The sequence below is a fragment of the Cervus elaphus genome, chromosome 1, assembly GCF_910594005.1.
Source record: "Cervus elaphus chromosome 1, mCerEla1.1, whole genome shotgun sequence".
NCBI lineage: Eukaryota > Metazoa > Chordata > Mammalia > Artiodactyla > Cervidae > Cervus > Cervus elaphus.
This window is the reverse complement of record NC_057815.1, coordinates 32,056,385-32,276,075: the sequence shown is the minus strand read 5'-3', so window position 1 is coordinate 32,276,075 and position 219,691 is coordinate 32,056,385. Positions and strand designations below refer to the sequence as shown.

General features: G+C 36.6%; 2 protein-coding genes and 1 non-coding gene across 7 annotated transcripts; 1 reads left to right on the top strand and 2 right to left on the bottom strand.

Annotated features, from left to right (window-relative positions):
- Positions 1-17,824: 17,824 nt before the first annotated feature.
- ATM (ATM serine/threonine kinase) lies at positions 17,825-161,233 on the bottom strand. Of its 3 annotated transcripts, XM_043898421.1 has the most exons (64): positions 161,009-161,227; positions 160,591-160,733; positions 148,961-149,056; positions 148,766-148,878; positions 146,130-146,275; positions 142,563-142,727; positions 135,246-135,411; positions 134,359-134,597; positions 132,392-132,555; positions 124,110-124,279; positions 122,415-122,786; positions 121,464-121,655; positions 120,629-120,724; positions 119,296-119,521; positions 114,443-114,568; positions 113,743-113,868; positions 112,746-112,830; positions 110,257-110,433; positions 109,204-109,403; positions 106,883-106,965; positions 106,630-106,785; positions 105,734-105,809; positions 105,472-105,602; positions 102,207-102,321; positions 100,401-100,574; positions 99,402-99,571; positions 98,023-98,269; positions 95,137-95,252; positions 93,902-94,028; positions 93,167-93,366; positions 87,435-87,609; positions 86,723-86,887; positions 85,795-85,927; positions 84,358-84,453; positions 82,876-83,047; positions 79,081-79,222; positions 77,597-77,773; positions 72,846-73,023; positions 70,848-70,935; positions 68,084-68,239; positions 65,413-65,500; positions 63,409-63,497; positions 63,207-63,309; positions 62,479-62,627; positions 61,027-61,131; positions 59,608-59,727; positions 56,565-56,799; positions 55,931-56,098; positions 54,036-54,149; positions 53,269-53,486; positions 52,607-52,814; positions 51,556-51,669; positions 51,033-51,191; positions 50,445-50,583; positions 49,326-49,408; positions 47,867-48,007; positions 46,971-47,087; positions 38,398-38,547; positions 36,246-36,411; positions 34,645-34,731; positions 26,626-26,740; positions 25,828-25,891; positions 18,437-18,573; positions 17,825-18,340 (listed from the first exon to the last, which is right to left on the bottom strand). In XM_043898421.1, the coding sequence occupies exons 3-64, from the start codon at positions 149,030-149,032 to the stop codon at positions 18,157-18,159; spliced, it is 9,165 nt and encodes a 3,054-aa protein (XP_043754356.1). In that variant the 5' UTR covers positions 149,033-149,056; positions 160,591-160,733; positions 161,009-161,227; the 3' UTR covers positions 17,825-18,156. The 3 variants fall into 3 exon arrangements, with proteins under 3 accessions (XP_043754356.1, XP_043754338.1, XP_043754346.1); XM_043898403.1 differs by lacking the exons at positions 17,825-18,340; positions 18,437-18,573; positions 25,828-25,891; ... (41 more) ...; positions 106,883-106,965; positions 109,204-109,403 and having other exon boundaries at positions 110,261-110,451; positions 112,741-112,830; positions 161,009-161,233; XM_043898411.1 differs by lacking the exons at positions 17,825-18,340; positions 18,437-18,573; positions 25,828-25,891; ... (42 more) ...; positions 109,204-109,403; positions 160,591-160,733 and having other exon boundaries at positions 110,261-110,451; positions 112,741-112,830; positions 161,009-161,233.
- A 254-nt stretch (positions 161,234-161,487) lies between these two features.
- On the top strand, positions 161,488-214,988 carry LOC122691674 (protein NPAT). Of its 3 annotated transcripts, XM_043898373.1 has the most exons (18): positions 161,488-161,652; positions 172,076-172,194; positions 182,297-182,357; positions 183,875-183,947; positions 185,526-185,566; positions 186,066-186,284; positions 187,698-187,779; positions 188,681-188,756; positions 192,531-192,622; positions 192,704-192,791; positions 196,878-196,974; positions 197,817-197,945; positions 200,209-201,876; positions 203,370-203,485; positions 203,561-203,669; positions 210,009-210,069; positions 210,171-211,326; positions 212,633-214,988. In XM_043898373.1, exons 1-18 carry the CDS (start codon positions 161,616-161,618, stop codon positions 212,708-212,710), a joined length of 4,302 nt encoding a protein of 1,433 aa, XP_043754308.1. In that variant the 5' UTR covers positions 161,488-161,615; the 3' UTR covers positions 212,711-214,988. The 3 variants fall into 3 exon arrangements, with proteins under 3 accessions (XP_043754308.1, XP_043754316.1, XP_043754324.1); XM_043898381.1 differs by lacking the exons at positions 182,297-182,357; positions 183,875-183,947 and having other exon boundaries at positions 161,633-161,652; XM_043898389.1 differs by lacking the exons at positions 161,488-161,652; positions 182,297-182,357; positions 183,875-183,947; positions 185,526-185,566.
- LOC122703849 lies at positions 165,585-165,727 on the bottom strand. Its single transcript, XR_006343630.1, has one exon. It is a non-coding gene; the product is annotated as a U4 spliceosomal RNA (small nuclear RNA).
- Positions 214,989-219,691: the final 4,703 nt, after the last annotated feature.

Genomic DNA, 219,691 nt, shown 5'->3' with positions numbered 1-219,691 from the left:
CATTGCAGGCAGATTCTTTACTGACTGAGCCACCAAGGAAGCCCAGTAGTGGAGTGGGTAGCCTATCCCTTCTCCAGGGGAACTTCCTGTCCTAGGAATCAAACTTGGATCTCCTGCATTGCAGGCGGATTATCAGCTGAGCTATCCAGGAAGCCCCAGTGTATATATAAGAAAAACAAATTTATTCATATAATTTACATATACATTCACCCATTTTGAGTATTCAGTTTGAGTTTTGACAAATGTATAAAGTTATGCAATTTTCACCACAATCAAGATATAATCCATTTTCATCACCCCTAAAATGTACATCTTTGCAGTCAGTCCACCACACCATGCCATGCCACGGGAAATGACTGATCTTTCAATCACTACCATTCCGCCTTCTCTAAACTGTCACATAAATGGAATCATATTATATGTAGTCATTTTTGGTCTTTTCTTTAGGATTATGCTTTTGAAATTCAATCTTGTTGCTGCATATTTCAATAGTTTATTTCTCTTTTGACTACTGTTCCATTACATGGCTATATTACAATTTCTTTATCTGTTCACAAGATTGATGGACATTTGGTTGTTTCCAGCTTTGGATCATTACTGAAATAATGGGGAGAGGAATTGCTAGGGCAAATAATAACTATAGGTTTAGCTATCTATTTATTTATTGACGTATACTTTACAATGTTTCAGGTGTATATCAAAGTGATTCAGATATATATCAATATGTGGATATTTGTTCAGATTCTTTTCCATTATACTTTATTACAAGATAATGAATATAGTTCCTTGTGCTATACAATAGGTCATTGTATATTTTATATATGCTAGTATGTATCTGTTAATCCCAAATTCCTAATTTATCCCTCCTCCCTTCCCCCTTGGTAAACAAATAACTTTTTGTTTTCTAAATGAGTCTATTTGTTTTGTGAATAATTTCATTCATGTCATTTTAAATTCTACATATAAGTCATATATAGTATTTGTCTTTCTCTGAGCTATAACACTCAGTATGATAGTCTCTAGGTCCATTCATATTGCTGTCAATGGCATTATTTCATTCTTTTCTATGGCTTGTATTCCATTGTATATATGTACCACATCTTCTATTGATGGACACTTAGGTTGCTTCCATGTCTTGGCTATTGTAAACAGTGCTGCAGTGAACACTGGGGTGCATGTATCTTTTGGGGCCATGTTTTTCTCCAGATATATGCCCAGGAGTGGCACTGGTGGATCATATTGTAGTTCTATATTTAAGGAATCTCCATACTGTTCTCCATAGTGCCTGTACCAATTTACATTCCTATCAACAGTGTACGAGGGTTCCCTTTTCTCCACACCCTCTCCAACATTTATTATTTGTAGATTTTTGATGATGGCCATTCTGAGCAGTGTGAAGTGATACCTCATTGCAGTTTTGATTGCATTTCTCTAATAATTAGTGACGTTGAACATCTTTTCATGTGCCTATTGGCCATCTTCATGTCTTCTTTGGAGAAATGTTTATGTAGGTCTTCTACCTATTTTTTATTTTTTTAATATTGAATGGTATAAATTGTATATTTTGGAAATTATCATTTGCATTTATTTGCAAACATTTTCTCCCATTTTGTAGGCTGTCTTTTCATCTTGATTATGATTTCCTTTGCTGTGCAAAAGCTCTTAACTTTAACTAGGTCTCATTTTTGTGCTTGTCCCCATTACTCTAGGAGACAGATCCAAAAAAGTATTGCCACAATTTATAGCAAAGAGTGTCTTCCTTGTTTTCCTCCAGGAGTTTTATATTATCCAGTCTTACATTTTAGGTCTTTAGTTTATTTTTGCATGTGGTGTTAGAGACTGTTCTAATTTCACTGTTACATGTAGCTGTCTAGGCTTTCCAGCAGCACTTAAGGAAGACACTGTCTGTTCACTATTGTATAGTCTTGTTTCGTCATAGATTAACTGACCGTAAACGCTTGGCTTTATTTCTGGGCTTTCTATCTTGTCCCACTGATCTACATGTCTGTTTTTGTGCCAGTACTGTACTGTTGTGATTACTGTGGCTTTGTAGCTTCATCTTTGGCCAATTCTAAATTGTTTATTTCATTATTTTGTTAAAAGACTTTAAAATATTTTCTAAAAACAAACCCTTTATCAGATACTGTTTTGCCAATGTGAGTGACGTTTTCATTTTCTTTTACTATGTCTTTTGAGGATAAAAAGTATTTAACAGAGTTCAAAGTGAAGTGAAGTCGCTCAGTTGTGTCCGACTCTTTGGAACCCTGTGAACTGTAGCCTACCATACCCCTCTATCCATGGGATTCTCCAAGCAAGAGTACTGGAGTGGGTTGCCATTTCCTCCTCCAGGGGATCTTCCCAACCCAGGGATCGAACACGGGTCTCCCACATTGCAGGCAGATGCTTTACCCTCTGAGCCACCAAGTTAATATTTTTTTCTTTTTTAAATTTAATTTTTATTTTATGCTGGGGTATACTTAATTTAGTGTTTGTTTCAGATATACATCAAAGTGGTTCATTTATACATACATTTATCCATAATTTTTTCTTAATATATACATTTTATTTAAGTATAGCTGACTTACAATGTTCCAGGTGCACAGCAAAATGGTATTCATATACTATACAGATATATTTGAAATTATTTTCCATTATAAATTATTACAAGATATTGACTGTAGTTCCCTGTGTGATACAGTAAACCTTTGTTGCTTGTTGCATATCCATTTTTTAAAATTAGAAATCTAGCATGCTATTTATACTAAGTCAAATAAGTGGAATCAAAATGTCATAGTTTTTAGTTAGGCAAAAATTCATAATTTTTCTAATATACATATTATGCCTATCATTTGTATCAGTTCAGTTCAGTTCAGTTGCTCAGTCATGTCTGACTCTGTGTGACCCCATGGACTGCAGCACGCCAGGCCTCCCTGTCCATTACCAACTCACAGAGCTTACTCAAACTTGTGTCCATCACGTCAGTGATGCTATCCAACCCTCTCATCCTCTGTCGTCCCTTTCTCCTCCCGCCTTCAATCTTTCCCAGCATCAGGGTCTTTTCCGATGAGTCAGTTTGTCACATGAGGTAGCCAAAGTATTGCAGTTTCAGCTTCAACATCAGTCCTTCTGATGAATATTCAGGACTGATTTCCTTTAGAATTGGCTGGTTTGATCGCCTTGCAGTCCAAGGGACTCTCAGGAGTCTTCTCCAACACCACAGTTCAAAAGCATCAATTCTTTGGTGCTCAGCTTTCTTTATGGTCCAACTCTCACATCTATCCATGACTACAGGAAAAACCATAGCTTTGACTAGACGGACCTTTGTTGGCAAAGTAATGTCTCTGCTTTTTAATATGCTGTCTAGCTTGGTCACATATATATGTATACGAAAGCTTTTCTACTATGCTTAATAAAGGTTTGAGAAAGAACATCAAAAAACAAAGAGATGGAGAAAATGGAAAACATAAACTAAATGAAATGAGAACACCGAATATGAAATAGAAAAAAGTGAAACAGACTAGATAAAAGTAAAAATCATCATATAGCTCTGTTTTTAACCATGGTTGCTCACGAGACATATTATCTGGAGCTCTGGAGACAAAAAGGCAGTAACTAGACATTTGTATTTTTTAAAAACTTCCAAGATAATTCTGATATGCACCTGGATTCTAAAAAGTGACCACAAGTTTTTCTGTGTGTTCCTGCTTGGGATTATCCTTCCCGGGACTCTCTGTGCTCCCTGTGCTTGGTTGACTATTTCCTTTGCCACGTTCAGGAAGTTTTCGGCTATTATCTCTTCAAATATTTTCTCAGGTCCTTTCTCTCTTCTCCTTCTGGGACCTCTATAATGTGAATGTTGGTGTGTTTGATGTTGTCCCAGAGGTCTCTTAGGCTGTCTTCATTTTTTTCATTCTTTTCTCTATATACAGTTCTGTGGCAGTGATTTCCACCATTCTGTCCTCCAGGTCTTTTATCCATTCTTCTGCCTCAGTGACTCAGCTACTGATTGCTTCTAGTGTATTGTTCCTTGGAAGAAAAGCTATGGAAAACTTAGAAAGCATATTAAAAAGCAGAGACGTTACTTTGCTGACAAAGGTCTATCTAGTCAAAGCTATGGTTTTTACAGTAGTCACATATGGATGTGAGAATTGGACCATAAAGAAGGCTGAGCACTGAAGAATTGATGCTTTTCAACTGTGGTGTTGGTAAATAATTTTGAAGAGTCCCTTGGACTGCAAGGAGATCCAACCAGTCCATCCTAAAGGAAATCAGTCCTGAATATTCATTGGAAGGACTGATGCTAAAGCTGAAGCTCCAATACTTTGGCCACATGATGCAAAGAGCTGACTCACTGGAAAAGACCCTGATGCTAGGAAAGATTGAAGGTGGGAGGAGAAGGGGACGACAGAGGATGAGATGGTTGGATGGCCTCACCAACTCAATGGACATGAGTTTGAGTAAATTCTGGGAGTTGGTGATGGACAGGGAGGCCTAGCGTGCTGCAGTCCATGGGCTCGCACAGAGTCGGACATAACTGAGTGAACTGAACTGAACCAGAGAATGTGTGCTGCTAGGCGCCCTAGGAAGTTTTCTAAATAAGGCCACTTCACCAAGATTGGAAAAGCTAACCAACCGACCTAGTACACAGAAATAAACACAGAGAATTAGGCAAAATAAGGAGATAGAAATTTATATTGCAAATAGTGGAATAAGACAAAACATCAGGAAAAAAACTAAACAAAAGATCGATCTATCTATCTATCTAACAAGAAAATATCTATCTATCAGATAAAGAGTTCAAGGTAGATTGTAAACATGCTCACTGAACTCTGGAGAAGAATGGAGAACACCATGACAATTTAAACAATTAGAAACTATAAAGAAAAACCAAAAGCAGTTGATGAATAAAATAACTGAGATAAAAAATATACTAGAAGGAATTAACAGTAGATTAGATAATACAAAGGAATGGATCATCAGCTTAGAAGACATAGTAGTAGAAATTCCCAAGCTGAACAGAGAAATGAAAAAAGAATCTTTGACAAAGGAGGCAAGGATATACAATGGAAAAAAGACAACCTCTTTAACAAGTGGTGCTGGGAAAACTCGTCAACCACTTGTAAAAGAATGAAACTAGAACACTTTCTAACACCATACACAAAAATAAACTCAAAATGGATTAAAGATCTAAATGTAAGACCAGAAACTATAAAACTCCTGGAGGAGAACATAGGCAAAACACTCTCCGACATAAATCACAGCAGGATCCTCTATGACCCACCTCCCAGAATATTGGAAATAAAAGCAAAAATAAACAAATGGGAACCTAATGAAACTTAAAAGCTTTTGCACAACAAAGGAAACTATAAGTAAGGTGAAAAGACAGCCCTCAGATTGGGAGAAAATAATAGCAAACGAAGCAACAGACAAAGGATTAATCTCAAAAATATACAAGCAACTCCTGTAGCTCAATTCCAGAAAAATAAATGACCCAATCAAAATATGGGCCAAAGAACTAAACAGACATTTCTCCAAAGAAGACATACAGATGGCTAACAAACACATGAAAAGATGCTCAACATCACTCATTATCAGAGAAATGCAAATCAAAACCACAATGAGGTACCATTACACGCCAGTCAGGATGGCTGCTATCCAAAAGTCTACAAGCAATAAATGCTGGAGAGGGTGTGGAGAAAAGGGAACCCTCTTACACTGTTGGTGGGAATGCAAACTAGTACAGACACTATGGAGAACAGTGTGCAGATTTCTTAAAAAACTGGAAATAGAACTGCCATATGACCCAGCAATCCCACTTCTGGGCATACACACTGAGGAAACCAGATCTGAAAGAGACACGTGCACCCCAATGTTCATCTCAGCACTGTTTATAATAGCCAGGACATGGAAGCAACCTAGATGCCCATCAGCAGATGAATGGATAAGGAAGGTGTGGTACATATACACCATGGAATATTACTCAGCCATTAAAAAGAATTCATTTGAACCAGTCCTAATGAGATGGATGAAGCTGGAGCCCCTTATACAGAGTGAAGTAAGCCAGAAAGATAAAGAACATTACAGCATACTAACACATATATATGGAATTTAGAAAGATGGCAACGATAACCCTATATGCAAAACAGAAAAAGAGACACAGAAGTACAGAACAGACTTTTGAACTCTGTGGGAGAAGGTGAGGGTGGGATGTTTCGAAAGAACAGCATGTATATTATCTATGGTGAAACAGATCACCAGCCCAGATGGGATGCATGAGACAAGTGCTCAGGGCTGGTGCACTGGGAAGTCCCAGAGGAATCGGGTGGACAGGGAAGTGGGAGGGGGGATCGGGATGGGGAATATGTGTAAATCTATGGCTGATTCATATCAATGTATGACGAAACACATTGAAATGTTGTGAAGTAATTAGCCTCCAACTAATAAAAAAAAAAAAAGTATTTGCTTTGAAAAAAATATATATATATATACTAGAAGGAATTAACAGTAGATTAGATAATACAAAGGAATGGATCATCAGCTTAGAAGACATAGTAGTAGAAATTCCCAAGCTGAACAGAGAAATGAAAAAAAGAATTTTAGAAAATGAGGATAGTTTAATAAAAGACCTCTACGACAACATAGAACATACTATTAGTAGCATTCACATTATAGGGGTCCTAGAAGAAGAGAGAAAAGGGAAGATAATTTATCTGAGAAATAATCACTGAAAAACTTCCTAATGAGGGGAAAGAAAAAGACATCAAAGTTCATGAAGCACAGAGAATCCCAAACAAGATGATTCAAAGAGGTCCACATAAAGACACATCATAATTAAAACTGCAAAGGGAGTTCTCTGGTGGCCTAGTGGTTAGAATTCTGGGCTTTCACTGTTGTGGCCTGGGGTTCAGTTTCTGGTCAGGAAACTGAAATCCCACAAGCTGCCCGGTGCAGCCAAAGAAAAAGTTTTTAATTGAAATCACAAAAATGAAAGGTAAAGAGAATTTCAGGAGCAGCATGAGAAAAGCAGTTAGTAAAATACAAAGAAACCTCCATAAGGGAATCAGCTGAATTTTCAGCAACAATTTTGTAGGCCAAAAGGGAGTGTCATGATTTAGTCCAAGTGATAAATGGCAAAAACTTAACAACCAAGAACACCCCACCTGGCAGGCTGTCCCTCGACCTAAAGGAGAGATAAAGAGTTTCAAGGACAAACAAAAGCTAAAATGGTTCAACACCACGAAACTGGCTTTATTTATATGTTACAGGGAATTCTCGGGCAGTCCAGTGGTCAGGGCTCCTTGCTTCCACTGCAGGGGGCGTGGATTAGATCCCTGATGAGGGAACTAATCTCCCACATGGTGAAAGCAGAAAAAAAGAAGAAATGTTACAGGGTCTTCTCTAAGTAGGGAAAGGCCACAGCCTGCAAACAGGAAACTTAAGAAAAGAAAAACCCCCACGGTGAAGGCAAACATGTAGTAAAGGCTGTCGACACACCACTCACAAAATCACTGTACAGGTTAAAAGACAAAAGTACTAAAACACCTATATAGACAACAAGGGAAGAAATACACAAAGCAGAGCAAAAAAGTAAAATACCATGTTAAAAACATTAAATGCTGGGATAGGGGAGTAAGAATATAGAGTGAAAATGCAGACTGGTTGGAATGCATTTGAATTTAAGAGATCATCAACTAAAATAAGCACATAACATATACCATATTAAATGGGAGCTTTGTGGTAACCAGAAACCAAAACCAATAATAGACATACAAGAAGCATAAAGGAATCTAAACATAAAACTAAAGAAAACCATCAATTCACAAGGAAAGAAGACAAAAGAAAAAAAGAAACAAAAAGTAACTACAAAATCAACCAAAAAACAATTAGCAAAATGACAATAAAAACATGTGTATCACTAATTACTTTAAATGTAGATGGACTAAATGTTCCAACCAAAAGACACAGAACAGTTGACTGTTGACTGTTGAAAGGCACAGAACAAAAAAACAAGACCCATATATGCTGCCAACCAGAGACTCATCTCAGATCTACAGACACACACAGACTGAGTCATAAGATGAGAAAAGGTATTCCATGCAAAAGGAAATCAAATGAAAACCAGGACACCAACACTTATATCAGACAAAATAGATTTTAAAACACATACTGTAACAAGAGACAAAGAAGGACGTTACATAATGATGAAGGGATCCATCCAAAAGGGTAAAACTATGTCAGGGTGCACCAAACATAGGAACACTTAAATACATAAAGCAAACACTAGCAGACATAAAGGAAGAAACTGATAATAACACAGTATTAGTAGAGGACTTTTAACACCTCATTTACATTGATGGATGGATCATCTGACAAAACCAGTAAGGAAAAACACTGGCCTTAAATGACACATTTAAGATGACCAGATGAACTTGATAGACATATACAATACATTCCATCAAAAGTAGCTGAATATACATTCTTTTCAGTGCATGTGGAACATCTTCCAGGAAAGACCACATGCTAGGCCAGAAAACAAGTCTCAATAAACTTAAAAAGATTGAAATTGTATCAAGTATCTTTTCTGATCACATGGCATGATGCTGGAAATCAATCTACAAGAAAAAAACTACAGAGAACACAAAAATGGGGAGGCTAAACAACATGCTACTAAACAACCAATGAGTCATTAAATAAATCAATGAGGAAATGAAAAACTGCCTGAAGACAAATGAAAATAGAAACACAATGATCCAAAATCTATGGGAAAAAAGCAAGCAGCTCTAATCTAAGAGGGAAGTTTATAGTAATACAATCCTACCTCAGGAAACAAGAATTATCTCAAATAAAAGCAAGCAGCTCTAATCTAAGAGGGAAGTTTATAGTAATACAATCCTACCTCAGGAAACAAGAATTATCTCAAATAAACAATCTAAATTTAGATCTAAAAGAACTAGAAAAAGAACAAACAAAACCCAGAGCTATTAGGAAGGAAATCATAGAACTCAGAGCAGAGATTAATGAAATGAGACTTAAAAAAAAGAAAAAAGATTAATGAAACTAAGAGGTAGTTCTTTGAAAGATAAACAAAATTGATAAAACTTTTTATCAGAATCATCACGAAAAAGAAAGGCCCAGATAAATGAAATCAGAAATTAAGGAAGAGAAGTTACAAGCAAAAGTCCAGGACCAGATAGATAACTTCAACTAAATTCTGTTCAACATTTAAATAAGAATTTACACCTGTTATCAAACTATTTCAAAAAATTGAAGAGGAAGGACGCTTCTAAAGTTACTCTATAAGACCAGATCACTGTGATATTAAAACCAGATAGACATCACAGTAAGAGAAAATTATAGGACAAAATTACTGACAAATACAGATGCAAAAATCCTCAACAAAATATTAGTAAGTGGAATTCAACCACATATTAAAAGGATCATATACCATGAAGTGGGATTTATACAGGGATGAAAGGACAATTCCAAACCCGCAAATAAATGAAATACACATTAACAAATTGAAGAATAAAAATCCCATGATTATCTCAATAAACGCAGAACTTTTGACAAAATTCAACACCCATTTATGATAAAAAATCTCAAGACAGTGGGATAGAGGGAACACAGGTTTAACATAATAAAGCCCACATATGACAAACCTATAACCAACATAATACTCAATGGTGAAAAGCTGAAAGAATTTTCTCTAAGATCAGGAAAACGACAAGGATGCTCATCCTTGCCACTTTTATTCAACACAGTATTGGAGTCATAGCCATAACAGTCAGATGAGAAAAAGAAATAAAAGGAATCCAAACTGAAAAGGAAGAAATAAACTGTTACTGTTTGCAGATGACTTAATACTATGTATAGAAAATCCTAAAGATGCCACCAAAAACCTATAAGAATTAATAAAGGAATTCAGTGAAGTTGCAGGACACAAAATTAATATACAGAAATTTGTTTTGTTTCTATACACTAAAAACAAAATATGAGAAAGAAAAGGGAATAATTCCATTTAAAATTACATCAAAAAGAATAAAATCCCTAGGGGAAAAAATCTAAGGAGGTAAAACTTTTCCAACATACTTGGAAAACTAAAATACATTAATGAAAGGAACTGAGATGACACAAATAGAAAGATATACTGTGCTCATAGATTAGAAGAATTAATATTATTAAAATAACCATACCACCCAAGACAATCTACAGATTTAATGCAATCCCTATCAAAATACCAATGGCATTTTTCACAGAACCCAAACAAATAATTTTATAAATTGCATCAAAACACAAAAGATCCAGAATAGCCAAAGCAAACTTGGGAAAGAAGAACAAAGCTGGTGGTTATCATGCTTGCTGATTTCAAACAATACTACAAAGCTACAGTCATCAAAACAGTATGGTACTGGTATAAAAACAGGCAGATCAATCAAACAGAATAGAAAGACTAGAAATAAACCTCCACACTTCTGGTAAATTAATCTACAACAAAGAATCAAAAATACGGGGAAAGACAGCCTCTTCAATAAATGGTGTTGAGAAAACCAGATAGCTACATGCAAAACAATAAAATTGGACTATTATTTTTCTATACCACATATAAAACTAAATTCAAACTGAATTAAGAATTTAAGTCATAAAATTCCAAGAAGATAACAAAGGCAGTATGGTCTTTGACATTGATCTTGGTGTTACTTTTCTTGATCTGTCTCCTTAGGCAAGGGAAAGCAAGACAAAAAATAAACATGATTATATTAAGAAAGCTATCAGCAAAATGAAATGACAGTCTACTGCAAAGGAAAACACACTTGCAAAGGACAAATCCAATAGGAGGTTAATATCCAAAATATACTCAACTAAACATCAAAAAACCAAACAACCCAATTAAAAAATAGAAGTCTTGAATAGATATTTTTTCCAAAGAAGACATACAGATGGCCAACAGACATATGAAAAGATGCTCAACATCACTGATCATCAAGGAAATGCAAAACAAAACCACAATGAGATTGCCTCATACCTCTCAAAAAAGCCATCATCATAAAAGCAACAAATTACAAGTGTTGATGACAAGGATGTGAGGAAAAGGAAACCATGGTGTACTGTTTTATGAGAAACAGTTCTGGAGGGTTCTAAAAAAATTAATTAGGAGTAGAACTGACATATGACCCAGAAATTTTACTTCTGAATGTCTACCCCCCATGAAAAACAAAATTCAAAAAGATATATGAAAAGCAATTTTCATAGCAGCATTACTACAATAGCTAAGAAATAAGTGAGTGTCAAGCAATAGATGAATGGATAAAGAAGATGTGGCATATATACAATGGAATATGACTCAGCCATTAAGAAAAGAATGAAATATCACCATTTGTAGCAACACAGATGAATCTAGAGGGTAGAGTAAGTATAGTAAGTGAAATAAGTCAGAGAAAGACAAATAGCACATTATGTCACTCACATGTGGATTCTAAAAAACAAAACAAAGCAAAATAAAAGAGATGCAGAGAATCTGTTGATTCTCTGACAACAGAGATGCTGTTGTCAGAGGGGAGACGGTGTAGGAGGCAAAATTGGTGAAGTGAGATTAAGAGGTACAAACCTCCAGTTATAAAATAAATAAGCCTGGGGGATATAATATACAGCATAAAGAATATGGTCAATAATACTGTAATAACCTTATATAGGGATAGATGGTTATCAGACTCATGGAAGTGATTTAATAAGGTACACAAATGTCAAATCACCATCGAGTACACCTGAAGCTAACATAATACTGTACATAAACAGTATTTCAATTAAAAAAATAAAGTAAAAACAAAACAAAAAAAAATCTGCAACCAGCTGACTGATTACTGTTTTCTCTCTTAAAATTCTTCCAACTCTTCACAGTCATGGATAAAAATTTTAAATACTGCTTAAGCAGTAAGAAATATTAAGTATTTACAAGGAATTATAAGTCTACAGTCAGTATTCTAATACTAGGCAACATTTTGGTGTGGTTTTCATATAACCTAACATTACGCAAAGCAGAACCAGGTTTTCAGAACTGTCAATGGACAATTGTTTTCCTCTTAAAACTGGTAGTTCCTTGCAATAACAGTCACTGGATTTGTAAAAAGTATACAATGTTTTTTTCTTGCAAGAATGATTTCTACATGCATTCAGTGAAGTTGCTCAGTCGTGTGTGACTCTGCGACCCCGTAGACTGTAGCCCACCAGGCTCCTCCGTCCATGGGATTCTCCAGGCAAGAATACTGGGGTGGGTTGCCATTTCCTTCTCCAGGGGATCTTCCCGACCCAGGGATCAAACCCGGGTCTCCCACATTGGAGGCTTTAACCTCTGAGCCACCAGGGAAGCCTCTACATGCATTAAGATGGCTACAATTGGAACAACAACAACAAAAAAAATCAGAAAATAACAGGTGTTTGTGAGGATGTGGAGAAATCAAAACCCTTGGGCACTGTTTCTAGGAATGTAAAATACTTTGACCACTATGGAAAAACAGCATGGTGTTTCCATCAAAAAATTCAAAATAGAAGTACCATATGATCCAGTAATTTCAATTCTAGGCACATATCCAAAAGGATTAAAAACAGAGTCTTAAAGAGATATTTGTACACCCCTGTTCAACAGCAGCATTATTCACAATAGCAAAAAGAGGAAAGTAACTCAAATGTTTATAAACAGATAAATAGACAACAATGTGAAAAGAAAAAAAAAAAATAGACAACAATGTGATCTATACATACCATGGAATATTTTTCAGTCTTTAAAAAAGGAAATTATGGTATACAGCAACAGGAATTAACCTTATTAATAATAAGGAGAAATAATAAGCCAGTGAACTAATTCAGTCACAAAAAGACAAATGCTTACAGGAGGCAGCAAGGGCAGTGAGAGTCAGACAGACAGAATACAGAATGGTGGTTGCCAAGGGTTGGGTGGAGGGGAGCATGGGGAGCCATGGGTGTGTACAGAACTTCAGTTTTGCAAGGCGAAACGTGTGCTGCAGATTGGCTGGACTACAGTATGAATGTACTATACTGCTACTGAACTGTACACTTAAAAATGGTCAAGATGGTAAATTTTGTTACATTTATTTTACAACTTAAAAAAAACAGCAAATCACATTAATAGGTGACCAGCTATGAACACACACAAGCAAGCCAAGATCCATAAGCCACACCATGACCATTTCTTTCCTTGTTTGGAAATATGTACTAACCTTACACGTTTAACATGACATGTCAGTGTTTCACGTTCTCACCATGTTGGTGACAACAAAAAATGTCTTCAGATGTTGCTAAATGTGGGGCAGAGGGGAAGTAAAATAACCCCCTAAGAACTACTGCTTTAGAATTACACATTGTACATCAGTGTAAAAGTATGTACTTTTACATATTGCTGTATGTTAAAAAAAATTATACATGCTGTACCTCATGGGAAAAGTAAGTGATTTTCAGGGAATAATTTTCATTAGGTTTTTACATTATTCATCAAATTCAGAGTCTAATCTCTGTGAAAACTTTGTACTATATTTATGCAAAATTCACTTTTTCAGAAACTGGACAAAGGAGTTTGAAGCTCCAAGAGAAGACCAAAGTTATTAATTTTTAAAAAATGATAAATATGCAGAATGCAAACTTCACATTTAGAGTATCAGGATCTTTGTGTCTGTCATATTCCAGTATATTTCTTATAGACTCTAGAAATGTCAACTATATTGCTCTCTGGCCTCTGCTGCCCCAAAAAGAGCATTCATTTGGCTTTCTGTCACAAGGTAATCAAGAAAAACTACTAGATTATTTAGAATGAGATACACCATACTGGTCTGTTCCCATGTAGCAGACTTCCCAGTTCACACTACACTGTAAACTGCCTATATACCCCAGACTAAGGAGATCAGTCCTGGGTGTTCATTGGAAGGACTGATGCTGAAGCTGAAACTCCCGTACTTTGGCCACCTCATGCGAAGAGTTGACTCACTGGAAAAGACCCTGATGCTGGGAGGGATTGGGGGCAGGAGGAGAAGGGGATGACAGAGGATGAGATGGCTGGATGGCATCACCGACTCGATGGGCATGAGTTTGAGTAAACTTTGGGAGCTGGTGATGGACAGGGAGGCCTGGCGTGCTGCGATTCATGGGGTCGCAAAGAGTCGGACACGACTGAGCGACTGAACTGAACTGAAGTGATGAGTTCTACAGGGATGGTTATGCCCTTCTAGCTTACTGTTGCGGAGGAGGCAATGGCACCCCACTCCAGTACTCTTGTTTGGAGAATCCCATGGACAGAGGGGCCTGGTAGGCTGCAGTCCATGGGGTCAGTAAGAGTTGGACACGACTGAGTGACTTCACTTTCACTTTTCACTTTCATGCATTGGAGAGGCAATGGCAACCCACTCCAGTGTTCTTGCCTGGAGAATCCCAGGGACGGGAGCCTGGTGGGCTGCCGTCTATGGGGTCACACAGAGTCACACACGACTGAAGAGACTTAGCAGCAGCAGCAGCTAACTGTTGTCCCCCTGTGAAACAGCACCATGCTTGGCACACAAAACACTCAAAATATTTGAATACAATGAATGAGTCAGCATATCCTTTTTTAAAGATTTATTTTTAAAAAAGTAACAGAATAACTGCAGCCATGAAATTAAAAGATGCTTGCTCCTTGGAAGAAAAGTTATGACCAACCTAGACAGCATATTAAAAAGCAGAGACATTACTTTGCCAACAAAGGTCCGTCTAGTCAAAGCTTTGGTTTTTCCCAGCAGTCATGTATGTATGTGAGAGTTGGACTATAAAGAAAGTTGAGCACTGAAGAATTGATGCTTTTGAACTGCGGTGTTGGAGAAGACTCTTGAGAGTTCCTTGGACAGCAAGAAGATCCAACCAGTCCACCCTAAAGGAAATCAGTCCTGAATATTCATTGGAAGGACTGATGCTGAAGCTGAAACTCCAATACTTTGGCCATCTGATGTGAAGAACTGACTCATTGGAAAAGACCCTGATGCTGGGAATGATTGAAGGCAGGAGGAGGAGGGGATGACAGAGGATGAGATGGTTGGATGGCATCACCGACTCAGTGGGCATGTGAGTAAGCTCCGGGAGTTGGTGATGGACAGGGAAGTCTGGTGCCTGGCAGTCCATGGGGTTGCAAAGAGTTTGACATGACTGAGTGACTGAACTGAACAGAACAGAATAATAAAGATATACATTCAACAGTACTGAAATAAATCTACATAAAATATATAATTTCATCAAGATGCAATTAAAATACTTAATGTGGCACATATGTCCATATTTCAAGCCAGTATACTAGCTTCTAGGTATTTAAAGACTAGCCTACTTTAATCTTTAAAAAGACCAAAAAATTTTCCTCTTTGTGTTTATTTGCTTTAGGCCATATTTAAATTTTTAGCCATTTCTAAGTGTATATATTTAAGTATATACTATAATGACCATGGACTTATTTTACCTACTAATAAGGAAGATACTTTGGGGTGGTATGATCAACACAGAGAATAGTGGAAGGGATATTATCTCCCTTAATCTGAACACAACTGTCAAGTCTATCATTTATTTGCTTTCCTAGTAGCTTCTCTCCTTGGTTTCCAGTGACCTTATGAGCAAGTGACTGGTGAAGCCTAAATTCTTTTCACTTGAAAGATTTCCACGTTAAAGACTGTCCATATTAAACCTGTACCTTCTTCAGTTTATGATATTTCGGTCTTGGACAAGCTACTTTATTTCCCCAGCTGTAAGCTGAGATAATATCACTAATCTTGCCAAAGATGCTGCATATAAGGTATGTCAGGTACTCAGCATACAATAAATATTCTATCATAAATATTTAAGAAATTTAACCACTCCTTATTTATTCCCAGTATATTTCTATCTTATTCATTTCCAAATAGTGTTCCAGATGTGACAATCTTTAGAATCTTAATTCCATCACCTGTGAATTAGCTATTCCCTCTCGTTGTTATCTGGCAAGCTTTTCATAGCCTGATTAAGACAGGAATTTTACAGCATATCATTCAAGGTTGAAGAGTAGATTAATAATGTTACTCAAAACTATCTGGATACATCAATTAGTAAGAATCAGTGATGAATTCACTTACTTATACTATCATCTAGCTGATCATTTCTTATTCCACCCATCAATATTTCAAGGTGGTTTTTTTTTTTCTAATTTTTAAAAATCTTTTTACTTTTCAAGGCTTTCTTAAAGACATTCTAAGTTTACTGTATTCCCTTGATTCACTATGGTAATAAAACTACCAATATGTATTAAATATTCATTTAGGAGATTTATAAGAAAAAATATATATCACAGTAAGTTTATAATTTGAAATGTAAAATAGAAAACTTAAAAACAGTTTTCCAGAAACCAAACTAAGAAATTTATAGTACATAAAGTTCTGGAGATTGTTTTTGGAGAGAAGAGAAGGTGGAGAGATCAGATGAGTGAGAACCTGACACTGGCAACAGAAACAAATACCAACCTGTCATTAGAAAAAACTGCTTACATAACCACCTAAGCTACAGATAAAAAGAAAGTTCAACCACCCGTTTCTTAATCTCTGCAGACACAGTTTCCTAAGGATGAAGGACTATATTCACCAACAGACATGTCAGTAGTTTTACTTGTTTGTCTAATGACAGTATGCAGACAGAAAGGTTCCGTTTCTAACCATATATCAAACTTGATACCTAAACCCCTCCCCTCCAACAAAACACACAGAAATGCTAGCTGAGATACAAGCAGTGCTTTTTAAATGCATAGCAGAAGTTATAAAAAAGAGGAAATTCTTTTTTTTTTTTTTTTAAAAAGAGGAAATTCTTATGGTCAAAAATTTTCAGTTTCAGAAGGAAACTAAAAACCAGAGCAAACTTGCCAATTTCGCTCATCTATGAATTTCAGCTGTAACATCTGTGAGAGGACTTTGAAAGGGCAGTGGGCAATAACAGATGCACCTCCCCTTGTGTCCACAGTACAGCTGGGAGACACGCAGGTTCACACCAGCCCCCTAGCACAGGGAGGCAATGAGGAAAAATGTCTGTTCTGGCCTGCTAGTCTTCTCTCAGTAACTGCATGGTTTCATCAGGTCAGGAAACCTTGAAGCCAAGAAATTAAAGAGTAGTCCTCTGTCAGGGACAGCCCTGGAACTATGACATAACCAGACATGAAACTTTTCTGGAAGGAATTATTCTTAACCCAGGTCACTCAAGATTCCCACGAGGTCCTACTGAAAATAAGCTCACCTTATAAAATCACAGAATACATGGATAAAAAGTCCACCAAAGACCCAATAAATACAAACAGAACCTAAAGTTAAAAAAACAAAACCAAAAAACTGGACATCATGAAACAAATAATAGGCAAATCTGAAGGTACATACCTAGAAATGAATAGCAACTTTTAAAAGGAGAAATCCAATGAATAATTTAGAAAGGAAATTATATAGCGACAAGAGAATTCATGAACTAGAAGACAGATATGAAGGCATTATAGAAAGATAAAGTACTAGAAACACAGAGGGCTTAAAAGATAAAGAGAATAGAATGAGAAAGTCTAATAAACATTTCTAAAAAAAAAGTAACCATACTGTATCTGTGAAATTTGTTCTCCATATCATAACACCTTCATTATTGAGCAGCACTGAGTGACCTTACTATTGAAAATCCAACATATTTACTTACCATAGTATATAGATGGTTACAATTTTAAAGTTTTTCCCTCCTTTTATAGACTAATATTAACTACTTTATCATTCATATATAATACCTGGGAAACAAGTTTTAATTAAAAGCTACATCAAAGTTAGCAGTGTATTTATTTCTTCTGACTATAAGAGTGATTTTACTGATTCAGTGATTCTACTGAAAATGATACAAGTATGTACTTGAGAAAAAAAAACAAATATTTAGCCTAGAATTACAGCATGATTGACAGTTATGTCTAAAGTGTGAGAAAACTATTGCTTGAGACTTTAGGGAATTGAAGCAAGTGTTAAACATTTTAAAAAAAAACAACAGTAATTCACTTAGTTCAATATTAATACTTATTCAAAGTATGTGGGTGGGTTAACAATGAAGGCCAAAATACAATTTATAAAGGCTGAATCCAAGGCAGTCATATGCTTAATATCACACCCAAGCTTTCCATCCTGGGAAAAGTCGGCTGAGATTTTTCGGGTCCATGGCCTGCTGTATGAGCAAATTCACCTGTCCACCAACGCTGAGCACGGTTCCCTCCTCTACTCCTTTCAGTTTCTCTTGCAGTCTCATCAAGACACGTTCAGCTACTTTATTGAAACTCTGGTCAATATCACTAATGACAAAAACACAAAAGTTTTAATGAGGTGGAACAGTTTAAAGGGTCTTGGGAACAGGAGAATCAGAACAACTGTCAACAGATCCTGCTCACCTGAGATTTCGTTTGCATTCCTGGTCATCTGCATTTGGAGTGGAGTGGAGCTCACTTTCATCATCTGGCCTCTGTTGTAAATATAAAGCTTTTAAAGGATTCATGGTCCAGTCAAAGAGAGGATCGTAGAGGAGGACCTAGATAGAGAACATATGCATTAGAAGAACAATGCGCACATTGACCAGTATTATAATAGAGACCAATCACACGGCAGTTGACTGGGATGGAGGGGCAAACTTATCACATGTGCTTCATGCTTCCTTGTGGAGAAAACTGCACTAACACGATGCTCTGGGCTTCTCCTCCCATCTGAATCCATTCTTACTCCCAACTGGAGGCTGACATTGTCTGACCCATGGTTCCTGACTGAAACTAATCAATTAAAAGGACATAAGCACTAGTCACGTTCTTTCCTTCTCTCTCACCTCTTGATGAGTGTGGTCCTAGGTAAGAACATTTGCTTGTGGGCCCCAATTCTCCAAGTGGGCTGGACCAAGGGATAGATTAGGTTGTGGACGGTGGACAGCAGAAGCAAGTCTATTTGGACCTTACTCCTAAGCCATATTCTCTAACAGTTATATCAGTGATAAACCAGACATTCTGATCTCTTACTTTTTTTAGTATTATTTAATCTAATTTATTATATTTCTACACTATAAAGCTACTCTTTAAGTTCAGACTATACTCTTTTAAAAAATTTTTTATTTATTTTAATTGGAGGATAATTACAATATTATGATGGTTTCTGCCATACATCAACATGAATCAACCACAGGTATACATGAGTCACCCTATCATGAACCCTTTTCCCACCTCCCTCCACACCCTAGCCCTCTGGGTTGGCCCAGAGAGAGCACTGACTTTGGGTGTCCTGCTCCATGCATCGAACTTGCACTGGTCATCTGTTTTACATATGGTAATATACATGTTTCAATGCTATTCTCTCAAATCATTCCACCCTTGCCTTCTCCCAGAGAGTCCAAAAGTCTGTTCTTTACATTTGGTCTCTTTTGCTGTCCTGCATGTGGGATTATCATTACTGTGTTTCCAAATTCCATATATATATATGTATATACATATATGCATTAATATACAGTATCTGTGTTTCTCTGATTCAACTTCATTCATATAACAGGCTCCACTTTCATCCATCTCATTAGAACTGACTTGACTGCATTCCTTTTTATAGCTAAGTAATATTCCATTGTGTATATGGACCACAACTTCCTTATCCATTCATCTGCCAATGGACATCTAGGCTGCTTCCATGTCCTAGCTATTGTAAAATAGTGCTGCAATGAAGAGTGGGGTACATGTGTCTCTTTCAATTCTGTTTCCTTTGGGGTTTCTGCCCAGCAGTGGGATTGCTGGGTCATATGGCAGTTCTATTCCCAGTTTTTTAAGGAATCGCCACACTGTTCTCCATAGTGGAGGTACAAGTTTGCATTGCCACCAACAGTGTAAGAGGGTTCCCTTTTTCCCACAACGTCTGCAGCATTTATTTGTAGACTTTTTGATGATGGCCATTTTGACCAGCATGAGATGATACATAATTGTGGTTTTGATTTACTTTTCCCTAATAATGAGTGATCTTGAGCGTCTCTTCATGTGTTTACTAGCCATCTGTATGTTTTCTTTGGAGAAATGTCTGTTCAGTTTTCTTACCTATTTTTTGATTGGGTTGTTCGTTTTTCTGGTGTTGAGCTTCATGAGCTGCTTGTATATTTTGGAGATTAATTCTTTGTCAGTTGCTTCATTTGCTATTATCTTCTCCCATTCTGAAGGTTGTCTTTTTACCATGCTCATCATTTCCATCGTTGTGCAGAAACTTTTAAATTTAATTAGGTCCCACTTGTTTATTTTTGTTTTTATGTCCATTATTCTGGGAGGTGGATCAGAGAATGTTCTGCCTGTTTTCCTCCAAGAGTTTTATACTTTAGGGTGTTACATTTAAGTCTTTAAATCCATTTTTGAGTTTATTTCTGTGTATGGTGTTAGAAAGTGTTCTAGTTTCATTCTTTTAAATGTGGTTGACCAGTTTTCCCAGCACCACTTATTGAAGAGACTGTCTTTTCTCCATTGTGCATTTTTGCCTCTTCTGTCAAAGATAAGGTGTCCATAGGTGTGTGGATTTATCTCTGGACTTTCTATTTTGCTCCACTGATCTACACTTCTGACACAAAGCCAGTGCCATACCGTCCTAATGACTGTGGCTTTGTAGTAGAGTCTGAAGTCAGGAAAGTTGACTCCTCCACTTCCATTCTTCTTTCTCTAGATTGCTTTGGCTATGTGAGGTTTTGTGTGTTTCGATAAAAACTGTGAAATTATTTGTCCTGGTTCTGTGAATGGTACTGCTGGCAATTTGATGGGGAGTGTGTTGAATCTATAGATTGCTTTCGGTAGTATACTCATTTTCACTATACTGATTCTTCCAATCCACGGACATGGTATATTTCTCCATCTATTTGTGTAATCTTTCATTTCTTTCATCAGTGTTTTATAGTTTTCTATATATAGGTCTTTTATTTCTTTAGGTAAATTTATTCCTAAGTATTTTACTCTTCTCATTGCAATGGTGAATGGGATTGTTTCCTTAATTTCTTTTTCTGATTTTTCATTGCTAGTGTATAGGAATGCAAAGGATTTCTGTATATTAATTTTATATCCTGCAACTTTACTATATTCATTGATTAGCTCTGGTAATTTTCTGGTGGCATCTTTAGGTTTTTCTATGTTGAGGATCATGTCATCTGTGAGAGTTTTACTTCTTTTCCAATCTGGATTCCTTTTATTTCTTTTTCTTCTCTGATTGCTGTGGCTAGGACTTCCAAAACTATGTTCAATACTGGTGGTGAGCATGGGCACTTAAGTATGTCTTTCTGTCCTGAAGAGTTTCTATTGAAAGACCAGCAGTTATACTAATGGGGATCCCCTTGTATTTTATTTGTTGCTTTCCCCTTGCTGTTTTTAATATTTGCTCTTTGTGTTTAACTTTTGTTAGTTTGATTAACATGTGTTTTGAGGTTTTTTGCCTTGGGTTTATCCTGTTTGGGACTCTCTGGGTTTCTTGGACTTGGGTGGCTATCTCCTTCCCCATTTTAGGGAAGTTTTTGACTATTATCTCCATAAGTATTTTCTCATGCCCTTTCTTTTAGTCTTCTTCCTCTGGGACACCTCTGATTTGAATGTTGGGGTGTTTAACATTGTCCCAAAGGTCTCTGAGGTTGTCCTCATTTCCTTTTATTCTTTTTTCCACTCAGCTTCATTTATTTCCACCATTCTATCTTACACCTCACTTATCCTTTCCTTCTGTCTCAGTTACTGTACTGTTGGTTCCCTCCATAGTCTTTTTAATCTCAGTTATTGCACTGTTCATTATTGAGTGACTCTTTTATTTCTTCTAGGTTCTTGTTAAACATTCCTTGCATCTTCTCAATCCATGTCTCCAGTCTATTTATCTGTAACTCCATTTTGTTTTCAAGATTTTGGATCATCTTTGCTATCATTATTCTGAATTCTTTTCCAGGCAGACTCCCTATCTCCTCCTCTTTGGTTTGGTTTGGTGGGTTTTTATCATGTTCCTCTACCTGCTGGGTATTTCTCTGCCTTTTTATTTTGTTTAGATTGCTGATTGGGGTCCCCTTTCTGCAGGCTGGAGGGTTGTGGCTCCTCTTAATTGTGGTGTCTGCTCCCTGTGGGTGGGGCTGGACCAGTGGCTTGTCAGGGTTTCCTGCTTGGGGAAACTTGTGTCTGTGCTCTGGCCGATGGAGGTGGATCTCTTCTCTCTGGAGTGCAATTAAGTGTCTAGTAGTGAGTTTTGTGATATCTATGGGTTTGGTATGGCTTTGGGCAGCCTGACTCCTAATGTTCAGGGTTGTGTTCCTGTTTTGTTAGAGAATTAGCATCAGGTGTCTCACACTGGAACTTGCTGGCTCTTGGTGGAATTTGGTTTCAGTGTAGGTATGGAAACTTTTGGGTGGGCTTTTGTCTATTAACGTTCCCTGGCATCAGGAGTTCTATGATGGTCTAAAGTTCTGGAGTTGAGCCTCCTGCCTTTGGGTTTTGGTTCCCCTCTTAGTAGCCTCGAGATTTCTTCACCCACAGGGCTTCTTTGCTTATCTTGGCTTCCTCTGTTTGCAAGTCTCTTCAGTGTCTAATCTCTGCCCTGACACGAGGAAGTGAAGGTGACCACTTATTCACGCTCACTCACTCAGTTGTGCTGTGGAGAGGAAGGGACACTGCAAACAAAACTGGCTGATATGTGGGTGTGTGTGGGGAGTCCTTGCAGTGGATGGACCACACTGAGTCTGCTGCAGCCCAAAGCGGCATGTACTTCCCGGGTCCACACTGCTCACGCTCCCAGGTGCTCCGCGAGGGCACTGTCTCAAGTGGACCCTGCATTTTGAGGACTTCCCAGGTCCAAGCTGCTCAGGTGATCGGGCGCTCAATGAGCACACCGTCCCAGGTAGGCCATGAGTCTCATGCACCCACCCAGTCCTGGCCGCCTGGTTTCCCAGGTGCACCACCAGGGCACAGTCCCAGGTGTGCTATGTGTCTCTTCTGGAAAGTTGGTCTCAGGCTGTGACGCTCCAGGCCGATGTGATCTGTCCAGGACCCCAGCAAGATGTGGTTAGTGACTGGCAGCCTGCTCACAGTTTAGCGGGAGATGTGATCTCGGGGCCGAGACTGCAGTGGCCCCTTGCCTTCTGCCTCTGGCTGTCACATTCCTGCCTCCCTGCCTCCAGGAAGGGAGGGTCGTAAACAGCAGCAGGCCTGCTCTCCTTTGGTATTCTCTAGGGCACAACCTTTTGTTCTGTGAGCACGCCAAGTGTCACCATGCCAGTTACAGCCTTCCTGCAGGAAAGGTCCATCTTTTTTTTTGTCTATCTGGCATTCCCATGGTTAGGGTTGCTATGCCCCTTTAGCCCCCTCAGATTGTCCTCAGGCCATTTAAACCCAGTCCTTATCCTAAGGACCAACGATGCAGCCCACACCCAGCCCACACCTCCATGCCCAGCCCCTACTTGCTGCAGGCAGACACAAGCATCTGAACTGTTTCTCTGTGGTAATTGCGGTTAGGTGCGTATTCCTGGTGTTTTATTTTCTGGTCATGTTGCCCTCTGAGATTCCAAAGCTCCCCACTGATCCCTCCTGTTATTGTGTGGAATCTTCTCCTTCACAACTCCCTCCCCAGGACAGGTCTCTGTCCCTAAATCCTCTGTCTCTCTTTTCGTCTTTTATCTTTTGTTCTATCTCCTTTTAGGTTGCCTTTCTGGGTGTTTGGTGTCCTCCACGAGTGTTCAGAAGTTGTTTTGTGGAAGTTGCTCCACATTCAAATGATCTTTTGATGTATTTGTGGGGGAGAAAGTGATCTATCTCCCTGTCCTATTCCTCTGCCATCTTCTATATATCATTCTTAAGGTTCTTTCTTTTTCACTCAGTTCCAAATTTGGGTAGGAGAAAAAAGGTATAATTTATTGAAAGCTCCTCAGAACCAAAGGTCTAGTGCTATGGTTGGCATTCTGAAATCTATATATGGAGCAGTATTTGAATACCAAAATAATTTGCAAAAATAATGACAGAAGAGTAGACTAAAATAACATTCCAGAGGACCGGGATCCAGCAAAACTCTTGAGAAGTACCCTGATAAAGCTGAAGATACAAAGTCCATAGTGAGGTCAACTGGGAAACTACTCTTGAAGACTGGGACAGCCAAACCAAATAATTTGAGGAAATTCAGACAGATTTATAGAGGAAAGAATAGGCAGATCAGTGTAAAATATACAAAGCTTATAAAGCTTATGTTACACAGTTATTGCAGGTGGAGATGCAGATCACTTCTCAAGTCTGAAACTCCCCAACAGTTTCCATCTTACTCACTAAAATCTAAAGTACTCACACTCATGTAGGAACCCCTAGATAATCTGTCCACTCTTACCTATCTAATTTTATATTCTGCTACTCTTTAAACAATGAGGTTCCTGAGCAATTTGGCATTCAACCAGTAAAACTTCTGAGGCATTAAGGAAATTACCCTCTTCCACCAAGTGGTAACTCAGGATTCAAATACCAAAGGAACCCCTAAATCTACTCAGGCACAAAAAACCTTTTGACTGAGACTGAGCAGAATAAAATACTGGGGAATATATTAAATTTCTTTGGATCTTAAATCAATTTGAAAATTTTAGATTTTTTTGGCTTAAATGCAAAAAAGCAAGATAATTTAATTTTATATCTTGACTTCTACATTATTGACACATCCATGTTATCGTTTATTCTTGCTGCAGAACCAATGGCAAACTGTAATAAATGATATCATGTATAAACATAATATGGGAAAAAGGAAAGCTTTTCCAGCCTTGAGAACAGCACATCCTTGGAATTAATTTTATCAACATAGCATTGGGACCTATTTTAACCCTCTTTGTACCAAAAATCTATATTGCCACCAGCAGTTTAAAGATCTATAAAGAAGACTTTGGTTTATAAAGGTTGCAGACACAGGACCACCCTAAAAGACTATTAATTTCACCCTTGTTGGCATATAGTTCCACCCACGGTTGATCACAGGTTTAATGGTTAATGCCAGTGAATTAACAGAGATTCTCAACCTTGGCTGCCAGTAGGAGAGTTTTTTATAAAATACAAGTGTTCTTGTCTCATCCCTAGACGTTCAAATTTGGTCAACAAGTGTTGTTTAAAACAATTCTACTTCCAAACTTCTCTGCGGAGATACTCTCCTGGTCTTTTGCCCCCCATACCCTGGACTAGGAGAGAACAGGACTGCCTCGGGTACTCAATTCTCACTTGGGTAGAATTAATGTCATAAGTACTGGAAATTCGCTGGACTTCCTTCCCTTTCTGCACTGATCAACATGAAGCAGCAACCCTGATGGAGTGTTTAGACCCTGTAGGCCCAAACCCCACTCAGTGGGCTGTCCCCAGGCTAAGAAATTAAGAGAGGCACTGAGGTGGCGCCAGGAGCAAGCCAGATTGGCCCTCACTCCTTGGTCATGTCCTGCAGTAACAGTGCTGACACTCTGATCTCCATCTGTCTCACTACACGGTTATGAACCTGGGCAGGGGAAAGGAGGTAAAATTTACTGATTTCTCTTAAAACTCCAAAGGAAACCATTCTGGAAATAATACCATACAAGGTAACTAAGTTGTCAGCGCTGCTGTATGTATTGAAGACTCAAGGTTACTTACAGTGCTGTACATTCCAGGAAACCTGAGGGGACTGAAGGCATTTCTAAACCACTATTAACTCTCCTGCTGCCAGTATCATCCCACATCTTTAAAACAAAGAACTGAACCTCAATCAGTGCCCTCCTAACAAGATAGCAGTTTGTTAGATAGAGAAATAAAAATTTCCTTATAATATACTTTACCTCTACAATGGTTAACAGCGTTTCCTTAGAATTTCTCATTACCTCCATGGTTTTCTCACAGCATCTACAAACACATTGTAAATATGAATTTACACCAACATTTTCAACATATCTTTATCTCCTATATATCCCTGTCTAGTGTGCTGAAACTATTTTTGTTAATAATTCCCAAATTAACATCTCAAAGAGCACAGTGCTTGGTACAGTGAGTTTTCAGTAGATGTTTCTGAAAAGAATATAAATAGGTATGTGAATATAAGCTTAGCATTTATAAGAATAACATAGTACTACTATGAAACATTTCTTTCAGTTGATTATTATGGTAGTCAATAGTTTACTTTCACTAGAGTCTGCCAAGTTAAAAGTTGAGGGTGTAGACTAAAGAAAGAATATTGAGTATGTAGACCTATGCTGGGAAAGCGACAGGGAACTGTAAAGTTGGCAGGAATTGCTATCAGACCATAAACTTCTTTAAGGTAAATTATGCACCCAAGAATGAGCACCCAATAGAAGTTCTGATCAAAAAAAAAAAAAAAAGATTTAGCTAGGACAGAGGTGTGAAAAGTAAAGGCAGGCTTTTTCAGAGGCAGTAAGGGAGAACAGTATTTGTATTATATTGAGTGACATCCTAGGTCGTTTGAAGGAAGGAAATTACTGTTTCTACCCATAGTCTTTTCGTTAGTAGTAGTAAAGCACTGGAATGTAATTCTAGCAATGCATTCTACAATCTTTAGAAATCAATAATCTGAATAATTTGACACCAAAAATCATCTACCCTACCTTACTTATTTGGCTTACCTTCTGAAAACACCTTCAACACCAGTAATGCCCATCCCATCCACAATATCTCTGGTAAGTCTAAAAGGAACTGTTTCTGGAGTAGGAAGGATTTTGCCCTGTTCAAAAGCAACTCCTAAATTAAAAAATATAGTGAGGTTAGGAGGTCACATAGCTAATTTACTTTCCTCTAAACTGGCCTGTGAACTTTGCAGAGGCACCAAATAATTAATCACCAATAGTCAATCAGTACTAGAACACACAGTCATTTATTCTATGCTCTGCCTGCCTTATCTTCAACATGCTCCAGAAAAATCAACCTCAAATTTTAAAAAACAAGTTAAAAATTATTTATTAACATACAATCAGAGAAATCTATATTAAAGGGTGACTTTTAAGAATAAGGTAGTGAAGGGTAGAATTTAAAATGCAGAAGATATGCATATATATCTTTTACCCATTTTCCCCCAATGGTAACGTCTTGCAAAAAACTATAGTACAATATTACAACTAGGATGTTGACACTGATACAATTAAGATATAGAATATTTCCATCACTATAAGGATCTCTCATGCTATATTATTGTTGTTGAGTCGCCAAGCTGTCTGACTCTTCATGACCCCATGGACTGAAGCACACTAGGCTTCCCTGTCCCTCACCACCTCCCAGAGTTTGCCCAAGTTCATGTCCATTGAATTGATGATGACATCCAACCATCTCATCCTCTGTTACCCTCTTCTCCTTCTGCCTTCAATGTTTCCCAACATCAGGGTCTTTTCCAATGAGTCAGTTGTTCGTATCAGGAGGCCAAAGTATCAGAACTTCAGCTTTAGCATCTGTCCTTCCAATGAATATTCAGGGTTAACTTTCTTTAAGATTGACTGGTTTGATCTCCTTGCTGTCCAAGGGACTCTCAAGAGTATTCTCCAGCACCACAGTTTGAAAGCATCAATTTTTTGGGCTCTGCTATATTAGCTTATGCTATATTAGGCACATCTAATTACCTCCCAAGGCCTACCCCTACTCTCTCTTCTTCTAGTAATCGCTGATCTGTTTTCCATTTTTATAATTTTGTAATTTCATGCATGTTATATAAATGGAGTTAAACAGTATCTAACCTTTTGGGATTGGTTTTTCACTCAACATAATTCTCAAAAGAATTATCCAAATTGTCATCTATACTGAGTTCCATTTTGCTTAAGCATTTGCCCATTTAAAGGACATCTGGATTGCTTCCAATTTGGGGCTATTATGAAGAAATCTGCTATAATTTGTGGTATAGGTAAGTATCCTTTTGTGTGCTGAATTTACTAACTGTATATCTTCTTTGATGAAATGTCTATTCATGCCTTTTACCCATTTAATAACTGTTTTTGGTTTGTTTATACTGGTGAAGTTTGAGAGTTCTTAGGGGCTATGCTTTAGGTGTCAAGTCTAAGGACTCTTTGTCTAGCCCAAGTTGCTGAAGATTTTCTCCTTTTCTTTCTCTGTTGTCATACTGGATGATTTCTACTCTTCTGTCTTCATGTTCACTGATCCTTCCTTCTGCTTCTTGAGCTTAACCACTGAGTTTTAAAATTTTAAGTATTGCATTTTACTGTTCTAAAATTTCTACCTGGTTCTTTCATATGTCCTATTTTTATGCTGAGACTGCTTCCATGCTGAGACTTACTACCTTTTCACTTGTTTTTTAAACATGTTTAAATTGCTCCTTGAAGCATTTCTATGATGGCTGCTTTAAAATCTTTTTCAGATAATCCTTTGTCATCTCAATGCTGATATTTATTGTTTCTCATTCAAACTACGATTTTCCTGACAAATGATTTTCAATTGAAATCGACCTTTTTGTATATTACATAACGAGACTCTGGATTTATACTTCTGCTTTTGCTGGCTTTTGAAGTAACCACACAGAAGTAACTGCTAAGTGATGATAGAAGGCCAGATTCCTCACTTGGCCTCCTCTGACATCCAAGAGGAGAGGGGTTTCCTTGCTATAGCTGGGTGAGACTGAAGTCCAGGCTTCCTGCATGGTTTCCACTGACACTATGGGTGAGTTGGAGGAAAAACAAGGTTTGAAAAATATAGACAAGGAGGTAAACAGAATATATGTTACAGTGCAATGGTCTAATATATTGTTATTGGAGTCCCAGAAAGAGAGGGGAGAATATGGATGGGTACTATGACATTATTATGATTTAGAATATAGCAGAAGTGACACTGTGCCAGTTGCATGCTAGCCCTTAACTTCCACTTCCTTCCTCTTGGAGCCCTGAGATATGTTATAAGAAATTCAGGTTATATGGATGATTCACATCGATGTTTGGTAGAAACCAACGTAACACTGTAAGGTAATTATCCTTCAATTAAAAAAAACAAAAGACCTCAGGCAAAGATGAACAAATCTTAGGGAGAACTACTTAAAAAAAAATAAACTAATGTACTTTTAATCAAATACACAAAAAAGTTCAGGTTACTTTGCTATACAGAATGGCCACATGGAGGAGCAAGGAAGCATCAAATGTGTAAGAAGCCATCCTAGACACTGGCCCAGTTTAACCCTAAGGCAAATTCAGCCCCAGGTTCTGACTACAATAGTATGAAAGATCCTAAGTGAGAACTGTCCAGCTGAGTCCAGTCAACCCATAGATGATGAGAGATAATATTAGTTTTAAGCTACTAAATATAGGGTGGTTTCTAATGAAGCAATGGATAGTCAAAGAGAGACACACAGAAAAGTGAATCAATTAACAAAGTCATTCAAGTGTATGGATATTGAGATTTTACAAAACAAACCTATGTAACCAGCATTCCAGAAGACCCACCCCGTCTCCCTAACAATCATGAACCACCTCTTCAAAGGGTTACCACTATCCTGACTTCTAATACTGTAGATTAATTTTATCAGTATTATACAGTACATATTCTTTTGTACCTAGATTCTTTCACTTAATATTGTATTTGTGAGTTTTCCATGTTGTGTGTGGCTATAGTTCATTCAATCTCATTATTATATAGTATTTCATTTCATGAATACAATAAAATTCATTCATCCATTTTCCTATACAAGTACTAACCAGGCCCAAGCCTGCTTAGCTTTCAAGATCAGACAAGATGGGATACATTCAGGGTGGTATGGCTATAGACCATTCATTCATTCTATTTGTGATAGGGGTTAGGGCTATTTCCAGTCTGGGGTATTATGAACAGTACCACTATGAACATTCTTATATACATGGTGTGCATTTCTACTGCAGCGGGATTGCTGGGTCACAACTCCCAGCTTTAGCAGATAATGCTGAACAGTATCACAAAGTAGCTATACCAATTTACCTTTCTCATTAATAGATGCCTTTAGCATGGCCTGAACATAGGTTGGCATACTACTATCGCTATTTTGTCCCTTCCAGACCACTGTTCTTTCATTCTCATGCAAAATTTCACTCCTCTGAATTCCCACATTCAGGCTCTAACAACTCCACTCATTCTCATATTTACTATCCCCCAGCTTCTAAGAATTACTCTCAAATTCATTGAACGTTGACATGGATCTAGCTCACGATCTTCCTCTCTGTCCTAACTCTGGAATTCGTTCTGGGGAAAATCATATGATATCCTTGATCTTATCTGTTCTAATGAAATTCAGTTTTACTCTCTCTTAGCAAACCGCTAAGCAATAACTTACACTATACAACTTCAGTTCAGTTCAGTTCAGTCATGTCAACTCTCTGCGACACCATGGATTGCAGCATGCCAGGCTTCCCTGCCCATCACCAACTCCTGGAGCTTGCTCAGACTCATGTCCATCGAGTCAGTGATGCCATCCAACCATCTCATCCTCTGTCATCCCCTTCTCCTCTTGCCTTCAATCTTTCCCAGCATCAGGGTATTTTCCAATGAGTCAGCTCTTCGCATCAGGTGGAGTATTGGAGCTTCAGCATCAGTCCTTCCAATGAATATTCAGGGTTGATTTCCTTTAGATTGACTGGTTTGATCTCCTTGCAGTCTAAGGGACTTTCAAGAGTCTTCTCTAACACAACAGTTCAAAAATATCAATTCTTCAGCACTCAGCTTTCTTTATGGTCCAACTCTCACATCCTGGAGATGTGAGAACTGGAAAAACCATAGCTTTGACCAGATGGATCTTTGCTGGCAAAGTAATATTTCTGTTTTTTAATATGCTGTCTAGGTTGGTCAAAGCTTTTCTTCCAAGGAGCAAGCATCTTTTAATTTCATGGCTGCAGTCACCATCTGCAGTGATTTTGGAGCCCAAGAAAATAAAGTCTGTCACTGTTTCCATTTTTTCCCATCTATTTAGTATGAAGTGATGGGACTGCATGCCATGATCTTCATTTTTTGAATACTGAGTTTTAAGCCAGTTTTTTCACTCTTCTCTTTCACTTTCAAGAGGCTCTTTAGTTCCTCTTCACTTTCTGCCATAAGGGTGGTGTCATCTGCATATCTGAGGTTATTGATATTTCTCCCAGCGATCTGGATTCCAGCTTGTGCTTCATCAAACCTGGCATTTTCCATGATGTACTCTGTCTATAAAGTTAAATAAGCAGGGTGACAATATACAGCCTTGACGTACTCCTTTCCCAATTTGGAACCAGTCCATTGTCCCATGTCCAGTTCTAACTATTGCTTCTTGACCTGCATACAGATTTCTCAGGAGGCAGGTAAGGTGGTCTTGTATTCCCATCTTTTTAAAAATTTTCCAGTTTGTTGTGATCCACACAGTAAAAGGCTTTTATCATAGTCAATGAAGCAGAAGTAGATGTTTTTCTGGAATTCTCTTGCTTTTTCTATGACCCAATGGATGTTGGCAATTTGATTTCTTGTTCCTCTGCCTTTTCTAAATCTAGCTGGAACATCTGGACTATAAAACTTATCTTCTCCTAAAACAGTACTTCCTAAGTAATCTTAAATTCTACATTCTAATCAAAATCTCTTCTCCTCTACCCCTTTATTCTTATTAAATAACCTTCAAACTCATCAAGATTTCTAGTTTATTAGTCTCTCTTCTTTCCCTACGCAGCTCAGGGTATACCCTACAAAGTTGATTACTCTTGCTAGTACTTTAAATTTTCCTGGCCCTTTGTTCCTCTATACTTACCATTTCAAAGTAGAACTTAACTCTAACCAGTCAGAATGGCTGCTATCCAAAAGACTACAAGCAATAAATGCTGGAGAGGGTGTGGAGAAAAGGGAACCCTCTTACACTGTTGGTGGGAATGCAAACTAATACAGTCCACTATGGAGAATGGTGTGGAGATTCCTTAAAAAACTGGAAATAGAACTGCTATATGACCCAGCAATCCCACTCCTGGGCATACACACCGAGGAAACCAGATCTGAAAGAGACACGTGTACCCCAATGTTCATCGCAGCACTGTTTATAATAGCCAGGACATGGAAGCAACCTAGATGCCCATCAGCAGACGAATGGATAAGGAAGCTGTGGTACATATACACCATGGAATATTACTCAGCCATTAAAAAGAATTCATTGGAATCAGTCCTAATGAGATGGATGAAACTGGAGCCCATTATACAGAGTGAAGTAAGCCAGAAAGATAAAGACCAATACAGGATACTAATGCATATATATGGAATTTTAAAAGATGGTAACGATAACCCTATATGCAAAACAGAAAAAGAGACACAGATGTACAGAACAGACTCTTGGACTCTGTGGGAGAAGGCGAGGGTGGGATGTTCAGAGAGAACAGCATTGAAACAAGTATACTATCAAGGGTGAAACAGATCACCAGCCCAGGCTGGATGCATGAGACAAGTGCTCAGGGCTGGTGCACTGGGAAGACCCAGAGGGATGGGATGGAGAGGGAGGTGGGAGGGGGGATCGGGATGGGGAACACATGTAAATCCATGGCTGATTCATGTCAATGTAAGGCAAAAACCACTACAATATTGTAAAGTAATTAGCCTCCAACTAATAAAAATAAGTGGAAAAAAAAAAGAAAAAAAAAAGAACTCTAAGGATATTGAGGACTTCTGGAAGAAATCATATGATGACACTACAAATTTAGGATTATTATCTTAGGAAAGCATCCCTTAAAATACTTGGCAAGTCTTACATATCCCTTTCTAGTCAATTCGTGGTCTCATTTCCACAGTACCCATTTAAAAATTTTTATTGTTCTTTTAGGGTCAATTACCATCCCTCCAATTCTTAGCAAATAAACATGTTTTTCAGTTCTCAGAGAAAATGGAATAGCAAATATAATTTCTCAAATTCTTTCCCCTCTGGCTAAAGACTTTCCTAATGATAATGTGTTCATCCTTTCTTCTTCTACATGCTTCCAGTATAAAGCCAACTCTCCACACTCATACTTTATGATTTCCCTTGCTATTTTAATTATCTTTGACTCTCTCCTATAAGTACCACTCATTACTTAAGAAAGCAAATGAGCGAGTTCTCTGGCAGTTCAGTGGTTAGGACCCCACACACTCACTGCCAAGGGCCCAGGTTTGGTCTCTGGTCAGAGAATTAAGGTCCTACAAGTCATGCAGTGTGGCCAAAAAAAGAAAGAGAGCAAATGAATAAGAACAAAAACACCTCAAAATCCCAAAAATGGGTGGGGGAGGGGACCAAATAAGTACCTCCCATCTCTGCAGCAAATTTCTCTTCATTCTTCTCTTACTTCTAAACTTGCAGAACAGTTCCACATTATTAGCCTACATGTCCTTAACTTCCGTTCAATCCTTGCCTTTTCACAGCCTCACTTCCTCCATTCTATCCAAAGTTTACTAAGATTAATTAATTAAGTTTAAAGGCCTATTTTCAGCATTCATCTTATTTGACCTTTCTGCATCAGATACTACTGAGCACAGTGCTTCTTCCTCCACGAAACTTTATTCTCTCTTGGCTACCAAGATAGCCCTACTTCTAGTTTCTATGATTCTATTACTTGCTGATTATTCCTCATTTTTTTTCTGACTCAGCCTTTTTCTTCCCCTGCTTTCTTTTGGGCCATGCTGTGCAGCTTGTGGGATCTTTGTTCCCCAACCAGGAAATGAGCCTGGGCCCTGCGCAGTGAGAGCGCTGAGTCCTGACCACTGGACCACTGGGGAATATCCAAGACTCAGACTTTTGAATGTTGGTATTCCTTACAATTCTATCCTTAGTCCTCTTCATCAAGAGTGATGTAGAAGATTAGAACCTCCTCTAGTCCAGTGACTAACTGTAATCTATTTGCTTAAAGTTCTACATCTCTTACTATTTTCAACATCTTTACTTTCCTATATATTAAACTGCCTACTTATCCTGGAAATGCCATTAATACCTCAAAACTACACACAAAACTAAGCTCACCAGTTTCTTATTTTCCACAAAACCTGCTGTTTTCCTTATTTAGAAGCTTCAATTATCTTGGAGTCCTCTCTCCCATTGTTTCCACATCTTATATCACTTGGTGCAAAATTACTACAAAAATGTCCCTAAATCCAATCTCATTGGTCTATACAACTTTAGTCCAAATCATCTCTTGTCTAAACTATTATAATCTCCCCTAACTTGTATTCCTACTGCTAACACTGTTCTCCAAATTATCTTTCCAATAAACAGGATTATGTCCTGATCAAATATATCTTCATTCACTTTCCATTGTTTAAAAGATTAAGTTGAAACTTCTTGGCCTGGTTTTTTATAAACCAGTCTATATCTCAAGCTACTCAACTACATACGAACTTCATTCCAGCCACACTTAATTTCTCACCATTCCTACAACATGCTATATCTTCAATATCCTTCCCTTCATTATCTGCTCTATCTTCTCTCTAGATTATCCTTTCTTTCTCTTTGACCTGGCTTAAATGTCACTCATTATCTGAAGCAGAATTAGCTACTCCCTCCAGTATCACTGTGTTTAAGCTTTTTTTTTTTTAAATAAACAATATTTATTGTTTTGATATATCCGTCTCTCTTTCATACTTGCAAACTGGTAGGCAAACAACAACAAAAATTTCTTGATGACCAAATATTTACTGAACAAAGAAATATATCTTTGGTTACTTACCTAAATCTATATGTACAAGTTCTGCTGACTGCTCATTTATCAAGATATTCTGTACATGTCTATCACCAAGTCCAAGTATGTAACCAACTAGAAAAAAAAAAAAAACCACCTGAAATCACTGATATCATCTATTTCTATAACACAATTAGCCATAATTTGAACTAATACTATTGACTATTAGGCTTTTTTGCCTACTAAAGGAAATTTTGTACATTTTGTACATTTCCTTTTGGCCATGCTCAGTTTAAGTCAAATCTTGCCAGCTATTTTAATTTATACAGCATTTTACAAATCCTAGATGATTTGTTTAAAAAAATTTTCCCCTGCTGGCTTCCCTGCTGGCTCAGCGATAAAAAATCTCCCTGCCAACGCAGGAGACACGAGTTCAATCCCTGATCTGGGAAGATCCCATATGCCTATGCCGTGGAGCAACTGAGTCCATGTATCACAACTAAAAAAATTTTTTAAATAAATTTAAAAAATAAAAAAAATTTTCCCTTTACTAATATGTACATATATTAAAATATTTGTACTTATAAAAATAAGTGTGGTTAAAATTGAGACCTATTATTTACCAAAGCAGTGCATTAAATATACTCAAATATTTATTAAGTATACTTTTAAATTGAGATGCCTATGGGTAAGTTCTTCATTCTTCAGTGAAACTTTCTTCTGCTTGATGAATTATATTTAACAGAAATTAATCATTAATTAATTTAATCAGGTATATATCCAGGAAAAACTACATTTCTATTTTTAAGACAGATGATAGCATGCTTTGAAATGTTTTTAACCTAATGAAAAACACCATGAGATATGTTACAGAAAAAATAGTGAACAGAGTGTCAGGATGCCTGGGATGCATGGCTAGCTCTGTCATTAACTGGGTCTACTTCCCTGTTCATAAACTAAATTAGCAGAATCAGATTAATGATTCTCAATATAGAAAAAAAGAGGGCTTCATTATTACCCAGAAACTTTTCAAAACATACATGTCCTGCCTTCCTGATATATTGTATCTAAGTGATGAAAAGTGTTCTTTTATTAAAAACAATAGATCACTGATATATTCCTGTTAGTTTCTATACTCTAAGATGTTATTAAGTGCTAATTAACTGTTAATTCCAAACTCTTAGAAATTAAAAAGTCAGAATATATATTGTACACAGAATATTTAAATATATATCATTATTCCTATTCCTATTAAACAGAATCAATCATTGGGTGTTAATATCATAGTATTATAAAGGCTGTATGCAAAAGACCAGTAACAATTAAAGGAAATAAATGGAATTATCATGAGTTTTATTATTTTCCAAAGAAAATCCCAGAAAATAATACATTGAAGGGAGAGAAAATAAGACATATTCATTATACAGTAAAGAAGAAAAATAATCAGTCTTATTTCTCTTCCTGGAAAAAAAGAAATTCTTTCCTGTCAAAATAAGAAGAGCTATATTTAGAAGCTAAGAATCAGGATCAACAAGAAACACAATGATCTAATGATGGTGGCTTGGTAAAAACCACGATCACCATCATCATCTCCCTGTAACATAGAATGTAGGAAGTGCTGAATCTACTAAAATGTATAAGAAGATTACCAATAGAAGAAGTAGCCACACTCCGAGTATAAGCCAATCGTTTCTCAAACCACACTGCTGGATCCAAGAATTTTTCCATGCAGAAGTAACGGAAAACTGGTTGAAAATTTTGGCAAATCTCCACGAAAGCTTCATATTTCTCTTCAAAAGACTTTTTCTGCACATCCTTTAATAGATAAAATATAAAATTGTTTTCTCAGTACTGTGTTCAACTAATATGTACTAGGAGTTTCAATAAGAAAACGGTACAGCTTTTTCCGGTAAGCGGCCTGAGCTGACCCCTAAAAATGGTGTGCTATTCACTCGACCCAGAAAACGCCACAAAATCATGCAAATCAGGAGGTTCAAATCTTCGTGTTCACTTTAAGAACACTCGTGAAACTGCCCAGGCCATAAAGGGTATGCATATCCGAAAAGCCACCAAGTATCTGAAGGATGTCACTTTAAAGAAGCAATGTGTGCCATTCCGTTGTTACAACGGTGGAGTTGGTAGGTGTGCACAGGCCAAACAGTGGGGCTGGACGCAGGGTCGGTGGCCCAAAAAGAGTGCTGAATTTTTACTACACGTGCTCAAAAATGCAGAGAGTAATGCTGAACTTAAAGGCTTAGATGTGGATTCTCTGGTCATTGAGCACATCCAAGTGATCAAAGCCCCCAGGATGCGGCGCAGGACTTACAGAGCTCACGGTCAGACCAACCCCTACATGAGCTCTCCCTGCCACACTGAGATGATCCTTACTGAAAAAGAACAGATTGTTCCTAAACCAGAGGAGGAGGTTGCACAGAAGAAAAAGATATCCCAGAAGAATGAAGAAACAAAAAGTTATGGCCCGGGAATAAATGCCACAGAAAATAAATGCAAATAAAAGTCATGAAGTGACTAAGTGACTAAGCACACACACACACACACGAAGCTACAAGTCTGGTCAGAGCAGCAATTAATAACAAATTTCTCAAGGGTTCTCTACTGCTTACAGGATAAAGTGCAAATTTCTTAACAGTTCATGAAGCAACCCTCCACTTTTTGACTAATGACCACTGCTTCAGTCTCATCTATCCCTCCTCAAACACTAAGGCTTTGCCATCTTTACCTGCCTGTCCGTGCCTCCTTCCCTTTTGCTTCTGTGTTCCTTCTTCCTGGAAAACCAATTCATTTATAAAACTCACCTCAAATGAAGTCTTTTTTTAAAATAAATATTTGTCTATTATTTATTTGGCGGGTTAGCTCTTAGTTGCAGTACACAGGATCTTTCATTGTAGCAAGAGGGCTTCCCTCTAGCTGTGGCACATGGGCTTAGTTGCCCATCAGCATGTAGGACAAAGTTGATGAGCTTTTAACTGTCTCCTCTGATTGCTCAGACATTTTTAGAGGGCAGACCAGGGATCAAATCCACATCCCTTGCTTTGGAAGATCGGTTCTTAACCACTGGACTACCAAGTCTTGAATCTGATTCTCTCCACTCTTTCCTGTCCCAGGTAGAACTGATCACTTCGTCCTCTGTCCCTACACAAACCCTTCCATCACAATCCCTATAGTGCTTTACCATACATTTTTTAAAAATGTGTAACAGAAAGCACAACAAAAGAAAAAGTAAATAGATTTTAGAGTTGGACAGACAAGGTTTAAATCTTTGTGCCATTATTTATTAGTTCACTGACCTGGAGGAAGCTAAATTCTCAGAACTTCTTTTCATCTTAAAATGGGATAAGTATGATAGTAATTACTCATATTTGTGAAGTCCTACCATAGAACCCAATAAAGAGGAGACATTCATTAAATGTCACTGATTGGGTCAATGAATGTCACATCAGATGGCCAGTGTGATGTGATGCGGCAAAAGTCTTGGAAGGTCTCTCTCTCTTTCATAACTTTTTCTTTTTTGGTTTTAGTTAGTATTTTGTTTGTTAAGAATTACCTTGCCCCAAATTGGAAGCAAACTGGCAAACACTGTCATCTGACAAGGGTTGGTACAACATAGTTTAAAAACTTCCCTTTTTCATTCACACAAACTTTCATTCTAGTAAGCATACTGTCTTATACAATTACCTGATGAAATTAAAACTTTTTACATTCTAAAATATTTGATAACTGTCAATTTTAATAAGCTACCAGATAATCTTGCAATAACATATGTGTTTGAATGTTACTCACCATCATTTTCTTTTGGCAGTAATTGGCACTGAAATCCTTCGGCCTGTATCTTTTATGAGCACCATTCTCATTGTTAACAAGAAATTCACCAATAGGGACAGTTCCTGTGCACCATTCAAGAACACCGCTTCGCTGAGAAAGGGGAACCACCTGAAGTTACAGATTAAATACCTTTTGATTATGGATAGGCGTTAAAGAGCATGTGAAGATTATTTAATTATCAGAGTCAGTGTGAAGCATTTTTTCAAGTTGCATTACTACTTTTCTGTCCATAGGAAGAAAGCAACTGAAAATAAATGAGCTCAAACAGTAAGATTTTCTAGCCTGATGCTTAGACTTCTAAGAACCTGCTCTTCTCTCAATTTTCAGGATTTTCTGAGGGGTCAATCCTGTTAATTGTACTCATCATCTGTGACTGACCAAGCCATACTAAGGTTACTCCCTCTAGCACTTTGCTTTCCTTACAACTTTAATATCAAATTCAAAGAATTTCACTTTGGAAGACATCAAATGTAGTCTTAATTTGGGTATACTTTAATAATTGAAAGTGTATGTATTCTTGCTTTGTAGTCTCATTAGCTACACCAAGAGGAAATGTATTCTTAAACATACTGTAAAATGAGCACTTTTACTAGAAAGATTAAAATGATTAAAAATTATGACATTATAAATATACATAAAAGTATAAAATAATATAAACACCCTTTTACCTACTAAACAGCTTTATGAAATATAAGATTTTTCTTATTTGCTGGGAAAGAGACAAAACTCCCTTTGTACTCCTCACTGACCCTGTGCCCCTCCATACCAACAAGATGACGGCTACCTTGCTTATCATGTTCACATATTTTGGGGTATACAGTACTTTTATTTCAAAGCTTTATATATATATACATATATGTAGGGCTTCCCTGGTGGCTCAGCAGTAAAGAATCTGCCTCCAACGCAGGAGGCACAGGAGCTGTGGTTTCAATCCCTGGCTAGGGAAGGTCCCCTGGAGGACGGCATGGCAACTCACTCCAGTATTCTTGCCTGGAGAATTCCATGGACAGAGGAGCCTGGAAGGCTGCAGTCCATAGGGCTGCACAGAGTGAGAAACAACTGAAGCAATTCAGCACAGCACAGTATATATATGTAACTGTAAGCTTTAAATATTTATACTACATGTATGTTTTGCAATTGCTTTTTTCTCAATCAACACTATTTTATTAATACCTTTAACTATGTTAGTACATTTAACCCTAACTCATTTGTTTTAACAACTCTGCATTGTATAAATATACCATAATTATCCAATTTATACAATTGGAAGACTGATTAATATTTACATTGTTTCCAGATTTCCCCAATGCTGCTATGAATTAGTGAATTAGTGCTATGAATTAGTCTAGTAATGAATATATTTCAGTTTTTCTAGGGTATACATGTACCTGGACATTGAAGAGCTGGGCCATTTGGGACATGCATCTTCAACTTAGTTAACATATACTGGCAAATAACTATCCAAAGTAGTTTTACCAATTTCTATACCCATTAGCAGAGTCTATTCTATAACCTCCTAACATGTAGTATTTATCAAGACTTCCACATTTTGCCAATCCAAGAGGTGTGTAATAGTATCTTATTGTGGTTTTCATTTGTATTTTCCAGATTCCCAGGAAAGCTGAGTACAATTTAATAGGCTCATTGGCTATTCAAATGTTTTCTTCTTGTGAACTGTCTGTTTGTATTCGTCACCCTTTTTTTTCTCTTTCATGGCTTGTCTTTTTATTACTGGTCTGTAATAGCTATATCCATATTCTGTACATAAATCCCTTGTTATTATTAATAACAACGCTTTTTGTTATCAACATTTAAAAATTTGTTTTCTCAGCCACCTGTCTTTATAGTGTCTTTAACTCTATACATTTTAAATTTTAATATACTCAAATATGTTTTATTATTTTATGTTGTGTCTTAACATGGAAGAGATTTCATTAATTTATTAACTATGTTTTCTGAGAGTCTATTACGTCTTACACATGATGCTAGGGCACTGAGAGCAGCAATGAGGCAGATGAAGAACATGTCCTTACAAAGCTTCGTTCTGGTGTGGGAACACACACACTAATAGGCATTTAATGATGCCAGATAACAAGTATAACAGAACAAAACAGACATTTAAAAAAGTAACAGATACTTTTTTATATGGTCAGAGAAGACATCTCCGAAGAGGTGACATTGGAGAAAAGCCTGAAAGAATAATAACCTAAGGGAAAAGTTCATGCAGAGATCTGAAGAAAGAGTATTACAGGCAGAGGGAAGTGAAAAGCCCTGCAGTGAAACAAAATCGGCATTCAGTGCTTCAGTCCTCAGCCACCACTCCCCACCCCTTGCCTGCGCATACCCCTACTGTCTCCTGCCCCCCTGCCCTCCCCCTGAAGCGGTCCCCAGCAGCTGCGATCCCACAGCAGGGTGCATGCCCCTCCTATGTGGGCTCCCCCTCAGTTTTTAGAGAGTCTGGGCCTTGAACCCTTTATGACTGTCCTCTCTAGATGAGCAGGCTCAGGGCCAGCACCCTGTCTCAAAGATACCAAAATGAGGCTAGTTCTGGATGAGCTAGTTGGTGGGGCTCAGCCTTAGGAAAACACTGCTGCTCAGATCCAAAGACCCTAAGCTCCCAGATGTTGACAGGCCTAAGCCCTGGAGCCTGGTAGAACAGGAGCCATGCCCTGAAGTTCCTAAGAGGAGCCTTTGCAAAACATTTGTGTTTTAAAGCCTTTTTCAGGGCTTCAGGCTTCCTTTTGCCCTGTACCCACCCACCCTGGTTAAAGGGGTGAGTGGAAGGGTTTGCCAAGGATCATGGGCACAGAATAGGCCCTGGTACCAAGGGTCTCAGGCTACTCATCACTTTTCTTATAGGAGCAAATGAGGCAGGGCGGAGAGGGCTGGTCCCTCCTATCTCCCCATCTTCCCTCAGATGTTAAACTGTCTCCAGGCAGAAGGAGCCCAGTGATTGCGAGTCCCACGCTGTGTATCCTTCCCGAGCCTGTGCTCACTCTCAGGGCCGAGAAGCTCCCAAAACAAGGCCCTCTCTTTAGGGGCAGGGCCGTAATCTCGGGAGCAGTGCTAGATCACAGGCATTTTGGTAGGCAACAATGGAACAGGTTCTGGCTGCCTGTTAGTGTACAATGAAAAAGGAGCTAGAAGAACCCTGGCCCAGGAGGCTCCACTTGCTCCAGTAAGTCACAGTGACCCTGGGGTGATGGCCTTGTATTGAAGGTCCACTGGGAGTTGGTGGCCAAGTCTCTCCCTTTTCTCTCCCCAGGCAGCATTGGAGCCTGTTCCTGCCCTCAGCCTGGGTCTTCCCCAGTGGTCTTAAAGATAAGCATGATTCCTCATCTTCAGCTCTTTTCATTCTCCAAAAATGCACTTAACACTCTGCATTGCAATTGTTTGTCTGTTTCCCCTGGTAGACTATGAGCTTCTTAGGAACTAAGACTATGTTTTATGACTTTTATATCCCCAGCACCTGGTAGAGTATCTAATACACCACTAGACAAGTAAATAAACAATTACTGAACAAATGAACAAATAGATCTCATAGTCTTTCCAACTTACCTTCCTTCCTGCTTAAATACCTCTAAATGCCTTCCTCCCAGAAAATCCAGCTTTATCTTTGACTTTGAGCTAGCTGTGGCCCTAATGCTTGATCACATCCTTACCTCCTAATATATTCCATCAAAGATCTCTTTTCTAAAATTACTCTCTATTACTATCTAGTTGTGAGGGAAAAAAAATCAAACCCTTGTCTTTTGTTAAGAGACTGATGGAGAAATGAGTAGGTTGGCTTTTTTCTACCTCATTTCAGAGTTCAACTGTGATGCTGGCTGACGTAAAAAAACATTGAACTCAAGTTTCAAAAGGCAAATGGCAATGTTTTTCACAAGGCATAATGAAGAATTAAGTACAAAGCTTCTTTCAGCATTTAAATGTTGTTTATAGGACACTGATTTTAAAAAATGAATCCTTTCATATCTAAGATTTTAGGCTAGTTGTTCAACATACTTTCTAAAACTGTAGTTTTGGTAGAGATAAATTAGCCCAGTCACACGAATTCTGGTTATCGGAGGGCCATGTCTCAGTGCCAGCAAAAACAATACAAACTTTGTCTTCCTTCATCCCCATGTGATTCTCTCTGATATCTTGTGTTCCTCAATATACAGGTCTCTCCTTTGAGGCTGCGTGTTGACATTTGGGTTGTTGTCTTTGTTGTTGTCATTCAGTCACTAAGTCGTGTCTGACTCTTTGCCACCCTGTGGGCTATAGCCTGCCAGGCTCCTCTGTCCATGGGATTTCCCAGGCAAGAATACTGGAGGGGGGTTGCCGTTTCTTTCTCCAGGGGATCTTCCTGACTCAAGGATCAAACCCACATCTCCTGCATTGGCAGGCAGATTCCCTACCACTGAGCCACATTTGGGTACCAAGAGTTAATTCCAGGCAGTCAATTCCAGTCCTGCTTTTGTCACAGTGATCACAAGAAGACTGAATGACAGATTGGGAATGACTCCACAGAAGACTAGGCAGACTGCTTCACTACATACCACATAGTACTTCCAGGAACCTTTAACTGAAATCAAGAACAACTAGCAACAAAGCTACAACACAGCTTTCACATTTTTGGAGTAGTCTCAAAATAATATAGATCTATTGGCCCAATAGTACAATTCTAAACAATAAAGTCAAATCCAAACTCTCATACTTAGGGGTCATTTAAAATTTTTATTATTATTATTTTTTAATTTACCGAGCTGTGCCAGGTCTTAGCTGCAGCACATGGGATCTTTGATCTTCATTATGGCAAGTAGGATCTTTAGTTGCAACGTGTTAAAACTCTTAGCTGTGACATGTGGATGATTTCTTATCTGTGGTTTGTGGGATCCAGTTCCCTGAGAGAGCTTAAACCTGTGCCCCCTGCCTTGGGAGCATGCAGTCTTCCAAGAGGTCATTTTTTAATATTCAAACATATAACATTAAATAATTCCACTATTTAATTAGTAAAACAGTTATCTGTGAAAATAAGATATTTAAATAGTTACAAGGTTTGCCTTCAAATTATTTTAGCTCAAGGTCTTGTCTCATGCTTTATAGCAATGAACTCTGGAAGCTAAATTGTGTTATTTGCTTGGAAGCCTGAGCTGCTTTCTGAGAAAACCAGGTGACCCTATAGCCCAAGGGCTTCCCTGGTGGCTCAGTGGTAAAGAATCTACCTACAATGCAGGAGATGTAGGTTCGATCCCTGGGTCAGGAAGATCCTCTGGAAGACGGCATGACACCCCACTTCAGTATTCTTGCCAAGAAAACCCCATGGACAGGGGAGCCTGGTGGGTTACAGTCCACAGGGATGCAAAGAGTTGGACAAAACTGAAGTGACTGAGCACTTATAGCCCAAATATGTTGCAACATATTGGATCCCAGCTCTTTAGTCATCACCTTTGCTATCTAAAAGTCTAGCATTTAGAGCATAAAACTTCCCTTTCATTCATGTTATTGAATATCTGCCCTCTAAAAACGTCTGAGCAATCAGAGGAGACAGTTAAAAGCTCATCAACTTTGTCCTACAAAGAAGCTAAATCAATAGATGGCAAATTAACTAGACTGTTGGGTCTCAAAGTGTGGTTCCTAAACTGCAGATGCATCAGCATCACTTGGTACCTGGCTAGAAATGCATATTCTCAGGCTCCATCCTAGAATTAGAAATTTTAGGGGCTCAGCAATCTGTGTTTTAACAGACCCTTCCAGGGACTAGAATGCCTGCTAAATTTGAGTAGCACTGATCTAAAACACATCAAAGAACAGATTTCACAGATCTTTAATTTTAACTTTTGCTCTTAGCATTTCATGAGAACTCGCTTTTTGTTAACTAGTACTAGAAAGCATCAAGTTAACAATAAAGTTTCATGTGACAAATTTCTCACAAATTTGAAAGTAAGAAAAAAGTGTGCTTTTTTAAAATGCTTTTCCACTCTTCAACTTTATCCAACTAATAAGTGAGTTTTATATTTTTATTTCTATAGGCAGTTAAGAAGCTCTAAAAAAAAATCTCAGTTTTCAGTTACAATAGCCTGACTCAATCAGAATTTTGGCGGGTAGATCTAATTTCTTTTTCCCTGCTCCCCTAGTTATTTGGTGTTTTTAATTTAACAATTATTTTTATAATTAAAAAATGTTCATTGAGGGCAATTCAAACTATATTTAAAAATCAGGTACTACCCATTATCCCATCATGCCCAGAGTTAATAGCATTTAAGGAACTTTATGTCAAAGCTATATACTGATTTCTTACACATGTATATATAAACATCTGTCAAGGCTACTTTGGTTTCATACGACTGGACAGAGTCCACTTTCATGCATTGCTTGTATCAAAGACATTTTAGTCATTCTCACCAATATATTTTTCAAGATAAACTTTTACATCATGTTTCCACATTCCAAAATTTTTACTGGAATTTCATTATCTGTGCTAATTTGAAATCAGCTGACATTTTTCAGTGTCTTCCCATTTATGATGTGGTACTTTTACCTTATCCTAATTTTCCTTTTTTCTTTCTTGTTACATTTGTATAATTTTTTCAGTCTTGCATCTTTCTTATTATCATTAATCCTAAGCAGCTGCTGCTGCTGCTAAGTCGCTTCAGTCGTGTCCAACCCTGTGTGACCCTGTAGACGGCAGCCCACCAGGCTCCCCCGTCCCTGGGATTCTCCAGGCAAGAACACTGGAGTGAGTTGCCATTTCCTTCTCCAGTGCATGAAAGGGAAAAGTGAAAGTGAAGTCGCTCAGTTGTGTCCCACTCTTAGCGACCCCATGGACCGCAGCCTACCAGGCTCCTCCGTCCATGGGATTTTCCAGGCAAGAGTACTGGAGTGGGTTGCCATTGCCTTCTCCACCTAAGCAGCTTATTCACATTATAAACATTATTGTATTTTTTTTTATTATATTTTTAAACTAATCTTAGTTGATGGTTGGGATACCTCGAGTTTAAGTAGGGTTAACTTGCTGGAGAAAATAAACACTTGTTTACATACCATTGTGCAGGTTTAAGAAACAGATATGGGACGATCCTAAGTGTCTCTGAAAGACTGCTTCTCTACTAATCCACAGTAATTATCTTAATTTGTTTATATCTTCATAGAAATAGAAACAACAAATAAATAAATAAGCCTTGTTACAGCAGTGACAGAAGAATCAAGGGCAAATAGGACATACAGGAATGAAACCAGAAAGGAACACCTATAGAAAACAAGTCCTTCAAAATGAAGGTTTATTGCAATTTTTAAAAATGCAAATGTGCTAGATGAGCATTCATGTAAGGGTCAAAGATGATTAAATTAATAGAATAATGTGACTTAAGAATTATCTTCTCACGCAAATTGCTGGAGGAAATGCAACTGGGACATCCCTCTATTGAAGGTAATCTGACAATATCTACCAAATTACAGGTGCATTTACTGTTACCCATCAATCCAACTTTAGGAAATCTGCCCCACAGATTTACTGGTGCATATATGAAATATGTCCAATGTTATTTACTGCAGCACAGCACCGCTTGCTATAGGAAAGGACCATGTGACCCAAGTGTCTATTTTATATGATAAGGACTTGTGTGATAATTATGTACTAATGCACAGAGCAGTTGTTAAAAAAGCAAAAACTTTCTATAATATACTGCTGAACTAAAAAAATATTGTTGTCTCTACTCTAGGAAAGGGGGGAAATAAGGAATTATAGTCATATATTCTGGAGAAGGAAATGGCAACCCACTCCAGTGTTCTTGCCTGGAGAATCCCAGGGACGGGGAGCCCAGTGGGCTGCCGTCTATGTGGTCGGACACGACTGAAGCGCCTTAGCAGCAGCAGCGGCAGCAGTCATATATTCTATTCATATAACACTGGAAACAAATGAAAACGATACTTACAAGGGTAAGAGATGGTGGGGCATGAGGTTGACAGGGAAAGGGAAAAGGGTGAGAGAAGGCTTCCCTTTTTATACCTTTTTCTATTATTGGATTTTTGAACCATGCAAATGTATTACCTAGTCAAAAACTAGCATATTTAAAATTTTAAAACCCTACATTATATAAAGTATTCTTCACTGAATCAGTATTTTCTTTTTAACATCACTTCTCTTCTAAAGAGCACTTTTATACCAGAAATAGGCCAAATGGTCAAACATAAAGGGAAAATACTTCAGCTGATTACAGGAACAAGATTTCTTGAAATAAAAAAATTGCTGCAATTAACATTAATGTATACTTTTACAAAAGAAAAATACTGTTTAAATCAGAGCTTAGCAATATATGGTCTTTGGACCAAACCCAGTCCCGAACTATTTTTGTATAGCCTGTGAGCTAAGAATGGTCTTTCAGGTTTAAAGGGCTATCAAGGAAAAAAATAAAGAAAGAACATGCAACAGAGACCTATGTGGCCCACAAAGTCTAAAATGTTATCCTTCAGGAAAATATTTGCTGACCCCTACCTCAATAATGGCATCTTTCATACGTCCTTTATGAAGCAGCAGAAATAAAAGTTACCTTATAAGTGCAAATAGTCAATTTCCTCTTCCTGGTTTCAGTATTTCTCTGCAGTAATGTATTACACATCTGGAAAACCTGCTGCATGACGGCATCTTGTCTCAGGTCATCACGGCCCTTCAGAATAATCAAAACACAAATAACTAAGCACAGTTCATTTTCTTTACTATAGAATCACACAAAGTCATCTGAGGACAGCCAAAGGGCACTTGGAAATCAGAGGATCTGTGCTCCCCTTAACAGTCTCTTAAGTAATTAAGACCTAATACTATTCTTTCGTTTGTGAGTGTAACACACCAACACACGAACAAAAGGATAGTGTTAGAATAAGCTACACCACTGTAGACCAATTTAGAAAAAAGAAGTACCTTTCCCCACTCCCCATCACAGCGGCTTCTGTAACTAAAGTAACTGGAATGCCTCCACTTAAGGGCACATTGCAAAACGCCAAGGTGGAGGAGCACTGTTATCTCTCTGCTACTTCCCAGCAAGGCCCAAAGAGCTTAAAAGCAGAGTAAGAGAGGAGTGCTATCCCTTTCGCGTGCATTTAAAATAGCACTTAGCACAATGTCAGACCCAGGATACTGAAGCACGGGCCTTCAACTTGAACTATTCAAGAAAATAAGCAACATTCAACAAAAATTTTTTTTCACAACAAGTAGGCTGACGGTTAAACCTCACCATGTCTACACATTTAAAAAGTATTCTTTCACTTCAACCAACCATGAGGAAAAGCATTCTGCTTCTAGAGAACAATTTATTTCTACTTTGTTTTCCTCACCTGTAATTATTAAGAACAAAACCAAAGAGCCAAAATAAGAAGAAAATATCTATTAGTTTTTCTCTGATTTTTTCATTAATCCACGAGGAACCACACCACAAAAGCAAAGTCTCACCTTGACAAGTTGTCTCCTTTCCTTTCCATCAGAGCCCAAACAATCTATTATTTTTGGTAAATTTAAACCTCCTGCTAAACGAAATTCTGCTTTAAATGACTTTATAGTCACCAGATTCCCATATTCTCCTGTGGGGTCCACCTAATAAAGTATATAAATATGACAATACCTTAGTACTCAATTTGCATTTAAAGAAAAATGAATTTTAAATGACAATTTTAATACTAAGCAAAGGAATGAATGACAATGTGCTGTTGGTTAAGAACAGAAGTAGTAACTTTATAAATGAAAGGAGATTTGACATTGGAGAGGCTTCAAAAAGCAATATAGGTAACACAATTTACCTCCTTAAATATACCCTAATAAAAGAAGTTAGATGAGTGTTGCTGAAAAAACTATTCAATAACCCTGGTTCAGGAGTTACCATTGATCTGTATATGTTAAGTCATCAGTATAAATTAAGTCATCTCCTCACAAAAACAATAAGGTAAATTTTAGAAAAGTATGCAGAGGAGTTTTCTAGGTTTTAATTGCTAAATTTGGCAATTTCACAAAATATTTAAATAAGTAACTTTGCTGATAGTTTAATCCACACGATGAAGCTACATTTCAAGTCAAATAACCATATATATTGAACAGTAAACTGCAAACTCAAAGGAGAGATTTTACAATGCAGTTAAAATTAACATTTTATAAACTGTAATCTTTATTTATTATGGGCTTCCCTGGTGGCTTGGTTGTAAAGAATCCACCTGCCAATGCAGGAGACGTGGGTTAGATCCTGGGTTGGGAAGATCCCCTAGAGAAGGAAATGGCAACCCATTCCAATATTCTTGCCTGGAAAATTTAATGGACAGGAGCCTGAAGTGCTGCAGTCCATGGGGTCACAAAAGAGATGGACATGACTTAGTGACCAAACAACAACCTTTATTATTATATTTATCCCTGCCCACATCGTACTTCTAGCAATAAAAAACCATTAGGACATGGCTGAAAGTGTCATGTATATTACAGTCAATTTAATACTTAATACATATTGTATTATTTAATATTGTAATACATCACAGTCATTACATTCTAACATGTACAGAATTTTAAAAATCAATATAAAACAATTAGAGACTTTCTTGCTCAGTTAAAAATTAACATTGGCATAAACACACAAAATATTTCCTTCTTCTGGCCAATGAAAATATCAATAACAGTCTACAGACTTTTTCATAAGAAAGATGACAACTGTAACACTGAAGGCAACAGAAAAGAAAGCAGGAGAGATCTTTAAGTATTTTAAGTCTTGGGCAAAGGGAATCCAATAAAGAAAAAACTACTGGTTGAAACAAATGAAATTGCCAATAATTAACCAATACTGACCTACAAAAAAAGGCTATTTCAAATGGTTTAACTTGCTAAAAAGAAATTTAGTTTAATTAAAAAATCAAAACAGTTAATGGTAAATTACCTTAATTTCCATAGTAGGGACAACAACATCTTCTAAATTTTTAAGTTTGATAATAGGCTGGTCTGCTGGAATATTTATGCCTTCTGTATTTAAAATAAAGAAGTTTCAGTGACAACTGCAAATTGAGCAACAGTACTGAAGGTAAAGCAGGAGAATTCAGCAGATACCATAAACCCAAACTATGGCTAACCTGTGGTTCTGATTTAGAAATGAAGACCAAAGACTTGGGACACAATGCCGCTCAGGGTCAGGGCATAGCAATGGGTAACGTGGCTTACAAATGAATTTGCAGGTTACCTGGCACTGGTAATTAGGCCAGACTCCACCTGAGGTGCCAAGTTGGACAACTTAAGATAATTATATAACAGTATGAATAGCACATAGATAATGCTATACACATTACTATTAAATGTGACTAAACAACATGACAGTATTCTTTGTTTGCTTAGAGGAACACTATGAGGAGCCTCATTTTTATTTTAAAATAGTAAGAATTTAAATATGAAGATATGATTCTGAACAGAAAAAAAGAACATAATTATTAAAGTATGGGTAGACAGATACACACAACCAAATATTATAGCAGCTTATAATTATTTAAAGAGACACAGCAAGAAGAGTGATGGAGAAAATGATAAGGTCTTTTCATTTTTAAGTCCTAGAGTGTTTCATAACAAGATATTAAGTGAAAAAGTAACTGGAGGGATATTGAAGCTTTTTAGATAAAAATTAAGTTTTGAATCATGTGTGAGTTGTAATCATCAGAATTTTCATATCTATAATTAATGTGTGTGAGTTGAGCAGATTTATATTCTGCTCTGTAATTAAAATATCCCTACAGAGAATAAGTGGGTGTCCCTGGTGGCTCAATGGTAAAGAATCTGCCTGCAATGCAGGAGACACAGGTTCAATCCCTGGGTTGTGAAGATCTCCTGGAAAAGGAAATGGCAACCCACTCCAGTATTCTTGCCTGGGAAAATGGGAAATCTCATGGACAGAAGAGCCTGGTGGGCTATAGGCCATGGGGTCACAAAAGAGTCAGACATGACTTAGCACCTAAAAACAACAACAGAGATCAACATAGCAAGAATGCAACATTCATTCTTTCAAATTGCATACTTCTCTGAGTCCTCCACTGAGTGACATCTAAATTTGCTAGTATAATATAAGCATCACAAAGTGCCTCAACACTTCTGACCATCTGAGGTCTCCTACTTCGGATAGTACGTATTATTTTGTTAGCAGCCTCGGTTCGATCCTATTAATAAAATACAAACAAAAATTATTACAAAAGCAAACATGCAACATTAAAAAGTTATAAAAACAAAAAAATGGAATTTATGCACACATCTAGACAATGGAAGGACTATAATCCCTCAGAGACAAAGCAGTCTCTATATTATGAATGAAATGTATCAAAGGTATAATAATCTCAAGAGTAAATGACTTGGGTGCCTTGTAGAACCTGTTTTTTCTTTGCTCATTACTCTGAGAAAAAACGGTAAAATACCTTTGGTATCTCTCATGCTTTGAGAAATATTCAGGAATTTTGAACCAATTTTAGGTAGCATCATAACAACAAAGGATTTACAAATTGAATATTGTCAACAATACATACTCTTTGAATTCCGGAGACTTAAGAAAGGAATATTTTGGGAAAAAATGAATATCACAATTCAAAAAGGTATGCATGTTCAATCCAAATACCTCATCAAGCTGAGAGCTTTGCTTAGGTGCATTTTTAGTTATTCTACTCCTTCTGGCTGCCTCTGGTTTGGTCAAAAATTCATCTTTGTTTGCATTTGCTAAGGCCAATATAATAAACAAAGTGTGATGAGGATGATCCATTGAAATTCTAGAGATGAGCTGTCAGAAAATTAAGAACTGTTAATTTTATGGAAAGAAAAAAATTAAAAACCCAAAACCTTTTAAATTTTGCTTAACATTAGGATATGTTTTCCTGTGCTAGATGCTGCAGTGGGTGGACTGTGTGTGGGGTGGGAGTGGTGGTGTGGGTATGTATGGGAGAGAGAAGTATATGAGGAAAAAGAAAGAGAAAGTGAGTAACAAGTGGAGTATGAAAGGAGACAAAGAGAATATTCTTGCCCTTATGTAACACAATAAATATGACCGACTAAACTTTTTTGTGTTGCCACTTTCTAGAGTGGAACAGTAATATACAATAATATAAAAGAAAAGCTATTGTGGTTTGATTTTCATGTTTACTTACATTATTGAGGACTTCATGAAATCCTAGGCCTCCCATCATCTTGGTCCCCATTCTAGCAGCCAATTGGTACATAAGAGGCAAAAATTTGTATGATGGAATCTTCATTCCATCTCTCTGCCATTAAAAAAACACAAAATTAAAAAGCAATGCATTTCAACTAGCCCTCACAGCTAAACAAATACAAAATGCTCCTCTACTACTGCAATCATCAAGCAGACACATTTTTTCCTTATCATTTATCTTAAAGTCTAGATTAACTCACTGGTAAATCATGTTTGAACCTGTATCAGATTGCATTCAGAAGTGGAATAGTTGGTACTGCTTATATTCCAGTGAATCCAAGGAGGACAAATATTGATCTAAGGACTATTGTAATCTTGACTCCTGAGAAGTCAGTGTGAATAAAGTGGAATAACTATTTTCCCCTACTTTGTTAAAGAAACAGGATTTAATGTACACTAGTAGCAGAAATTTGTTGTATCTATTATGAATATTAACATTCTCTTCAGCCCGAAGAACTATTTTACTTTTAAGCTTCAAACTGATTGACAACATAACTTTAGGTGTCATTTAAGTATCATTAATAAATGACAGGGGATGACAGGACATATTTAGGTGTCATTAATAAAATCCAAGATTTTTAAATAAAAATTTATAAAATTCTACTGCCTTAATGTTTTCTTAAAATGTTTTTTTTTCCATTTATAAAAATAACTTATTGTAAAAAAAAAAAAAAACCCAGAAAATAATAAAGCAGGGGAAAAAAAAAAACACCACCTGTGATCACATCATCTTTAACTGCTTTCCAAATCTCCCAATCTAGCATTCTGGGTACTTTCTGATGGTAATTGCAATGCTATGGGAAAAGACTGCCCTAAATTCTCTCATATCCACATAAACCCACATCATTAGAGTTAGTTAAGTACCTATGTGTAGAGCCCTAAACCAACTGCCAAGGATACAAAGTATACAAAATGCATGACATTTGAGGGGTTAATGGCTTAACTTTTAAAGCACAGGCTAGAATACTAGGTTGAAAAAGAAAACTTGCCTTCATCATGCCATTGACTTCAGAAACTCCAGAATTTTCAAGCCAGAGAGAACAAAGACGAAATATCCACATATCATGCCCTTCACCACTTAATAAGCAATTGATGTAATTTTCAACTGCTTTACATAAGAAACGTTTACGATCCTCTTTCAATGCACGGAGTGCACATTCATCCAACTCCAGCTCTCGCTGAACCTTTACTGTGTACCTTACATTGGATAATTAAAATAAAACACAAAAGCATTAAATTTTATAGAACTACAAAATCAAATAAGACATAAAACATAAAAAATTCTAAGAATTATAAAGAGAACAAACTTAATTTTGTCTTTAACTTTCTGCAATTCAAAAGCTACTTTAGGCAACCAAAGTGGACTCTATCCAAGGTATTTCATTAACTTTATTTTCTACTTACACTAAAATATATACACCAAGAGCAGGTTTGAATAAAGGATTTAATTACATCAAACTAAGTAACTCCTCTCTAATTTCAACACATATCTTTTTCAACTATGATACCAACAAACAAACTTAAAAAGCAAAACAAAAAGTTAACACCAGTATATTCCACAATTAGTATAGAGCCACAGCATGAATTTCTATCTGGTTCTGTATACCTGTATAAACATTGTATATCTTGTTACTTGTAGACCCCCAGTTACCTGTTGGTCTGGATTTTATGTTCCCTAAGTAGGCCAACTTCCTCTTTGGCTCTTTTCAGGAGAGCCTGCTTGTTTTCAAATTCTGATGATTTCATGTAGTTTTCAATTCTTTGGTACTGAGTATCTGAGAACCGTGCTAATGAAAGAAATGCCTTCATTTTTCCATTTCTGAGCCCATCATTGCTTTCTCCATCATAATTTCCAGCAACTTCCACAGCCTTCAAGAAAAAAACAATCCATTTATATTTACAGATACTAAATGCATCTAAAGAATTACTCAGATCAAAGAAATATCCACGGTAAAGTTTAACTTTCGGATATAAACTAAATTATACAAAATACAGTATTTCTTTGAGTTTTCAAAACAATTTTGACAGAGCAGAAACAACTGAAATAGCTAATATGTGTAAAGAATGGTACAAAAACAAAAAGTTCTATAAAACTAAAAAAACATATTAGGCTTTTCATGTTCATTTATTAGTGAAGTATCTATTTTTAAAATTAAACTATATGAATAAGAGGGAGAAACAGGAAGCTCAAAGGTGGTAGAAGCACTGGGTTGGGAAGATCCCCTGGTGGAGGGCATGACAACCCACTCCAGTATTCTTGCCTGGAGAATCCCATAGACAGAGGAGCCTGGTGGGCTAAAATCCATGGAGTTGTAAAGACTTGGACACCACTGAGCAACTTTCACTTCACTTCACTTCAATGAAAAGTCAAATGTACTCATGCTAAGCAACTCTATTAGGGTTCCTCAAAAATCTTACCTTTTCTAGATAGGTCTGCATGATGACTGCAGGATTTTCTAAGCAAGTTTCTGCTAACCAGGTGCCACAAACCCTTAGACATTCTGTGTATATAAGTTTTAAGTTGGGATCATTCTGTAAAGGAAAGCAAAGTCTTAAAATGTAATTCATTATCATGACTGTACAAAAATATCTTCTATGTAGGAAAAAAACAGATTAAAAATGTCTTTCCTCATTTTCTTTCACCTTACAACTATTTTAATAATTTCAAATATTTACCTTTATAAAATAATCATTCTCTACTACTATTACTATTATTGAAACAACTCACATTTATTGAGTACTTTTATATGCTTGGCATTATTACTATATATAATAATATAATAATTCATTTAATCCTCACAAGAATCCTATGAAGTAAGAACAATTATTATCCTTAATTCGAAAACTACAACTGAAGAACAAAGAGGGTAGGTAACTTCAGGGTCCATCAGTTCAGTTCAGTTGCTTAGTTGTGTCCAACTCTTCACCACCCCATGTACTGCAGCACTCTAGGCCTCCCTGTCCATCACCAACTCCCAGAGTTTACTCAAAGTCCTGTCCATTGAGTTGGTGATGCCATCCAGTCATCTCATCCTCTGTCGTCCCCTTCTCCTCCTGCCTTCAATCTTTCCCAGCATCAGGGTCTTTTCAAATGAGTCAGTTCTTTGCATCAGGTGGCCAAAGTATTAAGAGTTTCAGCTTCAACATCAGTCCTTCCAATGAATACCCAGGACTGATCTTTAGGATGGACTGGTTGGATCTCCTTGCAGTCCAAGGGACTCTTAAGAGTCTTCTCCAACACCACAGTTCAAAAGCATCAATTCTTTGGCACTCAGCTTTCTTTATAGTCCAACTCTCACATCCATACATGACTACTGGAAAAACCATAGCCTTGACTAGATGGACCTTTGTTGGCAAACTAACGTCTCTGCTTTTTAATATGCTGTCTAGGTTGGTTATAACTTTCCTTCCAAGGAGTAAGCATCTTTTAATTTCATAGCTGCAATCACCATCTGCAGTGATTTTGGAGCCCCCAAAAACAAAGTCAGCCACTGTTTCCACATCTATTTGCCATCAAGTGATGGGACTGGATGCCATGATCTTCGTTTTCAGGGGCCATACTGTTAAACAATATTTAAACAATCATACCATGTGAGCTCCCAGGGCTTGGTATAATGATAAATTCTCTAATAACGGATGATGTTATACAAGTTTCCATTATCCAAAAGTACAAAATGTTGATATTCACCTAGTAGGTGTATGTCAGAGGGACATCATTGAGTCCAAATCTTTAAAATACTTCATGATTCCTACAAATGCTGCTAAATTTGTCCATCTTATGCTGGATACAGAGTTGAAGAAGCAATCAAGTTTATAATAACTAATATAAAATATATATGTACATTAAAGGTAATGGTAGATAAAATATCAGATGTGATGTTTTCAGGGTCTTTGGATTGACAACCCAATTATTTCAACTTGCCTTTTAAAAAAAAGTTTTATTCTCTTATGCATTTCCTCTTGCATTTTTTTGTCATTTCAAATCTATAGTAGCTATTTCATCTTTGTTTCCCACACACCCTCCTTGAATACTGTAGAAAGTTTTAAAAAAAATAAGGCTTATCATTGGGATAAATTAATCTATGATGAGATGCACTGATGGAAATGTTGTAAAAAGGAAAAATGAACACTGTCTAAACTTTTACAAATACTAATTTTCAAGACTCCATTTTACAATTTCTTGTTCATTGATCAGTAATTTCAAAGCTTTAATAAAATTAGTAATTATATTAAAATTTATTTAAAATATTATAAAGCACAGTAATCTTTCTTATTACAGTAAATACTAATTCAACCAATAAAAAAAAGTGAACCTCTGTACAACTGGCATCCAGCTTCTTGATCATTTGCTTGAGAATACTCAGGGCAAGACTCTGTTCCTTTTTTGCCCAGAATACTTGTGCTTCCTCCAGTTGCCACTCAGAGACTCCACTACTAGCTGAATTATACTGTTTAATTTGAAATATTGCCCTTTCAGGGAGCTGAAATGAAAATAACAAACAAATATTTTTACTATAACTACTACTACTAATAAAAGCAGTCACCACCATTCACTAAAGATTTGACAATTTTTAAGATTATCTTAAGTGCATTTCTGACTGCCTTCCCCAGCCCCCGTATCTGCCCATCTGTTTTTCTTCATATAAAGACATATATAATTATGTGTGTGTTTATACACAGTATATACAACCACTGAAATGTTACACATATAGTAAGTTAGGTAGCTTCTCATTATTTAACCAGGAAATTGAGGGTTAGAGAAAGACTTGTCCAAGACTCAAATTCAGGTCTAATTCCAAAAGGGGAAATCTTAAAGAACTATGCTATACAATGTTATAATAGCAATGTGTCTCTCAATGACATTTCTTTTTACTTATGCTTTCTATTTTCTAGGTAATAAAAAGGCAAGGTCAACGAGTGAGATGACTTAGTTTTAAATCTGATTACCTGAGTGTTCTTGAAAGTTCGGGCTAATACAGAGAGTTCTACAAGATGCTTGGTGAGAATGTCCTTAAAACACTCTCTTTGGGAGTTTTCCATTTCTTTTTCCATCAAGATCTCCAAAATGACTGTGCGTAGAGCCATTATAGGCTCCTGAAAACTAAAATCACTGTCTTTGAGAAGCTGGGAATGTTTCCACCACTTCATGTACACTTCAGAGGGCTGCCTATCTGTTACTGATCTGAAAGCCAAACCACAGGGTTTCATTAGCAACAGAAATGAAGAAAAAGGTGCTATTATGCAGGTTCTAAAACTTAAGATTTAATAAACACTAAAGGAATTTTTGCAGCAAGATGACTGGAACTTCTAAAATAAACCAAAATAAGGATCAAAGTTTAGTGAAGTAAAGTCACTCAGTCGTGTCCAACTCTTTGCAACCCCATGGACTGTAGCCTGCCAGGATCCTGTCCATGGGATTTTCCAGGCAAGAGTACTGGAGTGGGTTGCCATTTCCTTCTCCAGGAGATCTTCCCAACCCAGGGATTGAACCCCGGTCTTCTGCGTTGTAGGCAGACGCTTTACCATCTGAGCCACCAGGGAAGTCACCAAAATAAGGATCAAAGTTTAGGAACCTACAATATGGTCAGATCTCTGAGGGTCAGTTCAGCAGAGAACCCAACAGATGATGAACATTTTAAAATTTTCTTTCTTTTTTTAAAATTGAAGTATAATTGATTTACAATATTATAGTAGTTTCAGGTATACAGGAGAGTGATTCAATATTTTTATAGATGCTACTTTCAAGATATTCTTAAAAATACTCTTCAACCTCACAAAAAGCAGCACTTCTAAATTAATATTCTTCTGAAATAAGAACACATTTCTCCGGCCTCTCATTCAGAACATCCACACCTCTAGTCCAATTTCAATGATCCTTCAAAGAGGACAGTCAGCAAGGAAATGAAATAAACTCATTATCTACCGTACCCATCAGGCACAGGGCATGACTCTGCAAAACTGTAGCTGTTAAAGAACGCACAATCCAGTGAAGGAAATGTTGGCATCTGGCAAAGGTTTCACATACCAATATTATTTATCAAAGGAAGAGAAGATACGTCTCGCACAATTAGCTCATACGAGCTGAGTGTTTCCCAGATGTTCAAATTAAGCAATACTGTCCAACCCTTCAGGTGTACTATATGGGGAGAAATCAAGACGAATGAAGCAGGGAAACTAAGAAGATGACCTTAAGGTGATGACTATGAAGTGAAAGTTCTTTTAGTTGCTTGCTAAAGAAGGAAACAGTAACACAATTCACAGGAACCAAAACTTTAATTCCTCCCAAAATGCTCTTAAGAGCAGCAGGTCTCAAATTTTCAAATCTCAGGAAATCCTTTATACCAGAGGTCCCCTTTTTGGTACCAGGGATGGGTTTTGTGGAAGATAATTTTCCCACAAACTGGGGAGCTGGTGGGGTGGATGTTTTTGGGTTGATTCTCATAAGAGCTCACAACCTAAATATCTTGCATGTGCAGTTCAGTAGGGTCCGTGCTCCTATGAGAATCTAAGGCTGCTGCCTGCGAACCTTGGGGAAAGGTTGTAAATACAGATGAAGCTTCACTTGCTTGCCTGCCGGCTTACCTCCTGCTGTGCAGCCTGGTTCCTAACAAGCCATAGCCCGGGGTTTGGGAACCCCTGCTTTACACTCTTACAAATTACGGTAGACTCCTAAAGAGCTTTCATTTGCAGGATTATATTTATTAATTTTGGGCTTCCATAGTGGCTCAGATGGTAAAGAATCTGCCTGCAATGCAGGAGACCTGGGTTCTATCCCTGCGTTATAAAGATTCTCTGGGGAAGGGAATGGATACCCACTCCAGAACTCTTGCCTGGAGAATTCCATGGACAGAGGAGTCTGGCAGGCTACAGACCAAGGGGTCACAAAGAGTCAGACACAGCTGAGTGACTAAACATTTTCACTATTAATATTTACCTTATTAGAAACTAAAACTGAGAAAAATCTAACATGTATTAAAATTTGTTTGAAAATAAATCAACTATATATCACACAAAATTTAGTGAGAAGAGCACTATTTCACATTGCTATGAATCTCTTTGATGTCTGGCTTAATGGAGACACTTGAATTCTCATCTCAGATTCTGCATTTAGTTTGCTGTGCTATGATGTTTGGTTGGAGAATGTGAAGAAAATCTAGCCTCATACAGATACAGGAAAGGCAGGAATATGGTAACAGTCTTTTCAAATAATTGTAGCTATTCTCTGATACCTCACCAAAACATCACTATACCTCATGAAAGAATGAAAGCAAAAAAAAAAAAAAAAGATTTTGCTATAATTTTAACAATAGTTTTAATTTCGTGAACCCCTGAATGGATCTTAGGGCCTGCAGGATCTCTACACTACATTTTGTGAACTGCTATCCTAGAACATAGGTATTTGTTACCAATTTGTCAAATTTTTCTTCCTTAAAATTCCCTAGCAGAGAAAGGTCCAGAAATATTGCAAAGTGAGATGACTTCCTTTCCACCATTATAAGGGGCAATCTCCCCTAAACACTCCATATTCATTAACATGGACTGTTGACTAAGAATTGGTCACCAGGAAATAGCACTAGGGATACAAGAAGAAAGAAGTCCCACTTTTAGGGATCGTCTAGTGCAGCATGGCAGAGTATACATAAAGTAACACTAATGCAATGCAGTACTAAAACAGTGGAGTATATATAATATGCTATGATAAAAAACATGAGGAAATAATTTCATCTAGGGTGGAAGAGGGGAAAGTTGTAAAGAGAAAAACACAAAGTTAAATTTAAAAACTTGAATTTTTACAGTGAGTATTTTTGAAAATGTTTATTTTAACAAGGTCACAGTTCATTAGGTCAACTTACTTACACTGTGATAAAAAGAAAGGAACCTATGGCTGGTTTCTATATAGTTTTTATTTTTTAAATTCCCTTTGGGAAAAAAAAAATTCACTTTGGTAACAGGTTGTGCTTTGGGATACAGAGTCACTTGAATCACATACCTTGAGAAAAGTTCTCCAATGTTTTCAAGCTCTCCAATGGCCTGCAATCTGCTAAGTGTAGGGTAGAGGGAATACACAGACTCAAGACTGCCCTTACACAACTCTTCCACTTCTTTAACTCTAGTAGCAGAAAAGACAAGACACTTGAAAACTAAGATAAAATTTTTTTACAGAAGATAAAAGTTGAGTTCTCATTATAGACCTCTGTGTTGATTTAATAATAGCAATATTCAGAAGCACCAGCATAAGGTACTGGAAACAAAGTAAGCCTTGGAATTGTATGGACTGAGATCTAAATCCCAGTTTTGCCAGTAATGACTGTATAACTTTGGGCACATTACTGGATTCCTCTGAAACAAAGTTTTTCTTCACTTCCACAATTATTTTGAAGGTTAGAGAACACATACAGAAAAAGTCTAACAAAGTAGCCACCACATGATAAGCACTTAAATGGTAGTAAGCATTACTTCTGTAAAAAAAAATACAGGATTTATTAGGTCACAACTACTGTTAACCAAAAAACGTGTTACATTCATTTAGCCTGTTATAGTTAAGCTCTTTTTTGTGTATTATCTCATTTGTGCCTCAGACCAAGCCTTTAAGTACTAACCATTAATCACCATCTTACAAAAAGAACATTAAATGCTAAGAGAGGTAAATGACATACAGCCACTAGAGACAAGATTAAAATTCTCAGTACATCTGTCCAGGAAGAGAACCAAGGGATGGGAAACAGTAAGACTTTTCAGTGTTCAGTATAAATAATTGATCATGGTTCCAAAAGGAAATTCTATTTTTAAAGATAGCATATATTTGAACCACATAAGCAAAGAAAAATGTATTATACAAGAAAAAAAAAGCTTACATAAGTACTTAACCTATGAGAATGCTCTTACATTTAAAACAAAAAATTTAAAGGTAACAATGCTTATATATATATAAACATTTGTGTGTACACATACATGTGTGTGTGTGTATGTGTGTGTGTGTGTGTGTATATATATATATATATTCTGACAAGTGTATGTTAAAGAATTCTTTCATATAAAGCACTCAAAATATGAAGATACAGAAAACAATTGTTAACACAGGAACACTTGTAATTCTTATGCAAACATGTTTGCAAAAGATAAAATTCATCTGAGCACTCATTTCTCAGATGTGGAGAAGCTCTGAAATTGTTAACTGTTGAATATTTCCTCCCACTTTTGCAATTCTGAGTTTCAACACTGATTCGTATGAATTATGAATTATACAAGGGATTTTTTTAAGGGAGAAAAGGGAATGACAAAAAACAACCTGACCGCACCTACAGGTCCTCATCCTTTCACCAGGGCAAGTCTTTGCACTGAAATTATTCTTCAGGTTTTCAGGAAAGAAGCAATGTTCAAACACAATAACTTTTTCTTTTTACAATACCTGGCATGTTTGAGACTTTCATAAAAAGTGGAGAATTCTCTGTCTCTTAGAGACTGCAGAGCATTATACAACAACTCATGGTAACTGGTTCTTTCCACTCCTTTGCTGTGAAATAATTAAAAAATTAGAGAAAAAAAATATTTAAAAACAGAGAATCCTGGTGTGTGTATAAACAGCTTCACCAAGAGGCGAAATTTTAAACTACAATTAGAATTATCTCCATTAAAAAAAAATGCATTTCTAGAAAATTTTGTAAGAATCATGAAGAATCCTGTGGATCTTTCAATTCTTCAAGCAGAAAAAAAAGCAAATTTCTCAGATTTTTTTTTTCCAGGCTCTAAACATGTTATATTCCCATTTATCTATTAGATGAACACCTACTATGTGCCAGGTACTAGTCACCAGGTTCTAGATGCAGTGAATCCATTGGCAAACAAGTCAGATCAGGCCCCCATTCTCAAGGAGTTTACATTCCGGTTTGGAGATGGACAATAAAGAAGAAAAATACCAGGACAAAGGACATGTAGAAAAGTAAAACAGGGTAACAAAACAAATGACTGAGTGGGTACTTTAGAATGGAAGGTCAGAAAAGATCTCTCTGAATATGTCACATTATTAAATTACAGTCTGACAAGTAGCCACCTTCATGGTAAGAGAAGAAAAAAGAGGATATATATTTAAGGCTTTTAGTTACAAACAGTCTGGCCTAATGGAAAAAAAAAAAAAAAAGAAGACTATGTGCTGAAATATAGTATGCAAGGAGAAAAACAGCATACGGAGATTCAGAGGCAAGTAGGAATCGGCTCACAGAGTAAACTGTTTCTAAAATATGAATGCATACCTCTGATTTTACAGCAATGTAACAGTTCTAAATTTGAAAGACGTTCTAATTAATGAAATTTTTTTTCTATGAAAGTGATTAAACATATAATTAATGTGATTTAATTATTCTTTGGTTTATATCATCAAAAGACTTTTACATAAATACACAATCTTTTATTAGCAGAACACATGGGGACCTTACATGTGGGCGAATGTCATCATCTTCCTATGCTATTGATTTAGCAGTTTTTTATATAAATTATTTCACAAATAAACAGTCTTTTGTGTACCATCCAGCCAATAAAAGTGCCAGCTGAATAAATAAAATGTTTGCAGCAGGTAGTGGGAAGGGAAATGCCTGACTTTCTCTTTGGATCTGTAAACAATATGTGAGAAGATTCTCATGAGAAAATAATGTCTATATTTCTCTTCAAAAATATCATGAGGGTAGAGGTGGAAAGAGAAGAGAATGAAATTCAAGCCTATGTACAGTAACTGCTTACTGCTATGCTATTCAAGCGTTTAGCTTGACAGTATCCACAAAACATAAAAACCCAACTCCCACTATAAAAACAGTTCATTGTTCATAACTAGAGAAACGGCAATTTTAAATGTCTAAATTCTTCTTACTTGACAGAAATGCAGTGGTCCCACTGCATATTTCTCCATGCTACTTGGTAATGAAGTTCCTGTAGTTCAGCACACCACTCTTTATTTTCATGATCTAATCCTCTTAAATAGATGGAAAGAATATGGCAGAGTCCCAAATTCTGCAAGGCCTGAGCAGGAGTTTAAAAAAAAAAAAAAGTTCAAAAATAACAATACTAGAGAAACAAAAAACAGCAATCAAACATAAAAAGTAACTTTCAAAATTTTAGTAGTTCACAGTATCACTTAAAATCCCAAAATACTGTTTGTGTGTTCCTCCTAAAACATCAAGACAGAGCTCAAAGGGCTGTGATATTTGATAAAAGAATGGTTAAGGAATATTAGCCAGGAATATTAGTAACAGAAATGATAACCTCTGGGACAAACTCTAGTGCAAACTATGAGAAATAATTTACATGAGATTTTCCATACAAAGGACTTAATTCACAACCAGGCACATTGTATACAGTTCAAGAAATGTCTTCTATTGTTAGCTAAGAAGATTATGACCAACAAATCTATACTATCTTCCAGGTCAGTCATCTGTCCAATTTACCCGTGTATCCTTCTGAGTTTTAATCCCGGTGAAAGAAAAATAACCTTCAGTCTTAGCCCTAGAGTTTATCTGGCTGTGTAAATAGTCCACTGATATACTGAAATAATCTGAGCACTACACAAGTAGCGCTTTACTAAAGCAGAAAAAAAAGTACCTGAATTATTCCTGCCTGACGAGTTGATGAGGAGATTGCTGTCTCGAGGTCATATGTTGCTAGGGCTTTCCCCCACATTGCTTCATGTTCATATGTTCGTAGTCTATAAGAAAAGAGTTTTTAAATGCCTTTGAGTTCTGTATGTATGTAACTTCTTTCATAACAGAATTACTATAGCATTATCTATGAAAAAGCAACTTACCTAGTAAGGGGTTGTAACATTTTCCCTCCACCACAGCCATAAAGACTATCTGGCTCTCCTATACTTCTGTAGATTTCTAAAAGCAGATCCTAAAAACAGAAAAAAATTTTTTTTTAAATTGAAGGGAAAAAATATTGGTTTATGAATTTAGCAAATTTAAATTATATAACATGTTATACAGGTAAAATATAATGATATTGAAATATATACTAAAGCTATGGATTACCAACACAACAAACTGATCTGAGACAACAGAATGACTATGAAATATTTGAAAAGAACTGCTCACAATTTAATGAATTAGATAAGATATAAACCCCAACCTATGATGCTTCTAACATATGCAAAAAAAACCCATAAAATCAAAAGCAAACAATCCTGTCAACAGCTAAAACTGTACATGGGAAAATGAAGTTCTGTAAAGTCTTACTCTTCAAAAGTGAACTTGGTAAAAAAAAAAAGGTTGTAAGGTTTTCTTTGAAAGAAAATTCAAAGTTGCACTATGTAATAATTACCAAAATGTGATATAAAGAATTGGTTTGATGATTCAAACTTTGCAATAAAATTTACTCAGGAAAGAATTGATTCTGTTTAAAATAATCTCAGTAAAATAAAAATGAAAACAGAAAACAAAACCGAAAGAAACAAAGGAAAAAGAAAACAATGAGAAATGACACTGCATGGAAAACTGATCAAGCACTTTAGTTATCTTAATGGTAGTTGCCCCAGGAAACATTTTCTAAACACAAACTGATATTGTAATAAGTTTATTATTCTAATCAAATTGTTTCTATTCATAAGGATGAAATCAAGCCCTCAAGTGTTGGAACATTTAGTCCTGAAGCAAGCACAGTACCTGGAGCACTGGAGATACTCCAAAAACTCAGAAAAGAGGATAAAACTATAAACTAGCAAAATAGGGAAGGAGAAAATCAGGAAAACAGGATCAAAAAGGCAGAGAGAACGTATTTCAAGTAAGGCATAGTTGATGGTGTTAACTGTTGATGAAACATTAAGGAAGAGGTTGAATGAAAGGTGAGGGCTAGACTCAGTAACATCAAGTTTATGAGTGACATTAGCAGGTGCCATTCAGTGGAAATTCCTTCACAAGGTTTGGCTGTGATGGGAAGGGAGAAAAAAGGGTATCACCTTAAAGAGAACATAAGGAAAAGGGAAATGATTTTGTGTTTGTTTGAAGGAGAATGTTTTTAATAAGAAGAGTCTGAAATGTTTGAATATATTGAGAAGAAGCATGGCACAATAAAAAAATAAAGTTCTTGACAGTTGAAAAACAAAGCACAGAAAAAAGGACAGCAGGAGAACTGTTCCTCTGCTTTAACAAAAGCAAAGATTACAGTGGGAGCAGATGTAGGAAGATTTCTATGTTTGACAGTGTCATATGGTGGCACTTCCTATCGATGTCCCCTATTTTGTCTAAGAAGTAGGAATCACACTGAAAGCAGGGAAGAGAACATCAGAGGTGTAAGCAAACTGAAGACAACCAAACTCATTTTAAAGGAAGAATGGGTCAAATTAAGAGTCAGATTTAATGGGTCAAATTTAAACTTTTAAATTTAAAAATTTACAGAAGAAGCAATCTGCCCTGAGATGTGGTATACAATAAACAAGTAAACAAATAAAAATATAAATGTTAAGTGCTATGAAGAAAATAAACAGAGCACTGTAGCAGAAAAATATATGGTATAATTCACCCTATGAGACAGGTGGTTGTACTTTCATCTTTCTGATAAAGGAACTCAAAGTTGAAACGATTAAGTAATTTCTGGAAGATTATACAACTAAGTGGTTGAATAAGGATAGAACTCATTTGCCTAATCCAAGGCCTAAGCTTCAAACCATGAATTTAACGCATATGACGGTCCAAAAAGTAACTTCAGTTTGAAAATCAAATGACAGTTCAAATCTATATAGTCTTTTTAACAAAACAATAGTCCAAAGTGTAAAACAAATATTAACATTTATAATAAAGTCTATAATATATACCTGTAAACTTATCCCAGTTTCTTCCTTACTTTTTTCACTCAAACTGGAAATAGTTGTACTTTGGCTCTCTTCTTCAAATGTAAGATTTCTGTTTGTCACAAGAGCATGTCTTTTAACGGGAATATACTATTTTGAGGCTTGCTAATATGTATACCATAAACTTTGAAAGAAAAAACTAACAAAGGTTACAAATAAAATATAATGAACCATTTATACTTGAAAACAATACCAAGCCTAGAACAGAAAAGGAATTTGAGAGTATTAGGTCTTTGAATGAGAATTGCATTTTAACCACAGTCTCACTTATGGAAAAGCTATATGCCAAAATATGCTTATTTTTACAGAGCTTAAAAATAGAGCAGAAGCCCTTTCAGTTCAATTCCTAAATGGTCTGTCAGTGATTTTACCTGAAGTTTAACCTCACTGGGGCTTCCCTAGTGGCTCAGAGGGGAGAATCTGCCAGCAATGTGGGAGACCTGGGTTTTGATCCCTGGGTCGGGAAGACCTCCTGGAGAAGAGAATGACTACACACACCAGTATTCTTGCCTGGAAAATTCCACAGACTGAGGAGCCTGGCAGGCTATAGTCCACGAAGTTCAAAAGAGTCAGACACAAAGGAGCGACTTAACACTTACTTACTTAACCTCATTAATAAACACAGGCATGCAAATTAAGACCACACCTGAGATACCACTTAACATTTGATAATTTGGCAAAATTAAGAAATCTAATATTAAGTGTTGAAAAGGAAGTGGACCGGTAGGACCACAGGTAATAAGTGACAGAATTAGAATTCAGATTTGTCTACATTTTGATATTAACTAACTTGAATAGGAAACCTAAGAGAACAATTCATTTTTTTGATCTGATAGTGTTTGTAAACTGTTGATTTGTATTTTGCTTTTATACTTTTCCTGATCACTTTAGATTTACCAAAGTCTCAGTTCACCTGAGTCACTGAAGAAAATCAGCATTCCCTACCCTTTCTATGGCAACCCACTCCAGTATTCTTGCCTGGAGAATCCCATGGACAGAGGAGCCTGGCAAGCTACAGTCCATGGGGTTGCAAGAGTTGGACACGACTTGGCGACTAAACCACCACCACCCTTTCTATACACCTCATGTCTGTTTGCTCTCCCCTGTCCATTAGGCATTTGAAAAAAAAAATCATATTGTCAAAGCAAACAGCAAGTCCCATTTATGACGCACTTCTCCCCTAAAGCTAACCAAAATAAAATCCAGGCACTTTTGATCGTTAAACAAGCAATTCTGCAAAAATTTGCCACATTCTATATAATCACTTATTCTCAAATTAAAAGAGCTTTTATTTATACTCAGATAAGAACTGTTACTCACCACTGATTAGTAAAATATATTATTCTATGGAACCAAGATACTGAGGTGCACTCAGATTAAAATTACTACAAAGTAAGCAGGGTTTCTACCAAATTTTTAAGACCTAAAGTAGTCAAAAATCAATTTCTTAGTCATTTTACTTGTCTTTGTACAAAGTAGAGTCTTAAGTGTTCACAAACATGTCAATTACACATTATACACATGATCTACACACTGTCGATTTTGGGGGGTATTTTAATAAAATCTAGAAATTACATTCCAATGCTATTAAGCTACAGTTGGTAAGTATACTGATACATAGGGGTATACTGACTACACTGTAGATTTTTAACAGGTTTTAATTGAAAAGGAGAAATTAAAACAAATGAGAGCATTAAGCAAACTAGTCCAAAGTCTACTAAATTAATCATATCTGAACTAGGATCTGAACTCTGGTGCCTGGTTTTCCACAATCCAAAAACCATACTACTTTCAGCTTAATGACAATCCAAAGTAGAAATTATAGGTAGCAAGCATAAGAAATGCATCAATATAACACTTCTTTGCTATTTCAATTTTGTAGTATGAGTGATTTCATGGTTGGAAAGTGAGGCTAACTATAAAAATAAATATTTACTGTAGAGCAATTAATCTCCAATTAGAAACTAATTAATTAATTAAAAAATAAACACTAAGCTATTTCAAATGAACAAAGATTTGAGGAAGGCCATTGGGACAGTAAACTGTATTTTTCACTCTTCAACTTTCTTGGCTATTTTTTCCTTTTCTCTAAGATTACACCTGTTAAACTCTTATGAGAGTTCTAACTCAGAGGAAAAGCAGAGTAAAGAAGTAGGAATCCAGGTAGACACCAAAACAATGAAAGCGATTTAGTCACAGAAAGCAATCAGGTTACATAACTTCTAGTCAATAAGTAAAATGGATCTTGAATAAACTGAGGGAACAAGGGTAAACTTAATCTAAAATTAGGGACTCATTCAACCATCTGAAAAATAATTATTGATCACTTATATAAAGTTCCCAATGCTAGTTACTATGGGGAATACAGAGAAAAATAAGGATGATCTCTGTTCTCCAGAAGTTTGTTATCTGTGTAATTTTTATAATTATTGGGTAATAAACATCTCTAGTTCAGGGTAGAACTGCTTATTTCTTTAACATACTTTTATTATCATTTCTCCTTAAAAGGTAGAAAGTGTTTATTTAAAATACCTTTTAAATGGGAGAGTGGAAGCAAAACACATCTTTAATATATACCTTTAATGAAACAATGTCGACACCAATTTTATAAACCAGAACTTCCAAATCCCGTTACCTTTTCTCTTGATCATCCAAGTTCTTCTTATCTGCATAGATTTCTGCATATAGCAATGCTGTAAAATGAGCGGCACAAGACTGAGCTACTTTGGCAACCTCTAGGTAATTCAACTCCAGCCAGAAAGCATCATCAAAAACTGTTCCTGAAGAGGGTCTAAAGAAAACATTTAAATCTAGTTACGTCCATTTCTTTCTTTTCTTAATTAAAAAAAAATTTTTTTTTACATCCATTTCTTTAACTTACGTACCAAAAGTATATTGATATAGAATACGATGGTAGTCAGTGCTAGTTAAAAAGAAAATTACATTCAAATAACCAAAAACCACATATCCCCAATATATAACAATAAACACCTGAGATAACATAGCTAAAGAGTTCCAGCACTCTTTTTGGATCACATACCTATTAGAAAATCTGATAAAAGCTATGGACCATCATCGCATAAAAATCTGAGGTTCATACTTGCCCCCCACCGAGGGATCCATGGACCACAGGCTACGAATAGGCTATACAGAATAACTAAAAATACATACACAAGTGTTTTTAAATGATCAATTTAACGAAAATAGTGTTTCTTCTAAGACACATTTATATGTTTTTCCTATTGCAGTTAATTTTCTTCTGAGCTAATTGCCTAGGTTGAGGTTATTTAACAAAAATCTTCCACTGTGATAACAGTAGGCCGTAACTGGAAGGGACGACATTATCTTTCTCAAGACAATTTTATAGAGATGTGACGAGGCAGTAGTTAAGAAAATTGGTATTAAAGCAGGAAACTCTAGCTAACTCAAATCCAGCTGGATTACCTTCTACAAGCTGTATGAATTTTGGCAACTTAACTTCTTAAGCCTCAGTTTCTTCATTTGCAAAACCAGGTAACAATATATACCTCAGAGAACAGCTGTACTGAGTAAATAATACTTACAAAGCTGATGAATAAAGTGCCTATCACATAGCCAAGACTTAACTATAGCTATTCTGAGAAACCAGTCCATCCTAAAGGAAATCAGTCCTGAGTGTTCATTGGAAGGACTGATGTTGAAGCTGAAAACTCCAATACTTTGGCCACCTGATGCGAAGAGCTGACTCATTTGAAAAGACCCTGATGCTGGGAAAGATTGAAGGTGAGAGGAGAAGGGGACGACAGAGGATGAGATGGTTGAATGGCATCACCAATTCAATGGACATGAGTTTGAGTAAACTCTGGGAGTTGGTGACGGACAGGGAGGCCTGGCATGCTATAGTCCATGGGGTCGCAAAAAGTCGGACACGACTGAGCGACTGAACTGAACTGATTCTGAGAAACACGAACCTGAACTCAAGTTCTTACTCTTTATTCTATGTCCTAGCCATATTATCTCAAGGAATCTTCTTTAAGGCCTTATTTAGAATAAAAATTTAATATTGAGATATTTTATCTTCTTGAAGGCTAACCAAAGTAAATGATACTGTAACTCAATGGTAAACAAAAAATGAATAATTCAGAGGTGAAACTGCCTCCCAACACTGAGAAAAGATATGCTGCCAGTTACAGTTTTGAATGGGGTTTCTCACAAGAGGATTCAATATAAAACAATATAGTGAATCAGTAACTTTCTAACCAGAAACACAGACACCGAAAGGCCTAACACTTCTTTTTCTAAGCATGAGATGGAAAGGATGAGGATACAGAGGAGTAAATTTTTAAGATGTAAACACATTTAGGTCAAAAAATTTTTCCAAATTCCACTACGATTTTTTATTTTTCTCCCACCATTCCCTCCCATTCTTTGTCAGTCACTGCCACTACCACCGTACAAACCAACGAGACATCAATGCCTACCTATGCAAGTTCTAGGCCTACTATATGATTTCTTTAAAGTTCTGGTCAACTCTGGAGCAGTAAAAATCTGTTGACCATCCTCTCTATCAATTCCTGTACTCACTGTTAAACATCTCAAAAAAAAATAATAGGAACAAAAATACTGAATTATAAAGCAATTTTTCAGAATCAAGAAAATAAACACTGCTATAGGCAGTATCACTATATAGAACCACAGATTTTGAGGACCATGTGACAAAGTAAAGAAACTTGTGCTTCAAAATGAGATAAATAAAGGAACTTTTTTACATAACTCTAACTACTACTGAGACAAAAGTAAAGAAAAGAGTTAAAAGAGGAGCAATGCAACTAAAAGTAACCTGGAAAATCACTATTCCTTTTCCATTACTATAAATGAAATTAACTAAAGCCCCCAAAGACTGAATGATTTAGCAAAGATAACACTGTTACTATCATAGTTAGGGCTAAAATTCAGTGCTCAGTCGCTCAGCTGTGTCTGACTCTTTGTGACCACAAGGACAGTCGCCTGCCAGGCTCCTCTGTCCATGGGATTCTCCAGGCAAGAATACTGGAGAGGGTTGCCACTTCCTTCTCCACGAATTCAGAGTTCCTACAGTATTCAAAGTCTTGTAATTTATGTTGTAATAACCTATAATGGAAAATAATCTGAAAAAAAATACATATATATAACTGAATCACTTTGCTGAACAACAGAAACTAGCACAATATTACAAATAAACTATACTTCACTTAAAAAAAGTATTGAGAGTTCCTGACATTGATTTCACCAAAGCTCCACCCTGAATATGGATTATTTCAAGGGGATATAAGCATCACATATATTAAATACAGCAACCTCAAATAATCATGTTAAAATTCAGTCAGCAATAACAAGTTACACTTCTAAATACCCAAACTCAAGAACCAGTAGTCACTTACCTCTTTTGTCTCCTCAAGTAGTCCACAACAGCAAGCATTGTTCTTTGTGATTTTTTATCCACATGGCATCGGAATAAGTTTTCTGACTCTGACAAAGAAAGAGATGTCCTATCAGTCCCAGACAGATGTGCTTAGGAGTCCTCTTCCTGTTGTCTGGGATTGTCTTCCTCTACAATATAAGGTTCTAGCACAAAACAGGCTCTTAATAAATATGAATCAACAAATGGAATTTAATAACATTTCTTTTTCTTTTAAAAGAAACTATTATGCTTAATAAAATTAAGAATTTAACTGTAATTTATATTTTATTTCTGAAGAGGACTAATTCATTGATTTAGTAACTATTTACATAGGACTTTTTAATGTACTAGGTAGGTGCTCAGTATACAATGGTGTAAGAAAGACTATTTCTCACCAAATGGAACTCAATGACTAGCCTAAGAGACTCAACACACTGTGATGTGTGCTATGATAGAGAAAGTTTAAAATATCAGAGAGGCATATAAAAAAAGAACTCTGAACAAGAAGCGTTTCACAGAAGAGAATGGTGTCCGAAAAACCAATGTTTCATTTGGAGAGGAAGAAAGAATAGTGTTCCAGACAACAGTAAGATGGCTGAAACAAGAATGAACATGGAGAATTTACTGAAAGATTTCACTGTACTGAACCACAGCGCTGGAAAGCAGCTGCAGACAGAGAAACATAGACGGACTAATGTTACTTATAACACAGGACTCCCAGGATTTGGTGATCAAATGAGACATGTGAAAAAGGTTTCAGGCTTAAACTACTGCATGCTCCTTATTGAAAGGAGGAGGCTAGAGGATGGAGGTGAAGATGATAAATTTACCTTTGGACAGCTGAATTTGAGATGTACACAGGACATTCAAATGGAGGCAGTGAGACTTATAGACATCAGAAAAGAAACCATTTGATAGACATCTATATGCTTTCCTTTTCAATAGTAGATTTTACATGTGAAATTTAAACTTTCATTTACAACAATAAAAATACTGGCATAAAATAAAACTGGCTGGTTTTATGTTTGAAAGCCTACAGCACAAACATGCATAAACAACTGACAAAGATGAAAAAAAGTCTTAGTCAACTGTACTGGTCTTGAAGTACAGTATGTGAATTTGTACCTAGGTTTATGTTTGTACATAAAATACATTAATAATACATATTCAGGACATATTAATCTGTAAGTTAACATCACATATCTATAAATCTTTTCCTTTTCTCAAATTTAGGTTTGAAAAACTGACCAACAATGAGCCCTCAACAATGTATTGATGTTATTGTTTAGTTGCTAAGTCATGTCTGACTCTTTTGCGACACCGTGAACTACAGCCCACCAGGCTCCTCTCTCCATAAAATTTACCAGGCAAAAATACTGGAGTGGGTTGCCATTTGCTTTTCCAGGGAATCTTCCCAACCCAGGGATACGAATTCACATCTCCTGCATTGGCAGGCAGATTCTTTACCACTGAGCCACCAAGTAAGCCCATGTGTATTCAATTCTTGGTTTAACTTCTCCTGCAATAAGCTCTCAGCATGGGAAATACTTCTTATACAAGAGCATGGAAGGAGGGTAAGTTATAAAAGTTTAAGTAAAACATAGTCCAATTTTTCTTTTAAAAAACTAATGTATATGTGAAATGTTAACTGTAGTAATCCCAGATCACAGAATTATGAGTAATTCTGCCAGCAACAAGCACAGCGTTTAATATGCACTAAAGACTCAATCAATTGCTCCATTAATATTAGTCTATATTTAATGAGAGGGTACTATGCATTAAGTATTATTCTAGGTGTTTTACACACAATATTTCGTCAAAAACTTGTTACAATTTTTATCTCCATTTTACAGATGGCAGAATAGATGTTTAGAGGTTATGAGATTAAGCCTACAAAGTGCCTTGATGGGACTCAAACAATATCTTTCTCTAGAACCGAGACTTTAACAGTATAAAGTTGAGAAATTTAAAAGAATACCTGAATCCAAAGTTGCAGGGGTTGTGGATCGGCTTGTTTGTGAAGAGTGTTTGAAACAGCTAGTGAAAAATCCCTGAATGTGTGTAGAAAGGAGATTTCTCCATGATTCATCTGTATCTTGTAGTAAAATATCATGAATCAAGAATGGAAGCACAGTCTGACAAAAGTCAGTTTTCACCTAAAATATACAAACATATCCAGTCAATAGTTTTGAGTAAAAACATTTTACTTAAAATATTCATTCTCTGTTAATGACATAAGTCACGAACTCTATATACTACTAAAAAATTTACAAAAAAACATATGTACCAGATAGTGTTGGTTTTTTTTTGATCAAACTAACCTAAAATATCTATATAGAACATATATCTTACACTGAAATAGTTCATTTCCAGTCGAGGCTATTTGCATATAATGAAATAGGATATTGCTTACAAATAAAATTACTATGTGACTATTGTAAAAAATATTTGATACATGAAAAGTGTTACTAATAACACATTTGACAAAGGGGAAAATGAGGATCAAAATTTAAGGAAAAAAAGCTGAAAATAGGATTTTAGCACTTTTTCTACATAGAATGAAGAGCTCTAACAGTCATGTTTAAAAGTTTACAGTTTTAATAAACACTAATTTTGGAGCTGACTGTGACTTAGATCATGAACTCCTTATTGCAAAACTCAGACTTAAATTGAAAAAGGTAGGGAAAAACACTAGGCCATTCAGGTATGACCTAAATCAAATGCATTGTGATTATACAGTGGGAGTGACAAATAGATTCAAGAGATTAGATCTGATAGACACTGTGCCTGAAGAACTATGGACAGAGGCTCGTGACATTGTACAGGAGGCAGTGATCAAAACCACCTCCAAGAAAAAGAAATGGAAATAGGCAAAATGGTTATCTGAGGAGGTCTTACAAATAGCTGAGAAAAGAAGACAAGCAAAAGGCAAAGGAGAAAAGGAAAGATATACCCATCTGAATGAAGAATTTCAAGAATAGCAAGAAGAGATAAGAAAGCCTTCCTCAGTGATCAATGCAAAGAAATAGAGGAAAACAATAGAATGGGAAAAAATCATGGTATCCAGTCCTATCACTTCATGGCAAACAGATGGGGAAAAAATGGAAACTGTGACAGACTTTATTTTCTTTGGCTCCCACTGCATCAGTGATTGCAGTCATGAAATTAAAAGACGCCTGCCCTTTGAAAGAAAAGCTATGAAAAACCTAGACAGCATATTAAAAAGCAGAGACATCACTTTGCTGACAAAGGTCCATACAATCAAAGCAAGAGTTGGACCATAAGGAAGTCTGAACACCAAAAAATTGATGTTTTCAAATTGTGATGCTGGAGTAGTCTCTGGAGAGACCCTTAGATAGCAAGGAGATTAAAACAGTCAACCCTAAAGGAAATCAACCCCAAATATCGATTTGAAATACTGATGCTAAAGATGAAGCACCAATACTTTGGCCATCTGATGTGAAGAGTCAACTCATTAGAAAAGACCTTGTTACCGGGAAAGATTGAGGGCAGGAGGAGAAGGAGGGACAGAGGATGAGATGGTTGCATGGCATCATCAACTCAATGGACATGAGTTTGAGCAAACTGCAGCAGACAGTGAAAAACAGGGAAGACTGGCGTGTTGCAGCTCATGGGGTTGCAAAGAACTGACTCAGTGACTGAACAACGATAACAAAGAAAGCATGTCACAGATTTGATGCAGAAAAAGCTTTTGACATCCATTTATGATTTAAGGAAAATAAAAAAACTCTCCACAAAGCAGGAAGAGAGGGAACCTACCTCAACTTAATAAAGGCCATGTAAGACAAAACCAAAACTAACATTACACTCAATGGTGAAAAACTGAAAACATTTTCTCTAAGATCAGAAACAAGACGAGGATGTCCACTCTCACCATTTTTATTCAGCATAGTTTTGGAAGTCCTAGCCATGGCAATCAGAGAAAAAAAAGAAATAAAAGAAATCCAAATTGGAAAAGAAGAGGTGAAACAGTCCTTGTTTGCAGATGACATGATACTATACATAGAAAACCCTAAATGTGCTACCAGAAGCTTCTAGAGTTATTCAATGAATTTGGTAAAGTTTCAAGATAAAAAGTTAATACACAGAAATCTCTTGCATTCCTATTTACTAACAATGAAAGACCAGAAAGAGAAATCAAAAAAGTCCCATGTACCACTGCATTAAAAAAATAAAATAGGATTTCCCTGGTGGTCCAATGCCTCCCAACGCAGGGGACATGGGTTCAAACCCTAGTTGGGGAACTCGCAAGCCTCATAGAGTGACCAAGGGAAAAAAAAAAAAGAATAGAATACCTAGGAATATACCTACCTAGAAGGCAAAAGGCCTGTACTCAGTAAACTATAAAACACTGATGAAAGAAATCAAAGATGAAACAAATAGATGGAAAGATTCCTGGATTGGAAGAATCAATGTTGTGAAAATCACTGTATCTACCCAATGCAATCTACAGATTCAATGCAACCCTATTAAACGACCAATGTCATTTAACCAGATCTAGAAGAAAGAATTTTACAGTTTCTATGGAGAGACAAAAGACCCTGAACAGCCAAGGCAATCTTGAGAAAGAAAAATGGAGCTGGAGGAAACGGGATTCCTGACTTCATAATATACTACAAAGCTACAGTAGTCAAGACAATTCGATACTGGCAGAAACAGAAATATACATCAACGGTACAGGATGGAAAACCCAGAGACAATGCCATGCACATACGGTCACCTAATCTATGACAAAGGAGGCAAGAATATACAATGGAGAAAAGACAGTCTCTTTAATAAGTGGTACTGGGAAAACTGGACAACTACATGTAAAAGAATGAAATTGGAACACTTGTTAACACCATCCACAAAAATAAACTCAAAATGGATTAAAGACCTAAATGTAAGGCCAGGTACTATAAAACTGTAGAGGAAAACATAGGCAGAACACTCTCTGACATAAATCACATTAAAGTATTTTTTGATTCACCTGCTAAAGCAATGAAAATAAAAATAAACAAAGGGGACCTAATTAAACTTAGAAGCTTTTGCACAGCAAAGGAAACCATAAACAAAATGAAAAGACAAACCCACATAAGGGGAGAAAATCTTCGCAAATCAAACAAGAGACAAGGGACTACTCTCCAAAATATACAAACAGCTCACGCAACTCAGTATCAAAAAAGAAAAAAAAAAAAACCAATAAAAAAGCTGGGTGGAAGATCTAAATAGACATTTCTCCAAAGACATACCAAAGACACGCCAAAAAGCAGATGAAAAGATGCTCAACATCACTAATTATTGGGGCTTCCCTGGTGGCTCAGAGAGTAAAGCGTCTGCCTGCAATGCGGGAGGCCTGGGTTCGATCCATGGGACAGGAAGATCCCTTGGAGAAGGAAATGGCAACCCACTCCAGTATTCTTGCCTGGAAAATCCCACGGACGGAGAAACCTGATAGGCTACAGTCCATGGGGTCGCAAGACATGCTAAAAAGCAGATGAAAAGATGCTCAACATCACTAATTATTAGAGAAATGCAAATCAAAACTAATGAGGTATTACCTCAACCAGTCAGGATGGCCATCATCAAAAAATGTACAAACAATGAGCACAGCCTCCTACACTACTGGGGGTAATACAGTGGTACAGTCAACGTGGAGAGTAGTATGGAGGTTCCTTAAAAACTAAAAACAGAGCTACATACGATCCTGCAATCCCACGCCTGGGCATATACATCCAGAGAAAACCATACTTAGAAACAACACATGCACCCCAACGTTCACTGCAGCATTATTTACAACAGCCGGGACATGGAGGCAACCTAAATGTCTATCAACAGAGGAACAGATAAAGAATGTGTGGTACATATATATACAACAGAATTTTACTTGGCCATAAAAAGAACAAAATAATGATATTTGCAGCAACCTGGATGGACCCAAAGATTGTCAGACTGAGTGACTTAAGTCAGGGAAAGGTAAATATCATACAACATAGCTCTTATGTAGAATCTAAAAAAATGGCACACATGAACTTATTTACAAAATAGAAACAGAGTCACAGATGTAGAATATAAAGCACAGTTCCAGGACAGGGGGTGGGTATAAAATGGGAAACTGGGACTACATACACACAGTACTATATATAAAATAGATAATTAATAAGGACCTATTGTATAGCACAGGGAACTCTTCTTAATACTTTTTAAAGATCCATATGGGAAAAGAATCTAAAAAAGAGTGGGCACATGTATAACTGGTTCACTTTGCTGTACAGCAGAAATCAACATAACATTGTAAACCAATTATATTCAATAAAAATTAAAAAAAAACCATCACAGAAAGTTAATGACAATGACCTCAATAGAAGTAAATTTAAAGTTAGAACAGACCTTTGGTTAACACAAATAATTTTTAATCATCTGTATTTTAACTACCATCAGTAACATGTTATTCATGACACCCCCTTAGAACTCATCTAAAATGTAGCTACCTCACAGCTGAAAAGTGCTATATAAAAAGATGCTCTGTTGAATGGGTTCACAACAGCTGAGTATAAGGTATTCTGCATGAAGGTGATGTGCAGTACACAGAACTCTTTTTTTATATATAGGCAACGAACATGAACAAAAAAGCAAAATGGAATGGGACAAGCAAAGAAAATTATGATGAGAAAGCTCAAATTAAAAAAACAGAAGTAGAAATGGTATGAGTCAGACTAATCTTCTTACCTCACACATTGGCTTTAATAACTGAAGAACTTCACTTTTTGTGCCACCACTATTCAAAAAAGCACAAGTCAGTGTCTTTAACCAAATGTCATGATTTTCACTTTGAGGAATCCACAGGCTTGTATCATCCAAGCCTTCTAAAGGACTTTCTTTGTCAAGTCTTGGTACTTCTAAAAACTAGAAAAAGGTGATCAGAAAACGTAAATACGGTAACCAGAAACACATTTTATCTTTCCTAGGCCAAACAAATATCTAGGCATAAACAAACATGTTTCCAAATAAAACTAAGTATAGTTAAAACTATGTCTAGAGGCATCAGTTGCTTTTTAAAATTAAAATACAATTATGCTTATGAAAGGCAGAATCTGGTGAAAATTTACTGATCTAAACAGAAGGAAACTTCTGCTCTCAGTTTATCAGCGGTATGTTAAATCACAGACTCTCTGCCTCAAGTACGGAACCAGTCCAAATCTACCATACGGAACTGATTTCAGGATGAAATGAAATTTTAAAATCTTAAAACTGCAATGTTTTACAGGTTACAATATTCAGTTCAGTTCAGTTCCTCAGTTGTGTCTGACTTTTTGCGACCCCACGGACCGCAGCACGCCAGACCTCCCTGTCCATCACCAATTCCTGGAGCTTGCCCAAACTCATGTCCATCGAGTTGGTGATGCCATCCAACCATCTCAACCTCATCCTCCTGCCTTCAATCTTTCCCAGCATTGCGGTCTTTTCCAATGAGTCAGTTCTTCACATCAAAGTACTGGAGCTTCAGCTTCAGCATCAGTCCTTTCAATGAATATTCAGGACTGATTTCCTTTATAATAGTTTATAATTTATAATATTACTTAAGATTTTATAATTTATAATATTCAGGACTGATTAATAAGTTTATACTGCCAATAATTTCATTAAGACCAAAATTATATTTATGATACATCATGTTACTGAAGTTAAATTGGTGAGAACTCAGCAGCATATTTCTCAGTTGTTTTATGAAAAGAAAATATTAATGATGCTTAAGTTAAAAAAGAAGAGTTCTTAAGTATCTTTCATAGAGTCCTTTCAGTGGAACCTTGTTATGTCTGACATCAACATGAAAAAGGGAGAAATCTATACGTCATCTTATATTTCACATTAACTTATTATCACAATACCTATAAACCACACCAGGAGCAACGGCGTGTGTCTGATCAAAGAAAGGGGTTTTCCACTCCTTGAAAAAAAAGCCTGTCATTAAGAACTTTTCATATGCGCCCCCAAATCAACCATAATTTCTCTAGGCTACCTCTCTCAGCTTTTCCACACTGCCATAACTAAAAACATAGATGCAAATTATAATGGATTCAAATTATAGCTGAAATTATTTCCAAAAAACGTTAAGTGTTAGCATAATTAAGCAATATGACGTTCATAGCCCACAGCAAATAGAACTGTTCTAGATATAGTGGGTATTCAATAACATTCATTACTTGAGAGACCTTTTTTCTTGATGTTCTAAAAGGCTGTAGATAGATCAGCATGGGATCAGCTGTTGACTTATAAATCTCCCAGAAACTATGTCCAGTTTTTGTGGTTAAAATGCTTTTCAAACAGGTAACAGCTGCTGCTCGCACTTTGACACTGAAAAACACATATAATTCAAATGCCACAAAGTATATCAATATTAATCTTGATGAATGTGAAGTAACTCCTTATGAAAAAATTAAAACCTTAAATTATATTAGGAAACCTTTGCATTTATTAAGAAATTTTATATCTATAAAATTGTGTAACGTCAAACAACAATTACCAAAGCACTTTTTAAATATTCTTTTAGTAAACCTGAGTTAGTGATCACTATAACAGCAATTCCTTTCATTCACTATAAGAATGTTTATGACTTACTATAAATTAAAAAGTCTCATAAAAAGAAATACTTGAAAATAACATTGACTAATGAGGAATGAGAATGACAGAATACTAATCGCCCACAAAAAAAATATTTGATAACATTTTCTCCATGAGGAACAAATAATTTGGGATAACAGAGAATGGAATTTCCCTACAAATGATAAAATTATTGTCTAGAACAATTTTAAACAAACAGTAAGTGAAAAGCTAGTTGGAATTATTAGGTAAGACATCTATAATCTCTAATAAAAAATTAAAAGTCCTTCTCTTTTTCAAAAAATTAAGAAAAAGGGGACTGCAATACAACAGTACTGAAAATATAATAGCCGACATAAAATGTCACAAAGCCTGATACTATATATGATAATGAACTATCAAGTAAAGGCTTAAGTCCTTTTAGGAGTCTCAATTTAAGACACAGAAGCATAAACCCTAAACTTGAATTCATCCTTCATTCTGCTGTCTCTCCCTGTCTTCTCCAAATTCAATTCACCAGCAGGTCCTGCTGCCTCTGTGTTAAAAATATCCCCAGGTTCCATTTCACCTTCACTGAAAGTCAAAGTCTTATCCAACTCTTTGTGGTCCCCATCGACCGCAGCCCATCAGGCTCCTCTGTCCATGGAATTCTCCTGGCAAAGATACTGGAGTGGGTTGCCATTTCCTTCTCCAGGGGATCTTCCTGACCCAGGGATCAAACCTAGGTCTCTCACATTGCAAACAAATTCTTTACCGTTTGAGCCAGCGGGGAAGCCTGCCTTCTGCCACCCTTCCTCTTGACTACTGCAACAGTTCCATAATCAGGCTTCCCATTTCCATTTTTGCCCTATCTCAAGCCACTTGCCATATAAAAGTCACAGTAAAAGGATTAGTTGCATCATGTCTACTCTGCTTAAAACTCCATAGCTTCCTTATGTATTTCAAATAAAATTCAAATTTATTAATCAGAATTAGTCTGACCTTTCTAATTTCATTTTACGTCATCTTCTTTCACACCAGGCTTTCTCTGATCCTCAAACACATGAAGCTTATTCTACTCTAGCTATTCCCTGCCTGGAATGTTTTATTCCTAATCACCTTTCAGTTAATTCCTGAACACCCAGATCCACTGAATGACATTTCCTCACAGAAGCCTTCCATGATTCTATGAATTCCTTGGTCAACATCCCTTTGTATACCTGAGGTCCCTCAAACATGTAATGATTTTTTTCCTCTTACAAAAAAGACAGGAAAAACAAACTGTACCTATTCCCTGTGGTTCTCAAGTTTAAGTCACACTAGTATTTTTGTGCACCTTTTTCTGAAAAATCAATTGCAAATTACTGTGTAACAAGTGAAACACAAAGCTTGCAAATTTTCTGTGGAAAATCTCTTCAAAATCTGTATCAGATACACTTTGAAATACATTTTTATAATGAGATGAATTAAAAAATGAATAGAAGAATGGCTAAATGTGATAAAATAAGGATAATAATGGTAGAATATAGTAAAAATCTAGGTGGCAATTATATGGGTATTTACTGCAAAATTCTTTCAATTTTGCTGTATGCTTGCAAATTTTTCTAACAAAATGTTGGGAAGGAAACCATGCCAGCCCTTTCACTGTAACAACAACAATAAAAGAGAGAAAGATGCACGTCCTTAAAATCAACAACGAAAACATAGCAAGTAGACACTATTGCCAGTCATTTACTCCCCAAGAGAAGGAGAGGGTGTTACAGGGAAACAGATGCAAAATACCTTTTTACCATACTGTGGGAGTACATGCCTGCTTAGTCATGCCCAACTCTTTGCAACTCCATGGACTGTAGCCCACCAGGCTCCTCTGTCCACAGGACTTCCCAGGCAGGAAGACTGGAGTGGGTTGTCATTTCCTTCTCCAGGGGATCTTCCTGACCAAGGGACCGAACCCGCGTCTCTTGCTTCTCCTGCATTGGCAGGCGGATTCTTAACCACTGGGCTACCTGGGAAGCCCTATTCACCTTAGAAACATGCCCAATTGTGGGCAAAAATTGTTTGAACCCAGTCCCCAAAAATGGTGGTGATGAAGTGCTCAAATATATCAAAAATAAATCCATTTGACCTTTGAACAACAAGGGTTTGAACTGTATAGATCCACTTATACACAGAGTTTTTTCAATAGTAAATACTACAGTACTATACCATCTGCAGTTGGTTGACTCCTCAGATACAGAACCATGGATAGAGAGCCCCAACTGTAAGTACACATGAATTTTCCACTAAGCAAAGCATCCTTACGCTCACATTGTTCAAGGGTCTGTAAATAATAAATAGATAACTTCAAATAGATAAATGGGGAGGGGATGAGAAAGCAAAAGTAATCTCATAATCAGCAAGCTGAAATTATACTGTTGTCATTTTGTTCTGTATTGAGCATTAGTGGGAAAAAGAAAGCCCTGTCTGATTAGCTTAGAACTTTTGGAGTTGTAATTCCCACTCTATGACTTATTGTAAAAGGATACAAATGAGCTTGTTTATAAAAGAGAAACAGACTCTCAGCCTTGGAGAAGGAATTTATGGCTGTCAAGGGGGAAGGCTGAAGGAGAGAGGTAGGGAGTTTGGGATTGACGCATACACACTACTATATTTAAAGTGGATAACCAACAAGGATCTATGTACACATAGCATGGGGAGCTCTGCTCAATGCCATGTGGCAGCCTGGATGGAAGGTGAGTTTGGGAGAGGATAGATATAGCAGAGCCGAGCCCCTTTGCTGTCCACCTGAAACTATCACAACATTGTTAATCCATTATATTTCCATATAAAATAAAACTATTTTTTTAAAAAGGATCAAAACGTCTAGCTGACAGGAGAGTGGTACCTTTGATTTTGACAAGTGCCCAAAATATCCCCATTTATATTCCCCTATCTTAATGCTTTCCGTGGAACCACTGGGTAGTTTTGCATTGTTTATTTGTCTAGTCTGCTCTTCCCTGGTGGCTCAGCTGGTAAAGAATCTGCCTGCAATGCGTGAGACCTGGGTTCGATCCCTCGGTTGGGAAGACCCCCTGGAGAAGGGAACAGCTACCCACTCCAGTATTCTGGCCTGGAGAATTCCATGGACTATTCCATGGAACTGCAAAGAGTCAGACAAGACTGAGCGACTCAATTTCACTCTCACTAAAATTTAACATGCACCTTGTCTGGCATATACATCATGATAACAAGCACCTGGCACATAGGGTTTTAGAAATTATGTGAATTAATAAAAATACAATAATTTTGACTAAATATTTAAGACCAAAAGTATGGCAACTTAAAGGAGAAAGCTTCAGTTACTGGAAATGTTAATTTATATGAGGTATCAATCTTGAAAGTCAAATTGAGGAAGAGCTATCAGACACAAGGTATCATTAAATACTCACCAATCTTCTACCAGAGTATTATTCAGGTAAGTCAGCACTATGAAGGTCCACTGAAGTTCTTTATCTTCAAATAATTCAAGAGCCTTGGTATAAGATGTATCTTTACTATGTTGTATAGCTATTGTAGAGAAATCTATAGGACCAACTTCTCCCAAGCAGCTTCCAACAGCCTCTACATATAGAAATTCCAATTCAGTAAAGTTATAGCTAAGAGATCACATATAAAACAGAAATTTTCTAATTTCAAAAATATGTTTTTGTCATCCTTTGACATTTAAGTGCTTCCTCATAGATGTTGAATAGATTAAAGGAGGTATAAAATAGTGTATCATTTCCTTTACATTTCATCCATGTGGGTAATATTTTCCCCTATAAAATCATATCCAAGAGATAGATTAACTAGTAAAATGTAGCTATTAAGGAAAGTCTAAATATAGCCACTGTGCATGCATGCATGCTAAGGAGCTTCAGTTGTGTCCGACTCTGTGCGAAGCCACAGACAGCAGCCCATCAGGCTCCTCTGTCCAAGGGATTCTCCAGGTAAGAATACTGGAGTGGGTTGCCATTTCCTTTTCCAATGCATGCATGCATGCTAAGTCGCTTCAGTTGTGTCCGACTCTGTGTCACCCCTGGCAGCCTGTGGCAGCCTGGATGGAAGGTGAGTTTGGGAGAGGATGGATATAGCAGAGCCGAGCAGATCTCCAGGGGATCTTCCCAACCCAGAGATTGAACCCAGGCCTCCCGCACTGCAGGTGGATTCTTTACCAGCTGAGCCACCCGGGAAGCCCTGTTGACTATGAGGGCTACTCCATTTCTTCTAAGGGATTCTTGCCCACAGTAGTAGATATAACGGTCATCCAAATTAAATTCGCCCATTCCGGTCCATTTTAGTTTACTGATTCTTCAAATGCCAATGTTTACTGTTGCCATCTCCTGTTTGACCACTTCCAATTTACCTTGATTCATGGACCTAACATTCCAGATTCCTATGCAGTATTGTTCTCTACAGCATCAGATTTTACTTCCATCACCAGTCACATCCATAGCTGGGTGCTATTTTCACTTTGGCTCAGCCTCTTCATTCTTTCTGCAGCTAGTTCTCCAATCTTGTCTAGTAGCATACTGGGCACCTACTGACCTGGGAAGTCCATCTCTTAGTGTCATACCTTTTTGCTTTTTCATACTGTTCATTGGGTTCTCAAAGTGTTTGCCATTCCCCTCTCCAGTAAATACGTACAAGCCATTTTCAAATTAATAGCTATGCACATGTATTAATTACTAACTTTTTACTTTATATGAATGTCTAAGGAAGGAAAATATGAAAGGAGGGCTGCTTAAGGATACTTGAACTAAACAGAAATCTAACTAGCACCTCACATTTCCCCACTATTTCAGACAACAAATTTTACGGATTTTTAAAATGCTATGAAGATGACCACTTAAACAAAAAAAAACTCATATTCACTAAGCCAAATAGTTTACCTAAAACTTCTCTTTCACCAGTGTGGTTTACTGCCATCTTGGATAACTGCAACAAGCTGACAACTAGCTTCACCATTATGCCATCCTGAGGGTTATCTAGAAGCAGTTTTAAAAAAATTAGTTTAAGCTATGGTGGAAACAACACTTTTCTTTATAATATGCTTATATATTAAATTGTGTGACTAGAAAATGTTAATAAAGATTTTAAATTGTGGTAGCTTTAAAAATACAAAGTAAATGAAAGTATCCGAACTTCCTTTCTTCAACTGAATCATGTAAAAATGTTTGGCAACAATATTTGGCAGACAGAGAGAGAAAAACGTCTTAACAAGTTGTGCAGAGAAATCAGTACCTTTAGCAAAATCACACTTAGAAACACAAAAATTATTCAGCATTAAATTAGAAGGAACCTTGGGAGAATGCCTGGTTTTTTAGCCTCTTGCATTTAGAATAGACCAGCCCTGTCCAATAGAATTTTCTGCAATGATGATAATGGTCTATAATCCATGCTGTCCAATGACAGCCACAAGCCACATGTTACTACTGAGAACTTGACATGTGCTAGTACAACAAAGAAGTTGAACTTTAAATTTTACTGAATTTTAAGTCATTTAAATTTAAATAGCTACAAACATCTATTGGCTATATTGGTATGAATCAATAAAATACCCAAATACACAAGAATTAGAAATACAAAGAGAAAGTTCATGTTTCATATATATATACATGTATATACATACATATACCTCAAGAACAAATATTCTAGAAACTCAGAATTCAGATGGTCAAAACAAAATTAATTTTTAAAAGTACTGAGGATAAAAATCACAAAATAGAAATATGAAGCTAATCAGCACAGGATGAAGAAAATCAAAACATAAGTAGAAAATGTTTCCACCAAGTACAGTACTATAGTAACCTAAAAACTAAAATCAAATCAACTTAAAAATGGAAGTTTTCTTAAGTTAAAAAAAAAAAGCTAGAAACACATATACAAATACGTGTGTAGATACAAAACAGACACATACATACATACAAACAGAACACATACATGGCTAAGATGCTTAAAATGAAATGTTTCTTTTATTTAAATAAACTCAGGGATAAATAAATAAATAAATAAACTGGGGTAGTAGGCAGAGAGATTACCTTGTATGCCTCCCTTTAAAGAATTCAAATTTTTCTTTTGGGCAGCAGCAAATTGTTAACATTTTTTTAAGTGGCAGAATAAATTTGGACATTCCGGCATAGGTCCAAAGTATGAATAAAATGGGAGTAATTCAAGGTGAGGATACAACTTAGAAAGTCTTTCACAACTAGATGAGAAATGATTAGGGTCTGAACTAAATCTGTGGCAATTAAACCAAGAGCAAGAATTTAAAGAGATTCTTTCAAAAAGAAACAGATACAAATAACCCAAGTTATTAAAATGAGTACCCTGAGATGCTCTCATAAGATCCATCATCTGATCTTTATGTTGCTCTAGTTGTCTTCGAAGATCCTTCAATCCTTCAAGCCTTGTCAATGGAAGTGCGTCATAAGCACTTACTGAGAGAAAATGGTTAATTTCCTAAAAGAGAAAATCAGCTAAAAATGTAACTTGCTTTTGACATATATTGGTTGAGTCTGTAAAATAAAATTTCTAAAAATCAGTTAATGCCTTCCACAGACACTGATTCCTATCACTGTTATTACCAAACAAGGTGGAAATAAATTACTTATTTCACTTCAAATCTTACAGTGTTTTAATCATTTAAATTCTAATAGACTCTCTCATGATAAAGTATTTAGAGTTTAAGATTGTTATACTCAATTAGAGATAAAAACTTAAACTTGTATTTTTTTATCACTACAATTCTAGTTTTATGTCTCAATATGTTTAACTATATTCTCATATTGATTATAGTCAATTGTAGAGTAAAATTAGAGTAAGATTTATAAGGAAAACATCTGATCATAGTTTTGAAATTTATAAGGGTTAAACAAGATTAAAACCTGAAAAACTCTTTAAAAAGTTACATACCATCTCTAATTCAAGCATTATATTTTCCTTCAGAGGATCAGATGGTAATTTTGAGATATTAATGAATCTTAAGTGTATATTTCATCAAGCATATTTTATATTATACTTCTTTAATATTTAAATTCAGATCTTTACCAAGAAACTTTGATAATTTATACTTTTACTGCAAGGCAAGAGTATATTTAAAACTTCAGTTTTTTATCTGTTAAGAGGACAGATTTCAGGTTAAGCTTTTTTAATCACAATTTTTTAAAAAGACCAGTTTTTACTCTGAGAGGATCAGAGGCTTCCAGAAAGTACTACTACGCTCTCTAATACAAAATAGCAAGATGATAGACTTACCTCCAAAAGTGAAAAGGGTCCTTTACTGTATTTGATTTTCTGCTGAGTAATACGCAAATCCTTAAAGACAACGTGGTCAGGAAAAGGATCTAAAAGTTTAATTGTGATATACAGATTTTCATTATCCTTGTTATCAATCACTAAGAATTTCAACAAGTCCAATACCTAAACAAAATTAAAAAAGAAAAAATTAAGAGAAATGGATTAATTCTATTTTAAAATAAAACAAATAAACCCACTGTAATAAATGATAAAAACTCTATTAACCTAGTTTAGATAAAATGTTCTAATCACTACTAAGGCACCTAGCTACTATTGTTTCTGGGTTTTCAAATAATTCAACAAACATGTAGGGCCTTTACTATAGGATGGATACTGAGGAAGACGGTTGTCAATATTACTGAAGCATTTTATATAATATCTCATACACCATCAGAGTAGTGTGAACTGAATCCCTAGTTTTGACTACCTCTACATTTCAGTATCAGTAAGCAAGAAATCAGGTTATTTATTAGGTCAAAATTACTAGGTGCTCTATAACAAAAAGATTATAAGGATTAATTCATTGAGAATGTTTTCCCTGTCATTTTTCAAAGACTATTTTCACTAAAATTACTGATTACACCGAGTAAACATAAAACAACCAGTTCTTTCCAAGAATACTTTATCAGTATATTTCAAATATCATTTTGAACATGATTTGAGAAATTACCTGCTCCTGAACTTCCATTTGATCATCCACAAGGGGTATAAGTGTACCAACAATAACATGAAGATGACTTTCTAAAGCATCCTTACAGTAAGTTACCGCTGTGTGGCAAACCCGGCTTAACAGGTCACAACAAAGGGAGAAGCTACGTAATGAAACATCCATGAAACGAGAAGGCCTAATGTGGGGGAAAAAACAGTAAGTTACAGGACACTACTTTGATATCAATTTGTTCAAAAGTCATTATTATTCAACAGCTCTAATTCTGATGTGGCATGACATAAAAGTTACTTTCACATCTAATTCTTTAAAATTAGATGTTTAAAAGTCAAAAACAGAAGTGACATCAAGAAAATGACAGAGTAGGCAGCTCCAAGCTTCCCTAACAGAAATACTGAAAAATGAGCAAACTGTAGGAACTTTGTTGGAACTCTGTAAAACAGCAACAATCAAGCAATCACTGAATCAAGAAAAAGGAAACTTAAAAACTAGGAAAGCTTTGTGGTGATTTTACTTGTCTGTGCCCTACATCATCCCCAGCCTGGCAGTATTCATGAAAACTTCAGACCCCGTTTCTAACATGGAATCCTGGTCCTTAGTTTTGGATGGAGCAGAGCAGACTTTATTTACAAATTATTGTGTATTTCTGTTCTAAACCTATTTGGGGACTAATGTAAGGTTCTTGGCTCTGTTTTCTTAACTTGTGTATCTGACAGGCTGAGAAAGCTGAGGGCACTGTAAGGCTGACCAACAACCCACAGCTGCCTGGGATAAGAGATTGCCTAAAGCCCAGGATAAAAAGCTAGGGAGAGAGTTTCTTTGGAAATTAGAACACGCAAAATCACCCATATTTCATGGAACTTCACATGCCCAGGGTAAGGTGCTTACTCAAAAACTACCTGAGAAGATCATAATCTTTCTCTTTGGGCAGATGGTTAGGCTTGGTGGAAGTCAAGCTAAGTGTTGAAGGAGATTCCTAACACAGAGCCAATCTGCAAAGACTAGGATAGCTTTTCTCTTTCTCTGGCTCCTTGTATTCAGGGAAATCTCTGTCAAAATGCTACCTGAACACAAGTTAAGGAACAGTCTATAGTGACTACAATGGCAAGGAATACACTCTCTGGAAATACAGTTGAGTATATCTATGAAACAAATGTACCACTACAGCCTTCAACAATTAAAAAAAAAAAAAAAGTCAAACCTTGGGGAAGGGGAAAATCTAATTTCCATGGGTAATATAATAGTAAAATGTCCCGTTTCAATAAAAAAAAAATCACAAGGAATTCAAAACAATAGGAAAGTATAGGCCATTCAAAGGAATAAAATATATTGACTGAAAGAGCTCACAAGGAAGCTCTGATATCAGAATTACTAGACAATAACTTTATCAGACAACTGTTTTAAACATGCTAAAAGAGCTTAGAGACAAACGAAAATGAAGATACAGCATGCCAAAACTAATGCGATTCAGCATAAGCAGTACTGAGAGAACAACATGTTGCAGTTAACACTGAAAAAGAAGCCTTGAAGAACACTACCAAACACTTAAGAATTAACACCTCAAATTCTTCCCCAAAACAGAATAGCAGGAAACACTTCCTAATTCATTTTATGGGGCCAGCATTTCTCTGACATCAAAGTAAGATAAAGACAACACAGGAAAATTATAATATCTAATACTCTTATGAATATATATGTGCAAAACCCCTCAACAAAATACTAGAAAACTGAATCTAATAGCACATTAAAAGAATATACATCATGAGCAACTGGGATTTATCTCAGAAATGCAAGAGCATATCATAAGAAAGTCAATCCAAGAAATACACCACATTAACAGAATAAAAGAATATAACACAGGACCCTCTCAACAAACAATGAAAAGGCATGTGACAAAATCCACCATCCTTTCATGAGAAAAACACTCAGAAAAATATTAGAATAAAAACTTTCTCAACAAAATAAAGGTAACCTATGAAAACCCCAAACTAACAACATAATCAGTATTGAAAGACTAAAAAGCTTTCCCACTAAGATTAGGAATAAGACAAAGATGTCCACTTTCACCACTGCTACTCAACACAGTACCGAACTTCCAGCCAAGGGCAATTAAATAAGAAAAAGAAAGGGCATCCAAATCAGAAAGGAAGAAGTAAAATGATATTCAGATGACATGATTTCTTTATAAGAAACTCCTAAAAGAATCCACAAGAAATCTACTAGTGGTAACAAATTTAGCAAAGCTGCAAATCACAAAATCACATACAAAATTATCTGTGTTTCTATACAACAGCAATGACAATCTAAAATGAAAACTGATTTAAAAACTCCACTTGCAATAGCACCTAAAAGAATTAAACATCTAGGAATAAATTTAACCAAGCATGTGAATCGCCTGTACACTGAAAATTACATAGCATGGATGAAAGAAATGAAACCCAACTTAAGGGAAAAACATTCTGTATTCATGGACTGGAAGACAAATTTTAACACTATCTAAAACAGTGGCATATTGAATGCAATATCCATCTAAATTCCAGCACTTTTTTTGCATAAATGGAAAAACTGGTCGACAAGTTCATACGGAATTGCAAGGTATCCAAACAGTCAAAACAATCTGAAAAAGAAGAAGAAAACTGGAGGACTCACACTTCCTGATTTCAAAAGTTACTATAGAGTGACAGTAAGCAACACAGTCATTCCTGAAGGAAACCAACCCTGAATATTCATTGGAAGGACTGATGCTGAAGCTGAAGCTCCAATACTTTGGCCACCTGATGTGAAGAGCTGACCCACTGGAAAAGAACCCGATGCTGGGAAAGATTGAAGGCAGGAGAAGGGGGTGACAGAGGATGAGATATTTGGATAGCATCACTGACTCAATGGACATGAGTCTGAGCAAACTCTGGGAGATAGCGAAGGACAGGGAAGCCTGGTGTGCTATAGTCCCTGAGGCTGAAAACAATTGGACATGACTTAGCGACTGAACAAGAAGCAACACAACATGGCATAAGGAAAGACCAATGGAATAGAATTGAGAATCCAGAAATAAACCCATACATCAATGGCTAACTGATTTTTGACAAGGGCGAAAGAACAGTCTTTAATAAATAGTGCTGGGACAACTAGATTTCTACATGCAAAAGAATGAAATTGAACCCTTAACTCACACTATTTATAAAAATTAAAATGGATCAGCAACCTAAATATAAGAGCTAAAATCATAATACTCTTAGAATAAACTTGAAGGGTAAATCTCCATGACCTTAGATTTGACAATGCATTCCTACCTACAATACCAAAACCACATGAAACAAAAGAAAAATAAGATAAATCAGACCTTACCAAAATTAAACACATTTGCTCATCAAAAGACATTATCAGGAAAGTGAAAATTTTATAGGATGGAAAAAACTATTTGCAAATCACATATGAATTCAATATCCAGAATATATTTGCAAATCACATACTGAGTTCAGTCCAAGAATACATAAAGAACTCCTACAGCTCAATAACAAAAAGACAATCCAAATTTTTTTCCTCTATTTTTATTGTATTGTCCCTCATCCCAAAGCCCTCTCCCATTTCCCTTCCCATCCTGTTGCCTGTTGCATGCATCAAACTTGGACTGGTGATCTATTTCACACATGGTAATATACATGTTTCAATGCTATTCTCCCAAATCCATTTTTGATTTGAGAGACAATCCAATTTTTAAAATGGGCAAAGGATTTAAATAGACATTTCTCCAAAGAAGACATACAAATCATCAATAAGCTCATGAAAAGATATTCATGAGTAGTTAGTAGGAAAATGCAAAATCAAAACCCCAATACCACTTCATGCCTATGAAACAACCCAAGTGTTCATCATGAGATGAATGAATAAAAAAAATGTGGTATATATCCAATAGAATGTTGCTGTGTTTAGTTGCTCAGTTGTGTCCAACTCTTTGCAATCCCATGGACTGTAGCCCACCAGGCTCCTCTGTCCCTGGGGATTCTCCAGGCAAGAATACTGGAGTGGGTTGCCATGCCCTCCTCCAGGGGATCTTCCCAACCCAGGGATCAAACCCAGGTCTCCCGCATAGAAAGAGGATTCTTTACCATCTGAGACACCAGGGATGCCGAATGGAATGTTATTTAGCCATAAAAAAGCATGATGCTGGATAAACACTGAAGACATGCTAAGTGAAACAAGCCAATAGGAAAGGGCAAAGAAATTATGATTCTGCTTATATGAAATACCTAGAACAAGGAAATTAAAAAAGACAGGAAGTAGATTAGAAGCGATAAGGGCTATAGGGAAGAGGAACTGTGTGGTTATTGCTTAATGAGTAGAGAGATTCTATTTGAGGTAATAAAAAAGTTGGCTTTGGAAACAGCAATGACAGAAATAAAAATTAATAGCATATCATGAACATAATTAATAGCACTAAATTGGAAAATATAGTTAAAAATGAGAAATTTTCTTATATATTTTAACACCATAATAAAACCTTTTTTAAAAAAGTGAAGGAAAAAGACTGAATGACTTAAAGTACATACACATACATATGACTTAAAATTAAAATTATAGTTTTAAAAAGCAAAAAAGAATGAGAAAACAAAATGGAAATAGATATCTTCATATGCTTTGAGGGCTTAAGTTTATTTTATTACAATGTTATCTACTAATAAGAAAACAATAGAATCATTATTAAAACCAATGGAAAGGACAGAGATGCTAAAAAGTACATACATCCCCAAATCTATAGTAATTGTGATACTGTGATTTATAACAAGAAATATATATTTGGTCTTTGTCCCCATTCCTGGCAGAGTCCCTAAAGCTTCTGGAATTTCCTGTGATGAGAGCAATAAAGGAGTCTTTCGTTATGTTGATGAAGTATCTTTGGGGAAGCCTCTAAGGATGTGGGCTGGTTGCCAAGAGAACCAACCCTATAATTAGAGGGTTGGAACTTTCTGTCCCACCTCTCTGATCAAAAAGGGCCTTCCCTTCAATCAGTCACCAATGGCTGACGATTCCTCTGTGACACCCAAAAGGATGGGGTTTAAGGAGCTTCTGGGTTGGTGAACATTTGCAGGTATGAGAGTGAAGTGACTGGAGAGACCACTTAAGTTCCATGCCCATTCCCCGTACTTTGCCCTATGTATCTCTTCCATTTGGCTGTTCCTGAGTTATTTCTTTTTGTAATAAACCAGCAATCTAGTGAGTAAACAGGTTTCTAATAAGTTCTGTGAGCCACTCTAGCAAAATAATCAAACCCAAGGAAGGGGGTTATTGAAACCTCCAATCTATAGTTTTCAACTGGAGTCTGATGAGGTTGGAGAGAGGGTAGTCTTGTAGGACTGAGATCTTAACCTGTGGGATCTGACACTATCTACAGGCAGGTACCAGCTGATGTCTGAAGAATACCCTGGGTGTGCACTGGGAATCCCCCTTCCCCTTCCCACCCACTGGAAGTGGTGAGCAGAACTGCTATGGTAACATGTATTTATGGCCATGTCAAATTAGGATATTTAAAATGCTGAAGAGAAGACCTTTAATATTTAAAGATTTCTAGAGCTGGAGAAGTAGTGATTCACTTTGTAAAATATAATATCTATATATATATTAAAAAAGCAAAATTCAGAATATAATACTCTGGCTTCTACCCTGTAGAAGCATATAATTTTTCAATTAAGATGAAGGTAGAAAAACTTCTTATATATTGGTCTAAATATATTACTTACCTTTGGTTGATATAGTGAATCAAAGTATAAATAACATCTCGAAGAACAAAGGCCCAAGCTCCTCCTAAGCCACTCTTTATATCATTCATTAATAAACTAACAAACAGGTGATATATTTTAATAATTCTGTGCCTTTTGTAAACATTATTTGTTTCAGCTGCTTGCTCACATATGGCTAGAAGAATTTTCTGATATGAATCCTAGAAAATAAAGATACATTTAGTAAAACCTTGCCTAACCACATATACTCAGCCATAATACATATATTTTATTTTATTATTTTTAATACATACATTTTATATTCAAATTACAGAATTCTAAATTTCAGAATTTTGCTTGGGGTTTTGATATCAAATGCAAAATATCACATTAAGAAAATTACTATCTTAAATTTGAAAAATAACTATTGTCAATTTATTTAGTTTTCAGATAGTAAACAATATTTAGTAGCATAGCCTTAAAAAAATACATATATATATATACTTCCTGAGCCAACCTAAAATGTCATGAAATTCAGCCCTCATATGTGACATATTTCAATTAATACTGACAAATACCAAGATATAAACTTGTAAATGAGTGTTTTTCTTAATTTATTCAAGTAAATGTTCCATTTGTTTACTTTTTTTTTAATGTACTTATGAAAAAATCAAAATAAAATGTACTTAAACAGATTTTCTAGCTGAAAAAGAAGGAATTCTCTCTTCAGTTAGTATACTAGTAAAGTATACTTACAGGGCTTTTGGAAAGAATTTCTAAAATGCTTTTAAGCTTGGTTTTATGGCAATTGCTGATATAGGCAAATGTCGCTTTAATCACATGTGATGGAAAATGAGGTGGATTAGGAGCAGGATCCAAATCCCTAAGAGTTATAGAAAAAATTACAGTCATCATTTTCAGAATAAAACTATCAAGAAAAAACACTTTCTTGATAGATCAGTGAAAATTCAAAAGAAAAATTTAGATTATACTAACCCCAAATTTTAGTTATTTTCTAGGTGAAAATTAGATTTTTAATAAAATCACAAATGACATATTACAGTCTATATACATCAATCAGAATACCTAAATAACTTTCTAGGACTTAGTCAATAATTTGCTTAAAAAATCGTTTATAAAGTTAATAGCAGTTATAAAAAAGAGACCTAGAATCACTTTACTTAAGGTATGAATTAAAGCTCTATGCTAGTACTTTAAACTCAATAATATTTTTTAAAATTAATTTATTTATTTTAATTGGAGGATAATTACTTTATAATGTTGTGATGGTTTTTGCCATACATTGACATGAATCAGCCACGGGTACACAAACACAATAACATATCAAGACAGCAATCAAATACTACACCAAATGAAATTACACATGCAAAAGTATTTTAATAGATATTATTACTGTTTTACATGCTTAGTATTGTACAGAATATAAAAAAAGTTAAGGATATTTTCAAGTACCTTCCAGTCAAGGCAAATGAATAACAATGTATATGAATAACTCTACCGTTCATATTCAATCAAGTAGGTTTTACACACAAATGAAATTAAAATATAGTAAGATTCCACTAGCAAAGGAGAATGCTTTTTTAAAAAAAGGTAATACAGAAAGTCAAGTCATAGATAAGGAGAAGAGAACAAAGAATAATGGGTCATGAAGAAGAAAATTTCATGAGATAGGAGATGGCCCAATGCTCAAATATTACAAAAAGACTGAGAAGAAAAAGGTTCCTGACTTTGCAAACAAAGTGGTAATTAAAAGAGCAGTTACTAAGAAGAGGCTACAGTACAGCAGATACTTCGATTCAAAGGTAATTATTATTATTTTTTTTTCAAAGGTAATTATTTTTAAAGAAACGGAATTTAAAAGTACAATACATGTCTAACAACCGAAATAGACATTTGAAGGTGTCAACCAATAAACTTTCCAAGGACCTTCTGAAATTGCAGCTAATTCTCTAAATTAAAAATATCCATACCCTGAGAAGTCACAGGGGTCAGTGCTTTGGCTGGCACCAGAAGTTGCTGGTTCATGTAACGTCATCAATAACTCCACTACAATCTCTGGTAAATTACTAATGAATAAATGATCAATCTGCAAGGATACAAAATTAAAATATATTTAAGTTTTCCTGTCTGTGATCTTTAAGTCAGCTAGTTTAAGGGGCTCATGTTATTGCCTCATTTCCAAAATTATTCAGTGATTACAGAAGGAAATAGTTATCAAAGATCTAAGATCTGCAAGACATGCAACTAGCACCACGTTTTTCTGCTATGCAGCCAGCCTAAAGACTCAAAGGAAAAGAGGGAAATCATACCAAACAAGATTCTCTTAATCCAACTTTTTCATTTAATTTTAAAGAAATCACTTTAACGAGTAAGGCTTCAGGTCTATCTTGAAATTCCTCAACCTAATCACTTTACAGTCAACCAAATTTCCCACTGATCTACACTGTTCATCAGTCTGCATTTTACCTTTATTTGAGAACACTATCTTAGAGAACTTTACTAGTAAGGATGCACAGTGACTGGCAATTATCAACCCTTTGTTCCCTGCATATCTTTCCCCCAGATTTCAACTTGATTGATATCCCAAACTAGCTGCTACCCACATGTCATTAATACTAGATAAAAATCCTCCTGGACAGGAGCAGACTCTTCATCACCCATTTCTTGCTACAGGCAGCCTCACAAAAGGCATAAGTTCTCTAAATAAAAAGAGTGGGTGTACTACATTACACCTCAGCCAAATGAACGAGAACTATAAAGTCTTAAAAGGCGTTTTTGTTAGTCTCCAAGTAATGAATTACAGTTCTTTAAGCCAAAAGGCAAATGGGCTCACTTACTATCTTTATCTCTTCCACACAGAGATTTGGAAACACTTTCTAACAGCAAAAATATTCTGGAATGTGGCACAACAGAAATCCAATGTAAAGATCTTAGCCTTTCCCTGTAATGTAACATTAGTTACATCATATCATCAAATCCAAGGTTTCAGCCCTTTTAAAAATCCAGCCTATTTCCAGTATATCTGGAATTAGTGAGACAAGCTGGCCGAGTCTGCTTAATATCAGAGGAAAAATTAGTCAGTTTCCCTGCACATAGATGACAACTGACTTCCTTAATTTTATATAATTTTCTTACAAGCAAATCTCTAATGTTTAGCTAAAGGTACATAAAAATAATTTTTAAAAAATTCAGATATCTAGGTATACCTAAACAACCTTATAACTACATATTTTAGATATTCAACCACTGACAGTTATAGAAGACTGAAAGATTGATAATAGTGGTACCATCACTTATCCACAGAAAAAAGAACCTTGATTGATTTAAACTGCATATCAGAGAAACAGAAAAACATTAACTTAAAATGATGAGCTAAATGAAACTGAGACAAATAAAAATTTATGTCTTTAACAAAGAAGCTAAGAAATTATTTTTAATTTTTATCTCTCTTTGTTCCTGAGACTAGCATTTTAATCAGGGTTTAATGTAATCACATTTCCCATCTAGACTTCAGTTCAGTCGCTCAGTCGTGTCTGACTCTTTGCGACCCCATGAGCTGCAGCACGCCAGGCCTCCTTGTTCGTCACCAACTACCAGAGTCCACCCAACCCATGTCCATCGAGTCGGTGATGCCATTCAACCATCTCATCCTTTGTATTCCCCTTCTCCTCCTGCCCTCAATCTATCCCAGCATCAGGGTCTTTTCCAATGAGTCAGCTCTTCACATCAGGTGGCCAAAGTATTGGAGTTTCAGCTTCAACATCAGTCCTTCCAATGAACACCCAGGACTGATCTCCTTTAGGATGGACTGTTTGGATCTCCCTGCAGTCCAAGGGACTCTCAAGAGTCTTCTCCAACACCACAGTTCAAAGGCATCAATTCTTCAGTGCTCAGCTTTCTTTATAGTTCAACTCTCACATCCATACATGACCACCAGAAAAACCATAGCCTTGACTAGACGGACCTTTGTTGGCAAAGTAATGTCTCTGCTTTTAAATATGCTATCTAGGTTGGTCATAACTTTCCTTCCAAGGAGTAAGTGTCTTTTAATTTCATGGCTGCAATCACCATCTGCAGTGATTTTGGAGCCCCCAAAAATTAAGTCTGACACTGTTACCACTGTTTCCCCATCTATTTCCCATGAAGTGATGGGACCAGATGCCATGATCTTAGTTTTCTGAATGTTGAGCTTTAAGCCAATTTTTCACTCTCCTCCTTCACTTAGATATGTATAAATTACTATAAAAGAAACAAGTTGTTAGATCCTTTTTAACCTGACTCCATCTTTCATCAAATAATGAGTACCTGATATATATTAGATAGTTAGGATACATCAGAAAGAAGAAGAAAGAAAAATCCGACCTTTACAAGTACTTATAGTGGAGAAGGTTGATAAGAACCAATGAACATAATTCATAAGTAAGCTACATCTATATTAGAAGGTAGTAATGCCATGGAAAAAGCAGAGAATGGGAACATGGGATTGTACTTTTCCTTGAAAAATGAAGGGCTTAATGATAGTCAAGAGAAAGTGAAGATTTTCTATACCTTGTTCAACATTGCTTGAATTTAATAACCAGCTTGTATTCATGTATTACTGCCAATTAAAACGATATTTTACAAGGAAAAGGTGGTAAAATTATTCCAACGTTAAAAAGAAAATTCCTGATTAAAAACATTTAAAAGCCAATCAAAAGGAGAGAACACTGTACAATAACAAAAAAATTAATGGATTGCCTATGTTAGATAATGATTACTATAAAATATTAAATTTAACTGCATAAGTGATGAATAGTCTAAAGTTACACCTCAGATCAATTATGGGTTAAAACATATTGTAAATATTGAAGTCATACCTGTTTTCCTAATAAGTTTTCATCTTTAAGCATATCATAGACTTTGGTAGCAGTCTCTCTTTGCTGGGCCATCCCACTGTCTCCTGTACCCTCATAAGCAAAGTATGGAAGAATATTTACAAGAATCTTTGGAAAGCAGTCTGTCAGAAGACTTTTCCAATCCTCTTGAATCTGATTAGCAATTAACTTTACTTCATCAAAATGACTTCTAATCACTAGAGGTGGAATCAAAATTTTATAACAAGACCTAAAAATATAAAAATTAAAAACATACATTAAAAATATAACTTTTCAAAGTAAAACTTTTTAATATGGTCCTTAAAATAACAGAATGGTTTTGGAAATTCCTGGTGTTCCAGTGGACTCAAATGCTTCCACGATGGGTTCAATCCCTGGTCAGGAAAGTAAAGATTCCTTGAGTCATGTGGTGTGGGCAAAAAAATAAATAAAATAAATAAAACGGTTTAATAAGCTTAGAGCTACTTTATCTAGATCATTAAGCATTCTTACTCTATAAGTTAAGACATGAAGTTAAGTAAATTCTAAATAGTCACACTAAAAAAAACAGAGATCTTAAGCATATTATCACCCTAAAGGCATGATCAAAAACAAGTGAAAATGAATTTATATTTGTTTCTTCTGTATAATCTTTATGCAAAATTATTATATAGTGAAAGGTGAACTCAATTTATAAATTCAAAAAATAAATGTAGATTTGGCAAAATGAACAAACAATAAGGACTATTAAACAATTACAAATTGCCTTCCCATACCCTGATATTTAAACATTATTATTTAGTTGTTTCAAACCTCTCCATTTTCAAAATTCTGTTCTCCAGACTTGGAAGTTAGCAAAATAAATACCTGTATATTAAACTTTAAATCATATAGAAACAACTAAATGGCCCACATTCAAACAGGAAAAAGAAAAACAGGGCAAAAATAATCAGCCATCAATAATTTATTTTTGATTTTTCAGAGGGAAAATTATTAAATATTAAAGCTGAAATGGACCTCAAAGATCTCTATACATCCTTGTGTGTGCACGCAGTCATGTCCAACTCTTTGCGACCCCACAGACTGTAGCCTGTCAGGCTCCTCTGTCCATGGGATTTTCCAGGCAAGAATACTGGAGTGGGTTGACATTTCCTACTCCAATAATCCCAGTAAGAAACTTTACAGTAAGAAACCAAGACCCAGTGGGTGTTCATGTGGCTTGCCTAAAGTCATGTAGCTGGCTTACTGGCACAGCTAGGACCAGATCCTAAGTTAACTGATAACCTTTAATACGCTTTCATTTATAAAAGCTGTCCTGATTCTCACAATATTATTAATAACTAATTTTAAATATATTTCACATGTGCCATATGCAAACCTACCTATAGAAATCTTCAATGTTTGTATAATTTAATAAAATAAAAGGAAAAGAAGATACACTGTATTCAGGATCTTGAAGATTTAGCCATTCCAATACCAGATAATCCAAATGAGAAGCCATGAAATCTTCTAAACATCTATATCCAAAAGTTTCAGAAACTTTCTTTAAAACCTGTACAAATCAAAAAAGAAGTCAATGTTTTAATAATGAAATAATAAATCATTTACATCCTTAATATTATTTACAGTATGGCTTTGAGCATTCATTTAACTTTTCTATCCCTTGATTAACTTATCTATGCTGTTGCTGTTTGTTGTTATTTAGTCACAAAGTCATGTCTGGCTCTTTTGTAACCCCATGGACTGTAGCTCACCAGACTCCCCTGTCCTTCTCCAGGGGATCTTCCCCACCCAGGGATCAAACCTGGGGAAAAAGTTCCACTGGAAACCACACTAGGTACATCAAGTCATGATCAATCATTGGTTTATCATGTAAAAATACAGGATGGAAAGGTCTGGAATTTCTCAAACCATGAATGCTGAGGTGTTGGACCAGGGGCGAGAGTAAACGTTCTACAACACTGGACCCTGGTCTTTCTAATCATGCAACTTAAAAGCTTTCCATATCTAAACTTTGACTTCTCACCCTGCTAGATTCCAAGGTCTTGCTCCAGAATCCACCAGGCAAAATACGTACTACTTTTTTTTTTCTCCATGTATTTCCCCCCAAAAATAGTATTCGAGAGGGCCTGGTCTGAATGATGACAGGCCACTCACTCTTACTAGTTCAATGACAGTCTTGTGAAATGCTCTTAAACTGAATGTAAAAAGTGACGTTGTATACAAATAAACTTTCTTACAAGTTACTGCTTTCCAATATTCCAAATCTAAAAAATAAAACCATCTCCAACTCTTTAATAAATGCCACATTTAAAATCTAGCTTTAATTGTATAAAAGTTATCCAAGGATGATTATAATAAAAATATTCATACATACATACCTTTTTAACAAGGTGAGGCTCTAGTCCATTCTCTTTCACAGACCTGCATAGGGCAAATAAAGCCTGCTTTTCACAGACAGGGCTACAGTATAACACTACAGCTATCATCATCAGTAAAGTGGCTTTTCTATTACAAAGTTCATCCAAAATTTCAGAGTTTTCAGTTCTGTGGGACTTTAGAAAAAATTTTAAAACAATATGTAATGTAAATATTTAAATATTCCAAATAAACCAACCAGGCTAACAACAAAGAATACCACAAGAACATCTAAACAGCCAGTGAACAGTTTTAAATCCTATAGTTATGGAGTTAAAAAGAGATTATGAGAAAGGACCAAAGTTGCTACAGTGAGAAAGATTGCTGTTGATAAGACCTCATAGAATAAGAATTGTCAAACATTTCAATGAGGTATAAAGCACTTTGAAGAAAAAAGAAGAGAAAAAAAGTAACTGCAGGAATGTGAGAAAGACTAAAATCTCATCAACTATCAAGTATTACCTTCTAAGATGTATTACCATCTTATTACCACTATAACGTAATATATATAGCTCTTTATCCTTTAAAAATATCAGATATCACTAAAAAACCTAATAAAGTCATACTACTAGATAAAATGATACATGCTTCTAGCTTAACAACCAATCATTAAACTCTTCCAACAGACATATACATTTTTTGACTTACTATAGTTGATAGACGTTTATTTTCACTTTCAGAAAAAACTGCCAGTCACTGATCCCATTTCTATTTTTGGTACAAGAAAAAGTAAGGACCTAATTCCTTTACTAAATGGCAATCATCAACATGTTTGAAAATAGTTATGATGTTCCCAGGAAGTCAACTCCTTTACCTATTCTGTATGAGAGACAGGTCTAGAGACTCTCTAACATTTTAGTTAAAAATTTACTTTTACTGGGAACAAAACCAGCTGCCCTCTAAAATCAATAGAAGATTCAAGTTCTTTCTATAAACTAGCTCATTACAGTCTGCTTCTATTAATGACATCTAAGATGGAATTTGCATTTTTCGATAACCATTACAATGTTGATTCATATTATGCTCTCCAGATGTAAAGCTTCTAAGGTCTTTCTCCAAATAAACTGCTGTCAGGTCAGTGTTTTCTCTTTTTGCACATGACATGCTGATGGTAAAACATATAATATACATTATCTCTAGTAAATTTTATTTTATACTCATTTTTGTAATCTCTTGAAATCTTTCAAATTTCACCTTTTTTTCACGCAATTTTCTTTTTTCAGTTTTGTGCTGTTATAGAATATATAGTCATTTGAGTAACTGCTTCACATACTTTTCATGAACCAATCACAGCATATAAGAATGAATAAATTTTACCACTAAGACAACTTCTGCCATTTTAAGAAAAGATATTATTCTACAGAAAATCATGAAAATAACAAGGCTCATTAAAGAGCACAAAGATAATTTGATCTTCAACATTTTTTTCCCAATCCATTTCTTTCCATTGTCACCTGTTGTGAATTAGCTTTTAATCAGATCTTATGAAATAAAATTTTAGATTCAAAAGTAAGCCATTTATACTCCCATAAAAACTCAGTAAATTCTGTTTGTCCTACAAAAATGCTGCATATAAGTTGAACCAAAAGAAACCGCATTATTAAACCAATTTTGACCTATAAATGAAGTAATTTCAATTGATTCATATAGCTGTTCTAGTCTAACTGTGAACAATTAGATATAAACTGTCTTAGGCCAAACTTGGTAAAATAACATAAGGCATACTTATAGAAAGTATACTATCAGCAAATATACATTACTAAAATTACCAATGCTCTCATTCCTTCCTGAGCTTTCAAGTATGCATTTTCAAAAGCTGTTTGCTGAAGCTTCAAAGGAAGTGCTTTCAATGTGGAAGAACCTCGTTTTATATGCTGAAACAATCTTTAAAAAAAAAAAAAGCAAAAAGTGAAATGATTTTTAATCTTAAACTCTACTTTCCAAAGTATATTTACAGGGCAAAAATAAATCACTCTGTGAGACACACTAACATATTAGGTCTTCTTTCAAAAGACCAAGGAAATGTTAAATCTAGTAGGTTCAAAGCTACTAATATTAGGATCTTTACCAAACATCCCATTTTCTCCTAGAACTGAAAAGTGTCTCAAAAGATCTCTTAGCTTATTGCTCAAACTTGAATATCTCTGAATGCAAACTAACCAGAAAAAAAATTTGTTCTCTGGTAAAATACCAACAAGAAGAAGCCACAGGCTCTTATATCAACCTGCTCTAACATTTAATCACAACTTAAAAGTTATTGCTTCCCTGATAGCTCAGTTGGTAAAGAATTTGCCTGCAACGCAGGAGACCTTGGTTCGATTCCTGGGTTGGGATGATCTGCTGGAGAAGGGACAGGCTACCCAGTATTCTTGGGCTTCCCTGTTGGCTCAGCTGGTAAAGAATCCGCTTGCAATGCAGGAGTCCTGGGTTCAATCCCTGGGTAGGGAAGGTCCCCTAGAGAAGGGAAAGGCTACCCACTCTAGTATTCTGGCCTGTGCAGTCCATGGGGTTACAAAGAGTTGGACACGACTGAGCGATTTTCACTTTCTAAAAGTTATTAGCTTTAATGTCTTGATGTTCTATTAAAATTATTTTTATGTGGTAGAGGAGAGCTGATCAGTGCTTTTTGACATAATGTGCCATCATATTTAAGGACAACTCTTCAGCCAATTTTGTCTTTTATCCTTTTATACTAATCAAAACTTATGAAAGTATCAACTTTTTGGTATTTCTCTGATTCCTCAGTTTCTCCAATCTCTCTTCAGCAGCTTAATATTACATATCTAACAAGTAAACAACCAATAAATAAATAAATATGTTCATGCCATTCATGAATTTATGCATTTTTGAATCCTAAGAAATTTTTTAAATGTCAGCACTACACTGCTTTATTATATTCAACTTGTTATCCTCTGTAACCCCAGATCTTTAATTTTTGTATATATTTTCTTTCTTAAGTATTTGAAATCACACATCCACTAGCAAATGTTACAATGCACTGTGGTTTTACTAAAAATAGTCCTAAACCTAAGGAATTAAGACATGATTCTGACCTATGAAAACATTGCTTTCAGAATATCAAAATTTTGGACGCATCATGTTTTCTAACACGTGTATTTATGTGACTGCGTGGCACTTTCTTCAGTGTTCTTTAATTATTGGTCATCTACAGTTGAACAGAAAAACTGCTCAAATGATTTTTAGCTTTGATGTTTTAAGCATAATGTAATTTTTTTCAAATATTCATTGATTTTACAAATTATTAAACACCTGACACATTCCAAGTGTTATTTTAGGAAAAGAGACAAAGACAAACACTCTTTAGGAGCTCTTATCCTAGATAAATGTGTTAAAATATAATATTTCAACTGGTGATAAATGCTATAGAGAAAAATAAAGCAGAGATGTTTTGTTTATAGGAGAGTGAGGTGGGAAAGGCAGAAGTAGGTTACAATCTAGAGTTTTAAAATCCACTTAACCCATTAAACATGCAGTTGCTAACATTTAATATTTGCTTCTTCAGGTTGTTACTGTTGTTCAGTCGCTAAGTCATGTGCGAATCTTTGTGAACCCATGAAATGCAGCACATCAGGCTTCCCTGTCCTTAGCTATCTCTGTAAGTTTGCTCAAACTGATGTCCATTGAGTCAGTGATACCATCCAAACACCTCATCCTCTATCGTCTCCTTCTCCTCTTTCCCTCAATCTTTCCCAATATCAGGCTCTTTTCCAATGAGTGAGCTCTTGGCATGAGGTGGCCAAAGCAGCTTCAGCATCAGTTCTTCCAATGAATATTCAGCATTGATTTCCTTTAGAAGTCTCCTTGCTGTCCAAGGTACTCTCAAGAGTCTTCTCCAACACCACAGTTTGAAAGCACCAATTCTTTGGCACTCAGCCTTCTTTATGGTCCAACTCTCACATGTATACATGACTAATGGAAAAACCATAGCTTTGACTAGACAGACCTTTGTTGGCAAAGTGACGTCTATGCTTTTTAATATGCTGTTTAGGTTTGTCATAGCTTTTCTTCCAAGGAGCATGCCTCTTTTAATTTCATGGCCACAGTCACTGTCTGCAATGATTCTGGAGCCCAAGAAAATGAAATGTGTCACTGTTTCCATTTTTTTCCCCACCTATTTGCGGTAAGTGATGAGACCAGATGCCATGATCTTAGTTTTTTGAATGTTGAGTTTTAAGCCAGATTTTTCACTCTCCTCTTTCACTTTCATCAAGAGACTCTTTAGTTCCTCTTCACTTTCTGCCATTACAGTGGTGTGATCTGCATATCTGAGGTTGTTGATATTTCTCCTGGCAACCTTGATTCCCACTTGTGCTTCATCCAGCCCAGAATTTCTCATGATGCACTCTTCACATAAGTTAAATAAGAAGGGTGACAATAATCAGCCTTGATGTACACTTTTCCCAATTTTGAACCAGTCCATCGTTCCATGTCTGGTTCTAACTGCTGTTTCCTGACTTGCAGACAGGTTTCTCAGGAGGCAGGTGAGGTGGTCTGGTATTCCCATCCCTTTCAGAATTTTCTACAGCTTGTTGTAATCCACAGAGTCAAAGGCTTCATTAGGTACTCAAATATAAAACACATTTCTTGTGAGAGAATCACTCCAATGCCTAATTTTATGTTCACTTGAATAAATATGATTGTAATTAGCCAAATGTAAAATGTGCTAATTTTCATTTTATAAACTCATGTAAAATCTCTCTAATACCTAAAAGCCCTGTATCTCTAATTGGGAGTAGACACACCTCATTCATCTCAACCACTTACTAGATGTATAGCACTTAGCAACTCACTTTATTTCCATCTAAGCCATGGAGTTTTCGTTACTAAATTTGATAAAACAATCATATCTAAGTGAAAGAGTTGTCAGAATTAAGAGAAAACAAAAATGTCAGCATACAGTCTATGCTTAGTAATCACTACTTTTAATATCACCCCTAGTGAGCTATGACTGTGCTAGACATTGAACTGCTATCTGCAGCACTCCAGATACTTCATGAATACTGGACCCATTACCTGTTTATTGACTCTGCAGCCAACATGCGAACTTGGTGATGATTATCAGCAAGAAACTGTGGAAATACTTCATTTACAGGAAGATCTCTTCCCTTTACATTCAGAATAGACCATTCTGAATAAGGATCAGCCTATGGGAAAAAATCAACTGAGGTTAAATGTGAAATACTAAGAGAAAAACTACCCACTAACAAACAGAAATAAAGACTGCTTTTAAAACGTCACTGGAAACCTTACTAATAATTAAAGTGGAATAACTCACCTCAAGCAAAGTTTTAAGGCATTTTACTAGTGCCATTCTTACAGAGAATGTACTTTTTCCCTCCTTTGTTAAGTGCCTGAAATAAAGTACATGTCTTAATATCAAGTAATTATTCCAATAAAAGCATAGTCAAAAAAAAAAATCATTGGACATTAAGATTATTCCAAATAATTTTGCTGCTTCCAAAATTACTTTCCATGATAAATTTGATTCTCACTATGCAGTACACGCCAATATTCTCACCTTCCAAAAATTCCAGCTAAAATAAACTGGTTTGAAAAGCAGCTCATTTTAATGTATTTGTGTCATGTGATTATGCCTCATTTGGGGGCTATCACACTTCAGCTAACCATGTTATTGAAAACTTGCTTGAAAAGGAAAACATTTTTAGTGTTGTATATCAAAGATTTAAAAAACCATATTCTGTACTGATTCAGAAATCCTTACCCACCAAATGGTATGAGGGTTCTGAATGACATATATATGCTCCTCTATAAGTATCTTAGTATTATCTCAAACTGTGACTCTGTGCATGAAACAGCCAGATAGTGACAAGGCCAACCTGTTCACTTTAGGAATATAAACTACTCAACTGATTTATTAGACTTGTTGCACTTTGCTTTAATTCATCATACTTGTCGAACTATTAAGTGATTCAGAATTCAAAGAGAAATACACTAAGCTCACTTTAGGAAGCCAAGCCTTAAGCAGAAAACAATGTAGTTCTTCAAGCAATCAAGAAAGGAAATATAAGTTACATTTCACTATTGTTAAAAAATGTATATAGCTACATTCAAGAATTAGAAGAAATCACTAAAGTAGAAATGTGAAGTTTGCATTTGTATGCAAAAGTGGCAAAAGAAAAACAACAACTCCATAAAATAATCTATACCCACCAAAATGCTCCAATCACTGTTAGAAACTGTCCTTGAGCATCCCTTGTGTTCTCATCATCCATATTTCTGTGACACAGGTTCATCACTACGTGAAGGACGTGGTTTAAGACGGTTTTACAAACATCTTGGTCACGGTGATAAGATGAACACACATTGCTGTGGTGGAAAAAATTTAACTTTATCAGCATAACAGAGCACACCAGTTTGGTTTATAAATTTAGAGTGAATATTCTATATGGTTTTAATATCTTACGGTAGTGGTTTTAGAAGTTTTGCAACATCTTCCATTGGCAAGGGATATTCTTCTCCAGGAAGTGCCTTTAAAAGCACTAGATACTAAGATGGGGGGCAGGGAGGGGGAGAATTAGTTTTTTTTTTCAAATGATATTTATTTATCATTCACTCAAATACATACATACATGTAAACCATAAATTCATATATTTAAACACACGTGCCTACACATACACGCTTGAGCAGTGAATTTTTTTACCAGGCAATAGCAGGAGAGTTTGAAGTCAAAGAGAGTGGGATACAAATCCTAGCACCACAATCTGTTACTACTTGTGTGGTTTTAAAACTTGCCTTGTCATCGGTGTCTTTATACTCTCAGCTGTAAAATAAGGATATAGCACTTACCTGGCCAGATTACTGTGAAGATGAAAGGAAATGCATGTAAAGGTCTAAAATTTTTTGACAGCATTCAGTGAGTGACAGTTGTTATCACTGTTGGGATTAAGTGCCTGAGCAAGAGTCTAAAACTATGTCATCACTCTCTGAAAACAGTACTTGAGGTTTAAAACTTCAGGGGTTAAAAACTATTCTGTTAATGAATTTTAGAAAGCAGAGATAATTATGCACAGTGAATAATCCAAATACCTTGACTTATCTTCCTGTAGGCTCTCTATGGTACAATATAAAGGGCTACTCAGCAACTACTAGAATAATGGTAAGTTGTAACTAGGCAGTCAGTTTCTGACATGTCAAATAATTTTCTTGCTGTATTAAGAATCAGAAGCCTCCCCCCCCCCATCATCTATATGTAGAAAAATGTTTCTTACTCCTTCTGATATTATAAAAAGAACATTAAGTTGAACCATTTTAAATATTTGCCATGAGAGTCATGTGTGATATTAGTGAGTGTCTTGAAATGACTTTTAACATCAAAGCCCCAGAAAAGCATACAGCCCTCCCAACTGGGTGGGGCTAGAGACTTTATACTAGAGTATTGCCAGGTTTGAAACCAAGGGATCAAACAGGACTCAACTAAGCATATTTGCCAGAGCTAGGCGATAAGCCAGGATGTTCACCAAAGCTAGAATATGACAAGAAATTCTAACAGGGACTCAACCTCAATATTTCCAAGGGATTCTAACTGGCATGTTTCCCACGGCTGGGGAAATCACCTGACATGTTTGCCAATTTGCTGCCTGTGACTAGGGATATGACCATAGACTCATCCAGCATACTCACTGAGACAGGAGCTCCCCCAATATGTTCACCAGCACTGGGGCTAAGCGTATAGCACCCATGGTCAGGAGATAAGTTACATGCAATAATATTAAGTAAACAAATAAATGCATCAAGGTTAAGTAGAAAGCCAGATTTCTTACTGTTGGAAAGGGAGCTCTACATATGGACAGAGAAAAATAAATTCTACAATGCTGGATTGGAATTGGAGATATCTATCAGTAGATGAGTAGACTGATGAAGGAAGCAAAGGAGAGCGATTACTTTTGTTAAGACTAAATCTAATGAGGAAACATGAGACAAATTCAAACAGTACGATTCTATATAGCAAGTGGCTATACTATTCAAAAATAGTCATGAAAGATAAGGAAAGAGTAAGAACTCTTTCATACTGAAAGAAACTGAACAGATCTGAGAACTAGTAAACTATCATATTTATTAGTTAACATGATACAGTGTTAATTTCTTGATGATGATACTATAGCTATATAGGAGAGCATCACTGTTTATAGGACATATACACTGAAGTAAATGGGCATCATATTTGAATATTTAATCTCAAAATGGTACAGAAAAAAAGTATGTGTGTGTGTGTGTGTGTGTGTGTGTGTGTGTGTGTATGTGTGTGTGTGGGTATAGCATGCAGAGAAGGATAAGTCAAACATAGCAAAATGTTAACTATGGAGGCTTAGGAATGAAATTTAGGACATTCTGTAGTATTTTAACTTTATAGCCACTTTGAAATTACATTAAAACACTTTAAAGCATATAAACCAAGGACAAGGAAAGATTCAGACTTCAACAACAATGTTATGTATTATTTTTACATTCAGAGTCTGTACTACTTGGCCTGGTTTAAAATAATTTATAAAAATTATACCCAAAGAAAAGGAATCTATCCAAAGTCCATTCAAGTCTTAATGTTACTGTATCCACTTAAATGTTTTCACAGTACATTAAAAGTGTATTTTATAACAGTCTCAGATTCATTTCTCAAAGAAGCAATTTCAATTCTTCAAAGGTACAATTTGATTCTTATATGTCAGTCCATTACATTTAGCTAGCAAGATCAAGTACACTCAAAGCACTTCTTTCACTGAACTCACCATGTGTAAATGAAGAGATCTGGTAGGGTCTAGCATGCTAGAATCAATTAACATTATTAATTCCCTCCGAATATCAGCTGCCCTAAATGACACAGTGTTAGTCTGAGCAGTGGTTACACACATACACAAGAACTTGAGCATGTCTAAAGAAAGTAGATCTTGCTTTGACAGATGTTCTTCAGCTAAAGGATTCATGGCACCTAAAAATAAAAAGTACTTATTAAGACTAATAGAGATGGGAAAAAAAAAAAGACTAACAAAGGTGTAAAATAACCACATACATTGAACATTAACACAAGTATCTTCTGCCGAACAACAGAAAAAGAAAAAAAATATATGGAAAGCAAAAATATAATAAATTTGATCACACACTAAAAGCTTCAAAATTCTTTATAAAAGGTTACTCTAGGATTCTGTCATCAAAAAATAATCTATGGAAAAATCTACATAGGCAAGTATTCACTGCAATACTGTTAGAAAGGGATCTAAATTTCTGACAATAAAAAAAATGAAAAAAAAAAAAAAAAAAGGCCTAGTAAATTATGGTATCAATGTTAAATATGATATTATAGGGTCATTAAAAAGTGTGATTATCAACAGCACAAGTACCTAAATGAAAAAACTGCTTCTAGTTGATGTTAAAAGAAAACAGACAAAGGTATAAAAAGGCATCTGAATGCTGATGCTAATTATAATTTTGAATTATATGGGTCTATGTAGAAGTAACAGAAAAAAGGAAAACAACAATTGCATTATGGGTGCTTTTGCATTATCCTGCTTATTTCCAAATAACCAAAATGTTTAGTTATCCAAAAATGTTTTTAATTCTTTAGCAATTATTTTTAAATTCGCCCATGAAGAATAAAAATAGGAAACTGATAATAAATTCAATTAAAAATGAGAGAATTCTAAACTGTATGGAAGGGAACAATCCTAAATGACTACATAAAAAGGAAATTAAATGAGCACAAAATAGTATATATGAAGTCTTTTATAATATCAAATAATACTAGAAGGTTAAAAAAAAAATCTCATGCAATAAAATGTATTTACCAATAGTAATTTGGCTCTTTCCAGATTCATTTGCATCAGTAACACTGCCAGCAGGGTAATCATTAAATAGACTCATGGATGACTGATCCTCCATCCTCATTAGATTTTCATCAGTATCTTCTTCCATTGGTTCTACTTCTCTAGAGTCAAAAGGCTTTTTGAAAAAAAAAAAAAAGGCTTTTTGATCATGAATGCCTTCAAACAAAAGAAAGATGTTTCAAGTTGGTTTCTTTCAGAAGCATTCTGCACTTAAAATTGAATTAATCAAACAATTCAAGAATCAGGTGTATAAAATGGATATATAATCTGTACTGTCTATATAACAGAACAAAACACAAACTCTACAAGTGACTTCTTACATTAAGAAACTTCATACTACTGCAAACTGATGAGAGTGCAGACAAGATTATAACTTGACTATATGGAGAACAGTATGACTATTTTGGAGGACAATGATAATATCTATCAAAAAGTATCAATAAAATTCATATTCCATGTGAACAAGCAATTCCATTTCTAGAATTTTCCTACATTCTTCAGAGGCACAAAAAGAAGTAGAAAAAACTGTAAGAAATTTACTGCAGAACTCTTTGGAGAAAAAAAAAAAAATTTACAATTTTAATTAGGATCAGTTGGGTTAAAATACATATGTTATTCCCATATATAATGAAACACCACGTTGCTGCAAAACAAAAAAACAAGTAAGGCAGTAAGGTATAGCCCTATAAAGCAGCACGGAAAGATGACCAAGATTTATTATTAAATGAAAACAATCAAGTTAAAGAAAATTCTTTTACTCATTAAATATTTGAGTATCTACTATGTGCCAGGCACTGTTCCAGACAAAAAAGTATGCAATCCATTGATATGAAAAAGAAAAATATATGTTGCTTGTCTAGTGAGGTTTTTGTTTTTATTTTTATGAATAGAGAATTATTTTAAATTTTGGTACGTTATACACTAGTAAAGTAATGCTCAAAATTCTCCAAGCCAGGCTTCAACAATACGTGAACTGTGAACTTCCAGATGTTCAAGCTGGTTTTAGAAAAGGCAGAGGAACCAGAGATCAAATTGCCAACATCTGCTGGATCATCAATAAAGTAAGAGAGTTCCAGAAAAACATCTATTTCTGCTTTATTGACTACACCAAAGCCTTTGACTGTATGGATCACAATAAACTGTGGAATATTCTAAAAGAGATGGGAATACCATATCTCAAGAGACCCGCCTCTTGAGAAACCTGTATGCAGGTCAGGAAGCAACAGTTAGAACTAGACATGAACAACAGACTGGTTCCAAATAGGAAAAGGAGTACGTCAAGCCTGTATATTGTCACCCTGCTTATTTAACTTATATGCAGAGTACATCATGAGAAACGCTGGGCTGGAGGAGGCACAAGCTGGAATCAAGATTGCCAGCAGAAATATCAATAACCCCAGATATGTAGATGATACCACCCTTATGGCAGAAAGTGAAGAAGAACTAAAGAGCCTCCTGATGAAAGTGAAAGAGGAGAGTGAAAAAGTTGGCTTAAAGCTCAACAATCAGAAAACTAAGATCATGGCATCTGGTCCCATCTCTTCATGGCAAATAGATGGGGAAACAATGGAAACAGCAGCTGACTTTATTTTTCTGGGCTCCAAAATCACTGCAGATGGTGATTGCAGCCATGAAATTAAAAGACGCTTACTCCTTGGAAGGAAAGTTATGACCAACCTAGACAGCATATTAAAAAGCAGAGACATTACTTTGTCAACAAAGGTCCGTCTAGTCAAGGCTATGGTTTTTCCAGCAGTCATGTATGGATGTGAGAGTTGGATTGTAAAGAAAGCTGAGTGCCGAAGAATTGATGTTTTTGAACTGTGGTGTTGGGGAAGACTCTTGAGAGTCCCTTGGACTGCAAGAAGATCCAACCAGTCCATCCTTAAGGAGATCAGTCCTGGGTGTTCATTGGAAGGATTGATGTTGAAGCTGAAACTCCAATACTTTGGCCACCTGATGCGAAGAGCTGACTCACTGGAAAAGACCCTGATGCTGGCAAAGATTGAGGGCAGGAGGAGAAGAGGATAACAGAGGATGAGATGGTTGGATGGCATCACCACCTCGATGGACATGGGCTTGGGTGGACTCCGGGAGTTGGTGATGGACAGGGAGGCCTGGCATTTTGCAGTTCATGGGGTCTCAAAGAGTTGGACACAACTGAGCAACTGAACTGACGTTATACAGAAAAAGGTACTGAGTCTGAATGATTAATTTCCAACCACTTGGTCTGTTATTATTCATTGAGAAATTAACAAGTGCTATTGATATTAAGAAGCATATACATTCTGCTCAGCAAACCAAATAACTTTATTAAATTTCCACATTTTTAAAGCATATGATGCTATATACTGTGAGATACATCCCTTTTCAAAGAAATTTCAAAGTTATAAAAAGTATGTTAGAGTCAATGAAATATGATAGTAAAACAGGAAGCATACTTACTAAACTTTTACAAATATCTGCAATGTCATTCATTAGCTTTGATGTTAATAATCGTAAGAAGAAGCCAGATGCAATCTTATTTGGACTGTGCTGTAATTAAGACAAAACAGCAAGGAAAGATATAAAAACAATTATTCTTCGCAGATAATATTTTCTCTGTAGTGAATAAAATGTAGATTTTCTTTTACACTGGAAATTCTCTATCAGAATAAGCATGGATAAACAGGTTATTATTAGGAACAAGACAGAAATTGCTTCAGAAATACTAATCTCTTTTCTTAAGGTAATAATAACTGTAGCAAATATCTTTTATTGGACATAAACAACATTAAAGTAAAATACTAGCTACTGCCCCTAAACATACACAGGCAATAATCATAGCTTACAGTATATTCTTCCACTCTCTCCTTCCCCTCTTATCTCCCCAAAAAAACACTTCTAAAAATACATGCTGATAATATTGATACTTGGACATGTACTTAACATTAGCTTTAAAAGATGTTTCCGGTTATTATCAATACTCTGGCCTGACCACCCCTCAGGCCTCCTTCAAATCAAAACAAAGATTACACATAGCAGCAATCTTTCCACCAAATTTCATGTAAGTCTATCTGGGCAGAAGAGAGTAACATATATGCTTGAATAGTTTATCTTTGCAGTGTCCACAAGCCCTTGGGTAGTGGTATGCATACCACATACCTGGCAGTCAAAAAGTTTTTATTAAATGAATGAAAGTACACTGGCAATAAGTTATCAATTAGCTGTTATAAAAAGGAGTAAGACAATCTCAGAAACTTTCCTGAGAATATTAGTTTTATGAAGTTAGTTTCATGAGAAACTCAGATTATCTGTTGCTTTATTCATCTGAATACTACTTTAATATATCAATTTAATTTAAAATCAGTGTATCAACTTATGAATGGACCCTAAAAACATTAATGACATCAACCAGTTATCAACCTCCTGGAGAGGCTACACTGTCAAGTAGGAAGAACATCTTACCTTGGAACAGTTATGTAAGCAACTTGTACATAGATGTATCATATTTCTCAATGAAAGAATTCTAGATTCTTCACTTGTCTTATTTTTAAACAAAGTGATACTTTCTCCGGCACACTGCATTAGAGACTATTAAAAAAAAAAAAGAAGGAAAAATCCAAACTTCAGGTAAAATCGTAGCTTATTTAAGGCTTTTTTTTGTTTTACTTAACAGGTAAAATTAATCCTTTCAAGAAGTTACGTTGGTTACATAATTAAAAACGAACAATTTTTTAAAAACAACGAATTAAAAAAAAAAAACAACGAATTTTATATCATGTTATCTTTACAAATCACACAACTGACAAAACAATACCCAGAGATAGAAGTTAATTTCATGCTTAGAAAGACTATTTGATTAATGCTTAATTAAGCATTCTTTAGGATAACTGCTCCAGGGAAAACTTTTTAAAAGGATAGATAAAAATCCTTATTTTTGTTAATGAGATTATCTTTCAACATATTATTTCAATTGCTGCATTTATATTGGCTTAAAATAACTTCAAATCTTAAGAAAAGAGACACAGTATTATCTCCTCTCAGACTACATAAATGAAACAGTTAACCTATATAACAGTTTGTTTTCCAAACAAATATACAAATTTTCCCAGGAATATATTTCATTCAAATCAATCCAAAACACTATTGATATAAATCTTCCTACCTTGGCTTTCTGGAATAATTCTGATTTGTATGCTTCCTCTTCAGCTATGACACCCAGGTAACAATAGCAGCCAAGAACACCCACCAAAAGACTTGAACACCGGACAAATATCTCTGAATTTGAAGTCTTAAAATATAAAAAGTTTAAGTATACAGAATAAAAAGTTTTTACATATTTCATAAATCATTTGGAGTACTATTGTTTTTTGCGAGAGCAAATTTTGTCTTCACATTAAAAAACTATAGCTAAATTAATAATGCCATAATTCTGATCATCTCTAAAAAACATCTAAGAGATCCCTGCAGAGCTGTAATAACCAGGCTTCTCAGGAAACACAGGAGAAATACGTCCTGATGGCCAAGTAGCACATCTTTTTCAAAAGTGGCTCAGTGTATTGCACACATAAGTCCTTAAACATCTGAGGTAAGGAGGAAAGAAAGAAAAAACTGATAGGCAAATAACTGTCTATAATTCTTAGAACATGAGCAGAAATCAGATTTATTCATAAAAAGAGACATTAAAATGACATTTTGAGTTTCTAAGAAATAAGGTCCTTGATTTACTCAGCTTTTTAAACTCCACAGACAAGTACAAGATATTTTACCAATAGCTACTGTCAATCAATTTTATAGACTTATGTAAGAAATGTGTAAACGTTACAAACAAAAAAAAAGACTTTCAGATTTTTCTGTTCCTATATTATATGAAATGGCATTTTAGGAAAAAGCAGGAGATCTCATTACTCTGTAATGAAAGTAGTTATAACTATAATCCAGAAGAAAGACAGTAATTAAGAGCAAGATAGATAAATAGGCACGTTGCCCTCTCTCTGGTTCTTTGGATCATAAGTTATGGCTACTAAATCTAGCCATAGTAGCTTGTAGGTTTTATTTTAATCAACAAATACTTTTAACATTTATCATATAATAAGGTATTGAAGAAGATACAAAGATCAAGAGAAATTATATATGCCCTTTAATGAGCTTCTAGCATAGTTTAAGAGATATTTGTACATATGGTACAAAATTGGAGATATCAGGGGAACAGTTCATCCAAGTATGGGCATGATATTATCTGTCAGGACCTAACAGAAGCAGAAAAGATTAAGAAGAGGCAGCAAGAATACGAGTGAGTGAGTGATAGTTGCTCAGTCATGTCAGACACTTTGCGACACTATGGACTGCCAGGCTCCTTTGCCCATTAATTCTCCAAGCAAGAATACCGGAATGGGTTGCCATTCTCTTGTCCAAGGATAAACAGAATAACCATACAAGAACAGACAGAAGAACTATACAAAAAGGTCTTAATGACTTGGATAACCATGATGGTGTGATCCCTCACCTAGAGCTAGATATCATTAGGAAGCATTCTACAAAACAAAGCTAGTAGAGGTGATGCAATTCCAGCTGCTGCTGCTGCTAAGTCGCTTCAGTCGTGTCTGACTCTGTGCGACCCCACAGATGGAAGCCCACTAGGCTCCTCTGTCCCTGGGATTCTCCAGGCAAGAATACTGGAGTGGGTTGCCATTTCCTTCTCCAGCAATTCCAGCTAAGCTACTTCAAATCCTAAAAGATTTATTGTTAAAATGCTGCACTCAATGTCAGTAAATTCAGAAATTTCACCAGTGGCCATAGGACTGGAAAAGGTCAGTCTTCATTCCAATCCCAAAGGCGGCAATGCCAAACAGTGTTTGAACTACCATACAACTGCACTCATTTCACATGCTAGCAAGGTTATGCTCAAAATCCTTCAAGTTAGGCTTTAACATCATGTGAACTGGAAACTTTCAGGTGTAAAACCTGAGCTTTGAAAAGGCAGAAGGATCAGAGGTTCAACTGCCAACATTCGTTGGATCGTGGAGAAAGCAAGGGAGTTCCAGAAAAACATCTGCTTCTGCTTCATTAACTATGCTAAAGCCTGTGACAGAATTCAGTTCAGTTAAGGACAGTTGCTCAGTTGGGTCCAACTCTTCATGACCCCATAGAGTACAGCACACCAGGCTTCCCTGTCTTTCACCATTTCCCGGAGCTTGCTCAAATTCATGTCCACTGAGCTGGTGATGCCACCCAACTGTCTCATCCTATGTCATCCCATTATCCTCCTGCCTTCAACCTTTCCCAGCATCAGTGTCTTTTCCAACGAGTCAGCTCTTCTCATCGGGTGGCGAAAGTACTGGAAGCTTCAGCTTCAGCATCAGTCTTTTATAATGAATATTCATGATTAACTTGTTTTAGGATTGACTGGTTTGATCTCCATGCAGTCCAAGGGACTGTTAAAGAGTATTCACCAACACCACAGTACAAAAGCATCAATTCTTCGTGCTCAGCCTTCTTTATGGTCCAACTCTCATTAAAGCAGAAGTAGTCAATAAAGCAGAAGTAGGTGCTTTTCTGCAACTCTCTTGCTTTTTTCTATGATTCAACAGATGTTGGCAATTTGATCTCTGGTTCCTCTGCCTTTTCTAAATCCAGCTGGTACATCTGGAAGTTCTCAGTTACACAGTGTTGAAGCCTAGCTTGGAGGATATTGACCATTACTTTCCTAGGATGTGAAGTGAGTACAATTGTGTGGTAGTTGGAACATTCTTTGGCATTGCCCTTCTTTGGGATTATAATGAAAACTGACCTTTTCCAGTTCTGTGGCCACTGTTGAGTTTTCCAAATTTGCTGGCATAGTGGGTGCAGCACTTTAACAGCATCTTTTAGGCTATGAAGTAGCTCAGCTGGAATTCCATCACCTCCACTAGCTTTGTTCACAGTGATGCTTCCTAAGGACCACTTGACTTCGCACTCCAGGATGTATGGCTTAGGTGAGTGATCACATCATCATGGTTATCCACGTCATTAAGATCTTTTTTGTGTAGTTCTTCTGTGTATTCTTGTCATCTGTTCTTAATATCTTCTGCTTCTGTTAGGCCCATACCATTTCTATCTGTTATTGTGCCCATCTTTATATGAAACTCTTCCTTGGTATCTCCAATTTTCTTGAAGAGATCTCTAGTCTTCCTTATTCTATTGTTTTCCTTTTTTTGTTGCATTGTTCACTTAGGAAGGCTTTCTTATCTCTCCTGCTATTTTTTGGAACTCTGCATTGAGATGGGTATATCTGTCCTTTTCTCCTTTGCCTTTCACCTTCTCTTCTTTTCTCAGCTATTTGACAGTATGGATTACAACAAATTGTGGTAAATCCTTCAAGAGATGTAAATACGAGACCACCTTACCTACCTCCTGAGAAACCTGTATGTAGATCAAGAAGCAACTTTAGAACCAAACATGGAAAACTGAGTGGTTCAAAATTGAGAAAGGAGTATGGCAAGGCTGTACACTGTCCCTCTGCTTGTTTGAGTCATAAGCAGAGCTCATCATACAAAATGCTGGTCCAAGATGAATCACAAGCTGGAATCAAGACTGCTGGGAGAAATGCCAGCAGTCTCAGATATGCGGATGATACTACTCAAATGGTAAATAAGGTGAAGAAGAACTCAAGAGCCTCTTGATAAAAGTGAAAGAGAAGAGTGAAAATGCTGGCTTGAAACTCAGCATTCAAAAGATGAAGATAATGGCATCTGGTCCCATCACTTCATGGTAAATAGAAGGGGAAAAAGTGGAAGCAGTGACAGATTTTAGTTTCTTGGGCTCCAAAATCACTGCAGATGGTGACTGCACCCATGAAATTAAAAGACGTTTGCTCCTATGACAAACCTAGACAGCATATTAAAAGCAGACATATCACTTTGCCAACAAAAGTCTGTATAGTCAAAGCTACAGCTTTTCCAAGAGTCATGTGCAGAGTAAAGGCTGAACCATAGAGTGCCGAAGAATTGATGTTTTTGAATTGTGGTGCTGGAGAAGATTCTTGAGAGTCTACTGGACAACAAGATCAACCAGTCAATCCTAAAGGAAATCAGTCCTGAATATTCATTACAAGAACTGATGCTAAAGCTGACGCTCCAATCCTTTGGCCAATCCTGTTGTGAAGAGCTGATTCACTGGAAAAGACTGAAGGCAAAAGGAGAAGGGAGTGGCAGATGATCAGATAGACAGCATCACTGATTCAATGTACATGAATCTGAGCAAACTCCGGGAGACAGTGGAGGATAGCAAAGCCTGGCATGCAACTCCATGGGGCTGCAAAGACTCAGACACGACTTAGTGACTGAACAACAACAACATGAAAATTAAAAGATACATGGCTGAGATTATCAAAAAAGGCTTTAGTGAGGATTTTGACATGTGAATTATCTGAACACATAGAAATGCATGCAAAGACATAGGAGTTTTGGTAAGAGAACAGCACACACAATGAGAACTTTTTTATTTTAAGAGGACAATGGAAATGATATGTAAGACATCACTAAATGACTGCTTAAATATGGGTGACTGTTAGTTCATTTATCAATGACTTCTCTCCCTTTTCAAGTGCAACCAAAATCTATTAGATTAGTTTAAATTATGTCCTTTTCTGTTATCGTAAAATTTCCCTCCTCTGAATTAAGGTTCTTTTTCATCAAATAATTCATATGCTCAAAACCATTATTACTGCCCATTAACCTACCCAAAGAAATCTACTTCTTTAATGTCTGTAAGAATTTCTGGTTAAAAAAGTAATTATTTCTCTTCAGTTTTACTTTTTTCATTCTAAGTTTTTTCCCAATTTGTAGACATGTGCTATTACTGCTTTTAAAATTAAGCTTAATTTAATTTAATTAAAGCTTAATTTAAAGTTCTTAGGGCCTTTAATTTAATTAAGCTTAATTTAAAGTCCTTAGGGCCTTTCCTGACACTATTTCTCCTTCCTAACAGTCTACCAAAATAGAATCAAACACAGGCTTTAGCTCTTCTAGAAAATCTCACCTCAGATGAGTAGTTATTTAGAAGCTGTTCTGACAGTCTCAAAAGATAGCGATCCAGTGACTCCTTGAGGTTTTGGTGGACAGAAAAGCCTACACTGGATTGGTGCTTTTCTAGCGTATGTTCTTTCACAATGGTTAAAAAATCCATCTTGTCAAAAGTTGTCTGAAGAAACAGATCTTCAGCTTCTGAGAATGAAGGTTCTTCTGTATCTTTTTGGTGTTGCTCACTTCAAAGAAGTAAGATTTTCAATTTATAAGATCAAATTGTCAAAAAAAAAAAAAAAAAAAAGATCAAATTGTCTACTATTTTACCTTCATATAGCATCAATCTATTACAAATAAAATATTAACTTAGCATTAATATTGAATCTATGTTATTCAAAGATTGCTCATGTAATTAGTGAATTATTCTTTTAAATGCTTTTCTTCTTTGGATTTTGATAACTACTTACACTGAATTTCATTATTCAGTAACAATTTCACTAACAAATGGACATGAGAAATAAAAGATTCAATCTAAAAGGCAAATTCAGGAAGTATTTAAAAAAACATTAATTAACAACAGATATAAACATTAAGAATAACATTATCTGAGGGACTCTCTGGTGGGCCAGTAGTTAAGAATCTGCCTTACAATGCATGGGACACAGGTTTGATTCCTGGTCAGATTCCACATGCAGTGGAGCAACTAAGCTTTCAGGCTGCAAGCACTCAGCCTGTGTGCTCCGGAGCCTGCATGTCACAGCTAGAGAGCTCAACTACTGCGCCCACATGCCAAACTCAAAGTCTGCAGGCTACAGTGAAAGATCCCACGTGCCGCAACTCAGACTCGAGGGACCCAAATAAATAAAGAAAAGAAAATGAAAAACAAATTGTCTGAAAACTTTCCCCTTTTTTTCACATTTCTCCAAAATGTATATTTTTTTTTTATTATGCCCTCTTGAGAAAGACTAGAAAACTTCATGCCAGTGAATCATTTTCAGTCACAGTGATAAACATAAGCCTCTGGAGTCAATCGACTAAAATGAAGTTTTTAGATTTTTGTTTTCCCTATACTAAATTATCATTAGTTTTTAAAGTAGTCATTAAGATTTTATTTGACATATAAAAAAAAATCTTTTCCACATGATGTTTATGTTCTTAATATCCCATCATAAACACATTACAGAACATAAATTATAATTATTGAATTAAAAGAAACTTTTCCCTTGCTAACAGTTATAATTTTTTTAATTGACCAATTTGGTTCACAATTTTTAAGATGTAGCTACCACTCTGCTAAAATTATTATCTCTGTTAATTGAAACAACACAGAACTCCATTCGGAAACATACCATTCTGGCACACTTTGGAAAAAATTCATTGCTGCTTTACAGTTTTTCATAGTGAGACTCACGAGAATTTTCTCCAAGGTAAGATGAGGAAAATTACTATGAAGTAAAAATAGAGATCTTTACTTAAAAGACCAAAAGCCATTTAAAGCATTCTTTAAATTTAAATGCCCACACTTAACTAAAAATACTGATCTCTAAAATTTGGATCCAAAATTAAAACTGTTTCCATCTATACTAAATTTCTTAACAACTGAAAAAGTACTTAAGGAACATATATTTTATGTTACTATCATTTTCAACACTTCTAGATATAGGACCATATTCAATTTTCAAAAAGCCTAAACAACTATGAAATTCAAGTCAAATCACTAGGATCCAGAGGATCCCCTTCAATCACTCAGCTCCAATTACTGACTGAGGAAAGATTAAGTGGGCAAGTTGCTCCTCATTTTAGTGCTTAAGTCCCAGTTTGTCTTTTTTCATTTCTTTCCCTCGTTAATTTAACATATTTAGCCCAGAAAGCATTCTCCTTATGATTCCACGATATACCTGAGTGGATATATGTTCAGATGGACCTATTTAGGGACAATCACAAACATGTAACTCTCACTGTCTAGGCAGTGAGAGGAAACAAAGTAAAAGAACTTGGGCAAAGATTCAGGTACAAAGAAACAGAACACTATAAAAACAAAGGGACTGTTTAGTAGTTAGGACTAATTCTGGAAAATCCTGGAAGATCACTGCAAAATAAAGCCATCTAGTATCAAATCAGAAATGGAAAGCACCTTACAAAATAAATTAAAAAAGCAGCAGCGTGCTAATGAACTCAAATCACCTGCAAAGAACTGGAGGTAGCTCTGTACTGTCTTCAAAGTCATCCTCTAACTGACAGAATAAGAGCCATTTCATTATCAATTCTTTTAAAGAATTTCTGCTTACATCACATATATTTTTCTCAATTCCTATTTTTACTGTTTCTGGAACTACACAGATTGTCAGTGCCAAAGTCAAACAGCATACTGCAGGACTGTCGCAAAACAAAAGACAATTAATATTAAAAGTGAACTTTTTGCATAGAATACAAACTTATGGTTACCAAAGGGAAAAGGAGGTGGGAGAGGGATATATTAAGAATTTGGGATTAGCAGACATAAATTACTATGTGTAAAATAGATATACAATAAGGTCCTACTGTATACACAAGGAACTATACTCAATATTCTGTAATAAACCATAATGGAAAAGAATATGAAACAATATATATATATACACACACACACACATATATATAGAAAAAATTGAATCACTTTGCTTATATACCAGAAACTAACACAATACTGTAAATCAACTCTACTTCAATTTTAAAACATTTAGGCTCTAAGAGGGACAGAGACCATGTGTATCTTTTTACTACTCTGTGGTCAATTTTTAGGACATGTCCTGGCACATGGTAGATATATAAACTTCTATGGACTAAATGAGCACAAAAAATTTGACTACATTTGAGAAAATTCTTGACTAAGTACTATCTTATTGTAACAGTATGCAGTACTAAGAGAAATAAAGTCTATTCTATTTATGAGCAAACAAATAATTGCTAATTACAAATAAAAGAAATTTAAATACTTAATCTTTAAAACTGGGGTTAATAATCTCTTCATATTTCAAACTTATTTATTAAGACTTAAGAATCTGAAACAGAACTTAACATATTTTTAACTGAAGCTAGAAATTACAAAAATCAGGAAATATATATGCTGCAAAATATAATTAACAGTCAACTTACCATGAAGGTCTACAGGCTGACCCAGTAAATAACTTCCAGAATTCTCTGTCAACCTCAACTAAACTGCCTTGAATTATGGCTCCAAGTAAGCCAAAGTTTTCAGTTTGTATTTGTTCAGAACTTATACCACGAAAAGTAATAGACCAAATTTTAATCCAGATTTTCAATAAATCTGACTTTTGTGAGCTTTCTAGGTTTGACCTCTTGCCTTGACACAATGCAACTTCCATAAGACATCGTAACACATATGGTGTGCGCTCCCCACGTCGCTGTTGAGGTAGAAGCTGGTATAGTATCGTTAGTAATGGTGACAACTCACAGTTAGGTAAACTTGCAGGATATTTTGATATTAATTGAGTTGTGATTTGTAACCTAAAAAAAAGTACAAATAATTTTAAAATTATTCTACTCCATTAAGAGGCTAAAAGAAAATAAATATATAGACATAGTACTCATACAATATCCTAATTAGAACACTGTCATCATCATTTTCCAGACTACCCTCAAAATAAACTGGCTCTTAGTAATTATTTGGTCCTACTTCCTAAAGCGGCAAGAAGATTGACAGCATTTTGGCTAGCTGGGTAAGCTATCATATTTTGCTTACAAATAACTAAATTTGCTTATAAATAACTAAATTATCAATATTCTACTTCTTATTTACTGCACAGTTCCCTGCCCTTCAGCCACCAACAATATACCTTTAGAACAAAAACCCAAAACAAACTGTTTCCGCTGACATTAATTCAATTAATTCAATAAGTATTTGCTGCGAGTTCCCTAGAATGTGTGCAACTCAAGAATAGGAACTGCAACTGATTCACTGTCTACCCCTTATGCCTGGCACATAGTAGGTGTTCAATAAATGACTTCACTAAATGGACAAATTAAAGAATATGAAATAGGTACCATTAACTATAGGAAATAAACAAGAATTTAGCAATAAGTATCAAAGTCAATATATACCCCCCCAACAACTCAACTATATTTAAACATTACATTGACATGGGAAAAATCAAAGAACATTATTCACAAAAGTATGACTAATCTATGAATTTATAACTGTTCTTAGGCAAGCTGCTTAACCTTTCTCAGTTGCAGCTTTCTTGGTAAAGCAAAAAAGGCTGAACTGTAAGAGTTCTACAAATTCCTACTAGACCTAATACTTTGTGATTTCACAGAATTCCACAATTTATGTTATCACTTAAATAACTGTGAATGCTATATAAGGCTAAAGAACAGAGCAAATAATAAAAAGTGCCTTTATCATGGCATCAGGTTCAAATTCTTCTCTAAGTTCTGAATGCTCTCTTTAATTTCTTCCTAATTTAATTATATTAGAAGGTGCTGTGCATGGTAAAAACTCTTTGTGTTGAGATATACAACTCAGTGAATTCCAAGAGGCACGCGGTACAGCTTGCCTACCAATCAGCCATCTCTCCCTTTCTCCTTGCTATGGGAACACGCGTAGGAGAGGCCCTAGTCTGGCCCCAGGAGATGAGTCATGAAGGCGGTTATCTCAGCACGTCCTGGTTATCTCAGCATGGCATTCCCCTTTAGCCAGCAACTGCTTTGGGAGTGGACAAGTGTGACCTGGTTCTGGCTAGGCCAATGAGGTAAAGGAATCTACAGGAGCTCTTGTGAGAAAAATTAATGAGACTAAATGATACAGAAAGAGAAAAAAAGAACACTTACCAAGGTACAATATCAAAATCATTCTGTGACTTCTGAAGGTGATCTTTTATTACTTCCCAGCCTAATTCTATTTTCCTCTTTTTGCAAGGTACACTGTGATCAGTAAGTTCTCTTTGTGTGGTTGCGCAAGACTGAGAAATCTCCAAGGATCTGGAATCTTCATTAAAAACCTGAAAATAACAAAGGGAAAATATATTTAATATTGCTATTATTTCTAATAGTTCAATAGGAAAAAAATGTTCCTCCTCAGCTGACGATAAGGTTAGTCATAAAGAGTAACAAATTACTGAAATATATGGATATGACATATAGAAATAAACATTTTGCAGATAATAATGGCTCTCTAGAAAGCAGATATTACCAAGTAAAATATTAGCTATACTGTTTGGGAAAATATACTAAAAGCACCAAAACATCTGAGAGTAAAGAAAAAATTCCAATTTTCAAAGGGATTAAATCATAAATTTAGTGTTAAGAAAATATTTGACAAGTGAAATCTTCTTGCATGGTACCCAAATCTCTGGGGAAAATCTTTACTTAAGAAACATTAAGTCTCTATTTCATTTATTTCTGCTCTAATTTTTATGAATTCTTTCTTTCTACTAACTTCGGGTTTTGTTTATTCTTCTTTCTCTACCTCCTTTAGGTGTAAGGTTAGGCTATTTATTTGAGATTTTTCTTATTTTCTGAGGTAAGCTTGTATTGCTATAAACTTAGATGTGTCTCATAGGTTTTACTTGTTTTTATTATTTTTTTAATAAATACATTTTATTGAAGTATAATTGACTTAACAATGTTTTAAGAGCACAGCAAAGTGATTCAGTTATACAAATACACATATATTATTTTTGAAATTACTTTCCATCATGGGTTATTACAGGATATTGACTATAGTTCCCTATGCTATACACTGAACCTTTCTTGCTTGCTACATATCTACTTTTTAATTAGAAATCTACCATTCTAATCATATTAAGTCAAACAAATGGAATCAAGATTTCACAATTTTTTTAGTCAGGCAAAGATGCATGTTTTCTAAAATTTTTATATTTATAAATATTTAAAAGTGTATATATCATATAATTATTTTATAATTTTATAAAAATGTTATAAATATTTATATATATGTATACAAAAGCTTTTCTACTACATTGATAAAGGCTTCAGAAAGAACATTAAAAAAAAGAGGAGTTGGAGAACATAAACTAAATAAAGTGGGAATACTGACTATGAAATAGAAAAAGTGAAACAAACTAGATAAAAGTAAAAGATCACTGAATAGTCCAGTTGCTTTTAAACATGACTGCTCTTATAAACATATTTGGAGCTCTGGAGGGAAAAAAGCAATATCTGAGCATTTGTATTTTTCAAAACATTTGAAGATAATTCTGATATGCAACTGGATTTTAAAAAGGAATAACAGGTTTTTCTACTAGATCTTATTTTTGATAATACAGAATTCTATTACTTTTCTGTGGACCAATAATGATACAACGGTATTAAGTGAGTAATAGTTACATAATCACAATAGTAAAAGATGTTTATCAGTTTTCACAATTAATAGTCAGACAAAAAATTAAAGATAGTTACAATTGCAAGCCGTAACGGGAACATGATTAACTTAACAATATAAAATAATTACACAGAATTTGTGGGGGGTCAAGCACATGCACATGCTTTTATCCACTCAGTCAGTCTATATCTTTTGGTTGGTGCATTTAATCCATTTACATTTAAGGTAATTATCAACAGAGGAACCTGGCAGGTTACAGTCCATGGGATCTCCAGTCAGACACAACTTAGCAACTAAACCACCACCACCACCACCACCAATATGTATAATCCTATTACCATTTTCTTAATTGTTTGGGGTTTATTTTCTGTAGGTCTTTTCCTTCGCTTGTGTTTCCTGCCTAGAGAAATTCCTTTAGCATTTGTTGTAAAGCTAGTTTGGAGGTGCTGAGTTCTCTTGATTTATGCTTGTCTGGAAAGCCTTTGATATCACCATAAAATGTGAAGGAGCGTCCTGCTGAGTAGAGTATTCTTGGTTGTAGGTTCTTCCCTTTCTTCCCTTTCATCGTCATGCCATTCCCTTCAGGCTTGTAGAGTTTTTATTGAGAAATCAGCTGACAGCCTCATGGGAGTTCTTGTATGTTATTTGCTGTTTTCCCTTGCTTTTGGTATTTTATCTCTGCCTTTAATTTTTGTCAGTTTGATTACTGTCTCGGTGTGTTCCTCCTTGGGTTTACCCTACCTGGGACTCTCTGTGCTTCCTGGACTTGGTTGACTTCCTTTCCCATGTTCAGGAAGTGTTCAGCTATTCTCTTCAAATATTTTCTTAGGTCCTTTCTCTCTCTGTTCTCCTTCTGGGACCCCTATAATATGAATGTTGGTGCATTTAATGTTGTCCAAGAGGTCTCTTAGGCTGTCTTCATTTCTTTTGATTTTCCCCCCTATTTTCGATTCTGTGGCATTGATTTCCACCATTCTGTCCTCCAGGTCATTTATCCATTCTTCTGCCATAGTTATTCTGCTCTTGATTCCTTCTAGTGTGTTATTCATTTCTGTTTGTTTGTTCTTTAGCTCTTCTAGGTCTTTGATAAACATTTCTCACATCTTCTCAATCTTTTCTTCCATTCTTTTCCCAAGATCCTGGATCATCTTCACTATCATTATCCCAAATCCTTTTTTTGGAAGGTTGCCTATCTCCAATTCATTTAATTGTTTTTCAGGGATTTTATCTTGTCCCTAACTCTCAGATTAACTTTCTGCTTTTTCATCATGATTAACTTTCTGTAATATGGTTATTTTAGCTGCTGTGAGACTGTGCTTCGTGCTTCTTCTGTCTGCCCTCTGATGGATAAAGCTAAGAGGCTTGTGTAAGCTTCCTGATGAGAGGGACTGGTGATGGGAAAAACTGGGTCTTGCTCTGGTGGGTAGGGCCTTGCTCAGTAAAGCTTTAATCCAATTATCTGCCGATGGGTGGGGCTGCATTCCCTACCTGGTAGTTGTTCGGCCTGAGGCGAGCCAGTCCTAGGGTCTATGGGCCCTATGGTAGGGTTAATGGTGAACTCCAAGAGGGTTGATGTCAAGGGGGAACCTTCCAGTGCCCCTGTCCCTGCAGTGAGTCCCCGCCAACCCACAAGGCCCTCCAACACCATCAGGTAGTTTTGGTTCAGTCTCCTACAGGGTCACTGCTCCTCTCCTATGGGTCTTGGTGAGCACAAAATTTTGTTTGTGCCCTCCAAGACTGGAGTCTCTGTTTCCCTCATTCCTCTGGAAGGCCTATAATCAAATCCTGCTGGCCCTCAAGGCCAGATTCGCTGGGAATTCCCAGTCCCTTTGTCAGATCCCCACAATGGGAAGCCTGAGTTGTGGTTCAGGACCTTCACAATAGTGCAAGAACAACTTTGGTTTTACTGTTCTCCAGTCTGTGGGTGACCCACCCAGCAGGTGTGGGATTTGATTTTATCATGATTGAACCCCACCTACGGTCTCCCTGGAGCTGCTTCTTTGTCTTTAGACATGGAATATCTTTTTATGGAGGGTTCCAGCACACTCCTATCCATGATTATTCAATGCTTAGTTGTAAGTCTGGTGCTCTCACAGGAGGAGTTGAGTGCACATACTTCTACTCTGCCATCTTGAACTGGAAGCCCTGTTTTATTTATTTTTCAAATTTTATTTATTTACTTTTGGCTGTGCTGGGTCTTTGTTACTATGCCCAGGCTTTCAGGTGTCAGAGCTTCTTCTAGTTGAGGTGTGAGAGCTTCTTATGGTGATGACTTTTCTTTTTGAAAAGCATGGGCTCTACAGTGTGTGGGCTCAGCTGTTTTAGCCAATGGGCTTAGCTGCCCCATGGCATGTGGAATCTTCCTGGACCAGAGATCAAACCTGTGCCCCCTGTACCAGTAGGTGGATTCATAACCACCTTAACTGGACCACCAGGAAAGTCCTCCAATAGGTTTTAGATAAACGAAACAGAGACTAAAAAAACAATAGAAAACATTATTGAAACTAAAAGATGGTTCTTGAAAAAATAAAATTGATAAACCTTTAGCCAGACTCATCAAGAAAAAAAAGGGAGGATGGGGGAAAAAAAAGGAAAAAAAAAAAGAAAAAAAAGGGAGAGGGCCCAAATCAATATAATCAGAAATTAAAAAGAAGTTACAGCTAACACCAGAGAAATGCAAAGGGTCATTAGAGACTACTATAGGCAACAATATGCCAATAAAATGGACAACCTAGAAAAAACAAATTCTTAGAAAGGTACAATCTCCCAAGACAGAACTGGGAAGAAATAGAAAATGTGAACAGACCAATAAATAGTAATGAAGTTGAATCAGTAATTTTAAAACTCCTAACAAGCAAAAGTCCAGCAACAGATGCCTTAAGTGAATTCTATAAACATTTACAGACTTAACACCTATCCTGAAACTATTTCAAAAAACTGTGGAGCCAGGAACAATTCTCAACACATTCTGTGAGGCCAGCATCACGCTGATACCAAAACCAGACAAATTATCATAAAAAGGAAAACTACAGACCAATATTACTGATGAACAGATGCAAAAATCCACAACAAAATACTAGCAAAGAACATCCAACAATAGGTTAAAAAGATTATACCCTATGATCAAGTGGGATTTATCCCAGAAATGCAAGAATTTCTCAATATTTGAAAATCAGTAATATGTTATACCACATTAACAAGATGAAAAATAAAAACCATATGATCATCTCAATAGACAAAATATAAAAGAACTTTTGATAAAACTCAAAATCCATTTATAGTGAAAACTTCCTAGAAAGCAGACATAGAGGCTAAAAGCATTCCTCTGAGATCAGGAAAAGAAAAGAATGTCCACTCTCACCACTTTTATATAACATGACTTTGAAAGTCCTAGGCATGGCAATCAGAGAAGAAAAAAAAAGACAAAAGGAATCTAAATTGGAAAGGAAGAAGTAAAACTGTCACTGTTTTTGTGGATGACAGGATACTATATATAGAAAATCCTAAAGATGTCACCAGAAAAACTACAAGAGCTCATCAATGAACTGGGTAAAGATGTAGGATATAAAATTAATATACAGATATCTGTTACAATTGTATACACCAACAACAAACTACCAGAAAGTGAAATTAAGGAATAAGTCCATTTACCACTGCCTTAAAAAGAATAAAATACCTAGGAATAAACCTTTTGCCTACAGGAGGCAAAAAGCCTGTCCTCAGAAAACTGTAAATCTGATAAAAGAAACCAAACACAACACAAACAAATGGAAAGATATGCTGTATTCTTGGATTGGAGAAACCAATATTATTAAAATGACCATATTACCCAAGGCAATCTATAGATTCAACAAAATCCTTATCAAAATGCCAAAGACGACTTCCCTGGTACTCTAGTGATTAGGACTCTGTGTTTCCCTTCTAGGGGCGGGGGTTGGGAGGGGGGAATGGTTTCAATCCCTGGTTGGGGAACTAACATCCTGCATGCTGTCTGTGGTCAAAACAAAATGACACTAATGATATTTTTCCCAGAACCAGAACAAATAACTTTAAAATTTGTATGGAAACACAAAACCCCAAATAGCCAAAACAGTCTTGAGAAAACAGAACAGAGCTGGAGGAAACACACTCCCTGCCCTCAGACTACACAGACTACAAAGGTTATGATAATCAAGAGAGTATGGAACTGGCACAAAAACAGATACACAGATCAATGGAACAGCGTATAGTCCAGAATAAACCGTTGTACTCATGGTCAGTTAATCTGTGACAAAGGAGACAAGAATATACAATGGAGAAAAGACAGTCTCTTCAATAAGTGGGGCTGGGGAAACTGGACAGCTACATGTAAAATAATCAAATTAGAACATTCTCCAACACCATATTAAAAAAAAAAATTGGATTAAAGACCTAAAAGACTGAATACTAAGAAACTCCTAGAGGAAAAAATAGGCAGAACACCCTTTGATATAAATCATAGCAATACTTTTTTTTGATCTGTCTCTTAAAGAAAAGGAAATAAAAGCAAAATAAACAAATGAGACCTAATTAAACATACAAGTTTTGAACAACAAAGAAAAGAACCCAGAAAACAAAAATACAACCTACTGAATGGGAGAAAATGTTAGCAAATGATATGACTAGTAAGGGGTTAATATCTAACAGATATAAACAACTCATACAACTTATCAAACAAACAAACAACCTGATTAAAAAATGGGCATAAGGGGAAATTCCCTGGTGGTACAGTGGATAGGTACATGTCTGCCTGCCAATGCAGGAGACATGGGTTCAATCCCTAGTATGGGAAGATTCCACATGCCACAGAGCAACCAAGGCCTTGCTCGACAACTCACTGAGCTTGTGTGCTGCAACTACTGAAACCCATGCACCTAGAGTTCGTACTCCGTAACAAGAGAAGCCACCACGGTGAGAAGCCAGTGTACTGCAATGAAGAGAAGCCCCTGCTCACCACAACTAGAGAAGGCCCATGTGCAGCAACAAAGACCCAGTGCAACCAAAAATAAAATAAATAAATAATAAGTTTTAAAAAATGGGCAGAAGACCTGAACAGACAATTTTTTAAAGAGGAAATGCAGATGACCAACAGGAAGAAGAAAAGATGCTCCACATCACTAATTATCAGGGAAATGCAAATCAAAACCATATCACCTCACAGCTGTCACAATGTTTATCATCATTATCATCAAAAAGAACACAAATAACAAATGTTGGCAAGGACATGGGGAAAAGGGGCCCCTTATACACTGTTGGTGGGATGTAAATTGGGGCAGCTGATGTGGAAAACAGTTTGATGGTTACTCAAAACACTGAAATCAGAATTACCCTACAACCCAGTAAAATTCTCCTGGGTATACAGCTATAAAAAACAAAAGTACCAATTTGAAAAGATATATGCAACCAATGTTTATAGCAGCATTACTTACAACTGCCAAGATATGCAAGCAACCTCAGTATCCATCAAGAAATGAATGGATACACACCCACACACACAAAAGAATACTTCTCAGTCATAAAAAAGAAAGGTCTGCCATTTGCAGCAACACAGATAGACTTGGAAGGCATTTAAATGAAATAAGTCAGAGAAAGACAAATATTGTATGATATCAAGTACATGTGGAATCTAAAAACACAACAAACTAATGAATATAACAAAAAAGTTGCAGATGCACAGATACAGAAAACAAACTAGTGGTTACGAGTAGGGTGTCTTAGTTGCTCAGTTGTGTCCAACTCTTTGTAACCTCATGGACTGTAGCCCGCCAGGCTCCTCTGCCCATGGAATTCTCCAGGCAAGAATATTGGAGTAGGTAGCCATTCCGTTCTCCAGGGGATCTTCCCAACTCAGGGACTGAACCCACGTTTCCTGCATTGCGGGAGGATTCTTTACCATCTGAGCCACCAGGGAAGGGTGTACAAGCTACCGAGTGGGAGTTTATTGTAAGGACATATCGTATAATACAGGAAATACAGATAATATTGTGAAGTAACAGTAAATGGAATATAACCTTTAAAAACTGTATTGAAAATAAAAGAAATTTTTAAATTTCTTCTATAGAGGAAAAAAACACTAAGCCATCACCTGATGAGCTGGTAAATAAAATGTAATATATCCTTGCAACTGAATATTATTCAGCGATAATGAAATACTGATTCATGGTACAACATGGAAGAACCTTGAATACATTATTCTTAGTGAAAGAAGCCAGACACAAAAGACTGCACATTATATGATTCCATTTATACGAAATGACCAAAACAGGCAAATTGACAGAGGCAGAAAGTAGATTAGTGGCTGGCTGCTAGGAACTGGAAGAAGCAGGGAACTGAAACTGACTGCTAATAGGTACAAAGTTTATTTTGGCAGTGATGGAAAGGTCTGGAATTAGTGGTGATGGTTGCACAACACAGTGAAAATGTTAAAAAACACTGAATTATATATACTGTTTAAAATAATGAATTTTATGCCATGTGATTTTTAAATCAGTAGGGAAAAAAAAGAAACACATAGGGTTAGGATAACCTTATTTCCTGTACATAACTTTTTTAAGAATGGAAAAGTTCATCATCAGTTTTTACTAAGTTTGTATTTGCAAGATAGTTATCTTGTAAGTTAAAAGGGCAATTCTAAATATTTATGGTGTTTCGAAAGGAATCAACATGTACAGAGTAATTTTATAGGCTTTTTACAGGCCTAATAAAAGGAAAATGAATAGGAAATTTCAAAATGTGACAAGATCTACTATACCTGGTGACAAATATCTGCCATCAATTCAATCAAGTTGTCCTTAACAGCAATATTACGAGATCCTGAAGTATATTTCCCTCTGCTTCCTATATGATTTATTTCATTAACTAGCAAATCATACAGGTTGTATAAAATACTTCTCCACTTTCTTGATTCGTAAGCACCTGTAATGTTAAAAATAATTAAATTAAAATATAATCTATATATACAATCCATTTATACTGCCAACTCCCACAAAACCATTCAGCTGTTAAGGTAGAAACATTAGAAGACATCTGGTGCAGACTATTTACTACTAATGGCTCCTCTGACTATATCCTTGACAAGTTCTACGTCCTAATGATGTCCACCTCACACTCAGTTAACTGTATATGCTTTGGGGAGAGAAGAAATAAAAGAAAGTTTGATTGAGATTTTGATTTAATTGGTGAAAGTTTGATAAGAATATGGAAGAATTTAAAAAATACAATTAATAATCCCCTCTCTTATATAAGAACCAACTTCTCTGCATGCCTTTGTTTAACAGAAAAACATTACCAATTTCTTCAACAAGTGTACAAATAACATGTTATCCAGACACCTCATCGTCATCTCTCCTCTTTCCCTAGACACACTCCAGTCAACTTATGTCTCTTAAAAATGCTTATTCTATAAAATCTCATGAGCGTACCAGAATACTCACAATTCTGATCTAACAAGTATGAGGAACAAAGAGTGGGGCAATTACCTTCCACAAACAAAGAACCTATTTAAATTCTACTAATGAATTTAATTTAAGCTATTTAAGAACTTAATACAATCTATCAATGTAGCCTAAAACTGTATGAGCATTTCTGATAGCCTTATCATCTGCCAAGTTTCAATTCATCCTAAACATGCATTTAACTAAAACCCTAAACATATCACACCATGCCCTAATAAGCCTAATTTTCCTTCTGGTGAGAGCTATATGAAAGATGAAAAACTGAGAAAAGTCACTATTCTTTGACCTATAGTCATTTCATGGGCTATAAATACATCTAACTATGTATACTAGAAGAACCACAAAACACACACAGCTGATTGTGATAAAGTAAGGTCATTACCCTGGTGGCTCAGATGGTAAAGCGGCTGCCTAAAATGCGGGAGACCTGGGTTCAATCCCTGGGTCGGGAAGATCTCCTGGAGAAGGAAATAGCAACCCACTCCGGTACTCTTGCCTGGAAAATCCCATGGGCTGTGGAACCTGGTAGGCTACAGTCCATGGGATGGCAAAGAGTCGGACACGACTGAGCGACTTCACTTTCACTTTCAAGGTCATTACACTAACCATGATGAATTGGCTTAAAAGCTAGTACAAGCCAGAGTCAAAACATAGCCTAAGCATGAGTGAACTCATTCAATTCCGGTTATACCCACTAAAATTCTTGTCTACTGAATGGAACTACACCATCCAAGCAATACTCTCTTGATGATAGATTAACCTAAAGGAATGAAGGGAGGATAAGTCATTTATTTTCAGTTTCCCTAGCAAACAGAAACCTGGAATAACTATGAGGTTTGAGGCAATATGTATTTATCTTCATTGGGAACTGACATCTAGCTGGTTCAGTCCATATTTATCTATTTTATTTTTCTAATAAAAGCAATACATATGTAGATAAACAAGATCTTGCCTTCTCTGTGTCACACCTCTTAGCACCTAATTATTACTACATAATCAGCTCATAGAGGAAACAGTGTCTCATCTTTGTTTGTACTCCTCATAAAATGCAGAACTGTACTAAACAAATGGCAATGCATAAGATTTGTTACCATAGTTTCCATTTTTTTTTTAAGAAAGTGAAAAATATCCTCATGACTAATTCTATTACCATGCATAACAATCCAGAGGAAGGTCATAACCTCCTGATTATACAGATTTTATACTTAACCCTTTGTGTATCAATGAAGAAACAAATTCAAAATAGCAAAAACTTTCTTTATACCTTTATCTTGAGTTTTGGCTCCCTTTGGATGATGAATATAAATTTGTAGCTGAAATAATTCAATAATTACTTCTTTTAAGGAATTATTAAGTCTCTGTTGAGTCCAAATATAAAGTAAGGTAGGAAGAATTTCATCTCCTAATTCACACACTCGAATTCGAAAGTTAACAGACAAAGTCTTGAGGAAGATAATAAATGCTGCTAAGATATGATTTAGACCTGCAGGGCTCTTTTCTTGTCTGTAACATAAAATAAAAAGACTTAATACAACAGGGGAAATGCACAAACTGAAGACAGTTATGAAGTTGCACACTGAAAGAAAAAATTTGATATCCAAATAATAACCTTACTTTCAGACTTGTTCAGAAAAAAAAAAAAATCATAGCAGCATTGCATAGCAACAGCAAAAAACAGTTCTTAATTGGCACTAAGAGATCTGTTCTTTCTCCCTGCTGCTAAAACACTGTCTAAAAATAAACTAATTCATAATACCTACCACTTACAAAATAGTTCACATTATAAATTGGGTAATGCCAGATAGTAAGATATTGATATTTCCAAAACACAGCCCCATTTCATTTTATTCTTAGCGCATTATACCTATCTTCAAAAATGGGGAAAATAAAAATACTTAGAGGCCATAAAGCTTTCTCTGTTATTAAAAAAGCAAGACATCTCCCCACTCAAGAACATTACTTCATGTTCTGCATATTGAATATTCAGGAAGTACTGGACCTAACACTTTCTTAGGGAATCCACTAGTTCTACTATAACAGATCCAACACTTCCTTATGATTGGTAAAAAATTGTAGTTACTGAATATAAAACACAGTCTTGTAAAAGGATCAGATGGATTTCCAATACAAAACAAAAATAGATTAGATTACCGTGCCTGCTGAATAGCCTTAGAAAAAAAATCCAAAAATTTGGGATGTAATCCATCGGTCTGCGAACAGCATCCTTTGGTCACAACTTGAATTATTCTTGCCACCAAAACTCTATTAATGTCTTGTGAAGGTTTAAGATATAGACTGCAATACACAGAGAACAATTCTTAAAAAAAAAAAAAGAAAAAGTATTAGTTATGTTTTTAAAAAGAAAACTATCAAAACATTTAACTTAATTAAATGCCACAGTTCAAATTTTGGTAATCCCATAAACAAAACATTAAAAATTATACTAATTTATATTTAACACAGTTAAAGAATCCCAACAGTATTTAACTTGATAAATTAAACTCTCTCCAATACAGGAACAGGGCTTCCTTGGTGGATCAGTGGTAAAGACTCTGCCTGCCAGTGCAGGAGACACAGGTTTGATCCCTGGACCAGGAAGATCCCACGTGCTGCAGAGCAGCTAAGCCTATGTGCCACAACTGCTGAGGCCCACATGCCCTAGAACCTGTCCTCTGCAGCAAGAGAAGCCACCACAAAGAGAAGCCCAGGCACCGCAACTAAAACGTAGCCCCTGCTCACCACAACTAGTGAAAAGTCCCCCAGCGACAAGGACCCAGCACAACCAAAAATAAATAAATAAATAAAAATCATTAAAAAAAAAAAAAAAGACAGGAACAACTATAGGCAGCAAAGTATGTGAACACCAGTTTAAGAGCCAGACCTCAGACTTAATTCTCTATTCCTAAATTTCTTTGGCTAGGCCCAACAAAGCATTTGAGACAGTGTGTTCTCCACAGTTTTATACTGTTCTATGCTAGTTGCCTAATAATGTGTGTAAAGTGTGTCAGGAAGTGTGAAAGGACTGACACTTTACGCTATTTTCAATCTAACAAATTAAAATACCAGGGGACTTCCCCAGTGATCCAGTGGCCAAGACTCCACACTCCAAATGCAGGGGGCCCAGGTTCAATCCCTGGTCAGGGGACTAGATCCCATATGCTGCAACTAGGAGCTGGCATGCTACAACTAAAAAGATATTACATGCTCCAGCTAAAAAGATCCCACATGCCACAACTAAAAGATCCTACATGCCGCAAAGAAGACAGAAGATCCCATGTACCACGATTAAGACCTGGTGCAGTCAGATAAATGTAAAAAAAAAAAAAAAAAAAATAGAATACCAGTTATATGGATACTGACAGAAGACATGAGATTCCTAATCAGAGAAAAAGGACAATTTCTCACAGCAATGATGGGTATCCAGAGTAGCCAGAATGAGTAGAGTAGCTGATGAGTAGCCAGAATATCTTTATTTTTTTTTTTTAATTTATTTTTGGCTGTGCTGCATCTTCACTGATGCGAGCAGGGGAGACTCTCTAGTTCCAGTGAGCGGGCTTCCCACTGAAGTAGCTTCTCTCGTTGCAAAGCACGGGCTCTAGGGTGTGTGGTTTTCAGGAGTTGCAGCTCCCGGGCTCTAGAGCACAGGCTCAACAACTGTGGTGCATGCTCTTAGCTGTTCTGTGGCATGTGGGATACTCCCAGCTCAGGGATTGAACCCATGTCTCCTGCATTGGCAGGTTGATTCTCTACCACTGAGCCACCAGGGAAGTCCAAGAATCAGCTTTTTGTTTCTGTAATTTTTCTTTATTGTTTTCTGTATTCATTGATTTCTGTTATTCTGCTTGAAATCTTTGGATTTTTCTTTTTCTAGTTCTTGAGATGGAATCTAAGGTATATATTGATTCCAATATACTTGGAATTCAAGGTGTGTATATATATATATACACACATACCTGATATCATTTCTTCTTTTCTAATGTAGGCATTTAATGCTATAAATTGCTCTCTCAAAATTGTCAACATTTGTGAGATGTGACTAAAGTAGTGTTTAGAGAAAAATTTATTATATTAAATGCATGTACTGGGAAAGAAGCTCTCAAATTAATGATCTAAGTTTAAGAAACTAGAGAAGAAATGAAACCCAAAACAAACAGAAGGAACTAAAAATGGTAAGATCAGAATCTGTAGTGAAAGAGGCAATATCACAACAGAGCCTAAGCATATTAAAAGGATGATAAGACAATATTTAAGAACTTTACACTCATACTTTCAACAACTTACACGAAATGAACAAATTCTTAAAGAAACAAATAATCAAATATCACTGAAATATTTAACCTAAATATATTGCATCTATATTGCATAATCTAAATCTTGCATCTATTAAAGAAACCGAGTTCATAGTTAAAAACCTTACAACAACCACGACCTCCAAATTCAACCCAATAATATATAAAATAGATAATACATCATGCCTAGTAGGGTATATAGCAGGAACACAAGGTTGAGTCAACCTATGAAAAACTAATTAACATAACTCACCATTATCAATAAACTAAGACAAAAAGCTCTATAATTATCTCAATATATGCAGGAAAAAATGTAACCTAATTCAATAACCACTCATGATAAAAATGAGCAACCAGAATAGAAGGAAATGTCCTCAGCCTGTATCAACAGCTAACATGCTAATGAGCAAACACTGAATTGTTCCACCTAAAACCAGGAAAAGGACAAGAAAGGATGTCTGTTCTCACCACTCCTAATCAAAATCATATTGGAGGAGAAACTATTTAAACTCTTAGAAGAAAATAGAGGGGGAAAGTTTCATGACATTGCATTTGGCAACGAGTTCTTGGAAAAGACCCCCAAAGCACAGGCAACGAAAGAAAAAGTAGATAAACTGTATTCATCAAATCAAAACCTTTCGTGCATCAAAGGACACTATCATCAGAATTAAAGGCAATCCACAAAAGTCTGTATAGTCTAAGGTATGATTTTTCCAGTGGTCACGTACAGATGTGAGAGGTGGACCATAAAGAAGGCTGAGTGCCGAAAAATTAATGCTTTCGAATCATGGTGATGGAGAAGCCTCTTGAGCATTCCTTCTTCAGCAAGAAGATCAAGCCAGCCAATCCTAAAGGAAATCAACCCTGAATATTCACTGAAAAGACTGATGCTGAAGCTGAAGCTCCAATAGTCTGTCCACCTGATGTGAAGAACTGACTCATCGGAAAAGACCCTGATGTTGGGAAAGACTGAAGGCGGGAGGAGAAGGGGACGACAGAGGATGAGCTGGTTAGATGGCATCACTGACTCAACGGACATGAGTTTGAACAAACTTCACTCCAGGAGTGAAGGCCAGAGAAGCCTGGTGTTCTGCAGTCTGTGGGGTTGCAAAGAGTCAGATGTGACTTAGCAACTAAACAACAACAAGGAATTATTGCGGGAAGCACACTGACTGAAACCACCCACCCTGGCCAGACACCACAGTAACCATTTGCATGAGTTGTTTTATGAAGGAGGTCCTGGTAAGGAACACAGAGCTATTAAGCCACCAACAACTGGAAGAGTCCATTGGAGAAGGGGACGACAGAGGACAAGATGGTTGGATGGCATCACCAACTCGATGGACATGAGTTTTTGAGCAAGCTCCAGGAGTTGGTGATGGACAGGGAAGCCTGGTGTGCTGCAGTCCACGGGGTCGCAAAGAGTTGGACATGACTGAGCGACTGAACTGAACTGAACTGGAAGAGTTCGGGAAAGGTCAAAAGGTGACACCATGTGTCTAACCACCTCCCAGAATCCTTCTCGCTGACATCCATCTTGGATGAGCAATGCTTGTGCCACCAGGAAGGACCCTGAATCAGAATGACCCACCAAAGACAACCTGGAAACTAACCCCATCACCATAAACTCCGAGACTGCAAGCCACATGGCAGAGCAGTTCTCCTGGGTTCCCTAACCCTACTGCTCTCTGCCTGAGCGCCTCTTCCCAATAAAATATCTTGCTTTTTCAGCACATGTGTCTCCTTCAACAATTCATTTCCAAGTGTTAAGACAAGAGCCCACTTTCAGGCCTTTCAGGTCCCCCTTCCTGCAACAGAATGGGAGAAAATATTTCCAAACTATGTATCTGATTAGGGATTGATATTCAAAGTATATAAAGAACTCCTACAATCCAACAACAACCAACCTTATAAAAACTGGCCAAAATATTTGAATAGACTTTTGTCTAGAGATGATATACAAATAGCCAAATAAGCATATGAAAAGTTCGACATCACTAGTCATTAAAGAAAGATAAACCAAAATTACAATGAGATACCACTTCCCATATATTTACCTTACATTAGGATGGCTATTATCAAAAAAAGAAAGAAAATGAAGAGCTGGTGAGGGTGTGGAGAAACTGAAACACCTGTCCATTGCTCTGAATATATAAAATGGTGTAGCCCTTGTGGGAAACAGTATGGTGAGTAGTTAAAAAATTAAACATAGAATCACCACATGATGCAGCAATTTCACTTCTGAATATATACCCAAAAGAATTGAAAGCAAGGACACAAAGAGCTATTTGTATACCCATGTTTATAACAGCATTATTCACAGTAGCCTAACATACTAACAACCCAAGTGTCCAATGACAGATGAATGGGTAAAGAAAATGTAGTATACATAAACGATGGAATATCACTAAGACTTTAAAAGGAAGAAAACTCTGATGAATGCTACAACATGTGGACATTATGCTAAGTGAAATAAGTCATTCAGAAAAGGACAACTATTGTAGAATTTCATTTATAGGATCGAGAGTAGTCAAATTCACAGAGACAGAAAGTAGAATAGTTGCCAAGAACTGGAGGAGGAAGTAGGGCAGGTTCTTATTTAGTGGATACACTTTCAGTTTAGGAAGAAGAAAAAAGTTCTAGAAATGAGTGGTGACGGTTGCACAACAATGAATATCCTTAATACCACTGAATTGTATACATAAAAATGGTTAAAACAGTAAATTTTATGTTATGCATATCTTATCATTAAAAAATACTTATACTGAGGTCCTAGCCAATATAAGGCGAAAAAACAAATCAGGCCACATGGCTCAGTAAAACAAAAGAACAAAAAAAGAAAGAAAAAAAAAGTAAAACAAAAGAGGTGTTAGACCTAATAAGTGAGTGATTTTAGCAAGGTTCCAGATCGGTATGGTATTTATGAACAATATGGAAAAGAAAATGTTTTTAAAAGACAGTAAAATTTACCAACTACAGCAGTATAAATCTAACAAAACTATACAAATTCTGCAAATGCTGACAAATCAAAAACAACCTAAATAAATGGAGAGATATATCATGCTCATGGACTGGAAGAGTCTATGTTGTTAAGATGTCTAGCTCTCCTAAATTGTTCAACAGGGTCAAAACAATCCAAATAAAACTCCTGCAGGACTTTTTGTGGAGAAGGCAATGGCAACCCACTCCAGTACTCTTGCCTGGAAAATCCCATGGACGGAGGAGCCTGGTAGGCTGCAGTCCATGGGGTCACTACGGGTTGGACACAACTGAGCGACTTCACTTTCACTTTTCCCTTTCATGCACTGGAGAAGGAAATGGCAACCCACTCCAGTATTCTTGCCTGGAGAATCCCAGGGACGGGGGGAGCCTGGTGGGCTGCCGTCTATGGGATCACAGAGTCGGACACGACTGAAGCAACTTGGCAGCAGCAGCAGGACTTTTTGTAGAAATTAACATGCTGATTCCAAAATATATATAGAAATGTTGGTTTAGTCTTAGACCATCTTCTCATCTCATATTAAACTCTCTACCTAGACAATTTCATCCATAACAATGGCTTCAATAGCCACCTCTACCAAATATATTTTGAATGTAAACACCTCTTGAGCAGAGTTTCATTAGAGAAGTAAATTTCAGAGAAGGTAACTAACTAGAAAAATTCAAAATAATCAATCAAAATGACTGATTATTACAAGTGGAAGTAGTTTCCTTAAAAATATAGAGAATTTCAGAGAACGTGCCAGATGATGGAATCATTATATAGAGACTAGAGGAATTATTGCCTATTTTTCAGAGACTCATCATTACAAGTAATAATCTAAAATGTCCAAATATCCTAAATATTTAGGCTGAACTATTTTGGTGACAGATGTGTTGAAGTATCCTAGACATCACTGGCCTATTCTCCAAAGGCTGCTACTAGGCTTTCTGAGGCCCTGTTTGAGACACAACTTCCTTTGTGTTCAGAAAAACAGCAAAGGCCCCAGATATATAAGAAATTAAGCAATAGCTGAGAAGACATTTATTCATGTAGGAACAGTAGAATACAGTGCAGGGCACTGATTAGGTCATGGTTTTACAGTCCATAAACATCTTATTTTGAAATGATAAATTGACAGTAAAAAAAAAATACAGATAAATGTCTATTAAGTTATCACAACTTATCTTGAATACTTCTCAATGAAAAACACTGAGTTTCTAAATTTTCAGAGGCAACTATATTAGAAGACTTTGACACCTGGCTTAAAAGTCACCTCGTTAAAGCCAAATACCATTTCCACCCACTTAGCCCACCCAGAGCCAGAAATACTCTACCTCTGAAATCAATAAACTCAAATATTTCAGTCTCTGACCAAATTTCCTTTGTGGTCACATAGTACTTCTCACCTAGAAACTGTCAACAATACCTCACTGGCATCCATCCCACTCTACTTACCTTCTAAGTCACTGAGTCCTATATATTCTATCATAGTATTTTTCGGTCAAGAATCCACCTGCAATGCAGGAGACCTGGGTTCAATCCCTCAGTTGGGAAGATCCCCTGAAGGAGGGCATGGAAACCCACTCCAGTATTCTTGTCTGAAGAATCCCAATGGACAGAGGAGCCTGGTGGGCTACAGTCCATGCGATTGCAAACAGTCAGACACAACTGAGTGACTAAACACCGCACAGCACCTTACCAGTGACCTGCTAACTGCCTAATCCAATTGATACTTCTGTGTCTTACTACCTCTACAACACTTGAAATGCCACACCTCTTCCAACGTGAAACTCTCTTGCTTTCCCTTTTATGACGCCTCTCTCTCTTGGTTTTCTTCTTTCTATTCTAATCATTGTTGAGTTTAGGTGTCACTGATCTGTGAACTCACTTCCTTCTAACTTTTGGTTTACTTTGTTTTTTTCTGTCATTGGACTGCCAAGTCTTTGAGGAAAGGTATGGCATCTTTCAATTCTGCAATTTAAGTTCTGATAGCAGGCACCAAATACATTATTAGTGACAACAATTTAGGAAGTACATAATATATAAAAACTGTTAAAATCTATAACCATTTAATTTTACCAAGGTACTGTTAAACTGTGAGGTCATTTGGGAGATATATATAGTCTCTCAATGTTCTTTTGGTGAAATTTCATTTCACAAGGAAAACAGTCACAAACAACAAACTTTAAAACATACCAAGCCACTGTTGCTGAGATATTTCACACCAGTATTTCCTCACCGAAAGAATGTCCTTCAGCAATATATTGCTACAATCAGATCCATAAATAGCACCATGGGATGAATCTTTCACTGTATCCATGATATAATTCAACAGTTCCTGACATTTCAGCCTAGGTGCTCCTATTTAAAAATAAACAAGTAGAAACATAAACCTCAAGAAAAATATGTTAAGGACGCTTGGAACAGCAATTGTACGAACCTCCTTCTCATAAAAGAGTGATTAGAAAATTATGGCCCTTGGGGCAAAATTCAGCCAACCATCTGTTTTTTAAAACAAAGTTTTATCAGACCACAGACGTATCTATTAACTTACATATTGTTTATGGCTACTTTCATGCTAAAACGGCAAAGTTGAGCAGTTGAGACAGAGACGACATAGCCTGCAAAATTCAAAAACATTTCTATCTGGTCCCTTTACCAATCTGCTAGTCTGCCAAATCTGTAGGATTATATAACAAAAACAATCATTCACTCTATCCTTAATAATTCACAATTTCTGACATTAGACCTAAAATGATTCAAAGTTTCTTGGTGTTTTTAATAAAAATCTGAATTTATTAGAATAAGACATTAAGGAGACTACTATTTACTTTGAAAAGCAAAATTACTTTAAAGTCTTATAATAGCATTTATTGCATACAAATATATAAGGCTATAATTTTTAGTTTTATTTATTAGAGGTCCTGAAAGTTTTGTATATATATACACATATATACATTTTATATAATATACATATATATATAATGGATATATTCTTAAAGGTAACAAAATACATTTAAAAATTACTTAGTTATTTTTGTTACAGTAAATCATGCTGGTGTCACAGCTGAAATTTTTCATATTTCACTATTAACAACCTTAAAATTGCATATATATTTTTTGTTGTAAGCTATGAACAAGTCATTATGTACATCTGAATATATACTAGTTTAGGGTTTTTTTATGATAAGACTAGTTGTATTCAGTATATAAGTATGGTAAATAAAAATACACTGGTACAACTAAAAAAATCATTGCTCCTTGGCCTTTTGGCTAAAATATTATTTTTACTAATGACTTGTATTATAATTTTAGAAATCTGGCTAATGATGAAATGCACAATCATAATATCCTCTGCTGTAACACCCTGTGCATTTCTCTCTTATAGTCTTTGTAACATTTTCTTAACTATAACTTCTGTCATAGTTGAACAATATTTGCTTACTGGTTCCTTTCCAGCTACCTCTTTTTTTCTCATCTCTGTTTCTTTCATCAAATCTTAGATGTTAAGCAAGTCTGGCAAAATTTAGACACGTGTTAAATTCCCATCAACCCTCAAACCATTTGAAAAAAAAATTTAAGAAGTGAGATAACATGATAGTAGCAGCCTGGTCTTGTTCTGAGTTTAACAAAAACTCGAAAGAAAAAAAAGCCTTAAATAAAAATACACTTTACACTTCATCTTAGCCAAAAGGCCGAGAAGCAATTAAAAAAAAATACACTTTAAAATGTGATCCCCATTGTTAATTTTGCAATAGAAGGGTTTTTTTCACTTTAAAGCAAAATTCTAAGCTGCATACTTTTCTGATGGGCTATGAATGAGCTACAAGTATCTTTCATTCAATCATAAACTCTGTAAGACCAGATTAAGATCTATTAAGAGCCCAGCAGTAGTAGCCAAGAATACAAAGTTTAATAGATACAGAGAAAAAGCAGGTTCAAAAACATTTCAGTGTGGTTTTCTTTTGTCTGCGCTGCAGTCTCTTCTCAGGACTTGGAGCTATCCACATGAAATGGCATCTCAGAGGACATAGAAAACTAAATTTTTGCTAAAGCCATTGTCTTTAGACTCAACTTTCATCCTACCATTCTGAAGTATCATTTACTAACAATTCTATAACCTTCTACTTAATAATGTTTACCCATAATCGGCTTTTCTGATTCTTAAACTAAACTTGGCATCACAAAGTCAATTTCTTATTTGTGAAGAGTAAACAGTTTGAGTCCAAGTTCCTAAACAAATATTTCTGCTTCTAGCTTTTTAGCATTGTATGACAACCATTTCCTTACAGAAAGCAATTTCTGTATTCTGGTTCAAAAATATCAGCTTTTCAAAACATTAACCGTGTAAGGATAAAATAAGAGCCATGCGGCTCATCAGGAGCAAAAAAGAACTTGTCTTTTTTTTTTTTTATTTATAATAAGCACGGGGCTGGTTGAGTATGGGTTCTGACTGCCAAAAAAGCTAATTGATCTTAGAATGAATTTGTTAAAGTATAGAATAGAAGATATCCAAGCCCTGTTCCACTCCATACCAATCAGAATACGCCTATAACACTGAGTCCCACACGTTTTAAGAGAGAGAGTTAAACTGAAGATTTAGAAAAGTGATACAAAAGTAGGCCATATGAGCTAAAGGAAGCAGGTCTGTTTAGCTTATAGAAGAGGACTCAGAAAATATCATGTCTAACTTCAAATATCTCAAAGGACGTCATATTAAAAAGATTAGTATTTTTTGTATTATCTCAGAAAATAGAAGCAGTAACAAACAGACAGGTTTTCCCTATGAGAACTCCTCTAAGATAGAAAAGAAAGTCTCAAAAGGTATGTTTAATCATTGAGACCATCTAAGTGCCAGGGATATATAGAGGGGATTCAGGAAAAATGGGTAGATGAAATAATTTTTTTTTTCCCAAGCTATAACAAGTAGATTCCTGCCACGCCAAGTCCATAACTGAGGTCCTGTTACAGTAGCCTCTGGAAACTCATTTCTTTCTAAACTGCAGCTGATACAGAGAAAAAGGAGGATGTAATTCTGTCTGCCAGCGGAAGTGGAGGCAATGGAGATCGCATTTCAGACCCAGTGGCCGCCAGCAGCCTAGACACCTGCATGTGACGAAAGGATGGGGATCCAAGAGGAGCTGAGAGGTGAGTTAAGTGTTCAGATTTAAAAGGCTGATCAAACCATCCCTCAAGCTACAAAAGCACCTTTGAAAACCATGACATTATCTTTTGGAGTAAAAAAAAAAAATTGTTAATTAGTCGCTCAGTCATGGACTGTAGACGGCCAGGCTCTTCTGTCCATGGGACTTCCCAAGCAAGAATACTGGAGTGGGTTGCCATTTCCTTCTCCAGAAATGATATTTTTTAATTCTTTCAACCCTGAGATCCTATCATTCTATGCTTGTATAACAGGCTTCCCTTGTGGCTCAGCTGGTAAAGAATCCACCTGCAATGAGGGAGTCCTGGGTTCAATCCCTGGGTTGGGAAGATATCCTGGAGAAGGAAAAGGCTATCTACTCTAGTATTCTGGCCTGCAGAATATTGTATAGTCCATGGGACTGCAAAGAGTCAGACATGACTGAGTGACTTTCAAATTCACTTTTTCACTATGCTTGTATAAATTCCTCCAAATATTTGAAGCTATAATAATAAAAATCATTATATGTACTAGAAATCAGAGTTAGTACTCAACTTTTATCTCACCCTATTCAGACCAAACTCATGAAACAATAACCCATTAAGCCAAGTAACAGCACTTACTTTTATTTGCACATTTGATGAAGAATTTGACCAAGCTACTGATTTCTTGCATCTTTTTCTGCCTGGTGGCTTGTGTTGAGGCTGATACATTTTGTCTTGCTGTTCTCAGACATTCTGTTTCTTTCTGAATATATTTCTGTAAAAACCTTCAAAAACATGAAATGGAATTCCAGAAACTTGTTAAATACTAACATTATTTTAATAGTTTCAAAATGTTCTTCATGCCATCATAAAGAGCACTTTTAAACCACACTTCTTCAAACAATGTACACTAACCAAAACAATTACATTTCCAAGGCCAAGCCCTCAACACCAATTTAAAATCTGGTCTACAAAGTTCTTAATCTGTTAACTTCCATGATTTTCTACTGCTTTCCTGCTTGCTTTCTCATTTATCATTAAAAGCTTGCAAAACAATTAAGGGCTCTCAATTCTTTCTCACCTCTTTCTGCTATTTAGTACATGACGTGTGTGTGTGTGTGTGTGTATTACATAACCTACTATTAAGGAAATTAAAATGGAGGAAGTCTTGTCCAAGCTTCAGCAGCAACAGAATAGGCCTTTCACCTGCTTCTGATCTGCCTGGACACTGCCTCGGTTTCATACCTGCCTGCAATTACAACAAGCCAGGGGGCACTTTAGATAAGAAAGGAGTGGGTCTTGGAATCTCTTATGCCCCTGAGGACCTGGCCAGTCCCCCAGGGTCTACAAAGTTTTATGACTCACAAGGTGAAACCCATTGTAAAAATTAAATCAGGGTTTCATTTGCGCATGCAAACTGAAGATGATATCAGCTTATGGCCTGGGATTATAAGCAGGAGCCCCTAAACTAGCAATTTGAAGTCTCACCCATGGGGTGGACGTACAGCCCAGGACCTTTTCCCAATTGGGACTCCAGATTGCTATTAACAAGGGACTTCCCAGCACTGTTTAAGTCTGAATGTTGGTTGGCCCAATTTGGTGATGTATGTGCTGTTACTCTTCTCTATTATTTCTATTTCTGTTCTTTTAATAACTGCAAGGAGATCCAACCAGTCCATCTTAAAGATCAGTCCTGGGTGTTCACTGGAAGGTCTGATGTTGAAGCTGAAACTCCAATACTTTGGCCACCTCATGCGAAGAGCTGACTCATTTGAAAAGACTCTGATACTGGGAAAGATGGAAGGCAGGAGGAGAAGGGGACGATAGAGGATGAGATGATTAGATGGCATCACAGACTCAATGGACATGAGTTTGGGTAAACTCTGGGAGTTGGTGATGGACAGAGGGGCCTGGTGTGCTGCGGTTCATGGGGTTGTAAAGAGTCGGACACAACTGAGTGACTGAATTGAACTAAAATTAAGTTAAATAATCATCTATTAAAAGTTGAACTTATTTATTTGTAACAAGTGACTTCTTTTGTTAACAAATCCTTTGAACCTAAGACAAAAGTAAAACTTTCAGCAAAATAGGAACCTCCTTCCTAAAGAGTTGGTAAGGTTCCTAGCCTTAATTTAAATGAAGTCTGCCTATAAGATATTCATGATTAGCCAGGAGTGTTAGGTACTCAGATGGCCTACATGATCATCTTATGCAAAATATTCATCTTTAGATAATAACTATATTTGTTATATTTGTTAGGCTTTTCTGGGGACTCAGTGGAAAAGAATCTGCCTGCCAATGCAGGAGATGTGGATTCAAAACCTGGGTCAAGAAGATCCCCTGGAGAGGAAATGGCAACCCACTCCAGTATTCCTGCCTGGGAAATCCCATGGACAGAGGAGCCTGGTGGGCTAGAGTCCATGGGGTCACAAAAGAGACAGGAATAAGTGACTAAAACAACAAAAATTATTTGTGGTATCTGAAATAAAGTAAGGAACCACAGGAAAAGAAGTATGTATTTTTCATGTTATCCACAATGAAGGCCATTGAGGACAATGGTCTGTCTAGTGCCAAATAAGACCTAAAAAATAAAATAGATTATCTATTCTAAACACTCAAGAATGGATATACACTCCTATTTCCCTAGACTGAAAATGTTCTTTCAAGTTTATCAGTATTCTACGTTACTTTAAAATACTTTATCTTTCCTAAGTCTTACCACCTATTTCTAATTATGAATGGATTTCATAATTGAAAATTATACCTTTTATATAAAAGCATCAATTCTGTTTGCCACTCCAGTCAAGTAATGAATTGTATCTTTCCAAAGCATGAGTTTTGTGTTTGTTACCTGCATTCATATGGAATTTTTCTAAAATTCCTTTTTATTTTTTATTATATTTATATATGGCAGTTACTTAGAGCAATATTTAAAGATGCCAAAGTTATAAAGCACTTAATATAACTTAATTTTACTCTCTAATTTGAAATAAAGTCTTATGAATGAAGTAATATGAAAGAAATTCTCTGTCATATTGAGTGAGATATGTCAAAGATATTTTATTGAACATATAATTCAAAAATCTTAACTATTTTATATGAACGTCCTTTAAAAATTATGTTTCAGATAAATACTGAGCATCAATTTCCTATGCAAGGCACAATGATATACAGGGAGCAAAGATAAGCTGACCTATATACACATAAAAATATCACAACAGAAATAAAAATGAAAGAGAAAAATAAAGACAGAAAAAAGAATTAGAATCGAATACCTAAAAACAGCATCCCAATTCAAATATTTCCCTTGTTTGGAATCTGAATGCTGATCTAAATGTCGAACAGTTTCAGGATCCTGAATCAGGCGCCTAAATTTCTCAATCTCTCTCTGAAAATGAAAAAGAACAAAATAATGAGTAACCAATCACACATTTGTTTCAAGGAAAGATTAAATGTAAGTAACTTATTACCTTTCGCTCTGTAGCTCTATCAAGTTCTAGTTGACGGCAGCAAATAAGCAGATCATTAAGTGCTAGACTCATGATTCAGAATTTCAGAAAACATATCTGTAAAAAAATAAATATATATGTAAAATTATTTCAGATTGTGGTATTATATAGTTAGATCTAACTGTATAACTAGAGGCATATTACAAAGCATAATGATTTTTCTTAATATTTCCATATTTAAATGATTTTCTTAGAATATATCAAAACAAAGACTTAACATGCAAATGTGTTCAAGGTGCAGCAGGATAAAAATAAGAAATGTCTATTTTATTTTATTGTTCTGAGACCTCTTCTAAGCAACATGACATTTATATTAAAATATAAAAGATGAATAAAAAAGACTGTCAGGCAAAGAATAAGGAAAAGAGCACTTAAGGATTTAACACTAACTGAACTATTCAAAAGCACCCTTTCTTATAGTGACTTGCCATTTTGCTGAACCAAAAGCTCAAATTGTGTTTTTGAACTGATATGTTAAGAGGTTCTCAGAGCTAGTAAGCCCTGCCAAACACTTACATCTCAACTGGATTCATGGTTCTCATTTAATACATAAAAATAGAGGAAAATTATACTATTGTTACACATGGAAATGAAGGAAATTACATGCTATAGTGACAACCTTGTAAATGTCAAAGGTCAACTATAGCTTACTATGCCTTAATGCCATTGCAGTAGACTTCCTTTCAGATTTTTTGATATAATCAAACCTTTCTTTGATAAACTTAAAAAATCTTTCAAGAAAAGCATTGTTTTAGTATTTCTGAGCCTTTTTACAAAGAAGCTTCATTATTGTTACTAGAAATGTTTATAAACAAAAAAAATAATGTCCCTATGTCTGTCTATTATATCTACACTACACATACATCTCAAGAGGAAAAAAGGAGGGCTGAGTCCTTTCCCCATCTTTTCACCTAAGTTCTCAATCTTTCAAGATCAAGCATGTTTTTCTCCCCTAGCTTAATCTCACAGAATCTTAAAACTGGGAGGAACTGAGAGGCCATTTCCAGTCTTCCTACGAAGGAAGAAATTTCTCCAACAAAATTACTACCCGCTCTTTAGACACTCAGGATAAACTACCTCTATTGGCAGATAGCTCTAGTTGTCTTCTCCATTTATATTCAACAGTTGTTTTGATTCCTTTATCCCTATTACAACCTCCTTCCAGTTCAGTTCAGTTCAGTCTCTCGGTCATGTCCAACACTCTGTGACCCCATGGACTGTAGCACACCAGGCCTCCCTGATCATCACCAACTTCCAGAGCTTGCTCAGACTCATGTCCATCGAGTCTGTGATGCCATCCAACCGTCTCATCCTCTTTTACCTTTACAATCTCTTTTACTGTGCTGTATAATATAGGCCATTGATTACTTGATAGCCTTTTTCATTTGACTCTATACTTCTTGAAGACAAGAACTGTTGTTTTCATTTTTCCCTTACAGTTTTATCAAGAACTCTCCCTTCTTGCTCAATTTTAGTTTAAGCCCTCTTGAGTCAATAAGGAAAATAAAATTGGGATTCTAACCAATGAAAACACCTTAGCAACATCCAAAGAACCATAAAGGCAGGCACCTATATTCCTAATATGTTATTTGTAATGTGAAAAAAATGCATGCTTACTGAACATATGACACTTTCAAGAAATGGTGGCTCTAAAGTTTTTTTTTAAGCTGTGTTGACTTTGCTTTCCTCCCTATCCATCTCTCAGAGGTTGATTATTCTCAAGAAAACAAAGCAGTTCAGTATTATCTATATAAATAGGAAATGTTCCTTCACTGATACAAGCAACAATATTTATTTGGCAACTACTGTGTTCAAGGCACTACACTAGGGGTAGAAACTTGAAGAACAAATCCTACCTTCATGGAGTCATAACCAGTTGGGGAGAGTAACAATAAACTGATAAGTCAATGCATAATTCCAAATTGTGACATATGCCTCAGAGGAAGCAAATACTATTTATGGCCACCTGAAGAGAAGATCCAACTCACTGAAAAAGACCCTGATGCTGGGAAAGACTGAGGGCAAGAGGAGAAGGGAACAACAAGGATAAGATAATTGGATGGCATCATAGACTCAACAGACATGAGTTTGAGCAAACTCAGGAGACAGTAAAGCACAGGGAAGCCTGGTGTGCTGCAGTTCATGGGGCCGCAAAGAATCAAACATGACTTAATGACTGAAAACAACAATAAAGAAATAAAATTTATTTTTTATAAACTACTAAGGAAAATGTATCAGAGGAGTTTACAATAAAGCCAAGATCTGAACGAACCGGTGCCAATCACTGAAACAGTTAAGAGAACCAACATCTTAGAAGGGACTAGCCTAGCCAAAGGTTCCTAAGATGGAAAAGGCAAAGAATGTTGGAGTAACTTAAGATGACTGGAGGAACTAGAGTAGTTAGCTAGAGTAAGAGCGTCACTAGATAGAGTTTAATTCAATTAATACATTAATCCACAACAATTTAGTTTCCACTCCCAACATGCCACTGGTATGATACATATTTCTTAAGTAATAGCTTCTGAATTGGCAAATCCATTGTCCTTTTCTGATCTCAACCAAGTTGATCCCTTTGCATAATTTGACAATGATGTTTATATCCCATCTTCCGGGATCTAATTCTGCCTTTGGCATGCCATTCTCATCTTAATGGTAAAAGTGTGGGCTCAGTGGTCACTGTACTAGTTCATATCCTGGTCCTGCCACTTAAAAGCTGCATAACGTTGTTGTTCTTGTTGTTGATCAGTTGCTCAGTTGTGTCCGACTCTTTGCGACCCCAGGGACTGCAACCCAACAGGTTTCCCTGTCCTTCACCATCTCCCAGAGCTTGCTCAAAGTCATGTCCATTGAGTCGGTGATGCCATCCAACCATCTCATCCTCTGTCATCCCCTTCTCCTCCTGCCTTCAAACTTTCCCAGCATCACGGTCTTTTCCAATGAGTCAGTTCTTCACATCAGGTGGTCAAACTATTGGAGCTTCAGCTTCAGCATCTGTCCTTCCAATGAATATTCAGGACTGATTTCCTTTAGGATGGACTGGTTGGATCTCTTTGCAGTGCAAGGGACTCTCAAGAGTCTTCTCCAACACAACAGTTCAAAAGCATTAATTTTTCAGTGCTCAGCCTTCTTTATAGTCCATCCTCTCACATCCATACATGACTACTGGAGAAACCATAGCTTTGACTAGGTGGACCTTTGTCAGAAAAAAAAATGTATCTGCTTTTTAATATGCTGTCTATGTTGGTCATAGCTTTTCTTCCAAGGAGCAAGTGTCTTTTAATTTCATGGCTGCAGTCACCATTTGCAGTGATTCTGGAGCCCAAGAAAATAAAGTCTGTCACTATTTCCATTGTTTCCTCATCTATTTGCCTTTACATGCACTTTCCCTTCTGTCTGGAAGGCTCCTAGCACCCTGCAGAGCAATTTAACACCAAGGTCTCACCACAAATGGAACTGATTTTCCCAGGTTCAGTTTCTACAGAACCTCATCTACTCCTCTACCATCACAATACTCTTCTATCACATTTTCACTCTGAATTGTAATAGTCTTTTTGCTTATCTATACCTGGTAAAAACAGCAGCCAACACTCTTGAATGCTTACTGTGGAGCCCTAAACTGAGGTCATAGGTATGGAGCCCTGTACCAAGGTCACAGGATAGAAATTTCTGCAACTGATGAAGCCCCACAGCCACTGTTGCCATGAGCCTCTGTATCTAAACCAGCCAGCACCCTGACCCCATTTCTGTAAAATACCCACTCTATAGCATCCTAACCAATCACCTAATGCCACCATTCCAGTAGGAGTTTTCTGTCTTGAGGCTATAAAAATTGGCTACAAGCCTGCAAAAGTGTTCGGCTCTCCCTTGAGCCAGCCCACTGTTCTAATGGCCTCTCCCACTCTACTTTTATTCTCCTCTCATTCTTACTCGTGTCTGGAAATTCTTTTCCAACCTGTGCACAGACCACGACATTTTTGCCTGTGTGGGGACTTGGGGTCTCTTCCCCCACCTCCTGGCCTCTCATTTCTCATAGGGATCTCTGCAAACAGGGCCAAGTGGCTGTGGAGGCAACTGAGGTCGTCTGGCCAGGATTACCCACTGGTGTATTCCAAAGGCCCCACTGCTCATGGCATCCCAGTAGCTGCCACCCAGATGGGTGAAGGTCTCTCCTTTTTGACTCCTTTCTGAGGATTAGGCCAACCAATATTGTGTGGGCATAGGCCAGGCACTTAAAAGCCACTATGGAGCCTGTCACATGAAGACACCCGTGTGAGGATAAGGGAGCCATGGAATGAATCACACCACAAGGGCATCCACCCCCTAGCAAGACAACTTCCATGCTTCATGTCAGGCACATAGTGGTTGAATCAAAACAGAGCCCATTGCCCCCTGGCCACCGCCTCCCCAACAGGATCGTAAGGTGGATTCCTCAGCCTATCTTCCCTGTCACTTTCACTTCTTTCCTTTTTAGTCCGGATTGATTTACAGGAGCCTAGGTGTTGCCTCTAAGCCACTCCACATTTCAGGGAAATGCCAAATGGTGAATGCCAAATTCCCGGTCACTCCCGAGAATCTTTCTCTGCCCAGGTCACATGGTACCTTAGCTGAACAGTTCTCAGGGGTTACCTCTCACTGTCAGATGCACCTGTTGGGACGGTCAGTCATTTTGTGCCATCAGTCACACGGAGAGATCACTGGAACAAAAGGGACACCTTTCTGTCAGCTGGTGACCCTCACTACACCCATTCTATGGCATGTAGGCTAACAGTGGGTTCGGGTACATCCTGGGAGCCTCTGTCTCACTCACCCCTTGGCTACATTCTCTGGAACTGGAAAAATTTGACCCAGCAAAAGGCCTGGACCCAATACAAACTGGGGGGACCAAAAAAAAAATGTTCTCTGAATGGCACACTAGATTGTAGCATGATCCTTCAACTTGATCTCTTTTGCCAAAATCAGGGAAAGGACTCAGACTTTCCTTACGTTCAGTCCCTCATGGCCCTTAGTCAGAATCTGGATTTCAGGGGCTTACGCTGCATGTGTCTTTCTGTTGCTTTCCTATCCCATTCCCCTCTGCCCCCTTCTCCATCAGATTTCCTAGACGACCCCTACTCAACCTTTCCTATCCACATTTGATATCTATTATTGGAGACTAGGAAAGGATTCTGAGGTTCCCTTTGGTCCAGATCTTTCTCCTATATTCAAAAGCCTGAGGGATCAAAAACTCTCCTGAACATTCTAGAGAATCCCCTTCTAACTACTCCTGTCTCTCAGGGTGTGGAGGGACCAAGCTTCCTTTCCTACCCTTGCAAATTCCCTTACTCCTTCAGATTCTTCTGATCAAACAAGACCCCACTTCTCCCAGACAGGCAATCCAAGAATTTTATCAGCTGATCTGTCCGTGACATGAGAGTCAATTTGAGCACTATTTGGTCTATATTTTAGCTATAAAACTATCACTACAGAAAGGAAAGATGATTTTTTGACACAGGATGGCCATATATTGTTTAGACTCTGGAGAAAACTGGTTAAAATGAAATTTTTTTCTTGGAAACTTGCAAAAACAGTTCTTTTTGCATATGCAATTGAAAACAACTAGCTTGTTAAAAAGGCCTGCCTAGGGAAAAGCTTGATTTTAACCTTTGCCATGTCCTTGATACACAGTCTACTTTGCCTGAGACCTAAGCCTTGGTCAAATTAGAACTTCAAGCCAAGAAAAAAAAGCATCAAAGAGACATTTTAAATCTTAACTAGAAAACTATGAGGTCTCTATCTGTCCCTCTGGATTTATGTATTTCTCAGTGTGTATCTTTATTTTTCGATAATACTGAAGTTAAGATGTAAATGAGCTCTAATTTAATTGGCCTAAAGAAAAGTAATTGCTTACAAATCAAACAATTCTAAATACAAGAGAAACTTAACTGAATGAATCTGAGGTTCACGTGAAATGGGAAATATTCAATATTAAGTATCTAGTATTAATGTTTGTTTGCTAATCTAATATAGACATGTCAAGTCATTAACATTAAGTATAATATTTTCATTGTGCTTAGGTTTAACATAAGTTAAATACTGTTGTATTTTATATCTGTCACAAGTTTGTCAATAAGGAAAGTATCTTGAGTGAAGAAACTTCTAAAAAATAATATGCAAATGATATGAGCTTTTAGATAAACTCCATTAGGAATAAATATACTTTAGAAATGTATGTCTAAAATAGTCTCTCCAAAAAAAAAATAAAATAAAATAAAATAAAATAGTCTCTCCAGATTTTGGTAACCTGAATTTCTACAGTTGTGCTAAACTAAGTGACAGAAGTTTATTGAATACCTAGATCATTTCCAAATAAAATAAGATTGTGAAATATTCATTACTGAACACTAACTTCCTTTTACAGAGAAACTAAAGAGATTTGGGACTATTCATAAACATGTTTGGTGCTACTCTGAGATGTTTTCTATAAGAAAGCAAAGGTTTTTTAGAAATTATCACTGATATTTATGCTCACCAATCTACAGAATGCTAATATAAAGGTCAGTTCTTGGTTGCTTAAGAAAAGTAGGATGTATGTTTTTAATAAAGAAGGTATGAGGAATGAAATTGCATTTTATGAAGGGAAAAGGAAGTAAGTCTGACTTACAGGTGGTTGTTTCAGGATGCAAGAACAAAGTAATGGGTACAGAAAGTGATAAGAAGTTCTGTGGAAAGTGGGCCCTGAGAAAAGTTTTGTGCATGGTTAGGACTAAGTTTAAAATAAATTTAAGTAAATTTGCTTTTAAATGAAGTTAAATGCTGGTGCAAAAACTTAAATTTGGCCTTTCTCTCTGTTAAGAGGACATACTTTCTTCAGATGTTGAACTGCTTCTAATAATAAGATTTAAGTTTCTTTACCTCTTAATTGATCTGTTCTATCTGTTCCTTTGAAATCCTTTTTGCTACTTTGGCTAAGTGAATAACTATTGTTTCACAGTGACCAAAATGATCCTATCTGACTGTTATAAACCCTTTTGATATTTATTGACAAAACTTCCCAAATGATTTGACTTTTAGCTAATTTTGGGATGCTTCAGAGGGCCCCTGAGATGTTCCAAAAAGAGATATTAAATTACTTGGGTTCATTTGACATGTTAAATTATATGGGAAGTACTGTTGGAGGAATGATGAATCTTCTCAGGTTATATTGTATAGTTGATGCTTCTACTGTAGTTATCCTAAACATTATGTGAAATACATGAAAATCTGATATGTCCTGGTAAAATGTCAGTTATAATTCTATTACCTACCATGTTAAAGTGTTACATGTCACAGCAATGACCAGGTTTCTTTGTCAATGGCAATTTAATCAGATTTTAAACATGTTTTCTGTAGTTTCACTCTGATGTCTTTGCAAGAATACTGCTACTTCAAGATTTATGGAAAAGATTTTTCTAAGGTTAACCAAATAAACAAATTTTATTATTAACAGTAAGCTGGTACCAGACTGGAATTTGGTCTTCTCTGTTAAGAGAAAAAGTTTTCTTAGAATACAGATTTTTCTTTCTGTTTCTCCCTTTCTGTTTTCCAGAAAGAGAAATTAAGGAAACAATATCATTCACCATTGCAACAAAAAGAATAAAATACTTAGGAGTATATCTACCTAAAGAAACAAAAGACCTATATATAGAAAACTATAAAACACTGATGAAAGAGATCAAAGAGGACACAAAAAGATGGAGAAATATACCGTATTCATGGATTGGAAGACTCAATGTTGTGAAAATGGCTATACTACCCAAAGCAATCTATGGATTCAACGCAATCCCTATCAAGCTACCAACGGTATTTTTCACAGAACTAGAACAAATAATTTCACAATTTGTATGGAAATACAAAAAACCTCGGATAGCCAAAGTAATCTTGAGAAAGAAGAATGGAACTGGAGGAATCAACCTGCCTGACTTCAGACTCTACTACAAAGCCACAGTCATCAAGACAGTATGATACTGGCACAAAGACAGAAATATAAATCAATGGAACAGAATAGAAAGCCCAGAGATAAATCCACATACCTATGGACACCTTATCTTCGACAAAGGAGGCAAGAATATACAATGGATAAAAGGCAACTTCTTTAACAAGTGGTGCTGGGAAAACTGGTCAACCACTTGTAAAAGAATGAAACTAGAACACCTTCTAACACCATACACAAAAATAAACTCAAAATGGATTAAAGATCTAAATGTAAGATCAGAAACTATAAAACTCCTAGAGGAGAACATAGGCAAAACACTCTCCGACATAAATCACAGCAGGATCCTCTATGACCCACCTCCCAGAATATTGGAAATAAAAGCAAAAATAAACAAATGGGACCTAATGAAACTTAAAAGCTTTTGCACAACAAAGGAAACCATAAGCAAGGTGAAAAGACAGCCCTCAGAATGGGAGAAAATCATAGCAAACGAAGCAACAGACAAAGGATTAATCTCAAAAATATATAAGCAACTCCTGCAGCTCAATACCAGAAAAATAAATGACCCAATCAAAATATGGGCCAAAGAACTAAACACACATTTCTCCAAAGAAGACATACAGATGGCTAACAAACACATGAAAAGATGCTCAACATCACTCATTATCAGAGAAATGCAAATCAAAACCTCAATGAGGTACCATTACACGCCAGTCAGGATGGCTGCTATCCAAAAGTCTACAAGCAATTAATGCTGGAGAGGGTGTGGAGAAAAGGGAACCCTCTTACACTGTTGGTGGGAATGCAAACTAGTACAGCCGCTATGAAGAACAGTGTGGAGATTCCTTAAAAAACTGGAAATAGAACTGCCATATGACCCAACAAATACCACTCCTGGGCATACATACCAAGGAAACTAGATCTGAAAGAGACATGTGCACCCCAATGTTCATCGCAGCACTGTTTATAATAGCCAGGACACGGAAGCAACCTAGATGCCCATCAGCAGGCAAATGGATAAGGAAGCTATGGTACATATATACAATGGAATATTACTCAGCCATTAAAAAGAATTCATTTAAATCAGTTCTAATGAGATGGATGAAAATGGTGCCCATTATACAGAGTGAAGTAAGCCAGAAAGATAAAGACCAATACAGTATACTAACTCATATATATGGAATTTAAAAAGATGGTAATGATAACCCAATATGCAAAACAGAAAAAGAGACACAGATGTACAGAACAGACTTTTAGACTCTGTGGGAGAAGGCGAGGGTGGGATGTTCTGAGAGTATAGCATTGAAACAAGTATACTATCAAGAATGAAACAGACCACCAGCCCAGGTTGGATGCATGAGACAAGTGCTGAGGGTTGGTGCACTGGGAAGACCCAGAGGGATGGGATGGAGAGGGAGGTGGGAGGGGGGATCGGGATGGGGAACACATGTAAATCCATGGCTGATTCATGTCAATGTAAGGGAAAAACCACTACAATATTGTAAAGTAATTAGCCTCCAACTAATAAAAATAAATAAATAAAAGCATGATTACTAGGAAAAAAAAGAATACAGCTTTTGATCACAGATTGTGAATTTCTTTGCCTTTAAGTGATTTATATGTTTCCAAAATCTTTCGTTACTTTGTTAAAGTAAATAAGCATTATTTCACCATGATCTATAAAAATTATGGTAGATGTAGACAAAGCTCATTCTACATATACAAAAATTAACCTGTCAATTTAAAACACGGCAATAGTCCACGCAAAGTATGGTCCACTCAAATCCACCCTTTGAGCGTACCACTCCACTCAAAGAGTCTACGCAAAGAGTCAGACATGACTGAGCAACTGAATTGAACTCAGTCTACTCCTAAATTGGGGAATTAAAAATGGGTGAATAACTGCTAACCAGAGTCAGGGCTAAGGTAAATCCAAGATGGCCACTTGGATTTTCCCAGCTCCCTGACAAACCTCATTTTTATTTGATGGATTAAAGCCTTCTCTGGCTACAGGATTAATGTCCTCACAAATGGAAAAAAAAAAAACACAACACTATGCTTCACTGAATATTAAGTTCTAGCTTTGTTAATTAAGGTCTATTTACTAAGACTCACTTCTAAGATAGTTGTTATATTGCTAAAAGGTTTAATTAGATTGACACCAAGCTATAGTCATTTAACAACTAAGTCAGATGACCTGGGCATATACCATGCTATACTTTATGCAAGTTCTTGACTTAAATTCTTACTTATGAACTTACTAACAACTGCTAGCTATATTATATTCTATGTCAACTGTTTCAGAAACTTGTTTCTTATGTTACCAAATGAATGACTAAGCCTATGATAAAATGCTGATATGCAGTTCCATATGAGATCAACTATTTTAATAACGTAACTCTAGACACGGGAAGAAGTAACAGGAGGGAGTAATTTCCTGGACCAAGAGGCTAGTAAAACATGGGTGGTCCAGAGACTTTTGCTACTCACGAGGCCTGGTCTAGTACCAGCACACTGAGTGACCTATCAGTGGAATCTTCACTAGACTTGGGAATGAGTCTTCCCAGCATCGTGGGACACAGTGGCCATGAAATGCCTCCAACGTATGGTCAAAAATGTGGCTACGAAGGGGCCCTGCTGACTGAACACTGGTAATTGCCAGCTGCCTCTACAAAAATTAAATCATGACCACTACAAGCTGCTGACCTTCAATAGCCCCTAAAAGAAGTTCAGGGTAGAGATCAGAATTAAGGCACTCTGTTCTGGGAAAAACTGGAAGAACAGGCCTTCAGATAGTCAGATGTTTTCAGGTCAGGATTTTTATGAGCCCAAATTCTTGCATTCCTAGAGAAACACTAATGTTACGGACCAGTGTCTGGTTCTTCTGGTGAGCCCCTCAGCAGTTTTTCTACTTCTATTAATCTTTGGGCCATGTTTCTTTAACTTTCTTGTTAAGTTTGTTTCTTCTAGAATACAACAAATAAATCTCCAAATAGTAATACGACTAGAATATCCCCCAGCCAACACCCAGACAACGCTGAACAAGCTGCCTTATCATTTTGTGGACTCTCATCTCCCTCTGTAAATGCACCCTGGCAGAAAGTGGGCACTGGGACTCGGGACCCCACAATGTCCCTGCCCAGCTTGAAGAAGCCCCACTCCCCAGTGACTTGGGTCCCCAGGCCAGAGACAAGGATAAGGTAGGCAGACAGGCAGTCATGAACAGGGTGTTAAGGGGCCAAAGTTTGGCCCATAAATTAAAAAAAGGGCGGAATGTGGAGCCCTATACCAAGGTCACAGGATAAAAATCCCTGGAACTGACCAAGCTCCATAGCAACTGTTGCAATGACCCTCGGGATCTAAACCAGTCAGTACCCTAACCCCATAATATGTAAGATACCCACCCTACTATCCACCCAAAAGCATCCTTACCAATCACCTAATGCCACCATTCCAGTAGGAAGTTTCTCTGTCTTAAGGCTATGGAAACTGGCTGCAAGCCTGCAAAAGCGTTTGGCTCGCCCCTGAAATGGCCAGCTGTTTTAACAGCAGCTGCCACTCTAATAAATTTCATTCTCCTCTAATTCTGCCTCATGCCTGGAAATTCTTTTCCAACCCCCACACACACCACGACACTTACCACAGGATAGAATTACCATAGGCTAGATAGTACACAGTCAGCCGACAGTCAGAATTTTGAACTGGAGAGTGATTCCAAAGCCCAAGCTGTTACTCAGGAGACTGCAGTTTAAGCCTCTACAAATTGCTCGCTGATTAAAACTGCTAATTATGAGAGGGGAGAAAAAGATGATTAGTCAAGCCATCCAGTTACATCTGGACTCCGGAAGGGGATGAGCAAGAAGGCTGAAGACTAAATACGCCAGGAGCACGATGGGTGGGCAGAAGAAAGCCATAAGGACAGGGGGCTAGGCTAGATGAGGTAAAGAGAAGAGGAAAGGGCCGCTCTGTAGGCGTGCGTCTGGAGGCAGGGGCTGAATGGCTCAGATAGGACTGAATTCCCCAACGCTGAAGCCACTGAGCTTCTTCCGCGGCCCTACCGTTGGACTCTGCCGAAGTGGAATCTGTGTAAGCGGTGATGTCCGCAGCCTAGAAGCCCGCTCAACTCGCCTCCCGCAAAGCCCGAGCAGGCTGTCCCAGCACTATTCGGCTTCCGGATCAAACCTGGAGTGATCGCGCAGCGTACGTTTCCAAAGGAAGCACTAGAGCGAACTAGCGCCGGGGCACTGTTTGCCCACGCTGTCCCAACACGCACGCTCTGCACTCCCAAGACGCGCCTCCCCAAACACAGGACCCGTCTGAGGGAAACGCGCGTGCGCCCTGTCAGCCAATGGCGTGCGGCTCTGCGTCTGCCGCTCGCCCTCTAGCGCCGGCTCAGCCTCTCCGCTCCCGCCTTCCCGCCCCGCCCCCATCCAAATGTGAGGGCGGATGTGACGACAGCTCCAAGTAGAACGGAGGCGGGTTTCTTTTCGGCGCCTTTCTTTCTCCGGCGGAAGCGATTGGCTGGCGTGGAGCGAAAGAGGCGGGACAAGTTGTCGCGGGTTCAGTGCCGCCACTGGAACCGGGAGATGCGGCGCAGGGGCTGTCGCTGTGTTGGTTTTTATCCGAGTCTCGTCTCTCACTACGGTTCCTTCTGCGGCTTCGATCATGCTGTTACCTTCGGACGTAGCCCGGCTGGTATTGGGTAAGCGCCGGCGCGGGAGGGAGGGGTACTGGATCAGGCTAAGCCGGACGGAAGGACCTTTGGAGCCAGAGGTTTTTCCCAGGGTGGGGAAGCTGTGGGGCTTTGCCTCCCCACCTGCAAGTTCAGACTGGCGGTGAATCTTCTTCAGTGGGAGGCTCGGGCGGTTTAAGTTTCTTTATGTGTGAATGCTCCACTCTTCCGAGACTCTGTGGCGAGGGGCGGCTGAAGAGAAACTCCGGGTGGAACACCTGAGGCCCGGATTTGGAGGGAAAGTCAGGCCTGCACACTCAATTAGAATCCTGCAGGGGAGTTGCCTACGTGATGGATGGACTACGTGTTCTTCAACCTTGGGCTCACTTTCCCGTGTCAGAGCTGGGGCCGAATTAGGAAAAATAAAAGACTTCCCAGCCACCCAGCTTTAGCGAAGGACCTTTCTGACGGCCTTCTCATAACTTGCCTTTAGAGCGACGAATTTGGAACGAATGAAGTGATCCTGCCTCTCTATCCCCCAACCTCCTGCAAGAAGACGTAGAATGTAGAGGTTTGAAACGCCAATTGCATACTTTTAAGACAGCAGCAATTCTTTTTTTTTTTTTAATTAGCAAAACTTTTCACTGGAAATGCCTTCCAGTGGAACGTTTTCTAGTCCTAGTTTTTCCTCAGTTTGAAGAGTGACACTGCCAGTTGTCAGGGTGTATTGTTTGTGCAGGAAACGGGTTTTGTTGTTTGTCCCCTGAAAGAATAAAGAGTATTGTATTGCTGGGAATGAGAGCCACATAAAACTCAAAACCGGAGCCAGATTTACAGACATCATATGTGAATGGTTAAATGGTAAACATCTGTTCTAAAACTTGCCTTGGTATCTAAAGGCCGTTACTAACATTATTTTACTGTCAGAAAAATCCATTTCTTATTCCCTTTTTAAAGTATTCGGCCCTGTCCAAAAAAGAAAAAAGTTTTTATGCGCAGACTCTTGACAAGCACATTTTGCAGGAAACTTTAGAGGGTAATGGTTCTACCATCTGTTTTTGGAGAAAATAATCACTTAAATTTAAACTAATATTTTGTTAATGTTTGGTTAATCTTTTGCACACTTTATCAGAACTGAATATTAACAGTTAACCTACATCTAAGAAGAAAGCTGTCTATCTTGTAATTGTTATATTAATTAGGCTTATTTGTCAACAGATCCGAAGTAGACTCACAAAATTCACAATAATACTGACATACTTTTATTATGGTAGCTGTCCTGTTTGCTTTGTGGGATGTTTAGCAGCATCCCTGGCTTCTATCCATTAGATGCCAGCAGGGACCCAGTTCCCGCCTTCGCCCAATTGTGAGAATAAAGTAAGTGTCCAAATATTGCCAGTATGTTTCCTGGAGGGCAAGGACCACTGGTCTTAAGAAAGCAGTACAATTTTCTAACTGGAATACTTTAAACAAATTTGTGAGTATTCTCCTAGACTTCCTCCTCTGATAAAAATTAGTCATTGTTTCTTATCCTAAAATTCTTATTTGTCATTCACAGTCCATTTTTATTGCCACCAGTACTAACAGTATGCATCCCATTTCTCCTTTGGACTCTTTTCGTAGTTTCTCATATAGTCTTGCAGTTCATCTTATTTATGGTTACAAAAATCTGCCTAAAGCATTAACACTACACCTCCAGTTCTAATAGTTGAAAGAGTTGTTCACTTACCAAAAATTTCAAGTTGTACAAAAGAGTATATACTACCAAAAAAAGCAATTCTCACCACTTTTGCTTTTTCCATTTAGCATTATCATGTCACCACGGAGATCTATGAGTCACAAAACTTAGTAGCTTAAAAATTAAGAGTTTTATTCTTTGCCCATGATTCTTCTGTCAGTACCCCCTCCCTCTCAGTACTCCTTTAGTCCTTCTCATTGTTGCCCCTTTTGTTCGTCATGTTCTTGCAGCAAATCTTTGGTTGCTTAGTATGTTCCAGGCACTGTGCCAATTGCTAAAAATAGAGTCTCCCCTTAGAATTTACATAATTAGGTTTTTTACCCTTTCCCACACATACCAAAACACTTTCCTAGACCCCCACCTCTTATTTTATCTAATGCTCTATGTTACCCTTTCACAAGTCAAATTTATTCAAAGAATAAGCTCTGCTTAGTTACTGTACTTCCTTACTTAACTTTCAGTCTTCAACATATTGCACTGACTTTTGTACCTCACTGCTCCATTTGAATAGCCTTGCTACTCAGCTATATCCAGCTATTGCCTTGCTAGAATTTCTTTAAATATTGTACAGTTATATACATCAAAGTGCCATTTGTTGTTTCTGGGCCACCCGTTTTGGTTTTATTAGTATGTCAGACAAGGTATTCTGCGGACCTGATCCTACAAGTCTCTTTTGCTTGATCTCAAGTTCTCAACATGTGCCCTATGCCCCAGGCATTCCAAACTACTTGCAGTTTCTACAGATACTCCTGTTAATGTATTTTGTTCCCTCTGCCTGCAGTGTTTTTCTTCCTCTCTTCCTAGTACACTTGTATTTAAGGTTCAGGTCAGTTGTAATCTCAAACTGTTTCCAGCAGGTACAGTTAGTACTTTCTCCTTACACGCTCTGGTGGCATTGTAGATTACTTGTATCATACTCTTTCTTTGTTTTATTGTAGCTGTGTGTTTACTTATTCTTTTTTTTTTAACATGAAATTTAACCATTGTAGCCATTTTTATAATTCTGTGGCATTAAGTACAATCATATTTTTCTGTAACTATCACCATCATTCACTTGTAGAACTTTGCCTTCCCAAACCAAAACTTACTTTTTGACCTATTTAGTATTCTTCGTTTGTGCGTGCTCAGTCATGTCCGACTCTTTGCGACCCCATGGACTATAGCCTGCCAGGAATTTTCCAGGCAAGAATGCTGGAGTGGGTTGCCATTTGCTACTCCATTCAGTATTCTTATTCTAGCATTAATGTACGGGCTTCAAGAGTTGTGGGAGGTCCCAAACTATCTGTGAAGTTTTATGTACAGGTGGGGCATTTTTTATAGGTAAAGTATCCAAAACTTTTCTTTAGATTCCTAAATAAATTTGTTTCTTTCTGTATGAGTCAGCATCCATTCCAGAAAACTGAAACTAATCTGAGTATTTAGCATGGAGGAATTTAATGAGGGAATTGGTTACACTGGTGAAAAGCTAAGAAAACAAGCAGCTTACATGAGCCAACCTGGAGGGTAGTAAACAGCAGGAAACCACTCTGATAATCAGGAGGACAAGTAGAGATGAAACCCAGAAGCTGGTTTCACTATGTGAAAACTAGAAGGTAGACTTGTCTGATATGGGAGCAGTAGTAGAGGAAATTCTACGAGGGCAAAGAGGAAGTGGGAGGAAAAAAACCATGGCTCCTAGTAACTACCCTCCAGTCTCCCACTGGTGCTTCCCTTTGATTGAACCCAGTCAGAAGCTAGCTGACATGGAACCCAGGAAGTTGCCTGCAGCGGGGTCAGGTTTCCTGTGCTACAGTACAGAGCAGGGGAAGCAGGAAGAGTAGATTTGAAGGCAAACAACCAGGACCAGCATACCCCACAAAAGTTGAAGAGCCACTGGTTCTATTCACCTTTACATCACTGTATCACTAAGACATAGATATTTAATAAATATTTACAAAGGTGTAGCTATGATCATGCGGAGAAGGCAATGGCACCCCACTCCAGTACTCTTGCCTGGAAAATCCCATGGATGGAGGAGCCTGGTAGGCTGCAGTCCATCGGGTCTCGAACAGTCAGACACAACTGAGCGACTTCACTTTCACTTTTCACTTTCATGCATTGGAGAAGGCAATGGCAACACACTCTAGTATTCTTGCCTGGAGAATCCCAGGGACGGCGGAGCCTGGAGGGCTGCCGTCTATGGGGTCTCACAGAGTCGGACACGACTGAAGCGACTTAGCAGCAGCAGCAGCAGCTATGGTCATGACTTTCCCCTTTGTCAACTGAATAATATCTGTCATTTATTCAGATTCTTTTATTTTTTTCAATTAGCAGTAATCGCGCCTTGGACAAACCTCATTGGCTACGATACTGCCACTGCGCAAAGCTATTCAGATTCTTTTATTAATTCATAATCATATGTCATTGCTGACATTTACAGCATTTTATGATCCTTGGCCCTTCTGTGTTTTCAGTTGTATTTCCAGCTATTCTTCATCATAGATTCTGTGCTTCATTCAAACTAGGCTTGTCCTTCAAATGTGCTCCATCTCTGCTTTCCATCAGCTTTGTTGACTCATCTCTTCCTTGAAACATGTGTAATATTTCCCAAGTCAGTTTATATTTTCTCTAGCCCCTATAAAATAAGTCTAATTGTTTTACCACCTTTGCTTTTTATTTTATTACAGTTATTTGCATATATTATCTTCTGGGTCCTTGTAGATTATAGCTTCTTTCAGGGAGATTTTCTTTGTTATTTGTGGATCTAGTACTATAAAGCACTGGAAGTTAAGTCTTAAGATCTTAAGGACTTTTCCTGCAGTCTAGCAGTTAAGACTCCACCCTTCCATTGCAGGGAGTGCAGTTCCATCCCTGGGCAGGGAACTAAAATCCCACAAGGCGCATGGAGGAGCCAGGTGGAGGAGGGCATCTCAAACTACTGATATTCTGAGGAAACTATTACAATATGTAAAGGAAATATTTTCAGATAAGGGGATTAGCTCTCTCTTGCTTTCTTCATCAGATGCATCTCTCTTTATCTTTCCCACTCTATAAAAACGAGAGGGCAGAATCTTGGCATCCTAGTTCCTAAAATTCAAAACCCTAGATATTGCCAGGATTTTGTCTTTCCTTTTTCAATTATGTTTTCCCTTCAGTCTATTTTATTACTCATTACTGGGGGCTTCCCAAGTGGCGCTAGTGATAAAGAACCTGCCTGCCAATGCGGGAGACATAAGAGATGCAGGTTTGATCCCTGGGTCAGGAAGATTCCCTGGAGGAGGGCATGACAATTAATGTTTCCCTCTCTATAAATAGGAATAAGAGAGGGCAGACTCTTGGCATCCGAATTTCTAGAATTTAAAACCCTAGATATAGCTCAGATTTTGTCTTGTCTTTTTCAGTTATGTTTTACCTTCAGTCAATTTTGTCATTACCTCCACTGACAAGCAGGCACAGGACAATATTAAGAAAAAAAGAAATTCAAGTTACCTATTTGAACACAGGTCAGTAAGTTTACAAGAAGATGTAGTTATCTTACTCTAAAATTTTTTAAAGGTATAAAAAGAAAAATTAAAACATTTTGATTGAAGAGTAATTTTTTTAAATAAAAGATAATTGGTTTCTATTTTGTGTTTTCATTGTAGCATTTAGATTTCAGATAATTTGTACCTAAAATTTTTGCCATTATTCTGATTGAGAACTGGTACAATCAGGTACTTAAGGATGATAAATGAGCCTTTTGTAGGCAATGTAAATGTAATAATAAATGAGCATAAAGCAGTCATCTGTCACTGTAACATCGTTTTGGAACTTTCTGGACAAAAGTAAACAAGAATACATCAAGCCTGAAATGGGTATTCTAGATAGTCCAAAGTTGAGCTTTTTTTTTTTTTTAACAGCAAAAGACATATGTCTCAAATACTGCTATTTAAAGATGCATTTTAACTTTTTAAACACTTGTTAAAAGACATTCTAGCTTTTTAACAAAGCCTTTACTCAAATGTAAACTATACAAATCTATAATATGAGAAGCCAAAAACTGTCTGGGCTTTGGTGGTTCTTTTTTTCTGGCGCACTGCTTGCAGGATCTTAGTTGCCCAAACAGGGATTGAACCCCAGACCTCATCAGTCAAAGCACAGAGTTTAACCACTGGACCACCAGGGAATTCCCACCATATTTTCTAGAGAAGTTACCATTATATCATTACATTCTGTCTTGGGCCGTGTTTCTCAAACCTTACTTTACTATTTTCCCTAATTACCCCTTGCATGAAATTTTAGTGTTACAGATATTAGTATCAGTTCAGTTGCTCAGTTGTATCTGACTTTTGCGACCCCATGGACTGCAACACACCAGTCTTCCCTGTCCGTCACCAACTCCCAGAGCTTGCTCAAACTCAGGTCCATCAAGTTGGTGATGCCATCCAACCATCTCATCCTCTGTTGTCCTGTTCTCCTGCCTTCAATCTTTCCCAGCATCAGGGTCTTTTCAGATGAGTCAGCTCTTCACATCAGGTGGCCAAAATATTGGAGTTTCAGTTTTAGCATCAGTCCTTCCAATGAATATTTAGGACTGATTTCCTTTAGGATGGACTGGTTTGATCTCCTTGAAGTCCAAGGGACTCTCAAGAGTCTTCTCTAGCACCACAGTTCAAAAGCATCAGTTCAGCACTCAGCTTTCTTTATGGTCTGACTCTCACATCCATACATGACTACTGGAGAAACCATAGCTTTGACTAGGTGGACCTTTGTCAGCAAAAAAATGTATCTGCTTTTTAATATGCTGTCTACGTTTGTCACAGCTTTTCTTCCAAGGAGCAAGCATCTTTTAATTTCATGGCTGCAGTTACCATCTGCAGTGATTTTGGAGCTCAAGAAAATAAAGTTTGTCATTGTTTCCATTGTTTCCCCATCTATTTGCCATGAAGTGTTGGGACCGGATGCCATGATCTTAGTTTTTTTAATGTTGTGTTTTAAGCCAAGTTACAAATAGACTTTATATATTGTATGTATACCTGTGATTTATGCATAAAAGACATATTTTATTCATTCTCTTTCCTCCCCAGTACCAGTTGTCACCCCTTGGGGCTGTGTCACTGTTTTTGAGACTACTTGGTCTAGAGAAAAGCAAATCTACTTTAAGGAATTAGATTTCATGCCATTACTTATTACAAGCCCCAAGTGATTACCAGTGTATGTGGGGTGATTAGTACCTTTACAACTTTCTGCCATAAAAAGAAACAGTTTGGGGTCTTCAATTTAAATTTTGAAGCATATTAAGAAAAATCGGTGACTGCCGTCTTTCCACAATGACCCTAGTGGTCTATAGGCTATAGTGGTCTAAATTTCTATAGTGGACTATAGTGGTCTAAATTTCTAAATTCATGAAATCCTAGTGGTGGCTGACTTATTCCAAATAATGTGACTGTCAGAAAGCCAATCATAAAAATTGATTTCAGCTGGCTATAGTTTTTATAAGGGTTTATATTGGATTGTTTATTTGTGAAAAATGAAAAGAAAGGGGGGGAAATAGCCATCTTTGATCCACCTAATTTCACATCAAAGGTGATTTTAAATTTTCAGTAATGGGGATATTGAAATAGTAGTATCTGAAATAAAAGGTTTCTTCTGATTTCTAAGTGTTTTCTCACATTCCAAACGACGGTGTCTTTGGTATGTTTATTTCTTCCATAGCGTTAATTAGCAAGAGGTTGGAAAACTGATTCATCAGCTGTGAGTACAAACTGGTGCATGCATGCATGCATGGTCACTTCAGTCATGTCTGACTATTTGTGACCCTGTGGACTGAGTCCACCAGGCTCCTCTGTCCATGGGATTCTCCAGGCAAGAATACTGGAGTGGGTTGCCATTTCCTCCTCCAGGAGATCTTCCCGACCTAGGGATCGAACCCGGGTCTCCTGTGTCTCCTGCATTTCAGGTGGATTCTTTACCGCTGAGCCACTGGTGGATGGGTGCCAACATCCCAGCCAGTGCATATGTGTGTGTGCTTTGTAGTGTTTGACTCTTTTCAACCCCATGGACTGTAGGGCCCCCGGCTCTTCTGACCATGGAATTTTCCAGGCAAAAGTACTAGAGTGGGTTGCCATTTCCTTCTCCCTAAAATGGGACAATTTCCTTGCCCTTTTCTTTTTTTAATGCTCATATATAATAACTTTGCAGGCCTTCTCAATTTTTTGACTTGTCGGGCCTAGTTAAAGATACTATTCCAGGTAAATTTTATAATTTTAAAGTTGGGAAAGACATTAGTAATAATTGCCTTGCATGCATGCATGCTTAGTCACTTTGGTTGATCCGACTGTATGACTGTGGACTGTAGCCCGTCAGGCTCCTCTGTCCATGCGATTCTCCAGGCAAGAATACTGGAGTAGGTTCCCATGCCCTCCTCCAGGGCATCTTCCCAACCCAGGGATTGAACTTGTGTCTCTTTCGTCTCCTGAATTGGCAGGCAGGTTCTTTACCATTACTGCCACCTAGGAAGCTCAAAAATTGGCTTAGTAGTTATTAGCTATTATACTAACACTGAGGTAAATATACTATAAAGAGAATCTAGTATCTTGTAATAGGAGTATGGTATATAGAGAATTCAAAGAAAAAATATTCTGAGGCAGTGACAGTTACTTCGGTAGACCTGAAGAATGAGTTCGAATTAGCTTGGCTAAGAAAGAACATCCCCAGTGGCTCAGCTGTAAAGGACTTGCCTGCATTGCAGGAGACGTAGCAGGAGCTGCGGGTTCAATTCCTGAGTCAGAAAGATCCCCTGGAGAAGGAAATGGCAACCCACTCCAGTATTCTTGCCTGGTAAATCCTATGCACAAGTGTATGGGGTTGCAAAAGAGTCGACACAACTTAGCATCTAAAAAGAGCAAGGACACCAACCTCTCCCTTTAGAGTTTCCCTGGTGGCTCAGAAGGTAAAGAATCTGCCTACAATGAAGGAAACCTGGGTTCAATCCCTGGGTCAAAAAGATCTCTTGGAGGAGGAAATGGCTACCCACTCTAGTACTCTTCAGCTTGCCTGGTGGCTCAGATGGTAAAAAATTTGCCTGTGATGCAGGAGACCTGGGTTTGATCCCTGGGTCGGGAAGATTCCCTGGAGAAGGGAACAAATACCCACTCCAGTATTCTTGACTGGAGAATTCCATGAACAGAGGAGCCTAGTGGGCTGCAGTCCATGCGGTTGCAAAGAGTCAGACAAAACTGAGCGACTAACATTTACACACAAGCTAAGAAAAGGTAAGCTGCCCACGCAAAGGCAATAGCACATAAAGTGTTCTTGAAATGAGAGCATTCATATACTGAAAAGATGTTCAACATTGCTACACTATTAAGAAATAACAAATTAAAACTATAATAAAGTACCTTCTCACACACTGGTCAGAATGGCCATTATTAATAAGTTTCACAAACAACAAATGCTGGAGAAGGTGTGGAGAAAAGGGAACCCTCCTACATGGTTAGTGGAAATGTAGGTCAGTGCAGCCACTATGGAAAACAGTATGGAGTTTCCTCAAAAAACTAAAAATAGCATTGCCATATGATCTAGAAACCCTACTCCTGGGCATATATCCAGACAACATGGTAATTCAAAAAGATATAACACATACCCCATTGTTTATAGCAGCACTATTCACAACAACTAAGACACGGAAACAGTTTAAATGTCCACTGGCAGATGTCTAGTGGGACATACATACAAAGGAATATTACTCAGTCATAAAAAAGGAGGAAATAATGTATTTGCAGCAGCATGACTGGACTTGGAGGTTATCATATTAAGTGAGTCTGTTTTGGTGATGACCATTATAAAAGGCATGAAATGCTGTCTCATCGTGGTTTTTATTTGTATTTCCTAATGGCTAGTGATGTTAAGCATCATTTCACATATCAGTTGACCTTTCACTTCTTCAGAGAAATGTCTGTTCAGGTGTTTGACCCTCTTTTTAGCTGGATATTTTGGTTTTTGCTCTTGAATTGTATTGAGTTCTTTATTTACTTTGGTTATGAATCCCTTATCAGATATTTACAAATACTTTCCCATTCCATAGGTTGTTTTTGTCATCTTGTTGATGGTTTCTTTTGCTGTGAAGAAGCTTTTTAATTTGATATATTCCAGCTTGTTTATTTTGTTTTGTTACTTATGCATTAGATGTCAAATCCAGAAAATCATTGCCAAGACCCATGTCAGGCAGCTTTTTCCTATATTCTTCTAGGAGTTTCATGCTTTCAGGTCTTATGTTTAAGTCTTTAGTCTATTTCAAGTTACTTTTCATGAGTGTTGTAAGACAAGGGTCTAGTTTCACTCCTTTACATGTGAATATACAGTTTTCCTAGCACAGTTCACTGAAGAGATGGTCTTTTCTCCATTAAGTGTTCTTGGCTTCCTTGTCAAATTTAGTTGACCATATATGCTGAGTATTATTTTTAGATTCTCAATTCTGTTCCTTTGGTCTGTTTTTATGCCAGTACCATACTAAATACTCTGTTTACTACAACTTTATAGCCTACTAACTAGAGTTTTTCTTTTAAACAGCTATTTTTCAAATTCTGCTTTGTACTTCAGCCCAAATTGGCGTTTCTGGCAAGGCTGCAGAATTCCATAATGTTCACCTGAAGTTGCATCTCTGATAAGAAATTGCTGTAGTGTTTTCAACAGCAGTTTTAATCAAAAGTTCAGAATTTATTGACATTACTGAATTACATTTTATTTTTCATTTAGGATACTTACAACAGGAGAACCTTACTTCTACCTGCCAGGCTTTTATTTTGGAAAGTTCAGACTTAAAAGAATATGCAGAACACTGTACAGATGAAGGTTTTATCCCAGCCTGCTTACTGGTGAGTGATTTGTTCCTTAAGGAAATATTTCATCATTGACCAACATAAGACACTATAAACACCATCTTAACAAACAGTACCAACCATAGTATTTTTGCAGAAACTAACACCTTTGGCCAGCGATTTGTTATGTAAGTCAGTATTGAAACGCTCCTGTCAATAGTGTTCAGGTAACAAAATATAAATATTAATATGAGTCTGATTGATATTGTGTTAAAAATCAGCTCATTAGCAAAAATCAAAATGGGCAGAAATTTGATTGTTTGTATTCATGCATAAGTGGAAAGACCCAAAGAAGACTAGCTCTTTTCACACACTTATGTCAAAGCTGGGAGGTGAATTACAACTTTGATTTTGAGAATCAGTTTTAAAGTGACACCCTCATTTCTAAGTAGTTTCACAGCTGCTTGTCCTGGGGCTTACTTGTTTATTGCCTGTTATGGGCTAAATATTTGTATCCTTCCAGAATTCATATGTTAAAATCCCATCCCTCAGTGTGATGGTATTTAGAGGTAAGACCTTTAGAAAGTATTAAGGTTTAAATTAGGTCATGAAGTTGGGACCCTCAAGATGTGGTTTAAAAAGTGAAAGAGAAATCTCTGTATGCACACACCAAAGAAAGGCCATGTGAACACACATCAAGAAGGGGGATAAGGCCAGGAATTTGGTCCTTACCAGGAACCAGATCATCTGGCAACTTGATCTTGGATTTTCCAGCCTTCAGAAAGAACAATGAGAAATAAATGTCTGTTACTTAAGCCACGTGATCTATGACATTATATAGCAGTCCAGTCTTTCCTATATCTGGCTTTCCTATCGTTGCTTACTTCAGAAAAGTATAAAACAGATATTTTGATATCTTGTCACGTGTGTTTTAAACATCACTAGACCAATAGAGCATTGTTTGGTGGATCATGGTGAATATATGCTAGAACTACATTATTTGACATGGTATTTTGTCATATTATTTTATTTTATTTTTATTTTTTTGTTTTTTGTTTTGTCATTTTATTTTAAACATAGATCCTTAGGTTCATTTCAGCTGTCACAAACAACATGATTATCTATAGAGGAAATCTAAAAAAAAAAAAGCCTATAAAATTGCTGGAGATTTAGCAAGGTCAGAGGATACAAAGTGTATAAAAGTGCACCATATTTCTTTATACCTACAATGAACAATTTTTAAAAATATATAATTTACAGTAGCACTCAACAAACAAAAGTAAAATACTTATGTAATAAGGCTAACAAAGTATCCATAGACTCTGTATGCTAAAATTTGTATGAAAGAAATCAAAGGCTTGAACAAAAGGAAAAATACACTGTGTTCATGGAATGAGCAACTCAGTACTATTAAGATGTCCATTCTCAACATTTTGATCTTTACATTTATTACAGTTAAAATCCCAAGAAGTAATTTTTTTTTGTTTTGAAATGGCCGTTTATTGAATATATCTGATCTGCAAGGTACCATGTACATCCTTTTGCTGTTCACACAGTTTTTTCAAGAATAAACAGAAAAACTATATCTAATACTTTCGCTTAAGGGGGGTGGCTAACAGTGTGATGCACAAGTCCTTGTGTCTGCATAAAGGAGGTACAATAACCCCTCTACATAGAAACCTTGAAACCGCAAACCTTCAAAGATGCAAGCGTCCACTTACTGCCAAGATACCACTGGACCATTTTTTTTAAGAGAGCAAATAAAATTCAGTCCATCAAGGAGCCAGAACCTGTGCCTTCGAAGTCAGGTGTGAGTGAAATTGCAGCTTTCCCTCCCCCTGTTGCTGACGATGCTTCAGCTCTGCTGTCTCTCACCCCCACTTCCTCCTCCAGTCAGTAACTCTCTTCTTGCCTTTTGACTCCATGCCCGCTGTTGTACTACTGTACTATAATGTTAAATTTTTTTTTTTTTTAAGTAAACTCACAACTGTTTTTTTTCTGTTTGTTGTTTATGTACTACTTATGTGAAAAGTATTATAAACCTATCACTATGCAGTACTATATAGCCAATTGTGTTAATTGGGTACCTAGGCTAACTTTGTTGGACTTACAAACAAATGGGACTTATGAACATGCTCTTGGAATGGAACTTATTCACACATAGGAGACTTAATGTAATCAGCTTTCATTTTGATACCAATTAGGATGTGATTCTCCTAAGTTACAAAATAACCTGCCAGGAACATACTCATCATCGGTAAACTGATGATAACATCTTGTAAATCATACAGATCAACAGCTCTTGACAGCAGGACCTCATTTGAACTGATATTCATAGCCCTTTTTAAAAATCTAGGTCTGTATAACTGTTTATCCATTTAGTTGTAGAAATGTTAATATTATATTGTGGGATACTGCCCCAATTCCAACAGTTATTACATAATATGCAGTTTATGTCCATAATCTGAAATTTAAAACACATTAAGAGTGATGCTGATAATGGGGGAGGCATTGCATATGTGGAAGCAGGGGTTTAGGAGAATCTCTATACATTCCTCTCAATTTTCTTGTGAACATTAGATGCTTTTAAAAATTAAATAACATATAATCCCAAAAGTTTCAGGAATTTTGGGTCTTCACTGCCTATGACTTGATACTCTTGGGTTCTTCATTTAATTAATGACAGTACTTTTAAAGAATGAGAGTATTCAGGGAAAACTATTAGTAAACTTTTTAGAATTCACATCATAAAATAAGGTTTATTCCAGAAATAATTTATCCTTCCTGCCAGATACTTTATAATTATTTGTCAAACTACAAAAAAAATTGTTCCAAAAAACCAAACAAGTCCTAATCACATTTTTAACATTAACTTTTATTCCAGTATCAGATTGGCTTATATTGAATTGGTTAATTGCCAGTAGTTGATTTTTTTAAGTAGCATCCAAATAAAAGATAACATTTCCCTTTATTATTTGTAATGTCTTTCTTTGTCTTTGTTTTACAGTCTCCTTTATCAAAGTACTGCTGTCCCAGCTGTCTTTTCATTTCCATTTGCCTGGAATATCTTTTTCCATCTCTTCATTTTCAGTCTGTATGTGTCGTTCGATTTAAACTGAGTGTCTTGTAGATAGCATATAACCTTCGTACTAGCTTTATAGTAGATGATCCACTACTTTTAATATGTGTTTTTCTTTACCAGTGAGGTTTTTGTTTTGTTTTGTTAAATAATTTTCTTATTTCTAGCTATGGCCTTTACTTTTCCATTTAAGGAAGTCCCTTTAAACATTCCTTAAGGCCAGCTTAGTGGTGATGAACTCCTTTGGTTTTTGAACGTCTGGGAAACCGTATCTCTCCTTTAACTGGCATATGAATTTTCTGCTGAAGTATCCTCTGATCATCTTCGTATGTCACGAGTTGTTTTTGTCTTGATTCTTTTAAAATTCTCTGTTTAACTTTTGACAATTATACTGTGTCTTGGTGTGGGTCTCTTTCATTTCATTTTGTATGGGAGTATATGCTTTCTGTATTTGAATGGCTTTTCCTTTGATAAGTTAGGCAAGTATTCAGCCATTTTGTCTTTAAATAGGTTTTCTTTTCTTCCTCTCTTCTGCTTCTGGAAACCCTGTTATGAGAATATTAGTGTGCATGATGTTTTCCCAGAAATCCTTTAAACTACCCTCATTTTCTTCAGTCTTTTCATTTTTAATTGGGTGATTTTCACTACTTTGTCTTCCAGGTTGCTGATCCATTCTTTGGCATTCTCTAGTCTGTCGATTCTCTGTAATGTTCTTTTCACTCCAGTTACTGTGATCTTCAGTCTTTATTGGTTCTTATATTTTCTCTTTGTTGAAGTTCTCCCTTGAGTTCATCCATTCTTCTCCAGAGTTCAGAGAGCATCTTTTTGACTATTATGTTAAACTCTCTATCTGGTGAATTGATAATCTCTGTTTTGTTAATTAGTTCATTTTCTGAGGTTTTGTCTCTTTGAAAGGTACTTCTTTGTCTCTTCATTTTGCCTAACTTTCTGTATTTGTTTCTATTATTAGGTGTATAAACTGTGTTTCCTGGTCTTGAAAGAGTGGCCTAATATAGAAGGTGTCTTGTGGGCTCAGTAGTACAATTCCCCTGTCACCAAAGCCAGGTGCTCCAGGGTACCCACTGTGTGGGCTGTGTGCACCTTGCCCTGTGGTTGAGTTGCAACTGCTGTGGGTGTGGTGGTGGGCAGGGGCCTGCGGCCCAGCCAGTACCGTCGCTGGCTTGCTGATGAGCAGTGCTGGTCCCCTGGAGGAGGAGCACGGGTACCACTTAAGTAGTATTGTGGAAAAACAAGCCAGACAGTTCTTAAAAAGGATATGTTCAAGGACTCACATTGCTTGATCTTAAGACTTAACTAACCAGCAATAGTAATCAAGATTGAATGGCATTAGGAAATGGTTAGGCATTGGATCAGTGAAACAAAATACAAACTTCAAATGTGATTTTTGACAAAAGTTCAGATAATTCACTGGAAAAAGGATAATCTTAACAACAAATGGTGATAGGACAATTAGACAACCAGATTTAAAAAAGAAAAAAAAAAAACAACCTTTACACATACCTCATAAAAAATTAACCAGTCTGGATGATAGATCAAAAATGTAAAACATAAAACTATAAGACTTCCAGAAAAAAACATAGAACAAAATTTGTGCAGTCTTGGTTTTGGTAATGAATTTTTAGACATGATAGCAAAAGTACTGACTGTAAAATAAAAATTTGATAAATTCAGCTTTATAAAAATTTTTGCTCTATAAAAAGCTGTTAGGAAAATGACCATTACTACCCCAAGCAGATACCGATACATACATGTTAGAAGGGCTAGTATAAAAAATAATTTTAAAATTGCTGCAAAATCATACACCTGCTTTGCCCAACAGCTTGGCTGTTGTTTTTAAAGTTAAACAACCGAGTCCCATGTGACCTAGCATTCATACACCCAGATATTTATCCAAGTGAATTGGAAAACTTATATTCACACAAAAACATACTGTTTATCTGTGGTGTCAAAAACTGAAAATAACCAAGATGTCTTTCAACAAGTGAGTAAATAAACTGGTATGTTCTTCTTACTAAGCAGTAAAAAGCAGCACTGCTGACTCACGTAATACCATGAATGAATCTTAAAATTCTTCTCAGTTCTTCTAAGTAGGCGATGTTAACAAGTAAGTTAATACAGATAGTGGGGGCCAGGCTTCTCACTCTGTGAGAAAGAAAACAGAAAATATCATGAGACCTGTGGTGTTATATTATACAGTCAGACATATCAGTACAAATTAATGTTTATCTTAATATATGTACAGATGTACTCAGAAATAATGTGGAGTAGCCTGTGTGTGTGTTTGTGTAGCACTATGTGCTGTAGGGGCCTAGCTGCAGTGATACCCTAGTAACTACCAGCAAATCTGCCACCCAGATCTTTACTTCTCATGGTTCTGGAGGCTGGGAAGACCAAGATGAAGTGCTCCTATTTCAGTTCCTAGTGAAGGCTGTCTTTCTGGCTTAAGACAACCTCCTCCTTGCTGTGACCTCACATGAGTTTGTGTGTGTTAGTCGCTCAGTCATGTCCGACTCTTTGTAGTCCCATGGTCTGTAGCCCACCAGGCTCCTCTGTCCATGAAATTTTCCAGGCAAGAATACTGGAGTGGGTTGCCATGCCCTTCTCCAGAGGATCTTTCTAACCTGGGGATGAAACCAGGGTCTCCCATTGCAGGCAGATCCTTTACCCTCTGAGCCACCAGAGAAGCCCTGTATGAGTTTATGAGGACATAATTCATTATGTAGCATTCATTCAGTTATTTTTTAGCACTAAAAGCAAGTTATAATGTCTAGGTTAGTATTAGGCAATCCCTTAACTTCTCAGACTTTAAATAACAGAAGCTACTGTACTGCAACCAACTATATGCAGATAAAGTGGACAACCTAAAAGAAAGGGGAAAATCCTCAGAAAGGTACAATCTCCTAAGACTGAAACCAGGAGGAAATGGAAAATATGAACAGACCAGTCACAAGAACTGAAATTGAAACTGACTAAAACACAAAGGTCCAGGACAAGGTGGCTTCACAGCCAAATTCTATCAAACACGCAGAGAAGAGTTAATACCTAACCTTCTGAAACTATTCCAGGAAAATCACAGAGGAAGGAACATTCTCATACTCATTCTGTGAGGCTACCATGACCCAGATACCAAAACCAGATAAGGATACCGCAAAAAGGAAAAATTACACACCGATATCATTGATGAACACAGATGCAAAAATTCTCAACAAAATGCTAACAAACCAAATCCAGCAATACAGTAAAAGGATCATACACCATGGTCAAGTGGGATTTATCCCAGGAATGTAAAGATTTTTCAGTATCCACAAATCAATCAGTGTGATAACACCATGTCAGCAAAGTTGAAGAATTAAAGACTATATGATCATCTCAATAGATATAGAAAAAGCTTTTGACGAAATTCAACACCCATTTATTATGACGAAAACTCTCCAAAAAGCAGGCATAGAGAGAACCTATCTCAACCTAATAAAGGCATATACAATAAACCCACAGCTAACATACTCAATGGTGAAAAACTGGAAGCATTTTCTCTAATATCAAGAAAAAGACAAGGATGTTCACTCACCACTTTTATTGAACATTGTTTTGGAAGGTCTATGCACAGCAGTCAGAGAAGAAATGAATCTAAATTGGAAAAGAAGTAAAATCATCACTGTTTGCAGATGGCATGATCCTGTACATAGAAAATATTAAAGATGCTACCAGAAAACTACTAGAGCTCATCAGTGAATTTGGTAAAGGTGCAGGGTACAAAATTAATACACAGAAATCTGTTGCATTTCTATATACTAATAATGAAAGATCAGAAAAAGAAACAATCCCATTTACCATTGCATCAAAAAAAATAATAAAATACCTGGGAGTAAACCTACCTACAAAGGCAAAAGACCTGTACTCTGAAAGCAATAAGCTGCTGATGAAAGAAAGAGAGGACACAAACAGATGGAAAGATATGCCACGTTCTTGGATTGGAGGAACGAGTATTGTCAAAATGACTGTGCTACCCAATATAATGTGTAGATTCAATGCAGTCCCTATCAGATTACCAGTGGCTTTTTTTTTTCTCTCTGGGACATATGGGATCTTACTTCCGAAATTTAGGTATCAAACCCATATCCCCTGTATTGAAAGTGTGGAGTCTTAACCACTGGACCACCAAGGAAGTCCCACCAATAGCATTTTCACAGAACTGGAACAAAAATTTTTTAAATTTTATGGAGACACAAAAGACCCTGAATACAGCTTAGCAGTCTTGAGAAAGGAAAACAGAGCTGGAGAAATCAGGCTTCCTGACTCTGTTACACATCTAGAGTCAGCAAAAGAGTATGGTACTGGCACAGAAACGGAAATATAACTCAATGGAACGGGATTGAAAGCCCAGAAATAAACCCTGTGGTCAATTAATGGTCAATTAATCTATGACACAGGAGGCAAGAGCATACAATGGAGAAAAGAGAATCTCTTCAATAAATGTGCTGGGAAAACTGGACAGCTACATGTAAAGGGTTGAAATTAGACAGTGTCTGACACCATATACAAAAATAAACTGGATTAAAGACCTAAATGTAACACCAGATACTATAAAACTCCCAGAGGATAACATTGGCAAAACACTCTTTGACATAAGTTGCAGCAATTCTGTTTTGGATCCATCTCCTAGAGTAATGGAAATAAAACAATCATTTAAAAAATGAGACCTACTTAAACTCAAAAGCTTTTTGCATAGCAAAGGAAACCATAAGCAAAATGAAAAGGCAACCCCAGAATGGAAGAAAATATTTGAAAACGATGCAACTGATAACAGATTAACCTCCAGAATTTACAAATAGTTCATGCAGTCAATAAATAATACAGCTAAATCTAAACATGGGCAGAAGATCTAAACAGACATTTGTCCAAAGAAGACATGCAAGATGGCTAAGAGGCACATGAAAACATGCTCAACGTTGCTAATTATCACAAAATGCAGGTCAATACTACAATGAGATATCACCTCAAACTAGCCATCATCAAAAAATCTACAAGCAAATGCTGGAAAAGGTATGAAGAAAAGGGAACCCACCTATAGTGTTGATGGGGATATAAATTGGTACAGCAACTGTGGAGAAAAACTAAAAAACAGAGCTTAAAAAAGCTAAAAATAAAGCTACCATCCAGCAAACTCACTCCTGACCATATATCTGGAGAAAAACCTGGTTCAAAAGGATAGGTGCATCACATGTTTTGCAAAGCACTGTTTGCAATAGTCAAGACATAGAAGCAACTTAAATGTTCATCAACACATGGATGGGTAAATAAAATGTACATATATACTATGGAATATTATTCAGCCATTAAAATGAATGAAATAATGGCATTTGCAGCATTGTGGATGGACCTGAAGATTACCATGCTAAGTGAAGTAAGTTAGAAAAACAGGTATATGATATCACTTAATATGTGGAAACTAAAGAAAATGATACAAGTGAACTTATAAAACAGAAACAGACTCACAGTCTTAGAGAACAAATTTATGGTTACCAAGGGGGAAGGTGGGGAGGAGGGATAGATTGGGACTTTTGGGTTGACATGTGCACATTGCTATAGTTAAAATAGATTATCAACAAGGAACTATATAGCAAAGGAAACTCTGGTTCAATATTCTTTAATAACCTAAATGGGAAAAGAATTTGTAAAAGAATAGTTAGTTACATGTATATGTTTAACTGAATCATTTTACATCTGAAACTAGCACAACATTGTTAATCAACTATATTCCAATATAAAATAATTTTTTAATAATACAGAAGAATAAAATAGGAATCTGCAATGAAAGTTCAGTAGAGGAAAGAAAAATAATTAGCTACTATGTGTTAGACATTGTCTTAGATATGTTACGTATATCCTCAGTCTTCACCACAAAAAAAAATTGTATTAAAAAGTCATGTGTCTGTTTTTATATATGAAAGTAAGCCTTAGAATATCTGGGTAATTTTCACACATACAGTAAATGTAGAACCTCAATCCAAAACTGTTCTAAAAAATCCTTGCTCTTCCCTCTTCTTATATGACCTCAAACTTGAGTCAATTAAAACCTGCCCCTTATTATTGATATAAAAGTGGGGGGGGGGGTGGGGTGACTTTATGAGATGATAGAAGTGAAAATAGAAAAGGTACTGATCCTTGGAAAGGATATCTCTTACACTCAGTTGTTTTGCTTTGTTCTTTGGCAGATGGCATTTGGCATTAAAAGGGCAGGAAGGAGTAGGTCCTTATTTGTGTGACTGGATCCCTACCTCCCAAACTGAAAACTGCATTCCTGCTATCGTACTGTCTTAGCTAAAGAAACATCGGAGAAGGCAATGGCAACCCACTCCAGTACTCTTGCCTGGAAAATCCCATGGATGGCAGAGCCTGGTAGGCTGCAGTCCATGGGGTCGCTAAGAGTCTGACATGACTGAGTGACTTCACTTTCACTTTTCACTTTCATGCATTGGAGAAGGAAATGGCAACCCACTCCAGTGTTCTTGCCTGGAGAATCCCAGGGACGGGGGAGCCTGGTGGGCTGCCGTCTATGGGGTCGCACAGTCAGACACTGAAGCGACTTGGCAGCAGCAGCAGCAGCTAAAGAAACATAGTCACAATATCTTATTCACATAGACAAGGTTCTTTACCCAGAGAAGATTCAGTCCCTGAGGAGTGACTGTTTTCATTTTTGATGACCTGTGCTTTGCTTAGTTACTCAGTTGTGTCTCTTTGCAACGCTGTGGACTGTAGTCCTCCAGGCTCCTCTGTCCATGGGGATTCTCCAGGTAACAACACTGGAGTGGGTTGCCATTTCCTTCTCCAGGGGTTCTTCCGAACCCAGGAATCAAACGCAGGTCTCCCACATTGCAGGCAGGTTCTTTACCATCTAAGCCACCGAGGAAGTCCTTTGATGACCTACTCTTTACCATTTCTTTATCGACTAATTTTTAATCTATATCTTTTAGTAACTTTTATGGTGAAATATTTCACAGTGGGAAATTATTGGTAGTATTATATGGTTTTGGTAATGCTTGATCTTTTTCTTTTCAGTCTTTATTTGGAAAAAATTTGACAACAATTTTGAATGAATATGTAGCTATGAAAGCAAAAGGTAAGAATTCAGGTTCAGGGATTTTTTTTTTTTTTGTCAGTTTTGTACAGCATTTATAATTGTTTTAATTAGTGATTTTTTAAATTTTGAAATAATTGTAAAAATTCACTGGGAGATAGCCAATTAAAATCTGTTTATATTGAGTGATAAATATAACACTTTCCTAAATTAGTGTCTTGAAGAGGAAAGTTAAATTTATTCTCTCATATTCGTTATTTCCGTAGTTTGCAACATATTAAGAAAAGGTTCAGCAGTAAAGAATTAATTAGTACAAATGATAACATTTTACAATGTAAGCTTCACATTTATTGAGTACTGTTTATTGCAGCATTGTGCTGGGTGCTTTCAGAGGTTTTATTTCAGTCCTTAAAATAATCCAATGAGAGGTATTGATTGTTTCGATCTATTAATTTATTCATTACTTGACTGCATCAAGCCTTCGTTGCAGCAGAAGGGGTCTTTGCTGCAATACACGGAACTCTCCGCTTGTGGCGCGTGGACTCTGGAGTTCCCTAGTCGTGGTGCAGGGCCTCCAGAGCCTGCAGGCTCAGTAGTTGACGTGCATAGGCTTAGTTGCTCCACAGCATGTGGGATCTTAGTTCCCCCTGCAGGGATCCTCCCCAAGGTCCCTGCATTGCACGGTAGATGCTTAACCACTGGACCACCAGGGAAGCTCACTAGACCTTAAGTGTCAGAAAACTAAGGATTAGAGAAGCCAGATAACTTTTCTAAGATCACAAAACTAGAAACGGTAAAAAGTAATAAGCCTAGAATTTCAAAGTGTGAATTTCATTTCTTTCTCTTCAGTAGGTTATTTGGTCATTCTACCAAGGTTTTCTTTTCCCAGACTATCTTAACTATCTTACAGGAGTATTTAGAGTGTAAATGACCTCAGAAACAATATGTTATTGCAGTACAAAGGTTTATATCCCACTTTTATGTTGGTAACTTTCTCTTATTTGAGCTTTTTAGAAGTATGTAGTAAAGAATATAAATACCTTGAATTTCCTATCAGTATGGCTTTAGAACACATCCTGAAAAGACTAATTAGTCCTCCAGAATTTTATCTGTAATTCTAATTAGAGTAACTAAGGAGATGCTGAGAAATCACAGTGATTTGGACCTGAAAACATTGGATATAGAAAACTAATTTCCATATTTACATGAGTTTGTATAAATTTATAAATCAAATTATTTTGACTTTCAAATATCGCATAAGTAGAACAAAGATTTAAAATAGTTTGTCTTTTAATTCAAAGAAAATACAAGATGATTGATCTAAAAAAAACTTCATAGTTTTCACAAGTTTCCTTTTCCCTCATATTGTATCTGATTCTCAGTGACTTGAGCAAAAAAAGCAACATCATGATAGCTTTACAGGTCTTTACAAAATAGGCTTATTTCTCAGTTCCCAACATAATGTCAGCAGCTGAGAGAAAAGTTTTCTTTATTGATTTTCTGTGTCTGTTCAAATTAAATGATGGATTTTTTATGAAACATTTCCTCTTATGATTTAGAAACATCAAATGATGTCCCAGCAATTATGTCATCTCTGTGGAAGAAGTTAGACCATACACTTTCTCAGATCAGGTAATAAAAGGCTTATCCAATCAGCTTATCAGAATGTGCATAATAATTTTGGAATGCAAGCACAATTAAGAATAACTTCACTTTAAATCTTATGACCCACACTGTGCATTTATTTAACACTGATCTAATTTTGAAATTATGCTAGAGGTTATTGATATTTGTCTTTGATTAGATAATTTTAAATAAATTGTGTACTTTAACAAAATATTTAGAAGTGAGGAAATTAATGATATTCCCAGGTTCCCATAACAGTTTAGAGGCATATCTCTGGCTGAATACAAATCTAGTCCCAGTCTTGGTGGATACAAATCTACTAACTCAGGCCCCATGTGACTTCCCTCATACAGTTGCATCTTCATCATACCTGCAGAAAATTGATATGTGTGATCCATGCCTCCTTTGTTCTTCCCTTATAAAGGAACAAACCCGAATAATAACACTTCTGGAATCTTCTTTTTTTAGAATTTTACTATGTCATGGCCTTGGAATGCTAGTCTCACTATCTTTAGAATAGGTATCAATTTTATAACATATCTTATTCAACTTGAGTCTAGTATGAAAACCGTCCCTTTCTTACACTTTCTCCCAGAGCTACAAGTAAATACCTCACTTCAGCAGGGGCCTCGTTTCCTTCCTCAGCTTAAACTGCTAGAATGGCTCCAAATGCTTTTTGTGTGACTCTGTACTACATTTTATTTGGTAGTCTTACTTTTATTCCCCTTTCCTGACTTCCCTTTCCTCTTTCATTCCCTTGCAAACAATCTTCAAAGACATTCACAACTTAACACCTATGGGATATTTATAAGTTACTGCAACGCTTTATTGACAAGGTATTACATAAAAAAAGAAACCTCCTAGCCAGATGTTCTCCAAGGTTAGTTTGTGTGCTGTTAAAAATGCTTATTTGATTCAGTAAGTTTTGTGGCTCTTGTTGGCAGAGACTAATTTGACAGATTTCCGAGGACAGTGGCACAGTATCTGATTGTTGACAAAATACATGGGTAACCAGTTCATGGGAAAAGGAGAGTCAGTTGATATTGTGAATTTTCTTACCTGTTTGCATTGTTCCTTCTCTAGAAGTTTGGTGAAACAATGTCATAGTCATAAATTTGATGAAAGCAGGATCTCTTTTGAAATCAACTTGGATTCTGAAGTATTTATGTATGCAGATATATGTAAAATCAGAATTTCTCTGGGAAGGCATTTCTATAGTTATAAAAGATAATTGATAGTTGTATATCAATTGTATATAATTGTAATATTATATATAGCTTTCTTAAATATATTGAGTTCCTAAATTCAAGGCAAATTGTATTCTTAGTGGGATTTCAAAGCTCTTGCTTATTGCATTGGATAGAAACTTTATTATTAAAATTATGCATGTTTGCATTCTTATATGCCACTGTTTTTTTCCTAAAGCAGATAATATTTGGTTACCCAGAAAAAAAGTGCTTATCTTTTTATCTGAGACAGATTTCTTGCCTTTTAACTCATAATTTACTTCAGGTCTGACTGTAACTAAATCAGAATGTATCTTGGCAACAGAAATTTTTTAATGTCACTACTTTTGTTTATTAGGAGCATGCAAAGTTCCCCAGGGTTTGCTGCCAATCAGAGAGGTTGGTATTCAACTTTAAACTGTAAATAATGTTCAGAATTACTTTAAACTCAAATTTAACGTCCGATGAGCGTTTCTGTTAACAATACATGTGAGCTGCATTTACATTTTGTTTAAACTACTGCTTTTCTAAGTACCATTATCATATTAGGAAATATTTTCATTTATTGTAAAACTGCATTTTAAATATATCTTATTTTTCTCATTGGCTCTCATGTATTCACACCTTTTAATTCTCATTCCATAAATTTGTTTCCTGATTGTGGAGATGTTACCAGTTTTAATTATTACAAAAGAAATGTATTCTTGGATTTTAAAAATTTCGGTGTACTCAATTTTAGTTTCTCTAGTGAAATTATCACATAAATAGGTGATAATTCTAGGGGCTGTTTTTTAAGTTCACTGTTAAATATGTAGTAGAACATATATTGTATAGACATCTTAAAATTTCCAAACTACTCTGACATTGAGTTAATTTTTTAAATGCTCCTGTGTTTCAGCCCGAACAAGAAATGGGATTGCAGAAATCAAACGGCAGAGAAGGCTTGCATCTCAAGCAGCTCCTGTCAGTTCAGAGCCTTTACCGTATCTTTTAGGACAATTTACCAATTCTCCTTTGACAGCTACGCAAGTTATTAGGCCAACTGGCCAAATATCAGCTCCTTTGAGGTCAGATTTTGTAGTGGTCAACCATTCACAGTCACAAGACACTATGACCAGTAAGTTTACATTTTGTGCTTTTGAATTTTGTTTTAATTAAATTGTGTGAATGAGATGATATGATAATATCTTTATATTCATGGTATGCTGCTGCTGCTAAGTCACTTCAGTCGTGTCCAACTCTGTGCGACCCCATAGATGGCAGCCTACCAGGCTTCTCCGTCCCTGGGATTCTCCAGGCAAGAACACTGGAGTGGGCTGCCATTTCCTTCTCCAATGCATAAAAGTGAAAAGTGAAAGGGAAGGCGCTCAGTCATGTCCGACTCTTAGCGACCCCATGGACTGCAGCCTACCAGGCTTCTCTGTCCATGGGATTTTCCAGGCAAGAGTACTGAAGTGAGTTGCCATGTCCTTCTCCAATTCATGGTATAAAGTATAGCAGAAAGTAGACAAGAGGCTAGAAGTGGGTGAATTTAGGTAATATGTGTGTGCTCACTCGTTCAATTTGCCATTAAATAAACATATTATTAAATCTGTGAGACATGTTAATCTGGGATTCTTTTATCTGTACTGACGTCCAGCCTTGAACTCTCTTCTAGTTCTCACTTATCTGCATTAATTGAAAAAAAAAAACTCTTATTTGCTTTTAAAAGGAATGCACATTATATTTGAACACTTTGTTCAACTCTTTGGTCATAATAATCTGTCCTACTGAAATGAGGAATGTTTTTCTGATTAACCTCCATCTCTACATGTTGAAAATCCTGTGTATTCCTGGCTGAATCTTAGAACTAAGGATAAACTTAGAGGTCATCTAGTACTTCTTGTTTGTTACATACTTGATAATATTAAAAACACATGATATTTAGGAGCAAAAGGCTAGTTAATAACAGAGCTGGGATTAGAACTGAGGTGTCACCTCTCTCCATTCTTAGACCAGTCTTTTTTCTCTTTGTGCAGGTAAAATGTATTGACAATCATTGCATTCTCCCTTATTTCCATCTTTTCTCCAATCTCTTCAACACCTCTGGGTAAAAACACTTACCCAGTATATTTAGTTTATACGTCTTACAGTTCATTTGTTCTGCCATGATATTTTTTGTTGAAACTATTCTATATACTCTACTTTGTATTTTATTGTAAAACCTTTAAGTCATGGGGACTATATTTTATGTATCTTAATATCTTTTGTTGGAGAAGGTAATGGCAACCCACTCCAGGATTCTTGCCTGGAGAATTCCATGGACAGAGGAGCCTGGCAGGCTACAGTCCATGGGTTGCAAAGAGCTGGACACAACTGAGCAACTAACACACGCAGTATCTTCTGTAGTGCCTTGCACATAGTAGGCACTCAATATATACCAACTGAATTTGAAATAATCACTATGTAGTGCTATTTTTATTCCGTTAATTCAAGTTTTAAAAAACTATTCTGTTTCCTTGACTTACTGTTTTGTTCTCTTGAAATACAGCTGGAGAGGCTTTGACTAATAATACTGGTCCTCAGGAAAGGAGAAGCCATGCCAGTTTACTGTCCCCTGGTAGACGCAAAAGGTAATGCCTTCTGAAAAGACGTGATACAAGGGTGCTCACAGTGTGAATAAAGGAACGGAAGTGCATAAGTACTTGGGACTCTGCTATTACAGCTGTTTCAAAGCCTTTTTTTTTTTCTTTATAACCTCCCTGAAATCAGATTGTTTCAGAAATCAATAATCTAGAAATGTGTTTCATTATAAGTGTTTTTTCTGTAGTAGTATAGAAAAACATATTAAAATTGATGTTAACTCAGATTTTTGGAAATAATCATTTTTTATCAGCATACTTTAGGGTGTATAAACACATATTTAAACTCCTAAACTGATAATTAAAAATCTTCTCAGACATTCTCTGAGAAGTATTTTTTCTGTCCTATTTAGCCCAGGTGTCTTTGTTTGAAGAATATTTCAGAAAAGAGAGATAACAGTTTAAATGTTTTTGCTGTTTTCTCAATTGCCATGCCCTGGGTATTTTTGTTGGAATTTTTACTGTTGGTTGTCTTTCATTCAAGGCTGACCTCAGCCTCTTTGGCAAGATTTCTCACTTAACCACATGAAATAATAAAAGTACTGTAACAATATCTAACATTTATAAGAACTTTGACCTTTTTATAAAGTCTTTACATATACTTTATGTTTATTGAATTCTTTCATTAACCCTGTAAAGCTTTAATTTTATCCCATTATAAAGTAGGTCAGAGGGTACCTGGTAGAGACCATATAGTTAATAAGTAATAAAGCTAGGTCTCAAATTCATTTCTCAATTCAAGACTATTGATGCTTTTCAACTCTACTGCCCTTTGTTCCTACCACAAATAGAGAAAATATCTTTTCCAGCATGATTAAGGTTTGTCTTTATATGTAATGATCATTGGATTATTCATACTAGTTAAAAGATAAGCTTTTAAAATGTGTTTCAGTGAATCTCAAAGGAAGTCTGGGCCTCATTCAACAGTACGAAATTTGCAGGATCCAAATGCATTTGTAGTAGAAAAAGTAAGTGACCTTCCCAAACTTTGCAACTTAAGATATTCCTGAGTTTATAACTATTCATATGTATACAATTTATATATATATAGTGTGTGTGTGTGTGTTTGTGTAAAATGTAGTATTTCTGTAAGACTGCAGTAGAGGGAATTCCCTATCAGCCCAGTGTTTAGGACTCCACACCACTGCAGGGGTCCAATCCCTGCTCAGGAAACAGATCCAGCAAGCCACATGATGTGACACAAAAAAACTGCCGTAGAATTGCTTTGGGATAGACTGTAAGTACAAAACTGTGGACTGTGGTCCACTGGCGGGGTGGGGGCAGGGATGGCAAACCTCTCAGTATTATATTATTAACACAAGAACCACATGAACAGTATAAAAGGGCAAAAAGAGAAGATGAGCTCCCCATTTTGGAAGGTGTCCAGTATCTTACTAGGGAAGAATGGAGGGCAATTACTAATAACTCCAGAAAGAGTGAAGAGGCTGGGCCAGAGCAGGAACAGTGCTCAGTTATAGATGTGCCTGGTGGTGAATGTAAAGTCCAATGCTGTAAAAAACAATATTGCATAGGAACCTGGAATGTTACGTCCGTAAATCAAAAAAAATTGGATGTGGTCAAGTGGGAAATGACAAAAGTGAGCATTGACATCTTAGGAATCAGTGAACTAAAATGGATGGGAATGGGCAAATTTAATTCAAATGACCGTTTTATCTATAACTGTGGGCAAGAATCCCTTGGAGAAATGGATTAGCCCTCAAAGTCAACAAAAAAGTCCAAAGTGCAGTGCTTGGGTGCATTTTCAAAAATAACAGAATGATCTTGGTTCGTTTCCAAGGCAAACCATTTAATATCACAGTTATCCAAGTCTATACCCCAACCACTGATGCCAAAGATGCTGAAGTTGACTGGTTCTATGAAGATTTATAAGACCTCCTAGAACTAACACCAAAAAAAGATATCATTTTCATCATAGTGGATTGGAGTGAAAAAGTAGGAAGTTAAGAGATACCTAGAGTAACAGCAAGTTTGGCCTTTGAGTACAAAATGAAGCAGGGCAAAGGATAATAGTTTTGTCAAGAGAACACACTGGTCATAGCAAACACTGTCTCCCAAGAGCACAAGAGAAAACTCTACACCTGGACATCTCCAGATGGTCAATACCGAAATCAGATAATAATATTCTTTGTAGCCAGAAATGGAGAAGCTCTATACAGTCAGCAGAAACAAGACCAGGAGCTGACTGGCTGAGATCATCAGCTCCTTATAGCAAAATTCAGGCTTAAATTGAAAGTGGGGGAAACCACTAAGCCATTCAGGTATGACCTAAATCAAATTCCTTATGAATATACAGTGGAGGTGACAAATACATTAAGGAATTAGATCTGGGAGACAGACATCCTGAAGAACTATAGACAGAGGTTCATAACATTATGCAGGAGGTGGTGACCAAAACCATCCCAAAGAAAAAGAAATGCAAGAAGGCAGAGTGGTTGTTGAGGAGGCTTTACAAATAGCTGTGAAAAAAGAAGTGGAAGACAATGAAGAAAGTGAAAGATACACCCAACTGCATGCAGTATTACAGAGAATAGCAAAGAGAGAGAAGAAAGCCTTCAGTGTACAAGGCAAAAGAAATGGAGGAAAACAATAGAATGGGAAGGACTAGAAATCTGTTCAAGAAAATTGAAGACATCACGGGAACATTTCATTCAAAGATGGGCACAATAAAGGACAAAATATGGTAAGGACCTAACAGAAGCAATAGAGATTAAGTACAGCTGTCAGGAACACACAGAAGAGCTATACAGAAAAAGTCTTAATGAGTCAGATGACCCCAGTGGTGTGGTCACTCACCTAGAGCCAGACATCCTGGGGTGTGAAGTTAAGTGGGCCTTAGGAAGCATTACTAAGAGCATGGCTAGTGGAAGTGATGGAATTCCAGCTGAGCTATTTCAAATCCTAAAAGATGATGCTGTTAAAGTGCTACACACAATATGTCAGCAAACTTGGAAAAGTCAAAAGTGGCCATCGGACTAGAAAAGGTCAGTTTTCATTCCAATCCCAAAGAAGGGCAATGCCAAAGAATGTTCAAACTACCATAGAATTGCACTCATTTCACATGCTAGCAAGGTTATGTTTAAAATCCTTCACACTAGACTTGAGCAGTATGTGAACTGAGAACTTGCTGATGTAAAAGCTGGATTTAGAAAAGGCAGCAGAACCAGAGATCAAATTGCCAGCATTTGTTGGATCATAGAAAAAGCAAGGGAATTCCAAAAAAACATCGACTACTGTTTCATTGACTATGTGAAAGCCTTTGACTGTAAGGGTCACAAACAAACTGGGGGAAATTCTTAAGAAATAGGGATGCCAGACTATGTTACCTGCTTCCTGAGAATTCTGTATGCAGGTGAAGAAGCAACAGTTAGAACTGGACATGGAACAACAGACTGGTTTGAAATTGGAGATGGAGTACAATAAGGCTATATATTGTCACCCTGCTTATTTAGCTTGTGTGCAAAGTACATCATGCGAAATGCCAAACTGGATGAATCTTAAGCTGGAATCAAGATTGCCGGGAGAAATATCAATAACCACAGATATGCAGATGATACCACTTTTAATGGCAGACAGTGAAGAGAAACTGAAGTGCCTCTTGATGAAGGTGAAAGAAGAGTGAAAAAGCTGGCTTAAAACTCAACATTCAAAAACTAAGATCATGGCGTACAGCCCATGACTTCATGGCAAAATGAAGGTGGAAAAGTGGAAAGAGTGACAGGTTTTATTTTCTTGGGCTCCAAAATCACTGTAGATGGTGACTGCAGCCATGAAATTAAAAGACACTTGCTCCTTGGAAGGAAAGCTGTGACATGCCTACACAGCATGTTAAAAAACAGATGGAAAGGTCTGTATATTCAAAGCTATGGTTTTTCCAGTAGTCATGTACAAATGAATGTGAGTGTTGGGCCATATAGAAGGCTGAGCGCCAAAGAACTGATGCTTTCGAATTGTGGTGTTGAAGACTCTTGAGAGTCCCTTGGATTGCAGGGAGATCACACTTGTCAATCCTAAAGGAAATCAACCCTGAATATTTATTGAAAGGACTGATGCTGAAGCTGAAACTTCAATACTTTGGCCGTCTGATGTCAAGAGGCAACTCATTAGAAAAGACCCTGATGCTGGGAAAGATGGAAGACAAAAAGAGAAGAGGTGGTAGAGGATGAGATGATTAGATGGCCTCACCAACTTGATGGACATGAATCTGAGCAAACTTCACTATCAGGAGACAGTGAAGGCCAGGAAGCCTGGCATGCTGCAGTCCTTGGTGGCGCAAAGAGTTGTACACAACTTCAGGGACTGAAGAACAGCAACAGACTGTAGGGATATTTACCAGTAAGAAACAGTTCAGTCAGAATAGCTAACTCATGCAAATGCACCAAGTGAGAAAGTATGTTTAAGAAACTGTAAATACATTGCTGTTGCTGGATTATGCAATATAATAGGACATTTTCCCAGAATAGAGTCAGCTTACTTAAAACCTTGTATGAAAAGGTAAAAGGTTTGGAACTGTGTCGTTCCAAAGTGAAAAAGAAGTTGATGAAGGATCTGTGAAAATACTTCTAAGTGGTTAATGTAGTTCTGGTGTTACTATGGAAGGCACCACCATAACTTTTGAGTTTCTACCTAGATTTATTAAAACTATCCAGCTTCCATTGATTCTTTTTAAACAAATAACATAATACTCTATCCTGTGCTTTTGCTAATACTGATTTCTTTTTCAGCAAATGGTTATTGAAAATGCACGAGAAAAGATACTAAGCAACAAGTCTCTTCAAGAAAAGCTTGCAGAAAACATTAATAAATTTTTGACTAGGTAAAATATTTGTGTTTAAAATACCTACTTGTTTTTGCCTACTTGAGAACTATGATAAAAGTTTTCCTTTGTGTATTACAGTGACAATAGTATTGCTCAAGTACCTAAGCAAACAGATAGCAACCCTACTGAACCAGAGACTTCAATTGATGAACTCCTGGGACTTCAGGTACGGTTAAGGTGGGAGGAGTGTGTGTGTGTGTGTGTGTGTGTGTGTGTGTGTGTGTGTGTGTGTGTGTGTGTGTGTGTGTGTGTGTGTGTGTGTGTGTGTGTGTGTGTGTGTGTGTGTGTGTGTGTGTGTGTGTGTGTGTGTGTGTGTGTGTGTGTGTGTGTGTGTGTGTGTGTGTGTATAGTAGATATACTCATCATTAAAACTGAACTCCTGGGACTTCAGGTACGGTTAAGGTGGGAGGAGTGTGTGTGTGTGTGTGTGTGTGTGTGTGTGTGTGTGTGTGTGTGTGTGTGTGTGTGTGTGTGTGTGTGTGTGTGTGTGTGTGTGTGTGTGTGTGTATAGTAGATATACTCATCATTAAAACTGATAGTATTCTGGTTTCATTTCAAAACCATTGCTAACCATATGTATAAGATGCTTTAAAATAATAATTAAAATACAGATTTCCTTCATTATCCAAATATAATCTGTTCCTGAAAATGTGTTGGTGAATTTTCAAAATGAAAATTGAAATATTTTTTCCTGTTGTATTAAAAAATAGTTTGCATACATCACTGTATAAGTTTTAGGCATGCGGTACAATGATTTGATTTAAATATGTTAAAATTGCTTTATTGAGATGGTAGAATAAGACATTCCTAACCGGTCTGGTAATTGTAACCAGTTCTTGCAGCTATCTATGATTTTCCTGCATCCATACAACAACCAATCATGTATTTCATAAACATGCATTTCATGTTTAATGATTAAAGATTCATTAGTGGATGTATTTTTGCTCATTAAGGAGTATTGTACAGTGTATATAAAATAAATTACATTTCTTCTGCACTGGCACAAACTATATAAAAATATAAAGAAACAATGAAATGATACGTTAAACTTATGTGAAGAGTCCAAGTAATATTTAACAAAAAGTGAGCAAGACACTTTAAAAAGAAGTTACCAACTAAATGAATACTTGTCTTGAGATTTACTGCTGAGAGAATCTAAATAGGGGCTATAGTCACTTGCTGTCCAGTGACCAGTGAAGATGAAAGAGGATGAGCTGGTAAAGGAAGAGTTTAACAATATGTGTTTTAAGATTTGCAAATATCTTTTTGAAGAACAGCTGAAATTGTGGTTGTTGCATATGCTTTTACTTAGACTCTGAGATAATGTAGTCATTTTGTTGCTCTACCACAAAAGGAATTCATAATAATGAATTCACGATAGCAGTTTACTTTCAGATAATGAATTCCGAGTAAAACCACTGAGTTTTTTTTTTTTTCTTTTTGTCACTTCCTTCAGAATACTTAAAAAAAAACTTTTTATACATTTTCCTATAGTGAAATTCAATAAATTTTAACAAAATATGAAAAAGCTTTTTGAAAGCAGCCTGGCTTCCCTGATAACTCAGTTGGTAAAAGAATTCTCCTGCACTGCAGGAGACCCCAGTCTGATTCCTGGGTTGGGAATATCCGCTGAAGAAGGGATAGGCTACCCACTCCAGTATTCTTGGGCTTCCCTTGTGACTCAACTGGTAAAGAATCCGCCTCTAATTCAGGAGACCTGAGTTTGATCCATGGATTGGGAAGACTGCCTGGAGAAGGGAAAGGCTGCCCACTCCGGTATTCTGGCCTGGAGAATTCCCTGGACAGTCCATGGGGTGGCAAAGTCAGACACAACTGAGCAACTTTCACTTTTTAAATTATTTAGCAATCTTCCACTGTCTTAAAGTTTAACATATCCCCTATTCTAAATTTTTATAATCTTCGACTCCTTGCTTATATTTTCTCCCCAAATACATCAGGTGCTTACTGTAATCAAGACACTCTGTTAGATACTGTGAGAAGTTATAAGAAAATGGAGACACAGCTCTCTGTTCATGGTATTCATAATATTGTATATTGGGGAAAAGTTAAAAATTCAGATTTCAATAAGTTTGAAAGAACAGCAATGGAGTAGTACATGCATCAGCTTCACTAAGAGAACAGAGCCACTTGTACAAATAGGTAAATTTTTAAAATATTTTTATACATCTTTGTGACCTTGGGATGGGCAGGATATCTTGGGTTATACAAATCACCAACTGATTTTAAGACTTCCTTAAATTCAAAAAAAGTGCTTGTCAAAAGCAACATTAAAGGGGCTTCCCTGGTGGCTCAGTGGTAAAGAATCCACCAGCCAATACAAGAGACACCAGTTTGATAACTGATTTGGGAAGATCCCATATACCCGTGCACCGCGACTGCTGAGCCTGTGCTCTGGAGCCCAGAAGCTGCCACTGCTGAGCCCACGAGTCACAAGTACTGAAGCCTAGAGACCGTGCCTCACAACAGGAGAGGCCGCTGCAGTGAGAAGCCTGTGCACCACAGCTAGAGAGTAGCCCCCGCTTGCTGCAACTAGAGAAAAGCCTGTGCAGCACCAGCACAACACGCCAAAAATAAAAAATAAAATTTTTTTAAGTTTTAAAAATTAAAAAGCATCATTAAAGAAAACTAAAAGGCAGGCCGAGAAGTTTGGAACATGTATTTCAGGATTCTTTCAATTATGATTTTTAAAGTTTGAATGTAATGAGAAATTTACTAAAAAAATGTTTTTCCTCAGCAGTAACTTTTCTAAGAGGGTATGCACCACTTCATACTTTGATTAACATTGGATTGTTGACTCTTGACATTATTTACATTAGGATAGATTTTCAAGTTCATAGATAAAGAAATATTTGTTCAAGCTCCTGGCTTTCTTCTAAGTCACATTTCATCAAGAATTATTGATGTTCTCTGTACATCTTCATTGCCAAGGTTAAGTGGTTCTTTAGTTTTTCTTTTCATTTGATGGCCATTTTCATTTTAAAAATGCAAGCTTTTAATCATTTCATGAGAGTTCCACCTTATCTCTTGCTCCACACGAATTTCCTCTCCCTTGGGATCCAAATGTATGCTTCACCAAAGTTGAAGAATTTAAACAGAATTTAAAGGTAGCTTTTGGCATGCTGCTTTTAAGGATGAGCATATAAGCAAGGATTGTCCAACATTTAGAGGAAGTATTTAAAATATGGATACAGGGACTTCCCTGGCAGTCAGGAGTTAAGACTCCTTGCTTCCACTGCAGTGGGCACAGTTTCCACCCCTGATGAAGGAACTAACATCCCACATGCTTCATGACACAGCCAAAAAAAATCAAAGATTTTAAAAAATAAAATGAAGAGTCAAAAACAGGCAGATAAAAAGAGTGAGATAGATTTATATTGGAGGATCTAGAAAGCAGTGTACAACAAACTAGTATGAAGTAAGCTGATTAAAGAACATTATTAAACCAAACTCATAGAAAAAGAGATATGAGGTGGAAGAATTGGACAAAGGTGGTCAAAAGGTACAAATTTTCAGTTATAAGTGCAGGGGATGCAATGTACAACACAGTGACTACAGTTAACACTGCTGTAACAGCTTGAGGTTAGGGTGCTGACCCCACATGCAATCAAAAGCGCACTTCAAACGTTATATCAGCCCTTCGTGTATCAGTTCCACAAGTACAAATTCAGCCAAAATTGGATTTTGTAGGGCTATAGTACATATTTATTGAAAAAATTCTGCATATAAGTGGACCTGCACAGTTCAAACCTATGTTGTTCAAGAGTCAACAGTATTTGAAAGTTAAGAGGATATATCCTAAGAGTTCTCACAAGGAAAAAAAAAAATTTTTTCTTTTTAAAAAATATATATGAGATGATGAATATTAAGTAAGCCTTTGGTAATCATTTCACAGTATATGTTTGTCAACTCATTACACGGTATAACTTAAACGTACACAGTGGTGTATGTCAAGTAATAAAGAACAGTGCAGCTTGATTTTACTTTGTATACGTAAATATTCCTATGTTTATTTTATTTTAATGTTTGGGAATATATTCACCAAAGCGATTAAATAGTAGAATTAGGGAACATTCACTTTCTATTTGCTAGTCTTCTTGTTTTAATTTAAGTGAATAGTGTTATAATGAGAAGAAATTTTCTTGGAAGGGAATAGATGTCCTCTAATTTACTTTGCTGGTATTAAACCATATCAATTCAGTTGGAATCACTTTTGTATGTTTTGTTTTTGCAGAGTGAGATCCACATGTCTGAAGAAGCTATACAGGATATATTGGAGCAGACAGAATCAGATCCAGCATTTCAGGCACTCTTTGATCTCTTTGACTATGGTAGGTAGACCATTTCTTTCAAGATAGTTTGGAAACAATGTTTCTCCAATTTCTTTAGAGAAATAGCTTAAAGAGTGAAATAGCATATCCCAGAGCATCTGGAGAAAGTTCCTGTTTTTTCATATGAAAGAGTGTTTTCTTTCTTTTTAATTTTGTCTGCACTGGGTCTTCATTGTGGTGTGTGGGGCTCTCTAGTTGTGGCATGTAAGCCTGGTTGCTCTGAGGCATGTGGAATCTTAGTTCCCCAACCAGGGGTCGAACCCACGTGCCCTGCATTGGAAGGCTGATTCTTAAGCACTGGACCACCAGGAATGTCTTGTTTTTCTAAAGATGCTTTAGCTATAAAAGTAGAGAGCAGTCTTGTGGGTGAGAGGGATAGTGTGGGGCAGTATTTCCAGTCATCAAAAATGTGTTGTGGTCTACTACTATGCATACATTATACTAAACACAGTTGGATAATACAAAAGAAATAAAAATATTGGCATTGCCTTCTATCTTACGGCCTAGTGCAGTAGTGCTAAAAGTATAGTCTCCAAACTAGCAGATCAGAATTATCTGAGAACATGTTAAAAATGCAAATTCTTGGATCTGTATATTATTATATACAGTATCATAAGTGATACTTATGATACCATGATATACAGTAGTATAAGAAGTACTGGTCTAGAGGAAAAATCATACTTAATCAATGATATATAAGGCAACATGTTAAAAACTGTAATCAAAGGACTATAATTAAAACCAAACTTTAGTATTTGCTGACCACTGTCGAGATGTATTAATTGGTGCTTATTTTTATTTTGGTCATTTAACCAGTTGTTTCCCTATTCCCGTTTTAACAGGTAAAACAAAGAATAGTAAAAATATATCACAAGGCATTTGCAGTCAGCATATGGAAACCAATCCCAGTGTAGTCTTAGCAGGTGAAACTAATCTAGCAGTTAAAGGTACTTTTGAAACAGAAGAATCTGGTAAGAATTTGATTTTGTTAATATCAGTCTAAATTCTAATATCAATCTCAAAATCTCTAAGGCACAAAGTGTTGTTTAATTTGAAAATTGTTTGAATTATTCCCATGCTCTTAGTACTTTGATTAAAAGATGAATTTTTATTACTTGTTCCTTCATGATGTAATAGACTTGACATGCACAATTTGGTGTGACTAGTGTTGACCAATTCAACCAAAGTCTATAACTTCAAACATAATTTTTTGAGACACATATTCAGAATAAATCCCTAATATGTAAGGTTGGCTTGTGCTATTAATCATCCAGCCTAGCAAGCAAATACAGCTGGGTGCTCAGTATCTATACCTCTTATTTAGAGGAAATTGTATACTCTGCTGATGGTCCTGAATTAATAGATTTTATGAGGTTTTAGGTCATATTACCTGTATCTTTACTAAGTCACTTTATGTTTCTGCCTCTCATGGAATACCAGTGTGGCACATAATTGTCCTACAGTAACTGAGGACAGGCAGGGAATATGTCTGTCTTAGATCTTTTAAAATTTTGCCAAGTTTTTTAAAATTTCATTTTTGTGATGCATGCTAAGTCGCTTTTCAAGTTATGTCCGACTCTTTGTGACCCATGGACTGTAACCCGCCAAACTCTTCTGTCCATGGGATTCTCCAGGCAAGAATACTGGAGTGGGTTGCCATTCCCTTCTCCAGAGGATCTTCCTGACCCAGGAATCAGACCCATGTCTCTTAAATCTCCTGCATTGGCAAGTAGGTTCTTTACTGCTAGCACCACCTGGGAATCCCTTAAGACTTGCAAAAGTGTACAATAAAAATGTACTTTGTTCATTGAATTATCAGCAAGCAAACACACACATAATAATCTCTCAGGTCAGAAAATAGAATACCGCCAGCACCACAAAAACATCTGTTCGTATTCCTTCCCAACCACTACTCCTTTCATAACCGTTATCCTGGCTTCTCTCATGTTATCCTGGCATCTCACACTTGCTAGACTTTATGCCTGTTTGGTACCACTCTGTCCATTTCTGTCTACACCAAGGTATGCCAACGTAATCTTTTTTGTTCATCTGTTCTTAAATGCCATTACACCTTCCAGCTCTGTCAAAAAACCTCATGACTCCCAAGTTTCACATTATGTCTTCCAAAACCTAGTTTTGGAATATGTCAGACTATATTCCTACTGAAAGTCCTTTTCCTGTATCCAAGCCCAATCCTCCATTTCTTCTTAGGTTGAATTGAAGTAGAATGTCTTTCTCATATATATTATATGTGGAAGATTGTACCCTGTCCTGCACAAAATTAAACTTGAAATCCTATTTTCTAAAAAGGTCTCTTCCCACTTGATTGAAACTGACTACCTGGATATAATTTCTACTGATTTCCCCACAATAGGGATTTTCATGCACTCCATACCCACTATTATGTTACCAGTGTCACATTAACAGAATTTGATGATGGTTCCTATACATTTTTCTAGATTTTTCCCATTATATATTTCATATTGTTAATATTTCCTAAACTGTGAATGATGTATGACAGTATATCAGTATTTTCTCAAATGCCCTTTTTTTCTGACTATTGCACTTCTTTTATTTGTCAAGGTCTCCTCATGCCATACCTCTTTTTTAACACTTTCTCACATTCCATAGGCTTGAAGAGGTGCCTTTTGTTCCTATACTGTTACAGTTATTAGCATGTTTTATTATGACTTTCTGTTCTGTATATGCCTCCCTTTCTAGATCACCAAGGGCAAATTGGATCATTCACCTTTATATCCCAGTACTGATCATATGATTGATATATGATGTGTAGTAAATGTTAAACAGTACACAGTAACATCAAATATTGGTTATGCAAAATGTACTTGGCCCCATTGCATCTTCTTAATGAATATATCAAATAGTATGGTAGAAGTTGAAAAGTCAGCTGTTTTGAAAAAACTGTGTAGCCGATTTTTATATATTGGTATATATTAAATGTTCTTAAGAGTATATGTTTTTTTCTTCATGTGTCATCTGTTTTCTAAAAAGCTTGAAAAACAATTTGACACGTGTATAAATAGGCATCAGTGATAAGAAAAGTATCTGTAAGTTTTTTGATACTCAAAAAATGAGAGAATTTAATATATTTCCATGTGCTGGTATGTCAAAGATTAATTATCTCCTTCTCAAAATAGGCTTAGCACTAAAGATGACTACCTCAGGCTGTTATACACACTCACCATATGTTTCTGCCATCCTAATATTTTGCAGATGATCCATCTGGTCAACCCTCATTTTGTACTTCCTATCAAAGTGGAGACACTTCAAATGTTTTGAAGAATGGCAGCAACCATGATGAGCTTAGACAGGAAGCCCAGGAACATTTTTCCCACATAGACTCTAGCATCCAGAAAAAGGCCTTTAAAACAGTTGTATCTACTGAACAGAAGTGTAACCTTGATATTACCTTTGAGTCTGTGCCCAGTTTGAGTGACTTTAACGAAAGAGTAAACTCTGATGCTGAATGTAATCAGCATTGTGCTGAATTATACACCGGTCAGATGTCCACTGAGGCTGAAATGGCTCTGGAAGTTGAAAAGAATTCTTTGTCTCCAAGTGTACAGAATGAATCTCAGTTACAGCCCGACCAGTCTCCTATACCAATAAGTTCAGTTGTTTCCCTTGGTGGTGAAACTCACAGTGAGAACTTAATTCTTTCTGGAAAAACTTCTCAACTTTTACCCCAAAATATTCCATTAGCTGGAAAGGCATCTGAAAAAGGTCAGTTTTGTGAAAGTTCTGATGATACAAGAAGACTTAAAGCTGATTTCCCTGATTCCAAGTCACTAGATTCTAGAGAAATTCGTCAGAATAAAATTGAAATTAATAATGTGTTACCAGTTGCATCACAGCAACTTGCAGATTGCCAAGATAATTCTTCACTTCAGATATTACCTGCATCTATTGAAAATTCAGGTTTAACTGTATCTGAACAAAAAGTAGAAATTCACCTTGAAGATTCAGTATCTTCAAATAAACAGCCTTCTAATGATTCATCATCTGTTGAGCTAACTCATGCAATACATGAAACTCAGTCCTCCAAGTCTGAGAAAGCTGCTTTGGATTCACAAGAGCCTTCATCTTCTGTAAAAGAAGATGGAGATAGTATTTTTCTCTCTTTAGGTGAAAATAACTGTGAAGAAGTTACATTGATGCCTTCAGAAAGTAATCCTATAGAAGATAGACATTCTCTTCCTTCAGAATCTGTGTGTTCTTCAGTGAGGGAGTCTCATCCCGAGTCCCAGAACACTAATAATAAATCTGCTAAGGACAAACCTACAGAGATAGATGCATCAAATATAGTCTCTCTCAAAATTATCATCAGTGATGATCCATTTGTTTCCTCAGATACTGAACTCAACAGTGCAGTTTCTAGTATCAGCGGAGAAAACTTGCCAACTATAATTTTGTCTTCTCCTGCTAAATCACCTGCCAGAAATGCAGAATTAGTTAAATGCCTGTCTTCAGAAGAAACCACAGATGCTGTCTCATCTGCTGAAGGAACCGGGGATTCAGCCTCAATGGAACAGAGCCTTTTAGCACTCAAACCTGAAGACTCTACAGTAAACAACATGCAGAATGAAGACAGCATTGCTCTTTCAACCAATGTTACGCCATGTGTTTCCAAGGATGGAGGATACATACAGTTAATGCCAGCTACGAGCACAACTTTTGGCAATTCAAGTAATATTTTGATAGCTACTTGTGTAACTGATCCAACAGCCTTAGGAACAACTGTCAGTCAGTCAAATGTTGTGGTGTTGCCTGGAAATTCTGCACCTATGACTGCTCAACCTCCACTATCTCAATTACAGACACCCCCAAGGTCAAATAGTGTATTTGCTGTCAATCAAGCTGTGTCACCCAACTTTTCACAAGGTAACTAAGAACATCATAGTGAAGTTCATTGCTCTGGGATGGGATCAACTTTCATTTGTGTGTGTAGTGATTGGCTAGAAGGTAATAATAAATCATGGATGATAGTGTAAGATTCAGAAATTTGTGATTATGCTGTCTCTACTTTAGAGAATTCAGTCACACTTCTTTTTTAATCTACTGCTCAGCTATGGAATTCAGTGGTTTAATTTTTCACTTCTTTTTCTTTCCACACTTACTTCTCAATCCATGTCTAAGCTATAAGAAAAAGAGCAGTGGGGAGGCTAATTCATCAAAAAGCTGTATACCTACTAAAACTCAGTGTTGTGGGAGATTTTTCTTAAATAGCTGTTAGAGTCTTGGTTTTCCAGACATTTATTACATGTTTGGACAGACTTCCAAGACAGAACTTGAATTTCTCCCTCTGTAATACCCTTTGTAATTTCTCACTGTTTTCCACCTTTGAAAATTGATACCTGTCTTTTGAATTCTTTGCTTGTAGGAGGACTTATGGCATTTACTACATTCATTTTATATGTAGTTCAATTGAATGCCTGTGTTAATGGTCGTTCTTGATTGTATGTTCCTTGAAGGTGGAGTTTGTGGCGCATTCATCTACACTTCTTAGATTCCCAAGCTCTCCCCCGCTCCCCCGCCACTTTTTTTTTTTACATTTGGGCATAGTTAAAGCAGATTAAATATCAGCAGTTAAGTATCAAGACTGATGGATCTAAAGTTAAAGAAAGGGTCAGAATTAGTAGGCCGTGTGGATCTTCAGCTGAAGTTTAGAGAAATGAGTAGTATTTGGAGTAAAAGGAAGGGAATCTTAAGCAGCACAAGGACAGATAGGTATTTGAGAGACTTGTAAGTGTTCATGAAGGTGAGGAGATCAAGCTAGTAGGAGCAGTTAATGAACTTATTAGGAAAAGATTCACTTACAGGAAAGGGTTAAATGAATTATGATAGCCATAGACTATATTGTTGACGTTTCCGTGTGAACATTGTACTTTCCCCCACAGTTTTGACTGGTTGCTCACTTATCTGGACCTTTTTGGACAAATACAAGTGAAATAATAGCTTGGGTTTGTGAGTAAGTCTTAGTCAGTCTTCAGTTAGGTAGGACCTAATTTTATGGTAAAAGATTCAGACTTGAAACCTTACTACCAACTTTTCAATCAATTTCACTGTTTTCCCTAGGGGAATCAAGGTTACAACTATGATATGATCTCCTGGCTATAGAGTCTTATGATGCTTACTCATGATGTTTAGCTTGACTAAATGCCATAGAATAGTTTACTTCAGATTGACTTTTTCTCAATTTGTTAGCCTTGCTGTTGTCCCTAATTTTTTAAGGAAAGTAGATTTATATAAAAAGGAATTTATAATTGTATAGAATTTATTTCAAATTAATAATTACTTTGGTGCCTTATATTTATAAGAGAAAAATCCCATTTTATTGAGAATTGTTGTTTTTGTTGTCATCTTTGATTTTGAAGGATCTGCCATTATAATTGCTTCTCCAGTCCAACCGGTACTTCAAGGAATGGTGGGAATGATTCCTGTATCTGTGGTTGGACAGAATGGAAATAGCTTTTCTGCTCCTCCTCGGCAGGTAAGATTTATTAACTGAAAATGGCTCAGTGCCACTTTTCAAACAAAATATAATTAATGGAGTCTTCTCTTCTAGGTCCTTCATATGCCTCTGGCGGCACCTGTATGCAATAGAAGTATCCCTCAATTCCCTATCCCTCAAAAATCTTTGAAGAGTCAGGGACTAAAAAACAAACCTTGTACAGGTATGCTTTTATTCATGTCAACTTTATGTAACCTTTTGTTTTTTGTTTTTTTAATACTAATAGCTTTCCTAACAGGTGATTATCCAACCTTTGCTTAAGTTTTTTGCAATAATTAGAAAAAAAGACAAATGGAACAGAACAGAATTTAGAAAGAAATCATGTATTTATAGGAACTTGTATGTAGTAGAGATAACATCAGAAGTCAGAAGAAATAGGATTCAGTTCAGTTCAGTCACTCAGTCATGTCCTACTCTTTGTGACCCCCTGGACTGCAGCATGCCAGGCCTCCCTGTCCATCACCAAATTCCAAAGTTTACACAAATTCATGTCCATTGAGTTGGTGATGCCATCCAACCATCTTGTCCTCTGTCATCCCCTTCTCCTCCTCCCACCTTCAATCTTTCCCAGCATCAGGGTCTTTTCAAATGAGTCAGTTCTTCGCATCAGGTGGCCAAAGTATTGGAGTTTCAGCTTCAGCATCAGTCCTTCCAATGAACACCCAGGACTGATTTCCTTTAGGATGGACTGGTTGGATCTCCTCGCAGTCCAAGGGACTTTCAAGAGTCTTCTCCAACACCACAGTTCAAAAGCACCAATTCTTCGGCGCTCAGCTTACTTTATAGTCCAGCGTCTCACATCCATACATGACCACTGGAAAAACCATAGCCTTGACTAGATGGAGCTTTGTTGGCACTAATGTCTCTGCTTTTTAATATGCTGTCTAGGTTGGTCATAACTTTGCTTCCAAAAAGTAAGCGTTTTTTAATTTCATGTCTGCAGTCACCATCTGCAGTGATATTGGAGCCCAAGAAAATAGTCTGACACTGTTTCCACTGTTTCCCTATCTATTTGCCATGAAGTGATGGGACTAGATGCCATGATCTTAGTTTTCTGAATGTTGAGCTTTAAGCCAACTTTTTCACTCTCCTCTTTCACTTTCACCAAGAGGCTCTTTAGTTATTCACTTTCTGCCATAAGGGTGATGTCATCAGCATATCTGAGGTTATTGATATTTCTCCCAGCAATCTTGATCCTGGCTTGTGCTTCATCCAACCCAGTGTTTCTCATGATGTACTCTGCATCTAAGTTAAATAAGCAGTGTGACAGTATACAACCTTTGACATACTCCTTTTCCTATTTGGAACCAGTCTGTTGTTCCATGTCCAGTTCTAACTGTTGCTTCCTGACCTGCATACGGATTTCTCAAGAGACAGGTCAGGTGGTCTGGTATTCCCATCTCTTGAAGAATTTTCCACAGTTTATTGTGATCCACACAGTTAAAGGCTTTAACATAGTCAATAAAGCAGAAATAGATGTTTTTTTGGAACTCTCGCTTTTTCGATGATCCAGCAGATGTTGGCAATTTGATCTCTGGTTCCTCTGCCTTTTCTAAAACCAGCTTGAACATTTGGAAGTTCACGGTTAACATATTGCTGAAGCCTGACTTGGAGAATTTTGAGCATTTCTTTACTAGTGTGTGAGAGGAGTGCAATTGTGCAGTAGTTTGACCATTCTTTGGCATTGCCTTTCTTTGGGATTGGAATGGAAACACCTTTTCCAGTCCTGTGGCTACTTCTGAGTTTTCCAAATTTGCTGGCATATTGAGTGCAGCACTTTCACAGCATCATCTTTCAGGATTTGAAATAGCTCAACTGGGATTCCATCACCTCCACTAGCTTTGTTTGTATTGATGCTTCCTAAGACTCACTTGACTTCACATTCCAGGATGTCTAGCTATAGGTGAGTGATCAAACCATCCTGGTTATCTGGGTCGTGAAGATCTTCTTTGTGCAGTTCTTCTGTGTATTCTTGCTACCTCTTCTTAATATCTTCTGCTTCTGTTAGGTCCATACCATTTCTGTCCTTTATCGAGCCCATCTTTGCATGAAATGTTCCCTTGGTATCTAATTTTCTTGAAGAGATCTCCAGTCTTTCCCTTTCTTTTGTTTTCCTCTATTTCTTTGTACGGATCACTGAAGAGCGCTTTCTTATCTCTCCTTCCTATTCTTTGGAACTCTGCATTCAAATGGGAATATCTTTCCTCTTCTCCTTTGCTTTTCACTTCTCTTCTTTTCACAGCTATTTGTAAGGCCTCCTCAGACAGGCATTTTTCTTTTTTGCATTTCTTTTTCTTAGGGATGGTCTTGATCCCTGTCTCCTGTACAATGTCAGGAACTTCTGTCCATAGTTCATTAGGCACTCTGTCTGTCAGATGTAGTCTCTTAAATCTATTTCTCACTTCCACTGTATAATCATAAGGGATTTGATTTAGGTCATACCTGAATGGTCTAGTGTTTTTCCCCACTTTCTTCAATTTAAGTCTGAATTTGGCAATAAGGAGTTCATGATCTGAGCCACAGTCAGCTCGCGGTCTTGTTTTTGCTGACTCTATAGAGCTTCTCCATCTTTGGCTGCAAAGAATATAATCAATCTGGTTTCGGTGTTGGCCATCTGGTGATGTCCATGTGTAGAGTCTTCTCTTGTGTTGTTGGAAGAGGGTGTTTGCTATGACCAGTGCGTTCTCTTGGCAAAACTCTGTTAGCCTTTGCCCTGCTTCATTCTGTACTCCAAGGCCAAATTTGCCTGTTACTCCAGGTGTTTCTTGACTTCCTACTTTTGCATTCCAGTCCCCATAATGTAAAGGACATCTTTTAGCTCTAAAAGGTCTTGTAGGTCTTCATAGAACCGTTCAGCTTCTTCAGCATTACTGGTCGGGATATAGACTTGGATTACCGTGATATTGAATGGTTTGCCTTCGAAACGAACAGAGATTATTCTGTCATTTTTGAGATTGCATCCAAATACTGCATTTCGGATTCTCTTGCTGACTATGATATCTACTCCATTTCTTTTAAGGGATTCTTGCCCACAGTTGTAGATAGAATGGTCATCTGAGTTCAAGTCACCCATTCCAGTCCATTTTAGTTCACTGATTCCTAAAATGTCAATGTTCACATCTCCTGTTTGACCACTTCCAATTTGCCTTGATTCATAGACCTAACATTCCAGGTTCCTATCAGTATTGCTCTTTACAGCATCGGACCTTGCTTCTATCTCCAGTCACATCCACAAATGGGTGTTGTTTCTGCTTTGACTCCATCTCTTCATTCTTTCTGGGGTTATTTCTCCACTGATCTCCAGTAGCATTTTGGGCACCTACTGACCTGGGGAGTTCATCTTTCAGTGTTGTATCTTTTTGTCTTTTCATACTGTTCATGGGAGGCACTCCACTCCAGTACTCTTGCCTGGACAGAGGAGCCTGGTAGGCGGCAGTCCATAGGGTTGCTAAGAGTCGGGCACGACTGAGTGACTTCACTTTCACTTTTCACTTTCATGCATTGGAGAAGGAAATGGCAACCTACTCCAGTATTCTTGCCTGAAGAATCCCAGGGACAGAGGAGCCTAGTGGGCTTCCGTCTATGGTGTCGCACAGAGTCGGACACGACTGAAGTGACTTAGCAGCAGCAGCAGCATGGGGTTCTCAAGGCAAGAATACTGAAGTGGCTTGCCATTCCCTTCTCTAGTGGACCACATTTTGTCAGATGGTTTGTTTAGTAAATGAAATCTACCAGCTATTATGTATTACAGAGAAAAGATAATCTTTTCCTCACACTGTATATAAAATTAGGAATTCCAAGAAGGTAAAAGTTCACAGGTAAAAGTGAACAGCAAAGAAAATAATAAAAGAAAATATAGAAGAAGAATCCTAATGAGGGCTGAAATAAAGGATTGCTTTTGAAAAATGAAAAAAGAATAATTTATAAATGGAAAAAATTTGATAATGCTGACTACTCTAAAGTTAATGATTTTTAGTACAACGAAAGACAGCATATGCAAAGTAACATGAGATTTTCATTCAAAACCTTTTTGAATATTGTGCTGAGTTCTCAAACTTCTCTAGGTCAGACTTTTTAATCTTCGTGGGTGACAAAATGCCTAACCCTCAGAACTTTTGACTCATTTCATTTCTAAGTCTTTTTAATATTCTTTTCAGCCAATCTCTCCCATACCTTTACTTCTAATTTTTTATAAGACCTATGTAATTTTTAACAGTCAGTAACCTCTCTCAAAATACTCTCATTTTCTTGGATATACCATTGAATCTCTCTTCAACCAGTGAGAGCTCTTACTACTTGAATCCTTACATTTACCTGAATTTTCACTTGGGTTCATTTCCTTCCCTATCCAGGCTAAATCCCACAATCTACCACATCAGCCACTTTTCCCATTATTCCTAAACACTTTCGTATTCACACTCTTCTAACATGTCCACTTGACCCTCTAGTCATGGATCTATGCAGCCAACGATTTCTCTGCCTTTACACTTGGGCTTCTTAGCATTGCTTTAGAACATCACTTTGCTGACAAAGGTCCATATAGTCAAAGTTAAGGTTTTTCCAATAGTCATGTACAGATCTGAGAGTTGGACCATAAAGAAGGCTGAGCACCAAAGAATTGATGTTTTTGAATTGTGCTGGGAAGACTCTTGAGAGTCTCCTGGACTGCAAGGAGATCAAACCAGTCAATCCTAAAGGAAATCAACCCTTGAATATTCATTGGAAGGACTGATGGTGAAGCTGAAGTTCCAGTACTTTGGCCACCTGATGCAAAGAGCCGACTCATTGGAGAAGACCCTAATGCTGGGAAAGATTGAAGGCAATAGAAGAGGGTGGCAAAAGATGAGATGATTAGATAGCATCACTGACTCAGTGGATATGAATTTGCACAAACTCTGGGAGATAGTGAAGGCCAGGGAAGCCTGATGTGCTGCAGTCCCATGAGGTCGCAAAAAGTCAGACACGACTTAATGACTGAACAGCAACAGCAGAAGTGATGCTATTCAGTAACATGTAAAATTTTCTCACCCTTACTACCACTTAGTGATCATTTTAAGTGTCTACCTGTCTTCTTTCTCTCCCATTTCTCCTTTATACTATTTCATATTTCCACAGGTTTTTCCTCACATCTATTCAGTCAGTACTATCCTCACTCTAAACCAGGGATTTTGATTTTTATCAATAGTAAAGTCCATTTTTTCACATCACTCCCACTTAATATGTACCTGTTCATCTAAAATTATTCTTCCCTTTTTCCTTCTTTCTTAGAGACATATTTCATTCTTTCTAAGGTTAATGCAGTTTATCTTCTGTCTTCTGTGTATCTTCATCTTTTCTTTTCTGGCTCCTTCCCTCTGTGGCTGTTCAACTATAGATACAAGGATCATTCCCACCATTCCTCTAGGTTTTTTCCACCTGCCAGCCCTTTATCCCCAACCCTGTTTATCTCCCAGTCTTTCTTCATCCATATTATGTCCTTTCTCATATTTCTACTAAAACTGTTTACAGTCACCAATGACCTCCTAATAATGCCATATGCATTGGATGTTTTCCATTCTTACCTTACTTTACTTCCCTCTAACAGTTAATACTGTTGGTAGCTTCTAGAATGAATGCATTCCTCCCTTTCTCGTTTTATGTAACTTAAGATCTACATACTCTACATATCTAAGTCTCACTTCTTCCTCAAAAACCTCCTCTGCTTACCTTTTCCCTCTTGGTTAGTGTCAACATGTATTCCTCATTTATTCTTCATATCTGTGTGAGTGCCCATCTGTAAGACCTTCATCATCTTCTACCTCTAATATTTATAGCCATCTAACTAGAATTCCTATTTCTAATTCATCTTCTGTACTGTCGCCAGAGTGACTTCCTAAAACAAATCTATTCATGCATCATCTCTAGTTAAAACTCTTAAAAGATTCTCTTTTGAATAATCTTTTTTTGAATAATCAAAAACCTCTTGAATAATACACAAAGTCCTTCACAGTATCATCTTTGCTTTCCTTTCCAGCTTCATATCTTGCTGCCCTTCCACGTAAAGTCAGAAGTCCTTGGAAATTAAAATATGGATATTAAAACTCTAGAGCATGTCCTCTGAGTGACATAAGCTTGCAAACATGACACCTTAAATAGGCAGAATTTTTAAATAGGAATAATACAGTGTTTTCTTTAAGTAACTTTTTGGATCTAAGTAATGCCCTTAACTGCTGTATTGATAATTGTAATTTGTAGATTGAAGACTAGATTCATATTTGCCTGAAGTTGAAGCAGGTCATTTGTTACATGTTTATGTTTCTTCAGTAAAATGGATGAGTGATCATCTTGTATATCACTTGTATACCAAGCTATTTTTTTTAGATCCAGTATGTGAAAGTATTTCATTTGTACATTAGCCATAGCTTAAATTTTTCTCATGATGTCAGATTCTGTGATCTTTTCTTTCAGAGAAATGTACTTTCAGGAATGTTTTTCTTTTCTAATAACTTATTTATAATTACAGGGAAACAGGTAAATAATTTGGTGGATTCATCAAGTCACTTAGTTGGATGTCATGCACAGCGGTGAGCATAAAAGTAGTTTCTGTCATAAGGAATTTGAATGCTCAAGTTAAAAACAAAGAATTTCTTTATGTGGCTAATAAAAAGAGTTTTCTTTCTTATAGAACTGAAGTTTCTGACAAGATTATGGGCACAGATCTTGGGAAAAAATTGGAAGAAACCACAGTTCCCTTCTCAGTAGAAAGTACAGTTCCAGTTAGCAAGCCATTTGAAAGCCACAGACGTGTGCTGTGTTTTGATAGCACTGCTTCTCCTGTGGCAAATACACAGGGGACAAATCAAAAGTTGGTGTCCCAAAGCAAAGAAAGGAATGACGTTTCATTTTCTAACCTTGACTCACCCATTGTGTCCTCCACCTTAAAACCCCCTTCTAATAGTTCTGTCAAAAGAGAGCGGGAGAAACCTTCTGTGCCTAAAATTTTATCTAAATCAGAAACTGCCATTGGCCGACATGCCACCATAAAAGAAACTCAGTCAGAAAAGAAAGTTTCACCAACAGAAACTATACTTGAATCTTTCCATAAAGCAACAGCTAATAAGGAGAATGAACTGTGCAGCGATGTGGAAAGGCAGAAAAATCCAGAAACTTCAAAACTGTCTAATGGGCAGCAAAATGGGGGTGTAAGGAATGAGAAAACTGTAACTTCACTTCAAGAGCTGACCAGAAAACAAGGCACATCCTCAAACAGTAAAAATGTCTTTTCAGTAGGTGCACCTGTGAAGGATTTGAAACAAGAACAAAGCAGGTCTGCCAGTTCTTTGATTAACCCACTCACCAAACATCCCACAGAAATGTTACAAGATCTTCAGTGGCATAGCCCAGTAAATCGGCTCACAGATAGTACTGATTTACCTGTACCCCGAACGTCTGTCTCAGGAGCAGGGGAAAAACTTAAAGAAGAACCTACAGATGGTATCAAGGTCCCTTCTAGTAGGCGTTTTGGTGAAGACAGCACACCCAAAGTAATGGTCCCTCCTGTCACGCCAGACTTGCCTGCCTGCAGCCCTGCCAGTGAAACGGGCAGTGAAAACAGTGTGAACATGGCTGCCCATACATTAATGATTCTCTCCAGAGCAGCCATCTCTAGGACTACTTCATCTACTCCTCTAAAAGACAATACCCAGCAATTTAGAGCATCTTCAAGGAGCACCACAAAAAAGCGGAAAATTGAGGAATTAGATGAGCATGAGCGAAACTCCCGCACTTCTAATAAAAATCTTGCAAATTCGTCAATGCCAATGAAAAAGAAGAAAATTAAGGCAAGTTTGAAAGTCTTTCATTTCAAAACCACATGTTGTCCTCCGTTCAGTGCTCAGGTTAAAGGTCTCACCATTTTTTGCTATAGCTACTTAACATTTAATCAAGATAGCTTTGGGTTTTGACTGACAAAATTGGGAGGGGGGATCGGGATGGGGAATAAGTGTAAATCTATGGCTGATTCATATCAATGTATGACAAAACCCACTGAAATGTTGTGAAGTAATTAGCCTCCAACTAATAAAAAAATTAAAAAAAAAAAAAAAAAAGAAAAATGCATTCTCTAGCAGTATCTTTCAGCCATTGTGGTACTTAGAAGTTAACTAGGTGAAACATTTTCCAAACAATTGCTAAGGCATTTATTTATAAACATCTTCCTTGGGAAAAGGTGTTTTTAGTTTCTGTCATGGTAGGACCCGAGGTTTGGCGGAAAGAGTGACATAACATGAAAAATTGGGAAGCCGCTGTTATTTGTAATTATCAAGTGAAAACTGCTGTGCAGCTCCTCCATCTTAGGTTTCTTTCCCATGTCCTGCCATCTCTTCCATAGATTCTTACACATGTTAATATGTTGGAGCAATGTAAAAGTTAAATTTACCTGTCTTTAACCATGCTTACCTGAGGAAAGTAATATAGGGTTATCACTGATAAGTTAAAAGTCATCTTTCCTCAACCTGTTTAGCCATTTAGTAAGTGGAATATGAATAGAAAGATTTAAAATGTCATAAAGGAGGTATGATATCAAGGAAAGAGTCCTGGTTTCTAAGCCTGGGCTGAATCCTGCATCTCCTGCATATTGGTTCTATTACCATTATTAAATAGCCTGTAACATCTCTTGAGTCTTAGCTGCATCATTGGACGTGAGGTTACACACATCTTAGCCAATGGCTGTGAGACTAAATGTAGTGTTTGTAGAGTGCCTAGAGTATATTAAATATTTGGGACTTGTTACTCTTAAAATCTTAGTAAAGCTTACTGAGGTTTATGGTTTAGCAATAATGAGTACCATATATAAAAAGCATGTTCTATCTTGTCTCTTTCAACATTCATATACTCTGAATTTGTATAATGTTTTGTGCTCTAAAATAATGTTGAGGTGCCATTGAAGTATAGTTTATTAAACTTGGATTTATAAAAAATTGTGTCTACCTTTCTATATAACTAAAATTCTGATGAACTAAACCGTTTTGACAAAAATTTTGGTAGTGTATTAAGTTCTACATGACTTAATAAGAAAGCTAGCTTTTTTACCTTGTTTAAGTTTGATATGTTAACTTACTTCATTTTCTCTTTCTTTTTTTTTGACAGAAAAAGAAGCTACCCAGTTCATTTCCAGCTGGAATGGATGTGGACAAATTTTTGTTATCATTGCATTATGATGAGTAAATATTCTGAACATATAAGAACAGTAGCTATTTAAAACTATGATTCCTTAAACTGTGAGTGTAGGGAATGAGATACTGACAGAATCTGAGAGCATGACCTGCACTTTCTTCCATTGTATTGAAATTTCACTTTATTTCTAAATCATGCTGTTTTAAAGCAGCTTCCTAATTTGTAAATAGATGTACCTGGTATTGTGGAAAAAACATTTGCAGAAATGTAAGTAAAGCCAATCTGCAAAACTGTATAGCTTTAACAATTGCATCTTGTTAATATTGTGTAAATCTTGTTGAAATAAGAGGTTAAATCAGCCTGATGTTCTTTTATTTTTTGGTTTCTTATGATCTCTAATTTTGAAACTTATTCATCTGGAATAGTTGCTCACTTTGAGTGGGAAAATTACACTTTTCCTTGTAAATTGCCTTCAGTAATTGTCCTACAAGACATCTGAAGACAGCCAGTAATTAGTACAGAAGTGATAAGGAATTCAAATGGTAATAAAGTAACCAGAAATTAACAATTTGGGTTTTTTTTCTAGAGTGAATACTTTGCCACTCCTTATAATTGCAGTAAAGATTGTATTCCTAAAATTTTACACTTTGTCTCTTCTGGTTGTTTTGGTCTCTTTGTTTTAAGAAGAGAATATTAATGCCATTTGAACACCATTCGAGTGTTCTGATCTTTCATTTTATAACTTGTAAGATCTTTTACAAAACTTCAAGCATTTAGACTATTGAGCCATAAAAAGTTTGGTTATGTAGTAGTTGACATTTCTTGGTATGTATATACTTCTCCCCTGAATACTGGGGATTTAAAGAATTGCACTAATTCATGAACTTTTTACATAGTAGTGACCAATGCACATTTAATTTAAATCTTGTGTTCTATGTTAAAGCTTGTATGGAGGATTATCTTCTGTTGTCCTTTTAGAAAGCCATGTCCATCATAAGATGTAAAAAGAGAAATCATAGTTTTCTATTTTAATTTAGTTTCTCCTAAAATGGGCTGTGTTACACTTGGATAGAGGATGTTGTCTCTGTACCCCTTAAAATATTATAGAGTTACTCTCAAAAGGTCCTTAAGGAGAATGAAAGAGGTGCCTTCTGTATATTAGACTCACACACATTAGCCAAGTTGAAGAATTGGTTTAAACCTTTAAGTGAGTATAGAGATGATAATTCGTACTTGACCAGTTGTGCCTAGATATTAAAGTATGTTCTGTTAAATGCTTTCTGTTTTGTTTAATATCAGTGTATGCAAGGTTTTTTCTGAAAATGTCTATATTTATGAGTCATTTTCCTCAACCATTTTTTTCTTTAATACTGGGCCTTTAACATTCTACTTTAACGCAACAGTTTTCAATGTGGAAATCACGTCTTACTTGCCGAACCTTACTGCAGAAATTTGTGTTGTAATAAATTTTTATGATGTGGAAGTGGTCTGTTTCTAAAGAACCAGGGATAGTTAATACAGTTAATGTTTATTTAACTCAGCTTGATACTGTACAGTTAGGTTTGAATAAATATTTTCATTAACTTCAAAAGTTTGAATTCTTTGATATTGGCAGTTATTCTAGTTTAGATACTTTTAATAAATCCCTTTGCAAGTCAGTTCTTGTTTTCAGAAGTTTACATAATGCTGAAGATTATAAATTTTCTTCTTATTCAATTAATTTGTATATGCTAAGTACTAAGAATTCATATACTAGTAAAATAAACTCACTTTCTTCAGGATTCTTTGTTCAGTTGGCCAGGATCTACTAGATATAGTACGCAGACAGTCTGTTTTCAGAGCTTTCGTTTATGTTCAAGAGCAAAACCGTAATTCCCATTTTACCTTTAAAGTCAAAATGTACTGGACTTAATTGCTGTGCCTGGCCCTCCTTTTTTGCAACTACATGTAAGGATCCACTGTTTCTTTGGACATTACTTAGTGTACTCGGCTGTATGCCAAATCTTAGAAGTCTTGTGATTAAAATATTTGATTGTTTTAGCCCTGTATATTGTTAGAACCATTTAGTAATTAGGTTGAAATTGTATGTAAGTTAACATCCATCAGCATTCAGCCAAAGGCTAGATGTCATGACTAGTAGGAAGACCAAGGTTAAGCTTTGATCAAAGGAGTAATTGTAAAAGCATGTTGCCATATATTCTATGTTCATCATTTTTCAAGCCACCATCTCTCAGTCTCAGACTTAACTTACTGAAATTATGTATCAAATTTTGACTTTAGTATTATGCTTTCTCTTTTAATAGAATTTCCTCTTTTTTTAAATATTGGATAACATTTTTGCATACTTTCTGGTCTTTTTGTCCTAAATTGTTTTTTCTACATAATTGAACTTAAAACTGTAAATATAACTTCCTAGTTTTTTTTTTTACTTCAAATAATATCAAGCATTATCCAGTTTTTAGCTCTTATTAAAAAATAACTAGCAGTGAACATGTTTGTAAATAAATATTTATGTTTTCGATTATTTCCTTAAGCAGTATTTTAGAGAATGGAATTACCAAGTCAAAAAGTTAGTGTACATCTTTTCAAGGATCTCAATACATTTTGCCAAATTCTTTAGAAAATTTATTTCAGTTTATATTCCTGCCAGGAAATTGTCATTTCTTCCATAGCATATGCGTATCCCTTACCACAGGTTAATATTCAACTGTATCATTGGTTTCTGTTGACTTTTTATTTCTTGATTTGTTAAAATTAGGATAAGCTCTTCATCTATATGTAATTTGTTTTTATACCTGATATGAAGAGAGAATCAGTACATTTTTCTCTAAATATTTAACACTTGACTCATATAACTGCTTAAAATAAGGTTTCTTTCCTCACACACATATATAGTGCCTCTTATCCTACATGGATTCCCAGTCTCTTTTTATTCACAATTCTAAAATCCAAAATGTTCTGACAACTAATTTTTTCCCTTAAGTTTAGCATCAAAATTCATTTCAAGGCAAAACCTGACGTGGTTTGACCTGAGGCTACATGAATCTTTATCTCTTTTGATACGAATATTCATATTTTTCTGGAAAAATAGTGATGTGCTTAATTAGTACACTGTTTCAGACTCAGCTAAAGGTGTTTGATACATATGTTGTGTTACTTCTAAAAAATCCTAAATATTCTGAATACTGATATGAACTAACCAAAGAGTTATAAAATCAAAGGTTTTATACCTATATTATTAATAAATTTATACACAAATACAGTATATAGTATATTGTATAGATTATTTTGTGCCATTGATGAAAGCATTATAGCTTTGTGTCTATTGTAACTATACTGATTTTTTTCAAGAATTCATCACTTATGCTTCCAGCCTAACTTTAGAATCACTTGTATTTTTTCCAAGTTAAAATGATACTTGAATATTCATTTGAAGTACATTAACCCTATGAGTTAACTGATACTGAAAGAAGCTAATAGTAATGTGGTATATATATCCATAATTTTGTAGTTATCCCTATTCTCATAAATTTCTTGTTAAACTTGATATTATGGTGTTTTTTTTCTATTTTTAGGGAACTCTGCATTCCAGTATTTTAACTAAGTAAAATTTTTATGGAAACATAAAAGGGAAAAAATGCATAAAATATTGTTGTTACATAGTTCAGTGAATTTTCTAAAAGTACACAAATTCACACAAATCACCAAGATCAAGACTAGAACATTATCAGTACCCTAGAATCCCCCCATATTCCTTCCAGTAACTAACTGCTAACTCCACAGGTGATTATTCTGACCTCTAAAACTTTAGTTTCAGCTCTTCCTAAATTTGCATAAATAGATTTATCAGGATATACTGAGTTTTACTGCTTTTGCACAAAATCGAGATCCATTCATGTTGTATCTAATTCGGTTGTCGTCATTGTAGTGATTTTTCCCTGTATTTATCCACATTGTACTGTACCACCGTCACTCTCGTGTATTTGAACATTTGGATTATTTCCAGTTTGGAGCTGTTATGAATAGTACTGCTGTGAATAGCCTCGTACATGTTTTGTGATGAATGTATTACACAGTCTCTTGTGTGTACATACATGTTTAGCAGGGGAGTGTTGGGTCATGGTTGCACGTGTCTAACCTTACTCAGGAGTCTTCAGTCTGCAGAGTGGCTGTACTGAATTATATGACTGTCAGCAGCGTAAGGAGAGCTCCAGTTGTCAGTCACTGTCGATACAGGTTCTTTTTCAGATGGACATCTAAAGTCTGAATATTTTGCCATTTTTTTCTTCTTTTATTCAGCCTTTTATATTTCGATAAATTATCCATCTATAATGGATTTCCCATTTGAATATCCACTTAACACACTACCATTTGTTGAGAGGGATTCCCAGGTGGAGCAGTGGTAAAGAATCCACCTACTGATGCAGGAGACGTGGGTTCGATCCCTGGGTCAGGAAGATCCCCTGAGGAGGAAATGGCAACCCATACCAGTATCTTTGCCTGGGAAATCCCAAGGACAGAGAGGCCTGGTGGGATACAGTTCATGGGGTGGCGGAGAGACAGGACTTAGAACAACGCAGCATACACAGCACATTTACTGAGAAAGATTATCCTTTCCCAAATACGTTGTACTGTTATGCTATCACAAGCTAGTAAACTGAGTATCTTTGGATTTGCTTCTATACTCCCAATCTCTTTCATTGGTCTGTTTTTGTAAAGATACACCTTAAGTACTATAGGAAGTCTATTTTGTGTTTTATTTTCCATTTGGACCCCTTACGGAATGGACTTTTATCGGAATGGACTTTTATCGAGCTAATGATGTTGCTGATGCTTATTTTTTCATTTGCTAAAGATACATTGTTTCAATATAATTATTTTCTAATCTCTTCTTTGTTGTTATTCAGTCACCAAGTTGTGTCCAACTTTTTGCAGCCCCATGGACTGCAGCATGCCAGGCCTCTCTGTCCCTCACCTTCTCCTGAAATTTGTCCAAGTTCATGTCCATTGAATCAGTGATGCCATCCAACTATCTCTTCCTCTGTTGCCCCCTTCTCCTGCCCTCAGTCTTTCCCAGCATCAGGGTCTTTTCCAGTGAGTCAGCTCTTCACATCAGGTGACCTAAGTATTGGAGCGTCAGCATCAGCATCCATCCTTCCAATGAGTATTCAAGGTTGATTTCCTGTTAGATTGACTGATTGGATCTCCTTGCAGTCCAAGGGACTCTCAAAATTCTTCTCCAGCACCACAGTTCAAAAGCATCAATTCTCTGGTGCTCTGCCTTCTTTATGGTCTTGGTCTCACATCCGTACGTGACAACTGGAAAGACTATAGCCTTGACTATATGGACCTTTGTCCGCAAAGTGATGTCCCTATTTTTTAATATACTGTCTAGGTTTGCCATAGTTTTCCTGCTGAGAAGTGATTTCATGGCTGCAGTCACCATCCGCAGTGACGTCAGAGCCCAAGAGCAGATCTGTCAGTGCCTCCACCTTGTCCCCTTCTATGTCCCATGAAGTCATGGGCTGGATGCCATGACCTTAGTTTTTTGAAAGTTGAGTTTTGAGCCAGCTTTTTCACTCTCCTCTTTCATCTTCATCAAGAGGCCCTTTAGTTCCTCTTCCCTTTCTGCCATTAAAGTGGTATCATCTGCATATCTAAGGTTATTGGTATCTCTCCCGGAAATCTTGATCCAGCCCGTAACTCATCCAGCCCAGCATTTCACATGATGTGCTTTGTATAAGTTAAATAAACAGGGTGACAATAAAAAGCCTTGTACGCCTTTCTCAATTCTGAACTAGACAATTGTTCCATATAAGGTGCTAAATGTTGCTTCTTGACCCACATAGAGGTTTCTCAGGTGACATGTAAGATGGTCTGGTATCCCATCTCTAAAAATTTTCCAGTTTATTACGATCCATAGAATCAAAGCCTTTACCATAGTCAATAAAACAGTAGTACATGTTTTTCTGAAACTCCCTTGCTCTTTTTTTTTTTTAATTAGTTTGAAGCTAATTACTTTACAATATTGTAGTGGTTTTTGCCATACATTGACATGAATCAGTCATGGATTTACATGTGTTCCCCATCCTGAACCCCACTCCCACCTCCCTCCCCACCCCATCCCTCTGGGTCATCCCAGTGCACCAGCCTTGCTCACTTGTCTCATGCATCCAACCTGGACTGGCGATCTGTTTCACACTTGATAATAGACATGTTTCGATGCTATTCTCTCAGTATATATAATATGATCCAACAGATGTTGGCAATTTGATCTCTGGTTCCTCTGCCTTTTCTAAACCCAGCTTGAACATCTGGAAGTTCTTGGTTCACATACTGCTGAAGCCAGCCAAGCTTGAAGGATTTTGAGCATAACCTTACTAGGCATGGGAGATGAGTGCAATGTTAGGAATTGGATTGAAGACCTCTCCATTCCTGTGGCCACTGCTGGGTTTTCCAAATTTGCTGATATACTGAGTGCAGCACCTTAATAGTATCTTCTTTTAGGATTTTTAAACCATTCCACTGGAATTCCATCACCTCCACTAGCTTTATTGGCAGCAGTGCTTCCTAAGGCCCACTTGACCATACAGCAGAATGTCTGGTTCTAGGCGAATGACCCACCTGCTTATCTGGGTCATTAAAATCTTTTTTGTTCATTTCTATATATTGCCATCTCTTCCTGATCTCTTCTGTTTCTATTAGGTCTATACCATTTCTCTCCTTTATTGTGTCCATCTTTGGGTGACATTTTCCTTTGGTATTTCCAGTTTTCTTGGAGATCGCTAGTCTTTCCCCTTCTGTTGTTTTCCTCTATTTCCTTGCATTATTCATTGGAGAAGGCCTTCTTGTCTCTTCTTGCTATTCTCTGGAACTCTGCATTTAGTTGGGTGTACCTTTCCCTTTCTCCCTTGCTTTTTGCTTCTCTTCTTCCCTCAGCTATTTGTAAAGCCTCCTCAGACCACCACTTTGCCTTTCTTTTTCTTTCAGATGGTTTTGTTCACACCTTCCTGTACAATGTTATGAACCTCT

Coding starts and splice junctions, on each gene's coding strand:
- ATM (XM_043898421.1), bottom strand. CDS start 149,032: ATGAGTCTAGCACTTAATGATCTGCTTATTTGCTGCCGTCAACTAGAA. Junction 83,048..84,357: donor TGGTGAAAGAGAAGTTTTAG/GTAAACTATTTG, acceptor TTCTATATGTAG/AGGCTGTTGGAAGCTGCTTG. Junction 36,412..38,397: donor ACTGCCAAAAGAAAATGATG/GTGAGTAACATT, acceptor TATCTATTAAAG/GATGTGCAGAAAAAGTCTTT.
- LOC122691674 (XM_043898373.1), top strand. CDS start 161,616: ATGCTGTTACCTTCGGACGTAGCCCGGCTGGTATTGG. Junction 186,285..187,697: donor GTCACAAGACACTATGACCA/GTAAGTTTACAT, acceptor CTTGAAATACAG/CTGGAGAGGCTTTGACTAAT. Junction 192,792..196,877: donor ATGAACTCCTGGGACTTCAG/GTACGGTTAAGG, acceptor TTGTTTTTGCAG/AGTGAGATCCACATGTCTGA.